The sequence below is a fragment of the Neolamprologus multifasciatus genome, chromosome 10 (assembly GCF_963576455.1).
Source record: "Neolamprologus multifasciatus chromosome 10, fNeoMul1.2, whole genome shotgun sequence".
NCBI lineage: Eukaryota > Metazoa > Chordata > Actinopteri > Cichliformes > Cichlidae > Neolamprologus > Neolamprologus multifasciatus.
Genome location: NC_140448.1, coordinates 23,317,880 through 23,571,898, shown reverse-complemented (window position 1 = coordinate 23,571,898; position 254,019 = coordinate 23,317,880). Strand labels below are relative to the sequence as shown.

The 254,019-nt window shown below is 40.4% G+C and overlaps 7 protein-coding genes, 2 long non-coding RNA genes, 1 other non-coding gene and 1 pseudogene across 12 annotated transcripts; 6 read left to right on the top strand and 5 right to left on the bottom strand.

The window, feature by feature from the left end:
• Positions 1–14,256: 14,256 nt before the first annotated feature.
• Positions 14,257–19,458, top strand: xtbd1 (XRN2 binding domain containing 1). The gene is made up of 3 exons (XM_085175268.1): positions 14,257–14,509; positions 16,356–16,461; positions 16,575–19,458. The coding sequence occupies exons 1-3, from the start codon at positions 14,298–14,300 to the stop codon at positions 16,581–16,583; spliced, it is 327 nt and encodes a 108-aa protein (XP_085031394.1). The 5' UTR covers positions 14,257–14,297; the 3' UTR covers positions 16,584–19,458.
• A 230-nt stretch (positions 19,459–19,688) lies between these two features.
• ube2b (ubiquitin-conjugating enzyme E2B (RAD6 homolog)) lies at positions 19,689–28,952 on the bottom strand. Its single transcript, XM_085175267.1, has 6 exons — positions 28,750–28,952; positions 23,871–23,951; positions 23,079–23,104; positions 21,927–22,016; positions 20,136–20,224; positions 19,689–19,984 (listed from the first exon to the last, which is right to left on the bottom strand). The coding sequence occupies exons 1-6, from the start codon at positions 28,791–28,793 to the stop codon at positions 19,856–19,858; spliced, it is 459 nt and encodes a 152-aa protein (XP_085031393.1). The 5' UTR covers positions 28,794–28,952; the 3' UTR covers positions 19,689–19,855.
• A 10,534-nt stretch (positions 28,953–39,486) lies between these two features.
• Positions 39,487–41,896, bottom strand: LOC146510262 (uncharacterized). The gene is made up of 3 exons (XR_014876550.1): positions 41,477–41,896; positions 41,005–41,121; positions 39,487–40,396 (listed from the first exon to the last, which is right to left on the bottom strand). It is a non-coding gene; the product is annotated as an uncharacterized LOC146510262 (long non-coding RNA).
• A 5,521-nt stretch (positions 41,897–47,417) lies between these two features.
• trnay-gua (transfer RNA tyrosine (anticodon GUA)) lies at positions 47,418–47,506 on the bottom strand. The gene is given in 2 exon segments: positions 47,418–47,453; positions 47,470–47,506. It is a non-coding gene; the product is annotated as a tRNA-Tyr (tRNA).
• Positions 47,507–48,676: 1,170 nt separating this feature from the next.
• Positions 48,677–59,167, top strand: ppp2cab (protein phosphatase 2 catalytic subunit alpha b). The gene is made up of 7 exons (XM_085174384.1): positions 48,677–49,017; positions 56,757–56,966; positions 57,090–57,263; positions 57,373–57,462; positions 57,584–57,745; positions 58,097–58,215; positions 58,368–59,167. Exons 1-7 carry the CDS (start codon positions 48,916–48,918, stop codon positions 58,438–58,440), a joined length of 930 nt encoding a protein of 309 aa, XP_085030510.1. The 5' UTR covers positions 48,677–48,915; the 3' UTR covers positions 58,441–59,167.
• A 2,546-nt stretch (positions 59,168–61,713) lies between these two features.
• skp1 (S-phase kinase-associated protein 1) lies at positions 61,714–70,477 on the top strand. Its single transcript, XM_085174385.1, has 6 exons — positions 61,714–61,869; positions 62,513–62,612; positions 62,771–62,844; positions 65,852–65,995; positions 69,447–69,587; positions 69,743–70,477. The coding sequence occupies exons 2-6, from the start codon at positions 62,516–62,518 to the stop codon at positions 69,776–69,778; spliced, it is 492 nt and encodes a 163-aa protein (XP_085030511.1). The 5' UTR covers positions 61,714–61,869; positions 62,513–62,515; the 3' UTR covers positions 69,779–70,477.
• On the bottom strand, positions 70,113–145,671 carry tcf7 (transcription factor 7). 3 transcript variants are annotated; one of them, XM_085174380.1, is made up of 13 exons: positions 144,940–145,671; positions 144,556–144,625; positions 142,954–143,060; positions 102,490–102,616; positions 89,960–90,047; positions 84,821–84,910; positions 83,405–83,524; positions 83,123–83,285; positions 81,899–82,006; positions 81,136–81,183; positions 78,784–78,832; positions 76,433–76,505; positions 70,113–72,450 (listed from the first exon to the last, which is right to left on the bottom strand). In XM_085174380.1, the coding sequence occupies exons 1-13, from the start codon at positions 145,120–145,122 to the stop codon at positions 72,063–72,065; spliced, it is 1,614 nt and encodes a 537-aa protein (XP_085030506.1). In that variant the 5' UTR covers positions 145,123–145,671; the 3' UTR covers positions 70,113–72,062. The 3 variants fall into 3 exon arrangements, with proteins under 3 accessions (XP_085030506.1, XP_085030507.1, XP_085030508.1); XM_085174381.1 differs by lacking the exon at positions 84,821–84,910 and having other exon boundaries at positions 144,940–145,665; XM_085174382.1 differs by lacking the exons at positions 81,136–81,183; positions 84,821–84,910 and having other exon boundaries at positions 144,940–145,662.
• On the top strand, positions 105,182–106,934 carry LOC146510258 (uncharacterized). Its single transcript, XR_014876415.1, has 2 exons — positions 105,182–105,472; positions 106,007–106,934. It is a non-coding gene; the product is annotated as an uncharacterized LOC146510258 (long non-coding RNA).
• Positions 145,672–177,737: 32,066 nt separating the features above from the next.
• On the top strand, positions 177,738–186,937 carry vdac1 (voltage-dependent anion channel 1). The gene is made up of 9 exons (XM_085174945.1): positions 177,738–177,874; positions 180,198–180,267; positions 181,835–181,884; positions 182,229–182,381; positions 182,726–182,778; positions 183,275–183,502; positions 184,331–184,481; positions 185,515–185,572; positions 185,827–186,937. Exons 2-9 carry the CDS (start codon positions 180,201–180,203, stop codon positions 185,916–185,918), a joined length of 852 nt encoding a protein of 283 aa, XP_085031071.1. The 5' UTR covers positions 177,738–177,874; positions 180,198–180,200; the 3' UTR covers positions 185,919–186,937.
• A 1,952-nt stretch (positions 186,938–188,889) lies between these two features.
• Positions 188,890–199,023, top strand: c10h5orf15 (chromosome 10 C5orf15 homolog). Its single transcript, XM_085174944.1, has 3 exons — positions 188,890–189,047; positions 193,140–193,846; positions 197,295–199,023. Exons 1-3 carry the CDS (start codon positions 188,924–188,926, stop codon positions 197,427–197,429), a joined length of 966 nt encoding a protein of 321 aa, XP_085031070.1. The 5' UTR covers positions 188,890–188,923; the 3' UTR covers positions 197,430–199,023.
• Positions 199,024–230,547: 31,524 nt separating this feature from the next.
• LOC146510254 (E3 SUMO-protein ligase ZBED1-like) lies at positions 230,548–232,023 on the bottom strand (annotated as a pseudogene).
• Between the last annotated feature and the right edge of the window lie 21,996 nt (positions 232,024–254,019).

Sequence of the window (254,019 nt, the reverse complement as noted above, 5' to 3'; positions counted from 1 at the left end):
GATAGTTGCATTAAAAAGCAATAGACTAGGTGTGTCTAATGAAGTGGCCATTAAGTGTATATATGAAAAAACAGAAGAAGATATCATGGTCCTGGGTCATTTTTACCCAGCATTCTTAGTTTTCTTGTGTTTTTGTATTTTGTTAGTTCATTATTTATTATACGGTTCCTAGGTTGTTCAGTTTAGTTTATTGGATTCGCCCTTGTGTCTCTGCCCTCTGTGTCTCTCTATGTGTCTGTGTTTATATTGTGGTGTGAGTTCTTGTGCTGTGGTTCCCTTCGTGTTTTTTTCTATGTTTTCCATGTTTCCCCAGCGTGTTCCCTCACTCCCTCGTCTGCCTCTCCTCAACTCCCACATCATGTTTCCTGTTTTATTGTGAAGGTCCCACATTTTCATGTTCATTCTGTTCAGTCCAGTCTCCCCTGTCTCATTATGGTTATTAGTGTCAGCTGTGTTCCTCAGTTCTCTGTTGCGTCCTCCCTCATGGCTGCGTGTCTCTCCCTGTGTTTCCCCAGGAGTTCATATTCGTAGATTTTCCCAGTTTAGTTTTGTATCGCTCCCTCTGTTCCCAGCAATAAAACTGTATTTTGAGTTCACGTTTTGCTTTAGTGAGTTTGCATTTGAGTCCAATTCCTGCCTGAACGCAGCCGGTTCATGACAGAAGACTTCTTAAAAATTTACTTTACCAACTGGAGAAATTGTTCAGAGTTATCAACAATTAACAAAAGGAAAGGTATAAAAATAAATGCATGCATGCATGCATGCAAAAAAACAAAAACAACCAGTGACAAAAACGCAAGAATAAAAAGCAATCAAACAAACAATCATTTGTGTAGAAGATCAGTAATGGGATGTAATGCTAATTGAATTGCTAAACGCTAAAGCTAGGCTAATATTTTTAAGTTAACATTAGCTTATGCCAATATGCTAATGTTAATATGTTTTGCTGATAGCTAGCTATTGCTTAACAATATTTTACAGCTGATCAGCTGATTGTGACATTTACTGACTAAAATATAAATCACATACGACACAAATGCAGTGAAGTTTTACTTTGGTGCATACGCTACTAACCTGAGTGGCCCTTAAGGTGCACAAACACCAGGATTTGAACAGATGTGCCCAATTATTCGGCTCATAAAGTATGTATTCTTCCTGCTGTACTCTGCCAGTTTGAGTCACATGTTAATTTTACAATTTATTTTTTTCTTTTTTAAATTCACTGTCTTACAGCCTTTTCAGAAGCATTCATTTAGTTGTAGATTGCAGTATTAGCCATCAAAATCATTTCAGACTTTGACAATAGACTTTTTGATGGCAGTCCCTCTGAAAGCACAGTTGTAATTATTAACTTTAATAATGTTGGCAGTCATTTTAAGTAAGTCTTTTCCAGGGTTTGGTATCAAGCTCCTAGTGAGGCTTGTAAACCTGTTCTTACATTTATGTACCGTGTTGTAGCCTAGATTTTTTAAATTATTGGTTAGTAAATTTGCTTTTAACATGATTTCCATGTCTTGGATTCATTAGATCTTTATGGGCAAATACTTTCTCCTCAAAACTAAATTAAAAACACAGGGCACTTACAGGAGGCCCAGTTCTTTATTTCATTCTGCTTAAGTACGCTTCAGGGATACATTTGAAGGCTTACTTTTTACCACATTATAGCAAAATGTTTATCTAAACTCCCCTAAAATTACCACAGTCTCACCATCTATTGACTAGTGTTACTGCACTCAGCTTCCCCAGTTTTTTGGTCTTCTTGCACATGAGTTTCCCACCTTTATTTTCATGTGCCAGAACAGCTTTTATTCTCATGGGTCCAATTTGTACTGATTTGTGCCCCAAATTAACATTTTCCACTGTTAAAGTCCACCGTTTGGAACTCAGAGGGGTTGTTAAAATTAATCAGGTAGGTTTAGAAAAAGATTTTGGTTAAAAGTAGTTGCCTTCTTTCAAAGCACCCCACTTTGGACCACATCATAGACAGCATAAAAGAAGGATAAAAATTATTGGCTCCAAAAAGCAAAGCCAGTGTGACAATCATTTAAACTGGCAATTACTTTTCAATTAACACCAGGGAGTGAAGTCTATGGGACAATGATCCTTTAACGTCACTTCTGTACCATGATGAGTTTAGGTGCTCAGTCCCACATTTTGTATCGTATTGAATGAAACAGTTACGTTTTGTGAATTTTTGGTCGTTCTCTGTTTCAGAAAGGAGGTTTAACCAGTTCACTTGTTTCAAAACAACAAGAGTGCAAAAGCAACTGTCTGAAGTCTTCGGAATGGATTTGCGCCTCACATTCTTCTGTTATGGTTTTGCTGGAATTCTGTATTTTACTTAGGACTGTTCATCAGCCACAGAAAAGGCTTGGCTTTTGTTGAAGAATCACCCTGCGTGTGTTGCATTTGAGTCCTCCACATTAAACAAAATACAGCTAGTTGTATAGTAGGATTACAGAACGTGGACCTGCTGCTAATACAGGCAGGAACTGCTTATCCTCTTACACTTTCACTTTTAAATAACCTTTATATGCAGGAAATAATTGCATATTGTAGTAAAGCTGACAAATGTCGAAAAAGCTAAAATAGTGTCGTAGCAGTTCTGATCTTATGTTCACCATGACTGTTAAATATTGGGATTTATTAACTTAATGCAGTAACATCTCTGTTTTGCAGGCTGGGGATTTTGACATGGGAAAAGTCGATTGATTCGGGATTCTCTTTGACGAGGGAGAATCACCTCTTAACCAGATCACCTCCTTACCCCGTGGAGCTGCTCAGAGTTTTCAGTGTACCAGAGGAGGAGATGATCCACAACTTCTTTCATTTCAGCTGAGTTTACCTGTGTTAAAGCACAGGACCAGACACCCTGACTACTTCGGAGTTGTCAGGGTTCCTGGGTCATCGACCCAGTGCTTTCAGTTTTGTTCATGTTCAGTTTATTTTGTCACTTCCTGTTTGTTCCTGTGTCAGCTCGTCTCGTGCCATTAGCCAGATTATATTCAGCTGTTTACTCACCGGTCTCTCATTATCATCCTCATCAGTCTGTGTATTTAAGTCTTCTGTTTCTACTCGTTCTTTGTCGTGTCATTGATGTTATGTTGTTGTTTCCGCCTGTGTTCGGTCAGCCATTCAGTCCGTCCTTCATTCATTCAGTCAGTCGTCCAGCCAGCCAGCCAGCCATTTCCTACCTCTGTTCTGTGTGTTCACTCCATCGACAATAAATCACCCAGCTTCACCTACCTGCGAGTCCTGCGTTTGGGTTCCTTCTTCCTCGCCTCCACCCCTGACAGAATGACACGACCCGTGCCACGAAGACACGCTTGGAACCCAGCGGACTCGGACCTCTACGAGCGGCAGGAGGCAGCGCTTTCCCGTTGGGCAGAGGAGCTCAGGGGAAAACAGCGGCTCTTCACGGAGAGAGAGCACGTCTTCGAGGGGACTCGCCTGGCTCTGGGCGGGCCTCGGAGACGCCGCGTTCCCCCACCTGCTGCCTCACCTGCCCCGGAGCATTTGCCGCGGAGAGCGGACGTTTCATGCCGCGTTTCGGCCGCTCCCTCTCTCGCCGCTCCGCTCCTCGTTCACACACCCGCCGCCTCATTCGCCGGGCCTCCACCTTCGCCACGGCACCGCGGCTACGCCTCCCACCTCGGCTCAATGGAGGCTACCGCGCCAGAGGCTCAGTGGTTTACCCCGCCCGCTTCCTCTTCCCGGAGAAAGCGGCGCACACGCCGTCAGGAATTGGACTATTTTCAACAACTCCCGGTGGTGAGTTCCACTAACTGTTTTCCACATCCGTCATCTGATTATTCACATAAAACACATAACAGATCCACCACCGATTCATGGGAAGTTTCCCTCCTGGATGATGTAGACTGGGAAGATTTTTTCTGCTTTGCTCCCGCAAAGACTGTAAATCGTGGTGGCAGAAAAAACAGACCTATCCCTGATAAACCTGCCAGCAGCACACACCTGGTCACTATTTCCACACCCATCACTCAGCCATTTCCCACCAGCACGGCAGCCCAGATTCGGCCTTCCTCCTCAGCCAATTCACCACCTCAGATGACTGGGGCCCGGCCTACACCCGCACCAGTGCCAGCTCCCAGGAGGAGGGCAGCTGCGACGCAGTCTACCTCCACATCCGCTCTTGCTTCCCGGGTGGGGGTGACTGGTGTCCAGCCACCTCCCGTGCCTGTCCCAGCGCCCAGGCTGAGGGCAGCCTCAATCCGGCCTGGCCTCCCTAGAGGCTTGGAAGAGCTAACCGGTTCACCTACTACTTCACCTCTTCATCCACCTCCTGATCCAGCCTTTCACGCCCTCACACTGTCCCTGGTTAGGCTAGCTGAGGTGTCCCCTGCTCAGGCACCAGCCTTATTAGCCCAGGCTGCAGTTTTGTCCCCTTCAGTAGCCCAGTCATTAGCTCAGCCATTAGCCTCGCCCACCTCTGTTCATCCCTTAGCTTCCCCACTCCAGTCAGTTCCCACACCTGCTGTTCAGCTTCCACTCCGGTCAGTTCCCACACCTGCTGTTCAGCTTCCACTCCAGTCAGTTCCCTCGCCTGCTGTTCAGCTTCTAGCCCCGTCAGTTCCCTCGCCTGCTCTCCAGTCTGCTTCTGTAGTCCAGTCAGTCCAGTCTGCTCCTGTAGTTCAGTCTCCTCCTGCCCTCCAGTCTGTTCCTGTTCAGTCCCCTGTCGTCCAGTCTCCTCCTGCCCTCCAGTCTGTTCCTGTTCAGTCCCCTCCTGTCGTCCAGTCCCCTCCTGTCCTCCAGTCTGTTCCCGTCCAGTCCCCTCCTGTCGTCCAGTCCCCTCCTGTCGTCCAGTCCCCTCCTGTCGTCCAGTCACCCGTCCTCCAGTCTGTCCAGTCTGTTGTCCAGTCTTCTGTAGTTCAGTCACTCATCCACCACCCTGTTCAGTTCCCGGACCTGCAGCCACAGCACCCAGAGCCCTCCAGAGCTCTCCAGCCAGGGGCCTCCGCGCCCGCTGGCCCTAAAGCTGTGGCTCCGTCACCCCCGGCTCCCGTGCCGTCGCCTGGTCCAGACTCAGCCTCAGCCTCGGCTTCTGCTTCGCCTGGGCCAGACTCAGCTTCAGCTTCTGCTTCGCCTGGGCCAGACTCAGCTTCGGCTTCAGCTTCGCCTGGTCCAGCCTCAGACTCAGCCTCAGCTTCCGCTTCGCCTGGGCCAGCCTCAGCCTCGGCGTCAGCCTCTGCTTCGCCTGGTCCTGCGGCTGCCGCACCGTCGCCCCAGCCACGTTCTGGACGTCATTGCCGGCGCGGCCGCCCACCGGACCTGCTCAGCGGCCGCCGCCGCCGCCTTCCTCGCGGCGGCCGCCGCCGCCGCCTTCCTCGCGGCCGCCGCCGTCTTCCTCGCGGCCGCCCACCTGGACTGTCTCGTCTCGGCCGCCGGCCTCGCGGCCGCCCACCTGGACTGTTTCTGTTCCCCCTCCGCCCGCCCTGTTCTGGTTTTTCTTTCTTTTTGGCCGTCGGGTGCCGGCCTTTGGAGGGGGGGGGGTACTGTCAGGGTTCCTGGGTCATCGACCCAGTGCTTTCAGTTTTGTTCATGTTCAGTTTATTTTGTCACTTCCTGTTTGTTCCTGTGTCAGCTCGTCTCGTGCCATTAGCCAGATTATGTTCAGCTGGGTACTCACCGGTCTCTCATTATCATCCTCATCAGTCTGTGTATTTAAGTCTTCTGTTTCTACTCGTTCTTTGTCGTGTCATTGATGTTATGTTGTTGTTTCCGCCTGTGTTCGGTCAGCCATTCAGTCCGTCCTTCAGTCGTTCGTCCAGCCAGCCATTTCCTACCTCTGTTCTGTGTGTTCACTCCATCGACAATAAATCACCCAGCTTCACCTACCTGCGAGTCCTGCATTTGGGTTCCTTCTTCCTCGCCTCCACTCCGCGACCCCTGACAGGAGTGAACCAGACTTTACGCGGACTTATCTGACTAAAGCTAGCTAACAGGCTACAAACAAGAGGAAATTTGAGCCTCAGGAAATCCCAGAGACATGGTCCTGGATTATCAGTTTAACACGAGGAGCACTCTAATTATGATGGTTACCGTTCTGTGAAATGGTCACTATTATTTTGTGAACACCTTATTCTTATTTTATTTTAAATGAAGAATTTAAACTACCCTGTGGTAGTATTGCTCAGTGTGTCTTTCTCTCTTAAACCCCTCTTACAAACTCAGGCTCTGGTCCTACCAACATCTCAATATTCTGCAAACCTCAGGTGCATTATGTTTGCATCTGCCAATAAATATTTGTATGTTGTGTATCTCTTTGTGCTTCATCTGTGTCATTTTTCACTTTTGAAGATAGCTTAGACTCGTTTGAGTCTAAGATAGCTTAGACTCGTTTGAGTCTAAGATAGCTTAGACTCGTTTGAGTCTAAGATAGCTTAGACTCGTTTGAGTCTAAGATAGCTTAGACTCGTTTGAGTCTAAGATAGCTTAGACTCGTTTGAGTCTAAGATAGCTTAGACTCGTTTGAGTCTATCATATCGCCTCTGTCAGTGCGCCCAAGGGTGGCTGTGGCTACAATGTAGCTTGCCATCACCAGTGTGTGAATGTGTGTGTGAATGGGTGGATGACTGGTTGTGTAAAGAGCTTGGGGGTCCTTAGGGACTAGTAAAGCGCTATATAAATACAGGCCATTTACCATTCAGCTACTTTCATTTTCATTTATAAATGCTTTATAAGGCATAAATAGATGAGGTTACACAAAATACATAACAACTACTAACAGGTTGATTGTTAGACATGATAAATTATATAATGAACATGTTATACATCAGGTTATTAATTCGGATCAACAATAAACTGTATTTAGAAACTACATGCTTTATAAATGGTGAATTAAGCACTTACCAATGAATAGTGCTTAATGGTGTGTCATTATAATAAGTTGTTACCCAGATTCTCCAGAAACATAGAAATATGTTTTCTGTGTTACACTTTGAATAGAATATGGATTTCTGAGATTCTGTTTTTATTTCTACTTTACAGAGCGTCACAGCTTTTTGGGAATGTGGGTTAGAGGTTTATGTGGTATGACATGAAGCATTTATACAGTGATCGGTGCAACAGTGACAGTTATTTTGGGGGCTGTCCTGTTGTCCATTATCTGTACAGGCTCAATGCCACGGAAAAAAACAAACGTACTGTCACTTTTCAAAACGTACGCTTATTTAATTAAAAACAGTAACAGCTGCAGTCGTTTCCAAAAGCACAAAGTCGGCAAAAACATTGTTTTCATCACCTTGGGACTCGGTTTTGGATCATCTACTTTGCTCTCGTTTCTCTTTCTTGTCTTTGGACTTTTTTTTTTTTTTTTACGGGTAAAAGTCTTTAACAAAATATGTCTGTGCAGCTTGCTGGTAAAGTCGCTGATTATCATCCACCTACCACAGTTACAACAAACAATAACAGCACACACGCACGCACGCACACAGCATCAGCCAACATTACGCTATTTTTCCATGACATAGCTTGCATTTGATTTTCATAACCACATATTACGGAAAATAAGATCAATATGTGAATACTGAAGATGACAATGCTCCTCAGAAAGCAGCTGTGGGTTTGTGTTACCACAGAGTGCTTGTGTACACATATTACAGACATGCACACTATCACGGCCCCGGTATCCATGTCAACTGCAATTAGGCCAATAGATGTGTATGCACCCTGAATTTTCTTTCTTTAATTTTAAAACACTAGGTCAGGATTCAGGACCTGAAATAGCTAGCAGGCTCTACTGTTCCAGCATCACTACATGTCAAGAGCACTACTTTTTAATTAGTCGGGGTCCCAGGGTGACAGACTGCATCTCTCGGGTCCCGAGCCTAAAATGTTCAAATCACCCGTCGTGTGTGGGAAACTAAAGTCAATGCAATGTCAAGTGGAGCCTAATTCTGAGATTCCTCCTCAAAAAGTAAAACCCTTTTTCAGTGAGTTTAAATGTCATAATCTTAATTTAAGTCAAATTGTAACATTATAGAAGTTGTTCTCTCGTCTACTTGGAGTTGTATAAATGTGGCTCATTTATATATTTATTATTTTTTATATTCATTTATTTTCAAATCAGTTTTATTTATGCAGCGCCAAATCACGACAGCAGTTGCCTCAAGGTAAGGTAGACCCTACCCAACAATCATATGACTCCCTATGAGCAAGCACTTTGGCGACAGTGGGAAGGAAAAACTCCCTTTTAACAGGAAGAAACCTCCTATATATATAGGCAGATGGCCGCCTACACACACACATATATGTATATATATACAGTGTTGGGAAGGTTACTTTTAAAATGTATTCCATTACAGAATACAGAATACATGTCCCAAAATGTATTCTGTAACGTATTCCGTTACGTTACTCAATGAGAGTAACATATTCTGAATACTTTGGATTACTTAATATATTATCATGCTGTTTACAACTACATGAATGTACTATTGCTGTGATTTATTACTGTTACTGAAGGTCTGCGGCTCCGAACCGTAGTAAAGGGACCTCTGGCTAATACAGGTTCTGTGTCGGGCTCGTAGCCGAAAACTAGCTTTACTTTGTTGTCTGGGTCAACTTTGTTAGCGAGAGACAGAGAGAGGCGTTGAAAGGCTGCTCCAACAGAACTTTAGAACTTAAGCAAGTTTCGGAGGAAAACGCCAACACAGTGTACAGTCGAGTCTTAATAGCATACTTACAACTGGGCTCGTCAGGCACTCTTCTTGGCTGCAGTGGTTATTATTATATTTACATGCTTCCAGCTCCCGTTTTTGCTCGATGACAACTCGTACATTTCCTTTTTCTCCCTCCCTCGCTCACAGACACATAACGTGTATGGCAGTCCATTCTCCCTGCAGCACGGGCTACACTGCCTATGATGCTACATTCTTAGAGCTATACCTGTAGCATTCTGCCTATTAGCTTAGCACAACAACAACAACAAAAAGGCCTCTCTCACCCAGGAAACACGCAGAGCGAGAGCGTCACCCTGTAACCATGGCAACCGCGACGCTGCCGCCTGGAACTACTGTCAAACAAAACCCAAACAGTCCTGACCCGCCACAATATGAAACAGGGAAGTACCACCGTGTAATCCATTTATTTCAACAAAGTAACTGTATTCTAAATACCACCTTTTTAAACGGTAACTGTAACGGAATACAGTTACTCATATTTTGTATTTTAAATACGTAACGGCGGTACATGTTTTCCGTTACTCCCCAACACTGTATATATATATATATATATATATATATATATATATATATGTACTGAGACGAGTGTTAACAAGCAGCAGAGCAGATATACCTGATGAAGTTGGACAAGAAGATGGTTCAGGAAACATCAACATTTGAGTTAAAATAACAGCAGACAGTAAACAGTGGCCTCCATGGCACTAGCCGTACTGATGTCACTTTTCCCTTTCCAGATGGGCAAAAGGTAATTTCAGTGTTTATCGAAGGGATTCATGTCATTTGAGCAGAAACACATGATGTTCGTTGGTATTTGCCGTCACAGATGCTGCTTTTGTTTTCGAGCACCTTCCTTGGCGAATCGGGAGTTAAGGCGTGAAATTCAATAGATCAGTATTGGCCTCCTTATGATAACTCACTCGACTGCGTGCAGTTTCTGAAGGTTTAACTTTTGCTATGTTAATAAAGATTGAACAAACTTCCCCGTGAGGTGTAAATCCACTGACACTTTACGGAGAGGGTGAATTCTTCCTCACTGGCGCACCCCCAGGTCTCTGGCTGAAAGGCTTACCTGTTGTCTGTGTCTTTCCCCAATTACAGCGTTCTCCTGAGTAAGCATACATTAGGTGACTCATCAAAAACGGCTGTCTGCCAGTGCTGGCTGGAACAGTGTATTATTTCAGCATCAGTGTATATTTCAAGCCGAGAGGGGAAGAGTGAAGCCATAAACTTAATGGGTTAGTTCACTCAATAAAGTGGTGACTTGTATGACTTGGAAGGGACCCAGAAATATAACATGCCCTGGAGTGCCGCCGATGGTTTTTCTGTGGGAATTCGAGAGGAGGTGAAAGTGGATCTGCATGTACTTGTGAGTTTTCTTGTCTATAGGACTCGTCTGAGGTACATCTGAAGAGGCTACACTCAGTATTTAATATAGGTGTTCAGATGCATGCATTATACATGTGCATTTATGAGGAAACATCAATCCTTAGCGCGCAGAGATTGTGTATTTTTGTGTTGCAAACTTAGCAGGCAGATGGAAGATTAAGACAGCACCGTGTTCCTTTGGAGTTTGCTCATGCCTCCGTGTTCTTTTGTGATGGTGCGTGAAACACTCAGTTCGGAGCAGCAGGAGAATGCAGCCTGTCAAGACGAAGTTTTGCAACCACTTGAAGTAAACTGACACTGCGTGGAAATAGAATTGCAATGTTCAAGGCTCCACTGGAAACGAGGTGAAGATAAAACATCTGGGAGGCGTTTAAAAGGCAAATAAGGGGACTGTCAGAAATCATTTTCAACTTAGTTATTCACCAAATAAAGCCAATAAACACAGCCAGTGCAACAGCTTGACTCATTCATCACAGAGTTGTGTTTCTTTATTATTATTTTTGGTTGCTCAGATATATCTTTTATATGTGGCGCTAACCTTGAGAGACCCACCAAAAAAAATCAGGCTAAAAAATATATCCTGGCACGCTGCTTGATGATTTGACCTCCATTAAATTGGGGTTAACTGAGCAGTCACGCACAAGTGAAACGACTGCAAAAAGCAGCCTGGCCTTTGATAAGTGCCTATAGTGTTCACTGCACTTCACAAGGTCCTTACCTTCACATAAAGATGACTCCATATTTCTTCTTCTTCTTCTTCCCCACATCTTTTGTCAGCTTCTCATCTGTGTTTTCGTCACATTAAATAAAATCCTTTCTGGTTCTGCACAGACGTTATTTCATGTTTGCACGTCTGAGTTTTGTTCCAACCTGCTTGGCCTGTTAGTCCCTCTGGATTGTGTCTCTCCGGCGTTCCTATGAGACAAATCTCATATGCTTTAGATGTTTACATAACCGGATACGCTTGGTGTGTGTGTCTTCTATAAATATTTGCCTGCCTATTGCATTCAGCCTTATAAAATTACATAACAACAATAATGGAAAACAAATGTATCATTTTTCACTTTTCACTGTTTATCTTCTCAATCAATTCCAACTTGCAACTCTTCTTTGTGGTCATTTTTGCAGCCCTTAAGCCACATTTCAAGTCTATTGATTATTTATTACCATGCAGAGCATAAAGCTACTCGGACCAGACCCTTTAATCTTGCTGTTATTAGCTGGATTTTGCTGTGCTCTGAAACGCAGTGACTGAGCAGTGTGCTTGTCTGTCTGTCCCTCTGAATTCATGTTGGCTTGCCTTTCCCTGGAATCCCTCTGCATATCAATGACTTCATGTCAAAACAAGCCCCAAATCCTCTGCTGTGTGCGAGTGAGAGCATCATAAGGATGGAAGACTCTTGTAGGCTTATGCAGCGCACATATCTGTGCAGACAGAGGGAAATGGAGCCTGCCTGTGTGTGTCCCTGTGTGTGTTTGAGTATATCTGTGAGCCTGAATGACTGTCCATAAGCTCCTTTCCATAGACTGGAGGTCCAGTGTTTCTCTCTGATCATTCCTGGCAGGCTGGTCAAGTGCATAGAGATTTCACTCAAGTAAGAAGGAAAAAAAAAACATGAAAGCGAGTGAGCGAGCATGTGGTGCAAACATTTCACTGACACACTACCTGCTCCGTGAATTTCAAACATGGAAAGACGGCACAGAAGGAGGGGGGGAGAAGCCCTGGGAAGCCTAAAGCTGTGTTGGCCCAACTACAGTCTAGAGTCAGCTAATGTGGCTTCTTGGCAGCCGTTAAAGGTGGTGAGTGGCTCTCCTTAAATTTTGAGACTGCTGCACGTAAACAGCAAAAACACGGATTCAATTAACATTACGGGTGGCTTCGTTTCATTCATGCGAATCAGTGTCAGGGTCCAGGAATTACCACTTAACATGGAACACAGACTTATCCTTGAAGTGATCTCATCTGCTTTGATTAGTCAGATGATTAGAAGAAATGCGATCAAAAGCATTCCTGCCATGTAAGTGAATTATTTTAATCACACTACACTCAGACCTCAGTAAATGTTCTGATTTTTAAAAAAAAAAAAATTTAATAAATGCTAACTTATTATGTGCTTAAGCAAAAACAAAAATTAAAATATTTTTCCAACAAATTTAACAAAAAAATCTCATTTATATCTGCAGTCCCTGGGCGGAGTCTTTCAATAAATGAAATATTCAATAATTTTTTAAAAATTAAATTAAATTAAAAAGAAGTAATAGTCAGAAAACAGTCATTTTCTTGTTATGGAACAGCTGTGTGCAGACAGGAATAGGACCCAAGGTGCAGACACTCGGAGACAAACTTGAACTCAAAACAGCTTTAATGCTAAACTCAAATATAACATAACTGGAAATATCAAAATAAACTTACACCAGAAGACAGACAGAACACACAGTTAGATAAACGGTAGATCGCAACACAGACACAGAGAAACACAGGGCTTAAATACACAGAGGGAGCAATCAGGGAATGGGTAACAGGAGGGAAACACAGCTGGGGCAAATCAAGCCTAACGAGACAAGGGGAAGCGAAACCAGATACATTAACATCAGCCAAGGACCTTCAAAATAAAACAGGAAACATGACACAGACTGAACTAAAGACACAGACTAACACGTGCGCACTGCAACAGAGGGAACAGAGACGTGGGACCAGGGCAGACACAGATGCTGACTGGACATGGTGATATAGCAAACAGGGGAGACAGCAACTAAGGATTACACAGAGACAAACCATAAGACAAAACTCAAAGAAACCAAAGACTAGAAATAATAAATAATATAATAAACTCAAAAACCCTGGGTCAATGACCCAGGCATCCTAACATTTCTAAGCTAAGATGGGGTGTTATATTGTAGATTAAAGTACCAAAGATAAGTTTGAACATTTCTTAAAGCCATATTAAAACCAATAGAATCGTAATGACGCTGTTTCAGTAAAAGTAAGAAGTAAGAAGAAGTCAAGTACGAAAATAACGTTGAAAAAAACCTTTTTTAAATTTATAATATAATATAATGTTTTTAAATGTGTGTATATGGCAAGGCTACATTTACTAAGCCATGTTAAATTCTTTTTTTGCGCTTGTTGATTTTAGTTGTTACAGTATAGTTCATTATATATTTATTTAATTACAAAAAAAATCTGGAATAAATAAATAAATGCAGAAATTGAGACATGAGATATAAATGTAAGAGAAAGCTCTCTAGATTATCTGAGAGGGATAATAATTACTGTCCATTACTGCCTGACTGTGGAGGGCCAAGAATCCCAGAATGCAATAAATAAATACAAAATTAAACAATTAATTAAATGCATCGATAACGAATTTAAATTTGAAATAAATAATGACAAAAATTCAATTAAATTCACAATTAAGTTTGTTTGTTTTTTGGTTCGTTTGCATAGCAAGTGAAGATAGATCGATACCAGATAATTGGTTGATGCGTGATCACAGAATTATTAGTGATGTGTGCAGTCAGGTATCCCAGAAAGCATTTTAAACAAAACTAGTTGCCTTTTATAGCTGAGCAACTTGACGGAGTGGTTATAAAACTGTATAAATATTTTAAAAGAACACAGGTAATTACATCTGCTTTTTTTTTCCATTGTAAATACTAAGCACCTGATGTCATCAGTTATGCTGCTGGCGCCCTGTAAGCTCTGTCTTCTGCCCTCAGAAGTCTGGACTTCTGAGTGTACTTGCCAAGTGGGAAGTAACAAGTGTGCAAGTACAAACTCTGTGTACTTGTCACTGAGAAACACCCACTGAAAGAAACAACTCCACACCAAAACAGTGGGTTTAACTATATCGGCTTTAACCCCACTCCCCGACTTTAATGGGTGAGGCTGACACAATAAATTCATGAACCATAAAATAATCAATTAAATAGTAAAATAATATTATTGATTTTTTAAATAAAATGAATTTATATGTTAATTTATTAATTATTTGATACATTATTTCTTAATTATGGCACTTCATAGTATCTCTGAAGCACACTGCATATGAAATATTGAGAGTTGCTGTTCACGTTTGGATGTAAACCACCGCTCTGCTCCACCACTGCGTGGAGCTGTGTAAAACAAGCAGGGCTGTAAGACGACTTCAAAGACGCGCTTGAAAGGACAGGAAGTCGTTTTTGTTGTCTTGGCCGAGGGAGAGCAAGATGTCTTCCCTGGACGTTCAGGATTTTATCCAGCAAAACCGAGCTGTGGCCGAGCAGGTGGAGAAATACAGAGGCTACTGGGAGAGCGAAAAGCACTGGGAGCCCAGGCGGGAGTTCATCCTGCGGAACTTGAACGACTTTGAAGACTCGCAGCTGGACCACCTGCTCTCCCTCTCAATGGTGTGGGCCAACAACGTCTTCCTCGGCTGCCGGTGGGTAAACACAGCGTGCTTTCATGCCTCTAATTAAAGCCTGTTGACGAACACTTTTTCTAAGAGAGCCGCTCCACAGCTCCCTCAGCCCGGGATGACTAACCACTGTTTTTAAGTTTTGTCTTCCTTATTAAACAAGCTAAAGGGTTGCTAAAGGGTAACAGCCAGTGTTCTCTTTTCTCTGAAATTATTAGTTTGATTTTAGATTTAGTATTTACTTACTTATTATTATTGTTGTTGTTGTTCCTGCTGCTTACTTACCCCAAACTATTTACAGAGTTTATTGTTTATAGTGAGGTTTATTTTCCGCTGGTGGGCTCGGTGCTGCCCCCTGCAGCACTGGAGTCGTCTGCATAAGCTGCAATGCTACTCTGCTACATTTGCTGCAGACGATGCTGAGTTTGTAAAGATATCCTGCTGGATAAATTATGCGGTTATACATTTTTTTTAATGGCCCTAAAAATTATGGTTCAGGGAAAAAATATAATGTATGTATAATGGAAATATCAAATGCAATATTGCATTGATATCAGTATATCAGATGTTTGTGCCTGCTACTGGACAACATCCAGTCTTTCTTCACTGGAAAAACAGTCTTTGGTTATCAAGTGGGTCTCTTTATAAAGTTACAGGCCTTGTTTTCAATTTTACCCTATTTTTGTTTGTGTTTGTGGTGGCATCTTATGTTTTTATATATGGTGTATATGGTAAAAATTCTGCCACATAAGAAATTGAAACCCTAAGATGTAGCGATCCTCTAACCTCAAGCACTTGGCCAAAGTTGAGGGGAAAATCTGCCCTTAAAAATCTCCTCTGCAGTGTGAGTCTAAAAAGAAAACAAGGACACAGTGTTGTGAAAAACTATTTAAAATGATAAGTGATTTCTTGATTCAAAAGGTCTGGTAGTAGTTAGGTCTGGGTAACCCACTCTCCAAACTCATGTTGAGAGTGTGCAGGCAGATATAGCTAACCTTGCAAAAGCAAGTATGGATGTGCAATCCCAGAGAAGCTACACTACCTGTGCAATGTGAATGGGCTTCATGGTTCTGCCTCACGCTACTAGCAATTACATGGATGTTAGCAAAAAGCAGAACTAGGGTGGGCTGTCTTTTTGTCGCCTCTCCAGTGCACATGTCACTTTCTTTTGCAACAAAACAGGTTTCTTCTTCCCGGCTGACTAGATTGATTTACTGACATTTGTGATATACTGTGATTATGAAATGCATGCCTGACTTGATATGAATGATTTGGACTCTTAGACAGAAACAGTTTTTGTTTTTCCAGTTATTTAAAACAAAATCTGTATTTTTTGTTACACACCAAACAACTTAACAGATCGACTTGTCATTGTAGTAATCTGTAATTGCAGCCACTGGGGTCTGCGACTGGTATTAGCTTTTGGACAGCAATAAACCCACAAAATTGGATTTTCATTTCAGTGAGTTTGAGGGCGCTCGAGGAGCAGCGCTGGCTGTTGAAGTGCATATTGGATGTCTTCTGTGATTACACCTTCTAAAAGACATTAATCCTCGGAATTGGTATAGGGTGCAATCATGCAAAAATGGCAGATAAAAGGATATCACTATTTTTTCATCCTTTACACTCAAAGGTGAATCAGAAGCAGGACTAAATTTCATTTATATGAAGGGAAATGTGTAGGAGGTGAAGAAACCATTCACATCTGTTAACTTTATCGAAGAATAAACAATTCTTCTCTTACCAATATTATCGTTTTCTGTTGTTCAGTGATGTTATTTTCCCAGTGCACTATATCCTTACAGAAGAATATAAAGCACACGGATGAGTTCTGGTTTAATGAAGTGTTATGTCTCATAATCGATGGCAGGTATAGCACAGAGCTGCTGGAAAAAGTGAAGGAAATGGCTGAAGGCATCGTAGTGGAGGACGCACCGGTCTTCAAAACGAGAGATGAGATTGTTAAGAAGCAACAGGTATGTCTGTGAACACACACACACACACACACACACACACACACACACACACACACACACACACACAGCTACAATGACAGTCTTTGTTAATGGATCTCTCTGCTCCGTCACAGGGTCGATGACCGGACCAGTCATGCTGGATGAACACAGACTGGATTCAGCTTTTATCACGTCAGACTTTTTTTTATTTTTTATTTTATTATAGTTTTACAATCCTGGTGTTTTTAACCCCTACCTTACCCTTTGTGAGGAGTTCAGACATCCAAAGACATTTTTATTTTGAGCCAAAAAACTGTCCTTTTCAGACTTTCAGCCTTTTTTATTTGTGCACAAACAGCAGCGGTGTCTGCGGCAGTTTGTGAGCCCCACTGCTCGACTATTTCAATCGCAGTTTTACTTTTTTTTTAAAAAAAAGTGTTTTTTAAATGTAGCTTCAAACTAAAGATGACACTGGTGTTCTTGTCTGAAGCACAATAAAGAACTTGTTTTATCATTTTTTGTGTGGTCATTGCTGTGGGTCTGTGCCTCCTCCTGGTCACATTGTTTTTGACTACATTATGGAGCCACTCCATAGTTAATCATATACGGCAATAAAATACAAATACTGCTACTTATAACTACGTCTGTTCAACGAGCTCCGACATGTAGAAAAGTGAACTTTAGTTAAAAGTAAAGCTACAGAGGTTAACATGAAAGCTGTTAACTTACTCTGGCATGGTGTGTTGGCAGCTGTCCTATTTTACATGGCAGCAATACCTGCAGCAAGCAGGGGTGACTCTAAAGGGTGCACTAGACCATATTTACTTGAAGGCTTTAGCAACATTATTTTGCAGATTTCTCTGAATACATTAAAACAATTTAATCAATATAATGTTTCAAAATATGAAAATTAAAGCGTTTTTGCAGACCAGTGAAAATATAGGTCAGTAAAACTCTTGAGCAGCTGCCCTGGGGCTGTGAGGCTGGACACTCGATTATTATTAACATTAATTATTAACATGTGCACCGTCAGAACGTCTGCTTTCTTCAGCAGGAAGCGTTGCAAAAGCACAAGGCAAGCCTCAGTTCTGAGAATGCTGATATGATTGCTTCTCTTCATTACAACCACCACATTCTCCTTGAAAGGCTTACAGACACGCATACCAAGTGATTCACAAGCAAAGTTAAACACGCAGACATGCACTCACCAAAGTGACTTCATCCCACAGATTCAATACTGTGAGAACTGTTTTTTAGTTCTAATACATGAGAGCTTCCCAAGGTACTATTTTATCTTAAGCCACGGTTTAGTGGCTTAACATTAACATTTTGGGACATTACTGTACTTGTGATTCATTTTTGCATTTAATAAAATCTGATTTAATATGCCACACAAATACAATGAATGATTTAGTTTTTGGCAATATTTACTATTGCTCATTAATAACAGTACATCTTATCAATTAAACAATCACTGCAGTACTAATCTCAAGTTTTGATGAAGCTCGCATTGATTTTGGTACGAGCAGCGTAAAGACAGAGGCTCAGCAAACATGCCAGAAACGTTGCAATATCTTGCTTTAACTAAGTTACATGACAATATGAAAAACTACAATACTCTGTGTAATAGTTCCACCCTATAGGTAATTATGAGACCGGCTGTCGGTCTCTTTGCGTTAACCCTGTGGGTCCAGGTTACCTGTGTCACCTGGAATTTAACCCAGCCTGGTTAAGCACATAAGGAACCGGATGGATGAATAAATGACCAGAACCTGTGTCAAAGTCTGAAAAATGTGTTGTTTTTTTTATTATGTTTATACAGCATATCGTTAAGTATACATTATGTTTAATTCACAAAATTGTTTTTTATAACATATCCCTTCTGCTTATTGGGTGAGATAAGTCACAAGCCACAATATAACCTTTATTATCAAGGAAAAGAGGAATTCTGGTTTATGATGACTGATTATTTAGCTGGAGTCGGGCAGGTTAAGTGAGTAATTTACACTCGAGGGATGGCATTTTTAAATGGGGGAATAAGAGCAAATAAAATGGTGGGCAAAAAGCAGGCATGAAAACAACTTGAGCCCTTAGGAAAACAGTTGACATCACACTCTTGGAACAGGCTTTATGATCTTTGCAGCAGTTTGTTCTTATCCAATCAATTCTCTTATGAAGTGCCCAGAAATTATAGGGGAAAAAAAAAACAAAAACGTATGAAGCTTTCATCCTCTGCTTATTTGCTAATTCAGATGTCAGCTGTGTCATTTTTAAGAGAAAGAACAAAAGCACCGACTGTGTTCAGGCTGACACATGTCACAGGCGACAAAGCATTCAGACGTCATTTACTTTCTTTGACGAACTAAATGAGAAAACCAAGAGGAGAACAGTTTGACTGCAAACAGTAAAAAGGTTCAATAAATAGAAAAAAAGCAGACTAAAGAAACACGATGTAGAAGCAGAGTACCTCCAGCAATGCCAATTCTGTCCCCATCCCCCCCCCACATCGAATGATACAGCGACACCACCCACATCTGAACTCGCTGGCTAAGGGCCATCAGGCCCTACATATATTTTGATTATAGCATTATATGCGGTTTCTAATATACCAAAGAATGAAACTGTCGGGGACTGCAGAGCCTCAGTCCAAGTTTTTCGTGTTAATATTCACTTTCTCATAACCCTCTCAAACAACCTTCTTCTACCCGCGAGCAGAAATGATTAAAAGAAAAGCTCAGAGATTGCCAGTCATGATTCATCAGTGCAAGGGAGACTTGGCACTGCTGCAGCCTGTGACGTCTGCGAGCCCAAACCTACAGCATCTCTTAAAATAAACAGAGATGTGCCGGAAGAGATCAGGGACTGCTCTTTATCAGCTGAATCTGCTGTCGACTTCAAAGATGACGATGATGGTGATGATGCTACCGATTCTGGCTTTTCCCACGACTTTCAAAATAATGATTCAGTCATTGATGTGCCCCTTTCTTAGCCAAGTTGTGGATACAAAAAAAAAAAGAAGAGGGGGGATGGGAAGGAGTCTGTGAAACACAAACAGCATCATTCCAACCAGAGATATATTACAAATTCTGTTAGCAATAACTTATGTCACATCATGCAATAAAAAAAATAAAAAATAAAAGTAAAGACAGGGAACAAATACAAGATTGATTTCCCCTCTCCTGTTTCCCTAAAATGCATTGGCAAGCAAGGTAATGTCCATTCTGGTTTGGTTGTTCTTGCCCCCCCCCCCCCCCCCCCCCCCCAGTGTGGCACTTAAGTTCTTCTGATATAGTTGCTGTGTTTTCTTTTTTTCTTGATTTTTTTTCTCGATGAGGTAAAAATGAGAGACTGAAGTACTTGGATGGTGAAGAGCGGGTGACGGAGAGAAGAGTAGAGAGCAGAAAGCAAGAGGAGCTCAGACATCCACCCAGCTCTGCTCCACGATGGCCGTCACCCTCTTCTCGTACTCTCTCTTGTTTTCCTGATAGAGCTGTGCGGCCTGACTGTTGGCTGGGCTGTTGGGGTTTGGCTCGTCCAGCAATGACTGCGAGAGAGAAAAAAAGAAGACTAATGATGAAAATGTTGACATCCTGAAGGTTAAATAACCAGGAGAGATACTTCGGATGTCCCTGTATAGAATCATCATGCTTCACCGTGAACCAAAATGTATGAAAAGGGAGTGAAACACGACCAACCTGGATGGAGGTGAGTATGGACGACACATCGTATGTGGGGCTCCAGCGATTCTGAAGTATGTCTAAACATATACTGCCATCTGCGTAAACTGACATGCAGAGAAAAAGATCAGCAACACATTTACAACTAAAGCTAATGAGGAATGTATCCGTGACCATTAATTTTATGCTAATGTGCGTTATATTTAATGCTGTATGCTTTCATATTTATTTGTTGCCCCTTGTTTTCTTATTGTACTGTTTTTGTTTGACCTGCCAGAGGCTACAGATTAAATATAGACATTAATGTGCACCGTGCCTTTAAATAAATACATGACACTTTTTTTAATTAAACATTTAAATTGAATTTAAATTATCAAGACAGTTTCTTTACATTGCTGGTGAAGTACATTGTAATCTGGTGCTTGTTCTTATTTTACCGCTGCAAACCAAAAACTTAAAAATGAAACAAAGCCATAAATAAGTCTAACATATTACATACATAACTCATCACAATGCCGGCATCCACCAAGGTTATTATAGTTCATAAAAATGTGTGAAAATACATTTTAGGCTCTGATGCATGTTTATTGAGACTGCGAGATCTGGAAGACTGGGTCTACCTCCACAAACTGAATAAAATAACAAACCATTAAAAAGGAAAATTGACAAATTTACAACATGTTTAGCAAGAGTTGGATAATTATTCTGTGTAAAAATGTAAAAAAGTTAAACATTCTTACAATTTTATTTTTAAACAGAGGAATTGGGCCGCTGGTATAAACCTAGTGGAAAGTTGCAGTGGTTCATTTTTGCTCCTGGACATTTTTTTTTTTTTTTAACTCTTTAAAAGAAAAAAAAATATATATATATTAACACTGTAGGGTTTCATTTAATATCTACAGAAGTCTTGATGTGTGTTTATTTGCACAAAATATATTAAATATTACACAATCATCTACAATTTTTTTAGATTGTGTTTAAAACTGAAGCATAGGGGTGCTGGTTTATCTGGCTGGATTAGCTCACTGGTTCAGCATGTGACTCATTTGGCATAAGGTTAATGTGGAGGCTGTCCTGATGCCGTTTACTGTTCTTTCTTCCAGCTTTCCTGACGCCTTTCTACCTGCTACAATAAAAGCTAAATGCAGATAAAGTCCTCAGTCTTTAAACTTGTAGACTTTACTGCAGGCTGTCCACTCTCCTTCTTTGAGATATACCTGCAGCATACAGACAGGGATGAGGTTACACTATAAAATGTAAATCTACTCATAGATTGTGCTACATTCTTATAGATTTAGTGTAGAAAGTAATTAAAATAGCCAGTAAAAGTCTGATCTACTGGCCTGGCAGCCAAAACGTGTTATGTTGAACACTTATTTTAGTATACTTTAACACATAGATCACATAAACATACCTGAAGTTTTAAAATCTATTTTTATATTATATATATATATATATATATTGTAACAAAGATGTTTTTTAAAGAAATAAAAGGCAATGATTATGTAAATAATTTAAATTTTTATTCCTACAATTTCTTTCTAACACAATTTTATATAAACCCGACTGAAAAAGTAACATTTTAGATGATCTGTAACAGATAAAGGATATAGTATAGATATAATACACACAAATAGAGCCATTAAAAAAAAGTATTTCTGTATCAACTATGTGTTGTCATTGTCACACTGTTTTTTTATTCACTAGACTAGCTTAGTTGCTTGAAGGTCAGAACACTTTGTAAGCTTCAGTGAACATGGGTGCTGCACCACTGATAATTGAGGGCATTTCAGCTGCTAGCCCACTTACCATTTGGGTGAAACATTCTGGAGACAAACCGAACCGTGGGAGGCTTGTTTGGGTACTCCTCAGAAAACTCTATCAGAAGCTTAAATGTTCCTGCAGAGATAGACGGAGAGGGTATGAGGCAGAACAAATGACAGACAGAGGGAGCGCGAGGGGGCGGGGGGGGGGGGGGGGGGGTGAACGTAAGGAATTTTGCAAGGAGAATACAGATGTGAAAGATGGAGGGGGTCAGACAAAATGAGAGAAAGAATTATGTTACTATAAATATCAGCAGCTCGACTGAAAAGAGAAGCTAGAAAGTTAATTATTATAAAAGAAGCAATGGACAGTGTTTAAATCCAAGCTTGGAGAAAACTGTATGAACGCTGCCTGCCCGCCTGGCAGGGGGACGACAATACCACATCAGCCTTTTATGGTCGAAGGGTAAAAATCTTACTTTATGATGCTGCGTCACCGACCTACAAACTTCTGTTCAATTCACATCATACTATAGTTAAAATAAGTACTTTTATTCATATTTATAGAGCCAGTGCGTGGATACAGCGAGTTTTCAGCCCAACAAAACTGAGCCCCTGATAATTGTTCAGTTGAAATTACTGCAGCTGTGATAACTTGCCAAAGGGACTCCTATACAAAAAAAATCAAAAAAAAAAAAAACTGTGTATAAATTAGACTACAACTTCTTCAACCTTTAAGGATTAAATGTCAGTTCCCCTTTCTACTTAAAAATAATTGTAGCAGTTCCTAACTCTCAGAGGTCTAGTTGTTATCACATGATCAAAATATGATGACCGATTAAAGTACCAATTTGTTTTCAATTTAAGTCATTTTAAATGCATTTCAGGCACTTAAACCACTCCAGATACTCAATTTGTAATAATTTCTAACTTACAATTTAAAAAAAAAGAAGCTATCTACTCAGAGGTGTGGCGATCCTCACGATAATTGTAGGATTTTGTGCTCGGGTAGACTGATTATTTGAGCATGCAACCCATAATCATTTCACTACACGCACGCTGCCCAAAAAGTAATAATACATTGACGGAGTTCTCCGACTCTACAACAACATCACGAGTTCAAGGCAAAGTTAAACCACATCTAGAACTCAGATAAACATGAGGCTGCACTTTAGATGACTCAAAATGTAGAACTTACCATCTTCAAATGGTGTTCCCACAGGCCTGCAGAAGGCAAAGAGAGAGAGAGAGAGATTTAAAATGTTTCCAAAATCCAAATATCCCCACTGCTAATCCCCATTAAGACCTCTAGTAGTACTGCAGTCTGTCCTTCAAGGAGTAGAAGCTCTGCAGACACCAGGGTCCATATTTACTAAGCTCTTCGTGCTCACACAGAACATGTTGAGGGGCCAATTAAAACAGCTGCCTTCATACTTTACATTTGTAGCAACCTCCCCTTTGATTTAGGTGAGCAACTACGATCGAGTGTATTTTTATAAACCCATGTGAGTATTTCTAATTTGGTTTTGTTACACATCCTTGGTCCTGGTTGGATTTCTAGTTACTTTCAGCTATTTGATTTGCTTGTGCATTTGATGTTTTATAAAGTCTTGCGACTTAAATTTCACATCACTTCTGAGTAGATTTTTCTCTAGTCGCTCTTCTTTTAAACACGCACAGCAAATTATCCACCAGAGATACACCCAGTATTCAAAAAGCTACTTCTTTAATACAGGTTTATTCTTAACACACTTTCTTATCTCTAACAGTGTCTTCCAGCCCTCTCTTCCACTGAACACTTGCTGTGACTCCACATGCTGATTTTCCAGACTGCTCTGTGCAACAATCAGGGCTGCAATCAGAAACACTTTTTAAAGCAGAAGGATGTGGTGGACGAGAACACAGTGGGGGTGGGTGGGTTGCAGAATCTGCGCATCACAATCGCAGTGGCACAGTCAAGACGGCAGGGCGGATTTAGAGAATGACTCACCCAAAAATAACAGCGTTCCAAAGCATGATGTTGTTCTCTGATGGTGCTCCGCTCACACCGGTAGGAGGATCTTCTTGAAGTCTGGGCAAGATGGAGAAAGAAACAGAGACTTTAGAGTGAAGAAAAAGAGGTGAGACGAGAAGACGTGCACAGCAAAAAAGCCTGAATCAGTGGAAAGGGAGGCAGGGACATGAAGTAAAGGAGCAAAAGGGGGGGGGGGGAAGAAAGGGGAGAAAAACATGAAAAAGAATGATGGCAAAAATAAAAACCCCTTAGATGTAAAGGGAGAGAAGCAAGTGGGAAAGACAGCTGAGGAGGGGTGATGGTTTAAATTAACAGCTTTACTGCAGGAAAATTAGCAATCAAAACACGAACTGCTGTATCAACACGACTTTCAACAGACAGCCAGGCTCGCAGGATCAACAGCACTATGACAGTCCTGTTGTCACATGTCAGTGAACATAAGAGCTCATCTGAAGCACTGCAGCACCAGTACTGTATCCACAGTGACCATCAAATCTCTGGTGTTGTTAATGCAAAGCACTTAAGCCATCAAGTCGACCTTCACCTGAAATGACTTCAGAGTAGCACCGACGGGCTATCAGAACAACGTCGAAGCAGGAAACGAGCGGAAGCCACGAGCCTGCACTACAAAGCAAGCTCAACACATCCAGGATCTCTTTTCCTAATCTGACTTCCCTTACTCTACCATCAGTTTTGTTGTGGTGTTATCACCACAACAAAACAACCCAGGCTTCCCCCACTAAGAGCACTAACGAAACCAGACTAGACACACACGACCAATCAAAAACCCGGTCATCAAATCCAATTTTAAAGATCTAACTAAATCTAAAATGTCGACTGTGTAAGACACAGGAGGATCTGACATGGCAACTGCTTACTCTATGAAATGTACAGGCTGTCGTTTGATATGTGTGAAACCGTTTCAGTCTCATTCGTTCAGCCACAGCACTGCTCTGTGAGGGAGACAAATTGGGTAAGCAGTTTTAGCCAATGCGCAAGTTTTATATAAGGTCAGCAAGAAAAAAGCTTAAAGCCCTTTTTTGGCATTACGTCATTATATTAAAGGTTACACACACACAAAAGAAACTATTTAAAAACTGCTTGCAAAAAAAAAAATATGTACTGATTCAAATCTGTGTATTATCATCTGTGTTTGACCTTTTCACCTCTACTGTGACCTTGGACCCAGATCTTCCCAGTAACAGGAAGCCTGTAGTACTACAAAATAAACCTACCTTTGTTTTAATTAAGCATATTAAAATATCCTACAAGTACTATTTTTCCACCATCTTCCACAATGTGCTGATGAAAGTACTGCGAATCATATTCCAACCATAACCTTTACATTTCCTCTATAGACGCCCTACACTGCTAAATAATTCAGCAAGTTTGGTTGTGGAACCATGTGGAGACAAGTGATGAAAACCGGCACATCTACATATCCTAACATTCTGGCTAATTGATAAAACGTATGTTTCTTCGTATCACAGCAGCTTGACCCGGCCTGGCAGACTGGGCTCTAAATGAAATCACTATAGTGGGTTTTTTTTTAAACAAGTTAAGGTGGAATAACTCTGCTATGTTTTCAAACATAATGTTTCATATTATATCTTCTCTACATAGACCTCTATCTGATCCGATGAAAGGTGAAAGATTGTCAAATGAGTGCCAGTCAAAGATTTGGGAAACCATCGCTTTTCACATGATAGCGCTTGTAATTTGAAGGTAAAAGAGTGAGAAGGTAAAAATAAGAAACTAAAAAGGGTTTGAGATCATATATACATTTTTTTGGGCTGTTCAGCCCCCAAATGATTTATCGGCTAACCCAAATTAACCACAGCTGGATTAATCATAATTAAAAATAATAATTTGTCGAGGATCCACAAATAAAACTACCCAGGCGTGCCTGACAAACGACATTCCACAGCAGCAACTGCCTAGCAACAGAGGCGTCAGCAAATCAAAACAGGTGTGGCAGCGGGTCAACAATTTAAATGAAGTTTCCGACAGCGGCCTCAATAAAATCTGTGTTGGCTATCAAACTGATTTCTGAAGCTCATGGTAGATTATTGTGCAACATTAAAGGTCTTGCTTCAAATCACCAAATCTATATAGGCCAAGTCCGGCAGTCACTACAGGCTATTGAGGCCTACAATTCCAGGCCCGGTTTAAAAGCTGGTTTAATAAGAGCTTATAGCTATAAAACAAGGTAGGCTGATTTGTGCGTCTGTGAGTGCAGATCCATGTCTAAGTCCCTTGCTGTAGACGGACCCACTGCAATTAACCTCATTTACAGTAATCTCCCTGAACTCTTTGCTGGTAAAGGGAAGCTCCACTGAGTTCATCTTCTAGGATAGACTGATAGTTTATTTTACTTGAAATGTGGGGATTACTCACAAGTCTGCAGTAAGGAAGATTAGGGCAAGTACGGGACTGTTGATGAAGAGACTGCGTGGTGGTAAATTTGACATGAATTTTCAGAAAATAAAATGGGAATGCATTTTAATATATTAGTATCAAGTTATTATGTTAGTATTATATTAAACTATTATGTAAAAATAGGCTAATATAATATAATATAATTAATTATTTGCCTTAACTATATGTGGACCAAAAACATGCTCTATGACCTCTAGAGACCGATGGCTGAGGCCAGAAAACACCCGATTAAGATTTAAAATTTAAAAGACTAGCCTCTTATCCCTACTATACCAGCCTCTTTGATTGAATCCTGAACTGAAATTAGCCCATTAATTTCAAATTAAAAGCCTCCTTGTGTAAATCAGACACATAAAGCCCAAAACTGGGGTTACACATTTTTGGGGGGAGAGATTTGGCTTTTCCTCAATAGAAAGCATTAAATAAGTAATAAAGTAAGCATTAAGCGAAACAGACTCAATGCCTAAGAAAGGGGAAACTGCTCTTATATAAGAAACATTCATATCATCTTTTTGTAGCTATATATCATGAAATACATCCAACATGTTTTCTCTTTAAATAGAGACAAAAAGTACAACTTGGTTTCATGTGACATTAGTCACTGTCATTTTAGACTCTTTATATCGGACACTGCATTGTTACAGGACTTTAATTGCAATCCCTCATAAAACTGTTTATTATTTTAAAAACAGTGTTGTCAAGATAATCATTCATCTCAAACAAAGCCTTCCGGAAATGATGCAGTTTAGCAAATTCAAACACCTGGGGTTAAAAAAAGGTACACAAAGTGTTATAACATGTGCCAAAAGAGGTTTTAATGTTCTCTAATAGAAATCAGAGCGTACACACTGTTATTATTTAAAATATCCATGTGTTATATGAAAGGGTAATACCTGATTTACAATGCTGCATTAATGCTACGAAGTAAGCTAAAATGCGCTAAAATGTAACTACACGTATAATCATAAGTCTTCCTCATAGTAATATACCCTACAAACTCAGTATTTGATTAGCATACAGAGAATGCATCTACTAAACAATAAAACTATTTTAAGAGTGCAGAGAGATGCCCTGTTTCTCTTTCTTTTTAACTCTGACGATGTGTGTATATATTCAGAGTCAGCTCTGAAGTCTTCTCTCCTTCCTGTGTTTCGGTAAAAGTAACTGCAGTTTGTGGTTTATCAGCTCCAGCCCAGCACGAGCGGCCCAGTTTCATTCATGAAGGCAGCAATGCAGACAACAACGTACAAGAATAAATGCCACAGCTCACTGCAGCGTGGACTAAAATTATTTCTGAAAATGTATCTGGCGAAGAAAAGAAGGTTAAGCCTTACTGAATATAGTCAAAAAGAAAGGACCACAGCATTTATTTGCCGTCTTATTACATCTAAATTACTGAGCTAAAACCCCACACAACAGTGTAGCGGCCCATTTTTAAGAAACATACACTTTGACTTACAGGTCAAACAGTTGAGGTTAAGCAATACCAAGCAAGACTGAATTCAATCAGCCAGCACTGGCGTGGACACATGCTGATTCGGGCATGTGCAATTGTGTTTCCCTTGCCTCAGTGTCACCATTTACCACCTGGGGACTAGCAGAGCAGAGTTCAGTTACAGTGACACATTATCCCCTCCGCTTCAATGGCTGCTCTTAGTAGAATAGCTCAGCATCTTTTTTCCACTGACAGGTGTGTGTGTGTCTGTTATTCACGCACACACAGTTGGATGCCATATGGAGCGAGGCAACAGATTGGGGATAGCAGGTATTACAAGCAGGCCCTTGCCAGGTGTTATTCCCCCAGGAAGCCTTAACATATTCTTTTTGTTATCGTATCATCACGTACTAACTGTGTGTATTAAATATCTGGATTTAAAATAAAGCACCAGGAACATATAGATAGAGCAATCCCCGACCACAAACCTTGGCAAAACCTACAACCCCTAGGATGAAATATGACCATGCCGACTGGCTGACTTACTTGAAAGCACAATATAAACCTACAGCTTGCAGACTGCGGGTATTAATAGGATAAATCCTGTGACATTTAGCTTCTAATCGGGGCCAGTTAAGCCAAGACAAACGGTCACCAGTAAACCTCTGCAAGTGAGGCTGATCCCACACCAAAAAAAGAAAAAACAAAACTAGCCATAAAAAAAGAAAACGTTATTCCCTCGGTACAAAAACCTCCCCCCACTGCAGAACACAAACAGCGTTTAAATGATCCCCTAGCGTCTCGGTCACTTCATTAGCCATCAAATATCGAGACAAACCATTACCGATGAGCCTGTCTCACAGTAACTCCTACCTGGGTTTCTGCACAGCATTGTTTGCACCAGGAGCTAACACTAAGCTAGCTGCCGACAGCTTCATGAGCTAAAGCTACACAGAGATGCCCAAACGATGAGGACGGTACCTTTTAAAATCTCGCATGAGCCGTCTCCTTGCCGGTGTCGACATAATTCAAAATGTGTTAAAAATACAGATATTTAAAAAACAACAATAATAATAACCCAAGACCATAGACCGAATACTGTCGGAAACAAAATCCGGTACTTCTTCCGCTTGCAGCTCTTTTCTTCTTCTCCCTGAACCACTGGCTAGCTTTAGCTATTTATGGTGACGTCGGTTGCTTACAGAGGCACGGCCCCTTTTAGCTCACAAACGGTGCTGATGTAAAAGTGTTAATTTAAACACCTCCGAGCTGCAAATCCAACTATTTTTGATACTCTTACTATAGGTGGTGTTCATTTTCTCAAAATACCCGGAACGCTTACACACTGTTCGTGTCGAATTTAACTTAAAAAATAGCAGCAAAAAATAATAATAATAATAATAATTCTAAATCCTTATTCTTTTCCCAAACTGCCCCAGAAATACACAAAATATAATATATTTCAAAATGTACAATGTTTATTTATATATTTATTTAATATTGTGCTACAGTTTTCTATGTATCCAGGCTGTTCCAGGTCATATCTGTGGAGATATGGATTTTAAAAAAAATCTACCACTGTGGTTCAAATCAAGGGAAAATAGTGCTTTTTGGAAATCTTGTGACCGTGAAACTATAAATGTCATATCTGTGTTTATTTTCTTATGGGACAGTGGTGACAGAGTTCAAGGCGCACCATGACATTGTCATGAGAACTTTTATTTTCCCACCACATTTTTTCAAGTTACTTTGAAGGCTCGTATGGAAACACCATAGGAGGGATCATACATGGTACATGTAAGAAACAGAGGTCACACAGAGGTCTGCGGGTGCCTTGAAATGGACACGAGATCTAAAACAGGGCAGTGGTTAGAACTGTCACCTTGTAGCAAGAAAGTTTTTGGTTGGAATCCTGGAGCCTTTCTGTGTGGAGTTTGCATGTCTGACCAACTCCAGAGTAACCGACTTACTCAGGCTTCCTCCCACAGAGAGACTGATTATAATAATTTAGTAATGTATGTGAGGTAAATGTAGTTTTTCTATCTATCTATCTATCTATCTATCTAGTCTAAGCGCTGAGCCATCTTCTATTCACACACTATTAGAGATGATGTCAGTGGAAGGGTGGGCTGTCAAGAAGCCATTCTTATGGAAGGAACACATGGGGGGAAAGGCTGAGGTATAGCAAATCACACAATAACTGGACTAAAAATCAGTGGCAAAAGGTCTGAAGGAGTGATGCATCCAAATTTAAAATTTGATCCACCATCCAATACCACCTGGAAAGAATCTGATTAGCAACAGCTTCATTTTTCAGCATTACAATAATCCCAAACACCCTGCCAATGGAGTAAAAACATACCTGGATAGAAAAACACATAATGGAACCGAATTAGTCATGGATTGGCTTTCCCAGATCCCGAGCCTCAATATTATGAAGGAGTGTGGGATCATCTTGACAGAGAACAGAACACAAGGCAGCCAGTATCCAAAAAATAGCTTTGAATGTCCATCAAAAAGCCTTGGGAACTATTCCTGAAGACTACTTAAAGAAATTATACGTAAGCTTGCCTAAGAAAGTCCAGGCTGTGTTGAAGTTTTGCACGTTGGCTGATGACCTGCCCAGGGTGTACCCCGCATCTCGCCCTATGGTAGGTGATAGTAAGAGTCTCCAACCCTGAATTGGATAAGTAGCAGATAATGGATGGATAGTTTAATTTCCATTTGAACAGTTCACCTATTTCCAATTTCTGCAATTTTTCTAGCAAAATATAAAGAATAAAGGGGTGGCTCAAGACTTTTGCACAGTACTCTGTCTCTGGAGTTAGCCATTGCACATACTGACCAACTTCATCTGTTCTCATGGTAACAGTACAATTAATATTTCACCTTTAAGAATGCTAACTCAGCAAGGTGCAGACCTGTGTGAGTTTCAATCAATGCCATGGTTTTAATAACCTTAAAAACCAAATATTTGCTGCTGTCTTGCCAAAGTTTTTCTGCTATGTTGCCCTGATGAGAACAAAATAACCCAGAAGAGTGAGACTGAATGAAAGATTTTTACCTGATCTAACTGAGCTTACTGGGAACTATGGAACGTGTTTTACTTTTGATTTGATTGAATATCATCCCTCTAATACAATCTAACTACTCTGACTTACGGGCGGGAGGCTGACAAGTGAAAATAAAAATGAATGTGCATCTGGCTCGTAATCCACTCTGCGGTAAGTAGCTTAGCTTAAAATCTACATAATTTGTCTGTAGGTAATGCACTCTGTCTGCATGGTCCTCCTTGTGAAGTGATTCATATCAAGTCTGCAAATACACCCTCTGACTTTTAAACAGTTCAATAGTTACTGAGAATACAGTTGCTGTCATCATGCTGCAGCCTATAATAAATACAAGTACACTGTGATGCACAAAAGGAAACTGCACTACAATCAAATAAAGAGCCAACCCTTTTCATTAACTCAGGGTGTTCTGATCCCAGACGTTGAGCATGTTCGTGCACTAGTGGTCAAGAAAAGCTATTAGCATGAGATAACAATAACCAGTTTTGTTTTCATGCTTCCATGCTTCTCTGTGATTAGCACAATATTACAAATACAACAGGCCAAATAAAAATGCAGCACTCTGTAAGTGTGCTTGTACCTGCAGTCTGGGAAAAGAAAAGGAAAATGTTTTTCTCCTATTGTTTAAATAGCATTTTTTATTATAAATGGTTTGTTGTGTGTTCTATTTTCCTCTAGAAATTATTTTCCGTTTTAACTTATGCATCTTTATTATGGTTTATTATTCCCTAACAATAAATGCTCTCTTTTCTTGTTGATTTATTTACAGTTTATATTTTAATCAGACTTAATCAGCCTCCTTAATAAATTTTGAGTGTGTCTGTTTTTACTGGCTTTGATGGTGGTGAGTCAAAACGACTGCGGAGATTTTAGATTACGCAAAGTTAGACATGCACAGTTACATGGATTCTTGCAGAGAGAATTACCTCAATAATCAGTCTTCATAAAATCCTGTAAGATAATATTATTCATAGTTACAGACTTCAACGAGGTGTTATTTTTCTCTCATATGTTATCTGAAATAGTGCAAAGTTGATTGAAGTACTTTTTAAATAATAAGGATTTAACAAAAGTATTGCATTAACTGTTTAGGAGTTAAATCAATTTTTGTGCACAGTTATTTCAAGAGGCTCAACTATCATTGGACTGCCAAGAAGCTTTATAGCCGGTTGATGCCTGTATCCGCGATGTTCCATGACAAGCTACGCAGATAAAAGATTTGGATTTAAGTCCAGTCGTTCAGCTTGAGTTTACCGTCTTCACAATGGAACTGTCAATTTGAGGCGCAAAGAGATCTCAGTGCAAATTAAGGTTGAAAAACCAAAATAAACCTATCAGAGAGAAAGCAAAATTATCTGGTAGATTGTTAAAAGGAATCAATGCGCTGACCAACTGTAGCCTAAAAGACCACAGGAGAAAGGAAAGTGGATGATGGCATCATCATCCACTTGATGCCCAAAAAAACAACTTCACAACATCAAACCAAGTCAAGAACACTCTTGAAGAAGCAGGTGTGAAATTGTCACTTCTCCAATCAATAGAGGCCTCTATACAGCAAGGCACAGATCACTGTTTACAATTAAGAACAAGACGATCATAACAGACTTCATCAGAAAACATCTAATTAGATATATGAACCCAAGATTATCTCGTATCTCGCAGAATGGTGAGAAAACATGGAGAAAACAAGAAACAGCTCAGAATCTGAAGGATACCACATTATCTGTAAGTCACGTTGGAGGCAGTATTATGACATGGGCATGCACGGCTGCATACTCTGGCTGCAAAAAGCACTCAAGCCAATCCTTATATGTAATTTTTCTGTGGTGTTTCCAGTTACTTTTGAACCTCGAAAACATGAAACAGAAGGTATAAACTTCAACCAAATCATCAGAGTTTCAAAATTAAAATTAACCGTGGTCGTTCAGAGAGGCAAAATTACAAAAGTCTTGCTGACTCACCAAAATAGAAATTAGTTCCAGCTCTAATCTATTCTGATTTCTGGTCTCTGTGTAAGTGAATGTGATTCTCGCTGAGAAACAAGTGACATTATTTAATCATCTGATTGTTTTCTTTGTTACAGCGTGCATGTAAAGCACCTTGTCATATTTCCACTGACTGGTAACTTCACCATCTCTGCTCTTTGCAGAGAAAAGGCCAATACTTGCTGGAATTTTAAACTGGAGAGCTGTTGCAGAAAAACTCATCAGGGTCATCTGAAATCTACTGGGCTTCAGTGAAATCCCACTCAAAGCTTCAGCAAATCTAACTGACCATTTAATCTAGCTTAATTATTCTCTTGGCCCTTTGCTTGAGAGAGTCCAGTCTGCAGCTATCAATAGAGCTGAAGCTTTGTTAACAGTGAGAGAATGTAGGTCACTCACAAACAAAAGTGGCTGGCATCAGCTCACCCTATAACTGGAAATGAAAAGCATTCGTGTAATGAAAAACACATTTTCACCCTGCCATGCTTTGCAAGCTCTTGGGGAAAGAAACTGATTTATATATGGTTTCATATCAACAGCGATGAAGCCGATTATATCCACTGAGAAACAGTGAAATGTTGAACATTATTATGAGTGCAACCGATTGGGTTTCTTGAACAGCTTATATTTCTTGACACAGTATTACTTTAATTTGCTGTTCTCTGGTCGATTACTGGAGAAAAATGTAACCCTCTGTTTGTCTGCCTATCTGTCGGAGTTGGATGAACGCCTGGATCCAGCCAAAACAGGCAGGAAGAGAGTACCACAGCTGAGCTCAGGTGCTTTTAATAGAAAGGGCAAAGAAACAGTACATTGCTTTCTCACTTTCACCGAGACGCAGGGACAGTGGTGTTTCCATTCATCTCTCCTTCTCACAGAAACATACTGTTAATAAAACCATATATGTGTTTTAAGAAAACCTTATCTTTCTTTGCTGAAACTGGTTTAGTGAAACATTCAAACTCTACAACTACAGTGTATACAACGCAAACTTTACATAGTCCATTTAAAAAGTTTATATTAGAAAAGTTATTGACTCTTTAATCTTTTTCTTGAACCTTACAAATCCAAACTGAAATGCTTTCCAATCACGTGGGAGTTATTAAAGTAAATAAAGTAAATTAACACAATACTGTGTTAACTTTACCATTACTGTGCATGTGTGTGTTAAGTGCAACTTTACTCCTCCTGTGGGAATTAAGAGGGTAAGAAGCAGCCAGATGATTCTGATCAAATGAACTGATCTTCAGCAAATGTGTGCACCTCTATAAAAACAGACGTTTTGGCGATTTGTTGGTCTGTGGCATTCAGGTGTGTAACATGATGCCACCAGTGTTGGGGAGTAACGGAATACATGTACCGCCGTTACGTATTTAAAATACAAAATATGAGTAACTGTATTCCGTTACAGTTACCGTTTAAAAATGTGGTATTTAGAATACAGTTACTTTGTTGAAATAAATGGATTACACGGCGGTACTTCCCTGTTTCATATTGTGGCGGGTCAGGCCTGTTTGGGTTTTGTTTGACAGCTGTTCTGCTGTTCCAGGCGGCAGCTTTACGGTTGCCATGGTTACAGGGTGACGCTCTCTCTCTCTGTGTGTTTCCTGGGTGAGAGAGCGGCTTTTTGTTGTTGTTGTGCTAAGCTAATAGGCAGAATGCTACAGGCATAGCTCTAAAGAATGTAGCATCATAGGCAGTGTAGTCCGTGCTGCAGGGAGAATGGACTGCCATACCATTATGTGTCTGTGAGCGAGGGAGGGAGAAAAAGGAAAAGTACGAGTTGTCATCGAGCAAAAACGGGAGCTGGAAGCATGTAAATATAATAATAACCACTGCAGCCAAGAAGAGTGCCTGACAAGCCCAGTTGTAAGTAGGGATGGGTATCGTTTAGGTTTTATCCGATACCGGTGACAAACCGGTACTTTTGAAACGGTGCCGGTGCTTAAACGGTGCTCAAACCGGTGCTTAAAGAATGGAGAACACAAAATTGGTCCAAAAACATCTTATGTTCAGCTGTTTTTTTGTAAAAAGATAACAATGTTAGCCTTTTCTGCAGCTATAGGGGATTTATGGTATCACTCTTGGCTGGAAGCAGTGCTTAATCAATGGAAAAAACACAAACTTTGTCCAAAAACCTCTCATGTTTAGCTGTTTTCCACTTTTTCTTTGGTCATTTTAGCCTTTTTGGCCAGGGTGAAGGGAGTATCTGCCATCAAACAAGAAGACAGCTGCATGTAACTATGACGGTGTTTGCTAGTTCACCTTACATGCATTAATTTAATAACGTGGTTAGCCTACTAAGCTACTCACGCAGAGAAGAACGGCTGCTGCTGCCATCATCATCCGTCATCATTTCTGCTACACTGGCAGGGCTAGGGGCCAGGACTCTCCTCTTCGGGTTTTTGGGGGATGTTGCTAACTCCGGGTCCGATAACAGGCAACCCACCCGCAGTAGATGCGCTGGTGTGAGGTCTTGCAGCAAGCTATCAAATACGGCGCATTTTTCGGCTTTTAAAAAAAAACGCTATCCGTCGCCAGGTGTTTCATCGGATTTGAGGTGTTACCTTCTTTGACAGTATCAGCTTAAAGCACTTGTTGCAGCTGCTGAGTTTGCATCTTTTGCTGTGAAGTACAGCCAGACTTTGACCGCTTCGCCTTGGGCATTTTTAATCTGTAGCTCTGCTCTAAAAGAACGTACGTACATGGACCCGCCTACTATCCGGAAACGTAAAATGATTGGCTAGAATCTAAAGTGTATCATTCCATACCAGTTGGTGGCGGTAATGCACCTTTCAGTTGTTTGCCAACCGCCAATATAAATGTAAGGAAGAAGAAAGTGTACCACAGCTCAGGAAAAAAAAGCACCGAAATGTGCGCTGCTTTTCGGTCTGGTTACTACCGTTTATGTCAGAACCGGTGCCATCATGGCACCGGATATCGGTACCCATCCCTAGTTGTAAGTAAGCTATTAAGACTCGACTGTACGCTGTGTTCGTGTTTTCCTCCGAAACAATAAGTTCCGTTGGAGCAGCCTTTCAACGCCTCTCTCTGTCTCTTGCTAGCAAAGTTGACCCACACAACAAAGTAAAGCTAGTTTTCGGCTAGGAGCCCGACACGGAACCCGACGTATTAGCCAGAGGTCCCTTTACTACGGTTCGGAGCCGCGGACCTTCAGTAACAGTAATAAATCACAGCAATAGCAGTTGTAAACAGCATGATAATATATCAAGTAATCCAAAGTATTCACGGAATACGTTACAGAATACATTTTGGGGCATGTATTCTGTATTCTGTAATGGAATACATTTTAAAAGTAACCTTCCCAACACTGGATGCCACACTCTTCCCTGCAGTGGACATTGCATCAAATTCCTCCCAAGATCAGTCCCCCAAAAATCCACCTCAGACCCTGTAGACCTCAGCTGGCATGTTAAATGTTGATTTCATGACAACACAGTTAGAAAAAGACTTAGCAAGCAACTATAAGACTGCTTGAGCAGTTCCTTGGGACAGAAAAGACAAAAAAGAGATGTTTAACTATAATGCACAGCACCATGTTTGGTGAAAGCTAAATACATTATATCAGTCATGCCGGCTGTCAAACATGGTGGTGGATGTGTGAGGATTTGGACTTGTTTTGGAACAACTTCTTGTTTATGAACCCGGGAACCTTGCAGTTATACTGCTGACCATGAACTTCTCTGTGTACCACAGTATGTCTGACAAGCGATCCTACAGCTACACCTCAGCTAAAACTGGGTCATGTAACAAATGCAAATCTACAACAGAATGGCTGAAAAAGAAAATAATGCAGGTGCTGCAATAGCCAACTCAAACATCAACCTAGCTGAAATGCGTGGTGGGAGAGCTGTGCATAAACAAGTGCCAGCAAACCTCAATGAACTGAATGAACGTTGTAAAGAGGAGTGGGCCAAAGTTCCTCCACAACCCTGTGAGAGACTGATGAAGTCATAGAGACAATGATCACTGGAGGTTTTTGCTGCTAAAGATGTACGTATAAACTAAAACTGGGCTGATGAGTCAAAACTAATTGTCAGCCATTAATCTTAGATTAATCTTATTTTCATCACAGTGAAACAGAAAAGAAAAATGTTAATGGACTTGAAATAAATATGTTCTTCATTAATATGATAGGCTTGTTTACAAAATTAGATGAAACTTGGTGCATTAATAAGTACAATCAGACAGCTGCAGTCTTCGGGTGGTTTACCTTTAATACTTCCTGCCTTCTTCTGTTTTGTGTTGTGTGGATAGAGAAATCACTCAGGCCTGCATACCTCATGCATTAGTCTCACTCTACTGACTCATTAGTTTTTACAAAAACCTGCTTCTGGCTGGAAGACTCCAGCCTAAGTGTGAGGGCAGGACTGTGACTGAGCCATCAACATGTGCTGCGGCCATCAGTGCTAATGAGGAGCAAAGCTTTGAGATGGCACAAGCTAATTGTCTCATTAGAGCTTTGATGCAATGGTGGTAATTAAATTTCACAGTTGACTGGCTAAGTGTTAGGCAGCTGGTGTCATGGTTGGATTTTAGGATGTGTGAAGGGCACTGGTACTTGTAGTGACTGTGATGAAATTTAAATTAATTAAACCAAGCCCTTTTTAAATTAATTCTATCACAGTTTTAGGAGGTGCTCTATAATCAACCATCTCCTTCTCATACTGATTTTTCTAGCCACAAAAACTAGGACCAGCAGATTTTGGTGATTATTGAATTTTTTGTTTAGTGCTATCCATAAATATCTTCCCTTTAGATTTGAGTTAAATATCTTGCCACTGATAGTACCAAGAAAGACTAATGATTAAGTTTTTTCTTAACTGCTCCACCTAAGATAAAATCGGGAAGGAGGTTAAGAAGGTTTAAGTATTCTTCGAAGATACTTCCTCTTTTCTCTCCAAACCTCAACATGTATAGATTTCATTTGTGGACTACTCGCTTAAATAGTGAAACTGCAAAAGCAAGTTGTTGTTTTTGTATTTTTTCATTTTTTTCTAGTATACTCTTTAATTTTTATTGATATATTGCAGTGATTAAGGAAGTGGCAGAGGTCTTAGCAGTAGACAAACAATAAAGTTCAGTAGGTATTTTGACAATAAATCTTGCTTTTTACAAATATTTTGCTTCTGTACATCATTACAGTGGATTTTAATTTAAGCAGTCAAGATATGACTGAAATGCAGATTCACGAGATTTTGCAAAGTATTCCATTAACTATTCCATTCCTCTCCTCTTGCTACTTCTTTGTGACTCTGTGTGCCTTCAGTCTTGTATTTGTGCTGAGATCAGGTCACTCACTTGACCATTAAAGAATATTTGATTTCACTGCCATGAGAAACTCTTTGGTTTTTGGTTTCTTTTGCAGAATGTTGTTGCTATTATCTAGCTGCACTGTGAAGCATCTACTTCATTGGATCATCTTTGCAATTTGTGTGAATCTGAGCAGAAAGTATAGACCTCTACACTTTACAATTCATCCTGCTACTTCTATCAACAAACACTAGTGACTAAATTCCACTGGAACCATAAATACCAGTACCATAACATTGCATTCAGTATATTTGACAGATGATGTGGTATGCATCTTCCCACCATTTTGGTACAAGATTACATGGATTTCCCCCACCAAAGAATTTTCCAAAATTTTCCAACTAATTTTAATTAAGTCTAATTTGCCCTAATTTACCCTTCCTGCTTTTTAATGTAACCAGTGGTTTGCAGCTTGTTGTAAATACAAGTATCTCCCGATTGTCTTAACAATAACATGCCTACCTCGTCAAGGTTGTTCGTGACTAGATGCTGTCAAGGCTCTATTTTAACTTAGGAAATAATTGCGATCATCCACTTGTTGTCTCCCGTGTCCTTCTAGGCCTGTGGGTGTTGCTGATCAGTGCATTCCTTCTTTTTGAAAATCTAGGACTGTGTATGAAAATGGCTACAGTTAATGCAATACTTTTATTAAATCCCTTGAATTATAGCTGAAGCCTGCACTTCAATGACATGTGGCCTGTTTGATTTACAATCCCCTGTGGTGGTGTACAGAGGCAAAATTACAAAAATATGATTCATTATTCAAGTACGTATGATCCTAACAGTGCTTCTGATTTTTTATTTCCATAAAGGGAACCTTTCATGTGTAGATGGGATTCTAAGCCAGCTGTAGCCATTTAGTTGCTCTTTGTGCAATTAGGATTTGATGCCTTTGACCCTCACGTCTTAGATGTTAAAAAGAACAAACTGTGATTTGCTGTTAGATTCTGATTGATGCCCATCTCTGTGTCTGGAATAATTAATAGCTCATTTTTACCGTGACTGTTGTGGGCTGTGTGAGTAAATCTACACAAGTCCACCCTGCAGCAGGATGCTCATGTCATATCAGAAGGTTTGCAGGGAAGGTCAGTAACATTGTTAAGCAGTGTGAAGTTGGAAAAGCTAAAACAAAGACCATTAGGTTCCTCCTCCCCTTCCTACAGTCTGTCTGTAATTCTCAGTATTAGGTGTTTAGTAAAAAAATGTTTTCAGCAATATATAAGGCATACTGCATATCAGTGCCAGACTTTTAAGAGTGTGCCTGTCCAGCTGGCGATGCTCTAGGTAGCCACCTCCATGGTCTATGCCCTGCTTTTTAAAAAACACATTTAAAAAAATGTCATTGCTGTTATAAAAGTCTGTAATTATCTTTACAATTAGGCTACATGTGCTAGGTGTACACAATCAAATTCAAGTCTAAAGCTGTGGGTAACTGTAAGCTGCAACTCATAATTCAATGCTGATGCAACAACAGGGCTTTTGAGGCAATACCTTTGCACAGTGTGGTGTGAGGCATGGAAAACAATAGCGCTGTACCCAGCCAGTCTGGGTACCTGACCACAAATATAAACTGTGTGGGCTGCACCTTTCTGGCCTTTTGTCAGTCTCCTTCCTTTTAAAGCAAGTCTCAAGGGAGGCTGTGGGATCTTTGCATGTACCAAGACCCGGATCATTTTGTTCCCTTGGAGAAAGGGCTGCTTTGTTTTTCTGACTCACGATGTTATGTGGTGGTGGAATTTTTTGAAAAAGCAACCGTGAGAGGCACCCCTCATTGTGGCATTTGAAGTGCAGTTTGAGATCAGTGGTCTTTCTTAAGTAGACGTTCAGAGATCATTTTATCAGTTTAGTGTATTTCCAGTTTCAGAAATGCTTGGTGACTAACGATTGACCCAAAATAGGTGTCTTCTGGGCATGAAAGTTCATTCATAAAGGCAACATTACACTTAACAGTTTTTTTACATATATATTCAATAGAATTATCCTCCACAATCCTTTCTTAAAAGTGAGACGTGAAAGAGGGATACACAGCCTGTATTTCCTCTTTAGTAACAGCAGATGGAGCTCCAGATCTCAGATGGGAACAGTAGCCTGTTGTTGTCATGGTTTCAGGTATCCTGGAGGCACAGTGCTGGATGCTAATTGGTAGAAGGAGAATGAGAGAGAGGTGGAGGTAGTGTTGCTGCCTCATTCTTTTCTTCTTCCTCTTTTTTTCTAAATCACCGCATCTCTATATTTAGCCTGTCACATGAAACAATCAATAAAATCAGGGAATGAGTGAAAAAAGTTGTTAGAATAATGCATTATTAGAACAATATTTCATACAGGTGCCCTAAAGTGTAGTTTTAGATTATATATTTATGACACATTGCATTTTAACATGTTGCATTTGGTGCCTTTTTCTTATTACTTTCTGTTCTCATGTGATTGACAGCATAATTTCATTGAAGTGATTGTCTGCTGTAACTTTCTGCATTAAAAAGCTACTGTCTTGAGTGTTTATTTTGTATGTATCCAAACCCGGCATTGAATAATCTGTCAGCTTCTTCTATTTCCGCATGTGTCCGTCTCCTGCAGACAGCCAGTCTGTGCTTCTCTTTCTGTTTGGAGTTTTTCATGCAGAGGGAAATCATCACATGACTTCACAATGCACCACTGATGTAATGCTATGTATGCCTGATAAGCTATCGTTATACAACCGGTGGCTGTATTTTTGGGAGCATGATGTCTGACTGTCCCCCGGGGTTTTGATTGTTTCTACCATCTTCCTCCTCCTCCACAATATCATTGCCCAACTTTCCAAAACAACCCATTTAACACCATCCTGTCTTCTGCCACACCGCACATACCTCGGATACTGTTGTTTACAAGGGGGTTCAGCCATTTTCTCCCGATTGCCTGGCAAGGACATCAAACATGGTCTGCATCTGCTCGCCTGGAATTAAGAGAGCTTTTCTCCAAACCTCCTTGGCACACACAGTGAATATAAATTTAGACATTCAATAACAACAACAGTGGCAGCAGCAGGTACCTAACTAGCTTTTGTATCCAAATAGGAACTATACCAGACACTAATGCCTAATGGTAAGTTGCAGCTGACTGCTGGTAGTAAAAGATGGTACATTAGAGCTCACATTGGCTCCATACTGCTACAGCACACTGTGCAACTTTGGATTAACCTCTTGTATTATGTTACCTGCCATTGCTGTTCCCCTCTTTGTGTAATAATGTCATCACTTCTATATGTAGAAGCAAACTTTCAGGACACTCTGTCATCACTGTAGTTATGCAACACTTAGCAATGAAGGCTAACTAATTCACCTGTCAAAAAGGCAGCTCCCTTGTGAATTAGCTTTTACATAGGGATTGTTGGTCGTCATCAATTGGAGCGTAGAGGTGTTGGACAGGATGCAGGAAACTAATGCACCTAAAGTCCCAAAACGACACAAAATCCACAAAACAGGAGCCCAAATACACAGAGCTTTATGGACAACACAGAACAGTGTCTGTGTTTCAAACTAACAAGAAACAGGAGCGCCTAAAACACAGGTGAAAACAATCAGGATGATCACAAAGCAGCAAGTAAAATGAAACGAAAACAACTTTCTCAGTGAAACAGAAGCTAACAGACATGAACACAAACTACAATTCAAATTGGGGCATTGATGTGTCTAGAAGGGAGGTGTGGCACTAGCCCACTTTAAATATGATTGGTCCCCACTAGTGCCACCCCAACACAGCCAAGTTAAAACCGACAATCCCCAACATCACTGGATGAGATCATGGATAGGACCAGTAGGAATATAATTTATATAATAGATTATAGTTTTTATTTTACTCCAGTATATTCCGAATACTGAATTACTGCACTTCATAATCCATACTATTTATTTTTAAAGCTTTATTATTTTAATAATAACATTATTATCATGTCAAGCTACTGAGCAACATATAAGTAATTAAAACCATCAACAGTTGTAACATTAAAGAGATATACATATCAATGATTCATTGATTATGTTCCAATAATCTCCAAGTGCCATTACACATGAATGCTTTTACTTTAGGTACTTTAAATACATTTGAATATACAACCTGTGGCATGGTAAGCTACTTAAGTAGGATTATAACTTGTACTCAAGTAAAATGTCTGAATACTTTTTTCCTACTTTGCAACACTTTACAACTCTCCATCATAAGATTAAATTCTTATGCACCTCAACATTTCACACTATAAATCTGTGGAAGAACACAGCGCTGCATATGAGCTTGGAAATATGGTTTATCACCACTTATCTACACGTATTAAATAGTTCTGAGTAAACATTCGGATTTCCTGTGGCCCCACTTGATGCGTTCTTGGTCCCTTCTTTTCTGCCTCTTCAAAATAATGTTGCCTTGCTTCTGCTGACTTTTATCCACCACATACCGCCTCCTGCTACCTACTCTCACTACAGATCACAAAGTCATCTGGAAACATAAAGTTCAAAGGAGGCATACATGCAGTAGATCTGGATAGGATAGTGCCCTCTTTTAAAAGGGACACTGAAGAATCTTCATCTTTCTTATTTGGGACAGGATTTTAACTGAAAACCAACTAAGGAGATCAGCTAAATGCAGGCAGAGTGTTTACGGTAGACGGGAAAATCATCATGGTGTGCCTGCTTGGATGGCTGCCCACTCCACTGGCTGGGAAAGCCAGGGCCCCAACAATCAGGCAGCCTGGATGAGCTTTTCACAAAGTGATCAATGAAATGTTAATGTGGAAAACAACGATCCAGAGAATGCTTATTGTGATCTAAAATAGACTACAGGGTCACCGTTTAAAAGACTTGAAACTTGATGAACTGTAAGCTTATCATGAGTCAAGTGGAAAATAATGTGGAAAACTGTATCATGATCCACTATGTTTACGCAAACACGAGAAGAGAAGCGGCTCATCAAAGGAGGGATCTGAAATTCAATCCCCTCGCTGATTAGCGTGATCCAGAGGGAGATACTGGTTAGATTTTACTTCAAGGATGCAGCCGATGCTTTTGTGTCCTTTCTGTGCAAAGCAGAAGATGACTGCTTGTTTCCATTGTGACCTTGCAAACAGAAATTTCTAATCATGAGGAGTGCGCTCTTGAAAATTTGCTTGATTACATGAATTGCTGTTGCAGGAGAGGCTCAAATAGGAAAAAACAGAGAGGGGGGAAAAACTGCCAGGGACATTTTAATCTGCTTTTTATTAAAAACAAACAAACAAACAAACACAAAAACCCAGTGGGACAGATGCGTCATTGCAGCACAGAGACATCCTCTGAAGGACTGTGTGATTGTTGTATGAGGAAAATAGATGTATTGGTGCATTTCTTTCTCTCAAATAGAGCTTAACAATGATAGATGGTCAATTTCAGGGAGATAACATTCCCCTCACTGATGCTGAACATTAAGAATTAAGATCATTGCTGGAATCGCTGGAATGCCCATGATTAATATACACTGTCTGAAGATATTTCGTTTCTTGATGTCATGTCTGATTGTTATAAGAGCACTCAGAAAATTGAGAAGCAGTTTTTTCTTCAAAAAGTAATTGATGGTTGTGCGACAGCAGCAAAGCTTCCCGATTTAAGATATGATAATTGTTAATTGCCGTGACATACTTGAACATGTGCCAGTGTGTTGGAAGAGCAGATATAGCCTTTGATCTCTGTTATTGTTTCATGTGTGGTCTCTGTTCTGTTTGTGGTAAAGGCTGCATTTGCCTTTGAATGGGCCTGGATATGCTTGTGTCAAGCTTTCATAAGTCTGCTGAAAATCTAGAGCTACATCAAGACTGACATGTACTGGCTTCCCTGGATGGTATATGGTTATTCTTTTAGACGTAACCCCTATGACCTCTGTCAGCCTCTGCTCACAACAGTCTTGACAAGTCTCTGGCACAAGTCTCATGCCTCTGTTTGAGTAGAATAGAATAGAATAATCCTTTAATTGTCCCACAAGGGGAAATTTGGTTGTAACAGCAGCCAGAAAGACACATATACAACAAACAGTACACAGGACACAGAACAGAAACATACACAATTTTTCTTACATGTTTACATTAAGGACAATGGTTACTATAAACAGAGTACTGTACAGTTATCAAATTAAATAAAAATAACTACAGATAAGAGGCAAACCAGGTTGTAGTGCGAATCGGTTGATTAAATTGTTGCAGTTACAGCATTGATGTAAACATCTATGTTTGTTGGGAGCAGTTCTGATTGTACAGCCTGACAGCTGCAGTGATGAAGGACCTGCGGAAACGCTCCTTCATGCATCTAGGATGCAGCAGTCTGTCACTGAAGGAGCTCTGCAGTTCAGCAACATTTACATGCATGGGGTGGGAGACTCTGTCCATCAGAGATGTTATTTTGGCCAGAGTCCTTCTGTCTCCCACCACCTGCACTGGGTCCAGGGTGCATCCCAGAACAGAGCTGGTCATCCTGATGAGTTTATCCAACCTCTTCCTCTCAGCTGCTGATAAACTGCTGCTCCAACATACCACAATGTAAAAAATGACAGATGCCACCACAGAGTCATAGGTCTTTAAAAGCGCTCCCTGTACTCCAAATGACCTCAGCCGCCTCAGCAGGTAGAGTCTGCTCTGACCCTTCCTGTAGAGAGCATCAGTGTTGTGGCTCCAGTCCAGTTTATTATTCAGGTGAACACCCAGGTACCTATAAGAGTCCACTATCTCAATGTCCACTCCATGGATGTTCACCGGTGTCAGTGTGGTCGTCTGTGTGTCCAGAAGTCCACCACCAACTCCTTGTTTTTCCTGGCGTTGATCAGCAGGTGGTTCTGCTGACACCAGTCTACACCGGTGGTGACCTCCTGCTGACACAAACAATTAGACCATACAGTTAAGTCATGACAGAGAAGCTACAGTCAGAGCAGCAATACAACAGATGTAATAAATAATGGAATAGCAATAAAACTGCACTTGCTTGCCTTGAGCTTGTGGTAATTTGAAGGCAGAATTGTGAATGACCTGAAAATCCTTTAAGGCAACAGTTTTAGTATCGAAACAGACAGCTACTGTAGGTCAAAAATGGAAAGGGATCATTTTGATGGTTAGCACAAGAGACCTGGATTTGTATCCACTGGCCAGCTGAGCTTCCCCCCACAGTCCAAAGACATGCTTCCAGGGTCAGTTGGTGATTGTAAATTGGCCACAGATGTGATTATAGGGGTTCTCTGTGGCAGACCCTCCAGGGTGTACCCTGGTGTTTGGAAAGGCTCTGGTACACATGACCCATAGATAAGCAGAAGAAAAAGCATTTGTTTGTGGGGGGTTTTTTTTGTGCTTTTTTACATATTTGTCAAACATTTATTATTTTTTTCAGATCATCAAGCAAATTTTAATCTTGAAAACAACATTCAGCATTTAAGTGGTGATTACATCTATTATGGAGAAAAGCTATCCATTGTTAAATCATGAATTAGTTGTGATTAACCACATTTTTTGGAAAGCTGATGTCAATTTCATTAGTGATACGTAAGCCTGGTTGCTGCCAGACATGTTGACTCAAGAATCACTTAAATGGAACCTGTCTGACAAAGTGAAATAGGCTAAAAGATCTCAAAAACAACTTAGAAACAAAGTCATTGACATTTATCACTCTGAAAAGGGTTACAAAACCAATGGAGAAAACCTGGAATAGTGATGAACCATCACAAAGGCTCATCTTACATTTGCCAAAAAAAAATAACAAATCTTAATGATCCCCAAGTCTTTTGGGAAAATGTCTTGTTGACTGATGATGAAAAGTTGAACTTTGTGGAAGGTTTGAATCCTGTTGAAACTGGTGTAAAACTAACACAACATTTCATAGAAAGATCATACCGACAGTCAAACATGGTGGTGGTAGTGTGATGGTCTGGGGCTGTTTTGCTGATTCGGGACCAGGACAACTTGCTGTAAATGATTGAACCATGAATTCTGCTGTATGACAGAAAATCCTGATGGAAAATATCTGTCCATCAGTTCCTGTTCTGAAGCTCAAGAACACTTGAGTTTTGCAGCGGAACAATAATCCAAAACACACCACCGAAGTCCAACTGTGGAAAAAAAATACCCCCAAACAAAAAAACCCAAAACAAAACAAAATAAGGGTTTGGCCCATTTAAAGCCCCGAATTTAATCCAACTGAGATACTTTGATGCTTTCTTAAACAGATCATTCATGCTGGGAAAATCTCCAATGTGACTGAATTAAAATAATTTCACAAAGAAGAGAGGGTCAAAGTTCTTAGACCACAAAGTAAAAGAGCAAAGAGACAAAGTGAAAGAGTGAAAAGACAAACTGAAAGTATCAATTATTGAAAACACTTGTTTGGAGTTCTTACTGCCAAGGGTGGCACAACCAGTTATTAGATTTAGTGGGCAATTACTTTTTTACACAGTGCCAAGTAGGCTTTGGATAGCTTTTTTTCTTTAATAAATGAAACCATCAAATTCCAGTATAAACCACACACACACACACACACACACACACACACACACACACACATATATATATATATATATATATATATATATATATATAGACAAACTGACAAATATTGTTCTGGCTGATTAGAAAAGATGTGGGATCCCTGCTCCACACAGAGCCCCCAGCTAAAATAAATATGATTTATTATGTTACCAGTTTAATTGAGTCTGGGATTAACTGGGACCTGGTTTAGTAAAGTCTCCATTCTTTTATGTTTTTGCACAATACAAGAGAAGACCTGCTTTGGACTTCACATAACAGTATGATATAATAGGTCTATATTTAGAGTTAAAGAAGAACAACACGTTGTATGCTGAACTGAAACTGTTAAAGCTGCAGTCAGAAACTTACAGTGTGTAGTAACTTTTTAAAGAATATAGTTTGATATACATTTCCCATACATATAAAGAAGGTTCTTGTGAATCGACTGCAGGGTCATTGCTGAAAGTGTCAGCAAATTTATCCCAAAAAGGTTGTTGCCACATTCTAACAAACTGCTTGGTATGGGATCAATGTTCCCAATTAAAGCTTATACCCCCCCCCCCCCCCCCCAACTTTTGTAATTCGAAATATTTCTTGAATTGTTGCTCTCACCCTCAATCACTGAGTCCTTTTACATAATTTCAAAAAACAGAAGGGGCTTGACCGTGCTGATTAATTCACATATAGTAAATGGTAAATTGACTGATTCTTATTTAGCGCTTTTCTACTATCCCGGAGTACTCAAAGCACCCAAAAAGCTCCTTCGAGCCGGAGTTGAACCAGCGACCTAAGGATTCCTGCTATCATATACCTACAGTCCTCCGCTCTACCAACTGAGCTATCGAAGGGACACTCCCAAATAAAGGCAATTAAATAAATTCACCTGGGAACTGTGGTTTTATCAAGTGCCTCCTAAACGATTCAATATAGGTAAATATGGGTTGGAAATATTAAATAAATTGGTGTTATTTAAAGGTGAACTTGGTGTTTCTGCGAAGAGAGAACTTTTTGTGAAAGATTAACTCTGATTATGTTTATTACAGTGATGACTGCACATGTGTGACGCACAGATGTATTATCAATGAATCTTTAATCGTTGTTTTTGTTAGAAAGTCACTGGCTTTAGGACTGAGTCTGAGTGAGATCACTTGGCAGTTTTGTTGATACAGTACCCAAACAATAAACTCCTTTAAATGGGCCTAGCGACCTTTATTTATAACCGAAAACTGAGAGGAATTAATACAATGCGGAAGGTAAGCCTGTTAAAGAAAGCGTGGTTAAAAGACAACGCTGTCTTTTGTTTTGTTTACATTTTTTGGCCTTGACAACAAGGAGATAAAACACTGACATCATAGCCACAACGCGAAATGCACGGCATGCTTTCGCAGAGCCATGACGTATTCTCTTTGGTTTGTTAGTAACGTCCCCAATAAACGGCGAGCCAATGAAACTGCACAGGAAGCAGCTCAGCGAACCAATCAGTGAGTAGCCTTCATAGGCCTCTGGTTGCTATTTGTTTCGGGCGGCGCTCTGTTTTTAGTAAAGGTAGACCACACAGCGTTATACCGGAAATTATTAGATTTTTCAACAATACCCTAGTCTGACGCAATCTTCACATAATAATAACAATCATCATCATCATAAAAATAATATATCCTCAAACATCTACCATAATAGACGACATTCTGGGATATATGTTATGTATATTTACCAACCTTTGTCACTGTGTAAGTTTCAGAGTGTGGCAGAAATTTATTCAGACCATGTTTACTTGAGCTGTTTACATAAAATTAAAATTTACATACGTAGAAAAGTTGTAAAAGGTGGTCAATTAAAAGCTCTTATTTTTTTTTCGATTATTTGCCAGATGCTAGTTTTTCCTAGTTGCATTGTTGTTATGTTTAAGCCTAGCAAGTTCTTCTTTTCTTTTTCTTTTAGGTAAGGGTGTATTTCAGAACGTGTTCGCCAAGAAGCTTTTATTTCGAAGCGCAACCGGAAGTTTGTTATTTGCTCGCCAGCGGCTCGACAAGGGTGGATCCTTAACTGTCACCTCTCCCTCCCTCTCCCAGTTTCAATTCAGTCAAATCATCACAGTGATCTGGCAGTTAGCGATACATGCGCCTGTTAGTAAGAGAGTGATTAGCTTCTGCTGTGGCCGTTTTGTAAGCCCTCGAGACACGGTAACCTCTGGGAGAGTCGTCTCCTAACCCGAATTAGCTAACGTGACAAACTGCAGCAAACCCGAAAACACACAGAAATGGACGAAAAGGCGTTTACGAAAGAACTGGATCAGTGGATCGAGCAGCTCAATGAATGCAAGCAGCTGTCCGAGGGACAAGTAAAAACACTATGTGAAAAGGTAAGATTTTATTTTTTAATTCCCTCCCTTAACTTATTGCTAACGTCTTCTCCCTCCTCACCGCCGCCTTCCAGACATTCTTAAAATGGCGTCTATAGTGTACATTTCACTGCGTTGTGCATGGATTTGACAATCATTACGAGTTGCCCCAGACTTCTGTTCTGTTTAAACAGCTTTACACCGCTAAATAAGAAATTACATGTGGTAGTTTTCGGGCTTCTTGGTGCTTTACCGTGCTGCCAGAATGACCCACAAGCTTTGAATTCAAGTCACATACCACATTTACAGCCTGCTCATTCACACTGACAGTGACTGCAGCATCTCTTTTAGCCGTGCTACTGAGTGGAAGTGCTCTGCCTCATTTTATGCCTCAGTATTTATGTATGGAAGCTGTTGGAAAATAGTAAAGGAAAAATGTGGCCAGTTGGCATCAAAATGGAAAGACATAAAGTTGATTTCTTGTGAGAAAGTCAGGCTTTTGGGGTCCTTTTATTTAGCCTATTAAGGTTGATTGTATCCAGTTTAGGTGCAGCCACTTGGAGCAATGAAAAGGTGAGGAAAAGCTTACTGTATAGCTCTCGGCACAGGGTAATAAATCCAGCCAGTCAATTTATATCAACGAGGAGGGTTTTTTCCCTGCAATAAAAAAAGAAAGAAAGAAAGTTGGCACCTACTTAAGACATTTGGCCATCCAATTATAACAAGTTATTTCTAAGTGGGGCTTAGTTTAGTCGAGCTTAAAATACTTAAGCTTAATAATTTTGGTTATCCAATGACCCAAAAAAAAAAAAAAATAGCAAATTGCTCAGACTTGTTAATTAAGGTAACACAGTCTGTTTATCTTCACTATATGTGGATGAATAATGTTTGTTTATGTAGCCAAAGCCCCATCAGTGCCCTAAATGTGCTCTATAGTCTCTGCTGCTCCCAGCCAAAGATAACATGAGAAACCACTGGGCTCTGCACTGTCCACCACGTCTTATTTATGCTAAATTACAATGCAAATGTATATCCTGCTCCTTGTTTCTGTATGTGTTGTTCTTGGGTGTTCTCATTCTTGTTCGCTGAGTGCAAAACTTTGTTTCACATCAAATGTTAGAATGACAAGAAAAACCCTTTAAGCCAAGAAACACCCTGAATGAGGGCTAGTCTAAATGAGAGAAACACCTGTAATTCGGCACAATTCGGCAACAGCAGACACTGCAGTCTCCTAAAACACTGCAAGTCTCAATCAAGGCAATTTCCACAAAGTCATAATCTTGTTAGTTTTTAATTAGATGTGCCTAATAAACTGCCAGCTGATTGTGTGTGTGGTGCTTTTTTTGCCCCTCAGCAGCTCTCACAGGTAGTCAGGAAACTGAGTCCATTATCTGTAACCTTCTGTTTACTCATGTCTATAAATGGAGAGGATGACTTGTTCGAGGCAATAATGTGGGCGGTTTTCAAACTTAAACATGACCTAATGGATGAAAGTGATGCGTGGCCCGAATTGTAATTTTCAATTTGAGTTCCTTAGTCCTTTGCTCTACTTTTTTGCATCACTGCGTTGCATCATTCAGCTTTGGAAACATAGAATTAGTTAAAAATAGCTGAAAAGTGACTTAATGGTAATTTCCCTCAGACACTGACCTTTGATGTTATCATCACAGTGTGAAGTTGACCTTTAAGCTGGTGTAAGGTGGTTCCTTACTTTACTATTAAAATTTTTTTTTTTAAACTAACCTTAATTAACTTGTTATGAGTGTTGTTATGCCCATATGCTTCTGCTTTGGTTGATAACTGGCCATTTGATTTTGTGGTCTGAGCTGAGCTTAACCCCAATCTCTCTGCTCTGTGCTGATTTCCGGCTCTGGATGTCTGGTTGTAAAGGAGCATTTACTCGTAAACATTTTACCACTTTTCTCTCCTCAGATTGTTTTAATTAATACTCTTTTTGTTGGGGTTTTGGATTTGTTTTTTGTGCTTTTTAATCCTGATCTTGATCTGTCTATGATTTCTGTTTTCTAGAAAGCTCTCTTGCCCAAAGTGTGCTATATATTGTTGCCGCCTTGGGCCATGGTCCATTTTTAGGCTTCCCCCTGCTGGAGAATTGACACCCTGTCCTCTGATTGTTAGATTTATGTGTCAGAAGTCAAGTGACTGACACCATAACTTGACAGCGTATATAGTGAATATTATAAATTTGCTGTTAGGCTTTATGCTGACAGAAGAGGCTTTTTCTTTTCTTTTTTTTCTTTTCTTTTTGGACAGTCTTCAGAGTCTGTTTTTCTTTTTATGCTGCAGCTCTGCCCCCCCTCCTTGACTTTTAAAAGGATACAAAGACTGGGCCCTCTACCATGTTTGGAGTTCTGTGTGCTGAAGTTTAAAGGTCTGGTATTCTCAAGCGGAACGTTAATCCCAATATTTGTTTCCATTTGAGTCCCAGTAGTTTTAAATGCTCATTACACTGTGTATCAGGATCCCAAAAAGGGACTGGATCCTTTCCATAGGGCTTAGAGGGAAGGTGGTGGTGGTGGTCAGTGCTTAGCTGGGCATATAAATTGGCCTTTTTATCAATGGAGTTAGTTGGAAAGCACACAGTGATTGTTTATACTAGCCTCTTTGATTTAACACATAGTTCAACATACAGAAAAAAACTACCTCAAAGACAGACAGATCTTGCGAACACTTGTTAAGACAGCTATACTGGCACAGCACATTAGATCCCGACTGATATAGGATTTTTGAGAGTGATGACAATATTCAGGGATTTAAAATGTGATATCTCAGCAAGTCTTTTCTTTACAGACACACAAAAAAAGATTTCTCCAACTGTAACTGTAGATTTTCCTTTAAATAAATCCTTACTGAGATATTATGATAATTCAGTTTGTTTACTTGTCATAATAAGTCATAAATTGCCCGTATACTCTCCGCCAGACTCAGCCAGCTGTCATGTTTGTGGCATTCCAAGCACGTGTTGCTGACAGGGGAGTCGCAGGCTGCCACATCAACACTTATAACATGGTTGAAGGGTGTTTCTCCTGCCTCCTCTTTGCTTTTTAAATCTCTGTATATCAGCTGTAATAAATACTGATATTGGTATATCAGGAAACAGCTAATAATTGAGTGATACATCGGCGATACGGCACATGTGCTGTAGATGGAAGAGCTGCACAAATGATGCAGCGTTCCTCTTTCCTGTTTCCTTCCTAATGGAGCAAAGATGCCATTAAAGCAGCTGAGGGTGGGGGGGCTGTATCATTGTCAGGAGCCCAGTTTCTCCACACTGTCTACTTGTATCTGTCCGTCCACCCCTCCCACACAACATCCTCCCGGATTTTAAAAATAGCCGAGGATATGATTGATTGTGAGTTGCATCACTAACACTGTGAAAGCCTTTGTTGCTAAGGGGATCAGAGTGTGTGACTCAGGATAACACTGTTCATTGTGACTCAGATAGAGGCCGTGTCTGTTTTGGGGATGCGTGTGGGTGCAGAGGAATGAGATGTGCTGTGTAATCTGTCCTTCCAGTTGTCTCACAAGAAGTCCGGTCATACCAGAGCCTCAGCCTGGTGTCAGTGTGCTGAGAGGCAATGCTTTGAAGTGTTCCTCTGTTTAACGTGATTAATTGTTTCCCCAGTTTGCATTATTGTAGGCTCCACACTCTTAAGAGTCTGGATGTTGTTGCAAAAGTTGTTTGTTTCACAGAAGTAAGGTCATTGGTTTGAAAATTTAGCACTAAGCCAGGTTTGAATTAGGTGACTGCAGACTGGGGTCTGCTTACTGGATACTGGTTTGATGTTGCTGTCAATTTTTCAGAGAAAATGTGATTAAATGTGTCACAGATGGGGAGAGTTAACCTTTTTATGACCTTCTGCTTTTTCCTTTGGCCAAAAGTAAACCTATTAAAGGGTTACATAATCATCTAGAGATGGTTTCTGTGTGTAATATTGTAAGCTCCTTATTGTATTATATGTAGATTTATGTATTTTTTGGATTGGCCTCTTTTTTTCTATTCTATTTATTTGTTTTTGTGCTACTTTGGTTCTACTTCATTTAAGCCATATTTGTATAGCGTGTGTTTTTTGGTATTTTGGCTGTAGTCAGCCACAGTCATTTTCTTATCTTTTGAAACATGTTAACTTGGTCTACTTCATCTTGAATCTTGCGTTGGGTGAACCATCTTTAAGGGTAGATAAGAAATGCAATGACGCAGGTGCGTAGAGACCTCTAAAGTGTGCCACAGTGATGCAATCATTTGGTCACATTGCTGCAGTTGACCCACTTGTTAGAACTGATGTCATCTGCTTGACCTTTTTTTGTATCTTTGTTGAAGTCAGCAGAGCAAATAAAGCTTTCTTTGGCAACTGAGGTCACTGCGTATCTCTGGTTGACTCATTAAAAAAACATCAGAAATGGATGTTTGCTCAGTGATCTTTGTGAGTGCATCCAAGGCAAAATGAGTTGTGAAATACATGTCATCAAAATTCATACTGTCATAGCAGAAATGCCAATGAAATCGGACATAACCTGCCACCATTTGTCTGCTGCTCGTGTTAATTATTTTTACAGTGGTTTCACTCGGTGAGGTCGGCAGTATGCATAACATTCAGCTACCATAAATCAGGAGTGAGGTCATTGCTTGTGGTTACAGTCTTGCAGAGCTGTCAGATTTATTTCACCTGAAGCTGTCTGCAGGTGAGCCTTTGGCTGGTTCTTCCACACTGATGACTGATTTCGCTGACATAAACTGCTGACTTCATGTCGCACTTTGTTGAACGCAGGCCGTCCTGCGCCTTGAGTGCAGTCGTAATCTGGGCAGAGTTTGCTCTCCGTGGCAGGTGTGGCCTGTACTTTGGACGAGGTGCTTGAGTAATCAGTGTGGTCATCCTTTTTCACAATCACAGCTTGTCTGGTTTCCAGAGTACATACTGTTACTGGACATCTCGTGGATAAACAGTTGCCTCACACACCGTGTTTTGTGGATTTCACTAAATCCGATCTCAAATTGCGAGAAGTGAAAAGTCCTAACATCAAGTGACACTGTATTGATTTAGCTTCTACAGTTTATGTAATATTTAATCGGAAGTTAATCCCAGGTGATAAAAGTGACATTTTGTGAAGGATATTGACAGGCACCCCACCCTTCTTTGTGTGCGTAAAGCTATAAAGAGAAAGCACATTACGTTAATCAAGTTATCAGTTTACGCAGAGGTGACACCTGATACGTCACTGAACACATTACACATCGACTTTAGTGTAAGGTTACAGAGCCCAAGATCAAATGTTACACCCAAAAACTTGTTAAGAGTGTTCAAATGATAAATGGAAGAACGCAGACGCTCGTGGGTCGGTCACAAATACGAAGCCAAAGGCTCACATATCTTTTTGTGATTTCATCACATTTCATTGTGTATGTACTCGGTGGAAAACCTTGATGTGTCGGTGGATAACAGTCCTCGTAGCTCTTTTCTTAACTGAGCTGTGCCTGACATATTTGAGGCCTGGTTATAGAACAAAATGACTGGGTTTGCATCTCTGCCTATGCAGCTATTGTTGGAAAAACCCAGAAACTCTTTTAAAGGTTATCAAACCACATGTTTATTGAGAAATAATGAGGTGTCAAAACTCGTCATGAAGCATACAGAGGAGCTCGTCAAATGCCGTCTCTTTGTGGGAAAGAGTTCATATTTCATATTTAATTGTGCTTCTATCTTTTTTGTATTATTTACCTTATTGAAATACTTGTTTTGGTTGCTTCTGAGTAAAAAAAAATATAGTAGTAAAAGTCTAATTTATTTTATCTGTGCAGTTGCTGTTTTTATTGAAACTATTTTAGCTGGAGGAACTGAGAGTTCCTCAGACATGGTGGATAACCTCAAGGCTGAGGAAATAACACATTTTATTTCTTTATTAAATTTATATTTCTCATCTGCCTTATTGGGAAAGTGAATAGTAGTCATTGTGCTCAATAACAAAAAACTGTTTAGATTCCTATCACTGTTGCGTGATTTTGCGAGACTAATTTAGTCTTTTTAGCTCTTCTCCAGTTATACAGTGTTTGAATTGCATGTTGTGCTTAATTAAACTGAAACTGTGAGCAAAGGAAATGAAAAAAATTGAGTGCAGAGCGGTGAAAAGTAAAGACGATCCCAGACAGCCTGACCTGGCCTACTTAAAGTGCGTGTTTGTTTGCTTGTTTATTTCCCCTCACGCCACTAATAGGGGTTGGCGTGAGATTGGGATGAAAACTTACCGCTGTTTGACTTGAATGCAGACATCGAGAATATTCTCTTGGCCTTAGCAGCTCAATTGCTTTAAAGGCAGAAACAGCGGTCAGCCTGCCAAGCTAAGCCCAGTCACTGAAAAGCCTCCTGCCTCATGGCAGTATGGGCACGTGGAGGGGCGTGCTTTATATAGGTCAGCATTGTGCGGCGATGCAACTCCATCCTTTTAACTCTGGGTTTGTCCCATCTGCTGTTGACAGGCCAGCTATAGCACTCTGACTCTGTTGATTCTCTCTCTCACCCTGTTGTTTAAAGGGGACAGTATGCACGGCTGCTCAGATTGCGTCGCTGACAAAACATTAGGCTTTCGTGGCTGGAAGAGAGCCACGTTAGACTGACTCCAGGAACAGGGCTTGTTGTGGGTGTCCAGATTTAGTATTGATGCTGTTTAAAGTGTTCCCCTATTGTTTTGTTTTAATCTGGCAACTGCAGCTAAAGACCGCATAACAAGCAGGCAGCTGGCTGGTGAAAATGATTCACAGAATGCCAGGGTATATTTTTAAGCTGGAAAAAAAATACACATTTCCCTTCCCCGAAAGAAAACCCTGCTCTGAACTGAGAGGCTCCAAAAAGTGGTTGTTCAAATAAAATATCAGCTTCAGGTTTTTGGTGTGTATTTTTCCTGTGTGCATTGAATGAGACAGCAGTATCCTATTTTTTTCCACCTCCAGAAGCATTAGCTGTAGGCCACACAGTGACTCAGGCTCAGCAGCGGCAGGTTTTCGACTGCTTCACGGTGAATTCTGAGTCGATTGAACTATGTCTAAGAATAACATTTCTCATCGCATCTACTTTTAGCTGTAGCGGTCATGTTGCATTGCTACAGCACTTTTGGCTTTGGTTGAGTCCTCTTAAATGAATAATCAGAGCAAACCAAGTGTTTTTCCATCCAGAAAGTGGCAGCAGCCAGTCTCCAATCATTTTTTTGGGTTGTGAAGCATCACACTAATTGATTTTTTTGGGAAATGTTGCCGTGCAGCCAGAGCTGCAATTCCAAGCACTGCAAGCCAGACCTGCAGGAAATTAATAAAAGACACACGCACACACATACACGCATTTTAGAGGCTTACATCCATAGAGAGCTTCTGGTGGTGGTGTTTCGGTTTATACTATAATCACTGTGTAGCATCTTAATGGATTCCCCGGAGGCTGATGTGGAAATTGGGGAGTGGGGATGTCAGGAAATTGTCCAGCTCTCAAATAAAGAACAAAGAATGACCCTGGAAATTACATTGTATTGTGCATGTGATTAACGGATCACATGACTTCCTCTGTGTTGGAACTAATCAGTGGCAGGTTTAAATGAATAAAACTGAAAATGTTCTTAGGCCAGTGTTGCTTTGTCCAAGCTGCCTTTTGGTATTTCAGACTTGTACATTTTTGACATGTTTCGATAGTGGGGATCATTTGTTTTTCCAAACCCTGAATCAGGCAGATTTATTTATTGAATTATTTCTTTTTTCCAACCAGGCAAAGGAGATCCTGACAAAGGAGTCAAACGTTCAAGAGGTGAGATGTCCGGTGACTGTGTGCGGAGACGTGCACGGCCAGTTTCATGACCTCATGGAGCTGTTCAAGATTGGAGGGAAGTCTCCAGACACAAACTACTTGTTCATGGGAGATTACGTGGACAGAGGGTACTACTCTGTAGAAACCGTCACTTTACTAGTAGCACTAAAGGTAAGTGATATGTTCTGACATTTGACTTTGTCTAAACCTGAAATGTATTCCTTTAATTATTTGAATGAGAATAAAAAATAACATTCAGATCTTTTCTCTGCTATTTTTTATTTTTTTCCTCAGGTACGCTTCCAGGAGCGCATCACAATCCTCAGAGGGAATCACGAGAGCAGACAGATCACGCAAGTGTATGGCTTCTATGACGAGTGTCTACGGAAATATGGTAACGCCAATGTTTGGAAGTACTTCACAGACCTGTTCGATTACCTCCCCCTCACTGCCTTGGTAGACTCTCAGGTAAGAATATAAACTCGGTTTCACATATGTAAGCGTAATGTTCTGAAAGAATCAAACATTAGTAGAGGAAATATTAATTAGATTCATGTTTTCCTTCCTCTCCCTCTAGATTTTCTGCCTTCATGGAGGCCTGTCACCATCCATAGATACACTGGATCACATTAGGGCATTGGACCGTTTACAGGAAGTGCCACATGAGGTAACAATGACATTTTAAATAAATCTATAATATTTGAAAGCTAAATTGAGCTAAAAAGAGTGGCTGTTTAAGTCCATCCAGCCCATAAACCAATTTGTTTCCTCCTCCTTGTCTCCTGTAGGGTCCCATGTGTGACCTGCTGTGGTCGGACCCGGATGACCGCGGTGGCTGGGGCATCTCTCCGCGAGGAGCCGGCTATACATTTGGTCAGGACATTTCGGAGACTTTCAACCACGCCAACCGCCTCACATTGGTGTCCCGTGCCCACCAGCTGGTTATGGAGGTATGTCACTGGCTCATTTGATGTGCATACAAATAATCCATCTGCTGCTGAGGGTGAATAAGCTCAGGAAAGACGGCTCTTCCAACCGGCAGTCAGCACGCTAATATGAATTTAACTGCAACAAAGAGCCGTTACGATAAATAGCTCCTCCAACCTTTGGAAGTGCACTAACCGTACAAAAAAATGGAGATGAAAGCCTGGCTGCTACAGAGAACAACGGAACAAAATGGTTATATCACCATCGACCAGTCATACAGAGTTCAAGGGCGAGTTCAGTTTTAGATTTGCATTAGAGTTGCAGTTTATTCTGAATTATACATTTCCAGTGAATAATGCATCTGCCTCCCTCAGGGTTACAACTGGTGCCACGAGAGGAACGTTGTGACAATATTTAGCGCTCCCAACTACTGCTACCGCTGCGGCAACCAGGCGGCAATCATGGAACTAGACGACACCCTAAAATACTCTTTGTAAGTACCGAAAAGTCTTAAATCCTTTAGGTTTTATTTTAAACCCTGTAAAGTCTAAGGCACAATGCATTCTGGTAGCTTTGGCTGTAATTTTATATAAAACATATAGTGGTTAACAAATCGTATTTATTCTTTCTACTCCTTCTACCCAGCTTGCAGTTTGATCCAGCGCCTCGCAGAGGGGAGCCCCACGTCACTCGCCGCACCCCAGACTACTTCCTGTAAACTCGATCGCCCTTTGACATTTGTACAGTATGACTTTCAACTGAAGACAACATGAACTGGGAGGGTGAAAGACTTGCGGTGGAGCAGGAGGCACACCGGTACACATTGTATATCAACACACACGAAAAAAACAACTATTTAAGCATTTAGCAAAAAACAATGTCCGTGTCTGAGGATGGACCAAAAAGTGTGTGCCATAATCATAACAATATCCATTGCCGAGGACTTGTATTGCGAATCTTCCCATTATATGGAAAAAACAAAACAGAAATGTTTAAATTCCCTTTCCTGTTACTGTGTAGCTGGACTGATGGCACCGAGGTCCAAGACATAAATTTTGCTACTCTGAATGCGGCTGTTTGAGTCCCACGCGCCATGGCTTATATTGAGTAGATCTGAACGTGATCTGTTTGCACTTTTGTAAATGAAAAGAAATGTAACATATGTCCAAATATGGAAAAGATTTCACACTACAGATGTTTGTTTGTTTTTTCCTTTTTTTTTCTTCTTCCCAACCCAAGCTCTACACAAGGTTTCTTGTTCTTGTTTTTTAATTAATTAAATTTTTTTGCTTTGTTTTGTTTTGTTTTTTGCAGTCACACAGCTTGGTGTTTAAGATTACATGGAGTGTTCATCCACTTCAGCTCACTGACTCCCTCTGAGCTACAGCATCTGTATTAACCAAACAATTTTATTAATAAAGACGAAGGTGGCTTCTTGATGTGAATATGCTCTTGTGTTTTTGTTTGTCCTCATATAAAACAGTGTTATGGTTTGAATTACACTGTCCTTGCATTGTCCTGGGATTAAATTTCAATTTACATTGATGCCAAAATTTACCACAATTTTGCATTTTTCCCAGCGATGAATTTCAAGTATGAACGTGAGCACCCAGTTTTTTTTTTAGTTTTTTTTAATCTTTTATCTCTTAGGAATGCTAATTAGAAGTGTTTTACTTATGATGATAAGTACTTTATCTCATATTTGGTGAATTATTTTTTATTATAGCAATTTAAGTGAGGATGCAAAGCCAATAATAAAATCTGGCAGATGCCTCTCAGCCAGATATCACTGTTTTATAGAAGGTGATAGCATGTGGCTAAGACTTCCGATGGCTGTCCTTGTCTCAGCAGAGCTGAAACAGTCTGTTAGAGAAGGTGGTCAGAATCCTCCATGATGGTTTGCTCTCCACCAGTGCTTCAAAAGTGTCCAGTTTGCTGCTAATTACAGAGCTAGCCTTGCCAGGCAGTTAATTTACTCAGTTGGTATCTCAGCTCTAAAGCTGCTGCTCCCCCAGCCAACCACAGTACAGTGAACGGCAGTCACTACATCTCAGTGATAGAAAATCTTCATTATTTTGCTGCATCCATTGATTTTTGAGGAAACCAAGCTTGCCCTTCTCATTCTGGTATACAACCTGTTGTCTATAAAGAAGAATTAATATCCCCAAAGATAAGTGATCTTTTATGAACTTGGATGCTTATAGAACTAATACATCACAATTTATTAAAATTTTGACTGTATCTGACTTTTTATTTTTAAATTAAAGTTTTTAGCTGTCATAACACCCACTGTTCATTTTTGTGTGTGTCCTACTGCAGCTAAAGTGCTGTGATGACTTACTATTTTGAAATTAAGTGGAATCAATTCAAGGATGGCTTTCAATGAACACTTGAGCGCACCATGGAAACCGCTTGAGAGGATCCGTAATAGGGGAAAAGCGCCATCCAATGGTAGCTCTAAATACTACAATAAACGCTGCGGTTTGATAAATAACACACGCAGGGTTTTAATTTTGAAAATTACTGTATGAAACAAGGCTTATTTAATATAATCTATCCCAAGTGAATCTTAAATTCGTGAATATCTTTATATTTAAGATAGCATTTTTTTGGACATGTGCAGAGAAGACAGAGTTGATATACAGGACAAAGCATGATGAATAGGGAGCTCCCAGGCAGCAACAAAAGAGCAAGACCACAGACAAGGAAGAAAAACACAGGGTTTTTCTGACAGGACAGGATACTGGGGTGATGATTGAGATGATGCTCAGCAGATTGTTAAAGGGAACGACCAGAAGAAAAAGATTATAATTACACAGCAATGTTAAACATCTCAAATGTTTGAGACTTTGCTAGACTGTCTTAGTAAAAAACAGTCTAGAAAAGGTAGGACAGCATTAAAGTGGGCCAATGTACGCTTTAACAACCCCCACCAAGTGTGGCGAGGCATCCAAGCCCTCGCCAACTACATGGCCAGAGCCCTCCAACCCTTAACAGCAGCCTCAAACTTGCAGAGGAGCTCAACACCTTCTTTGCTCAGTTTGAGACCACCACTTGTCCTGCTGGTGGTCAGGAAATAACCTGAAGCTGAAAGTCCTTAAAAGAAAAGAACTCATAATGGACTTCAGGAGGCATAGACAAGTCCACTACCCTCTCATTATAAATGGAGAACAGGATGAATCTGTCTTCATCTTTGGGTTTCTGGGCACCCACATCTCTGCTGATCTCACCTACAGCCACAACACCAACATCCTGGTAAGGAAGGCCCAGCAGTGGCTGCACTTCCTCCTTGTCCTTAGCCAGGATAACCTGGAGTAGAAGCTGCTGCTGGCTTTCTACCGCTCCTCAGTGGAGAGCATGCTCTCCTACTGCCTGGGTAGGCAGAGGCCACAACTGAGAACAGGCTGCCCAGAGGGTAATTAACACCACCCAAAATATAATTGGCTGCCCTCTTCCACCCCTGTGGACCATCACAAGCTCATCCTGTCTAAGGAAAACCAAGACAGGTGACCCCTTGCACCCCGCTCACCACCTGTTTGACCTGCTGGCCTCTGATCGGTGCCTCAGATCAGTGGAGGCCACACCTCCAGACTCACAAACAGCTTCTTCACCTGGGTCATTCGGACTGTCAACAAACACTAGCTCTCTAATGTGTGAGTTGTTTTGTATATTGTATACTGTTTTGTATACATTCCCTCTTGGCTGTATATATTTCTTCTGTTTGCTTTTTATTCTTGTTGTCCGCCACAGTTGGTGTGGAGCACCCACGATTTCGTTGTACACGTACAATGACAATAAAGGGCTATCCTGTTCTATGCTAATATACGGGGAAAAAGTATGCAAACCTAACATGCCTATCACATTATACTTATACATATATCTTGGGATAATTTAAGAGACTTGGGATATTTCAGAATATCAAAGGCAGAAAGACCCTGAGATTACCAGTCAAAGAAGGGTGGATAATTTGAGCCCATACTTAACCCCTCCCCTCGAGGAAAAAAGGCGTATTAGTCGCCGGAAGGTAGGCTCAGGCTCTTAGGTTGGTCCAGGGACTACCACCGGTTGTCTGTGTTTGCGCGTCTGTCGGGTGCTGCTGCTGACTACAGAGGAAATTGACCTCTGGATTAGCGTTAAAACAGTCACGGTACGTAGCTTAGTTAGCCCAGGTTGAGTTTTGCAGCTTGGGATGAACTGCTCTTTGTTTAATTTTGCTTGTGTCTTTATTTGAAGAGCCTCGCTGTGGCTGCTAAGAGGCCTCAACTAACGTCGACATTAGGCGTTAGCTTAGCTATAACATTGTGCATGGTAACGCTAGCTTCCTGGTTAGCCTAAATTTTAACCGATAATATTAAAATATTATGGTTGAGCAAAAAGCAGCGAAGCCAACTTTTATGTGTTTTAAGTAATAACACGCACCAGCTTCAGTTGTCTATAAACTGTATTCAAATAAAAGGTAGCTGCTCGACTAGCATTGCCGCTGTTTAGCCTGTGTCGTCGGTAGCTAATCGTTTGTTAGCTTGAGGTAAGCTTTAACGTTTGTTTTGAGTTTATTTTTCTAATACTAAGGGTCCGCACAGGTAATTTTTAGTTATTTATGTAGTGGGATATTATTACCGTATTCGACTAATAATCATGTAAACGATCTTTCTTGCGATAGCTGACAAATTAACTCCCAGACGTAGAATAGCTGTTGCTAATGCGTGTTTACTACTAAGGTTCGTAAGTTTGTTTTCAGAAGTGTTGTCTCCTTGCACAGGCTTTTAATATCTTAACGTGTTGCCTTATAGATAATGCCCACAATAAAACTACAGAGTTCTGATGGGGAAATCTTCGAGGTGGACGTTGAGATAGCCAAACAGTCTGTCACCATTAAGACCATGCTTGAAGGTAAGTGTTGAACCACGGTAAACGTTTTGGTTATCAAGTCACAACTGCCATAAATAGGACACCCCACAGTTCACAAATATAGGGTTTATAGTACTTCACTTAATTAAACCATAATATGGACATAGGTTACAAATGTGTAATGTTTGAATCTTTGACAGATTTGGGAATGGATGATGAAGGAGATGATGATCCAGTTCCCCTTCCTAACGTGAATGCTGCCATCCTCAAGAAGGTACAGAATGCACATATTGAAGTGTCCAATGGGTTTTTTGTTCACACACAGACTGTGTGGGTGGTGTTTTGTTGGATGTGGGAGGGGTTGATTCCTTGCTTCCTGAGATGCTATTAACTAATGGCGTTCATCTCGCCTGCTCTGGAGAAGGTTATGTTTTAGATCCATGCTTCCCAAATGGTGTATGTTGTGAGGCAAATGCCCTGGAGTTTTCTTACAACCTTAGTTTATTATAATATGAACAAGTGATGAATGAGCTGCTTATTTACTTTATCAGCAGACCTACTTGGTACACACTAATTTCCCATACATAGGCAAATTATATTTACCAAAGTTTAAGGTGGAGCCTGTTGTGTGGCTTGACACAAAGGTTCCGATTGATAAGAAGGAAGATGTAAATTTGAGAGGGGGAGTGAATGACTTTCTTTGGTAAAGCAAGTAAACACTGGTCCACAGATTTAAAATGAATAAATGTCCGAAGAAAGCAGTGTTAAAGCTACCTCTCATGACTTTAGGTGGTCAGGGTTAGAAGAAATTGTTTGGCCATATAATCATTTGCTAATCTAAAAAATAATTTGGAAGAAGAGGCCATAGAATCTGTGTGCCTTGAATTTTTGGGCTTTGCTCGTGGTTGTAGTTGGGAGGCAAATTTAAATGAAAGCGCTAGCTTCTAGCCTGTGATGGTGTCCTCGAAGATGATGTAGACTTTTGTATATGGTGAGAGGTATGCCAGGGGTGGGCAATCTCAGTCAATTCAATTCAATTCAATTCAATTTTATTTATATAGCGCCAAATCACAACAAATGTCGCCTCAAGGCGCTTCATAGATACAGAGAAAAGCCCAACAATCATATGACCCCCTATGAGCAAGCACTTTGGCGACAGTGGAAAGGAAAAACTCCCTTTTAACAGGAAGAAACCTCCGGCAGAACCAGGCTCAGGGAGGGGCGGCCATCTGCTGCGACCGGTTGGGGTGAGAGAAGGAAGACAGGATAAAGACATGCTGTGGAAGAGAGACAGAGATTAATAACAGATACGATTCAATACAGAGAGGTCAGTTAATACATAGTGAGTGAGAAAGGTGACTGGAAAGGAAAAACTCAATGCATCATGGGAATCCCCCGGCAGCCTACATCTATTGCAGCATAACTAAGGGAGGATTCAGGGTCACCTGGTCCAGCCCTAACTATATGCTTTAGCAAAAAGGAAGGTTTTAAGCCTAATCTTAAAAGTAGAGATAGTGTCTGTCTCCTGAATCCAAACTGGAAGCTGGTTCCACAGAAGAGGGGCCTGAAAACTGAAGGCTCTCCCTCCCATTCTACTTTTAAATACTCTAGGAACAACAAGTAGGCCTGCAGAGCGAGAGCGAAGTGCTCTAATAGGGTGATATGGTACTACAAGGTCATTAAGATAAGATGGGGCCTGATTATTTAAGACCTTGTATGTGAGGAGCAGGATTTTGAATTCAATTCTGGATTTAACAGGAAGCCAATGAAGGGAAGCCAAAACAGGAGAAATATGCTCTCTCCTTCTAGTCCCTGTCAGTACTCTTGCTGCAGCATTTTGGATTAACTGAAGGCTTTTCAGTGAGTTTTTTGGACATCCTGATAATAATGAATTGCAGTAGTCTAGCCTGGAAGTAATAAATGCATGAACTAGTTTTTCAGCGTCACTCTGAGACAGGATATTTCTAATTTTAGAGATGTTGCGCAAATGGAAGAACGCAGTCTTACATATTTGTTTAATATGTGCGTTGAAGGACATATCCTGGTCAAAAATGACTCCAAGGTTCCTCACAGTGTTACTGGAGGCCAAGGTAATGCCATCCAGAGTAAGAATCTGGTTAGATACCATATTTCTAAGCTTTTCAGCGCCGAGTACAATGACCTCAGTTTTATCTGAGTTAAGAAGCAGAAAGTTAGTGGCCATCCAAGTCTTTATGTCTTTAAGACATTCCTGCAGTTTAACTAATTGGTGTGTGTTATCTGGCTTCATGGACAGATAGAGCTGGGTGTCATCTGCATAGCAGTGAAAATGTATGTTATGTCTTCTAATGATGCTGCCTAGGGGAAGCATGTATAATGTAAACAGAATTGGTCCTAGCACCGAACCCTGTGGAACTCCATAATTAATCTCAGTCCACGAGGGCCGGTGTCCCTGCAGGTTTTAGATGTGTCCTCGAACCAACACAGCTGATTTAAATGGCTAAATTAGCTCCTCAACATGTCCTGAAGTTCTCCAGAGGCTTGGTAACAAACTAATCATGTGATTCAGGTGTGTTGACCCAAGGTGAGATCTAAAACCTGCAGGGACACTGGCCCTCGTGGACTGAAATTGCCCACCCCTGGTCTAAGCAGAGCTCGTAAGTGGCAAAGAGTGGTACTTTGTGTCCTGCGGATAAGCTCGCCTAAGAATTTGAATTGGGTTTGGTTGCCTTCCCCTTATAGTTTTAACATTTTAGCACTGCCAGGCTAAAGCTGAAAGAATAAGCTGAAATGATCTTCTGTGCCAGTCAATCAAACCACATCTTAGAAGCACATTGTAATAATCTAGGAAACTTGTGTTATAGCTGGACAGTGTAACAGTGTTATAGCTGGAAAGAGCTGCTGATGTATTTTCTGAGAGTAATGGGCTCAGATGTGGTTTCAACAAAATCTGAACAGTTTTGAGGTGGACCTGGAAAAATGGACAAAATGCGATTGTTTCTCATCCTCAGTTTTACCTTTTTATTTTCATGCCAGCAAATCATCTAATCCCATTTTTGGCAACAGAGAAGTTCTGATTTTTTTTTTCTTTCTCCTTACTACTCTCATACCTACACTCTTACAAGGAGGTAACGACCTGGAATCTGTGTGAATTGATCCTAATTTGTGGCAAAGAATTGCCATTTAATTTTGGTATTCAAACCTTTAATGGGCAGTTTAAACAGCTGATGGGTGCTGTGCATAATGGGTTACCTTGGTTAAAACAACGTGTTTATTTGTTATTGTCTGTCTTTCTTTTTCAGGTGATTCAGTGGTGCACTCATCACAAAGATGACCCCCCTCCTCCTGAGGACGATGAGAACAAGGAGAAAAGGACAGATGACATCCCTGTATGGGATCAGGAGTTCCTCAAAGTGGACCAAGGCACCTTGTTTGAACTCATTCTGGTAAACATACTTGAATTATTTTGCATTTTCTTTGGATTGAACTACAACTAACAGGTGTAAGCAAAACCTTGCCCTATACCTAACCTTAACAGCAACCCCTGCACATGGTTGATTATCACATCATTGCAAATGGATCTTACCGAGTTGTCTATATTTGTATTGAAGCAGTTTTAATAGAAAAAGGACCTTTTTAAAACGAAAGAGAACAAAAACAGTGGTTAACAGATGCTCAGTTAAACTGCAAGCCTGTCAATGGTGTCCCTGCAGTTAGCTACAGTGAAGTATCCCTCCCTTTCTTTGCAGTGACTGTCACATAATCCCACTGATGTGTCTGTCACTTAATCCTCCTCCTCTGAGCCCTGAGCTGCTGCACTTCACCCAACTTTTTTCTTTTTGCTTTTTATTTTATTTATGCCCTCCACCATTGCTACCCGCTGCTTCTTTCCTGGTGCCTCTGTCTTAAGCCAGTTTTTGGTGATGGCCTTCTTTCCTGCAGAAAGGAAAATTTTAGCCAAGTAGCGGTCCTTTACATGTACAGCACCTTCAAAGTATCCAAGATACAAAACAAGGCAAGTTCTGGGAATTATATAATCTAATATATCACACAGAGCTGAGTGAATTTTGACCCAGAAAGTGAATTTTTCTACATTTCTAGAAAATGTGTGTATGATCTGGTTCGTTCCATCCGCACAGCTTCCATCACTGTTGTTGTGTATTGGTTCGTTTATTTTTAATCTTAGGTGTAATAAAATAGCAAATTAGTTTTTTTCCCAAATGAATTCTCTCCACTTTAATGATTGAGTTGTTTTTATGTTCTTTCCACGTTTCACACCACACTTTCTCAGTGATTTGGTTTAAAAAAAAAAAAAAAAAAAAAAGTCCGGTTGTCCTGGTCTAAATTTTTCATCGAAAGCAACCCCTTTACTGTGCCATACCATATATTTAATTTAAAGGATATTATGGGGTTCCTATCTTGGTCTTTAGTTATGTATTCAGGCGTCTTTTTTTTATACCTATGTTTGTTTGAATTGGGACATGGAGTGTGGAGAGCTCCACATCCTTCCAGCGAGCCCCATAATCATCACTACACCAATATGTTATCTGGCGTATCTGTGCAGCATGAAAATATTCTTTTAAATTAGGAAGCGACATTCCTCCTTTCTCTCTCTCGATCAAAGGCTTTTTCTTCGTCAAAACTTATCAACGCAGCCGGTATATTGTCTTTATATATTTGGTGTATAATGTGTAGGGTCCTTCTAATATAATCTTGTGCCGGTCTATTTTTGACAAAACCTGCTTGGTCCTCATCTATCAGGTCTGGTATAAATGACTGGAGCCTATTTGATAAGACTGCAGTGTAGATTTTATAATCAACATTTAACACTGATATAGGCCTGTAATTTTGGCAGTATTCCTTTTGTGTTTGTGCTTTTGGTAGTACTGTGATAATTGCCTCCCTCCAAGAGAGGGAATCACATGTTTAGCGTGAATCTAACTAAAAGTCAGGTGGAGTAAGGATATCAGTTCTTTTCCAGATTTCTTATACCATTCAGCAGGAAACCCGTCACTGGACTTCACCCAACTTTTAACGTTATCTTCTCTTTATTGGGCGTAATGACAAAAGGGTACGATATCAGAAGCTATAAAGACAATACTATGCTGTGGACTTTGGTCGTGTGATTTTAATCGCTGTTTCGTAACTGTTCAGGTGCTTTCCCAAAAACAGTCAAAAAAAGAACACAAGCTTTTCTCTGAAGCTACTTTTTAATGGTTTGTGCTTCACAACAGTGCTCTCGGTGCCGCATCAGAACTATGATGCGGTCTTAGGGTCAAAAGCTCAACAAACCTACCAACAACTTTTGACATGTGGTGGCGGCGGACAGTAAAAACAAGACCTTCAGCTGGCAGGAGGCAGAGAAACCAAAGTAGAAGGAAAGTTGATGTTGTGCATTACAATTAAGGGAATTATTCCACATTTGTTTGTATTGACCACAGGAGGCAAAAGCTTTTCTCATGCACTCTGTGTGTGGGTTTTTTTTTCTTCTGCTAAACAAAAGTCTCAAAAGTCTTGACATTTTTTTTGCTTGAGGTTTTAAATGTTAAGGTTGTGCTTTACACTGAGAAGTCCAAATACTTATGTGAATTAATGCATTTATAGTGTTGTAGCTTCGTTGTATAGTTTTCTCATGCTGAGAATTTTAGGCCAGTTGAATCCTCTATAAAATCTGCTGTTACATCACCAGCCTTGGTGGGTCACAGACTGGTAATATTAGATGTAAAGATAACACTGTGGGCTAAATGTTGCCTTAATATGCTCAGATATCTTTACCACTCCAAGTAGTCTTTGTGAGAGAGAGAGGGAGAGCAGCGTGCATTCATATAGTTGAGCTGTGGAAATGGCATTTATTTTTCTTTATGTATTCAAACTTCACAGTTGGCAAAATCTACTGGAATCTACAAGGACCTGTCACAGGTCTGTGAAATATCCTACTGGCTGTAGCAGAATTGGTTTAAATGGAAGTGGTCTGGCTCTCTGGGGTGCTGATCCAGAGTCAGCAGCTGGAGTTGATATATAGTGGCTTTTTTTTTTTTTTTCTTTTCCTTTTTTTTTATAAATAGTAATCACTTTTATGCACCTTTGTGTATATAGTGTTTATTTTCTCTTGTAGTCCTTTTAATATGCTTAATCTTTCTTAGAAAAATTATTTCTTATACTTTATTTATTTCGCTCAGTGGCCAGTTCAAACAAGACACAAATGTTGCTTAGCAACAGCTGGAGGTCTGGTGGTTTGGGCAACTGTGTTTAGAAGAGGGAGGGATTTGGAAAGACTCATTTATTCATTTAAAAAAAATTCCCCTCCACCTTTCTCAATGTGTGAAACAACATGGAGTGATGTTGGAGTTCATGTAAAATGTAACCTTAGCAATGCCTGGAAGAGATGGATAAATGGGTGGTGTGTCTGTAGCTTCGTGGAAATGAAAGCAATGGTCCTGCGTCAGTAACCTGAGTTGACCCCACCCCCCGTGACTTGAATATGTTTACAAGCACAAAGGCTGAGAGGAAGGGGTTCAGAAGAGCACAGCAGCTGCTCCTGTGCTTTATGAAAATCAATACAGAAGTCTTATTAAGCGATCACTGCTCAGCATATGTAAGGCTAAATTGTTTCTACAGGGTAATTTACTTAAGGATCATGGGAAAGGAGTGTCGTGTGGGGTTTAAATTGTATATAAATGCTTTTCAGGGATAACAGTCATCCCTCATCAGACTGATTGGTAATTCAAACTACACTTTTTACTTTATTCAGGTGTAAATAACAAATCCAAAACACAATATGCTTTGTTGGGTTCTGAGATCTAAGTGTTGCTGAGGTATCAGTTGTCCTTGTGTGCTCTTTCACCGCCTCCCTCCCTCCTGCAGCTCCTCATTCATAGCTCCGTGTTTTCTGTTTAGGCCGCCAACTATTTGGACATCAAAGGCCTGTTAGATGTCACCTGCAAGACGGTGGCCAACATGATCAAAGGCAAAACCCCAGAGGAGATCAGGAAGACTTTCAACATCAAAAATGATTTCACAGAGGAGGAGGAAGCCCAGGTACTTATTCCAACCCATCAGCTGTCTGTCAGAAAACAAAAGGCTTTCATAAGCAACGAGAAATCACTCGGATGTTGCGGATGGGATTAAAATGGTGATCACAAAGTTGCATTCCACACCTTTGTGGATGATTAATTTGTCCCTCTCTTCCACAGGTACGCAAAGAGAACCAGTGGTGTGAAGAAAAATAAGAGGAAGATCTTGCCAACACTACCACACTGAAAAGGATTCTCTCTGCTAACTGGTTGCACTGGCGTTGTTCATACTTGTTAATATTTACATTTAGTATATTTAGAGCCACATCCCTCGCTCCCCCACCACCATCACTTTTCCTTAATTTCTGATAATAGCATGACTATTTTAACTTGCCTGTGTGGTGTCATTAATTTAAAGCAAAGCTCTCTTCTGTTCGCGCACACTCACGTTGTGTATTGACATAAAATAAATGGTCCTGGTTTCACGGCTTTGTATCCTTTTAAAGATTCGAAGACTCCTCAGATTCCCCCTGTTATTAACTGCTCTGGCTTTTTGTTTTGTTTTTTAAACTTGACATTTTGTTTTCTTTTAGGTTAAGTGAATGAATAAAATGCATTTTTTGACAATGGATATGCGAGGGTGAATTTGTTTTCTTCTTTTTGCTCTGTAAATGTGTCCATTTTGTGAAACCATGTCAAGGAGACGTTTATAGGAAAAGTGAAGTTTGAGGTAGAATGATTACTTTGTTTTTAAATGCATAATGTCCCCCTGGACTCGAAGTACTTGTGTTATCACGCAGCGTTGGGTAACACGTGCCCTGTTGTAGTGAATTGAAAACTTTTCCCAGTTAAGCTCTGATGCTGGTTTTTGGGATGCTCAAACATACTGAAGGAGTAAATAAAACATTAAATGGATGGTGTCTGTCACTTTTTGTTTTTAGTTGTGGTTGGTGGGGGTCTAAATCTCAAGGAATCATGGACCAGATAGTCAAAACACTTTATTACAACAATCAAAAACACAGTAACACATCAAAGGCATTTAAAAGAAATTAATAAAATAAAATAAAAAGCTGGACATCTTTGAGGTGCTGCCACTATTGCAACTACTTCTAGCACAATAGCTCTCTCTGGTGGAGGGAAACTATATTGCTGTACAAAAAACTCAGCCTACAGTTTGTCCACAGAGTTAGAAGCTGTAAGCAGAAAGGAAAATTAAAGCCTTATTAAGAAAATCAAAATGTCTGTTACGTTAGCTGTAAAAAATGCAGAGTAAGACCATGACACTTGACAAAAAAAACTTTGCACAAGACAAACAAATGTATTGCTTTAAGAAATGGTAGAAACTAACTTTTTTTTAAAAGAATATTTTTTAAACTTTTTTTAAATTTTTTTTTTTTTACATAAAACCATATAAAAGCTTAATTATAAAACTTTACAACACAATGCAATATAATAGTACCCATTTGGTCTCAGTTTAATCTGCTGCGCTGGAAAATGTTCAAAGGAAAACAAGACTTAAAAAAAGACAACACTCTTCTGAGGGATTCCCACCTGTAGAAAGCCTGACCTTAAAAATCATGAGATTCATACAAAAAAATACCACTAATTATGCAAAAACACAAACAATGTAACAGTTGGTGAAGCCATAGATTGACAGCCTGAAAGTGCCTAAAAGTAATGTGAACTTCAGAATTTTCTTTTTAAAACTGCTGGAAATATATATATATATATATATATATATATTTATATTTTTTTTGTCAAAGAAGCTGCACAAGTATTCATAAAAATGTTTGGGGAAAAAAAGGGGAAACTTAGAGTCAGACTGTGAAGTGGCAGCTATTGAAAGTGAATCCATGCCTCTTGGAATCTGAGGTTCTGCTGGTCAGGTTGGGTGGCAGTTGGTCCTTGCTCCCCTCTTGTGGTTCTTATAAATGGGTGATAACATTTCCAGGAGATGGATGTGATGGTGAAGCTTTAAGAGTAAAAGTATGTCAGATTGTCATCGCTATGGAGTTACTTATCCATAAGGTATGATAATCACTTCAGTTGAGTTTTAACTGCAGCAGGTGGAGCCAAAGAACCACAATCATTTTTTTATTGTTTTGTTGTTGCATGCACTTTAGCATTGCTCGCTACTATGTGTTCTAAAGCTGGTGGATTTTTGGTCACCAGTTCAGCGGCTGGATCCTTCAAATTGGCTTGTGTCAGCTTAATGTAATGTCACGTGACAGATCTCTTTGAGAAGGACTTTGTGACCGTAAAAATGCAGATATTGAAGAATCCAGCCTCTGAACTAAGAGACAGCTACTGTCCTACTGAGGATAGGGTGGAGTAGGGGAGGGATCGATGCCTTCAACTCGCTCCTTTTTCTGTAACATCAAATGAACCTCAGGGGGAGGGGGTGTACATAAAACTGATGTCAGCTGATGAGGATGATCGTAACGGCTCTGGAGGAAGCTGAGGAGTGCGGGGGGTTGTTGATGTGAGCAGACCACAGCCATCACTGGGTCTCCGTTAGCACTTTGAGAGAGAGTCCTGCGGCCTTGGCGGCTGACAGCACTGACGGGCTGTGCGTCTGCTTGCTGGACAGTTCCGGGTGTGCGTGGGGGTGCTTTGCTGCGAGCGTGCGGAGGTCCCCGCGTTTGCCGGCAGACTGCTCCGGAGTTAAGCGCGTGTGTGAGAGTGTATACGCTGGCGGAGACAAGGGGAGACGCGCCGAAGGGGAGGTGGGCGGCGGGGAGCAGCCCGGGGAGGGGGGCCGCTGGTGCTGGAAGAGACGGTGTCGGGCGGGAGAAGGGGACGGGGGAGAGTCTATAGCACTTAAATCTGAAGAAGTTGGGCTGGGGCAGCCTCCTCCTTGAAGGTAGCGAATGCACTTCTTTTTCCTCCTAGGAACAGTCAGAGAGAGTTATCTGTGAATAAAGTGTGGATGGTAAATGTCAGCAGGCTTTAGTGAAGATGCAACATTCACACTGAGGTCAATGAGCAGGGACACAAATGGACACAGCGAACAATAGCAGTATGTGGATGTCTCTACGTGAAGGAGGTCAGTTCCAGAGCAATGTAAATGCCACCATTTGCACATTGTGAGTCTCTGTGCGTTTATGGCAAAAGGGTGGTTTCTGTTAGACACGCAATGTGCATCACAACAGTGTCAGATTGGCTTACTACAGCGTCAGTCTGTGTTGCTCCAGGACGACAATAGCAGCTGACCAGTCGTGCTGTTGTTTAATTCCCTTTTGCTTATATAGAGCCAAATCACAACTGTCACCTCAAGATGCTTTATATTACAAGGCAGAGATCCTACAAATGAGAGCTCAAATGAGAGCCTTTGAGCGAGCAGTTGGCGACAGTGGGAAGGAAAAACTCCCTTTTAACAGGAAGAAACCTCTGGCAGAACCAGGCTCAGGGAGGAGCAGCCAACTGGTTAGGGGTGAAGGGGCGGAGACAGGACAAAAAAACACACTGTGGAAAGAGAGGCAGGGTTTAATGACAACTAATGAATAAATGCAGTGATGTGTAAGGATATAGTGAGAGCTTCAGTGACAGGGATTTGAGAATGAGGGCAAAGTTTGCTTTCCTGCTAGCTCGTCATCTTATCCTTAAAATTGGAAAGGTCTCGTGTTCCCTTCCCATATGAGATGGCTGAGGGATGTCATGACCTACTTGAAGTTAAGAAAGCTTAAATATGCTAGTTGTGTAAGACATGGGCCCTGCTTACATGGGAATGTCCATAACAAATGTCTTTGTATCCAGGTTTGTGATAACCAATTTTTCTTCGTTCATGCTCGTTTGTGTGTGTGTGCTGCTTTTTAGTTGTTTGTCGTTCTTCTTTTATGCACCCCTATTCTGAAATTGTGTCATTTATATTTAAATGTTGACTGCATCACATTAGAACTGAATCGCAGAGCAGACTGTAAGGGAACTTTCTTCCTTTCAAAAGGGACTTTTCCCTTCCCACTGTCACCGAATGCTTGCTCACGAGGAGTCAGATTTTTTCTCTGTAGTATTGTACGGTCTTTACTGTCTTGAGGCGACTGTTATGTGATTTGGTGCTGTATTAAAAAACAAAATTCAAACAGTACTGTATAAAATCTGATAAAGAGAAGTTTAAAAAAAGAAAACACAAAAGTCAGACATGATTTTTTTTTTTTTTTTTTTTTTTGTCTGTTTTCAGTTGAAGTTTTTAATTTAGCTTTAACATAGTGTAGTTTAAAATAGCCCCTTCTATCCGAAAGGCTTGAAAAGCCCTATTGGTCAGTTGAAATGACAGTCCTGTAGCAACACTAATATGATGTCATAGAAATGACAGCAGTACAGCTCTAATCCCAGGTTTGAAAAACTGAGATATAATAAAAAAAAAGAAAAGAAAAAATAGATAAAGATAAACATCTGATACAATATTGTGCAGGAAATATCTTTAATTTTGGTCCTTGGCAATAGAATAGTTGCAGCTGACCAGGGATGCATATAATTATTAATAGTAGGGAATCTACATCTTCATATCTCTTCTGAGTATCTTAGATTTAACCCCTGACAAATACTGATCCCTATTAAAATGAAACTAAACCAAAACAAGAAAAGCCGAATAAATCAAATTTAAATGAAAAAATTCAAAATATAATAACTCTCATCTGAATTGTGGACACCGGACCTTTTGTGAAATAAAGCAACTCATTAAAATCTTTAAAAAGATTTCATTTTTTGAACTCTTCTCGCACCTTTATGTTAAGCTAAACTTGTGAACGTCTGCTTCTATAGTTGATGCAAAGGCTATAAACCTTGTTGATCCTTTCATCCACACAAAATCCTGATAACTGAAACCAGGGAATACCACTCGACTTTAAAATGAGTTTTAAAAAATCACCCCCGTGATTATATTAGTGCTATTAGCATGAATGAATGAACTCCTTTGATTAAAGATTTAACACACAGAGTCTGCGAGTTGACACTTTCACTTAACCTAAGCACCACAAAAGTAGTATTAGAATTGCGTAGCGATTAGTTTGGAGTTTCAGTTTTCTACTTCTTTTTGTTCTGAACCGAACGTATTACATGTGTCTAATAGGCAATCAGCAGTAACCCTGCTGTGCTTTGTGAGGTGTTATACTTAAAAGCAGACTTGTGTACCGCTGAGTGCAGCATCAAAGCAGTTAACAGGATCCCATGATCATTACCAGAATATGATATGAGTCACCGGGTTTAACCGCAAGGAAAGGCGCTAGGCCATATTTAGAGAGGGAGAGAGGCAGGAAGAGTGCAATAGAAAGTGATTTCTAAATGTCAGAGTTCACCATCAAAAGGCGCCCGTTACCACATCGCATGAATGGAGAAAGTTGAAAGCAGATGGGCATGAGAATGCCGTCAAAATGCAAAGCTGCAGGGAGCGCGCTAGTGTGTGTGTGTTTGTGTGGAGCTGTGGTGATAAGGATTTGCTCTAACCACATTCAGCCCCCTTTGTTCTCTCAAAGCGAAACAAACACACACACACACATTCAGATTTCCATGACGTGATGGTGGGGAAGACGACAGGGTTTCTACAGTGCTGTGGTGGTAGAAACTTTTTCTGCAGAACCACACAGATCCCTGACTCCTGCAGCAAAGCCGTTGGGCTGCCGTGCACCGTGAATCCTGGCGCGTCTCAAACCCGGCCGTGCGAGCTGCTGACGGGCCCGCTTCTGATCATTTATCTTGTGCCGCTGCCATTTGTCAGCTCTCGCTGGGGAGAAACGCATCCGAGAGCGCTGCAGTTTTGAGAATGGATTTAAAAATAAATAAATAAAGAAGACAAATGAGCTGCTCTGGCAGATAAATAAAACAGCCGGTGAAGCCGGCGTACCTGATCTCTAAATAATCCCTGCGCACCCAGTTTCTTTTTACTTTTATAAAACACCAACTGCCTCGGACTAATCCTGTGCTGACAGGGGGAAAAGAGGGAAATTCCCAGCTTGAGTTTAGAAACGTGGCTCCCGACATGTTTTAATGATTCCAATATGGCGACCTTGGAAACAGAACATCTGTTTGAGCTTCTTCACTCAAAGAAATATTATGTGGAAGTTTGACCTTTGACAAACGGTGATGCTATTACAGTTACATAAGGAAGGAATACTGCTCAACCATCTGTCTGTTTGCTATTACTGATTTTAATTATCAATGAGCTGCGTGAATAATACTGTTTTTTTGTTGTTGTTGTTTGAAAGAGAGCATTTTAATGAGTGGTATTCCCCTTTAACCTCTAGCCATTCACTACAGAGGGCCTGCTTATGCAAGGCATTATGCCAGTGGTGCTGAAGAACCCAAACTAACCTCGACGGTGTGGGTGAGACATCACATATATATATTTACAGACTTAAATATAGGGGTGGAGTGAGAGGGTGTGAAAACATGTCTCTAAATACATTTTAACTCATGCAACACCTCTAAATCTGCATGACTGACCTTTTACCTGCAAGTAAGCACATGACTGAAGCCTAACTAAAGTTAGCATGTTTCGCTGTTTGCTATATATTAACTGCATATGTATGGGTTCTATTTGCAGAGCAGCAGGTTAGTGAGAGATGACATGCAGACCTCAAACACGAGGAGGTAGAGCTCATCTTGGCAGGCATAATCACAATAGGGGAGGGGGCTTGTCTTCATTCAGCAGTTTACTTGTTGGACAAATGAAAAGGCTGAAAAAAAGGCCTGGAAAACAGAAAAAAAAAAACAAGCTTGATGGGATTAATGAGATTGATGCCACCTCCAAGACTGCTCTACCTCCTACGGCATCAGAGAGACGCGATGCACTTGAGCGGTGTGAGAAGAAAGATGGGGGAGTCGTGAGCGTAGCGTGGTGCTGCGGAGCGAGTGGGGTGGATGGTTGGTACACACCTGCAAGGACCGCACCAGTCCGTTTGTTGGTTGAGGCCGAAGCGAGCCCGGCATTTCTTAGGAGAGCCCGGGTCTGAGCACAATGCGTGGCATGCACAGGAAAAGGGGAGGAGGAAAAGCAGAGGAAGAGGGGAGGAAACAGGTTAGACGACAAAAGACACAGACAAGAAGAAGACGAAGAGAGAAACAAGCTCGTCAGGGCGGCACAAAAGCACCGTTTGTTCGGAAAAAGCCATCGAGTAAAACTGTTAGTAGACGGTTACGGCACAATGCGACATTAACAACCAGCAGATCAACCGCCCAACACAACTTAGTTAAACATGTGGGTCAGTTAACACACAGAGGAAGAAGCAGCCGTGCTGTCACACTGTTAGTACTGGACCTTTCAAGGGTTTTCAGTTTCTAAAACGACGCCCAAATCCAAAAAATATATATTTTCCAGTTTCTGAAACATCTGCTGAAAATACCCTAATGTGCACAAGTCTTGAGCCACCCCTCATTTCTTTATATTTTGTATGTAAAACAGGAAAAACGTGCAGAGATTTACTTAAATGTGCAACCATATTTGAAAATACAGTCTATAAGACACAGTTAATATTTAGTATGATCACCCTTTTTCTTCAACACAGCCTGAACTCTCTTAGTCAAGCTTTCTTGAAGCAGTCTTCAGGAACAGTTCTCCAGGCTTCCTGAGGAAGTCAGAGCTCTTCTTTGGATGTTTTCTGGCTTCTGTCAAGATGATCCCAAACCGCTTAAATAAAGCTGAGGCCTGGGCTCTGTGGAGGCCAATCCATGACTAATAGTGCTAATAGTGTCTCACTGTGTGTTATTCTATCCTTGTATGATTTTACTGGATTTGCAGTATGTTTGGGATTATTGCCATGCACATCGGACAATTTCCAGCTGGTTTTGCGTAGTGCACAGGTGTCGAGTCCAACTCCAGGCCTCGAGTGCTGGTGTCCTGCAGGTTTTAGATGTGTCCTTGATCCAACACAGCTCATTAAATGGCTAAATTACTTCCTCAACATGTCTTGAAGTTCTCCAAAAGGTCTGGTAATGAACTAATCATTTGATTCGGATGTGTTGACCCAGGGTGAGATCTACAACCTGCAGGACACCGGCCCTTGAGGCCTGAAGTTCGACACCCCTGGCATAGTGGATCAAAATCTGGCGGTACTACTGGACATAGTTCCATTCGGACAAGATCCCCAACACCACTGGCTAAAATGTCGCCCCCAACCATGAAGGGTTTCCATTGTGTTTTACAGATGGATTCATCACTCCATAAGACCTGTTCCCACTTATTTTTAATCCAATTCTTGCATAATCTGATATACTTCAGCCCCTTCTCCCTTCTTGACTGGCATCCTTCCATTGACACCATTTGTGATGAAGCTTTGGGTAATATCTCTGTGTTCGGTGTCTTTGTTAAAACCATTTAACCCTGATTTATCAGTCTTTCAAATATAAAAAAGAAACAACAACAACAAAAATCTCTGAAAATGTTCAGGTACAAGTACTGGACTGAAAAGAAAAACACTAAAAGACCTTCAGAAAGCATGGAGAGCTACTGCTCAAGACCACTTACAAAGAAATGAGGGATGGCTCTGGACCTACACCATACTGTAAGTAAATATACGTTGGTGTTACTGCACGGTAAAATGAAGCATCGTGCCAGTTAAGGCAGAGCACTCAGGTCGCTCTAGCATGAGCTGAGGGGAGACCGAGGCTCTTTTATCTGCTGCCGCGCATCGTGAAGACGCCGAACATCCACGACCTTCTTTAAAACAATCACAAAAGTGTTACAACCTCTTATCGTCTCACCTTTGATGCCATCGTGCCGATGCTGTAGTAGCTTTTATAGTATTACCACAAGCACTCAAGTGGTTTACTTGGGACGTGGATAACTACCACGTCTGCGTTCTCAAAACCGAACAGGTCAGAGCTGAGAAGCTTGTTATTGTTCATACATGGCGGAGGTGGAAAAGGGAAAATGCTAGTCATGCGATAAGAGTTTTTGATTTCCTTTCTGCCACGATGGCTGACTTTCTTTCTTTTTTTTTTAAACTTGGAACAGCTAAGATCAGCACAAAGTTTTGCACACTGGGATTCAAATGTTTGTAATTGAGGTTACATGGAAAGCAGAGTGGGTGGGTGGTTTGACGTTTGAGACACATCCTGCACACCGAGATGCCGTGCCGTACGCAGCGCCAACGCAAACTCAAGCTCGACTGAATTCTCTGAAATCCAGAAGTCTTGGCACTGGTCATTTTCTGTGTGTGTGGCTTTTTAAAAAAAACGTTTAACCATCCGTCAGACGAGAGCAAGGAAATCCATATTTAGAGGTTTACCTGTGTTGGAGTCCTGCTGCTTCTCCCTTTTTCTCCTCTTCTTCTTGCCCTGTTTGAGGAGAAAAAAACAAAACAAAAAAAAAAGCCAAAGAAATGAAATGAGTCGGACTCTTGACTGCACTGCTGACTACCAGCAGATCTTCCAGTTCATTTGGCTTATCTCAAGCAGGATAAAAGTTACGTGCAAGTGTCTTAGATAACTTTTAATCACCGTGTTCGGCTGGCATTTCTATCAACTGAAATCTGCACAGTAAAGAAGCTGAAGGCCTTGTAAGTAAAGGAGGGAAACGTGAATTCAGATTAAAGCCATTGTAAACTCCTAACTGTTTTCATATTCGTGTTCGCATTTGTTCTGTGTCCCCAGGCTGATTGTAATGTGTGACTGTTGAGGTAAACATCAGAGCTGTTCACACAGATCCGGTGATGGTGAAGTGAGGCCTCATATTTGGGTGCGATGAAGGATGTGGGCACAGAAATCTACCGCCTACGCTTCGATGTCTAACCCTCCTCAGCTCGCTGTCAGCATTGTATATGTGGTTACTCCTCTTGCAAGTGCACCATTCTGAAGCTTCTTAGTCTGTGGGCGTATGTGTGTGCGTGTGTGTGCATATACTAGCCTATATGTAGTATAGTAGTGTATATATTTTGTTTTTTTTTGAGTGGGGGAACTGGAGGAGAAACCCTCCACAGGTATGTGGGCGATATGTGGAACTTCTCTTCCTGTTTTGCTCGTAGGTCCAGTGGTTTGTTTTTTTTAACTCAGAAGGAGAACAGAGGGCAGCGAGGACACTTGGTAGCTTGTTTTTACTCATTTATTTATTTTCCAAATGCAACAGACGATATTTAAAGCTCAGTCCTTCACCTATAAACAGTTTGTGGACTGATCATCAAGTGGCCCTTTCTTTAAAATCCTGGACTTTGTGATCGATTCAAAAGATTTTGGAGTGTGTCGTGTCACTAACAATATATCCCAAGAATATTTTTACACTAAAGGAGCATTCATGGCAAAATCTACTTGTTTTCCCTAATTGTTTATCCATCTAGACCGCTCTGATTTGAGTTGTGCACTTTTGAAGGAATTCTCTTAAAAGTAATAGAACTGCAGACTAATCCACAGTGCAGAAGGAGAACTGCATCTGCCTGTGATGAGAACTTTGTGCTCACGACAGACAGCACGACAGGATGTAAACACTAATGGTGACCCCCTTTTTTAAACTGAGCATCTGCAAGCTGTCTCCAGCTGGCGGATGTAGACAGTGAAAAGAAAATAGTTCCTTTGCGAAAACGGGGTTTTGCTGTTTTTGATCCCTGAACACCTGGAAGCAAGTGCAATCTGGGCAACTCAAGCCAAAACAATCTAAACGGGCTCCAGTGGAAAACACATATTTGAGTTTGAGGTGAACTATCCCTTTAAATTCTCCAAACTTGAACCATATGCCTATCAAAAAGCCACAGAGTGTGGATTATGCTTAATTACAGTGCTTAGAATCGTGACATTTAAGAGCCGTTTAAGAGGTGAAGACAATGTTCAAAGCTGTGTGCATACAGCGACGGCTCCTACACCTGCGATCAGAGAGTATTAAAGCTCTGGTTTACAACACCTTCACAACAACATGAGGGTAATTTCTGAGTGCAGAAATAACACTCTCCGGGTCGCCTCGCAACCCTTAATTTTGACATATGCGGTCACGAGGGTATCTTCTTGTGCTACTCTGTTATCTGTGTGACATGTAGCGCGAGTTTAGATGTTTCAAACATGTTAGAAACCACAGTCCAGATAAAGTGTTACCAAGTTCCCACGCCTGCCTGCCTGCCTGCAGAGTTCAGCTCGGTAACCAATCACGTGTAGAGAAGCAAGAGAGTGCAGGCACAGCAAAACATAACCAGGGCTGTCTTTCTTTCAGAACATCCACAACCTCCTTTACAGACGTCTTGCTGTGTTGCTACAAAAATGAAGGTGCTGTGTTTTGAAGCTGTATATTAAGGCAGTGAGGCCAGCCATGCAGCCCTGCTCTCTGTTAGTCGAGCAAACGGGCTGATTTATACCTCTGTGTGATTTAGTGTTTCAAAGGTTAACATACTTGCAGGCGTAGCTGCTGCAAAAGCTTAGGCCATATCCAAAACTGACCAATCACATCGGCTCGTGTGGCTGCCGCCGCCTGCGTGCGTGCTGTCTGGGAGGCTGACATGGGTGAGTCACTCAGATTTTTTGTTTTGGTTTGTTTTTTTGGAAGGTGCATGCAAACTTTGCAACAGGAATACCCACAACCCCTTTCATGCAAATCCTCACATTAGTTTTTTTTTCTTCCCCCCACCACAGAGGTATAAATCCACCATAAGACGTGTCCCTACCCAATCAGCTTTATTCTTTTCCCCTGCGACCCCGCTAAGGCCCGCCTCCTGCAAGAGTTCAACAGCAAACTGAGAAGTCAAAGGCACACAGCAGGCCAGAAACTAGAATGCATGCACCACATAAGTTTATTCGTTGTATTTAAGAACACTGGCATTGAGAGTGTCAGAAACAACAGATTTCATGAGACTGATCCTGTTCTTGGTTTCACTTGCACAGAAATCACACCAGAGAGCAGGTTCTGATTAAATGGTTTTCTCCTTACAGAAAACAAAGCGTGAATAGCTTCTGCTGATTCCTGGCTTTTGTTTTAATGCATCTGGAAGCTCAGATTGGTATAAATCAATGACCCAAGAATCCAGGGGGAGGACTTTATTTCAGAAAGTACCATTTGCATCACTAGAACTGCAGTTTTAGATGGTTTTTTTAGGGGGTGGGGACATTTTTTTTCTTCCAATTTTCTTTTTTGCGTGTAATTCAGCACAGTTTTCAGTGCATTTTTAGAGCTCGCCACAAGAAATCACTGTTTTCCGTAAACTGCGGTAAACCAGTAACAATGGAAAATGATGTTCACTGCAGATACTGCAACATTCCCTGCCTTGCACACCTTTATTTTTCCATTTTAAAAAGTGGGAGAGCTTTTGCATATCCCTGCTTTTGTTTTCAGACGGCTCAGGAAATTAGTCATATCGGCTTGTTTTTCTTCTCACTCTGAATAGGCTCATGAACACAGGGGAGGGAGGAATAAGAAGAACATGTTCTTACGTAGTTGTCCCTAGCAGACCACGTTGGGTAGAGCTGCATGTGCAGTTGTCTTTCCTTTCTGGCCAACTCGTAGTACTTGGCCTGTTCCTCCCGGGTCAGTGCGTGCCACTGGAAACACAAACAACAAAAGGAAGGTCAGTATTTTCACAGACTTGCCTTTATACAGTTTTTGGGTTTTGGGCAATAAAGTCTTTGATAATAGCTTTGAACTGATCTGATCATTAAACTCTCTTTCTATTGAGAATATACAATATAGTGAAAATAGTGCAAAAAGAGAAAATTAAATGTTATTTTTCTGTGTGGAATATGTGCTCATTTTTCACTATAAATGAATTATAATGGAGATTTTTATGACAACAGGACATTTTTTCTCTTTCTACGGCACAGATGAGCTGGATGTTGTTTTTAAATGTTTCTTCGTCGCGTGTCAATTTGCATTTGCTGCCGTCGGTGGTTTCCTGAAGTGTTCCTGAGCCTTTACTGTGATAACAATCGCAGAATCATTTCTGTTTTTAATGCAGCGCAGCCCGAGGGCCCAGGCTCAGTTTTCCAGGCCTGTTCTCAAATCCTTTGACTCTCCTAATGATGTTATGTACCGTAGACCCAGTTTTACATTTAGGAGGGTAATTCTTAAACCTTGTTAACTACTGGCCATTGAAGTCTTTAATAAAATGATAAACCTCTCTCCATTTTTCCAAAAGAAAGGCAGTGCATCTCTGGGACGCTCTCTTTATAACATAATCATGTAAGGATTTGGAGGATACAGTGGTTTGAAATGTCGTCTCACAGGAGGACACTTCCTGGTTCGAACCCTCTGTGTGGGGTTTGCACGCTCTCCCTGTGCCTGAGTGGGTACTCCAGGTTCAATAGACTGTAACTCCTCTTACTTTATTGCACTACTGCATGAGAATAAGGGGCGGATGTGGCTGAGGAAAAACGAGTCATCTACTAATCAGAAGGTCAATGGTACGATTCCCAGCACCCATGAGCACTGGTGTGTGTGTGTAGTGGTAGAAAGTGCTGTGAGTGTGCAGGTAAAGTAGAGAAGTGCTAGATAAGTACCAGTCTGGTAAGTGAGGGAAACAGAGTTCACATTACCTCTCATGTTCCTCATGTGTGAAATTACTGACTGACCTGGAAACAGGATTAGTCTGCTTTTCAATGTGTGTGCCTGTATGTGTGTGTGTGTGTGTGTGTGTGTGTGTGTGTGTGTGCGTCCCTCACCCTTCGTCCCAGGATCTGATTGATGGCTGCGCTCTCTTTTAATGTGCACTCGGCGATGACCTTTGCCCTCATCTCCTTCATGTAAAGCATGAAGGCGTTCAGAGGTTTCTTGATGACCGGCTTCTTGGGCTCCTTCTCCCGCTTGGGCTCCACCTGTGGCTTCCTGATAAAGACGTGGGGTGAAGGAATGAGGCTGTGAGAACTTTATAGTTTCTTACACTTTGACAAAGGGTGGAGCCATGAATATAAATGTACCTAAAACGGAGCGAGGGGTATACTTACACGTACATGCTCCTGTCATACTGCTCGTGCTCCTGTTTGCCTGTAGGGGGCACTATGGCTGGATGGGGGATCCCTGTAGGATGCATGCCTGATGGGCCGAGCATCAGCGAGTGAGAAAACCTGGTGCAGGGTAAAAAGAAGAGAAAAAAAAAAGCAGAGGAAAGGGGGTTGGGGGATAAGACAGAGAAAGGGGGGGGGGTGACAAAAAAGGTGAGTTCATAGAGACGCACTGAGGATAGGAGGCGGCAGGGCGGTAAGCATCAAAGCAGGAGCGACAGTTTTATGTAAGCAGTGAGCCTGAAAGCATGGAAAGTCCACTGGGCTTCATATCAGTGTTGTTTGTGTTTCATCTTGTGTCTACAGCTGAGTAAATGCAATACAGAACACGGGACAAATGTGACTGCAGTGTGACAAAGAAGCTCTTTAAAGTTTATTTTTGTGTAAGAGTGATGCCATCATTTATCGCCACTAGAGGGCGACCAAACATTACTGAGCGAGAGAGAGGGGAAGTGGGCGCTGAGGGGAAAACGCTTCTTCGTGTGTCACACACCTTGACTCGTAGGGAGTAAAAATGCATTCCACCAATCACGATGTGATCTAGCTTTGTATTTCCCTCATATTTTCCTATCTGTTTGCAGGTTAGTTGTGCGATATCTTTCAGTAATTTGTCCCTAATTGTTCCATTTTGGGTTGTTAAACACTGTGCCTCTTGTCAACAGACCAGAGTCACTGACAACAGGCTATGAGGAATCCTCAGCCTGTTATGCCAGACAGGCTGGGGATTCTTCACCTATTTTAGGCAACTAACACAAAGAGAAAGCATCTGTGTGTTGCGAGCAGAGATCTTTAAGGGTTTGCAAATTTGACTCAACACAAAAACCCTCTTAAACTCACAGTGGGTTCACACTTAATTTTCCGTGCGTGTGCTTGCAAACATGAAAAGCATCTGCAATGACGACTAAAAGAACTCTCTTTTTTTTAAAAAAACATTGACGTTTTTACAGCGAGATAAAGACAAGACACAATTATAACCAGAACAAAGCTTAAGGGCAGCGAAAAGAAAAAATAAAGCAGCTGTCCTAATGGTTGTTTCTATTTCTTTCTCTGTGTGTGTGTGTGTGTGTGTGTGACATTTCATATTCTGCAGCAGCGATTAGCTTGGCTTGACTCAGCTTGTTTTTGGCGAAACACTGAACTGGTCCTGTTTACAGCACACTGGCTCCAATAGAACATTTTACAGAAGCTGTCCAAAGAAATCGGCCCGAACATGAGTTTGCCACGGTGAATGGAAAACGCCTGCTGAGACGTTTGAGATGTGCTATAAACAGGAGTTGGTGATGCAGAGCGTTGCCCTTTTTTTCCCCCCAACCCCAACTTGGATCGGGTTGGCTCAAGCTGGCCAGTCGGCTACGGTACCTGGAGTAGGACGATGCGCTGGGGAGATTGGAGGGGTAGGGCTGCCTGAATCCACATGGGGACAGGGCAGGATAGACAGGCTGGCTCTGCCTGCCACAGCACAGCAGAGGGAAGAGACGGAAGATTTTAATTTAACAGGTAAAAGTTTTTTTGTTGTTGCCCTTAATGGTTAAATTAAGGAATTAGGTGGAAACAGATTCATTAAGGTCACCTAATGGAATGCTTCCAGAACCATTATTCCACTGGATAATCTTCCAAATTCCCAACAAACTTCCTTACCCCTGAAATTTGCTGTCATTCCTGTGCCTTTCCCATCCTTTAACATCAATATAAGTTGTCTCTTAATCTGGTGGAAAGTTTTGCAGAGATGCTTTCAAACACTCATTCAGCTTTTCTTTTTTTGTTCTGTGCGTGCTCAGGCATACATTTCTTCAAGTCACCCATGTACATTTCATACCGCATTGCATTTGAATACGCAAACAAAACAGAATTAAACCCAAATAAAATAAACTTCAGGACTTGTGTGTTATTTGATGGTTCTAACATAAAGTTAATTCGCAATCCTTAATGCCCGTCGTGATGCTGTGATGCACCCCCTGGAAAGCCTGGATCAGCACTGTTGACAGCTGTGCGTCAATACTTGACTTACTGGGAGCACAAACAAATACTCACACCGTGGGAGGTCGCGGGTGGGGAGCGGGTGTAGGGAAAAGCCTTTGATATGTAGAAATACCCCCCCCCCCCCCCCCAAAAAAAAAAAAAAAAAAAAAACTACCTCCAGAGAGCAAATGCAACCATCCTCCCCTTCGACTGACTCATCCTGGTGTTTGTGAATGTCAGCACACGCTCGCTTGCTCCAGTCCACATCTACCATTTACACCACCTTTGCAATCATTATCATTATTGTCACACTCTGCTATCTCCTTTTAATCTCTTCCTCTTTGTTTCAGCTGTATCTGTTCTCCAGAGGTTGTTTACATTCAGAAAAGCCCAGCAGCAGAAACCCTAAACTGGGATAAGATCCGGAGATTAGTGGCCTCAGCTCCAGCTGTAACCCTGTTTCAGCTGAGGCCACGCTACGACACAGTTTAGACAAAAGCAGTTCAAACTAAATGGCCCATCCACTTTTCTTTCTTTTTTCCTTCATATCGCTGAATCTAATGAGTCAAACAGCCCACTAGTCAGTCCAATCCTCTTTAATCCATAGCCATTAAAATAAATTAAGTTCCCATGTTATGCATTTAGGGTTTCCCCCCTTTGTTTTGTGTGCTCTGCAAAGTTTGGAGGCCACAGAAAGCACTGCTGCTGTGCCACCCGAAACTTCTCGTTTGTAGTCCAGGCTTTTCTCGTGACTTATTTACATCACTATGTAACAAGCTTGCATAGTTCACACCTAGCCCTAACAGCTCCTTCAACATGCTGGCAGTCAAAACAATGAGCAGCTGCCTCCCAACCTGCACCTGAAAAACCCAGGAACAAGCACATGACTTTTCTTTTTGATTGCATTGTCCTTGCAACCACAGAGGAAAAAAAAAGCTCAACTGCTTGTTAGGAATCATCTGACTGTAAACCTGTTAAAAACTTGAGGCATACTCAAGTTAATACCCATTTCTACAGTTTGATAGAAATTGATCTGGAGCTGCTGCAAAATGCACTCAGTTATTCCTTTGCCCACTCACCACCTCTCCATTAACTTTAATAAAATCCGGCTTAGTAGTTCTTTTTAATGCGATCTTGCTGACAGCTACTTGGTCTCCGCCTTGGTGGAGGAATAAATGGTGACGATGGGGTTGGTTTTGGAAACAATGTCAATGCATGAAACCAATGTGTGACGTATTAACCTCTGCAGGGGGCCAGGGGGTTGTTAGCCTACAGCTCTTAAAGGGCTGAGTCTACACTTGAAGAGCTTTGGTATGCAACTAATACACTCACTTTTGCCAGGTCAGCTGACCAGCAAGTGTACACTAGACTTTTAAAAAGGGAAACCTTAAAGAACCAAGATCTAAAACAGTGTTTCAAGCAGGCGCAGTTTGTTTTTTCATGTTTTTTCTTCAACATTAAAGCATCTAAACCCATTTTAGTAGACTCCCAAGATTCAAACTTGAAGTTTTAAATGAATACAATATTAATCTAATTGCCCACTCCTCATACGAGCCTTCATTTGTCCCTACAAGAAGAGAGTTTGATGCTTTATCTCCAAAAGAAACCGCAACTGCTCTGATGCCAAGACCCTCAAAAAGACTTCAGGTGCTTTCTTAAAGGGTCGGTAAGTACAGTATAATTGTTTTGGATTACATTCAATCATCAACCAGACCTCCATACTTGTAATTTAAGCTGCTCATTGATAGAAAATAAGGTTATTAGTCATGTTCTTCATATTCTTTTATTTGTTATTTTTCTGTTCTCTGATAACAGCTTACAATTTTGATTTTAAATGTCTGCATTGCTTAAAACAAGACTCTTTGGTCAGCAGGAGGTAAAAGATTTTATAATTCCTGATGTAATGGATTTAACCAGCCAGCAGGCTAAAGGGACGGTTGGAGGTGGTCGTGGAGGGACGGGACTTAAAGAAAAAAAGAGAGAAAGAACAGAAAACAACAGTTTGACATTTAACTGCTCATTCTCCATGTTATCCCTGCCTCCTCCTTCCACAAAGAAGCACACTATAAGGGGCCAAAACAAAGCAGATAATCTGGGTTAAAGGAGATTAACTGTTAGCAATACTTGTGAAAGTCCATGATGAAGAGCTCTTGTCTAAAAAAGATAAAACCCCCGGAAATCACAGACTTGAGAAACGTCTAGGGACATGCAGCTTGTCCTACAGAAGCACAAAAAAAAAAAAAAAAGAAAACACAAAGAAAAAAAATAAACACACACACACATGTAAGCTAATGCCCACAAAAACTTTTTAAGCTTTCATCCCAAATCTCCATGACATTTGATGTAAGCCTTTAACTATTCTAAGAGGGGATTTGTCCAGGCACAGATGCTGTAGGTTGGAATAAATGGATTTGTGTTGATCCATAAATCAATGGGAAGTTTGACATTATAAGTTCACAATCAACCAGCATGACATTGGAGGCTCACAATCAGCTCTGAATGGATGGAAACCTGGATGACTGAATATGGAACAGATGTGCCCGTTTTAGGTGTCCAGCGTAGCTTTCTGCATCGCCGCTGTTTGCGCTCCGAGCCCATGAGAAACAGACTTAAGGAATTCTATCACTAAAAACACAGTGCAGTGGCTACAACTCCAAAACCAACATTTTGTTCATTGTTTGGAAATCTTTGAACCCACCCGATTGTGATGTTTGCAGCCATCAGGACATCTTTAAAGACGTGTTTCATAGAAACATCCTTCAGTTTAAAGACCACAAAACGCTTCTTTATATATAGAGAAAATGTGCCGCAGAGGACTTTCTTGAGGCCAATCACCATTACTTTGATTGACATTTCATTTAAAATTTGCAGCTGTCGACACTCATTATGTTTTAACCAGAGGCCACGGGTCGAAGCCCTCAACAAACAGGATCAAAGGCTGTGGCTTCCATGACAACGGGTTATCTGAGCTGACACCAGATGAACCTGTGATGTGTGCACATCGGCATAGGTCAATGAAATGATAACAGTGTTTGGGAAAAAACGAGGATAACAGTTTGGAGGCCACTGCGGCTCCTTTAATCAGGCTGAAAGAGGAACATTGGTGGGGTTAAGGGTTAGTTACAAGTTTATGATGGGAAACCTGGCCCAGAAGAACACCACTGATTGGATTAAGAAGCATAAACTATAAAGACGACATTCACATATCTTTGATATTTCTGACCAACATTTTAAAACACAAAAGATATGCAGTTTACTATGATTACTATGCTGGAGCAAAGTATAGTGTAGCTTTAATTTGTGGCTTCAACTAATAATTATTTTCGATATTTCTCTTTGACAATTTTAGTCTATAGCAGGCTGCCAAACATAAGGCCCAGGGTCTAGAATCGGCCTGCCAAAGACTCCAATTTGGCCCACTGGATGGCTTTGGAAAATGCAACATTTTATTCATATATTTAACTGCGTTTTCATTAGTTGTATGGCTTCTCCATGGTTATTTATTCTTCACAGAAGAAAATAAGTAATAGATAAACAAATAACTACCAGAAAGAAGAAAAAAAGAAAAAAGATATTCTTTCAGTAATTTCTGTAATTTTACACATGCAATTCTTACAATTGAAACCCAAAGCCACATGTCTTTATCCTGTAGAAAAACTGAGCTGTACTGTTGAAACTGAACTTCTTTTTCTTATATTAAAATATGTCAGGGATTAAATGTGCAGTTAAACTTTTTTACACTGACAGAAAGATGAGTTTCACTAGTCAGTCCCACTTATGATCAAAGTGGGACCCAATGTAAAATGGGTTTGACACACATATAGGTTTATAATATGAAATACTGAAAATACTGAAAAAGTCCATCAGACATCACCAAAGCATAGAAAACATGAAAAAAAAACATTGGATTCAGAGGGTAGGGCATGGTTTTGTCCCACTTTTAGTTCGGAATGACACAAATGATCTAAAGTCCTGTGCAGACAGCCAGACATGCAATTCTTTTCCAGTGCAGGGCTTCAACATCTGGTCACTTTTCCATAATAGCCACAGCAGCAATTTTGCCAAGTCAGACCTGGTAACGTTTACAGAACATAACACAAGTCTGAACTGAACGCAGTCGCATTAGCAGACAGGCACGCACAAGATTACATCTGTAAATCTCTATCATGTGTCCCTGAATTGCCCAGCTCGCTCTAAAACACGACTGTTTGGAAGAGGGACCCGAATATCGATAACACGCACACCATGACCTTACATCTTAAATCAGCTGCAGCGAGATGAGGACTTTTCTCAATTACTATTTCTTGCATTTTCACTATTTCCCCATCCATAAGAGAGATCTCAAGAGTGTGAATGTCTCACAGCACTGAAGCACAAGTACAACAAATGGTGTGAATACCAAGGAGAGACAGAGAGAAAGTCTGTGCTGTGTCTGAACTTTGATGTGAGCACCTGAATAACATCCCTTTAACAGACCGGTGAAGGTTGCAAAGGTATGTATCGCCCATCTGATTTAAGAAAGGGGCTAATTTGACTCACCAACTCATCGAGGGAGTGATCTGGCTGACGCCACCAGGAGGGAGGGAGTAATATCCTGAGAGGTCCTGGGACTGATGCCTGTGAACGCCTGGAGGACACACAGACACACACACATTAACATCATTGTAATCAGGGTTTTCTCAGTGTTTGAACATCCCCAGCCCACAGGTCTGATGGGTTTAGCAGTGTAAGCAGCATAGGAACCTGGCATTAAACACGTTAACACACTGACTCACGTATTCTCGGTCACTGTGGCATACTCTGTCTTTCTCTCTGTGTGTGTGTTTGTGTCTTCCACTAGAAACCAATGATGCCAGTCGGTTTCGCTGGTTTATTCCACACAAGTCGGGGTCTGTCGTAAAAGCGGCCACATTTTAAAAACCCACAACGACACGGGCAGACGCACACCCAGACGAGCATCCAAACAAACACTCTTTGTCTCTACTTTTAGCAGAAATGTTTTCGAACAAAAGAAACACAGACTGCTTGACTCTGTGCCCTCACACAGAAAATATCCAGTCTCTCTCTTTCTCTCTCTCTCTTTGTGCCCTTCAAAGGAAGTCATTTGTCAACAGGCAGCACCTAGCACTTAGCGCGGCCCGGCTGCTAACCTGTGTTTGCAGCAGAGGAATGCTCTAGATGACTGTAATTTGGCCGCGGCTCCGGGCCTGTTTCGGGACCCCGAGCCGCTATAAATCTGGATGACAGGAACGAGACTGAGTCAGTCGACCTGTCTCACCACTCAACCCTTCCTCCCATTCCTCTGTCTGTCCCACCACGCCCTTCCTCCCTTCTCCTCTTGTCCCTCATCCCTCCCCTGGTGCCCTTTACCCTCCCACTGTCCGGGTTCTTCTTATTGCTTGTCTCTGCCCTGCTTCTCACCCCATCTTGACCCTTTTGCCTCTGTTTCCCATCCCTCGCGTCTCTCCCTCTTTCATTAAAGACCCCTTTCATCCTTTTTTCCTCGTCATTACACCTTCATTCCTTGTCATCCTCCCCTCCCCTGCACACCTTTCGAGTATTTAATGGCGACATTTTCAAGTTGCAAGCCTTCATCGGTCTCTCTCTGTTCTTGCTTCTTTTTAAAATAATGTCATCCACAGTTTTATTCATGCAGCTTGTGTGAACAAACTTCACCTTGCGTGCACGATGAAGTGTAAGTAAGCAGTTGAGTATTTAGTTAAACTTGTTAAGCTTCACTCACAGAGAATATCTAAAAATGCTGCAGCGAGTGCTTGACTCAAACTGGTTCACAGCAGTACAGTAATGATTAGCTGACCAGCCAAAGTAGCCACAGAGCGCGCTCAGTACGCCCCTTTGTATGTATATCAAGAAGAAGAAGGGACTTTTTGAGCTTTTGCAGCCACTTCCCTTCAGAGATTGTTCAACATATAGAAGTTTTTGATGAGGGGTAAATTCCATTTATTGGAAACATCAGGCTTACATTCAGAGTGTGCTCGTACTGACGAAAAACTGCTGCGCCACAATAACAGTCGCGCAACCAAAGGCAGCAAAACAAGCGTCGGGGGGTGGGGGGTGGAAGGGGGGACTTTTTGTTGCGTGGCAAAGTGCTGTATCATTTTGCAACAATTTGTGTCATCCGAGACAACAAGTACAAGTAGATTTTGGGTGCCACTTACGTGTTACTCTCCTTGTTTTGCTGTTTTTCTACCTTTAATACAATACTTAATAAATACTTTTATTATGCTTTATAGTTTTTACACTGTTCCACTACATGAAACTACATGAATTTAACTGTATCACATTCAGATTTGATGTACTTAAAGATAATATTAATATATATTTTAGTTAAATAACTTATTTTTACTTTTACTCGCTCTTCTTTTTTTTTTTTTGCTGTAGCTTGTGTTCTTTTTACCTTACTGAGATATTTGTTTAGTCATCATTATTTGAGGTTTGGAAGCATTCACTTATGCACGGTTCTCCTGAAATCTTGCCACAGCATTTCAATCAGGCTGAGGTCTGGACTTTGACTGGGCCGTTGCAACACCTCGATTCCTTGGGATTACTGTCCTGTTGAATGATCGAGTTTTGGCCCAGTTCTAGCTGTCAGACAGACGGCCTCACATTTGACTCTACACAGGAGTTCATCGTCGATTCAACCAAAGCCATGATGCCATGTTCTTTTTTCTGGCAACACATCCAAACAAGCCATACTTATTCAGTCTTTTTCTAATTGTACGGTCATGAACTTTAACATTTAACAACCTCTAGAGTCTGAAATGTAGCTCTTGAGTTTCTACAGTTTTTCTGAGCATTGCACAGTCTTGTGACATTTCTGCAGAGGAGCAAACTACCAAAACCGCTGTTACAGAGATGCTGACACTGGTTCACGATTAATGATTGATGAAATGGATTTGATTAGCAGTGCCTGGCTGCTACGTACCCCCTAAAATCCTATGGAAATAGTAAGCACGCACTTTCTTTTTTCCACTTTAATATTTTGTTGTAGTTTGTGTTGAAAGGTTTGGCTGCTATAAACATATGAATTACATGATAAATGAAGTATGTGCTATCTTAACAAGGGTATAAAGTTACAAAGTGGCATTTTTTCCCATACACACTCATAGGTGAGTCATTGCGACTACTTTAGATGTAACTGAAACCCTGCGAGATTAAGAAATGTGTCAGAAATGTCTGCTGCTGTTCTAAAAAGGTGAAGGTACAGTACACATCTGCGTACATAAAAACTCTGCAGCAGAAGTTAAGCATGAAAAAAACTCCTACAGGTACTTGTATGTATGTTAAACTGCTAGACAACTGAGAACACCATCACACTGTGTTTTATTTTCAACTGCAGCATGAAAGCCTTTTCATATCTCTACCATTTCCTCTCTGAGGCAACAGCGACTGAGGCTCATGGGTATTGTAGTGTTTTGTAGGCATCTGCCATGCCAAAGTGACATTTCTCAGAAGTAGTGGCTGAAATAATTACATCTGGTGGCCACAAATGAAATTATCCAGGACTCCACACGCACACACCTTGGAGCATGCAGCTTGCAGAACCGTGTTAAAAAACATTTGCTGCCTCAGAAGAACAATTGCACAGCCTCACCAGTATCACCAGCATGGGCCATTTTGTCCCTTTGTTAGTGACAATCTGAATGTGCCCTCATGTGAGTTTCACTATCAACACGGTTAACTTAAAGATGCTTAATCTGATGAGAGTATCAGACTGCCTAGTTAACCCCTTCGAGCGCAAATGTTCTGAAAACACGTGATCGGCAGTAATAACAACAGCAGATGCTAATACTTCTTGTGATATTGAAACTTAACATCCTTTTTCGAAATTACCCATTTTCCCTAAAATGACTGTATGGCAAACATCAAAGTCGAAATCCTACATGCGAACTGCACACAAGTTTTTATTTTAGCAGTTAATCTTCACACCTTAATGCGAAGGAAACTTGATCATGGTTTCTGTAAGTCACCTTTTTGCCCTTGCTATCAGTTTGTCTGCTGTTGGGAAACCTGAAGGGGAAAATTAGCAGCAGTAATGGGGCAGTTTTCTTTGGAATGCCCCTTTCAGCGCGGCCGTCTAATAACAACTACAGCAACTATCTCACGGTCTCCATGTTGGCGTCTCGGGAAACACTTCAAAGAGGAACTGTTTGAGTCAAAGTGGCTGCGTGTGAGCTCAGTATTAGAACGTGTGCATGTTAAACTGAGAGTCGAGAAGCTGAAAATAGTATTCCTGCACTGATAATGTGCCGCGGTGGTTATAACCACTGAGAGTGAAAGCGATGCAGCATCTGAGCCATTAAATGACTTGACAATCAGCCAGTGTGGTGTACATAAAAGAGCCCAAAGACCAGAAGAAACTGTGCAGAGTTTTGTTACAGTAAGGGCAGTAATAAGTGCTGACAAATTTTACACAAGTACTGGAACTGTTTCTTTCTTTCCTTTTTTTTTTAAGTGCAAACATCAAAAGCTGCAGTAATAGTAAAAGTCAGTTTTTTACAGTGTAAAACTACAGATTGTCGAATATGACTCTTATTTTTTTTCTTATTATTCATCGTCGATACACAGTTTCTCCTTTTAAGCAGGGTGACTCACACTCTCGCTTCCAATTCAAAAAAATGTAACAGCTAGCACAAACAGGCTCCGATGACCCAATTTAAAATACTTTAACGCTTTGCATTTTTACCCCAATTTAACTCTATTATTTTAACTCTTGCGCTCATTCACCTTTATACTCTTTTCACTGCATCTCTTGCACAGCGACTCGTTTCTTTTCAAAATAATGCGATCGCTTAATGAAGAAAAGCACTACAGGTTAAAGAGCCTCAAATAGTTAATAGCCAGCACTTTAAACTGATGTGACTGTAATATAATTAAATTTACTTGCATTAATATAGGCATTTTAATCCCACGTTCATGCAGCACTTTATTCTAAACACTTCACATCCACAGCCACTTTAATCACCTGTTACCCTGCATGTAATGTTGGGCTGTGGGAAGAAATCCAGGCAGGCACAGGGTGAACATGTAAGCTCCACATGGGATTCAGCCAGGATTCAAACCAGGAACCTTCTTGATCTGAGATGTTTATGTCTCAATTACTCCGGTAAGCTTGGAACTATAATCACTATTTAAAAAATATGATTAAATAAATTTGTGTTAGCAACTATTCATTTGTTGCAAATAAACATAAATAAATAAAAAGTTGATTTCCAGCCTCATCAGCTATTTCACTTTTGGCACTCCAGAAGTAATCAAAGCTTGCTATATGACAACAGATTGTCTCACACACGCACTCCCCTTCCGATTTACAGTAATACATACAATAGCATACAGTAAGTGTTAATCACATGGCAGGGTGATTGTAAGCAGGCATGTTTCACTTCTCTGTATTTTATAATCTATTGTCTGGGCAAATATTGTCTTCCTTTTTCCCCCCACTTGAGAAACATTGCCAGGTTCAGTCCTACAGTATCACGGTCTGAACTAGAAATTGTTGTTCGTGTCTTTATGTCATCATCTCGTTTTTACTGTAATTCCTTGTTCACTTGTCTCAATAAAACCTCGAGTCGAATTTGAACCTTACGTACTCTCATTTAACACTGTTGCCAATTCAGCTGCTTCAGAGTCCACTTTAAGATTCTGGTTTTTACCTCCCTGCATCCACAGCAGGTCCCTAGACTACTAGAGACTCTGTACGTCGCTCCCACTCAGCTTGACACCTGTGGACTCAAAAGTCATCTTTTTAAACTTGCCCTTCGTAACTTTTTGTCCTTATTATTCATTTACTTTTTTGACCATTTTTGTCGTTTAGCACTTTGTGATATTTGTCTTCAAACGTGCTATAAATACAATTTTTACTTACAAACAGTCATATCTGAAGTGAGATGTTGCCCAATCTAAAGGGAATGTTCCACTTTTGAATCACACGCGGTGTTACGCTTGACTGGAGAAATGACTGAATTTACTAAGCCGACCAGCTGGGTCACACTATGTCAAACACAACCCGGCAGAAAGGTCACTGCAGCGTTCGAATCTCCTGGATTTACTGACAGTCAAATTTCCTGCTTTCCTTTTCAGGTTGTAAAACACTTTCACCTGTATTTTTGAGCTTGGAAGGTGCTACACGAATGATGGATTATTGGTAAGACATTGAAGCTTAAACAGGCTTAACGTGAATTAGACGTATAAAAGTTTGAAGTTCCAGGCCTTTTTTCTAAATGTGAAAATTAGTTAAAGTCCATGATTTTTGCTTTTAAAAAAAGCCTTTTCATTATGATTGTTTCATCTGTCAGACAAATAAATGTGTTAGATAATTACAAGACTGTTTAAAGTTTATCACTTTGGGTGGCAAAAAAACAGGAGTAAAACACAGTGTTGTTAACAAGCTCTTTGGTTATCCTTCCATTCCTGTCATTGCCACTGCAGCTTCTAATTTTAAGTCTCTCTGTGACGTAAAGTGGGGCTTAGGTATGACAGTGTCTGTGACTGTGCAGCACCTAAATTTAAACCTAGGATTAACGAAGATCTTTCTGTCACTGAAATTTCTCTAAATACTTCATAAATATTCACTGGGTTGGAGTTTTACAGTGGAGGAAATGTTTACTTGATCCTCTGCTGAATATCCAAGTTTGTTCACTTCCGAAAAACTGTTTTACGATAGTTTCATTTTAATGGAGACAGATGGAATATTAACCAAAATACATCACAAAAATGTTATAAATTGATTTGCATGTCATTGAGTGAAATAAGTGTTTGAAACAAGCAAAACATGGTGGAGAAAACCATTGTTGGAAGCACGACGGTAAAACATTTCTTTTAGTTGGTCACCGGGTTTGCACACATGTCAGGGACAGATGTCTGGAGGACAGATGTCTGGAGAATGGGTAGGCCACTTCTTTGTTGCCTTAGCGATATGTTTGGGTCATTATCATGCTGGAAAACCGATCCATGACCCAACTCCAGAATTCTGGCTAAGGGAAGGAGATTTTACAGTACCTGGCACATTAATTGGCCCCTAAATGCAGTGAAGTCATTCTGTACCCTTAGCAGGAAAAATCATAATGATTCCACTTCCATGCTTGACTGTGCTGATGATGTTCTGTGGGACATACTCAGCATTTCTCTCCCTCCAAACATCTTGATTTTGAGGTCTACTTTGGTCTTCTGTCCCAATCAGCTGAGGGTCGGGACAGATGGCCAGTTTCTTGTAGGGCTGTTCGATATAACGATATATATCAGATGACGATATAAAAACGTCTATCGTTTCATTTTACGCTATCGTTTGTTTTGTGGTGTCGCAAAATAAACTGTTTACGGCAATATTTTCTCATCATTTTGATGGTCACTGTAGTGGCTATATTAATTTCCTAAAGTTCTCTCTTTCTCTTATATTTAATATGGACAAGCGCCTGTTTTTATGCGTTGTGGTTAGCAACAACAACGGTAGCAGCATTGCGTGTCTGCTTGTTTATGTTCCACATAAACCTTTCACAATAAAGCTCAAGATCCTGTTGAGACTTTTCAAAATAAACTGAATCACGTGAAAGAGCAGATTATTTACGGATGAGAATTAAAAAAAGAACCGCCAGGTGCTAAAAAATAAACCTTAGACTCAAACGTTAGAACAGGCTTTTCCCCGCAGCACGCCGTGTAATAAATACTCACGAAGAAAACGGCGGCCTTTACAACTTATGTCTAAAAATGTATAGTTTCATGCATCAGTTAAAACACTCGACTCCAGGTACATGCTGGAAACACTTCACGTAAATCGAGCTGCCCGAGATTCACAGAATTTACAGAACATGTTACATTTTTGTGATTTATATCGATAGAATTCTTATATCGGGATATGAGATTTTGGTCATATCACAAAGCCCTAGTTTCTCGTGATCGATTTCTCATGATCATCCTCACCCTATGAAGCAAGATCCTGCAATGTAGCCCCTGATTGAGGGTGATTGATAGTCATTTTATATTTCTTTCCATTTCTGAATAATCACACCAACAGGTGTCACCTTCTCACCAAGGTCTACAGTAAAGGGCTACAGTCTTGTCCCTCACTTCCTCTGATAGCTCTTTGGTCTTGGACATGATGGTGGAGAGATTAGAATGGGAGAAATGGATTCTGTATTTTAAAAAAGTGCTTTATTCTTTCTGTAATTGTTGACTGATCAAATGATTGTAATATGTTTTCCACTGGGCCACACAGGCAGTCAGTAGGAGCCAGAATTGTGTCTGGGTGGTAGGGGCTTAAATACATATTTCAGTCACTCACATACAAATCAATTCATAACTTTTATATTATGTGTTTTTTAAATTTATTTTTGATTGATATTCTGTCTCTCTTCATCAAAATGGAATTACCATAAAATAAATTAGACACCGATCATTTCTTTGTGAGTGAGCAAACTTAGAAATTCAGCAGGGGATCAAGTATTTCCCCCGCGCTATGTTTTCTGCTGACAACTTTAACGGCCAATTTTAATACACTGAATAAAAGAAGTGAAACATGCTATGAGAAAGATGAAGCAACATGTGCATTACTTTAGGGGAAATTAACGGGAAAATTAAGGGGGTTGTAAAGTTGAAATATAGCTAAAGGTAAGGCAACTCCGTATTTAGGCAGCAGTGAAAACAGACAGTGGGTGGTGATGGAAATAACAGAGGAAGTAAACTGTGTGGTGAGAATAAATGACAGATGTAGGCTCTGTGTACAATAAAGGATTTTTAAAAAAGGACATTTATATCTTTAACTGTTTCAAAAAAACAAAAACAAAACAGAAACAAACCCACAAGTATTGTGATGTTTGTCATTAACATTGACATCCACTCATAGGAATTTCTTATTGCCTCTAATGATGTCACAAAGAGCAGAACAACAACAGGAAAGATGAACTTTCACACGTCGATGGTGCGGTGCTTCTGAAGAAAGGCCCAAGGCCACAAGAAAGATTCAAAGTAGCTGATTGATTAAATAAATGTAAAAAAACTGTAATCACAATCCTGACCTTTTACTCGAAGTGATGCAGATGACGCAATAACAATCAGAAGCCTGGAGAGTAAGCAAAGTCATCTTAAGGTCAAGAAATCCAGAGGAAATTTGTAACCATAATTTGTTAATTGTTCAACTAAAAGCAAAATAAAAAAGCATAAACAGAGTTTTGTATAAATGACCTAGTTGTTTAACTGAGCTTCTCTCTCTTTTGTGTAATTTTCATCTTAATGTCTTATTGTATATTATTTACTGAGCTGTGTCATTTTTATTTAAGCTATTTCAGTGTTTTGGCTGCTGTAGCACAGAAGCTTATACGTCTTATCGGCTACCTGTTTTATATTACTGAGGTTTTGCAGTGGGCCTGCACGTTCTGTGATGCCAATAAAACAATTTCACAGGAGATAAGCAGTCAGGCACAAGTGTGTTTTTACATAAACTCTCCAGAAATATATGGGTAAACACAAAGACAACATGCAGCCTCGCCGCAGGACACTTTTTAGCCAGTTTCTCAGCTGATTTCAGGCTATTGAGTGGACTAATGTGTTTCACCTCTGATTTATCAATAAAAATTTCCATGTAATGCAAGGCTTTGTTACAGAGGAGCTACATGCAGCCCTGTAGACACACAGAGGACTTAGAGTTGCGTTCGCTGGTGGAGAATGCATGCACAGTTGCTGCCCTTGTAGCGTAGTCTCAAACCCGACCAATACGGGGAAGTTCGCATGAAGCCTCACTTTCAAATTTATGTCAGCCCGACCCAAATGGACCCCCACATACTAGCACACGTTGAAGGCCGGGATTTTATACTCTATTAAACATGCTACAACCTTACCTGGGTGGCAGGTAACCCCATCCCTAACCCTTTTTCACACAGAAAACAGAAACTCTAAAAGCAGCCACAGCATGAAAATCAATGCATTTTTTCCCCCTCACCGAGGCTGGTGTTATTTTCCTCCATCAGCTGTGATTTTAAAGATTGGAATGACTGGACTGATGATTGAACTGAGGTGAGGATACCATGTTGACAGTCCAAAGCATGAATCATGTTTGTGTCTGACACAAACCGAGCACAGGTGACCAAGATTATAGGAGTCAACTTGAGAAAAGTTTGCAATCTGATACTTCCGTTACAGTGCTAGTGTCACGAAATGCTCCACCAGACTGATGCGGGTAACTTTAGCTGTCAAGATATTTGAAAGGAAATGGATTTTGCCAAAACGTATTCTTTAGAAAAACAAGAGATTTTGGCACACTGCTAGCCTCCTCGTGTCAACTTCAATGATAAAACTCAAGGGGAAAGCAAGTACAGAGCAAGTAGCACTTTGTGATTAAATTACGTAAGCATGGGTTAAACCTTTGCTGTGCAAGTCCACTTGAGACCTCTTAGGTAAACGTTATCAGGTGGTTAGTTGGAGGATTTGTGTATACATCAATGTGTGTTCCTGCTTTTTGTGACTGCGCAGACTTGTTGGGAAGAATTTGCTTTAACATTTACCAACTACACAAGCACCTAGAATAACAGGATTGACTCCTGAGGCGTGCCAGCTGTCCGTGTCTGCAATGGAGGCTTAATAGACACGTGTAAAGATGAAGGGTCAAAGGCCAAAAAAGCCTCCAGAGACCGAGCACTCAAGAGTTAACATATAAAACCAAAGAAATAGCTCAGGTCCCTTTATTTCCCCTTTAAGCAACGCACAAAGAGGAAGAAAGGTGCGCCAAACACTGATATCAATGGTGAGGTAACCCCCGAACCTGTGATCAGCTGACAGACAAAAAGAGAAGTGAGGTAAGGTGGCGTGAGTATGCATGCACTACGGTGTTCCTCTGTGGAAGCGTAGCCAAAATAATTCAGGTGAGATGGTCTGAGAAAGGTTAGATGTGGCAGCCAGGTGTTAGTGTGTGTTTGTGTGTGTTTAAGTAACAAACAGGTGGCTCAGTCTGTCATTACGGGCTGAGTCACCGTGTTAGACACACACACACAAAGACACACAGACTCTCTAAGCCAGACAAGCGGGAGTGTGTTTGGAGGAAAAAGGGGGATTTCCAGACGGAACAGGCAGGAGATCGCCCGAGGTCTCACGCTGTCTCACACCTAATCGGAGCCGATAAAAGACTTTTGTTCTCTGTGGTGTTTTTTTTCCAGTCTGTTCTTCACTCTCGTCTCTCGCTCTCAGCCTGTTTCCTCCTCTTTTCTGTTCTCTCTTGGACGTCACCACAGAGGACAAAATCCTTCAATGAATCTCGCAGACTCTGTACACTTCAGAGAGTTTATAAATGATTTCCTGAGGAAAAACCAGGCAGCGCTTGAAGACCACTGAATTTCATATCTCCACATCAGGACGACAATTTTAAGGCTCTCAGCAGCATTAAACTGTAACTTCTTTGAACCGTGGGATAGCTACACTGTATGTCGATCTTTTTTTTAGCACCTTTTGCTGTGTTCTGCACATGTCACCATTACAATTTTCATCTTTCTTTGTGACTGATTGTGTTCACAGGGTGAACAGATCATTAACACTCTTGACTGTTGTTTTACAATGTAAAGCACGGCAAACAAAAAGAAATATTTAGGTTTCTTCACACCCCTCGTTCACAGACGCGTTTTCATATGAGCGTCTGGTTGTTACTGTGAGCCGAAACTTCTATCTCCAGCGGTGCTCACACTTTACCAAGAAACCACAGAATTACATCAAATAATAACTAAATAAATTTTCTTATAGTTTCATTTCTCTGTAAGTTTCCCCCACTGACATACATGATCACGACTTTAGTCAGCCACCATGTGTGAGAACTCTGCATTTCTCCTCCTCTCCCTTTGTAAGGTTAAAGAGCACTACAGAGTAGCTTTGCATGATTCGAGGGTCAGAATAATGCTTATTTATCTTAATGTTTCTCACTGTGTCTAAAACAAGCTGTTTTAAGACAACTTTCTTCTGATTGGCTAAAGGCCTGAACAGCAAGTTTCTGGAGTCTTCATCCATGAAATCAACAATCACTGATTTCATGCAGAGGCAATTTTTTATTTTAAAAAATGAGCTTTAACAGGAGTAATAAGAGTGCGTAGCTCACATGGCTCACATGGACCTTATTTAAGCTTTGGCTATTTTTAACAAGAGTATTCACCGTTCCAGCGAGGTTGCACAAGAACAAAAAGCATTGCAATTGCATAAACACGTTAATCCACATGGCGTGTTTAAAATAAAAAGGAAATCACCAGTAACCTGCATACGTTTGAGGAGCTTGATGAGCCATCTTCTGGGGAACACGTTCAGCAAACGTGGCCGGTAGTTGTCACATCTCACACTAAAGCAAAATGCTGCACAAACCCACTGTGCCACCCTTCAGGCCCTGCCACAGGCAGGTCCAAAACCCGATAGTGTTTTAAATGCCAGGGTGTGTTTGTTTGTGCCTTCCAAACAGAGGAGAGTGTGTGTTTGTATGTGTAGTGCTTGCTAAGGAGAACCTTGTGTGCGCTGCTGCAATGGTTTGTGCGATTGTCACCCTAATTGTTTCCATCTTTTTGTGTGAGTGTGTGTGTGGCTGGCTGTCCCTTCAGAAGAGCAGGCCACTTCAGAGAAGCCATGAGACCGCCACAGGCTGACGGAGCTGATGCTGCCACTTCACACACGGAGTGCGTGCCTGTGTCTTTCTATGTGTGTCCATGTTCCAGGCGAGGGGGGAGCCAAAAAAGAAATACTGTGTGCGTGCATATGAAAGAGGGAGTGCGCAAAAATATTACTGGATTAAATTTGTAATATTACATTTCTCGAGTGTGCTTCTGGTGAAGTGACAAACGTGTGTGTGCTGCATCTGCACAGATGTGACAAATGATGTGTCAACAGCACAAACAGTGTGTATGCGGACCGGGGTTTCAGCGACTATTCGGCAGATGTCCCGAGAACGTCTGTGTTTACTTGCACTTGTGTAGAGAGACTTTTTAAATCTAACTCAGCTCCAAAACTACGCCTGTTCAGCTGCGTCCGCATGCACAAGCCTCCACTAACAGTGTGTGCACAATGTTTCTATAATAGGTGTGTACGTGTGCTCTCACCTGTCTTCTGGCTCATGTCTGTGGGCAGGTGAGGAGAACTCGGGCTGAAGTGATCGTTGCTGTAGGGCAGGAGGGAGGTCAGCGGGTGCATCCCGTGAGACTGCTGTACCACCGAGACTTTGTTAGACTGTTGATGAGACAACAACAACAACACAAATTAATTTAGATGCAAGAAGAACTTTGAATATCCTTCAAGAAGCCTGAGTAGTAGAAAAACTTATGTTTGCCTTATGTTAGAACATTTTGCACAATTCACATTTTCCAAGCAAAAATAAAGACTTTTGCATGTGACAGACATAAAAGAGACCCAGGATGATGTAATCTAAGATACACCCATTGAAAAGGAAAAAACCCCCAAAAGTATTTGTTTAAGTTTGGCTAATCAAGTTGTCTGGAATCAAGTCAGGAAAACCACACGTATCTTAATTTGATCACAGAATCTATATAATTCCAATTACAAATAATGTCTGCAAACTGCATTTTGAGATTTTAAGATTCAGAATCAGCCGTTCGGCCCAACGCTGCTGAACACGATCAAAGAGCTTTGCAATTACACGAGTTTTCCTTTCGTTCATTTGCTTACAAAAGAAATAACAAGATGCAGCCAGACATGAAAAGAATTATTTAAAAATCTGCGTTCTCCTCTTAAATAATTCACTGATGGAAGAAGATGCAAATGTTAAGTGTCTCTGAATTTTGGGGGGGGGTTTGCATGCACTTATACTTCATCCAAGGCTGAAAGAAAAGGAAGAAAGCTGGACATTTTAAACACGGTTGGGAACAAAACAGATGGGCCGTACTTCGCTCACACTGGTTTTCAGTGGAGCGGGGAGGCGGAGGAGGAGGTGCAGGAGGAGGACTATTTGATCGATAAGTCTTTGATGATCAAGTGAGGCTGTGTGTGAGCTTGTTTGCTTTCATGTCTCTGTTTACAAATGGCTTTCAATAACTTACGTGAAATCCAGTTATTACTAATGCTCGCAGCATGCTAGCTGACATACGATATGTCACAGCGGTTTGCAAAGTTGGAAGCAGCTAAGCGGCCGGCCTTGGACAGAATTTCACTGCATTCATTTGAAGCAGGCCCTGTGTGGACTGGTATTGTTTTCTTGGGGAGTTTAAATAGTGCCGTTCGGTTTGAGTATCAGTGCGTTTGCGAGCAGGTGGATGTGTGTAAATGTGAGGCTCTGCAGAGGCGCTAATTTTTCTCGGCACGAACATAAAAAAAAAAAAGAGAGAGAAGTTCTTCAAGCGATTTTATTTTGGACACTGAGATTTATTTGCATGTGTGTGAAGTGTGTAACATCAGCAGTGCAGAGGGCCAGATCTGCTGCTGCTCGCTAGACCCCCCACTGAGTTACAAAGCGAGCACCTTATCACTTAAAGGCAGAGCTTCCACACTGCTACACTGCACATTTACACACACTTTAAACCGCTCCTTTCCGATCAATCAGCATCTTAAAGACTCGCACTGACCACACGCGTGCGCACACACACATGTGTGGAAACGGACCCTCATGTGTATGCTGCATGACCGGCAGTGGAGCTCAGATCTCAGAACTGCTACACCGCTTTTTAATGCCGTGAAAACAAAACTGGCTGCTTCTGTTCTCAAGAGCCGAAGGGGAGGTGTGAGGATGGGGCTGGTGATGGTGGTGGTGGGGGGGAAGAAGTGCAGGGGAGCAGGTAGCATAGTAGGAAGGTGAAATGTGGTGATAATATGACCTGCATTCATAATGATCTGAAGAAACAGTGAGACGGAGGACAAACCTCGTGGTTTAAGGATTGTACAAAAAGCCTCTTTCATCACCTTAGAGGCCGAGAACAAAGGCAAGAGAATGAAATCAGCAGGCGTTAAACACTGAGTAGGTTTTAAGGTTATGACCCGGCAGACCAGTATTTTATCAATGAAGATGGGCAGGGGAGCTGCATCGCCATGCTGGTTTGCATGTCATGTGGTTAATCATGTGGGGTCGAAGACGGAAAGGGGACTGTCTGTACTTCGCCAGCTTAGGATGGGTGTGTGAAAACACAGAAGTCTGCACAGCTGGTCTTGTGAAGGTTGGACATTAACACTGCATCAGCTCAAACGAGGTGACTGCATTGGCCCTTTCAAGTTAGAGATGGGAAACTGACATTTATGGGAACATGAAAGTAACTCTGAGACAAAACAGACAGACGTGGATACAAAAAGTTGCTTCTGGCAAGCAATTGTTTTTTTAGTTTAATGTGGCGGGCCACATGTAAGTTAAATTATTCATTTGTGTTCTTTTCCACATTTTCTAAATGCTAAAAATCTCCATTAAGGCATTCTACTTCTTATGACTCCCTGGGGTCAGATTTTCTCAAACGTCTGTCTTTTAATGACCCTTCTGCTGCTTTGATGGCGTTTTCATTCCCAGAAACACCAATCAGCCACACTGTTACAAACCGCAGCCAACTACCGGATAGATCTGGACTGCGCTGAGGGTTGCACTCTGGTGAATCCTCCGGTTGTTAAAAGAGATCGTGATTTGAGGCGTCTGATGGCTGAGTCAAAACGTTTTGCTTTCTGTCTTTTCCTTCTACTCTCAGCTTGTGCTGGTCAGACTCCCTTATGTCCGTTTGCCGGTCTGCAACACGTGCACTGCGGTGCAGGGAAATGGTCACGTGTGTGCTCACGGTCACACGCTCACATGTCATTAGCGTGGAAACTCCTCACTGTGAGTGAAGAAAGTTCACTCACAGCAAAGTTCGCCAAAGTAAACCACAGGGGGAACCACCACGCAAATTATTTGTAACAACAAACCTAATCAGACACTTAAATCACCCTCAACCTCTTTAGCTAAAGCTAAAACTATTCAGTACTGTGAGGCAGCCACAAGCCAGCAGCCTCGGTATGAGCAATGGATTGAAGCAGTTATGAAGAAATTATGGAGATGACCAAAAAAAGGGAAAAGGGTCAATGTCCGGTTGTCATGTTATAAATATACTGGAATACAATGTAAGTACCTGAGATTTGTTTCGTTCTATAAAGCTGATGCAGTTCCTTTTGTTCTGTGTTTATTTTCAGATGCTTCATTGCGAGATGGGAGCGGTAACTTTCTGCAATTTGGAAAAAACTGTAATTTTTTGATTTACAAAATAATATTTTGCATTGAAGAAAAGCTGCGCTGTCATAGATCTTACAACGAACCAGCCAAGAAATTGCAAAAATTGTCTTTGTGAAGCGGCAGGGTGCCCAGTCGTGCTAAACAAAGCCCTCTGCTGTAAGGCAATGCTTTTCTTCAATGACAATGATGAGTCCACATGTCAGATGAATGTCAAGGTTTCCCAGAAGACCTTTGCATTCAAATAAGATGATCAATGTTCTTCGACGTCGCCTCTCTGTGAAGTTATTGATGTGGTTGATTTGCATAAATCGTCTCTTGTTATCAAGACAGTTTTATGAGCGACACACAACTCTATCCAAGGAAAGGGAAGCAATTTATTTTTGCATTTTTTCTTCACATTCAGCAGTATCACTGACATTTTGCAGGGAAAATCCCCAAACGATGCAACTGGCACCGGCGGTGAGTGGCATAAGAATGCGGAGGTTCTCAAACTGCACCGGGTGTAAAACTACTGCCTGGATGACCTAGTGGAAAAATATGGAGCGCTGTGTCGAATGAATGTGATTTATGCAGGGAAAATAAACAAGAGTTTGCAAAGATAGCATGCTGATTTTTTTTTCTTCTCTCTCTCTTCACTAAAATTGAATTTGGGTCCTTTTTTATTCACAAGGGTTGATATGAACTGTAGAGTTAGATGAGGCCTTTGGTTGGGGGAAAACTAGAAAAAGTTTCAGAACTGGTATAGCTGGTAAAAAGGTTGCATGACATTAAAAAAAACTTTTCCTGTAATAGGAGTCAAAACCACAAGTAAGGCAATGAATGTTCATGAGCACCAACAAAACTCTACATGATTCTTCACGTTACAGAAAAAAGACCGCCTGGGACAGAAACGCAGAGGCTAAATAACATCAATACTCAGCAAGTGTGACTTTTCTGCACACAAATCACACTCGCATACAGTTTGCGTACAGACACATACGCACATCTTCTGCTTCTCGGCAGATCCTTCGCATATGGGGCGAAAATGCACACATGCGCGCGCACGCACACATACGCACATGTGCTCAGGGCTGCTAGGAGCCTTCAAAAGTAGCTGTGGCTCTGTTTCACGTGCTGAGGTTGATTTAGCCGTTTTGCTGTAACATTATAGCCGCAAAATCGTCCATTTATGTTTCCTCTCTTCCTTGGGGTAATTAGCCGGCCTTGAAGTGGCTTTCGCTGTGCCTTCCTTTTTTTACACACACTCAGGGAGGCTGACTGAGAGCACTCATTTAACCCATAATTATCAACCCCTCTGTGTTTAAAAAAAAAAAAAAAAAAAAAAAAACCCAACCCCCCGCACGCACACATAACTTACACATAATTACCTTTGCTGAAACAGACAAGCGTGTACATGCATGTGTGGGACACACACACGCAAAAGACATCTCTGAGACTGTAGACCTGCAGCTATGTTTTTGGTAAATTGGAGAAAGAAAAAAAAGGAAAAGAAATAGACACACATGTGTCGGTGCACGCGCAGACAAACAGATGAGGGAAAAGTTCATTCACCCTTTAATTTGCAACAGTTGAGTTACCCACCACTTCAGACTGAGATACATCCAAGCGTTATAAATTTATGGTACAGATCAATATTAAATACAGAGGGAAGGGGGGGAGTTAACTGTGGCCAACTGAACCCTGAGTTTATTTCTTTAATAGGATAATAACATGCATATGGGCCCTTTCGCCTATAGAAAGTGCTGATCGTAACTCAAGGCCAGTCTGTGGTCTTATCAGATACCCAGAATCTGTGTTGCTGGGAAACAATGTCAGCCACGCCCTCTTTCTGCGGTGACTGACCAGGTGGGTGCACCTAAAAATGCATAGCTGTGCATACATTTATCTCTCGGTGCATTCACATCCCCTCTTCTGCTGATTTAATCTGCATTCACTGCTGATGGGAGTTTGTTGTGGTGTGCAGCAACGCTTCTAAACTCACTACTTTTAAAAAGAGACATGCAGGTAAACCTGCAGTTTAGTGTGAGGACGCTCAAAAGGAATCTCTTACTGTGGTTTCAAGAACCACCTGTAACCGTGTCACTATGCCAGGATGCGTTTTGGCGCACGTCTCACGAAACACGAGTTCCTGCTGCAGCGGCCGAGCTCTGGTTAAACCGGGTAAACTACATCAATCGACCGGCCGTGCACGAGAAGAAACTCGGTGTCGAACCCCAGCGAGAACGGCTGCGCTGAATAATAATAAGCTCCTATTTGTTGATTACATCAAAGATTTAAATACTTCAAAGACGCGATTACTTAAAAAAATTACAATTAAACAGCACCACCTTTTTAAGTGCATCAGGAAATCGTGAACGTGGTCCTCAGTGTCTCTGTAGTCTCATTTCACTTGAAAGGCCTTTGAATTATCAGCATATTGTTGCTGCCTTTTATCTCCTCTCTATTTGAACAGAAATCTGCGGCTGAATACAAGAATTAATGGGATCTCAGACATCACTTGTTTGTAATGACGGCCCTCCACCTTGACCCTCGCACACGGAAGCATCTCACATACACACGTGTGCAAACAAACGCACAGACACACGCACACGCCTTGATTCAGACGATCTTATAATGGGGAAAAAACCCTCCTTTAATGTATTCTTTAGTTTTCAGATGACACACTAAGTAGCTCCGTCTCTTTAGATTTGCAGCGGAAATTAAAGCCTCCTCTCACTCGAGAGTGCTTTTAAATTTAATGTCTTTAATCTCACTTTTCATGGAGATTGCACTTTCAAAACGTTCATTCACTCTTTCTTTCACCGTCACCCTTTGCCCTGGCGTAGCGGAAATTTGAAAAAAGAAGGTATAAATGATTAAATAGAAGGTATGGACAGTAGAGCTGATGTGATCCTTTCAAGTGGCTGCAATCTAACTGTTGTGCAGAAGCTTTCTTATGATGCTATCAAATGAGTTGAGATTTTACTGACTAGATACAGATACAAATCTGACAACTGACAAACTTTATATTCACAGTCGGTTTTATATTATGCTACAGTGTCATTTCCACTTTCTGTGGTTTATGACCACTAAATTCTTGAAGGCTAATACTGATACTAATCAAGCCTTTGTCATTTTAATTTGGGTCATTCTCACTCTGGATGGAGCAAAAGGAAAGTGAAAATTGAAGAACTGAGTTTTTGTTTGGAACGATTCGGCTGTGAGAGAATAAACTGGAGGAGAAGCCGGGATTATTTATGCTGCGTGGAAACTAAAGCTGTTTCCAGCAGTTTGATGCAGAAGCAACACACCGAGGTTTTGTTACCTATGATCATTTCACACTGATTAAGCAGTGCATTTGAATTTTTTTCCAACTATCAAAGACACATAGCTTTGCACAGAGAGGTCAGAGGGCAGGGTCGACCGTCTCGAGCACAACATGCACCAGACGCACAGACACGCTCTCGCTACGCGAATGACTTTGGGTTTATGGGTGAACAGGAGCAGGGGGGGAGATTAAAAAAAAACCTGAGCATAAAGGCGCGGTAAAATTCCCCACACCTGCATGCAGAGAGCAAGTGCAAAACAGAAAAGCACTACAGAAAAAAAGAGACAGAAAAAAAATGAGAAAGAGGGAACATGAGGTGGCAGTGCCTCACTAGAGACCAGAGAATTTGTGTTTGTTTGATCCCATGGAAAGTCCTGCCCTAGATCAGACTTGATTTTCAGATGAGATTAATGTACGTGCATGAAAACGCACGCAGCTATACGAAATGTATAACAATTCTGAAACTGGCCTGTGTGTGTTTGAGCACACGATTATGATTAATGTGTTTCTGCAAAAGAAACGGCTGACAGAATTTTGACGAAACGCCAGAAAGTCTTACTTTCTGCACGGAGACTGAAATTTACACAAATCTACAAGAGAGGATGCCCACATACACACGTTTTTAGCTTCCAGAATATTTAACCTCGCGAAACATTTAATTTACGCATTCAATCTCCTTGCGGTATCAAATACTTCAGCAGGTTTTGACAACTCTCTTCCGTCGTTGCTCGAGCCAAGCAGACAATCCTGCCTTCCACACAGTACAGTTACATGCAGCGCATTATTAAATATAATGCCTCCTGGATCACTTATTTATTTACTTTTTGAAAACAAGTCTGCAAACAGTTTATTGCCAGCAAGTGTTTCAGCGAGCATCACGTGCAGACCTGATGTCAGTACCTTTTCTCTATCTGCTCTGCAGAGTACACGTACGGAGCACAGTTGTCGCACCCTCTCCTCTGCCATCGAGCCACCCTCCTCTGCCCTTCTTGACCCCCCCCCTAAAAACCCTTCCCACCCCAGCAGTAAATCCTGAGTAGCGAGCACTCTGTAGGTCCCCCCAATCTGGAAGTCATTGCCTTCTCCCGAGTCAGGAGCCGAAAATGAGAGCCTCTTAGTAGGAGGTTTGGGCAACATCAAAGCCTAGGCAACCATAACAACGCAGCTATGTTTAAAAAAGGACCAAACACCCCCCACCAACACCACAACAAGCCCGCCCACTCCCCAATTACACACACATACGAGCACACACACACACATCAATACTCGTATACATGCATGAATGCATGTAAGCATGGACACGCCTAGTGGAGTGCATGCAAGTACACACACACACGCTGTTGCACACTGTCGTCCACTGCTGCCACACACCGCTGGAACATCTGGGCTGTGGCCAGGATGAATCAGTAAGCAGCAGACAGGAATATTTGTACGCATGTGTGTCCATATGTATTACTATGCATATTAAATTTTAAAGCTAAATGTAAAAATAAATGAAAACAATGATTTCAGTGTCAGGATGGGAGCTTGATTTGAAACGTGAGGGCTGCTTTTCCGGTTGTTAAGGAGGATCGAAGAGCAAGAAACAAAACACGTTTTCTTTGGGGATGGAAAAGATGCATATGATCTTTTATGTTTTTATGCTGTTTTCTCACATTCTGAGCTAGTCTCAACTTCAGCAGCAGTACACATCCCCCAACCTTCTATTTCCTTTTTTCCCACCAGTATGCAGATTTGACTATATACCATTTAGAGCCCAATTTTTAGAACCTTTTAGTCCCTTTTTTTTGCTATTTTTTTTGCTCTTTACGGTATTTTGTTTCTATTTTGCAGAGACTGGATGGCTATGGTTTGAGAGGTACAGCAAGTCATCTACTAATTGAAAGGTTGGTGCTCCCGTCTGCATGCCAAAGTATCCTGAGGCAGGACGTTGCACCCGGAGCTCCTGATGCATTCACTGGAGTGTGTGTGAATGTGAGATAGAAACGCCTTAGATGTAGAAAAAAGTGAATGAGACACATTGTATAAAAAAGCACTTAAAAATGAAAAGAGCTACATAAGAAGCTGTCTTTATCCATCTTTCCTTCATCCTTGTCTTTAGATTTATGTACATAATGCAAACTAATTATTCATTTCAGATATTTAAAAATACAAATGATAAAAATAATAACTATTACTATTTTTTATCCTATTCCCCCTAGCTACAACCTTTCCTTCCACTTCTACCACTGCTACTTCCACTCCTAATATTTAAACATAATAATAGGACCTCTAATATTTGTCTAATCTTCGCCCATATTTGCTCTTGCTGAACGTCCTTTTTTTGATTCACGATTCACGTCGTATGTTTAAGAGTGACGACCTTCTCACAAGCAAAGTTTTGTTCATTTCTTTTGTTTGTCCGCGGCCCTAGGAGGAGAATAAGTGACGGCGGCAGCAGTACTAGTGGTTGAGGCTGTAGCACTGCCAAAGCTTGCCAAGCAGCCGAGATGGGACGTGTAGGGAGATTCGCTGTAGCATCGCAGTGAGGCAGCGCTCTGCTGCAGTTGGCTCCGGGCCCTGGATATGACAGGGTGCAAAAGGAAATTCGACTGCTGTGATGGCATTTAGAGATGAGTTATCACTCCCTTAATGAGTGGACGGAGACAGACAAGCGGGCAACTTTCTCCTTCAGACTGCGGCGGCAGTTTCACTCTGCACAAATTACCTCTAATGATTGGTCCTACAGAGAGCTAATTAATGGTGTACTTGTTTATTTCGATCAGAGCGTTCCGCAATCAACGAGTTGTTTGTGACATCCCGGCGATAGTTTGCAACAAAAATATTGACACACGGAGTCGGCAGGAAATGAGGCGACCACGCAAGGCATAAATCCTCTTTGACACGCACTTCCTCCAGGGTTTTGGTTCACTCGAACAATACATACTACGACTACTTCAGGCCGCAGCCCTGTTTGTCCGTCTTGTGGGAGCCTGTTAGCAGAAGCAAAAAAATGTAGCGGTTTGATAAGAGCATTGTCAGAAAAGGCGTCTTTGTTTGCATTTACTGTCAGCCAAGCCAGACGGGATTGTTCCCGATCTGTAACTTCGATGTGTTTATCTGACCTGATTTATCTAGTGGCTTTGGTGATGGACTTTTTTTTTTAACCCACTCATCAAGATGTAAACAAAGCCAAGAATGTGACCTTTTGGAGAATCTCCTACCTACTGTACTGGTTGAGACTTGAGATCTTTATTTTTTTTATGATTTTTTTCTTCTTCTCAAAGATCCCCAAAGTGTGATACTGATCCCGTCTGCAGGTTTATGTGGTCCCGTCCCCCCCTGCTGAGATGACTGAGCGAGTCTGTCGCTCACTCATTGTGAAACCTTTCCTCTATGGCTGCAGAGCACAGCTTTCACTCAGCCTAAATACCAGACCATGTGCCCAAATGGGAAATGCCGCCACACATGAAAAAAACCCCTGCAGTGACGCGCTTCCTTTGTGCCAGTATCTATTTATTACACAAATATGGCCACCCAATACCACATTAAAAGACTCTCACAGGTCATAGTGAAAACACTTACCCCCTGCCCCTCCTTTCTAGATGAAGAGAGATTCAGCGGCTCTCTCAATTACTCTGATTCTTTCTCACTAATTCCCTTTTTTGGTTTCAAGAAAAGATTTACTAAATCTTGTAATTATCAATCGAAACATCGCTCCAGCGAATCGAGAAATCTCTGTATGTCACTACTTGAAAACCGGCTGTTCGGCGCGTTTCGCTCTTGACGGCTACACTGCTGGGAGCTCAAGTAAGCGCAGTGGTGAAACTTAATGGTTTAAGTCAGACTTTCCCAAAGTGTGGGGCCCGCCCCCTAGGGGGGGCGCAGAGCCATTGCAGGGGGGGCGCGGCACGAAAAGGGGGGAAAAAAACAAAACACTTGGACACTACTGCTAGCACGGGGCGCCCACAGAAACGCAAAGCAGGAGATGAAGCATCGCTGAATATGTTTCCAAACCAACTTCATTCTGAGCCAAACACTAGAAAATATGGTGAAGCAAATCTTCCCTTTGGTTTCACCTGCACAAGTGCCAAGGTAGGTCTCCCTGCAGGATTGGTTTTCCCTGCATCGGGAGCAGCGCTGGGCTGTTTAAATCACGGACAAACAGTATCCCACAGTTGTTTATGTTTTTAAACCCATTTTGCACAGAGAGGCATTTTTTGAAAAATTTATTGATAGCAATGTTGAATATTATTACACATGAAAAAAAAACTACACGTAAAATAATCACACTGTGACGCCCCTGCCTTTGTAAATGGAGGGACAGTAACTGCGTGTGTATGTAAGCCTGTAAAACCTGCAGACAGTCAGATTAACAGTATTTTGTCTCTATCTGCCATTCTGCAATTTATCTCATGTAAAAAATAACGTGCGCACAGCGTGACGTGAAAAAGGCACATACCTTTGAAATTGTGTGACAAACTCTGTATTCCTGGTCCACAGGTAAACGCAAAAAAGGAGTATAAAAAAAGTTTTCGGTGATTCAAAAACGCCGTTTACGTGTGGACGAAACAGCTGCGTTTTCAAAAATACCCGTGTAGGTGCGGACGCAGCGTAAAAGGGTTCGTAGTTTATTTTATTAGGCTACTACCTGTAATTTATTTCAGATTACTTGTATTTGCTTAATTGTTTACTAAATGTTTGAGGTGTGAAATAAACCGCAATGGAGCAAAATATGGGTGAGTGTGGTTGGAGGATGTGTGTGTGTGCGCACACATCCTCCAAATGTTTGCCCCCTCCTCCAAGGGGGGGCAAACATTTTCCTTGTAAAACAAGGGGGGCCCAGCAAAAAAAGTTTGGGAACCACTGGTTTAAGTGATGGGTGGGCTTAAAGTAAAGAAGTAAAAAATTTGCATTTTAGTGTGCATTTGGATGGCCTACCTCATAATGAACTCCTAACTCAACTACTTAAGTTTAAAGCTACAAAACACTCCTCAAAATGTCTTTTGACACATGAAGGGGGAAAATGCTGATTTCAGTTTGTTTTTTGTCTCACCTACAATTTTCTAATGTTACGTATCACGCATTGCCACTTGAAAATAAAGTGTTCTGCTATCAGCTCTGGACATTTTATTCCACTTTGTGAACTTTTTATGTCCTTAATGTCCGATCTGTTAATTGGAGAAACAGCTTACAACTCTAACACTGCTGACCAGTAACCAGTTTCTGCAAGAAAAAGACTTTAAAACACTGCTTTCCTTGCCAACTTCTGTGCAGAGGTGCTCACCATATATGCCAGCCAATGAGAATCTATTTAAAAGCTATTAAAGTTGTCATAATGTGCTTTTCTAATCCCTAGCACACACTACACAAATTCACTTAAAATGCTGGATGCGGTCAACATATAGAAAGTCAAAGATCAGGCTTTACATGCTCTAAATGTTTAGCCTTCTCTTATATCTGTGCGATGTCCCCCCCCCCCCCCCCCCCCCAAGTTTGTGAAGGACAGCCAATCACAATTAAAGCTGCTTACAGTTAAGGGGGAGTCAAATCCCTTACAAAGTGAGAGGGTACAACAAAGGCAAGTATAGGATAAATAGGGATTATTTTGAACTTTGAATCATGCAAAGCTACGCTAGTAGCTGGAAATGAACACAATTGTATAATTTAAAGACTTAAATAACACACAAACATACACTTTTTTTCCTGAAATGCACTTCAATATATATAAGACGTTTCCCTTCCAGCACACGCAACTTTCATGTGTTGTGTCTATATTTGTGGCGTCGGGGCGTTGACGAGGGGGTCATACATGGCTGACTCTACATATAAGCCAACTGCTTTTGAGTGAAGTTTTTGGGGAAGCGGGCGACTCAATCAGCTTACATGCTTTCTGCCCTCCGGGTCACCGGTTTGCTTCACATGTACGGTGCTTTCTGTCTGATCTGCCGCTTTGATGTTTCTATCGAAATCATCTCATCCCCGTGGCGTTTGTGTTACGGGACGTATTGAAGGCCACGCAAAAGAAATAACCGGCGGGCAGAGCGCGCTGAATGGCCTTAACATCCCCCAAACCCAAACAGAAATATTTATTTTTATTTACATGCACACTTGCGTTCTATGGGTGATTTGGCAAATATGAAGGGATATCTACTTTTTTGAAAAGTGAGAAGTTTTTGCACAAATTTACATTTGATTTGTATAATATATTTCCCTTTTTATTGCTGTGAAAACACAAAGTAAAACACTGACCAGAACCAGAAAAAGTTTTTCTTAGTGACATTACTTTCTCATATTGTTGAATTTGAACATTTAATGGAAAAAAGGCTGAATTTTTTGTTTTCCTTGAAGTTGCTCACTCTTTGTTGTATAGATGTGTTGTTTGATAGAACAAACCAAATGTCTATTTATTGCAGTTCTACAAGGTCAAGGGTTTTTTTTTTAAAGAAAAGAAAATTATTATAACTAAGGATGTCACTAATAATTATTCCAATCATCTGCAAAGATTAAACAATTTACAATGACAAACACTCAAGACATTTTATTTCAAAAACAGAACTCAATTATTTTTTTTTGAAAGCTTCTTCTACTTAACAAATGGCACAAAATATATTATAGCAAATTCATTTTGCTATATGTCATAATATGTCATACGGGAAGGTATTTATCTAAACCATTGGAAACCTCAAAAATCAAGTTTTCAAGAATAACAAAATACCAAACACTGTTAACTGATTATTCATACAGCTTTAGATATATTTTCTTTTTAATCACCTAATGAATCACTGCAGCTTTGCCTGTCTGTTCATGGAAATAAACATGAAACGGATTATTTCCATGACCATACACTTCTGGCTTTCATGCTACCAGCTAGACGAGAAGATTGGTTTCTTATCATATCTCATAAGTGCTGAGCTAAAAACAGCTAAAGAAGCAGCTAACATGATCATTTAAAGAAGTGAAAACCCCCTGCAACACTTGCATAGAGTTACATAAAACAACTTTATTTGAACTGGCCTATAAATACGGTTGACTCTCACACATCAGCAGGCAGCTTTTTATTATAAATGAACTGTAACTTGTCGCTGTACGGTGACTTGCATGCCGAAAGTGATATTTTATTTATCAGTAGATAAGAAAATTCTTGAAAGCTGAAGATTTGAAATAAAGGTACAGATGATTTATCTGTTTGTTATTTCAACTTTGCTGTAGACTTCTTACAGTCCCAAAAAACATAAAGTGCCCCGTTTGTTTGATTGTCAATACAAGACAATTTAGGTGGTGAGAGGGAGAAAAAATAAACCCAAACCCAGCCAAACAGCACACAAACCAGCAGACATGTACACTGATTGGAAGAGGTGACTCACAAACAGATGACATCAGGAGCGAGCCCAAGCCCCGAGGCTGCTGTCCAATCAACGCGCGTTCTTTTCATTGTCTTCTTAGAGATCAAGCAGTCTGACTGAGGAGCACTTAAAGAGCCATCTTTCACCAAAGATTACAGTTGCTGCAACAAACAGTTTTGAAAACAGGCTTTTCATCAGCGGTAACCAGTGTGGAAACTCAGATACTAAACAGTTTGAAAGGGTTTCGCAGAAGTCTCAGTGCACGCTGACATGCATTCAACAAAGGGAAGGGGGGGCAAAGGGTCCTTGACAATGGCTCGACACTGAAATTCCTTCTGAAAGGCTGCTTGAGCCATCATTTCATTTGACTTTTGAATCTGTGCGACAGACCAAAACAAAAGATTTTACAGGGGGAAAAAAGGAAAATAATGTAATAAAACAATCATCTGGGTCCTTAAAGTGATTCGTTACCTGAATCACATGTTGCTCATGTCCCATTTAAGGACAGCTGATCACTGAGTTAGTGTGCGTGTTTCAATAACATGTGCTTCGGGACATTAGGAGGGGATCGTTTAAAAAAGTCTCTGTATTGGTAGCAGAAAGACTGGAATGAGTTAGTGAGCTGGTTATTGCTTAAAAAACTGCTGAAACAGTTCATATGATCATTCAGTTCATTTAGGGAGACAAAAAGAAGACATGGGTGGATGTGACGGATGCAGGAAAAGCACGGAAATGACAGGATGGAGTGAAAAGTAGATGGATGGAAGTGTAGAGGGAGGGGTGAATGTGACTCTGTCTCTCCCTCGCTCCTTTCATGTTCTAATTTATGCTGTCTGATTAATTCCTTTTACCCCAGCGGCTGGAGTGATTCCTCTGGATGTCCCACCCGCCTCCTACCCCCAACCCCACCCAGCTCCCAGCAACTTAACCTGCTCTGCTCTCCCTCTCTACTGTACCCCCTCTTCCCCTCTCAGGCCCACCTGCTGAGCTAGCCCCCCTCCACCCCTCTCTTTCTGCTCACCACAGAGCAGCCAGAAAACACAGGAGGAGTGCCGTAGCCATGGTAACCATAACACCGCTTCCACCGCAGGTTGCAACAAGTCTCCGCCACCTAATCTGAGATCTGCCGCGCCACTTGTTTCGATTCCACAGACAAAATAATGCGAAGTTTAGTCATTAAAGGGTAAGTTCACCCAAAATAAAAACCAAAAAACAATAATAAGACGTACTTAGCTTCCTCTTTCATCCACTGCAACAGTTTTGATTTGTCAATATGAGGCGTCAGGAGGAAAAAAAGCATGAATTTTCTGGGTGGCGAAATGACTCTCTAAAGCAGCTTTTTGTATCCAAAGATGACTCATTTTGATCAGTGACTAATTGCATGACTCATTTCATTAAATATTAACTGTTAGAACTGACTGTTAGCTTTTTTTTTTTTTTTTTTTTTTTTTAAGTTTTTATATTTATAAGAAGTATTATGGGGTGGGTTGGCACGGTGATGGCATCAATTCCCAGAATAAATTTTGCCGCCTATAAAAATCTCTCTCTTTCTCACTTTCCTTACACTTTCTTTACATCATCAAAAAAAATTTTAATTTTAATGATTACTAACTTGTTACCCGAGTCTTCTTATTTCTGAGAAATGAGAAGATTAGAAGAAATCAATCTAGGAAGTTTAATCAGAAAGCGCAAGGAAAGAGAATCATTGAAAAGGTGAAAGGCAATTTAATTGTTTGGGGTTTTTTTTTTTAGATCAACTCAGTCTGATGGAAAAAAAAGGTTAAATTGAACCAATTTTGTGTGAATAAACTGCAAATCTAAATAAATAAATATGTATATGTATATTACCTGAAAGCTCTGGTAGCATGTGACCTGTCCAAACAGGCAGAAGTTTAAATCTAAAGAAATTTATAGAGCTCTCACTTTACTGCTTCAACCAGGGCATTAAAGTCGTTCTTTTCAAAAAAAAATAAAACAAAATAATTGAATGTTACAAGACTGCTTTCAGGAGAAGAGAACGGTTTCAAGTTGAAAACTATACTCTGGAGTTTCATCCAAACACCTGGAAAAACAGCTTTGGTTTTCCTCTCGACTCATTTATCGTTATAAGTTGTTGTTACCACAAGTGGTTTGGCTTGGTCTCTGGGGGGGATTCAATGCTTTTCTGTAGGATGGATAACGTCTGCAGTCAGTTACTGTTACACAGCTGCATCAGTGTCCCTGAGCAAAAGTCTGAAGTGAGAAGAGAGAAAAAACAGAAAGAGCGAATATCCTCTCGTGTCCCTTTAGCGCTGCAACTACGCAACGCGCGACTGCTGGAACATTTTCATTGTGATTTCATTTGGTTAGTAAAGACGGGAAATCTGATTTCTGCGAGAAAACCTGTTAATATGTCGGCTTCACAAATTTGATCGCATAATATCAATACTGTTATATCATCTCTGCCTTTCCCTGTGGTGGTTCAGATCAACTAAAAGCAGAAATGCTATAAACATGATTTTAATCTCCCGGCTGGATGATGGGATATTCCCTGTGTATTGAGTCCAAGCCATGACGGTAAAACATATTCCTTTTTTCTCTCGCTATGATGCTGAGAGATGCACTTCATGTGTCTGGCAAACATCCTCGCTGTAGTTTGACTGGCTTGAATTATAGATAGGAGACGCGAGCCACCCGCTGCTTGTTTGTTTGCTCGAGACTTTGAGTAAGCAGAGGGAACGCCAAAGGACCCAAGAGAGAGGGAGAGATGAAACAAGAGACGGAGAGAGCAGCAAAGACGAAGAAAGGATGGAGGAAAGATGGACAGAGCGGGAAAAGACAGAAAAGGAGAGGAATGCAATCTACAGGAGCTCGCTGAGCACTGTCGAGGTTGGGAATCCTGAGGAGGCCATCTGTGCTGCTGATACAACAATCTGCATAAAAAACGAGCTGAGAAGACCGTCGACATCCCGCGCTGCGACATTTGGTAGCGTGTTTGTAGCCAGTTCCCAACATTTCTCATCAGACGTGTTGCGTTTAAGTTTAGAGGCTGATTTTAGACACTAATATCCATCCAGGTATATGATGAGAAATTTGAAAATCTCATCAGAAACAGAAGACACAAGAGATATTATAAGAGGCAAAAAGAAATTAGCAAAAACAAAAAAAAGCAAGCAAAGCAGTAACACAGAAACAGATGCACAGTGATGGTAATGGGAGCAGAAAACAGCCCGTTTCATAGTAACCATACCCGCAGCCATAATAGTTTGTCGCCAAGTGCCATCTTACATCACTGACCGCCGGTCCCTGCGCTGCACCTCAGCGGCGGTTCTTCTGAATCCAAGGGGGAACCCTCTTCTACCCATCCAGATTACATTACACATGGCTCAGGGCTCTGATGTGGCTTCAGATAGAGAGCATACAAACCCCGGCCTGCAACCACACAGCCCAGCTCAGCTCAGGCCCCATCCTGTGGTCTCCATGCTATGAAAGAATATTTTTGAATGCCTTTAACATTTCCTAACTGTACTCCCCCCTGCTCCACATGCTGCTCTCATTTAGATTTTTTTTTAATACTGGGGGGGGAGTCCAAAGAGCGCCGGTGGCTGTGACAAGTGGCTCTGAAGGGATGCGAACACAGTTTCATAGGTTTTTAGGTTTGGACAGAAGGCTCTGGTAAGAGTGGAGACGAATCAAGGATGACTAATCAGCATCACAGATGAGGTCTCCTTATTTGTGCATTACAAAAAGCATCAGACTGGAGATATATTAACACTATTTCCCTTATACAACCAGGACAGATGAGTAGAGATGAGTAGTAGTGGTAGAACTCCATTATATGGGACAAAATTATAGAAATCACAATCCTGGAATGTATAATTGAAATTAATGTGTGGGCAACAAACAAATGACATTATATATATTTTTATAGACCCACATGCTTTTTAATGGATTGAGCAGAGAATCTGATGAGGAAATAAACAGTGTAATGAAAAGCTAGGAGGCCAAAAGATTGAGAGAAAAACACCCAAAATTACAAAGAGATTGGGGGAAAAAATGTAAACAGACAAGAGGATACAGAGGTTAATGCACATAGGTACAAATAAGCATTGTGCAAATGCAGGCCTAAAAAGATAGATGAATAATCGTGGTGTTATAGTGGCAAACATGTAAACAAACAGACTCCTACTAATGGAAACAGCTGACCAAAGGAAGCTCGGCGCACACGCATGCACGCACACCATTACAACATCGTCAGCTCACACCCTTTTCATCCATCCCTCTTCTACACATCAATTAAATCTCTTTCCATTGGCCGGGTCTTGTACTATATTAGCACCCTACCTTCCCTCTCTGCCTCTGAGTGAGTATCTCTTTAATCTTCAGGAGATGTTACCATTGATGGGCCTATTGATTTGATGTTGCGCCAGCTGCTTTTATCTCCAGGATCTCAAAGCGGTGTGCGAGAGAAGAGATGCACTCCCCACCAGGTCCAACCAAGCAGACTGGGGTTTTTTTCTCTCTTCTTCTTCTTCTTTTTTTTACAAGACTTTCTTAACCTGAGGTGGTCGGAGCCCTTTTAAGAGATAGGTTGAGAGATCATTTACTGACTTTGGAAATTGTAGAATCATTGATAGTGTTTATGCAAATGCAACTATTCTTAGTTTATCCTTGATAAAACAGCCTAAACTTAAAATCAGTTCGTAAATGAGGTTAAAGACGGTTTGTTTTGTATCACCACGCAAACCTAGTGCGTGAACTATGAGCCACCACACTCTGGATTTTACCTCATTTTGAGCCTTTACTGGCATCACGTAACTCAGTCTAAGCATGACATTTTATCTGAGACAGTGACATTTACCATATCAAATCAAAGCAATGAGACTACCGTTTTCCCACATCAGTGTATTTGAATGCAGAAAAAAAAGACATATCACAAATCATCAGCAGTCTTCTTTTGAAGTCAAACCATTTAGATCTAATGTTTTTAACATACACAAGACTCCAAGGAGAAAAAGAAAAGGGTTCGCTCTCGGTTTGGACCAAAAAAGACGAAGAAAAAAAAAAACAGTGTCGAGGATTTCGACACAGCCCCGCTCAGCAGGAGTCCTCTGTATTTGTTGGTAGAGCGAAGCGAGGGCGCTACCATCCAGCTGACCACATGTGGAGCTCGTCCAAAACCCTGCGAGAGCCAGCGCTGGTGCGTTTCGACCACAGAGCTGCATGCACGGGCCCGCGGGGCCTCGCTGTGCGGCAGCAACACAGAGGCCGCCTGTCACCGCGTGCCATCTCTGTGGCACAATGCTCTCTCTCTGCCCTACCTTGTCCATGTATTTATGTGTTTGCACCACATGTGCACGCTCACATGTATTTATGCGTATCGTGTTATTACTTTCCATCTGTTTGGGACCGTGTTTTATAAGTCGATGTGCACGTATCGTTGTGTGTTTGTGTTAGGGTCCCTTGAGAGGGCATGGCACGCCTGTGTTTTGCAGCGTGCCTGCCAAAAGCTACCCGGCTGGCTTACGGGGCTAGGGTTGATATTCTGCTATCGATCATATGTACAAATAACATGGTGACTTACCAGCAGTGTGTAATTATCACCCCCCAAAATAAAATAGCTGGCTCTACTTAGGGACTCTGCCTTCCAATCAACTTCGGTCATCTGCGCACTTCTGCACTTATTTTTTTCGACTTCTTCTTCTTGTACTCTTCACGCATGACTTCCCTCTGTACACCTTTAAGTTAAAAAAAGACGAAGAAAAGACTTTCCTTGTGGGTGTCATGTGGGAACTGAGGTCGCAGAAGAGTTTCTGTGTCAGACACTCCTGCAATTTTCCACCTCAGGAGTTTGTACGATTTCTTTAAGGCTTCTTCCACAGCTGTGGTGGGAACAAAAGCAGCAGCAGTGTGGGGTAAAGTGCATCGAACTTCACGACGCTGATAAGTATGTCACTTCCAGCTATGACTGTCCAATCTGTCCGTAACCATAATGTCATGTGGGACCAAAACCACTGACTTGGACAGTCGGGATCGCTGAAGTCTTTGATATTTGATCTGTTTCACTAAATTAAAACATATTCATTCAGTGCCAGCTCACAACAGCAGTATGTGTGGAAGAGTTTACAGCGTCTTCATCTATCCAACTTCATTCTGTCTGTTTAACAAAGTAAACAAACATACAAGTGTTAACCAAAGTGACATCATTCACCAAAGGTCATGTCTCTGCCTCGAGGGGGTCGTCATTTTTAATCAACTTGCCCTCTTCTCTTTAAAAAGAGAAAAAAATTAGGTACGGTTTGATTCTTTAAATCAACAACAACTGGAACAGCTCATCTCAAGACCAGACCAGGCCTCACGGACTTTATCAGATGGATTTATTTATTTATTCATTTTATTTCTTTTGCTCCTCTGCCACAGAAAATCTCTCTTTTTTGCTTCTTTTATGACAGAAAATCGATGACTGGTATGCGACTATAATGGTCCTTCAACCATTTAACCAATTTATTCTTGTCACTCATCCATTCATTCCTTCTTGTTTTCGTGCTCTCGTTCGTGCATTCTTCTGCCCGTCCCTCTATCATTCTGATCTATCCATCTTCTCTATAAAAACGTCTAATGTTTGCGTCTGTGGTCGGCTGAATTGTTTAGCCGTGATTTGTAATGTAAATATGCGGTTGCGTATGAGAGCATCGCTCCCTCTTGACGCCGCCTGAACATACACACACAAGCGCGCGCTTGCACACACATGCGAATGCACACTGCATATTCAGAGAGCAACCAGCAGCTGCCTGGCTCAGCTCTGTTACTCTTACTAAGCCATAATTGTTCCCGGGCCTCTCCTCTCTCAGCGCGGGTCCACCCGAGCCAAGCGGCTAACCATGAGCAGCCCTTATGGCTCGCTTCGCCTTCAGGCTTGGACTGCCCTCGATGGAGCCGACAGTCTCCATCACAGGGCAGTCTTAGATGATTAGTAAGGCTACTTAGCTTTCTTAGTCAAATGTGCAACTGGTTAGTGAGTCGGTGTTTTTATTAGAAGTCGGTGAGGTGATTCCAAAGAGCAGGAATCAAGAATCTGAGGCAAAGCTTCCAGCAAAAGTACAAAATTTACAAGTAAAACATCATTTATCTGATTCTCATCTCGACATCTTTGTTACCCTCATGATGTCTCCAGTACACAGTACTTATCTGCTTCTCTCTCACTCCCTCACTTGTTTAATGTCAGTCCAAGCAAAACAAGTCGGGCGAGCAAAAAGCCAAGCAGCGCGACCGAGGCCAAACCAGCGATCGCTGCTCTCGTCCTGGACCGCTTCCCTCCCTCCAGCTACTGCATGCGACGCCGCTGCTTTCGAACGGGCTTTCAACCAATTACTCCCACTGATCAAACTCCGTGATTCTTCTGATTTCGCTTTCCGCGACTGGCTCGCGAGGAAGCACCTCATCCAGAGCCAACATATCTTAGGATAATTTCATCTCGCGCAACAAAGATTCGCAGTTTCCAAGAATTCTGCTCTGCTCTGCTGCTGATGTGCTGTTTAATGCAACACCTGGAAAATGTGACTTTAAACATGGTATTGTTTTCCATGACGACAGGTGATGGAGTGATTTAGTTTTTCCACCTTTGCTGCCCGACTGATAACGGCTTTAAAAAAACCCCAAAAAACAAAACTCCTGTCCGATGAAGACTTTAGGAAAGTACATGCGGAAATTCCTGTTTCATTTTTAATGCCTCCCTTTAGAAAGCTTCAATGCTGGTTCAGGCTGGAATGGCGATTTCTTTGTGTCAACAAAGCTAAACCACATCCTCTTTTCTTTCTTCTTTTTTTTTTAAACCAACGTTTTGTTTGTACTTATCTTTTTTTGCTGTTTCTGTTACAGTTTCCACTGCAGGTTCAGATGCTTTTGCAGACAGCAAAATCATCTCCATTTAAGGTGGAAATAGGAAAGAAGGAGATGCAGTTGAGCAAGCGAACCCTTAAAATTTTCCACCAACAACTTAACAACAGCACACAGTTAAGGAGGAGCCGCGTGTGTGTGTGTGTGTGTGTGTGTGTGTGTGTGTGTGTGTGTGTGTGTGTGTGTTCAGGTGACAATGAGACTCGAGGCCTTTATTTTCCATGGTAAACCACAGTAGGCTTAACCTCGCTCAACTGTACACAAGAAACACGGGTGTGCACACGCGAATACAAAGACACAAAATGCACTTGGACACACACACACACAGAGTGACACAGAGAAGATTTGTATTGCCAAAACAGTAAAATTTTGCCCTCAGTACAGTTTTATTGCAAATGAGAAAACACTTGTGCCTTGCAGAGCCACAAATAATATCTACATGCGCTGTTTAGCTCTACTACGCTTGGTAATACTGTTTCTGTTGCCATAAGCAGAAACTTCTGAATGTAATATCCAGGTTATGTTTTATGCAACAGCACCTCACATTAATTTGGCTGGCCTTGCAGGCACCAAAGAGGTTCTCGGGGTTTTTTTTAAACCCTACAGATCAACAGCAGAAGCATCATTTGAGTAAAATAAATGAAGGATTGCATTTTGCCATTAATATGTTATGAATCAGTGCCGTAAAACAGTGGATAGAACTGCTACAAACAAGTAGGAAGTAGGAGAAGTTGAAGGTGGAAGTCTTGCTTTAATAACATGTACTGCATCCCTGACAAATTGCATTAAAAGAGCTGTGTGTGGACACAAATGACACTCTAACCACTCCCCTCTCGCCTTAACCAAACAGAATATTTCCACCAGTGAAAAAAGAAAACGAAGGGAAACGCATCTTAACCAGAAAATCTGCTCAAAGCTTGTTTTAATACTCAACAATCGCTCGTCCTAAAGGTCATCCAGTTCTGCAATAATGATCAATAAAGCTGTTATTTTTCTTTGGTCCTGTTTTTGTTTTCTGGAGTGTAACTCTTTAACTCTAACTGTCAGCAGGGTTCCTCCGGGGACATTCTCTCCTTTAAAAAAAAGGGCGGAAAAAATGAGAAAAATAAAAATCAACAGTCCTCTTCTCTTGCTTCCTCTAATCAAAACAGCATACCACTGACTTGATGTTTAGCTAATGGATGCTTAATTGAAACCAGTATTCCCTCAGCTGCTCTGGGATTAATGTGCCTCTGCGGGGGATCAACTGGAGCCTGGATGGCACTCAAGCTGCGCTGCTTGTTTGAGACAGTGTCAGAGTTATGGCTGTCTTTAATTGGAGGCATTAAGACCCTAGGCCCGTTTTAAAATAAAAACAGAAAACAAATTATAGCGCAGACGGGGCGAAGAAGAGAGGCGAAGGGTAAAAAAGAACGAATGCGAGACAGAGAATCGAGACGGGATGAAGGTCGCCACGCTTTGCAGCTCAGTAGGGGAGCCAACGAGTCCTCTGGGTCCTGACAGTGGGTTGACTGCGCCTGTGCCTGCTGTAAATCTGCTTCTGTCTGGGGGATGATTCGGCAAGGGGACCATAAAAACATCACTGATGGAGACTGTTTGTCTGACTGACTGTCAGAATAGAGTCTGTCCTCTTCTCTTCCCTCTGAATGAAATAAAAATGACAGCGTGACATCTGCAGCGAGAAGACGGTGGTGATGGGTGGAGGAGTCAGCGATCGTGAGTTCATTTGGCCAAATCGCATCAGATTAGCTCAGATCTTTTCATTCACAGAATTTTGTGGGGTTTTGATTTGTTTTTTAAACTGCTGAATTCCCAGCAAGTTGTTTTTCATACTGTGCTTTCCTCAAATCTATAGAAACCTCAAGGGCGATCCTGTCGGTGTCGTCATGTTGTTGTATATAGAATCCAAACTGTAGGACATGATCAATGTGACTGTTTGCTGGTAATTCTTTTAAACTGAAATAAAATGTCAGCAGGTTATATTGTAGTCTGCAACACACCATCACATACTTCTTGTCCATGCATCCCTTATGCTACAGTCACACTGGGAAAAACAGTGCTCGGAGACCACGACGAAACAAATAAGTTTACAATCTCACTGCCAATGCGGAGGATGCTTTGAAAACAGGCTGCAAGTCTACCACCTCTCTCTCGATCAGTTGCTGCATTCAAACCGACTGGTCTGCTATTAATTGGAGTACAGTTGGCAATTGCATGTGAAATATTACAGCGACTAACTATTAGCTGAAATTGCTAATCTGTTATCATCTACATACACAAAAATTCATATTCTGTAGTTACATTCAGACCTTCGGTCAAAAATTCTGAAATCCCTCCTAGAAAAGTTGGTGCAGGACGGCTATTTAAAATGACACAATGCACTTTTATAGGGATATAATCAGAATACAACCAGTTGGCAACCAGCTGAGTCGAATCCTATACTGCAGACACATTACACAGACAAGCTGTTCTCACTGGCGCAAAGTGAAGCAGATTCAATGTGCAGAGTCAACCGGCAACACACTTGCAACCTGACTGCAATTACTTGCAACCCTTTGTCAATCTTTCTGATATTGACTGCAGTCTTGAGTCTTGCCTTGCACGTTCAACCTCTGGTTGCCATAACTACTTGCACCCAGTTAGGAAATTCAAAGAATGCAGTGCAATCCCAGGCCATTGCCGATTTCTCCTAGTTGCAAGAAGGTTGCCATCCTGTTTTTACTGCAGTATGACTAACAACAGCACTGAGCGCATGTATGTTTTATTACATATAAAGGTTTGTGATTGTAATCTTTTTAATGTATACAGAATATCATCAGTCATTTGAGAGTAATAATTTTGGGTGCGGACTAATTTACTAATGGCTCTATTTAATCATTCTACAGATCAAGAATCTCTTTAAAGGACAACATTTGACAAGGGAAGGACTACTAACACTGGCAGATCTGACACAATTTCCCACCTTATGTTGAATAAAAGCCAAATATTAATGTAATAAATTATATCATCTACAACAGAAAGCTGTACTGTTTCTCAGTGCAGGCCAGGAAAAAAAAATCTACAGTCATTTTGGCTGCAGTGGCCCCTCTGCTCCCTTTGTTTGCTTCTTTTTCAAAGAGATCCACTTCCTATTGCTGAAAGCAGAAACTGACTGTCAGAATTCGAGCTAGCCGTGGATTTGTGTTCCTTTTCCTTGAGTGCGGTGGTGAAACGGTTAAAGGTGTTCGTAAGGTGTCAGAGTCTGTTTCAACTGAGTCTGTGGTTTTTTTTTCTACCAGGTGCACAACGCGGTTTCCAGCTTCTCATTGTTTACTGCTAACTCCCTTCCGCTACTGCAGTTACCTTCTTCCTCCATTGTTCTCATTCTCTCTCACTATCAGTCTCTCCTTCTTTCAACTTCTTTCACTCTTGGTACAAATTTCTCCATGTTTTTCCTCCATCTGATCGACCCAATCTGTACCCATCTGATAAATCAGATGATGTGTTTCTTTTGTTGTTCACTTCCTGCCCACCCACCTCTTCCCTTTCATCTGTCCTTGGTGTGCATACAGTGTTTCCCACATACATGTCATGTACTATGTACAACACCTACACAATCGCACACACCCACGCTCACACACAGATCAACCACAGTGCAATGCATATCACGGTTGCTCTAGTTTTTTGTTTGGCCCCAAAAAACGTTCGCACAAGCTGATTTACCACAACACCTTCTCTCACACCTACACGCACAAAACACTGAATAAAAATGCTTTATGAGCTCCATTACTTCCTGAAACATATTAATGTATCAATGACATCAACGTTATCGTTAGTGGGGCTTCTTGTTTATGTTTTGGTTGGTTTTTAATGCCTCCCCTTTCAAATCACCTCTTCCTCTTCCTCAAATCCACCTCTTTATTCTTCGCCCCCCTTTTTACGTCAACGCCACGCTTCCGATAATTGCATCATGACTTCAATCGACATTTTCTGCATGTCATTTCTGCTCTCTCATCACCTGCTGATGGGGAAAAACATGCTCTCGTCGCGTGTCCATCGGTGCATGTGCGTGAGTACTGCACTCCTTAAAAGCCTGGGTTTTTTTTCTTCTTCTTTCTAATGACCAAATGAAAAGTTCCCATGACTGTAAATGTGGGGATGGGAGTATCTCCCGTTTTCTGGAGAACAGGGCCAAACAAAGGTAGGAAATCAATTTGACGCATGACCGAGCTCCTTTTGAGGAAACTTGTTGAAAAGGGAATTCCTCCTTTTTCTTGTTTTAAAATTACATTAGCAGATGGACACAGTGCCAAAAACATAGGAGCTCAAACAGGAACAAGCTGTTAGTCCAACATGCAGCGTTCCTGTACCTCCGTTCATAACATCATCCTCTCTACTGGAGAAACTCAAACTATAACATGCTTGGCAAACATGGTGGCATATTGTGGGAAACAGCTTTATCAGGTGCTGGAAAGTAACTGCTGATAGGACACGTAGGAATATTTGGGATAAAATTTGTTTGTTTTGGGGAATTTTGGGGCATTGCTTTGCAACATTATGAGTTTTTTTCAGTACCTTTTATTGCCAAGGATTTTTCTGTAATTTTTTCATACTCAAGTTAAATGTTGTGTGGACACTTAGCTATAACTGAAAGAAGAAAACAATGGCTCCTAGTAGCTTCATATGTCAGGTGTTCATAGCGTCATAGCTGAATACTAAAGCAGTGTCTGTATAGTGTAGTGGTTTACACATTTGCCTAACAGGCAAAACATCCCCGTCTTTAATCCCAGGAGGAGACAAATCCCATTGGAGTTGTGTCGGGAATGGGATCTGGGATAAAAGCTACCTGCTGTGGTGACCCACTTGTGAAAAAAGCATCTGCATACATATTTCAGTTCAGACAGCGGATGGAAGATCCTAACTGCACATCGCTGGAAGTGGATGACATAAGTGTCTGCTGAATGCTGACTGACTGACCAGTTGGGTGACAGTGGGAGAACCGTGAAACAAACTTCAAGGGTGAAAAAAGTGGACACTACAGTGGACACTTTTCACTTCAGCTCTTCATGTCATAACTTTGCTCTTTCTGGTCCTTAGCCAAATACTAGAGCCTAGTTCACGGTCGCCACCCGAGTTGTTTTGCACGTCGACTGCGATGTCACCCATGACTGTTTATACCGGCGCTTGAGGTGTGTTGGGAATCAGACTCGCTGCAGTCTAATTGCTCCTCAAAAACACCTCCCCATTAGCGCTGGAAAAGGAACATGAAAAGTCAAACAGGAAGCAAAGCAGGAATTCCAGAAATTCTCTGCTGTTGCACTGATATATCATTGAAATGGCGTGAAAGACCTGGCCAGGTAACAAAAATCAAGAGATGCGCGGGCAAGCTGAAATGACACCAAAGCACAGTGCGGAACAGCAGGTGTAAATTCATTTTGGGGCATTACCATTTGAAAAGGTAACATAAACTTGGGGTTAGACCATCAACCCTAACAATCACACAAACAACAACACGTGACTTTTTGTCCTGTGTCATAAATGTGCACCAGATGAATCATATCGGTCTCTAGTATATACCATATAATATATATATAAATAGCACATAAAGTTAATGGCTGCCACCGTCTGTAGCAGGCGATTATCGTCAGAGGGAGGAAAAGATTTCTGCTCCCGCGCGCGTGTGTGTGTGTCAGTATTCGTGTGTGTTTAAGATCACAGCCATGTGTGCTGGGCTGCTTCATGCGGCTGTGGAGGCTCCAGCTGGTCTAGGCAGAGCCACGGGCACGGGGTGGAGAGGGGTGGAGGAGGATGGGGTTTGAGTTTCATTTAGTCGACTATTTTTATGAACACTCTTTCAATAAAGTGCATATTAAAATGATGATAAAGGTCAGCTGCGGAGGCTGAGGTTTGGAGGGCGAAACGAGCGGAGGAGAGAAAAGTCAGTGGAAGAACATTATCAATTACTAGCGTCAACACAGTAAATATGAATGTTTTATTTGCAGTGGAAAGCCCATTATGATTGATGATGGTGATTATTAATTTAAGTCAGTGAGTCAGTGATCAGCTAGACCACTCAACTAACAAGAATGTCAGATAAGAGTGTGTAGGCATTTAAGGGTATTTTCAAAATCAGTCCAACAAACGTCCAAGAAACTTGCCTATTTATATCAATTAATGACCACATATCAATCTTAAATATCAACTATTATGATATTTGAAACTTATCTGACAAACTCTATTCAACAGTGGGTTTTCTTTTTATAACAGGTGGGCATGCAAGCAGTTACTTACTCATAAAAGGCCTCTTATTAAGTCATTTTGGTTGGTATTAGGTCATTGGTTACATTTTTTTAACGTAAGTATTCACAGGTTTTATTAAGCTGCTGTTTCATGTTGTTTTCCACAATTCCCTGCAGAGTTTATACTGTTGTACTTTATCGTCTAAAAGGGGGAAACGGGGTTACAAGTTCTCAGTGCCCTTCGGGAAATCCTGAAGAAGAAAAAAATTCCAGAAAACTTGAAATTCCCATTAGCGCAGAAATAAAAAAACATACCCACCAAGTGTTTAGCGCACACAGTGTACTGTTCTAAACCAGATCAACACTCACAAGAAGATGTGACATCAGTGTCGTCAATCTGGAAACACACACACGCCCACCCTTCAGAAGGAGAGTGTAAACAGGTTGTAAATTTCCTTACAGTGGATGGATGAAAAGAATCAGAGCTCACATGGAAATTTGTCATTTACGACTGCATGTGGTCGTCACACTGCAAACAGCAGATATGCCAGTGTAGCACAGCGCAGCAGCGAAACGCCCCACAAGTGGCTGAGGGGGAAGGGTTATAAAATTGTAAACACGAACAGAGGAAACACCTGAACGACTATTCTGATTTTTAAGAGACACAGTTGAAATAAAGTGTTTGCTTTTCTCTGCTGTCTGAACTATTATTTAACATTCTCCTCTACAGATTTGTTTATGGCAAGTGTTGCAGCTGGACAGACGGCACCACAACAAAGTTATGTGTCAGTTTCATTACCTGAGGAGTCACTTTTTAGACAGATTATAGGGCATCTATACTTCTCTGTTAAATCTACACCCTTCTGAAACCCTATGCTGTAACCTCCCTGGAGATGTAACTATGTGCCATCCATGTTGCCCGCACAGGTACAAACAGCTTCTTCATCAGATAAGTATAAATTAAGCATTAGGATAAATGTTCAGCTTACGTAAGACTTAAGAAGAAAAACAACTGCAAGCACTATGACGTTGTGAGTCTTGATGAAAGCTTTTTTTCCCCTGTTGGTTATGTAGAGGTACTACAAATCCAAAAACATGTGCATTTAAGCTTGTGGTGAACTCTGCACTCATTTGCTCAGAGTTTCTGCCCCAGAACACACCGCACTCCCACTGCTTACTTAACTATTGTCTTTTAATCTATGGCTCTTCTGATTAAACCATGGTTTGTGGGGGCATTTTATAAAGGGGAAATTACAAAGCAGATGCTATCAACTTAAGTTTATTTTAGATTTCTAGCTCACAGGTGCACAAGTGATAAATCCAATTCCTAGAATGTCTTTAAGGAAGATTTTTTATGCCTATATTTTCAATGTCAGCACATTGAAGCTAAACTATGACGACAGGAACGCTCGATTTACTTATTAGACTGAATGCAGTCGAGACTTAAGGACTAAATGTTGTGGATCTTTTAATATTTGCGTGTGATAAACTGTCCTTTGCCAATCTTAAGATGCAGATCTTACAATTTTGTAGTGCAGATATAAATGACAGCATATATCAAATTAGCTCAGTTAATCTGATCAGCGACTCATCAGGGCCCATTCCTGAAATTCATATTTCTCATCGTCTCTTAATAAAATTGTGTAACCCATCACTTGGTTTTTATTTTTTTTGGAAAGTACGAGATGATTATGTGTGAGTTACATGTAAAACTCTTCGAGAAAGGTAGCAACTTCTTTTGCGAAACTGTCTGATTATTGTCAGTAATGAAGAGGAAATGAAACTACACTTTTAATTCCCATAGGTCATGTGACCTAAAAAAAATCCCACTCTCTCTCACTTTCTCTCTGTCTGTCTGACAGACACACAAACACACACACAGACTACTACACGCAGAAACCCAGTATAGAGTGTAATCACCTGAATATCACTTGATCTCCCACCGATATGTAAACCTAACATCCATGTTGGAATTTCTTATACATTTAAAAGTTGAAATTACAACAAAATTGAATGTTTATAATTATACGGCCTTTACGTGACACTATAAAGCCCCTTGATGTGACTGCTGTTGTGATTTGGCGCTATATAAATAAAACTGAAGTCTAATGAATTAATAACTTTAACTAAAATATGCCGACTACCGAACTACTCTTGCAGGTACAAGGTGTTGGTGTAAATCCCTTCACGCCAGTAACATATATGAACTTACCCTTTGCTTTTTAAAAGAAACCTGATTCATTAATTAATTTATACAGATTCACTTTAACTTCTCATATTTATATCTTCATATATATATAGTCTGAATATGTTGTTTCTTCATTAGTGCACTACGAATCTCCTCATTGCCCAAGAACCCAGGATGAAGGAGGGATTCGGCCTGTTCACTGGTTGCGTGTGTGGCCTGCTAACCTACAAACTTTGTGATGTGGTTCAGTGTGTGTGCGTGTGTCTCTTTAAATGGCCTGTTCCACAAAGCAGCAACATGCTTGTTCTGGGGAGCTGCCAGATGCCCAATCATGATAACAGCAACACATTAGACTACACACTGCACGCCTGTTAAAATGCATATTCGATATAATATCCTTTTGCACTTCTTTGAACCAACTTGTCTTTGTGACCTATCCTGAAGGCAGCGTAGACATCAAATTTTTGGAAGTGCATACTGTGTAGTAAAAGTTAAAGTGATCTTAGGGCTCGCAGTTTTCTTTCAGTTTCAGCTGGACACCATGCGGGTTTGTTATCTCGTGAGTAAACTGTGCTGCATCACTACTTCCTTAAAGCAAAAACCACACGTTTCAAACCATGATATTGTGGACAATGATATGTGAAAAACTAGCACTTCAAACTTTTCTCCAGTTCTTTTTACTTGCACACAGACACATATGCATGCGCGTGTGGCTGCTTTGATATCTGCTGGTGTATGAGAGAGACATTGCTGTCATTGATTAACTACAGGCTGTGAACACACATCTGGGAGGTCTGGACAGCTCGCTCTGTAAACAACAACATAGAGGTTTTGCATGGTTTCGCTCCACAGGCCAATGACTCACCTGGGTGCAACATCCCGCAAGTCTCTCACTGACTCACACAGACATACATGTGCGCACACACACACCTCATAAACAAACACTGGGACCTAAACAAAGAGCCTCTTTGTGAACCTTGACCTTATGTCAACTACCTTTATGTCTCTCTGTGTTTCTTTTTTTTTTTTCAATCCTGCAAAAATGTGACCACTTCCCCCTTCAAGCTGTTACGGTGCATAACTCTCCCATTCAAGCAGAAAACTGGCTTGTATACACAGCTTAGAGAGTAAGGAATAAAAATGAACTTAAAACAAACAAAAAAAAACCACTTTAATGTTTGCTTAAGGTTTCCTTGAACCACATGTTGCACAACACGGGACCTGAGGTGCTCCGAAGTGCTGCTTTACGGAGACCTCGATGCAGTGCCAACGCTACAAGACGGCAACTAAAATCAAGGCCCTCTGTGTTTTAACACGTTTGACCTCTAGCATATTCTTGCTGGCAGGAAACGTAGGTGGAATCATGGGAAATGTGGTCTTCATTTAGAAAAACACCTGCACTAACGCCACATGAGGTTAGCAACCTTCAAGACCCCTTGTTTTCATTTTAGTTTCATACCAACTGCAGAATCTTTAGCACACTTAGTTCGGCGTGGTGCTCGCTGAGCGAACACATGCTGTTTTGTCTCTGCTGGTGCGTTTGAGTGTATGAAGGCAGAGAGAGCGCACGTGAGAGAGAAATAAAGTTAATAATAATCAAATAAACCCACAGTTCCTTTGCCAACACCTGTCTTTTACTGCTCTACCACTTCCCCCACCCCATCTTCCTTCAACGCCGGAAAGAAATAAGTGGATGAATAATTACAGGTATAAACACCTCGGGGCTATCCAAAGGGGGTTTTTTCTCCCCCTCCTGATATTCTTCTTAACATTACCGCCTCTTCAAATAGTCTTCTGAACAGTTTCTCTTCAGGTGCCTTCACAGCCCGCTACTTCAAAGCCAGTAGGGCGATGAGAAGGCTCTTATGGTCATTTGTATTTTAATCTTTCCCCCTCCTCTTCTCCTCCTTCTATAGCGCTGTCTTTACCTCTCCAGCCTTTCCTCTGTAAAAATCTATTTATCTGTCTTCATCCGCATCTATTTCGATCTTGAGCTCACATTTTCCGTTGGCTGTGGTCTCCCTGAGACAAGTGAACATGGCGACCTCAAACAAACAAGCATGATATCCAGCAATTATAAAGATTATGATTTATATCGACTAGAAACATCTTTGTTTGGTCCTTGCATTTGCTTTTCATGTCTTTAGTCACTGACACAAGATGAAAGTACACATCAGAAGCCATATTTACATTAGAAAGTTTTATTTTATATTTACATCTGATAGGCGAATAACTTTTTAGATAGATATCTTTTTATATCTAAGGCACTGAATTGAGTATCTTGTCGTTCATGGATGCAAATTTGCAAGAAAGCGTCAGATTATGAGATGCACCTCCTTTTTTTCTCTCAATATTTTATTCACGCTGTCAAATAATAAAGAGAATATACACTTACAATTTAAACCAATGTTTCAACACCAGTCAATACTCCTTCAAATCACAGCCAGCTGCCACTTCCGTAAAGCTTAAACCATAAAGCTTAGAAAAATCTTTGTTTCATCTTATTTTGTTGCTGTTACAATGATACACGTCTATATTGAACACAGCTTGAGTTTTAATAAATAAGCTTATGCTCAGATTTGGACAGTTTTTTATTATATTCTTGGCTCTGTATGATGTCAGTAAGATCCGACGTGATTATAAGGTCGTCTCTGGCTGTGAGCATAGAAGCCCCGCCCATCTGCTGTTGAGGCCTTCTGTTTGTGAGGGGTAGCCGATCAGAACCGAGGGGCCGCGCTGAAGCCCAGTATAAGATCAATAGGGATTATTTTGAGCTGTGAATTATGCAAAGCCATTCCAGGAGAGTCCAAAAATAAAATACGGAGCTGGAAAATGAGCGTAACAGGTTCCCTTTAAGAGCTCCTCGCAGAAGTTAACCAACGTGAGGTGACTGTGATGGAAAATGGTGAACAGCAGGGCAGGCGTGGAGAGCTAATAAGACAGTAAATTAAACTGAACTGACACAATACTGAATAATGTTGATATATAGTAATTAGATATATAAACGCTTGATATAAATAGATAGTTTTAGAGGATTTGGGTGTATTTTTGTCCTCAGTTACACTGTTATATTAAAGTAAATGCTGCTGCTGTAATATGACACTATTTTTTAACATGGGTAACATATTGTGATCACATTGCTTCATGTCTCCTTTTATTGAGTCCCAAATTTAGTTTTAATAGTTAATAAATTGTGAACGAGGACACTCGATGTTTTCATGTTTGGCAGTAATTGACTCCCGTTTACACTCTGCACAGACATAATCACAGACTTGAACACATCATAATGATAGAAAAAGCTGTCAGATGGGGCTTCGTGAAGCCCTCTCAGCATACTACATTAATAGTTCAAAAACTTTTACTTCATGGATGCAACGCAGCACGGGTGTTACTTTAATGCAGAGCTGTCAGTTATAGTTAAAGGAGAAAAAGATCTGAGAAAAGACAAGATGCAAGCTTTCCATCCGAACTTGGGCTTTTCCCGCATTCTAGTGAAAGCTGCTTTTCTTTAAGGCCTCTTAAATCCGAGTGTGCAGGGTCCTTATCGTAGGCAGTCAGAGACAGGGAGGCCCCAGCACTGCTCATCCCAGCCCCTGGGTCTGTATGAAGGGGGGATTAGGGAGGCCTCAGCCTGTGTTGCTGCCATTGTTTACCAAGAGTCTAGGGGAAGGCTGAACAACCCCCCTGTCAACACTGCAATACAATGGGAAACAAGGAAGTGGCAAGATCCTAGAGACTTGCGCACACACACATGCCATTCCCTTGATCTTAGAGGATCGACCTCGTATTATTTGGGAGATTGGAGGAGGAGGAAAGGGGAACGGGGAGGAGAGCTTGTTCACAACGGCAACTGATTTCTGAATGGATACAAGAAAAAGGAGGAGATGTATGAAAAACCTTTATGGGCTAAAAGATGTGAAATTACTCAAACAGAAAGCATGAGCTTTCAGTTGAAGTGGGTGAAAACAATCAAACTGATATTTCTTTGTAGGCTGAGACACTGAAATGTTCAAAACACACACTTCAGCTGAGTCTTTAGAGTCACAGAAATGACGACGTTCCCCCGCCGCCTTTCCCAAACATATAAACCATCTCTTAGCAGCCTTCCTGTCAATTTTTAATTCTGCTCTGTGAATCGAAATGTCAAATGAGCAGGAAATTCCCCCAAATCAGACAACACTGAGCTGTAAAACACAGGCTCGTAAATTCCACTGACTGAAAGCACGCTGTCAAACTGCATTTCGACCAAACATTTACTGTTATCCCAAAGAACCTGAGCCATTTACAGTCAGTGTCCAGGTAGGCTGAGCGGGAAAGTGTTTTAGAGCAGCCTGCTGCCTTCAGAGCGTGCTGACGTCATAGTGTGACCACAGCTTCCACATCACAGGGAGTTTCACAGCCTCTCTGACAGTGAATAGATTTGCATGCAGACAAATATCAGATATCTGCTTAAACTGCTTAATTATTCAGATAATGACCCACAAACAGACCAGACGGACAATCTTTGAAGTCTGTGGACAAAGTTGTGAAACAATTCAGCGCTTTATTGCCGAACCTCAGACATCTTCAGACTTACAGATTCCTTCTTGATCGAATCATGTCGAAGCTGCTCTACATGCGAACATCAGTCCAGAAAGGTGTGCTTCTTTCAAACTAACCACGAGGCACGCTGGATCTCTCAGACGACTGGTGGTAAAAGGTTACTGATTAAAATCCAAATACTTGGCTCATTAATATACAACCGCTAACCACCAATCACTTTGCGCATGACTCACTGGCCACTTCAGATAAAGCAAAAACCCTGGTTTTTGCTTCAGCGGGCAGGCCACCCACTAATTTCAACCAAACATCCATCAATCCCCATCAACAATCAAGCAATGTTGCTTCTACTTTGCTTCTCCTCTTACTTCAGTCTAACCCTCTCGATTCCTTCGCAGCAGAGAATCGTCACAATAAAAATCTCACGCGAGATTAAAATTAAGAGGCTTTTATTGTGAAGCAGCTGTAGGAAGTGCAGCTGGCGTTATGGAAACCAATAACAACTGTTAACTTCCAGTCTAGAGTAAAATATGCACTTCTTTTCAGAGCCCACAACTTTGAGATATTTGACTAGTTTTCTAAGAGTTGTAGGTTCCAGTAACTGAGAAAAAAACAACTGCATCCTCCTTACAAATTAATATCCAAACTGTCCACTAATAACAGGCGTTTTAGGGGAAGTCGTGTGAGTAATCGCCAGATGTTTACCTAAAAATGGCCACCAACATATAAAATATTTGATATTAATGCAAACAAACCACAAAAAATCAGCAGAACCAAAATGTTTTTCTCATCACTTCTGTTTCTTCTTCTATTGATTCCTTGTGTGCTTTCCTCCATAATCAATCAAAACATTAAGTAATGAAGAGCTGGTTCTCATGCTCAGATAAGTTGATCCTGTGTGACTTAAGAGGTTAACGAAATACGCACACACACAAAAAGTTCTTACGCTTCCGATGCATATAATTGGAAATGAATGAAAATAAGCTTTCCTATTTTCCCATCTGATCTCCTTTTAATAGTTCGCAATTACCAAGAAGTTATCTCTCCGAGTAGGAAAATGAAGTGAAGAGAGATGCTTGGAACCACCTCAGATGCTGAAGACAGCACAAGACAATAAAAGAGATGGATATGTGGAAATGGCATGCGTGCAAAGGGAGTGAGGAGGAAGATGGATGGAAGCTGAAGACAGAAAAACACTCTTATATCTACTGAAGGTCTCCCCTGCGACAGGGTTTAACTGCCTGAGACGACAAAGACTCATGATCCCTTCAAAAATAATAATAAAAAAAAGAGAGAGAGAGTGTGTCTGCTGGTAATTCACAGCATTATACACACAGCAAGAAGAGAGCTGACACACACACGCTGCATCCACAGTATACGGCCAGCATCATCACACAAAACACACCATGAACCCTGGGTACAAACACAAGCCTAAGGCAACAAACTAGAAAACACACACACACACACACACACACACACACACACACACACACACACACACACACACACACACACACACACACACACAGAACATGCCAAAAGCTTTGATACATACAGATTACTTAGTGTAATGAACTTAAACAGCAAACACTCACACGCACGCGCTCTGACAAACACACTCGAGATAAAGCTTTATCCAAAGACAACAAGCTGAGGGAGTTTAGTCATATCTCCGAATCCCACAAATCTCCTTCTCTGGCCACTTCCCCTGAAAGGACGGCTGATATCTCCATTAATGCAACAACAGTGAAATGTCTCATGAAATGCTGTAATAGGAGTATTATCGCTGAATGGGATAAGGAGCCAATACGCGTGTAGTCGCTTTGTAAAAACCACTTCTCAGCAGAGATTAGAGGCTTCTTCTTTTCTCTTTAAATCTAAAATTTTAAATGTTAATACCAAAATAACAAGGAGTGATTATCAGTCTGTTTGCGTCCATTTCTGCCACTTTGATTCAGCTGTATAAGGAAAACAATGCGTTAATCTTTCACAACAACAGCTCAGGGAATTTCGTTCCCCCTCCTATATGAAATGTAAGTCAGCCCACTCCGACGGTCAGGGGCTGTTTTTTCATCAGTTGGCGATTAAAAAGTGCAAAAAGCTGGCTAGACCTTTACAAGTGAGGATAAACCCACACAGACACGAGCAGACTGATTTTACAATTAATTTCTGACTTTCAGTCATTCAGCTGAGGTTCTCACAATGACTGCAACAGTTCAAAGCAGTTTACGGGAACGCACAAAGGTGTTGTTGTTTCTTCAGGTGAGCTGGTGACATGTGGGCAACGCTGCAGAAATTTTTACACCACAGCCTGTTAAATAAATTCATGTTTAAAAAAAGAAAAGAAAGTATATCAAAGGGTTTGACTTCAAATAACACAGATGAAGCTACACTTTCTTTTCTCTTAATAGGTTTCTTAATACATTTAAAACATGAGAAAAGCAGTGCTTATAATATATCCAAGTGTTCTGACGATTGAATCGTCTTTATTGTCATTACACACAGTGCAATGATATTTGGTTTGGCTTTCTTCTAGGATAAAAAATGAGAAATAAACAGAATGAATAAAGAATTGGTACGTAACTGAAGATAAACAAATAAAAGCGATTTGTGAACGATCTGACAGTGTAGAGTAACCAAAGCAGAAAACTGATCAAAACTGCTTCGATTAATACATGTGTACTTCTTCAATGAATTAATTCATTGGCTCCGGATTCATTTTATGTTGATTAGTAATTAATGATTAACCAATTCATTATTTTGACTCTAAGTAACTGCACGTAGGTTAATCCATGAAACTGAGTGAGCATAAATCTACGTCCGCCGAATGTAAGCATAAGCTACCCTCTCATCGGGTACACACAAAATCAAGAAGTCGCAATCATCTCACCTTTTAAAGACTACTTGATGAGTGAAAATGCAACAAACACCAACGATAAAGCTGTGTACACACATATTCTACAGAAAAAATGTCTGAAAAATCAAACTCTTGTGCTGCCAGAGTAGAGCGTGCATGGGCAAGACATGAGGCGACCACTTAATAGCGATGAATTCACCTGCACTGCTCTAACACTCGTGCAACCTGGCACAATCGGACAGACTTTGTACTATGGGACTGGCAGGCTGAAGACCAGTTAATGTCCATTCTGACTGGATCAGACATTTTTTCGCCCGCAAAAAAAGATCTAAAAAAGATTCAGGCTCCAGTGCATGTGCGACGTGAGACACTAGAAGTGTAAGTCATAGCTCCAGGACAAGACAGGCCAGCAGTGAGACATGGACACATGCACACAGAAATGTCCCGTGTCAACATCACAATAACGGGAAAACCACAAACAGCTCTTTTTTCTGTCAGTCACCCTGACCTTGAACTTCTGATCCAGCTCTGCCATCCATAATCATCACCCCCCCCCCCCCCCACCTCACCCGCTAAACCACTACTCTCAGCCCCTTTCAAGTGGCAGGTTAGACAGGGCCTGATACCCCGCTACCGCCTCACAACCAGCGGGCTAATTACAAGGGAAGCAGCAACAAGTGAGCATTGTGTGGAGTCTCGAAGACACACGGGGGGGGGGGGGAGAAAGTTCTCTTTATCGTGCCACCACCGCCGCCACCGGTACCTCTTCACCCCCCCCTCACTCTACCCAACTCGCCAATCCCACCCCCAACGAGAACAATCTATGAGAGGCTTCTGTGGTGAAGAGAAGAGAAGAGAAGAGAAGAGAAGAAGGTGGAAGACACCATGTTTGTCTCCACTTCTTCACAATGTTTGTCACGATGCCGGATGTGCCGTGTTATGCAGCTTCGAGTATAAAGACGTTTGAGGAAACAACAAGCATGCTCACTAAGACTCGTAGTTCATTCAGTCGTATTCTCAGAATGTAACTGGTTACTGAATAAAGACTCTGAAAATGAAATGTGATTTCCAAGGAGACGCTGCTGTACCTACAAGTGCTTCTCTTCCAAGCAAAGGCTTTGCTTTATGTGCAAAACAGCACAATTAAATGGAGCTAGCAGGTCAAGGATGTATTCTATACAAGAATATAAAAAGAAATAAACAGTAAAACAAAAGTTTTCACCCTGTATTTTTTTTTCTAGCAAACCTGAAAGGAGCAAATATAAAACTAAAGTGAAAAGGCACTGTGTAGCCAAATCACATGTATGAACAGCATAACCCATCTTTACTTTACAGATGCATTTAGCTCCATTATACGTTTTTCTTTATAGCTGTGGCGGAGAAAAGAAGACACTCTCATACTATGTATTTTCCCCACAGACTACAATTTTAAATTTTAGTTTCATTTTTTTTTTAAAAACCATGGAAAATGAAGGTAAGTCTCTAACAACTGTCAGCTTTTATTCTGAAAAATCACAGACCCTATTAAAGTCTCCCATGACCAGCCAACGGGCCATGACCTGGACACTGACGGCGTCTTGAAACACTCTTAAGAAGCGCCAAGGTGCCATTAGAAAATCACATTTTCCAGCCATAAATCAGCATATTCCTTATTCACTATGCTCTCACATGAAATCAGCCTACAGCACATGTCATCTCACAAACAGGCATCTATGCTGTTTAGCAACGTCTTGTCTGCTAGAGCAGGGGGTTAATTCAGGCAACAGGATTACGCAGCACGTGAAAAATGAATTAGGCACAAGCGTTCACGTTCGGCGCAATTACTCAGCCTATCCGTGGATATTGGTTCTTAACGGGTGACTCGAAGGGATTTTTTTTTTTTATGATGAATTCTTTAAGGGCTGTCTGGCTGGGTGAGCAATACTGCATACTTGAAATCTTTCCACGAGTCATTCTGATGTTTGTTTTAGCGGTTTTAACACTTAGAACTGCTATTAAGGCTGTGCAATAAACCTCTTGTCATTCACCCGGGGTACAAACAGACGGGAAAACGTCACGTGAAATGTTTCGCGATGACGACATCAATCAAATTCCAACTTCAGCAACGGCGTAAACAAAAACAAGCCTTTTTTTTCCTGTTTTTTTTTTTTTTTTTGCTTTGCCTCATGAGGCTGCGGCACTTTGATTTTATTCCGCTGTGTTTTAAATGCAGCTTTATTTTATAAGGCAGTTAGGGATGGTGTGAGCCTTGGGGATGGGGTGTGGGGGGAGTTAGCAGCACAGTTCAAAGCCAAATCAGAGCATGTGTAAAGTTTGAGAGAGATCTGCAGTGATGTGCCATTCATCTTCAGTCTGACAGAGACTCGTGTTGTCTCTTCTGAATCTAAAACCTAGTGCAACATAAGCTGACTGATTCCGCTTTGTAATGTGAAAGAGACCCCCCCCTCCAAAAAAATATATAAAGCTGGTAGTTTAAACCCCTCTAAATAAGAGAAGCAGCATTAAAATTCTGTATAATGTTTTAGGGGGTTATAGCTGAGCCACAATATGCTAATTGCATCTAAAAGGGGAAAACATCACTGAAATTTAGGCTGATGTGAGGGGAACTTTCCTAATTCTCAAAACTGCATGCACATAAAAAATAGAAATTATGAATTATGAAACAGAAAATACCAAGAAGAAATGTTTTATGCTTTTATGCACAAAAAGTCGAGTAAATTCTCCACCGCTTTGCATCTCTTTTCTCTCGAACTGAGACTACTGAGGACGTCTTTGCACCAGCCCAAAAAAAATTAAAAAATAAAATCACTCAGAGGACACCAGGCTCGAGATCTCCATCTACGAGTGTGTGTTCCTTTCATTCTCCCCAACTAGAAAACACTGGATTTCTCTTCTGGGGCTCAGCACTGTGTGTTCACAGTCTGGACTTGATACTAAATAATACAAAGACAAGCTGAGGCGCAAAAACTTGCACCTTAAGGAGTTCTCGTGAGCACAGAATATCATCAGCTACTAAGAGGAGAACCATAGCCAGCGGAAGGATTCAATGAGAAGTGGACTTACAGATGGAGAAACGGAGCTGTTGGGGAGATAGGGGTCTGGCAGCATCAGGAACGGATACCCTGGATATCCCGGCGACTTGTACATACCTCCATCTTGCTGCTTCGACACTGACAGGAAAAGCAAACAATTAGAAGTTGTCACCTTTGTTGCCTAATTTTTCCAAACTCTTTTGATTTGCTGTCTAAATGTCAATAGTTATCATTTAATAATGCATTTAATTTACAATAAAACTCATGACAGCTTGGGGGAAAAGACAAAATAAACAACAATAAAGGTAAAGCTGTGGGTGCAAATGCTGGATGTGAGGATTAAAATAAAAATCAAACCTGATACTTACTCACACAATGCTGCTAAGGTGTTAACGTCAAAATAAAAAGAAGGTAAACGTGCATATAAAGCAGCTCAGCTATTTACAGGCATTCTAGTTACTACACTTTACATCCGTGAATGAGCAGAGGCAACAATACTGGAGACAAAAGCGTTACAACCACCACATAGTCTTAGAGGCGTGAACTTCTGTAGCCTATGTGTTAATTTATTTCTTACCACCACCCATATTAAGCACGAGAGGCCTGTGTGGAGGTCAGATACGACTAGGTTATACCTGCATAGAAACACGCACACGCACATACACACACACAAAACACAAAGACAAAACAACTGGCTTCCCTCGTGAGTGCTGAGCTTTCTTGCGAAGGTGACAAAACTTTTAACGTGGCCAGAACCTGAGTGACAGAATCTGAGGGCAATCAGCATCCCTCAGGGCGGAACAGTTTTTTCTGATTTCTGCGGGTTTCGCTTTTTCTCGAGGACCATCAAATAGACCAGTTTTTAAAAACCGCAAATCCACATTTGATGAGGATTTTTTTTCTTTTTTTTTGATCAAAGGATCACAAGGTGAGAGCATTCTTCCTTTCAGAGATGAGTACACACAACAGTGATGCCTATAATTAAAGCTGTTTTGTATATGTTGTCTAAATGCGCCCTGGCGTAGTTAGGGGAATTTGCTTTTTTTTTTCCTCTATCTTTTTGGGTGGTAGGTTTGAAGAAAAAGGAAGGCTGACCTTGGTTTTTTGGCAAAATCTTATAAAAGATCACTAGATAAGTAAGCTTAAAACATAGTGAATTAAAATGAAAGGCACTAGCAATTTTTACAGCTACTGAGAAGTTGCTTTGCCCTTCACACCAGTGCCTTTACCTAAGCTTAATGACAATTTAAGGCCAGGAGGGTTCCACTTTTTTTAAAGACAGCTAGTTTGCTTGCATCTATGCTGAGCTCTGCTAATTTGACTGAGCAGCAGAGGAAATCTCCCCAGCAAGCTATAGATCTTAGAGATAAACTAAAGAGCTGAAGACAGGATGGCCATCTTTTTTTTGTTTTGTTTTGCAGTGTACACCTGAGCGGTGCTTCTTTGAAGTTTTAATGCAGCAGCACGTGCGCCCGTGACCAAAATAACTCCTTGCTTTGACACAGTGGGTGGTTTTTACCGCTTTCTTACACAGTACTTGACTGCTCATAGGGATGAGAGTGAGTATGTTCATGTTTTTTTGGTTTGTTTGTTTGTTTTCCCAAGTTTTTTTTTATTTGTATTTTCTGCTTACCAACGTCGAGATGCTCCCGGTGTTTGTCTGGGAAGCCCCTCTGCTCGCCCTGCTGTCCCCGTCTGACCGCCTGGAAGGGATCGTAAACAAACACCGAGTGAGAATTACCCGAAAAAGTCACGAAAACGCCAAACAAGAGTGACTTTATATTGACCTTATCACGCTAATAAGTGCAATTCAGTTTTGCCCTCGTTCTGTAGTAGACCCGTACTACCACCACCACCACCCCCTCTTCTTTTTTTAACTACTATAACCCTGTAGGCAAGTTGACTGCGCGAGTTGGTTTCATTCAAAGCTTCTCAGCAGCGCGTAAAATAAAACAAGCTTTCCACACACACTTTCTCCCTCTGCCTTTCACACACAGTCACACTCCGTGACACCTACCGCTGCGTTCGGACTTTGATTTATTTCCGACTCGTTCACCAGAGAGGACTTGAGGTCGGCCAGGTCTCTCTCCGTGAACGCGTTTTCTTGGATTTTCTCCTCTTGCTCTCCTTCGTCCTTAAACGATATCATCTCATCATTGGCTCCCAGGTCGTCCCCGCCGCCGCTGCTAAGCTGAGGCATGTCTACTTCCCCCCTCCTCTTCGATGTTATACACGTTTAAAAAAATGATACTGACAAAAAATAAAAATAAAAAAGTAGAAAGAAAAAGATTCAGCGGGACTTCTCTGTTAAAATCTCCTCAGTCTGGGGCGCCTCCGAAGTACAGAAACCCCCACCGCATACAGAAAAAAGTTGAGATGTGGCGTCCCCCGGCTGGTTGGTTGGTAGAAGACTAATGTTTCCCTACAGCAGCAAACAGCTCATTTGAGCCCAAGACAAGGCGAGGAGTCCGACATCAAAGGGCGCCGACCGGATGATTGACAGGCCCGATGACTTGTTGGGGGGTTGTACAATTGTTTCGGCAGAGGGCTGAGCTTCTTAAAGAGACATCACCTCTCCCAGCTCAGGCGAACAGACGTTATTCATGACTTCCAGGGGCGACTTTACACCTTCCACGCTCCCACGGCTGCCACCTAAACTTCAGCTGGGAGATCAGTTTTGTTGTGCTTCTGCAACTTTTTCGTCATGAATTCCGCCAGTGCGGTGTATTTACGTACACTGAATCAGTGTAGTAAAACACACACTGCTGCTTTGCACTTGATGCAACTTATCAGACTTAGCTGTAGATACGGTTTTTACTATTTAATATAAAAATATATGTAATAATATAAATATATTATATATATTTATCTATTTGCTTAGGCTGCTGCCCCCGCGACCCGGCCCCGGATAAAGCGGATGAAGATGGATGGATGGATGGATATTTATCTATTATATTTATTAACTTATTTACATAGCAGTTATTAGCAATAATCTGGTTATATAAGCTACATTGTATTGTAGTAATTCCTTTTTAATTAATGCTTTTGATACTTTGAATTCATTTCAGTAATGCTACTGTATGTAAGTAACATTTAAAATGAAAGACTTTTACTTTTAATGGAGTACATTTATAGTCTAATACTGTTACTTTCATTGTAGCAAATTAATCAAATACTTTCTTCAGCACTGTTTATATTTTAAAATAGCTGTATCTAGAGTCTTTTTTACTACTTTTTTTTTTTAAAAATCCTGTTTTTGATATTTAAATCATAATCACTAACTCATTCATGTAGTGCTTAGATATAATGCTACTGTAAAGCTCACACAGAATCTCAGTTTTCTTTTCTTAACCTACTGGTTTAATCAATTTATGCACTTTGAGAGAGCTAAAAAAATATTATCCAAACTTGAGGAAATGATTTTTGGCTTGACCTCAGCCATAGAATATTAATTTCCATCTATATAGGCTTTTACATATTCCTTTATATGCTTACATATACTTAGATTATATTTACATATTTATTTATAAACGATAGCTGTGGGTTTTAGTATGGTTACCTTTTGTTCTTGGACTCTTTTGGAGTAGGTTTAGATAATTTTAATTCAAAATAAACCGTATTGTCTTAAACTGACCTATGGTGAAGCCCCTCAGCTCATCCAAAGCCAAAAAAATAAAATAAAATAAAAATAACAAGAAAGGAAAGTAGCTTTCTTCTTATTGGCAGCCCGTTATAAATGGAAGATTTGAATGGCATGTGGGTGGTGCTGTGGTTCTTACAGCTAGCGCTGTGCACTTGAAATAACCATATAAGGACATCTGCTTTTAATGACATCACACAGAGCCAAGAATAAAAAATCAGTCAGAAACAGAGCATTTAGAGCTGCATGGAATCTGAAATTTTTGCCCATACAGTCATTATTTAAAAATTTGGCCATGTTTAATATGAACATCTATCATTCCAACAGCAACAAAAATAAGGAAAAATCTTAATAGGTCATAGGTCATTGTTATTGCTTATAAATTCTATCCTTAAAAGTTTCAATAAAATAATACAAATGTTGATGCTTCGTAACAGATCTGGAAATCAAGAGTATAAGTATAAGAAGTTCACTGCAACTTCGTCTATGTTATGTGAGCATCTGCCACTGTCACAGAATATGTGCCATAAACAAAATATGACAATCGTTTCATTAGTTAATCTGCTTTTAAAGTAACCTATAAACTAGCAACAGATATTTTTTATAAGAAATATAATATAACACGGAACTTTGGAACATACTTCAAGGTAAGTTAAAGAACTAATAAAATACAAGAAAGCAGAAAAACAAAGATGTTTTAAGCATGACCTGAATATGGAGTAAAATATACAAATAATACAAGCCTTGTATTTACAAAGAAATTAAACAAACACTGATAAATGGATTTGGATCTTTATATCGTAGCTTCAAAGAAAACAGAAGTCTATAAGTAAATTAAATGAGATCAGTGAATAACAGTCAAATCAGGTCTGCATGTACAAAACACTTCATGTTAAGTCACTGTGCATGTGTTGTGTATTCAATAGCTGCTCCGATGACTGTTTGCGTAAAATTAAAGTGTCTATATGGCCCTATCATATATTTTTTTTAAACTTTCAGCAACACTCAGCACAGATGACACTGTGAGAAGCGACAGAGACAGTGAGCAGAGAGGCAACAGCAGCCGCAAACAGATGTTGATGTTGCTCAAGAGACCAACAGGGAGCATGCCAATAAAAACTACAGGATAGTAAGAGCTGAACTCTATTTATCTTATTCTCCTAAAAAGAAAGCGGTCTGGTCTTCAGCGTTAAACTCGAGGGCTGAAAACTGGCTCCGTTCTTACAGCAGTCATCGTTTTGTTTACCTCATAAAACGGATGCTGATTAACACACAAAACATAAAAATAAAGCACATTTGTAAAAACAAAAGTTGGCAGCTAAAAGCATTTTTGTCTTGTTGCTTTTGCTGACAGTTGCAACTTCTCTTCCTTGTGATTGGTTCAAATAAAAATATGGACCTTGTCAAGGGATTCAGTTCAGCTTTTTCCTTCCTTACCCACCATATTTCAAACCTCACAATAAATGTAACACATATCTCAATTGTTCAACATGTCAAAGATGTGGCTGGTATATTGTTATTAGGGTACTTCTGGGATGTTATCATCAAGCTAGTTAATAACTTTGGTAATTATGCATTGTGAGCTTTGCACTGTCTCAGCAGCCCTTTTGTAGCAGCTGCTGTCACACTGTTCAGTTGGTAGTTTTCACATTTTGGAACAAAACTCCTCATTTGCATCAAAAGAAAAGTGGCAGCTTAGGCAAGAAGCAGCAAAATCTAGGACATTCTGTGAAAAACATCAGAAGGCACGGCTTGCTCATCAATAACAGAGGCACGGCATGTTTTTGGCTGGTCCTTACATCCCCCAGATCTTGTAACAGCGAAAAGTGCTAGCTATTGCAACTACTTGATTTGAGGAGGGAAACAAGGAAAAAAAAAAAACATAGTTCAAAGATGTAGACTCAAAGTTCTGATGTCTTATCAAACTCGTAACTTGCCTCCCCCTATTTTCCTCCCAATGCCAATGCATTTTTAATGCTGATACAGTAGCATAGCTGGTCTTCAGAGTTTTTAATTGAGAAATATTTATACACTCCCATGCTGTGACTTAATATTTGACTTAATCTGAGTCGGTTGCCTTGAATGAAAATGATGATCCACAGCTGGGAAACAAAATTAAATACAAACAGAAAATGGGCCCGGTATTTGCATAAAGCTGCATATTTATACAATATCGTTGATGCATATTAATAAAAAGATTAAAATGAGCAGTCTTAATGTATGCAAATCTAAATTATAAATGAGTTGTTTAAACTCCTTGTTTATTCGCCTTGATTAAATATAGACAGCTGTTTTTCCAGAGAGGCAGCACCTCTCCTGCGTGGGCCACGCTGCCTCGTGAGCTCGCCGTGCTCTGATCTCAAACGCAGTTCCCTTGAATATCTGCGCTGATAGTTACGCACATTCATGGGTTCTCAGGTTCACCTGAGGCTAAAGGATGCAGTCAGCCCGTCTGATAACAACAGAAGAACCAGAGATGAGCAAATTTTCTCTACACGAGCTCTTGAAATACTCTCAGGGTCTCTGACCTACAAACACCTTTTCTCTTTTTATATCTACACCTTTCTCTGTTACACACACAGACACACACACACACACACACACACACACGAGCAGACAGACTCTTTCTTTTCGCTATGAGCAGTTTGATTATTCTTGTCAGATCAGAGTCATATTTTAAGTTCACATCACCCTGCCTTATCAGTTCAGAGGTTTGATGCTCACACACACCCCGTGCATCCTTTCTCATCATCTTTTTATCTCTAACTCTAATGAGTGTCGTCTGTGACATCAGACAATAACTGTTGACAGGAAAGGCCAAAAAAGGAAACTTGAGCAGATAGAAACGATAAGCAGCCCACACACAAAACACAAGCCTGCGTAGCTGCTGCGACCCCACAAGACATGCTTTTCACACACAGGCACAGATGCAGTACAAGCTCTGAATTTGAATAAGACCAGCACTGATAAAGGAGGAGCGTTTGATAAAAAGAGCTTTATGTTTGTGTGTAACAATGTGTAAAGTGTAGAAACATGAAATATGTCATGTAGCAAAAGGGGAATTCTTTTTTAATGAAGAACACCAACATGGAGAAGAGCTAAAAACACGATTTCTTCCCTTTTTTCTTACTAGATAACTGAATAACTGTGGTGCAGTAAACCCCATTAACGATCAGGATCATCTGCGATACAGTGCAAAAACCAGGATTACATCTTATCCTCGGCCCCTGAAGGGAGAGCCTAATAGCGCAAACTTCAACCCCACCATCAGTGTGTAAAGAGCCCATTTAATACAAGATGATCACTTCAGCAAGCCCCTTTCCATTGCCTAATCATTGGTGGTGGAAAAGTTCTTTCTTTAACATGTTTCTTTTTTTTTTTTTCGAAGATGAATCACAGTTGGTTCAAAAAAGATTATACACTGTGCTTTCTAAAGAAACACCAGGCGCATTAAAGCTGCAGAGTAATTAAATCATGTCCTTTCATTGGGGTTAAGCCACATCCAAGCGAACGGCTCTTAACTGGAACCACTTGTGTGCTTTTTTATTGGTAGTTTTCCTACAATCAAAACCATGTCCTTCCAGGCAGCATCCAGCCAGCAACATAGAACCTCAACAAATCTTTACAACGGTTTAATTTTGTGCCTCAGTTTTGGCTATAAAACAGTGAACTAATTGACTGGAATGGTAAATAAAGTATAACTGATTTATGCTTAATTGTTTCTAAATATTAGCTAGAACATGATAAGCACCACACTACAGGAAGTAAAGAGTCATGTTTGGGCTGCATGCAGTCATCCAGACGAAGCGCGCCTTTCAAAGCGCTTTAAAAATCTAGAGATACCAGTGAATCGTCTTTAAACAAAGAGCTCGTCTTAAGTGGTGCACTCACAGGATGTTGCGTTGCTCCTGTGAAGGTGGGTTTAATATCTGTAGGAGGTTGCAAAAAGAAAAAAAGCAAAACAAAAAAAACTCGAAATCATTTCAGAATTTGAAACACTTATTTAGAAAGTTGTTACACTCAAAGGTGGCGACATGAGTAAGAGCAGAAGCACCACCAAGAATAAAGGTTACCGACGCCAGCATCAAACAAAGATGATGAGACTGAGAGCGAAGAAGAAAACGGGTGGGCAAAGGTTCAGTATTTTCCTTCATCAGCTACCAAATCAAAGTCATCCCGCACCTTACCACCTGACACTACTCAGTGGCCCTGTGATAAGGACCTGCTTTCAGCTCCCATGTGTCTGTGAGAGTGTGCTGTAACACAAGCAGAAGACGGAAAAAAGAAGAAGAGGAGAAGCGACTTGATATAGAGTGGCAGCTAACGAAGCTCACTCGAGTTCTAGTTTGCTGAGTGTTTGCTGATTTGAATGTGTCTGTCTCTTTTGATTTAGCAGAATGCAGTCTCTTTACCTCTTCGTTAACTCCTTATCAAACATTTATGAGTTGATATCACAGATCTGTGTGGGGCTTTTGGGGAGTGGGGTGGGGTAAAATCTTGTCTGGAAATCAACAAACATAAACAGTGGAAGGGTGGAAAAAAGAGCTTTGAAAACACATCGCTGAGGATCAGTGGACAAAGATTCAAGCGTTTTATTTTTAACTTTTAGTCCAGAGCAAAATCTAAAATAAGAGCTTATGCTGAGCAACAGATACATAACGATAGCGGCACGGTTAATAAATTGCATTTTTATTGAATAATCTGGAGCTAAATTACCAATTCATTAATTATGCTTATCTCAATTAAAGGCGCTTTAAAAAAGCTTTCTTTTTTTGCAGCAGATGATAAACAACCTCGTTCTTTCGTGCTATCTGATATTACACATTGTTTTGAATCACGTACATCTCTGCCTCAACGAAACATTCATGCCGGCGTGCAAGCAGTTGGCTCTCTTCTCCTCTAGTTCTCAGAGGAAAGAACAAGCGAGCTGTGGTTGGAACAGCTCTGAACTTTTTAAAGACGTGCATCAACAAATCATGCCCCAGCTCATACAAAACGGGTCTGATAGTGGCTGGAAATAGCAGCAGAAGAGCTTTTGCGTCGCCCCATGTCACCACACACACACACAAACACGCATACACACACCTCAAGGTTTGTCAGAGTGTGTGGTGAGGGAAGGTTGAGGCTTCAGGTTTTGAAGCAAGAGGCAGGGAGATGGAAGTTTAGTTTTGAAACGTATTCCACGACAAGTCGCTTGTGTCTGAAAAGCGTGTTGACTGTTTCAGTTCTTCGAGTTAACGACGCACCGCGCTTTTACAGTCCTTCCAACACGTCTCCAAACACGCAGCTATTTTATTCAAACATGAATCATGACAGCTTCAACATATGATTGATCCCAAATAAGGAAAAGTGTCATCATTTGCTCATCATTGCTCTTCAATTTAAGTTGAATCTTGATTTGATATTTTCCACGTGTTCTGCTTTGAAGGAACTTTTTTGTGTTGTAATTTATTGTCACAAAACAATTATTGCAAAAACTTATTGTAAAATATACAAAAATACAGGAAAACGTGACAAATATCACAGCTTTTGAATATAAGTTCTTAACTTTTAGAATTTATCAAGCAGATTTTAGGCAAAAAGAAATCGCAGTCACCTTTGTTTTTCCTTCATTTTGATTACACTAGATGAAGAAAATGAGGAGGGAGGATCCGTCTTTGGCCTTTGGTCTACAGGTTACTGTGCCCTCGGCACACTCACACACATACATAGGCATATGAGCACACAAACACACACATACACACACACACACACATACATGCACACCCAAACACACTGGCAGCACGGGGAGAGACGTGCTGTAATCTGGAAGGCAGGAAACAAAGGGCCTCGTTAATGCAGAGACTCGCAGGGGCCTTTGATGTGGAGCCAAGCCATTCACTCCTTGCTCCACACACACACACACACACACACACACACACACACACACACACACACACACACACACACACAGATGACATAAACATGCACATGTGCGCACATCCAGACGTACTCATGTGCCTTTTTCAAAAAAAAAAAATGCTGAAAAGAGTGCAATCTGCATGAGTGGAGGCAACGTGCCTGCTATTTAAAGCTTGATGTATTAGATTTGAATCAGCCGGCAGCAAACACGCTCACACGCTGATGAACCACAAAGCTACAGCTTGGTTCAATGGAAACAAAACACCCCCCCCCCCCCCCCCCACACACACACACACCTCTTTGCACGTTTTGAGTTGTGATGTCAGTTCCCACCATTTGCTGTTTGATTTCAGTAATCACAAAACGAGTTAGTGATTTGGCTCGTAAACTCAAGAAATTTGTTCTCCCGGGGTAGAAAATGTGGTGGTTGTGGTAGTCGTACGGCAGAATGAGATTATTTACCGACATCAAAACGTGCCACGAGGGGCCAGGTTTGGTGAGATTTGGTGCGTAAATACGATGAAGGGGGCAATGCTTCGGGGTTGCACGGATCAGTATGTGAGGTCCTTTTCGCGAAAGGAGAGAGTCGTTGTCACATAATAAGGAATTAAAGATCTTGTTTGCATTTGGGTAGCTCTTCAGCTACACTTGTGTGCAGTCCTCCAGAAAACCAACATCGCTTTGACCAAAAGGCAGTGGCTAGAATGCTTACTGGTTGATAAAAATGCTTGAACAGGAAAGGTAGTAAAAGATCAAAAAAGCATGCGCGAAAAGCACAAAGTGATTGCAATGGACAGTTTCCACTGTTTCTGACACCTCGACACAAAGAAGCTCTTTCTTGCATTATGACTTCTGTGTTCTCTGTAGCAGGTGCTGAGCTAAAGGAGCAAAAACAGGCAGCGTAAACACAAACAACAGTAGCCCACATGTTTTTGACAATGCCCCCCTGGTGAAAGTACGCAGCTGCAACATGTAACTTATGGTCTGCACAGCTCCGCGTAGGACTGAGCTACAGCCAGGCTCGGTCCTTGTAGTAATATTGCAATAAGCAATCTTTGTTGCAGGGCTGCAACTGGTGGTAAGCAACCTTGAGATCAAGATTGGAAATTGTTTTGGAGTTAAAATAAAAGCTATATATACATTGTGTAGCATGGTCTCCGGGAATGGCTTACTTTATGACTTTTGGTTATCTTTTGACCTTTACTTTAGCATCACCTTGTGGCTGACGTTTTGTTTTTTCAGTGACCGACAGTTGGTGTGAAAGAAAGCACATGTGAGATGGAGGCAGATAGTCTGCTGTGGCCACCTGAAAGAAGAAGAAGAAGAAAGTGCCTGGTAGATTTCATTAAAAAAGATGACAAACTTGCGGAAAACTTTGTTTTCACAAAACTAAATTTCTACCCTCCTCTAAATGTTTTCAGTAACAAATATTAGCGTGCCAACTGCAATAGCATTTAGCTCGAAGCACTCCCATGTGCCTACAGAGCTGCCCAACTCCCTTTAAAAAAATCACCCTCAGAAGTTTGATGTTCAATAAAACCTTACGTGAAGCATCACCTTTAGTATTGATCCACTATTATGACTTTCAATTACTGTATACAGTGTGCCACATTTCTATGGTAGTGGATGTCACAATATAGTGTAACATGGTCTGAGAGTAATTATGATAATTTCTTGTGTTATTGTTGTTAGTATTGTTGTTGTTATCCTAGTTGAGTGGCTAATCCCTCTTGCAGCATATTGTAATGCAGAAAGCTGCAGCTGCCTGGTTAGTGCGGCCGTGCTGTTGTTCTCCTCTGCTGAGCCAACCTGATATTAGTGGTTAGTGTGTTCGCCACAGGCAGAGAGGCCCGACTCTCTCTGATGAAGGTTTGGGAGGAACCTTCATCGGGAAGAGTCAGAATGCCCTGCATGAAACCGGACACTGATAAAGTCTTATCAGGCCCCGTGCTAATCAATTCAGCTGGTTCTCTCGTCTTTGGTACAAGTAGGTGTGAGAGATGTTTGGCGAGTTTAATTTCTGATTCTTTTAATTTCATTTTTGGGTACCTTTGATTGCATCAGCTTGGTTTTCTCATGTCGGTTTAGGACTCTAATGAATGTATAAAAAAATAAGAAGATTGCACTCATTTGGTTCCAGTGCTAAGACCACATTGGTTTACAGAATTCTTTTAAGGTGACGATCGCTCTTGTATTTTCCTCTTCAGCTGCTTTGTTTGCTTTAGTGCAAAAGGAAAAAAAAAAAGAATTCTTTGTGGAAGAGAAATTTTTATTTAAAAAACGGTCGATTTTTGTCGCAACTTTTTCAGTAACAGCTGCTCTTCTTTCATTCACTTTGCTCCTTTAATTGTAGTTTACACGCCGTGGAAAAAGCTGTAAAGTCAGAGCAGATTTATAATTCTTTTAGTGGAAACTCACTCACCGGCTCCGTACCCACTCTCCATTTGCAGTCTCCCATGAAAACCATGTTGTTTAAAACAGTCAGTGAACCAAATCTCAACATTTATCTTCGCTGCGTCCACCTTTACGTACTGGTCGACTTAGCTGCCAAGAGACTGGAAAATGGTAAAATCACTTTGTGTCTGGCACAGAGAAGCACTTGTGATGGCGCTGATGAGTTAACCATACAGATTCCCCAGATGGCCCATTATATGGACTTTGATATAAATGGTAGTGCCGGGCAGGGAGTGTGGGTGGCCATGTTCGTACTGAAGCAGTGGGCAGCTCAAGGGTACTGGTGGTTAATGATGATGGCCACACACACACACACACTGGATCCATCAATTTCCACACTCAAAATGAACAAATATAATGTAATACTTGCAACAATTTACGACTTGCACGCTGACCTTTATCTTATCAAATTTCACAACACTTGATTTTATTTTCGGGTGGCAGGCAGGTGTTTTTTCTGTTTTCTTTTTCAAATGGTAAAGTGTGGTATCTCCACTTGAAACAAAAGTCAGTAAATGTGTGCCAGCAGCCAGTTGTAATGGCTGCATGTGTTCAGCGGAAAGAGCAGAGACCTACATGAAAGCACACACACACAGTGCAAAGGCACAAACCACACACAAACCTCGATGACAGCTGCGACAAGCCAGACAATTCACCTACAATGACAAGGAACAAAACTAAAACTAAAATCACAATTACAGCCTCAACAAATCCACTATTGTGTTTTCTCCCCTCTGGCTTTTTCTTCTTCTTCTCTCTCTCTTTTTTTTTTCCAAAAAAGGGGAGCGTCACAAATCCAGAGAGAGATCAGAGCGCTCTCAAACTAAGCCTCCATTTACTCTGATGGCAGGCCTATTAAATGCGTGCGTCCACAGTGGTCTCTTTCTAGTGGTGAGTGGGCGGCTCAGAGTCCTGCAGTTGACAGTTAGCAGCCGATTCTGGGATCAGTTTTTCCGCAGCAAAGGGACTGATGTGGCCCAGAGGAGGATGTGGATTCCTATGATGGATCATTGTTTAGGTTTGGGGAGTGGGTGTGTGTGTGTGTGAGCTTTTGTGTGTCTTTGTGCGTGTATTTGTGTGAGCGTTTCCGTGCCACTCCATGCAGGAGATCAAGGACCTGCAGTTCATGCATGCATGTTCACTAACAAACATCCACAATGGAAGCAGTAAACATAGGCACTACACATCTGCACACACAGATGCACACACACACACAAAAGGAAGCAGAAAAAGCTCAATTTTAAGATCTCTTGTGCAAAAATCACCTGATATAAACTGTCATTTTCTCACTTGGCATTAATGTGTATGTGCTGACCAATTAAAACCACGCTGCCCCATTATTATTGATATTTATATTACCATATAAAAAGGAGTTAATATCTTCATATTAATGTTCCTTTATGTAGCAAGTACCAAAGTAAAACAAGAATGGCAACATCTGTATTACTTATGTTTAATAGGTTTATACATTGGTGTCTGTGTTTTTGTCTGGTGGGAGCAGTGTTGGGAAGGTTACTTTTAAAATGTATTCCATTACAGATTACAGAATACATGCCCCAAAATGTATTCTGTAACGTATTCCGTTACGTTACTCAATGAGAGTAACGTATTCTGAATACTTTGGATTACTTAATATATTATCATGCTGTTTACAACTACGTGAATGTACTATTGCTGTGATTTATTACTGTTACTGAAGGTCCGCGGCTCCGAACCGTAGTAAAGGGACCTCTGGCTAATACGTCGGGTTCCGTGTGGGGCTTGTAACTAGCTTTACTTTGTTGTGTGGGTCAACTTTGCTTGTGAAAGACAGAGAGAGGCGTTGAAAGGCTGCTCCAACAGAACTTATTGTTTCGGAGGAAAACACGAACACAGCGTACAGTCGAGTCTTAATAGCTTACTTACAACTGGGCTCGTCAGGCACTCTTCTTGGCTGCAGTGGTTATTATTATATTTACATGCTTCCAGCTCCCGTTTTTGCTCGATGACAACTCGTACTTTTCCTTTTTCTCCGTCCCTCGCTCACAGACACATAACGGTATGGCAGTCCATTCTCCCTGCAGCACGGACTACACTGCCTATGATGCTACATTCTTTAGAGCTATGCCTGTAGCATTCTGCCTATTAGCTTAGCACAACAACAACAAAAAGCCGCTCTCTCACCCAGGAAACACACAGAGAGAGAGAGCGTCACCCTATAACCATGGCAACCGTAACATGCGGCATGGAACAGCAGAACAGCTGTCAAACAAAACCCAAACAGGCCTGACCCGCCACAATATGAAACAGGGAAGTACCGCCGTGTAATCCATTTATTTCAACAAAGTAACTGTATTCTAAATACCACCTTTTTAAACAGTAACTGTAACGGAATACAGTTACTCATATTTTGTATTTTAAATACGTAACGGCGGTACATGTATTCCGTTACTCCCCAACACTGGGTGGGAGGAATAATATGTTGGGAGTTCCCCCCCATACTATTAAAGTTGGAGATGTTAGTATGAGTGGCATAGCCTCGGCTTCTGTTATTTATCTATTCATTTATATATAATGTGACAGACGACCACATGCACCCTTTGAATGATTCCAGAAAATCTACAGCTATCCTGGATGTTCAGGGTGAGCACGACTAATGACTGTGAGAGGATGAAGGTCTCGTGTCCCGATATCCAAGTAACGGGTTGACATCTCTGGGGAAGTTACATAAAAGAATGAAAATGTGGGTCAGGCTTAGTAAAAGTTGTATTTGCCTTTCATTAAAACATTGCTGCACAAGAATGCTTGAAAAAAAAAAAGCATTTTACATCCCTCTGAAAAAACTTGTATTTGGAGATGTGAAGGATTCTGCAGGACTGGGATCACAAGACTTACAACTTAAAGAAGCCAGAGTTGAAACCCGTCAAAGGATTGATGTCATGCTCCATGGCTGGGAGGTGAAGTGTCTTGTGTTTGTATGGTGGTTTATAGACTTTAAAAAGAGAAGATAAAATAATAATAATAATAATTCTTTGATTTTAAATATAGGTATAAAGAGGATAAATATGCAGACACATTTTCTTTCTTATAGACATCTTTCTTCTTCTTCTTCTTCTTTTTTTTGTTTTTTACAAACAGTATTTTTACTGTTAGAGTTTCATTACTTTTCTTTTTCTTTTTAAAGTCCATCCCAGACTTTAGACTCTAGACTCTGCAATGTTCCTACATTTCCGAAGTGCTACAGTGTGCCCTAACAGCCTCATCCAAAGCCAAGGTCAAATGAAGGGAGTGTCGTACAAGACAAAGAAAAACATCCTGGCATGTTTTCCCCCTTCAGCAAACTGGCAGCTGCCATGGAAACAAAAAGGAAACACTCAAGACTTCTGCCAACTTGTTCGACTTAAAGACGAGCAGCTTGTAGAGTCGTCTGAGCTTCTTTTAACTCAAGGCTCATTTTGTGAATCACTTTTTGTGCTTTTATCCATTTCTATCTCAGAGGAAACTTACTTTAACTTGTGAACAACTTCTTTAAGAGGAGAAGACAAAAGCTGAGTAAGGACTTGTGTCTGTGATGGAAAGAGAGAATCATATTGATTTTATTAAAAAAAAAAAGAAGTTTTAAAATTCCCAGAATACCCGAGGAGACCTTGAAGGAGTTTGATACTTGGAAATGCTAAAGATGGAAAAAAAACCCTTTTCCTTTACTTCTTAATTTTGTTGAGTTGATTCTAAAATCGTTTTTCACAATTTATATTTTAGAATACTGAAAAATGCTTTCTTAGGATCAGATTACCCAGAATATGTATGTGTTAATATTTTCTTAACTTCAGCTATAAAAACTCTGAAAATGCAACAAAGGAGTAAAGTTCTGGATGAAAATACATTATATAGAAATTTTAAATATTTCAGTGAATGAATCACAGAATCAAAAAGTGTTATTATAAATGGTGAAGTGTCTAGGGAACATTTTTAGGTGCCAGTTTGTCTAAGTGTGCACAAAGTTGGCCATCAAAGAAAAAGGGTTTATGTTCCCCATTTGACCGTAACTTTCCTGGTGAAATCTGCAGCACACAGCATTCCTTGGGATTATTTAAGGACCCTTACTCACTTGGGGTTCCTCAAGAACCTGAGAGTTCAATGTAGAGTAAAAGGTTACTGGAAGAACCTGTAATTCAAGAATGGTTCCTGGAGGACCCTCTTTTCAGGCCTGACTGACAGGTTGCACATGTGTTTAAACTTTTCTTTGAAAACAACTTTTGCTATGCACATTACAGTATAAGTGTAGACACACACACACACACACACACATATATATGTGTGTGTGTATGTGTGTGTGTATCTATATCTATATATCTATAGATATATATAGATATATCTATAGATACACACGCACACACATACACACAGACACACACACACACACATATATATGTATATATATACATATATGTATATATATACACACACACACACACACACACACACACATATATATATATATATATATATATATATATATATATATATATATATATATATATATATAAACCTGTGTGAAAATGATGTGGCAAGTCAGTGGAAACTAAAATCAGCACTATATATAGGGTATACATTTATAAATGACCTGCAGTGACCAATGTTCTCAAAGACAAAGAAGGACATCAGTGTTGCTGCTGAGAACAATCATTCTGAGAAGTCAAGTTAGATCAAAGGAGATGCTGGACCGAGATCAGCGCGAGTACGTATAAGTGCATGTTTCACTCGTGGTGGATTGTGTGCTCCTTCTGCTCACCTGCCTGTAAATGCACCCAGACACACGTGTAGTTTGTGTGGACAGCCTGTTAACTTTTAGTATTTCCTGTTGCTCAGGACCAAACTGTGGTATTAAAAGCATCAGGAAATGCAACAATTTACTAACAAACAAATACCAGCCAGCTCAACAAACCAGCTCCAAGAAATGAACAATTGTGTGATTAAAAGAATAATAAAGAGAAACTCCAATCTCTAATAGGGGAAATACCCAACTGTGAGTTTATGCATTGTAAGTTTATCATCAGGATACGAGCTGAGCACAGCCAGTGAAAGCTGGTTTCTTCTACATTTATTTATTTTAGTCTGTTCTCTTTCAAGATAAACTCATATATGGATTACAGTTCATCTGCCTCTGCAGGTAATTGAATGGACCAGTTAATATATTATAAAGTAAGAACTGGTACATTAATCCTAAATATCTTTCTTTCTCTCACCTCACTTCAACATGTACACTGAGATTTTGATCTGTGTGACTTTCAGGTTTCTCCAGCTTTTAAAAAATTACCTCTGTGCTGATATTCAGTGCTGGTCACGCTGCCAGCTGCTGCTGCTGGCGCAGGGAGTTAGGCTGACCTCTTGAGGAACATAATGGAAATTAATGTGAACGAAGACCCACGCAAGGTATAAGAGATTGATCACAGCATTACAGAACAGAGCAAAGGCACATCTTTGCATCTTAAACAGGAGTTATGGTTTTATATTTTCAGTGTATAATTGTATACAGCTGATAAAAATGAATCATTTCTTTTCAGGGTCCTCAAAAGTATTTAACATTGAAGGAAAACATTGGAACTGGAGAGATCAAAAAATATTTATTCCCCCAAAGATTCTTTTCAGGTGTTTACATCATAATTTCTAACAAGACTGCATTTCTTTTTTCTTGTTTGAGCAGTTGTTGAAATGGCAAAACTATAACATGCATCCCTCAGCCTGAAGAAAAGCCTCTCATTATTCTAACATTCAAAATCAGAAAGCGTATTATTCACCGTGCCAGACTTTGAAAAATGATTTGGTCCCATCTGGGTTTGATCCCCGAATTTTCACAATGGTTTCAGATTTTTTTCATTTTTATGCGTCATCTGCCTACGAAGGGAGATTCGGTGTATGAAACAGAAAAGCCTCTGAATTTATGGGACATTTTACTATGGCTCAAACACTAATACACTACATACTCTTACACATAATTTTAACAGCGACTGTCACATGAAAAATTATTGACGCCAAAAGAGTTACGATTCTTGGTTTGCTAAAACCTTTTTTTTACTCTGAATGAAGTTTTATTGACTGAGTAAGTTTTATTATACAAACTGAAGACCTTTAAATCAGACTGAATGAGTTCAGACTTTGCATTAGAAACAATGAGAAACCTTAGCAGGGCTTCAGCTTTTAGATGTGCTATTTTTACATGACTCCACACTGCATGTCGGACTGATGCAATACACGCTTGCCTTTCTTCACATGAAATCCTGAAAGAGATAAGTTGACCTCACATATAATGTCACAGCTTTTTGAATTTAAACGTGGAAATAAATAACGACTTAATGTTAAAGCTGGCATTTTGAGACATTCGGGAAAGCAGCTGAAATGTTTTAGACCCCTGTGAGCTGTAAAGTTTCCAAATATAACAATAAAAAAATATATAAAATTCACGTGTCTATCAGAGACAAAGCAACAGTTTGTGTGGCCGTGCACAAAGAGACTCTAGGTTGGCTGAAAGGACACACAGACACATCACACATGTATTCTTCCCTGCAGCATGTCTTTTTTTACTGCACGGCTGTAAAGTGTTTGCTGATGTGTTCGTGAGAACTGTCAGTGGGCGATTTACACGTCAAGCTAAAGCAAAAATATAATCCTGCTGATATGAAATCTCCGAGCCACTGTGCTGGGACGGCCGGGCCGCTTGTATGAGAAGCAGAGGACTTGTAATCTTTTCACTGTGACTCGCTTCTTCTGTGTGACACCAGGAAAGGGGGGTGGGGGGGTTAATTACATTAATCCAAAACAAATAAATGTTTGGCAGCCCTTGAAAGGTTGTGGGAAATGGTTGGAGATTGAACCGAGCCTCCAGTCTCCAAACCTCAAGCTTTGATGGTTTTTACTTGACTCACAGACTGAGAACACAGATTTGATATCCAACTGGAGCTGAACCATAGACTGTATGACTGGTCCTCACTGCTTCTCTCTTTCCTCTCACCATTTGTCTTCCCTTTCTTCCTCACCCTCTCGCTCGCTTTCTCCTTTCCTCTTCTTCCTCTTCTTTTTTATCTCCTGCTCTCTGGTATTAATCTTTATATCAAAGTTATCATTTTTATTTTTTCAAAATATTTGAAAGGAACAAATGATTGAAAACAGCACCAATTAAATGAAAATAAAACTTCCTTTTGTTTTTGTTAGGAGGCTTAATAAAATGTACTTAGCAATGCCATTATTAAAATCAGAAGCTTATGATATTAGTGCTTTTTTCTCCCTTGAAGAGTGACTCACATATGCAGCTTTGTTCAAAACTACTCGAAAAATGTTCTTCTACTTTTTTTTATTGGTAATTTGCCTTAAGTGCCACAGATCTGCTTCATATTCAGTGTTGGGAAGGTTACTTTTAAAATGTATTCCATTACAGATTACAGAATACATGCCCCAAAATGTATTCTGTAACGTATTCCGTTACGTTACTCAATGAGAGTAACGTATTCTAAATACTTTGGATTACTTAATATATTATCATGCTGTTTACAACTACATGAATGTACTATTGCTGTGATTTATTACTGTAACTGAAGGTCCGCGGCTCCGAACCGTAGTACGTAGTAAAGGGACCTCTGGCTAATACGGTGGGTTCTGTGTAGGGCTTGTAGCCGAAAACTAGCTTTACTTTGTTGTCTGGGTCAACTTTGCTTGCGAGAGACAGAGAGGCGCTGAAAGGCTGCTCCAACAGAACTTATTGTTTTTGGAGGAAAACACGAAAACAGCGTACAGTCGAGTCTTAATAGCTTACTTACAACTGGGCTCGTCAGGCACTCTTCTTGGCTGCAGTGGTTATTATTATATTTACATGCTTCCAGCTCCCGTTTTTGCTCAATGACAGCTCGTACTTTTCCTTTTTCTCCCTCCCTCGCTCACAGACACATAACGTGTATGTCAGTCCATTCTCCCTGCAGCACGGACTACACTGCCTATGATGCTACATTCTTTAGAGGTATGTCTGTAGCGTTCTGCCTATTAGCTTAGCACAACGACAACAACAGGCGCTCCCTCACTCAGGAAACACGCAGAGAGAGAGCGTCACCCTGTAACCGTGGCAACCGTAACGCTGCCGCCTGGAACAACAGAACGTAGCTGTCAAACAAAACCCAAACAGGCCTGACCCGCCACAATATGAAACGGGGAAGTACCGCAGTGTAATCCATTTATTTCAACAAAGTAACTGTATTCTAAATACCACCTTTTTAAACGGTAACTGTAACGGAATACAGTTACTCATATTTTGTATTTTAAATACGTAACGGCGGTACATGTATTCCGTTACTCCCCAACACTGTTCATATTTGACCACGCTGTAGCATCAACCGAATCTATTTCTGTCAAGTTGGGTTTTGTTCATTGGTCCTCTACTCTGACTGAAATGTCTGTCGGGTGGATTACCAGGTATCCAAGTCTACATAAAGTCACCTACAGTGTTAAACAAAAAATGTGAAATAGGTTCATGGTCCACAGACTATGAATCCTAATCATCACCTTTTCCGCTGGTCCCAAAAACTGTCCTGTACAGAAATTCATGGTGAATTCTTGTAATGACTCATTTTTCCTCCAGTGTCACCATCAGGTTGATATTTGGGACTTTGAGTTAACTCAACTAGCTAAATCACAGCAACAGTTGCCTCAAGGCACTTTAGGTAAAGACCCAACAATAATAAAGTGAAGCACACAGACTGATGGTAAATGGTAAAATGGCCTGTATTTGTATAGCGCTTTACTTAGTCCCTATGGACCCCAAAGCGCTTTACATACATTCAGTCATCCACCCATTCACACACACATTCACACACTGGTGATGGCAAGCTACATTGTAGCCACAGCCACCCTGGGGCGCACTGACAGAGGCGAGGCTGCCGGACACTGGCGCCACCGGGCCCTCTGACCACCATCAGTAGGCAACGGGTGAAGTATCTTGCCCAAGGACACAACGACCGAAACTGTCAGAGCTGGGGCTCGAACCAGCAACCTTCCAATTAGAAGACGAACTGCCAACTCTTGAGCCACGATCGCCCCATCAATAGTTAATTAGTGTTAGAACTGTAATGAGAACATATGGTTGTCATGGGCTGGGTCGTGTGACCCAGTGTTTGAGTTTTATGTATTTTTGTATCCATTTTTGATCCAGTTAATTTCTTAGTTGTTTCTGTCATCTCTCCCTGATTCGTGCGTCTACCTGTCATGTTTCATGTCTGTGTGGTTATGTTAAGGTCATGTCATGATTTATCTTCATGTCTCTGGGTTTCCTGTTTTATTTTGAAAGAGTCTGGTGTTCTTTGTTCACTGCATTTAGGTTTACTCTCCCCTGTGCTGTAATTATGTTTCATTCTAGTCAGCTGTGTCCTCATGTGTCTCCACTTCCCCTGATCACCTCATGTGTGTATTTAGTCCTCAGTCTTGCTGTGTTCAGTGTCGTGTTGTCTGTGTTCTCACCTCCATGTTTTCACGGTCAGTCTTTGCAGTGACTGACCGTGACTTCAAGGTGGCTGCAGTTAAACCTTTACTCAAAAAGCCATCTCTAGACCCAGCAGTCTTAGCCTATTATAGGCCAATCTCCAACCTTCCTTTCATATCAAAAATCCTTGAAAGAGTAGTTGTCAAACAGCTAACAGATCATCTGCAGAGGAATGGTTTATTTGAAGAGTTTCAGTCAGGTTTCAGAGTTCATCACAGCACAGAAACAGCTTTATTGAAGGTTACAAATGATCTTCTTATGGCCTCTGACAGTGGACTCATCTCTGTGCTTGTCCTTCTTGACCTTAGTGCAGCATTCGATACTGTTGACCATAATATCCTATTAGAGCGATTAGAACATGCTGTAGGTATTACAGGTATTGCACTGCAGTGGTTTGTATCATATCTATCTAATAGACTCCAATTTGTGCATGTAAATGGAGAGTCCTCTTCACACACTGAGGTTAATTATGGAGTTCCACAGGGTTCAGTGCTAGGACCAATTCTGTTTACATTATACATGCTTCCCCTAGGCAGCATCATTAGAAGACATAGCATACATTTTCATTGCTATGCAGATGACACCCAGCTCTATCTGTCCATGAAGCCAGATAACACACACCAATTAGTTAAACTGCAGGAATGTCTTAAAGACATAAAGACTTGGATGGCCACTAACTTTCTGCTTCTTAACTCAGATAAAACTGAGGTCATTGTACTCGGTGCTGAAAAACTTAGAAATATGGTATCTAACCAGATTCTTACTCTGGATGGCATTACCTTGGCCTCCAGTAACACTGTGAGGAACCTTGGAGTCATTTTTGACCAGGATATGTCCTTCAACGCACATATTAAACAAATATGTAAGACTGCGTTCTTCCATTTGCGCAACATCTCTAAAATTAGAAATATCCTGTCTCAGAGTGACGCTGAAAAACTAGTTCATGCATTTATTACTTCCAGGCTGGACTACTGCAATTCATTATTATCAGGATGTCCAAAAAACTCACTGAAAAGCCTTCAGTTAATCCAAAATGCTGCAGCAAGAGTACTGACAGGGACTAGAAGGAGAGAGCATATTTCTCCTGTTTTGGCTTCCCTTCATTGGCTTCCTGTTAAATCCAGAATTGAATTCAAAATCTTGCTCCTCACATACAAGGTCTTAAATAATCAGGCCCCATCTTATCTTAATGACCTTGTAGTACCATATCACCCTATTAGAGCACTTCGCTCCCGCTCTGCAGGCCTACTTGTTGTTCCTAGAGTATTTAAAAGTAGAATGGGAGGGAGAGCCTTCAGTTTTCAGGCCCCTCTTCTGTGGAACCAGCTTCCAGTTTGGATTCGGGAGACAGACACTATCTCTAATTTTAAGATTAGGCTTAAAACTTTCCTTTTTGCTAAAGCATATAGTTAGGGCTGGACCAGGTGACCCTGAATCCTCCCTTAGTTATGCTGCAATAGATGTAGGCTGCCGGGGGATTCCCATGATGCATTGAGTTTTTCCTTTCCAGTCACCTTTCTCACTCACTATGTATTAACAGACCTCTCTGTATTGAATCGTATCTGTTATTAATCTCTGTCTCTCTTCCACAGCATGTCTTTTATCCTGTCTTCCTTCTCTCACCCCAACCGGTCGCAGCAGATGGCCGCCCCTCCCTGAGCCTGGTTCTGCCGGAGGTTTCTTCCTGTTAAAAGGGAGTTTTTCCTTCCCACTGTCGCCAAAGTGCTTGCTCATAGGGGGTCATATGATTGTTGGGCTTTTCTCTGTATCTATGAAGTGCCTTGAGGCGACATTTGTTGTGATTTGGCGCTATATAAATAAAATTGAATTGAATTGAATTGATCATCATAGTCTCTGAGTCTTCTTAGTTTGTCACAGTATTAGTGTTCCCAGTTCAGTTATAGTCTAGTTTAGTCACGCTATCCCTGCTTTGTTTGTACACTTTGTCTTCAGCCATAATAAAGGCTCGCTTTCTGTTAAGTTCACTCCCGTCTACTCACTTGTGTACGCACCTGGGTCCATCACACACACCACCGCACGGCCTGTCTCCGCCGACCGTGACAATGGTGTTTCCCAGTTTACAAAAACGTTTACAAAACTAGTGGCAGTTATTCATTCACCGGCCACAGCTGTGATCCATCCATGCATCGTCTTAACTGTCTATCTAACTATTCGAGTAGGCTGGACCCAGGTGAGGTGAGGCACACCCAGGGCTTAAACAGACAGACATATGCCCATTCACATCCACATTTACAGCCATATTTACAGCCAGTTTAGAACCCCATTGCCTCACATCCATGTCTTTGGATAGTGTAAAGAAATCAGAGCACCCACACGTACTGAGCGCATGAAAACTCCCAAACCAACGATCAGGTTCAAACCCCAAACCTTCTCTCTGTGAGGCTTCAGTGCAAACCACTTGTTTTTTTTTCTGTCAACTTCATGTACAGAAACACCCAGTAGTGTTTGTTGTTTACGTGACTTTGATTGTAAGGCCTTTGTTTTGATGTTTTTTTTTAATGCACTGTCTTTCCATACATTCTCACAGTGACAGTAAACAATCATACTTTATTGCCTGGTGCTTGTTCACAGCCAGCAAAGACCGTAATGAAAAATAATGAGAGCCAAACCCAAACCCTGCCGACCCTGTAACCTATCGTTGGGAAATACTTTCACTGCACCGTACAATAAGCGTGTGAGAAATACATGTGAATGGGAGTCTTCTCACAGTATATCACCCACTACTTGTGGACCAATCTTGGGAACAAACATTATTCTCCCAGGCCCTGTTGTTTTATGGCGTACTTATACATGCTCTGGGCCATGACGATGATTTATTGTGATGGGTCACTGGAAGCGCTGCATAACCTAATTTGTTCTGGTTTTCCTGATTGGGAAGATTACAGGGCCTTCATTGGGATGGCGACAAATGTGTCACCACACATATCTGCGCACTGGCTCTGTCTCCTGGTTGTTATAAACACACGGAGAAAACAATCAGAAACATTTCTCGGTGCATGACTTTTCTGGTGAGATGGAGAGATTCATCTGATACGGCACTAATTTGAACGCTGCGGTGATACTGCGAACATTTTGGAGTCAAACAAACCTTTATGTGGGGTTTGCTGCTTGTTTTGTGATTGACAAAATTTATTTGTCTGGGAAGAGTAACTGAGGTTTGAGGTTGCATCATCGGAAATAAAGTTGGATGGATCGTGGAAGCGAAGAGACGGTCTTTTCTTATCCACCGAACTGCAAGATAATAACGTAGTACATCTCAGCTAACGAAGGCTGACTGAATGGAGATGTGACTTTGACTGTATGAATTACATTTGTCATAACACGCAATTAAAATAGCATTACACTGTGATATATGAAGCAGTCTTCAAAAAAAGATAAAAACAGAAACTGTTCTTTTGGCTCTGGGAAGACATCAAAAAGAATAATGTACATGTTGACAACTTTGTTTGCATTTTCTAAACTTGTTTTTTAGCATTATTTTTTTAATTGCTTAATTTTTGAAGTTTTATTGTTTTAAGTTTTTTAGAGAGTGACTATGAACAACATATTGTAGACTTTTGTTTGTTAGTTTTATTAAAATTTGCCTTGAGGAGGTCTATATCTGAATGCAGTTAGGATGCTTGAGAGTAAAAATAAACAGAACGGAAAAGTTTAAAGAGACACCAAACCTCTGACTCCTGTGGTATGTAGGTCAGATTACCTGTTAAATAACAAAACACCAAAAAGTTAAATCTCTGGATATGTTTGTAGGTCGTTCACTACAATGAAAAGTGAAAACACTATATATATATATATATATATATATATATATATATATATATATGTGTATGTATGTATGTATGTATGTGTGTGTGTGTCAGTTTATATGTATGTATATTGTTTATATAGTGCTTACAGTATGTTCTGTGTCTAGCGCACTCTCAAAACAGCTAAAGGTGTAGGAAACAGTTGATTTGATCAAGTAATTCTCAGAAACTTTGGAAAAAGACCAGGTGCTAACTGAAAGATGCAGGAATACTGGCTCTTTCTAAAAAATCTCAAAATATGCAATAAATGAAAATGTATTTTAGTTGAGTCTGCATGTACTTAAGAACTGATTAAAAAGTCTCCAGGATCAGAAGAAGGGAGGATATGAGAATATGTAAGGGTCTTTAGCTGCTCCAGAGTGCAGGCTAACAGTGAAGCTGATAGTGTTGACATTTTCAAAGAAATGCATAAGACCGACCTCCTTAACTGGCTTTGAATGTCATCCTTTTCTTTTTTTATTGTTAAGTATTGATCACTTTTATTGTTTTCTTTTCTCAGTTATATCACCTTCACTGCTTCTGTATACTGTTATTAACAGTTTTGCAGTTACTTCCGAATCACTTTGACTTGCACCAAATTGTTGGGAAGGTGATGAATAAATAAAATCAGACAGATTCTATGTTAAATCTGAGATCTTGTGCTCTTTAATTTTACTTTTATTTTTATATTAACTGCATAAATGACATTTCATACCAACAAACTGACTTTCTGAAATGATACTTAGTGGATTGCGGATTACACTGTGGTTCTTCTGGGCCGCTTCCAAGTGCAAATGTGTGTAATTGTAATGCGAGTGTGAACAGGATGTTCCTGCAGATGATACTGTATTTGTTCCTGGTGGGCTGTTTCTTAGAAAAAAATAAAAAAAATAAAAAGGCTTCTGAAAAAACACAACTTTTAGGAAACAAGGTTACAAGTACACCTTTACCCAACTGCATATATTAACGTTGTGTAATATACTGGGATATTTATAATTAGAGCTATTTTGTTGTATCTTGTAAATTTGTAATTCATTGTGTTATCTTGTCGAGTTTAGTTACTTACTCAGGGATTGATAAAGTATTCTGATTCTGACGCCATAACGTAGCAAATTACACTATACATGTGTCACCCACACAGGTTTCTGACGATGAAACAATACCTTGCTCCACACGTTTCATTATTTTCCACACATAACTGAAGAAGTTACTTTCTGAAAAGTGTATGCTTAAATTATCTTTCTGGAGAGATATTGAAAGAGGCAGACTACAGTTGGAGAGTGTATACGTGCTTTCACCTCTGTGTGTGTGTGTGCGTCTGTGTGGGCTGTTCAAGAGTGGGCGAGTGATTGTATTTCTGTGTGGTTGTCTGTACGTTAGCTTGAGGTGTGCCTGGCATTTAGATTTAACCGTCAGCATCTTAACAAACAGCGTATTTACATGCAGACAACAGTTTGTCTGATTTCTTCACACCTCTTGTAGTTGAAAGAGCTCTTCACATCTACAGTAGATGGGTTGTCAAGGCACTACAGGGCGTGTTTCGTAGGGACGTAGAGTATTACACAACCATCGAAAGATCTCAGCGCTGATCAGACACCCCTGTGGAAAGTTCTTTGTACTCCTCCAATATAACAACCTCTAACCTGCTCTTAGATAGCTGTGCTCTGTGAATGGAATTAACTTTGAGGTTCAAAGCAACGTTTTAAAATGTAGAATTACACAAGTGATTTACTGTAATGCAAGTTATTGCCTAAGCATAATCTGTTAAGGCTACAAACTGGTAAAGTGCAATCAACTGACTTCAAACTTTCAGCAACTCTTGCATGACACAAAAGTAAAAGTGCACAGAACTACATTTCAAAATGTCAAATGGGCCTTAAAAAGGAGAAACTCAGGGTTCGCTTTGGTCACTCCGAAGGATTGTCGACATAATATCGAAAAGATTGCAACTCCTGAAAATTAGATTCTGCGACTGTGGGTTTACAAAATATTTAATAATAAGTCAAATCAAGTCTGTTGTTAATCATAAAATAATTAAAAGATAATGTAAAACTGGGGATAGAAGTAGCATTAATAGTAGGGTAAGTCTGCATCTCCTGAGCGAATTGCCAATTACAGAACATTAAAATCTAAAACTGAGGGGCAACCCATGAAACATCTGCTTTTGCTCTTTGCAGCTTTTGCAAAGCTTTCCTGAAAAGAAAAAAAAAATCATTACAGTAGTCAACTCTGTTGGTGATAAAAGCATTCATCTGCCTTTCAATATCTGGCCGCACTCCTGAGAAGATAAAAGCCAATTTTGTTGATTTTTATGATGTGAAACTCAAGACAGGATCAAAAAGCGCACCAAGGTTACTAGCTCGGGGCTTGAGGTTCAGTGCCAAGGAGCTTCAGTTGGTGCGCAGTTTCTCTCTCTGGGCCTTTGCTCCAGTAATTAACCACAGTAACTTTAATGTTTGAGCAAACTGCCAAAGAGCAACCAAGACCAAACGGCACTGACGAGAAAACAATGCAAATCACCCCAAACCAAAAAGTACATCCTAAACTGGATTATTTCACCTTCATATCAAACTGATAAAGTGTATTTTCGAGTCATTAGAGCTACATCTTGATCTAATTCGGCAGCTGAATGATGTCACATACTTTTCGCGTGAGTGAATGAAACGAGGGCTGAACCGCTTTCTTTTTTTTATTGTCACTTGTAAAGATTACATACTTCAGTGAGAAAACCAAATAACATAAAGTTGCAAAACAACCTTCAGAAGAAATACTGCGTTGCAATTAATGAGTTATAAATTTAAGAGCATCTAAGCTCTCTTATGATGTGCAACGAGTGAAAATTTGTACTTTTTCCCCTCTAAAATTTCACTCAACCATGTCTGACTGGAGGGAACTTTATGCAGTTCAATGCATCTTTTCATAAGACCTTCAAAAATGCATATTCCATTAGAAATGTAATCTCAAACTAAATTATTCCATTTGTTTTGTAAGTTTGGTCCTCAAAACAGCTTAAATTAAAGTTAAAAATCCAATTTTTTAATTAAAGGGTCACTCAGCAGTAACTACTTCCACTACAGTTTACCTGTTTTACTTCCTTCTGTAGTTAAATTCCTAAATTATTATTATTTTTCTCTCACTGTCTAATTGAGTGACAGTTTGATGCTTTGCCGTGCAGAGAATCACAAAAACCTGGATCTTTGGCACAAGGATTTCCATATCTGATCCTGTGGTTTAAAGAGGCGTTTGGTGTGATCAGCTCATAACCAGGTGCAGGCAAAAGCTACAAAATACATGAACCACAGCCCTACCTGCCAGGTAGCAATGTGGTAGTCGTGAAATTAAATTTCCTCGGCAGCTCCCCGCCTGTGTCTTGGGGCTGAAAGCCGGGCTGTTTTATACATTGGAAGGCACAGGCACACAGAGATACCAAACCATCCTTTACCTCCTTTGATGTTGGCGGGGCACCTGAGGGGGAGAATATGGAGAATGTGTTGATTACAGATTCAAGTATTCAGTACACACACCGATGCTGCGCACAGTATATAGCAGGAGGCTCGGCGTAGCAGTTTGATAGTTTGTGGTGAAAGTGCTGGCAGGGGCACAGCTCTCCTCATCCTGCCAAGTCTGTGGTTTCATATTGTGATTATCAGCTGCAGATGTGAATCAGAGTATAAGCTATATGGGCTGTTCTTTCTCACTTTGGTCAAAAATATGGGCTTTATGTGGGCTTTTTTTTTGAGTATTGTATGTCAGTTGCTGAATGCCTTTATCCATGGTACCTTAAATAAGCATAGATGGTGCAGAGCCTTTAAGGCTTGGCTCCAAAGACCAAAGTACCAGTGTTCAGTTAACACCATGAGCCTCACAATTAGCAGTATATCAGTTTCCCCCCCAATATTACACACACCGCATTTGGTTTTGAACAAAGCCAGAACAGGTGCACAAACTTTTAAAACAAAATCCAGTTGCAGAAGATGACAGAGTGGCATAAATTGCTTGCGTGTATATTAAGTGAGTTTTGCTGACCCTCTGCTGATTTCCTACTGGGCGTCTGTCTTTGCACAGAGCAGCTATGTAACATGTAAGAGTCAACCAATGAAGGAGCAGAGGGCGCCACTACAACTATTGGGCAATGCTATAGCATTACCTCAGTTTCCACAAAACAAGACGGCAGGTGGCTGCCTGAGCGACAAAGTAGTGATTATCAGCACATCTCTGGCAGGCAGGCAGATACCGAGAAAATGACTGTTAACCAGCTTACGCTACATTTCCTTGGACGCCATGAATGAGAGATAAAGATCGCTGCATCTGCTGCACACATAGTGCCACATACAAACACTACATCTCTCTCACCCTCTCTCTCGCTCCCCTCACGCACACACAAACGTGCATAGACACACTCATGCTGAAAATGAGTCACCGCTCCACTTGCAGCACTCTGACCACAGTTGAGCCTTGACATTTTCTCATGCCTCCAATGTATTTACCAAAGTTCAGACAGGAAGGACACGTCTCTCACTTTTCCTATCATGTAACCCACTTGTAAACAAAGATGCTGATCAAAACAAAAAAAAAATTAAACAACAACAAGGCAAAAACAAAAAAGAAGCGTATTGTCTTTTTTTTTTTCACGATGACAAACCGCTCAATTCCAGCTTGTTTTTTTTTCTTCCCTTTTCCCGCCTTTGAGCCACCACTTTTGTTTCCTTCATGTCCGCGTTGTAAAGAGAACTTCTGATGGGTTTTCAGAGGAATGGAGTATCCGAAACAAACAGATTTTTCACGAGAGCACAATGTCTCGCTGATACCACACTCAACAATGAGAAGAGGAAGAAAAACTTTTATTGTTTCGAGAAATACGCTCGCATTGTTCTCGTTTCTAGACGTTACGTCAGAGGGATTATTCCGGGACAAGCTGCAGCCAGTTGAGCAAAAAAAGTACATTCCTATCAGCTGATTGGCTAGTTTAATTAATTTAACAGATTAAAATACAATGTATAATCAAGGATGTTAAAAAAAATGGAAGTTTAAACTTTAAATCCACTGAGTAGAAATGTGTTATTCATCTAGCTTTAAAAAAACATTAAGAATATCAGTTATTTAACATTTCTTTCATCGGGTGTCTCAGCCGCTGATGGGACTGCGGAGTATTTTTGACCTACACAAATATTTTCTCACAATGAAAGACTTCACTTGCTTTGCATCGCTAGTTTTAATGTTGATACTTTTGGATTTTAGTCATCCGTTCTGAGCTGTCATCACTTTCACTGCCCCGTGTGATGACAGAAATCTGTCCAGAATCGAAGGAGTGGAAATTCGAATCATTAAATCTTTTACAAGAAGCTTTTAAGCGTGCCCAACGATGTGCTTGATCCTGCAGAGACAAAGGTAAAAAGGTTACTGCTCTTGGACTGGAAACTGAACGCAGGAACACAGGCAGAGAGATTTATGCTTCTGTATTAACAGACCCTGGGTTGTGGACTTCCATCCCGGGCTGGAATAAGAAGCAGCGTGCAGTGAAGTCACTGGCTGAAAGTTTGGCATGGATGGGATAGAGGGAATTGAAAGAGACAGAGGAGACAGAGGAGTTTGGATCCTGCGTCAACCACTGAATTAAAAAATAAGAAGAAAGATGACATGCTGCCTTATTTATCCATATGTTGCATATTATGGCATCTGTTTACAATTTATTTTATTTACTTTGGTGATGCTTGGCCCGGGTTGATTAACATTTTCTGCAGTGTTTGTTGTCTTCTGGAGCAGGGTTTGACTGGCACTCGGTGATGGCTGTTTGAAGTGAACACAGCCTCGGCTTTGAAGCTTGGGGGATGAAAGCAGAGCATCCAGATATGACTAGCGGATAATCTAGAAATGAATTTTGGCTGCCTCTGAAGGCGACCGACAGGCGACAAACATGTTTCTAGTTGTTGATTAAATGTTACTTGAGATTCAGTGATGCAAGGACATAAAACAGAAATGGAAACTCCTAAATACACATCAGGAAATAAGTTAAATATGTTTGTTTAATGACAACAAGCTGCGGATGTTGGTGACCGAGCAAAGAATGGCCTATCTCTTCTCTGAGACAGCTCCTTTTATTTATGAGTAATGCTGTTTGCAATTGTGGCTGTAATTAACGTTATTAATCGCTGTTTCCCAGCACGATCACAAATGTATCTCTTGAATCACTACATCTAAATGTGTTAAAAACCGCAGTCCTATTAAAAAAAAAACAAAAAAACAAACAAAAAAACTTTAAAGTTTGCAAAAAGACAAGCAGGCATCATCTGAAGAGCGATCTAAAAAGTTTTTTTTAAAGCTTTTAAAAAAGAGATATGTCTGTCTGCCTATCTGCTGCAGCTCATCACAGATAAGTTACTTAAGTCAATAGTCGACAGGAGAAAAACACTAATCCACACAATATTCCCTAAAAAAACCCATCTCAAATATAAATCCTTCTGGCAAGCGATAAAGTGTGTTTGGCTTTGAATTTTCTCTCTAAGTTAATAAACTTAATGTTCTGCATGCTAATCCTTGCCCATAAAAAAATCACATAAATGCAGGCTATTTGACAGAATATTCTAGTCACAGTTGCACCTTTAATCCAGGGGTGCCTTCAGAATTTTTCCATAGGGGTGGCCATATAGGGGCCACTAAAACGTTGGGGTGGCACACCAAAAAACAGAATTTTATTATGCTGTTGTCAAATATAGGTTACTTGAAAAATATGGCAAAAAAGAGAGAAAGAAAAGAATTATATGCCTAGTCAATTCCCTTGTATTAAAGTTGATATCACTGAAAATAGATACATATGAAAACCAAATAAGTCCCAGCCATTGTTTCAATGATTCTCAGCAGAGCTGAGCAAAAGCGGCTTAAGATTCACTCCCCCAGAATGGGGTGGGGAGCCACTGGGAGGGGCAGCAAATTTTGGGGGGTGACCAGTGCCCCCCCTTAGTGGCGCCCCTGCTTTAATCAAATAAATTCTTAAGGTGTAATTATTTAACTGAGGCTAACAATGTTTAAAACAGTGTGTGTGTCGTGTACTGTATACTATATCTGGAGGAAGAAGATAACACACACACAAAAATTTAGACAAGCAATACAGTTTGTTTTTTGGTTTTTTTTTTAAGGAGAAACAACCAAAATGATTTTAGATTATTACAAGAAAAAACAACCCAAAAGAACCAAATCTGTTGAATCTGTTATTACGTTTATTGTAATTATAAAGAAAAGAATGAAATCCTTGCTTTGCAAATTAATCCCAATCAATTGGCTGATGAAGGTTCAGCAATTATACTGCATTTCAACTCTGCTGATGGACTGCACAGAAGGAAAAAAATGAAAGTGACTCTTAAAGCAGACAGAGATGAGCAGATGTAGTTTGCTGAAAGCCACTGTGCATGTCTCTAAAATACTCACAACTTACTGAACACAGTAATTTGACGTTTTGCAGATTGTTACCAACACTGACATCTACTGGCCAAATGTTTAAATGCAGACATACGCTCAGGAGCTGGTGGAATCTGGTCCTAAACTTGTTTTGCTATCAGGGAATTTCAGTTATTACTTCCGTTCTTATTTGTTTCTTTAAAATCTCAGTAATTAGAAATAAAAAAAATAATAAAGAGAAACGTGTTGTTATATTCAGTGTAAGAAGAAAAAAACGTAGGTGAGGTGGGTACAAGATAAGATGTCTACTTGTTAGGGTTTTTTTTGGGGTTTTTTTTGGCAGCTGTACCCGGTGCAAAGGAAGCACCTTAAAGTTTGGGCAACGATCACTAAACCACACGGCTATGTTTCTGCGAAATCATACGCACTTAAACAAAACTACAGAAACGCGCACAGCACCGCTTTGCATTCAGAACCAAGTGGATAAAAGCAATGCAGAGTTTCTCAAGAAATTCTTTATCGTATGCATCATAACTGTAACGTAATTTCCACCTAAATGCAGACAAATCTTTAACAAGAATGTCTGACTCTTTTTTGAATGTGAAAAATAATGCGTAATCAACATAAAAATAACTAAACCACATCACTAAAATCCAGTTATAATGACATCCATGTAGATTTTATGGTATTATTATGCATGCCACACTGTAAAACTGGCGTCATTATAAAACTTTTATTAAAAAGGCACAGGTAAAGAGGTAACAAAAAAAAAGCAAAACAAAAAACAAAACAATAGAAAAATATACTCACTGTGTAGCAGAATAACCTCCTTTTGTTTGAATTATTTGGATTTATCTTATACTCGAAATACATTATTATTGCATAAAACACAAAACTCGAATTAAATACATTTTTAAAAGCTAAGAAAGCATTAAAAAAAATGTACTTGAGTGCCCCTGCATACCTGAAGAAATGCACCTACCACTAAAATAATGTAATGTCTGGTTATAGGCGTTATAGTGAGGGATGAGACTATCCTGCAGAGTGAATCCTGCACAGAAAAGACTTTGCTGTGGTAACAGGTGCTCAGTTTCAACGCACCATGGTAAAGGTGACTACTGTATGAGCCCTGACAGCTCATTGGTCCTGCTATGAAGAGGACAAGCATGAGGTAACATTCCAGAGGCTGATAAGTCAACCCGAAAAACGGGGAGCTTATTTTAGGTGATGCTGCCATGATGATGATGACGATGACGATAAATTGCGTGCCGCGAGGAGCAAATTGCGCATGCGTGGAGGTAATGTTCCCAGAGAGAATTCAGCAGGGCTAGATGTTCATTTTAAGCTATTTCCGTTTCGTGATTTTTTCCCCTCCTTAGTGTCATTTAAAGAATCAAATCTAAAAGCACGAGAAATGAAAGACAATTCACGTGTGTGAATGAAGGGAGGCAGGTGTAACGATGAAGCTGCACCACCCCAAGCAAGGGGAGGTGAAGAAGAGAGTGCAGCAAGGGTGGCTTGATGAGATGAGTCTCAGGGGTGATGTGGATACCACAAAAGTGAAAGGGAGGGTTTAAGAGAAGATAGTGAGACTTGCTATGATGTATGGCGCTGATAAAATGAGAGGCTTCGCCTAAGATGTTCAGATTTTCATTAGGAGTGAGCAGGATGGACAGGATTAGAAACGAGTATTTCAGAGCAGTTTAGTTGAGCAGTTTAGATACAAAGTTAAGGAGGTTAGGACGTGTGCAGAGGAGAGATAGTGGATAAAAGGAGTAACAAAAGATGCTGAAAACGGAGCTGTCAGGCAGGATCCTGCAGGAAAAAAAAACACAGAGGAGGTTCACTGATGTAGTGAGAGGGTTGGCTTGATAGAGGATGCTGGGGATAGGGTGAAATGTTAGCAGTTTAAAGAATATTTCTTTTGCATGACCACTAATATAGTGAGTGAAAAGTGCAATGTTTCCATCGGAAATAAAGCGGCTTAGAATAATAATTTACTTGAATAAATGTACCTAATGAAAAATAAGCCTACGCGTGAACTTTGAGGGAGTCTCCAGCTACACTTTTCCCACTACTGCAGAACTCTAGTGAGCACCATCTTGCTGTGTGACTGTGTTGTATCTTTGGCTCTGACGGACTGTTGCTGGTGCTGCTTACGTGTCTCCTACGTACGTGACGCCGCACCACCTCCCTTCTCTCTCTCCTCCCTTCGTGCGGTGGACAGGCTCCTTCTCGGCTAGTACTGCAACACACTGAGGTACGTTATGTTTCTTCTTCTGAACCCGAGCACAACCTGCCTTTGAGGTATTTCATAGAAGCGATGATGCTGTCTATCTGCGGATTCTTATACCAGAGACCAGGGGACTGTCCGCCTCATCCATCCTTTTAACCGGAGCTGGATGCAGGTCGAAGTTCAGGAGAGATGCTAGGCCTGCTCCTTTTAGCTTACTTGCTAATGTCTCGCGGTGCGGTCATTTGGCATTTCGCAGGAGACTCACAGTCAGCAGAGTTAATGAAGTATTTTTCATTTAGGTAATTAAGCCAATTTGGCAGGCTGTGAGCTTCCTGACTGATAACCCTGTTTTAATATAGCTCACCTTGCCCGCTGCCCACCTTGTTAGCAAGCTAATGCTAATCGATTAGCAGGCGAGGGCAGGGAGATGCTCTCCTCTGCTTTTCTTTACAACCTCTTTTTTATAGTCCAGGAGGCCACTGCTGGTGGAGACTCTAGTAGAAGACTAGAGATTTCAAATTGATTTGATTCATGTCTTTACTGATGTCTTCTTTTCTAACGTAGACAGTGACTTAGGAGGTCCTGAAGGGCACTCATAAAGGAAGTGTGACATTTAATGATGATCCTCCTCATGCTAATATTATGAAATCTGCGCGCTTTTATTCTTGAACTGTTTGTCTTATATATTAGCCTAAAATTATTTAGTTTCCCACTTGACGTATTTGTAGGAGAGCTTACTGAGCTCTCTTACAAATACGTGCGGGTTTGTCCTACCTCCATGTCCTCTACGGCCTCTGCCATTGTTGCTCGTAGACACGCGTGGAAGCCATAACTACATAACTACTCACAAGCTGTGTTTGTGCTGTAATCATTGGCAGGATCAACTCCATGAGGAACCTTGGGCAAAAAAAAGTGTGTCTGGGACTGTACTTGCCAGTTTTATAATTTCCACACTACACACGGAAACTACTGAGTATACTAGTGCTGGAAATCCAAGCTAATCACTTTAGTAGTTAATAGCAGTCTGAGTCATTAATTCTCTGCTTTAGTATGGTTTTCTGTAAGTAGAGAAATAGATCCATGGGCTGGGGGCTCTCGTTCAGTTGGTAATCCAAGCTTGGGGCCAGTAAATAACTTAACTAGTCGTAAATGTCCAATTGACATTATGATATTCCTGCTCCAGGTGCTTCCACTGAACACCGGGTGGCTAGCTTTAGAGATGATTTAATAGTGAGAACATGCTAGGGATACACGTATATGGGCTGATGTTCCAGTCTTTATTAGGGAAATCCGAGCCTTTGAGATGGAGGGGAACATGTTTGGGCTAAACAGATAGAAAAAGCATGTTGATACAGTGTTTTTCTAACATGTGTTATAACTGGTATGAAGGTGCAGTTGTTGATTAAGGGTGAGGCCGCTCATTAAGTAACAAGCCTGAGGGAAACAACGGCTCAGAAAGGTTGAAACGAAGGAGTTTATATTCTTATATAATACAGACCAGCTTTATTGCACTGGTACTCACTGCTCATTATTATTATTATTATTATTATTATTATTATTATTATTATTATTATTATTGGTGTTGTTGTTATTGTTATTAATATTAAATTTTAACTAAGAAATTGCGTGAGCTAGAGTTGCTTTTCACCTGGCCAACATTTCTATCTACTATCAATATTAACATGTGTGTTATCAAGTCCCCGTGCAGCTATTTATGATTGTACGTGAATCTGTTCTAATGATGAAATATACCCCATGCTTTGCACAACAGGCACTTCATGAAAATGAAGGACAGTCAGTCACTCACATGCATAAGAGTAGGCAGTCTAGACGGTTATCATAGGGGTCACTTTGCATTTTAGTCTGAGCCCTCTTTGTTCTCGCTCTCGCTTTTTAACTTGCCTTATTCCATTTTAAAAACTTAAAATTTCATTTAGAAAATCTGCCAGCTTAAGTGTCAGAATATCCCAAATTTGACCTTAAATCTGAAGTAGTTTCAAGCAGAGTGACTGAAAGAATCCACAGAAGCATTCATACAATATAAACTTTAAATATGTCCAGTAGAGGAAATGAAAAGGTTATTATTAATGTGGCAGCTGCATCCTAGCTGACCAGTTTGCTCTGAAGTGTGCACGTTTAAAGGAATGTAGGGCATGTAAGACAACAATGCATCACATCTATATGTTTGTTCTTCTGCTGTAGTGTTGCCAGTTCAAGCTCTACCTGTTTTAAAGCTGCAGTACTCAAGGGGTTGGGGGCGGAAAGAGAGTTTAAATTAAAAAATATATTTAAAGAGATAGTTGCACTTTTTTCTGCCTTTGTTGACAATCCTGTTTTCTCATTTCAGATAATGGCTGTACCTCCCACCTATGCTGACCTTGGAAAGTCTGCCAGGGATGTTTTTACCAAAGGATACGGTAAGCACCATTGAGCATCACTTTATTCATAAGCCTTTAGTGTAGTCTACTTTGAAGGAAAAGGGTTTGAATCTCAATAAATCTCTGACAAGTGAATGCTGTGCCTCAAAAGACATCTGGAAACCTCCTTTGGGTCATCATGATACTGCATAACTGAAGTGGTTGCATATAGGTAAACAAATATTAAGTACTGGTACTTTGATGGAGGTGAAGAAGCCTGGAAAACCATGTTTTAAAAAATTGAAGTTGAGGATTTTTAATGCATGTTAGCTTCTAATTTTGAGGGTTTTTTTCTGTGTTTTGCATTAATAAGGTGATTTGGAGTTCATTTTATTTCCACTTTTACTTAATAATCATTTATTAAACTGTTATTGTGTAAATCTTCTGTCACTGGAAGAATATTTTGATGTTCTTTTTGCACTGAGCGATTTCTTTTGTTCTGTGACTAAATGAGACGATTTCTTGGAATCTATAATAAAACACTTCCCCTCAGAGATTGCACAAAATCCAGCCACTGCACACAATGCAATATCAAATGAAAGTGATTGATTCAAACCAGTCACAGTCCTGTGTATAGCTTACCAGTAGAGGAACACATGTTGCACACTGGGCCTGCAGTTAAACTGGATGTCCTTGGATTGCGTTTGTGTAAATATGCTGCTATTCTCGGATGATTGCCAAACGATGTCCGTTGAGAATCTGGAGAATTCACAGTTCTTGAAGCTACTGATTTGTATGTGGCATCAATACTGAATTAATGCAAATATAACATTGATTGTAAATGGATTAAAAAAAAAGCAGGCTCTAGTGTTTGGTTTACGAAAAATGCTTCCTTTTTTCCTGGCAAGTGAGACTGACTGGTCAATGATTCTTTTTAAACCAGCTGTCTGTGTAAATAAAACTTATCTTAGTTATTTTGAGTGTTATAATATTTTATGTGTTGCTTTTAAGTGTGTCGTAGGTTTTTACCGGTCCCATAAACTTAAAAAAAAAAAGGATAGTCTCGAGGACTTAAACCCCTGTATATGTATACTGCAAGTTGCAGTTTCAGTGAAGGTGGACTGCAAAATCAGTCGAGAATTTTAGTTACGTTATGTTGAGTATGGCTGGTGAATCAACTGACAGCTGTAATGCCAAACAGTGCCATGAATTGGGTCAGTGCGGCCCACCTTCTGGCTATTATTCATAACTAACAGCAACTAATGCTTTCAGAAGATTGACATCAAATCAATGCACGTTAAGTCAGTGGCATATAAATCACTTAAAAAGTACTCTGGTGGCTAATGAATGGGTATTTCACAGACCAGAATCAATATCTTGATTTAATGTGTATTGAATTTTCCGAAAACACTCTTTAAATGATTATTAGTCAAATTTTGCATGAATGCCACTAATAGTATAGGGTTTAAAGCGGTTCTTATCCTGAGAGCTTGCTAATGCTTGTAAATCTTTAAGAAAGTTGTTCCATAAGCAAGACTGTTTCAGAGTGTTGTTTTTTTTCTCCGTATGGTGCTATAGTTACATTGTTGTACATACTGTTGATCTTTTGAACCATTTTCTGTTTCAGGCTTCGGGCTCATCAAGCTGGACTTGAAAACAAAGTCTGAGAATGGACTGGTAAGTCGTCATTGGTCATTATCAGATTAGCAGGGCTGACAGTTGATGCCGCAGCAGTACTATCATAGCTTAAGACCATCCTGGCTGTTAAGTAGCTCATTATCTGATCTTTAAAATGTTGCTAGGATTCATTGACATCTTACCTCAGAGTTAAGGGAAATGGATTTCTTGACCTTGTTCATGCACCTTCAGCATTTTTGGATCTAGTTTCTTATCCAGAGTGCTATCACTGCAAATATAGTTTGGACCTGGACCATGGAAAAGCATTTTATTGATAGATTTTACTAGTATTAGTTTTGGTGTTCCACATTAACAGAGTTGTGGGTTTTATCTATCATCTGCAGGAGTTCACCAGCACTGGCTCTGCCAACACCGAGACCAGCAAGGTAGCTGGATCTTTGGAAACCAAATACAAGTGGGCAGAGCACGGACTGACCTTCACAGAGAAGTGGAACACGGACAACACTCTGGGGACTGAGATCACCATCGAGGATCAGGTGATGTGCTGTGATGGTAGAAGAATGAGACATAGATTTCTGCTGGCAAAAGAATCTGTGATTTATAATCAATCATTGTCAAAGGAGCTTGCAAAGAAAAGCGTCTGGACTTCTTTAAGTTAAACTTAAAGAAGTCCAGACGCTTTTCTTTGCAAGCTCCTTTGACTACGATGACCTGGATGACTGAGAACCTTCACAGACATAATCAATCATTAAAATTGAGGCTAAAAGCTTATAGACCAAAATTTCAAGATGTGCGATTTGAAATGCTTTTAAACCATAGCGCTTTTTGTTTATTTTTTTTCCTGTCATTCTTTTAAATGTCATTCTTGCCTTTTTCACAGTTGGCTAAGGGCCTGAAACTTACATTGGATTCCTCCTTCTCGCCAAACACCGGGTAAGAACAGCTGCATTTTTGTTTGTTGGCTTTTTTGCTCTAGTAAAGCTTAAAGCAAATGGATGCAAAAACTACATTGCAGGAATGCCAACTGTGCAATCAGTGAATTAATATATGTAATGTCTATCATATGAAAACAAACATCCACAGCCTCATGTATGGGTGCCCAACTGATTGATGCATTTTAATTTGCAACAATAAGAGGTTGATGGGAAGTAAAAGGGCAAAAAGAAATGTCAATATCATGGGGCACTGCATAAGTAAACTGCAACTGGCATATGGGTAACTGACATGTTAAATTTCTGCAGGAGTGCCTGTGACGGTGCAGTCTACTCAGCTACAATAATTTAATAAGGGACATGTTGTAAAAAGCACTAGCTCACCTGGTTTGTGATAAACCAGTTTTTTTTCTTTTCACTGTCAGAGCAGTTTTATGTTTCATGCTGTGAGACAACAATGTCAACCTGTATTTTTTTTCCCTGCAATCTCCTGGCAGCAAAAAGGGCGGAAAGCTCAAGACGGGCTACAAGTGCGAACACATCAATGTTGGCTGTGACGTTAACTACGACATCAACGGCACAGCCGTCCACGGCGCAGCAGTGGTGGGCTACGAGGGCTGGCTGGCTGGCTACCAGATGACCTTTGAGGCTGGCAGGAACAGGATTACCCAGAGCAACTTCGCAGTTGGATACAAGACTGATGAGTTCCAGCTCCACACAAATGTGTAAGAGATGCTAATATGGCCTCCTCACCTTATCTGTGTGCAGTTTTAGTAATCTTATGAAGCTTGTGTTATTGCAGCTACGTTGCTGTTGATTTGATTTATTTAATAGAAATTCACATTTAAAATATAAGGAGTAAAATATTACTGGAATAATGATGTGTCTGAAGAACAAGCCACACTGAAACATTCCTAAATTGGCATCAAGCAGTATACAACCTTAGTGTGCAGGCGTGCTGTGTGTATGTGTGGGATTTTATTTGAGTCTTCGTGGATAAAACACTCTGACATTAGGTGAATGCTTCTGTCCTGTCGTAATGGACATTGTAAGTCAAAGGCTAAACGTTTAAGTTATTAGTGACTCCAGACCAGTGTATGGCTAGACAAGAACTTCCAAAGCCCTCTTTTTTGTCCTTGTCTGGATGATTGACTTGTTGCCTGTTTGGCACGTTGCCTGACACCCAGGTGCCTTGCGGTTATTTTTATACACAGGTGATGGGATTTACTACCTTGCAAGTGAGATGGAGTGACTGTTTGGCAGGCGTCAGTGAAAATGTAGCACGAAGTGGTGTCAGACGGTGAGCAAGAGGGAGGGACAGGGCACGGTGTTAGTCATGGTTCCTGCTGTGCCTCTGACCGAGCCTGTCTGAGTCTGCTTGTAAAGTGGTTAATATGAAGTCAGACAAAGTGTAGTATAGGCTTTACACCAGTCACAGTTCACTCAACTGTGGATGTCTTTGACACGCAAGAAGTTTATGAAACACAAACTCATAATTTAATGTCACCTCTGTGTAGCAGCATTAAATATATTGCAAATATCTTTTTCCTTAGAAACGACGGTACCGAGTTTGGTGGTTCCATCTACCAGAAGGTGAATGACCAGCTGGAGACGGCCGTCAACCTGGCCTGGACTGCTGGAAACAGCAATACCCGCTTTGGCATCGCTGCCAAGTATCAGATTGATCCCGACGCATCCTTCTCTGTGAGTAGTGTGTAAACTGAAGTGACTTAGATCCTTCTGTGCCAGGGTTACTTTATTGCTGCACTGTTAGACAGGTCTATTGTCGACCGTTTGATAGGGATCTTGTAATGCAGGTATATATATTAGAAAATGCACTGTGTCATGCAGTGCAGGTGCATGGTCTTAAAGAAATGCACTCATGCTAAAGAGGAGGAGTGTCTGCAAGTGAAGATTTGGACTAATTTAATCCTTAATGCCACATTTCAGGTCTTATGTCTCCCTCTTCTGGCAGTGAAAATTACACAATCACTGTATGTCTTTGCTATCGATTGTGTTCTGTAGTCACTGACTTTCTTTTACTCTGAGCAACAGATACTCTTTTTGGATGCTTCCTTGTTTTGTTTTTTTTTAATGTTTTTTTCCCCAACACTATTCCCATTCGCTGTTGCTCACCCTTTCACAAACCAACCATTCCTACCTGACCTGAAATGCATCATCAATCCAGGTGCACTGGCATGGGAACGGTGCCACAGACACCATATTTCAAACTAATATACCTGGCGCTGATCATCTTAATCAGTTTTGTCTGACCTGTTTTGGGCAACAGCTTGACTGTAACAGATGTTTATTTCCTTATAAAAGCTGGAATTCCCACTCGAAGCAGAGATACTTAATCTGACTGTTTGTTAGTGTAATTATCTGCATTATTTCAGCTTCTATTTTAATGACAGTGCCACTCATAAACATTTTAATCTTTTAACTGGGTAAATGTTGTGTTTCTAAGAGAGTTTATAACTACTGCTCATTTCCAACCCATGTGGCTAGTTGGTATTTTACAGACATAATGCGTAAATACAATTTACAGTTTTCATTTTCACGAACGCCCCTGTGCATTATAGACACAAAAACCCGCTGAAGAGAAGCTGTTTTTACTGTACTGTTGTTTTTTTAGGGCTATTAACTTCTTTGTTTAGTGAGTAAAAAAAAACACATTGTAATGTGAAGTTCTCTGTTCATCTTCTATGTATAATATTGATCTGCGGTTCCCTCACAGGCTAAGGTGAATAACTCCAGCCTTGTGGGCCTGGGCTACACTCAGACTCTGAAGCCAGGTGAGTGAAGTCTCTGCAGATGTTAGGTGTGCTTAAATAGACCTGACTCTGTTCACAAAGACAGTTCAGTTATTATATTAGGTTTCATCAGGGGAAGTGCATATTCAAGAGTTGAAGCAATGTTTAGACTTGCACGAATATTGGATGGAAAACATCTGAAGTGTGTGTCCACGAGCTGTGAATGAATGAGTTCACTCAGCAACCCTTGTAATGTTTAAAGTGTTAATGTATTTGTGGCTTATGTGTTTTCCTAGGTATCAAGCTGACACTTTCTGCTCTCCTTGATGGCAAAAACATCAACGCTGGCGGTCACAAGCTTGGTCTTGGTCTTGAATTCCAGGCATAGAAGGATGGGGGGAAAAAATCCTTCCAGTCCTCAAAACACACATGCATCCCCCACCAAAAAGATCCTTTATTGATTAGCTCTCCTTCACAAATCCCTGTGTCCCCTAAAGATGTTGTATAGCTGGAAGCAAGACAGCGTAAAGGTCAAATTGTTCTTGCGCCAATTTACCACTTTTTATGGACCATTTCTGGGAACATTATATTTTGAAATGAAAGAGCCCACTTTAGAACAAAATTATAACTGTTGAACAGAAGGTTTTATCTTGAATTGTGTAGCTTGCAAGGGAAAAATAGCCTTGAGTACATTCAAGTTGGCCTCACTTTTTTTTTTTTGTTCATTTCACAACATTCGTGCATAATGCTTTAATTTGTGTCTCTGCTTTCCAATGCAGTGAAAAGGGAATCAAAATAGATCAGCCCGAAATGCAAAAAGGGCTCAGCACAGTTAGTCTCTGCAGTTAAGTAGTTTGGCCACCAATGGTGCTGTTGAATAGCACCAGCAAGCGCTCCTCACTCAAAAGGCGTAGTGATGAATTCATTTTTATTTAAGCACGTTGGCACTGGAGAGCCCTAGTATCTGTCTTGATATATTGTACAATGGGAAGGGTTAGTTGTCCCTGGTGTAAGCAGCTGTGAGTAGCTCAAAGAGACACTACAACCCAACGTGTACATTCTGTGTTTTTGTCTCACTTGTCTTTTTGTGTCTGTGCATTTGGTGTGAATCATGTCTTTTGTTACAAATAGCAGAAATAATGTTATTTTATTGATGGTCTTACATAGTTTAATGCACCTGAAGTCTTAGGAAGGGAAAAGACTTGTCAATTCTTCCTGGTCGAGCAAACAGGATGCAACCCATCACGCACACAGCCGAACTTCTCTGGGTGAGAGCTAGAGTGCTTCTTTTGAAGAAGAATGATGGCCAGGAAATTGTCGTCTTCCACAAATGATTATGGGAATCATGCTTAGTGTACTTGGCAGTATTGTCATTCCCTGAACTAAATAAAGAACATCTTGAACCGGTTTCTGAGCGTATTTGTTCTCCTGTCTTTTGTCACATGACCATAACTGGTGTGATGATAATGTCTGCCCACATGAAGACACTCTTGAACAGACAGGTGGGTAATTTCTTTTTACAGCTGAAGATGATTTGAATGGGAGCACATGACTCATTGTTACTGATAAATGTTTAGTTTATGAAGTGGAGAGTTACAAAGATCTAACATCTTCAACATAAACCTTCTGACCACTCTCGCGTGAAATTATTTGAAGATAAGCTGACAGCTCTTCATTGGATAAACCTATTCCTTTGGTTAAGTCTAGCCAAAAATATGGCAGCAATCTGACCTTTATTAGTCCCACACGGAGATTTCCTGTGTCACAGCAGAAAGTGGGCAGTGCAAAGTTAGGTAGCAAAAATGAAAAACACTGCAATAGGATAAGATCATAAGAACAAGATACTATATACAATAGAATAAAATGCAACGTCAGAAAAAGAGAATTAATTGCACTTAATGTTATTGCACGTGTGGATGTGTGTGTATGGTCAGCTGCGAAGTCCTTGTTGTGGAGTCTCACAGCAGTAGGAAGAAAAGACCTGTGGAATTTTTCCATCCCACATCGTGAGTGCTGCAGCCTGCCATTGAAGGAGCTGTTCAGTGCTTTCAGGGTCTCCTGGATGGGGTGGGCAATGTTTTTCAACAGGGATGACAGCTTAGCCACCATTCTCCTGTCACTCACCACCTCCACAGGGTCAGACAGCATCCTAGAACAGAGCTGGCCCTCCAGATCAGCCTGTTCAGTCTCTTCCTGTCCCCACCAGAGATGCTGCCGCCCCAGCAGAACACACCGTAACAGATGGCTGAGGCACAGAGTCATAGAAGGTCTTCAGGAGTGGGCCCTTCACTCCAAAAGATCTGAATCTCCGCAGCAGGTACAGCGTGATCCTTAATCAAGATGACCTGTTGAAGTTCCCATCAGGCATCAGAAATGTTAAGGTGATTCAAGTTTGAATGTGTTATGGTTGGTTGTAGCAGTGGGTTGGTTTGACTATTTCAGAAACTGCTGATCTGGGATTTTCCCTTAAAATATCCACTGACGACAGTTCTCTGGGTGAAAATGTTCTGTTGCTGTTAGAAGAGAATGTCCAGACTGCATCGAGCTGATAGCAAGGCAACAGTATCTCAAATAACAACTGAGATACTGCCAACCAGGTTATGCAGAAGACCATCTTTAAACTCACAACATGCTGATGGAGATGGGCTACAGCAGCAGCGGAAGACCACCTCAGATGCCACTCCTGTTGGAACAGGAACCCGAGGCTACATTGCACACAGAATCCCTTTGCACACAAAGGAGGAGGGGAAAAACGAGTGATGAAGAATGAGTTGATTCCTGTTGCAACCTTTGAATGGTATGATTGGAATTTTGTGTAAGCAGCAGGACAGCATTGCTCTAGCATGCCTTGTATAAACTTTGACCCCTTAGTATCATCTGGGCATCATTTAAACACATGACCAAAGTCTGCCCATGTTCTGATGGCCAAGTCAAGTAGGATATCACACCATGTCAGTAAGTTCCCGAAGAAATAAATAAAGAGGTTCTGGAGACAAAAGGGGATCCAAGCCCATTACTAGTAAGGCATACCTAATAAAGAGGCCCAACGGTTTTTTTTTTTTTTGTCTTTTTAAGTATAATTATAACAAGTGTCACATAAGATGAGTAGACTCAGTCTAACATACGACGCAATTACTACATTCTGACCTATATTTATCGAGGTAAATGACCCTTTATCAGTGGATGGAGAAAGTATGTGAACTCTTACTATTAGCGACAAATTACATATGTTTGTTATAAGTTACTGGGTGACATAACATTAAACGGACTAATATTCATAGACTAAGCTCACTTCACTTCAAACTTCACCACTCACAACTGATTCGTACACTCACACCGCCCACAGACTGTGTACGTCCGCACTCAGCCACGCCCCTTCACTCACGCACCAACATGGCGACATGCGGAAATATGTGGCGAAGCAGAAGAATTATTTTTGATCTTTTTCTGACTATTGTTCTCCAGCTCTTGGTGAGCAGCTGCCTGTCGGCTCCTTTGAATGGAAATGTAACACAAGGTATGTCGTACTTGTTTGAAGTATCTGAGACGAAGTTTCCTTTAAACTTAGCCACAGGGTTTGTCCCTGCTCTAGCTAGTTGGCTAGCCCGTCATGCTAGTATCCGCCGTGTCAGGGGAAAAAATAAGGCACGTAACAGGCTTTCTCTGTTTCGGAAAAGTGACTTAGTAGTATTTTAAAACTCTCGCCTTTACCCTGGCACTGAAATGCGATTCGGCAAAAACGATTTCTAGTTAAAATATGTTATACGTTGAAGACAGTGCTAATATTTCTTTCAAATAAAATTAAGCGTTTCAACGTTAAGCTGCAAACATAAATTCATAACATTAGCTTTGCTTAAGTTTCACTCACAGTGCGTCAGAGAGTCTTTTGACAGTTTTGCGGTCATAACAAAGTTATTGAAACCATCAACAGGAAGTCATATTTTCCTTTATCTCCAAACTCTACCACATTTCAACTACTGTATGTTTATAATGGATCTGTATTGTTCAGTTTTACCTAGTTAAATATCTGTTTACCTCATAATATAAGACAAGATTGTATTGTTTTTAAAGCCTCTATCAATAGATGCTCTTCTGAGGGTTAATGAGTTATGGCGGTCAGATAAACTGACATATTCCATATGTACCACCATATATCTACACTGATTATTAACCCTCTGTCAGTGAGTCATTAAGAAAACCTCCTGACGTAAGTAAAGGGTGTAATATTTCAGTCAGTGGCAGGTATTGTTTTGCTTTGATAGTGTTTGAGCAGTGCTACAGCATTCTTTTGGTTCGCTGTAGTCAATTCATGTGTTCTCAGTTTGTTAAAACAAACAATGTGATTGGACTTTGGAGCTGTCAGGATGTAGGTTGTTGTCTACTCTTGCCCTTCCCTTCCTCATACTATTACTGTTAATATGGTAAACATGATGGTGTGCAACAGACAGCTTATTTCAGGATGTGCTGTTGAGATAAAGGTGTCCTAATTCAACAGAGGTGTTGTTGTCAATTTGAATTGTTTAACATTTCATCCTGTTTTCAATGGGTATGAAGTTGCATATTTAGCTGAAATAATCTAAAAACATCTCTGTGTGTTTTAGGGTTGTGCTATGTCACTGGAAAACAGGATGTTAAAGAAAAGAAAATTGTAGAGAGGGAGGATGACTTCTGTTTGATTAACCTGCTAAATATTTACTTGCTTTAAATTGAAACATTGTACGTCTGTCACATGGTTTTAATGCAAATTCATCTGGAACAGGATGCCACATTATCTTTTTTTAATTATAAAAATGCTTAAATATAAATATTAAGTCATTTGTCAACTGCTTAAAAGCTAAAGTTATATCACAGTGTTAATGCAACAAAGCTTTCCTGTTCAGAGATTATATGGGCCAAGGCCCTTGTATATGAATAGACCCTTTCTTCACTTGGGGATGGCTTACTCAGTGCCTCAAGTCCCCAGTGTTCTCCTCCTGTCACTTGCTAAGCAACGCCTCCCAGTCCCAGAGGATGAAATAAAGTCGACACTTGTTGGGTGAATGGTGTCACTGAAAGAGGAAGGCTGGCTGATTGCAACAGATTCTTGACAATTTAAATACTTAAAAAAAAAGAAAAAGGAAAAAAAATGCTCAGTTCAAAATATGTCCCCTTTTCTGCAATGCTAAATAAACAAAGGTCTTTCAGTTTAAGAGTGATAATGTTTTTATACTGATTAGATTAACATGTATAACAGTATAATCAGTTTTCATTTTATTAGTTGGATGGCAACGATCCCAGTATATGTTATTGTGGTCAGCCATTATTGTTATTATTATTATTCATCATAGTGTGGCTGCCGCCCTCTGTGGCACGAGCAGCTTGTTTCAGAAATATTCCACCTTTTCTGTTGGTAGAGTCACATTAACTTTGAATGGAGAGACCAGCCTTTCTTACTTTTTTTGCTGTGACTCTCCTTCCTTTGGGCCAATTTTCTCCCAAAATGTTTGTCCTACAGACACCGTTGTCACACCAAATTGACCAGGACAACTGTGCCTACAAAACTAACATACTTTTGTCGCTGCACCTTCAATGGTTTTGCAGTTATTTTCAAAAATGTCACAAAAAATCTCTCAAATCCCTCCCCATTCGTGTGTATTGGAGAACTAGAGGAAGACAGGCAGAAAACCTAAACTGAAAAATATTTTTTTTAACCTCCAGCAGTAACCACAATTTTCACCCTACAGCCATCATTTTACCCTCAAAATGTAGCCACGCTTGCCTTTTTTCACACGAGCCCTTACTCGAAGCCCAGAGATGTGTCATTTTTGAACTGGAGCCATTTGTTTCAGAGAAATGCCATCATGAGCTCCCATTGACTCCCTATTTAATTTTTGCAACCAGTTTTGGAGAGAAAGGAAAGTGTCAGCATTAGTTTGTCTTTTTTTTTTAGGATGGAAGGTGTATGTCAGAGGCTAGATTTGGAAAAAATCAGTACAGGTGTTACAATAAAAATGTAACTTTTTGAAATAAGCTGACTCAAAGTCTTGTTAACATCACGAATCTCACACATTCATCAGTGCCTCATCAGGCAAGTTGTAATAAAATCTTTACCAAACTAATAGGTATTAAAACTAAGGCTGCAACGATTCATCGGGCTTTTGTCACTTAGTTGGCAGCACATAAATGTGAGCATTTCACTCACATTTATAACTTTAAATAGACCTGCAAAAGAAATGCATTTAGGAGCATGTGTGTCGATACAAAGTATTCCAACGCTAACCCACACAGCCTCTAGTTTTAAAACAAAAAAGACAACAGCATCAGTTACACTATGATGATCTCATAGTTTAATGTTGAGCCAGAGTCTACAAACACAGCAAAGAGACGGAGCTGTTAACCAGACGGTGAGCTCAGGTGGAGTGAAGGAAAATGTTTTTCTAGCCTTCAAAACAGCACCACCTGTTACTGTGATCACCAGTAAAACCCTTAATTGGGAAAAAGCTGGTGGGAGTCCTTCATCAAACCACCTCAACAGATTCCAATGTGAAGAAAAGAGAACTTTGGCATTATTTTGACAGATTTAAAGTGAAATAATATACAATATTTCTATTCATGATATTCTATGAATATTTACAAATATGAAAATAAAAGCTTTGTTTTTGCAGGCCAATAAAAATGTACATGTGCCACTAAAATTCTGAGCTGCTGATCTGATCTGTTCAGTAGCACAAAATTTTGCAGTGCACAGGGGAAGCTATAGAATTGCGATAAGCTCGCTTCTCTTCATTGCAGCCAGCACATTCTTCTTTAATAACTTATGGACACACAAACTGACTCACTGACTAGCACACTTAGACATGCAGACACATAAAAACACATACGCATGAGCACACACCAACTATGTCATTCAGGAGATACAAACACCCAGATCCAGCCATCTGCCATGACCGGTTGTGGGTGAGGGGTGGGAGATAGGATAAAAAAGTTCACAAAATCTTTAGAATTTATTTTCTTTATTATCTGAAGTTTTTATTTTTCGCTGACTAAAACATTTTTTTTCCACAACTAGTTTTAATTTCCAGTTTGGAACACAGATAACTAAAACTAAAGTTTTTATAGTTTTCAGTTCAAGGAAAAAAGGTGTCACAAAATGAAACCTTTCATTGATAAAGCTAGTTTGCAGTGAAGGTTGTACGTTTCCACACAAACAAGCTGCTGCTCAGTACAAATGTCCCCTTATGAGCTTCTCTGTGGCAGCTCAAGGGTTAACTGGCTTGCTGAAGGGCTTCCATACGTGGCAGTCTCACTTGAGGTGTAGTTGTGTGACATGATTGAAATTCATGTAGGAGCACCAACTGTCACAATTTAATGTTCATTTTCAATATTTTTTTTTAAATATTTTGTGATTGAGACATTTATATGTCTTCGTAATAAGAGATAAAAAGTGTAGTTGTGAAACTGGTTGGCAAATGCTAAGAAAACAAAGTTCTAGTTTTCTAGTTTTTTGATGGGCAATCAATATTTTGGTTAATGAAAATGTTTTATGTTCAAGTGTTTCAAAGAACACTTTGTCAGAAATGTTGTAATACAATTGTAATGTGTTGCGTTGTTATTTCCTTTGATCCAACAGTGCCCCCAAACAGCACAGAAACTCCATCTCAAAATCTTATTTTGACCACTGTGAACAAAGAAGCAACAGTGATACAGTCTGCACCAGCTGATCAGAATCCAGCAGCTGCAGATGTTTCCAAGGATCCTGTAAAAAGTGATGGCAACAGCTCCACCACAGCAAAGCCAAAAGTTCGTGAAGAAAGCGACATCAAACCTCAGACTGTTCCAAAACCAAAAAAAGGTGACACTGTTGTGTTCGATAGCTCTGATAAGCTAAATGACGGCACCAAGAACACACCTGCTACTGCTGAAGCAACAGCAGCAGCTCCTGAAGCAGACATTAAGTCTGATCCAGAAAATGCCAACGCCACGATCGAAACTAATGAACCAACAAAATCTGCAACGGACGAGCCGGATGAGTTCAAACCTCAAGACAAACCAACCCCAACTACAGACCAGGACAGTGATCAAGACCTGCACATGGGCACTGATGTTAATGACATTGATGAAGATGAGGATGATGATGACTACAGATATGCTGAAAACACTGAATTTAATGAAAAGCAAGATAAGACCAGGGAGCAGCCTGATGAGATTAGTGTGACTCAATATAAGGAACAAGACAGCTACAACACAGAGGATGAAGACTCCCACTTCTTCTTTCATCTGGTCATACTGGCTTTCCTGGTGGCCATTGTCTACATCACATACCACAACAAGAGGAAGGTGAGTGTCGGCCCGACAAAAGCTATCCGACAGCAGGATGTAGAGGTCAAACAGACGTAGGAGTCTCTGATACAGGCTGCACAGCACAGGAATCACTTCTTCATCCAGATCAAATAGCTGAGGAAAAGCCAGATGTGTTCTGCAGACATCTAACTTGATGCAGAAACTTCTGCGTGTAATTTGTAGTTCTTTTTTTTCTTATTTATGTAGTAAAATTTGTATTTCTATAAGGAAGTTAGCTTTTACTGAATAATTATGTTAACATCTTAGGTCATGCTGCTTTTTTGCCATATATTGTTTGAAGTTGAATTGATGTATTTTGTCACCCAAAAACTAGGGGTGCAACGATACACAAAATTCACGGTTCGGTTCGGTTCGATACTTTGGTGTCACAGTTCGATATTTTTTCGATACAAAAAAAATATTTTTTCGATACAAAAAAAATGTTCATGCCTTTTTATTAATTTGTCATTTATTAAATTTTCACAGCACATTCTGCACCACATCTCTGTGCGTTCATCATTTGTTTGAAGCCAGCTCACCTCCTGCAACCACTTGTCCGAGAATACGCGCTTCTTTTGTGGTTTGGACTCCTTCTGACATTTCTTTGGAGGTGGAGGAACACCAAAGTAACTGCTTAAAGGAGCTTCTTCAACATCTTTAAGAGTTCTAAACAAATGTCTGTCCTCCTCCAGAAAATCTTATGTATGCAAACAGGCGTTGCAACTTCTTATCTTGTGCGCGTTTTTTATTTTGACAGCGAATACGCACCTGCGGACCACTTATGTGCAGCCCTGGTTATTTAGCTCGTCATATTGCAGCCACAGAAATTCTTTTGTCCATGAAACCATAAAGCTGCACTTTCTTTTTGCCTTATAGTCTGATTTGTCATAACGTTTCCGTTTTGTGGTAAGCTTTTCTTTGGCTGTCACTTAAACTTAGAAGTGACAGTTAGACTCACTTAGACTCTTATTTGGCTCAGCAGAACTAAAATATTTATCCTGCTGCTTTTACACAGGCACTCACATAACGCTCAGCAATTCTCTGCGCGATCAACCTCTCACATGTTTAAGCTTGCTGCGGGAGATTTCACTTGTCATGTTTGCATAGTAAGCTAACGATTGATAAGATGATGTCAGAGGAATTGGTGCGCAAATTATCATCACTCACCAATCAGTGCTGTCGCTCTCTATACACAGTTCGCGCGATTGCAAAGTGAAAGCAAAAAACAAGCGCAAATTCAAACGCGATTTCAATATGTCACATATTCACAGTGGCTCACCGATGCCAATGACATAATTACCCAGCTACATTTCCGAAAGAATGCAAAAGCATTGACATATATTTTTCCTTCCTACGATAGGCCGACGGGCAGGGCAGGGCAGCCCGACTGGAAAAATCGCTAGCCCGGGACGTCGGGCTAGCGATTTTGCGAGCCCTGTATCTGATTGAGGAATCACTCATCTTTGGAAAAGAGAGTTTATTACAGAGGAATGGCTCTTTCCAAAATAAAAGCTATAATATACGCTTCTTCTGGGCTATATTCTCAGCAGCATATTAAACATATCAGGTCCCCATAAGGAGAATCATGTGCTAACCGCTGACTCGGGTAAAGTTTGTAGCATGCCTGCTTGTTGTTTTTCTCTGCTTCCACTTGTCTTTGCACTAGGATGATGTCGGCGTAAATGTGCAGTCATATTCGTTGTGTTCCCACTAGTGCTGTCAGCGTTAATCTGAAATGAGGTTAACGCCACAACACCGCAAATCTCTGTTAACGAGCTACCGCGGATTGCCCCGTGTGTGGGGCTGGACAGCCAACACGTTAACGAGCTAACTGCGCTAACACACTAGTTCCCACCCATGTAATTGAGCATTGCGTGGCACATCCAACATACTGTTTTACTTTAGTCCATGACACGCTTACCTTCAGGGTCATACATCACATCACGCCAGATCTGAATGAGGGTGGGGGAGGTTCAATTTGCCATGTTGCAAGGAGAGCTTAACTTCTGTCTCGCTAGCTTGCCCTGCACTCAGTGAATCTGTGTTCGACTACTCTGCCTAGGCTGCACTGTCAAGCGCAGATCCACTGAGCGCTCAACACAGACAGCACCGTCAGAAAGAAAGTTGATAAAATAAATTAAAAATGTTGTATTGATCGATACATATGCGTACCGAACCGAAAGCACTGTATCGAACGGTTCAATATCGATACGAGTATTGTTGCACCCCTACCAAAAACTGATGTCTCCAGCTGTTTTTAATGTTTTTAACCTATTATAGGTGGAATAGTTGATTAATTGAGAATCAGTGGAATAATGAAACATAGCCATAGAAATTAAAAGGTAAAATTTAACATGATCTGTGGCTTGAAGGCCTTATTGTGTTAACAAAGGAAGCATGAACTTCTACTTCTAACTTCTACTAATTTGCATTGTCAGTTAATTCGACTCAATAATTAGAAGTGGCAAAGTGTTAAATAAATTAAAATGAACCAAGTAAAACCACTTTGAGATAATAAAACAACATCAGCTTAATTTCGCTATTCGTATTGTAGAATATACCATGATCATACACTGATCAGGCGTAACGGTATGATCACCTGCCTAATATTGTGTTGGTCCGTCCTTTCCCGCCCAAAGAGCCCTGATCCATCTCTGCTAGATCCCTGAATGGATTCACTGAGTTTTAATATCACTCTGGGTTCTTAGCTAGCTTAGCGTGGGCACGTTTGCAAAGAGCCAAAGATATAATAGCAGCATAACATAGTTGTTTCTTTTCCAGACCCAGTTTGCGCTTAACCATCGCACTCTCGCTCTTTGTCAAACAAAAATAAAAGTAATGTTCGTATTCACATTGCAGACTGTGTCACTATTTTCCTCCTCTGGCATATGAACTGAAATACAAACTGAAATCAGCTGATTGTAGCGCGATAAGCAGGACTGATAGGCAAGCAGACTAACAACTCAAAGGAAATGAACTGGGAACTGGTTCTCGATTCCCATCCGTAGACCAGGTCACCTTCGTCCATTGCTCCCTGGTTCTGACGCTCACTTTGTTGGTGCTTTCTTCCATCACAATTTGCCACTTGTCAAACTCTTTAAATCTTTATGCTTGCCCATTTTTTTCGCTGCATATAGCACATCATGTATTAGGACAAAATGTTCGCTCACTCCCTGATAGATCCCACCCACTAACAGAAGCCATGGTGAAGAGATAATCAGTGTTATTTACGTCACTTGCCAGTGGTCATGATGTTATGCCTGACTGGTATAAGTAGCAGATTTATCTTCTCCCATATAAACTCAGATTTTATTTCTGAAAGGCTTCAATCCAGTCTTTATGCAAACTTTTATGGTGACTGAGGTGCCCTGAGGCAACTATTGTTGCCACGTGGCGCTAAATAAATACAATTGAATTGATTTGATTTTTCTCCTGTTCTTTTCAGATCTACCTCCTGGTACAGAGCCGGCGCTGGAAGGAGGGTCTGTGTTCCCGCAACACTGTGGAGTATCACCGCTTGGACCAGAATGTCAATGAGGCCATGCCGTCCCTCAAGATGACCCGAGACTACATTTTTTAATCTAGTGGAACAATATAGTAGGCTTACGCAGAGCCAGTTCCTGGTCATTTATAGATAAGATGCTGTGCGTTGTTATGGAGCTTGATTGATGCTTTGTCTTGCTTTATAGGCCAATAAGAAATCAGGGGATATTGTAGTTGGGGAATTTTTTTTAATGGCCCTTTTTGGTTGTCTGAAGAAATAATCCTATTAATATATTCTTGTTATATTTTTAATTGTCATTGCCATTAAGTTAATAATTTTGGATTTCTTAGGGTTTTTTTTTTTTTTTAGTATTGTTTCAGCCTTACAGTTCCTTTATACCCATTTTTTGTTTTCTCTGTTGCATATTGTCTTAATATTTCTAACACTTTGCTTAAGAGTTGCAAAAATTACATGTTAATTGAACTTTTAGGCTGTAATGTGATCGTGAACTAATAGAAGAGTTGAGTATGTACTCTGAAATTAGGAATGAACACCTAAGTAATTGCTGTGGAAAGCATGACTACCTTTCATATTTCAAAAGTATCCAAAAAAAGTGCAATGAAGCAGAAACTGTTAAACAAACACAGAAAAGCCCTTCTACTCTTTTAAATTGTCTCGGTTTGACATAATGGGGCAGCTGAATTAAAGATATCCATTCCAATATATGTATTGTTTCATATAGAAATAATCAGATAACATGTTTAGCTATTTCTTTGCATATAGATAGAGAAATACAATTTTCATTGGACCCTGAAAATGAGCTTTTTACAATCACTTTATTGCCAATGTTTCTGCTTACACTATAGATGAAAAGTAGTGGCAGTTTTATTACTTTTCATAAATTTTTGGCCATCTTGGCTACACATTAAGCATTAAGTTAAGGAGCGGTGGGCGGGGCTACTCTTCAGGTGAAAGATAATGCCATGTGTTTAAGCCATTTAAATGAGGATGGATGTGTGTATCATGCAGATGATAAGGTACTAATGTATAAGAAAGAAATGTCTATTGCCAGAATTCTTCTTTTTTCTTGATCACTTTATATTTAACTTGTCTTAATAATATGCCTGATTTACTCCTACTGCCCAGATTTTGCTATGTGGAAATCTTGGTGCTGGCCCTCTTTGTTTTATGACTTCGGTGAAGTCTCTGTCAGAAAAACCATCTTCACTGTGGCCAGTTGTAAAGACAATGTTTCCTCATGTCCCTGCAGAACTTTTCACTTTTCCTTGCCTCCTGTCAGGGTATTTTGGTGGAATTAAGTTAATCAGAAATTCTGCACCCTCTCTTTGACCTGTTCACAAAAGCAAAAACACAACTTTTTATTTTTTCTCTTTCCTATGCGTCGCAGCCACGTTTTTCTGTCATTGTCTCATGCCTTCAAATGAAATGCCACGACTGCCACTTGAGTCTGCAAATGTATCAATCTCGCGACGCCTTCTGTCAGTTGTTTTCAGCTGGTTTTGTGAATATACAAGCGAGACGGTGGATATATATAGATTTGCACTGTGCCGTTCAGGTATGCTAGCTAGAATATGAAGGGACGAAGGATCAACACTGATCTCGCAATCAACAGTAGAAACTGTACAATCTTTCTCGCTTTTTTTGGTCAATAAAGCACAAATTGCGTAAATCCTTCCTTTGTAATTTTTCTGGCTCATGTTTCATTTAATCCTCTGTTCATCCTCTGACATATTTTTGATAAGGAAAAGTTTTAATTTAGTATTCTTGTGTGATCTGCCTTTTTATGTGGCAAATGCCCTTTTTAACTATCTTGGCATCACTAAGAGGAGAGGATACTTTGATCTCTTTTGATCCTAATAGGCTTACGTGTTGTATCTTTTGATAATTAAAAGTCATAGACTGAGCTGATATTGTTGCAGTTAAAAAGTTATTTTGCTAAACAGGGAAGTGTTAATAAAAGAAAATAACCAAAAAGAAAAAATAAAACACCGTAAAAACCACTGCACTGGTGTACAAAAGCAGACTCTGTAGCTCAGCTGCTAATTTGACCACAAGGAGGCAGTATGCACACAAATAATTGAAGGAGAACAATGCTGGAAATGTGTTCTTCACTTGTCAGATTTTCTGCTCTTTCCCTCACCTAGTTAAATTTTGGTGCCTGAGCAAATAAAAGTGCAATTTCATGATTTGATTTCCCTGTCATTGTGACACAGGTGACCTATTCATATCACTAAAGAGAACATGAGCAGAAAAGTTCCCAGATTCTTGCAAAAAGGAGATAAAGTGAGCATCTGCATCACTAATGTGCAGAAAATACCACTAAGAGGGGGAAAAATTAAGAATTTATTGTGGCATGTCTATTTTTTAAAGTCGGTAAACGGTGCACAGTGACAGGACAGATGGAAAGTAAAGTTAGATGTCCATGTCTTTGAGTGAATGTCTTTGATTAATGTCTGCCACAGTCTGTTCCCACAGCCGTAATGCTCCTCAAGTGTTACAGACATGCACTGAAACATATTTCTTGGTCAGAAACAACAAATTTAACATACAGCTGTAGTTTGTAAGGCAGAACTACACAAAGGAAACAACACTCTTAACAAAATAAAGTACAATGAGCAAAAGTCTTGTCACTAGGGTGGCACTGTCTAAGGTACCTTTGTGGTTTGTGTGCACCTTAAAGACACGACTTAAACCTCCAGCCTGGAATCATCAGTTAACCTATTTAGTTATCTGTCTGTCTGATAGATAGATAGATAGATAGATAGATAGATAGATAGATAGATAGATAGATAGATAGATAGATAGATAGATAGATAGATAGATAGATAGATAGATAATTGGTTAAAGGCTGGATTAATATAATCCGTGTCAGGTGTTAGGAAACCAAGACACAATGATGAGAAGTGGGCTACTTGAACAAGAAGGAACAATTGAACAAAGGATGAGAACACAAGCAGTTCTAGCAGAAGGTGTTACAACAAAAGGATGTGGGACCTATGGAATCTTCGACAACCAACATCAAGACAAACTGCAAAACAACTAGTAGCTTCAGTGTTCCAGCATCCGGAAGAAGCAGTTGTGATCACTGAGATGCGTGTCCAGTCCAGTCTTGGTCAGCTGTTTGAAGACGTATATCAGAGAGATAGAAGCCAGTAGAACAAATCAGCTGTTCTTAACTGAATCATCCAGGATTAAAAGTGAATAAAAATTAGGTTAATCTCTAAATTAGCATGATGATAGGGTTGAATAGTTACATCATACTATTAGTTAATTAGTTAATGTTTGAGCCCTTTGTTCCCTTTTTAAAGACACTGAACTCATGCGTGCATCATAGCAACCTTTGCTGCATAAAAGCATCATTCAGGTGCCTGAAATGTAAAACCTGAAGATGGAAAAAAAGAAAAGCAGGAAGTGATGGTTGCTGGTTGCATGTCATCAGCAGATAAGATAACCAGGCTTTGTGGATATTTGTTTGATGTTATGCTGGGTGTATTTATCTGAGAGACAGCAGCAAATGAAATTCACCAGCCAGAAAATCTAAAACTACTTTTGATCACTGAAGAGTGAACATCTTGACAAAGGTTATGCAGTGGCTTTTAAAAAAAGTTTTTCAGAAAAAGAAATAATAATAAAAAAGAGTTCCTTAAGCTTTTAAGTGACATTACTCAATCTGATTTTTTCTTTTTTTATTAAACATTGAGTGGCTTCCTTGATTGGTTCCAGTCTCTAAAGATACAGTACCGCGCAAAGTATTGAACCACCCCGATTTCTTTATATTTTGCTTCCAAGGCCAAGTTTTTTCTCTGGACATCGACTGCTTATTGGCTCATTTTGGTCCAGTCCTTGTCCTCACCCCTTTCACAAGACTGTTTTTTGTTTTGTTTTGTCACTTATCACTGACCGTGACTCATTCAAGCATAGGTACGTAATTCCAGGGATGAAGCAGTGTTTTATCTACATGTAACTTAGCAAAGAAACTATTTTAACTTGCATCTGTAGGCAGTTTTTTTTACCAGCAGTATGTCACATAAACATGTCATTTTTTTCCATTTCCTTTGTCTGAATCTATGAAAAATGCCAAAGACAGCACAAACATAAAATTTTTAAACCAACAAGATGATTCCAAAGAGGTTGCTGAAGGCTTGTCATGGTGTGCAGTGCGTCCTTAAAATAAATGTGAGTAAACTACACAAGACCAGGACAGAAGAAGTGGCAGACCTACAAACTGTCCTCATCAGATAAAGAGCATTTGAAAGTAATGTCCTTACGAGATAGGGAAAAGCATATTTGTTGTCTAAAAGTGCTCAAAAGTTCAAAAAATAAACCTGTTAAAGCAATCAAAGCAAACCAGCATGTCGCTAGCTTTATGGCAATAATTCACACAGCTAGAATACATCTTTGCCCAATTGGATTGCCTGTGTGAAGCTATCCATCAAGGACAGTTCTGACAGATATTGACCGATGGGGCTTTTCTGTAATAATTTCTGTATTTTCAGCATTGGTTGGATTAGGTCGGTCCTGCTTTTAACAACTTCGTTCTAGAAGGTATCCGTTTTTCACATAGACGTCAATATATTGAGCGGCAGGAGACCTGGAGGTGTAGCAGATAAAATGTTGGGTTAAGGCCAGAACTTATCAAAGCACACGCTGCTGCGATCAGATCATGTCGTCCGGCCTATTAGCTGCCTCCTCAGTGGGGAAGGTCAAGGGAAACACTGGAAGAGGAAACACCTGGGAAAGGATTTCCTTACCTTTGTATTTCAGCATCAGCACCGTGCTCAGATTATACTCCATGTGTTGTCTGGGATGGGATTTAATAGAGGGAAAACTGAAAAGGTATTCGCCAAAGAGCAGAAGTCAGTTTAATAACTGGACACCCGTGAAAGGGTTTATTGTGTCTGGTCTTGTATGAGATATTGGAGTGCCTAATGTTATTTTTGGAAGAACGTTCAGGATACTTATTTTTATAGGGACTCTGGGAAATTATATTTAGGACATGGAAGTAAATTAGTAACTCCCCTCATCAGCTCACACTGAGATGCCCTTGACCCCCCGCTGATCTCATTTACCCAGTAATAGACAGGTTTCAGTGCACAGCTGCCAGGTGTGAGTGTGTGTTTGTTTGTGTGTGGTCCAGGTGTGGGGCTCATGCTGTTGGGGCCTAAATTTTACATTCAGATGAATTAGATTTTGTCAGGTAGTACTCATATTTCTTATCCTTCTTATTAGTTGACATTTTAAAAACTTAAGGAAAACCTGTAATCCCCTTACCACTCTTACTATTATGTTGCTAAAATATGTGCATGGCGACCAGTGTTGGGAAGGTTACTTTTAAAATGTATTCCATTACAGAATACAGAATACAGAATACATGCCCCAAAATGTATTCTGTAACGTATTCCGTTACGTTACTCAATGAGAGTAATGTATTCTGAATACTTTGGATTACTTAATATATTATCATGCTATTTACAACTACATGAATGTACTATTGCTGTGATTTATTACTGTTACTGAAGGTCCGCGGCTCCGAACCGTAGTAAAGGGACCTCTGGCTAATACGGTGGGTTCTGTGTCGGCTCGTAGCCGAAAACTAGCTTTACTTTGTTGTCTGGGTCAACTTTGCTAGCAGAGACAGAGAGAGGCGTTGAAAGGCTGCTCCAACGGAACTTATTGTTTTTGGAGGAAAACACGAACACGGTGTACAGTCGAGTCTTAATAGCTTACTTACAACTGGGCTCGTCAGGCTCTCTTCTTGGCTGCAGTGGTTATTATTATATTTACATGCTTCCAGCTCCGTTCCTGCTCGATGACAACTCGTACTTTTCCTTTTTCTCCCTCCCTCGCTCACAGACACATAACGTGTATGTCAGTCCATTCTCCCTGCAGCACGGACTACACTGCCTATGATGCTACATTCTTTAGAGCTATACCTGTAGCATTCTGCCTATTAGCTTAGCACAACAACAACAACAGGCGCTCTCTCACCCAGGAAACACGCAGAGAGAGAGCGTCACCCTGTAACCATGGCAACCGTAATGCTGCCGCCTGGAACAACAGAAAGTAGCTGTCAAACAAAACCCAAACAGTCCTGACCCGCCACAATATGAAACAGGAAAGTACCGCAGTGTAATCCATTTATTTCAACAAAGGAACTGTATTCTAAATACCACCTTTTTAAACGGTAACTGTAACGGAATACAGTTACTCATATTTTGTATTTTAAATACGTAACGGCGGTACATGTATTCCGTTACTCCCCAACACTGATGGCGACTGAGCTCTATCTCACCTACCACTGCCTGAAAAGTGGAAGCGATTTTGAAACTTGGCTTTTTGTAATTAACACCGACTCTTTCAGCCCCACCTGTTTAGTAAGTTCTTCTCTACTACTGAAAGTGTTGTCGGAGTTTTAAATCCTGTAATATCCTGTGTTAGAACACCCGGTGCGACGTGTGGTATGAGCCCAGGGCTAACAGGTGTTTTTGTGGGCGAGCCTGAATTCTCTCAGAACAAAGTGGAAGCTTCCAGCTCAACAGAGGGTGTAGAATCAGCACACCTCCGCACTCATTGTCAAGCCTCATTTATTGTTGACACTGACTGAAATAATCACGCATCACTCACACAAAAAAACACCATTAACCCTTCAGGACAAACAGTACTCCAAATGACAGGTTTATAAATCCAGGATAGCTCAGACGGGTTCTGACTTCATCCACGTTTTCAGATGTTTTTGCAGTTGTAGCCCTTCGTTGTTTACCTTTGTGAACCTATGAAAAGGTTGGCTCACTTTCCCAGCTACGTTTTTTAAATTCCATTCTTTCTCCTCTAAGGTTTATGTCCGGGCTTTATGTTTGCTCCATTCCATTTTATCTCCCAGTGACTTGTGTCTCAGTGTTGACAAAGCTTAACCATCCTTGTTCTTTATCTTCTGCTTCGCTGGCTTTAAGAGTGGAGCCTCTCGATTTTTTTATTTTTTCCCCTCGCTGCTCATAAGAAAAACACAGAAGCCATCGTCTTTATGTTTTAAGAAAGTGGGAGGCTCCGCGGCATGTGAGGGGGCGAAGAAGGGCAGAGAGGATGGAGATGGTTGTGAAAGCTCTATCAGAGGTACTAATTAGAATAAAACACACACACACAGTGTGCTGCACATATGCAACACCCTCCCACCGTCTCAGAGACTGTCCTGACTAACCTTAGCAGGTAATTGGCTGACATATGAGGGTCACCAGCTGATGTAGTTCACATGGGCCTCCAGGCTGTAAAAGCTCGCCGGCTCACTCTGCCTCTCCCATCCATCAACCCTGTTATCAATCTTCTTTTGCTTTTGCACCTTAATACCTCAACGGCACACCACCATACCCACCCAGCTATGCGCTGCCTGATGCTGCTGACTTCACCGTTCTATTGTTGTCTGGCATGCGGTTTTGTTTTACAAATTACAATTGCTTTAAATAAATTTCTCAAGGTGCACAGGGACTCTCGCTCTTTTGGCTGGGAGGAGAGTGAGAAAAAAAGTCTGACAGTGTGCCGCATTTATCACACAATATGCATGAGCGTGTCGTTCTTTTTCAATATTTTCTGCTTAGGAGGGGTTTGTATGGTGGCCTTGAGAGGTCAAATGTACTGCAAGCTAAGAAAGTAGAGAAAATGCTGTAAAAGCACACACAACACAATGAAAGTGTTTCTGGGGAGACAACTATGGAAGTGACAGAAACAAAAACAGGTAAAGGATTGTACTAAAGCACGCTTAAAAGAAGAGGAGGTTACATCTGTGTTTGAGGGGGGAAAAGATGCAAGGTAATGATTGTTGTAATGGCATTGTTTATATAATACTGTAGATACATGTTTGCTGTTGAGGCAGTACGGTGGTGTGGTGGTTACCACCGTTACCTCACAGTAAGAAGGTCCTTGGATGAAACCCACCATCCGACCTTTCTGTGTGGAGTTTGCATGTTCTCCCCCTTTCTGTGGGGCTTCTCTCCAGGTAGTCCTATAGTCAAAAGACAGGTGTGAATGTGAAGGTGACTGGTTGCTAGCCTAGTGACAGACTGGGGACCTGTCCAGGGTGTGCTCTGCCTCCTGCCCTATTGAAGCTGGGCCCAGCCAACCATCAACCGTGAATTGGATAAGTGGAGGAAGATGGATGGACATTTCCATTGTTCTTTATTCAACACTCAGTGTGTTTTTTTGCAGCATTTTTCTATTTGCTGGTGTTTTCTTAAACTGTAGTGCGTTTGAGCTCTCAGGGCCACCGTGTAGTTCAAACTGGAATGGTAAATCTTGCAATTCAGTAGCTCCAAGTTGCTAATGCACAAAAAACTGTTACATTGATGAACTGCTTTTCCTAAAATGTACGAAAGCTATCTATTTTTACTATTAGATGTTGTTGTAAGAGACAGTGACAGTCTGCATGTTTCATTAGCAGGCTGCATGCTGCAGATGAGCTATTGCTTTGAAAAGCTGGCGTGCTCATTTTTGATTGATAAGATGCTCTGGGATGTCACAGCAACCTGATGCAACCTTGGCTAAAAGGCATGATATAATTTCCGCGTCTCCCATTAAATGCAAGGTGTCCTTTGGCTTCGAAGTAGGGCTGAGTCTATTAAATAAGTGGCCTGAGTGCATTTTCCTCCAAGTGCTCCCTTGAGGTTGAATCCTGTCATGATTTCCCCAGCAGACTGATTGTTGAGCAACTGGTGAATGAGCCAATACATCAGCACCATCTCTGACTTGCCATTCAGATTGTTCTAAATATCTTCAAACCAAATGTTCGATGCGTGCCTGTCCCTTCCAGCAGTAAACTCAAACCTGTGGTTTAAAGCGTTGATGTCTCAATATTTTCCTCTATATTAAATCCTTCATTTTGCTCGCTCTTTTAAGTCCCCTTCAAACTTCTTGTCACAGTCTAACTTGTCTAGCGTACCCCCATTTTCTTCCCTCTGCACTCCAAGCATTTTATCAGCCCTTGTCATTTGTATTTTTTTTTCATCTTTTTTTCTCCACCCAGGGGATTTTTTTATATCCATCAAACCAGGATCCAAAACTCTTGCTTTTAAATATTTGACTACGATTGCCTTCCTCTCAGGACTGTTTGGATCTGAGCATTTGTTTTAGTCTCATATTTTACCTCTCTCTCTCCCTCCTCCTCCTTTCTCTATCAATCTTGTTATTTTGTCTCTCCTCCATACTTTATCCTTTTTTTGCCTCTCTCCTTTGCATCATGCGTCTTACTCCTCAGCTCTGTCTCAATCTTACACACTCCCTCTCGATGCTTTTCCGTTGCTACTTTGATCTTCCTCTCCCAGCCTCTGATAAGCAGCTCTTTTTGGTGGTTGTAAGTGCATGTGTGTGTATTTTTAGGTGCGTCTCCTTTGCATTAATTGGCCCTCCTGTATTTGGCTTGCTCTCTCTACAGTATTTCAACTTTGGAGGAGACATTCTGATCCTGTTATCCTCTGACTCAAATGCATTTCTGCCTGGGGGCATCTATAACAGTGATCCCGGTCTTTTGACAGACAGAAGAGGAGTCGGCGGCTGAGTCATAGCTGAGGGAAGATAAAGTTGTTCTGTGGGAAATTTGACATATTGTTATGAGATAATTAGTAGAATGGTGCCGTAATTCAGTGTAATTTATGCACATTAACCAAGTTTTTGTCCAACAAGGCTTTAATTAGGATGGATATTAAGGTGGATTTCTTCCCTCCCCACAATAAACCTGGTTATTTGCGATCTTTTTGACACATTTAGCTGAATGCGTGCAGGTAAAATACCCTGATCTGTGCTCCCTGGAAGCAACAGTCAAACCTTTTCTCTTAATTGTGGCATGAATATAATGTCACAGCTGTCAGTAATCAGCTGACATTTCAAGAATGTAAACAAACCACGACGAGGACGTTAAAGAGAGATCTTAGTTCATGGTAAATCTTTCAGTTCAGGGTTTGACTTTGTTTTGCAGTTTTGTTGTTGTAATTAACTGCATACAATATTGTCAACTGTTAAGTTTGTGAAGATGTTGATTAAAGCAGGAATTTATTTTGTATTTTGCTGAGTAGGTCGGCATGGCACCGATCTACAGATGCTACTGGTTTGAGGTGCTCTGCAGTTGAAGATAGCTTTTATGTTTTATGTTCAGTTGCACTCTCCTGACCCTGTGAAAGAGTCAGCATTCATCCCTTTAGTGAACTTCATAGTCACTCTTCTACTGGTTGTTAAGACAACGATGTAAGTAGCCAATCATCATACACAATCTCAGGACTAACCAAAGCTGCACAGTAAAAGACTGGAAAAACATTGCCTGGTCAAATGAGTCTTGATTCCCCTGTAACATTCAGATGGGTCCATCCTGCCTTGTACTAATAGGACTGTTGGTGGTGGTGCAACGGTGTGGGGGATATCTTCCTGGGACAACCCGAGCATTAGTCAGGCCACTTGAGTATTGTTGCTGATCTTCCCTTTATGATCACAGTGTATTCATCTTCTGATGTCACAAAGCGCAAATCACAAGCTGGCCACCACAGCCACCTGATCTCAATCCAATAGAACACCTTTGGGACATGGTTGAACGAGAGAATGATATATGTGGAGATGACAAATCTGTAACAGCTGTGTGACACTATCACTTCAACATACAATATGTAACTAATGAAGTGGCTGCCGACTGTCTTATATCACAATGGAGATCTTCTGAATTAAAAATCAACTGCAAGAGTCAGAAGACAATGCTTCATCTCCTTTTTTGGAGACTTGTGCTTCATATTTTATGTCATTTGGTTTTTGCTCAGTGACTTGCTGCTTTTTCATTCAAGTTTTACTTGCTGGTTAAGCCAAGACACCAAAACAGTTTGGTTGTTCTTAGTGTCCTGGATTAAAATACGCCACTCTACAAATTAACCCTGCATGTTGAAAGAATCCCAGATAACATTCATCTGGTTTTCTGCATAGCCTACATATCTGATGCCCTAAAATACTTGGAGGCTATGTCAGCACATTAGCCAGTGGGTTTCCATATTGCTTCCATAGCAGCTTCACATTTAGGACCATGTAAATTTATAATCTACAGTCTGTGACACTACTGACTGACAAATGACAATAACACACTGAGCCATGAGGCTGCAATGGCGAGGGTAAGAAGGTGACTATTAGCATTGTTCTAAATGCAAAGGTTCTAAAACACATTTAAAACCTGTTTCTGTTACAGCATGCTGACGTCAGCCTGTTATGGCAGCACTGTGACATTGTAGGGTTTGTCACAGTAACAGTAACATAGGGTGTTGTAAAAAATAAATTATTGGAAAAATAAAAAGTGTGTTGCACAGCTCTCTCCGTGCCCTTTTATATGATATATTATTTGATGTGGTTTCTTTCATTTTCAATTTTGACCTTCGGCGCTAACAATAAAGATCAAGGTCAAAGGCTTAGCCAACCTAGGTACTCATGTCCACACAGGGCCTAGTATATGTTGGGAAGCCTGAAAGCAATCCATAAAAAATTGTGGGTAATATAAAGTTTTTCCTGATTTTAACATTTGATTTGAACGTCACGTTGACCTTATTTTCACCAAAATTAATTCAGCACGACCTGTTATTGGTATCTATTGTCACACAAAATTTGAAAATGTTGACACTAGACTGCTAACAAACAGACAGATACTCCCTTCCTTTGGGGGGGTGAACTAGAAAGGAAACGCCGGCCCTCGGTAAATAGACTGTGAACGACTCATGGTGGTAAAATGAGAAGAAGAAAAGTGAGCAGATATTAATGACTGCGTTCTTTTAGCCCTGTGGCCTCTTTTATTCCAGATAATAAAGCAAACCTGCAAAGACCTGAAAAACATCCTCACTGGCCTTTTTACATCCATCCAAACCCTTCCCACACAGGAGAGCCTGATCTTTCTGTTTATCAGTCAATGACGATACATTAAAATACCTATTCATCATTCACGGAGAAGGTGCTTTATTATAGTGAGAGATTTTTTTCTCTCTTTTTTTTTAATTCCCACTGTTTACTTTTACTGAAGTTAATTGCTTCTGAAAGGCGAGATTACCTTGTCACTTAGGTGCTAAGTTTTCACTATGAGGCTTGCAGTCATTCAGCCTGGCCATGCTGTTTATTTACACCTTTCACTGAATGTGAAAAGGGGAGATAAGTTCGAGGGTAATTAATTAGAAGAAGGCGGCACAAAAGTTATAGCTTATTAAAAATGAAACCGTAAGCTGCAGCAATGTGACCTACTGACATATTAGGAACTCGCTTCATTTTTAAATGAACACAACTGCAAATAACAAACGTCTTTTAATTTCCACAACTTGCAAAGAGTGTGGCTCACATATAACGCTTGCATCTAATCCTTCACTTACTTATTAGTTGCCTTGATGGATTTTAATGTCTATAAATTATTGACACATCAATCTAGCAATGTAATTACCAGAAGCAAAGACAAACATTACACACTGATCCAGTTCTGCATATTTTTATGTTGTCGTTTTGTTTTTATTTTATTTGTTTTTGCTCCGCTTCTATTGATTGTGTTGCGGGGTTTCCTTCCATGTGAAACACTTTTTAACTTTTCCGAGCACAGCGCTGTGTGCACAAAGCTTATTGTGATTATAAATGAGGGCAACTGCATGAAGGAAAACAAAAGGAGTCTCATTCAGGCATCCTCGTTGGTGTCAAAGACACACACATGCACAGACACACACACACATTGTTGCAGTGTCTGTTCTCTGTAGTGCAGGCTGAACCTTCTCCACGCCCTTTTGCTTCACTTTGATGAGGGTATCGTCACCGCACAATACAACAGAAGGTACAGAGGATAAAGCTTCACTGGAACAAGAGAAGACAGGAAAAGTGAGGGAAGAAGAAGAAAGAAGTTCTCCGTGCAAGTATTTTCCCTGTCTTTAAAATTGTTAAAAAAAAACAAACGGCTGTATTACTTCTGGTAAATAAATTGCAAGGAAGTTCAAAGTACAGTCCAGTCTTTGTTTTTGATCCTTAGTAGTGGTGACGTCTACTTAAAAGGGTGTTGGAGTGTTAGGCTGAGAGCAATAAAAGAAAAGTGGGGCAGTATTGCAATGTTTGTGGTGTTAAAATAAGAGAGGGTCAATGTATCGATCCATAGGCTGGATTTTGAAGTTTCTGTGTTCTCCCTGTGTCTCTGGATTCTCTCTGGGTACTTTGGCTTACCTCTTCAGTCCAGAGACAAGCAGATAGTGGGGTTAAGTTAGATCGTGATTCCAAATTGTGATTGTGCCGTTGGTGTGAATAGTTGTCTATCTCTTTGTAAGCTGTGTGATAGACTAGTGAACTGTCCAGGAAGATGGATGGATGGATGTTAGAGTTTGCTCTAGCTAAATTTAGAAAAAAACAGGTGGATGACTATGAAGAATTTTATTACTGGTGCTTTCTCACTGCTGAAAGCTTCTCTATGTATAAACTGCAAACTGTATCATAATAGCAGTAAATTCCGTTTTTTCCCTCTCACTTGAAAAAAGGCTGAGGTGGCTTGAAGTAATATTTAAGACATCGATTATGTTCTGTTGCGGTTGTACGTTCCTGTTATATTTCCTTGAAGTCTACCGCCTGGGGTGCACGCACAGTTGGTGCATTGTAATATTAAAGACCCATGGATTAGTCCACATGGTCCATGCGGTCAAAAGAAACAGGCTGATACATGTGCGTAGATCTTCTTGTTTAACGGCCTGATGACAATATTTCATCACCGAGACCCTTGTGGACTTGTGCACAAATGTAAACCCTGCTCTAGTTGAACTTGAGCTTTTTATCAATGTGGTAGAAACAAGCAGCGCCCTAGCCAAACAGGCCTGAAAGGGGAAGCCAATGCAGATGCTCCCAAACCCGCAGTTCCTCTAGGTTCCACTTGAGGCTGGCTCCTTAACTGAGCCAGTTCCCATAGATTGCCATGTTAAAACGCTCAGCTTTACAGCTTTAAAAATTTGTTTACAGTCAAGTAATAATTAGCTAATAATTGTCTGATATCTGTGCTTGTGTGATAAAGCTTGCTGATAACTAACTCACCAATCCACCATCTCATCCAAACATGGCAACTTCACAACACGGCACCTGCAAAAACCAGTGATATCATGGTGGCTACATCCATCTTTTATACAGTCCAAGGGTGGAAACTACAATGTGGAAAAGTTGGATAATACTGCACACAGGTGCAGGCGAGCAGGACGGGAAAGGTGATTAGCTGATCACGGGCAGGTGGACAAGCTTACCAGCACCAGGAGTTGGAGGAATGGAGACCACACCCAAGTTAGCAGTGGAAACAAGCCTCTGTTCTCCTTTCTGTTATTTTCCTCCCGACCTCTCCTTGTGTAATGTTGCTGCAAATAGAGGGGATGAGGAAGACGTAAAAAAAAGAGGAGCTGAGATAAAAGGCATTTCACAAAATTCCTTTAAAACTGTGATTTTAAAGCATTGTCAATTAACATCTGATGTGTGGCACAGCTGCACCATCTGATTATTGTTTCATTGCAGCCTACTGTTTATACTGTTTATATATATATATATATATATATATATATATTATATGGTGAGCATAGCAGCGTTCATGACAGTTGAAGTATTAAATGAAATTCAGAACATGTATCTCTCCTTTTCTTTTCAAGATCACAGTCAAAAGCACTTCTGCAGCAGATACACCTTTGTATGCCCAATCATAGCTCCTCAGACAAGCCTGCTCTCTCCTTGTTCCTCTTCTTCTGATGCATTTTAGGCACTGAGACAAGATGGTGCGCTGAAATTGATTTCCGGGTCACAGACAGGAGGACACGGGAGATAAGAAGGCACAAAGCAGAGAGAAAAGGGAAGAGAAAATACAAGGAAACACTGGCATAGAGTTTATTTCAGGGAAGGGGTCTTTCCAAGACCAAGACAGAAGTAGACAAGCTTTCTACTGTCCATCTCTGCGTGAACATTCAAATGATGTAACCTTATATAACACAAGTTTAATATTAACAACTTTCTTTATACTGCACCTTTCAATGCAAAGTTACAAATTTACAAAACAAATAAAACATTTAAAAATAAAATAAAAAGTGAAACAACATAAGTTATAATAAAAAACAGGGTAAACTTAAAGCAAATTTAAAAAAAATGAAAATGTATTAACCCTTTAAGACCTAGAATAGAACCAAGTTCGCCAGAGCTTATATTATATTTTTACATGCTGTAGTGCCGTTTTTGGGAGCATTTCAAGTTGATATACATCAATATAACCATTATAGCCCAAATTTTAATAATATGTATGCATTAAGTGCATAATAATTACACAAAATTGCAAATCGTTTTTGTTTTTTTAACATATATTTCTAGTTAGAGAAATTTACGAGGCTTATCTCTCAAAACTGTAAATACAAAAAAGTTGCACAAAATAGTTTCCCACCACAAGAAATTTATTTTAAGTGTCTTCATAGTTTTATTTTTGAAATACACCAATTTTTATATACTGCAGGAAAAACGAAAATAAATATTATAATGCAAATTTGCAAAAAAAACAGCATGTGCATCAAAATAAACAATTTCCAGCAGTGCAATATGAGTCCTAAGCATCCCAGAAACGACACAGAAAGTCATAAAGTCAAACATAACTTTTAAAAACACAAGTATAGGCTCATAAGGCCCTGATGGTAAAAAAAACTACATTTCTGCAAAATGACGTCACTCTCTGTTTTGGGCCGGTCATGGCGGACATGCATAGTTCGCGCTGATGGACTAGGAAGTGTTACAAACAGCTGATCGGATCGGCAAAGCGTGTTTCTGGAATATTATGTTTCTGTGGCTGCAAGTGCTTTTTATGCAGTTTTTGCAAAGCTATATGTGGAAGGAAACTGACCTAGGACAAGCTGATGAGATAAGATGTAAGTACAACTCCTCCGGTTTTATATGCAAAAAAAATTATTGTGCTAGCTTAAGTGGTTGCAGAGCTACCGGGATTTAAAAATAGTTAGCAAAACAAAGCGTGCTGCTCCGACCGCTTTAAAGGGTTAAAATGATGAATCATAAACAATCATGAAGGACAACAAAAACAAATCTAAGTGGAGGCACAGCCTGCTCATGCTGCTGTAATCACTCATCCAGCTGCCTTCCAGGGTATTTGACAGCTAGTCTATTCATTGCATGGCTTCCATTTCCCACGTGGTCAAACTCAATGCCGACATCATTGCTCTAGTCCGATCATCTTCCCACCTTCTCTGCGCCACTTTAAATCTTAGTGCAATTCTGTCATTTGCTCTTTCGGACTCTCATTCTAGCAACCCACCTACTCCCCCATCTCCATCTCACCCTGATCAATGTAGCCATCCAAGCCTCCATTTTTATCTTAACCACCACCAGTGTCCTGTCCTATTACTTGTCACCATTGGCTTCTGTTCTGCTATGACAGCTCATTGGAGCCTAATTGCCCAATAGCTTAATTAAATTCTGTATCTCAATAAATCATGTTCAGCCCTTCCAAATGATGTATTCTTATTGAACTGGATTGACATGCTTATTTCAGCTGAAATTCCTTTTACAAATCTGCCCAGTTTTATGTATTAGAAGCTCAGATGTGTAGTAGTCAGTGGGCTACGTGCATCAGGGCCAATTCTTCATTTAGCTGCAGGAAGTTCTGTGCTATCACTAGCTGGGCTCACATCCTTATTTTAGGTTTGACAGTGTTTTAGTAGATAAAGGTGAATGGCTTGGACGTGAATTGAACTGCGGTTTGGGGAAGGCCTCGAATGTGACTGGCCTTGCAGATCCTCATGTACTAACTAGAAGTGAAGAAGTTAAAGAATTGAAAATGGGAAGGAGGGAGGGGAAAGTAAATGAGAATGAGCAGCTTGTAGAACTGGGAAAACCTATATAGATAAGAAGTGGAAGGAACGTATTTGGAGGCGTGGTCCTGCTCCTGAAATTCCAATAATTTATCTTCAATTATTTTCATGGGTACAGTCACTGAGTGCTTTGAGTTTAGGATTTGCTGTCAATTAACAGTCAGTCCAAGAAGGTGCCGTCATGGTTGTTTATTTATAGCGATAACTTCTTGATGCACATTGCATATTTGTGCGTCATAACTATATAAGAAGTCAGGGTATCACAAAAGCATCATATGAAGACAGCCAATGAGTTCACCACTTTTCATGAGATAACAGTGCCTATTGAGATATTTCACTCCACAAAAAGGTGATGGACCAGCTGATAGTCATAATGAATCCAGATTAATCACAGTGATGCAATGAAAGGCAACAAAACCAGCTTAAACTTTGCTGTTGATATCAGTGTCATTATCTTTACTCTACAGGGAACCATATCATCGATGTGTGCCTGCGTGCATGCATGCATTAATACCAACTTCACGTTGCCCTTTCACTCCTCAAGAACCCTTAATTGAAATGCAGCAAGCGATTTGGCAGAGGAGCGGCAGGCCTATTAGAAATAGCTCTCTGTCAGCTGGGGTTATCCAGCAATGCTTTATTGCTCTGCTAAAACCCAAACACTAAAACAACTGCCAGGCCCTGCTCTGGTCAAGGAAACCATTTCATCACTTGACGGCCGCCATATAGCAAAGGAATTATGAGCGAGGAGCCAGTAGTGGGGGAGAAATGTGGGGTTGTAGGGGGGTAGTGGTGGCATAATTTTCATAATGGAGTGAACCCACAGAAAGAGGGTTGAGTCTACTTGGTGCAATAAAAATGCAAGGAGAAAAAAGCCTCAAAAGATCAAGTAAAATAAATAAATAAATAAAAAAATCAGATCTTCCTCCTTACACAGTCTTTACTAGATTTGAATTTGGAATTTAATTTAAAGTTACTTTTGACTTTGAAACATTTACTAACCAACCACTATATTAACTACACATGCTCGTTAATGCAAATACCTAATCTGCATGAATGTAAGCATGTAGAAATGGTCAAGACGACCTGCTGGAGCTGAAACTGAGAATCCGAATGAAGAGGTTGTTGGTGCTGATTTGAGTGTTTCAGAAACTACTCATCTACTGATATTTTCCCACACAGCTATTTCTAGGGTTCACAGAGAATGGTCTGAAAGACAGAAGGAAATGAAAATGCCTTGCTGATCTAGAGATCAGAATGGCTACACTTTTTTAAGTTGATAAAAAGGCAACAGCAACCCAATTAACTACTTGTTACAACAAAGGTATGCAGAAGAGCTTCTTGCAACACACTGAACCTTAAAGCTGATGACCAAAGCGGGTGCCAGTCGGGCTAAGAACAGGAAACTGAGACTACAAATCAAGACTTACTAACTTCAAGTTAGACAACAGAAAATTTCAGCTGCAACATTTGAATGGTATGGTCAGAATTTGGCATAATGAAGATGAAAGCATGGATCCATCCTGCCTCGGATCAATACTTCATGCTGCTGCTGGTGGTGTAATGTAATGCCTGACACACATTGGAATCACTGATATGTGAGCATAGATTAAACACCACAGCCTGTCTCAGTAATGTTGCTGACTGTGGCCATCCCTTTATGATCATACCATGTCACAAAGCAGTTATTATCTCAAACTGGTTTCTTGAACATGATGATGAGTTCACTGTACTCAAATGACCTCCCCACAGTTACCAGACCTTAATCCAATGGAGCACCTTTGGGATGTTCTGGATTGGGAAATTTGCATAATGGACGAGCAGCCGACAAATCTGCAACAACTGTGTGATGCTATCGTGTCAGTATCGATCAGTATCTCTGAGCAATGTTTCCAGGATCTTATCGAATCTATGCCATGGAGAATTAAGGCAGCTCTGAAAGTAAAATGGCCTAACCTGGTATTAGCAAGCCTACTGCACAGTCGGCAGTAAGTGTAGTCACATATTTAATTATTTTTGGCTTGATAAGCTTATATCAGTTCTGATTTTCAAGAGCACATATTTTTAAAGTGTTTAAGATGACAAAAAATGACTCAGACTTGGTGTCTCCTTTTTACATTTGAACATTGTTTATTGAAACAATATTCATATTCAAACAAACACACACGTTATTACAGCACTTCAGTATTTTGCCAAAGAACTCTTGAATTGTCATAATCTTGGTTGCAGGCTGGACTCAAACTCTGGACTTTATTTACAGTAAAAAGTGCAAAACTATTTCCAAAGTTGTTCAAAAGGGATTCATACACAGTCTCTTATATCCAGTACTCCAGGTCAGGGTTTTTGGACAGAAGAGATGACGGGTGAGAGGTTGTCAAACACAGAAATAGGTAAACAGATCTACATTACAGAGTTGCATAACTGAAACAACAAGTTCAACACTCAGACAACAACTGAAGGAAAATCCACAACTTTTAAAGCAAGTATACCTACTGTTTAACTCTATTTCTAATCTTTGGAGCAACATTTCCACTGCTCAGCTCATATTGATCTGTCTACACCATTCAATCTGTAATCTTCTGTGTCTGGGCAGGCAGCATACTTTGGGTCTATTGGGGATTTAAAAAAACACATCTGCATGCTGTTATTATAAATGAGATAAACTACAACTAAAACGATTATTAAAAGATACCAAAATTCTATTTGTGACAGAAAAATAACTTAATTAAATTCACGTAGTTTGTAACATTTCACAACACACATTTCTTAACATAAAGAGTAGCTTTGAACTCTTATATCTTTTTCTTCTTTTCCTAGCAGCTGCCTTTAAGCTACTGCTTATTTGCCATTTTTTTCAGTGTTTATGTTTTTGGCAGCAGCTTTTATGGTTGTGCCAAACTCTGCTATACCTCAGGTTCATGGGTATTTAATGTCTTGGGCTTGGCTAGTTTACACTGTGCATACAAATGTAGGCATTGACTATAACAATATTGATATAAATATAATGGAAAGAAGTCCACTGGGCATGGTCCAGTGACTCTCGGTGGCCTGATGTTCATAGAGATCAGTTAATAGCCTCCTGTGCATGAGCATAATTTATCAACTTCCTCCAATTTGCTCCCAAAGGGAAACATTTAGCAAAGGTCTGTGATGTGTGAAGAGGAAGCAGAGATAGATAAATCTATAATCACCCAAAGCAGTGGTTAGCCAACTCTATTGGAAAAACGATCGTGTGGCCAGTTGGTTGTCTGTACCTTAATGAACCTCTGTCTCCTGCTTTCTTTTTATTCCTGGCCTTTGTTTCACTGGGAGTTACAACAGCAAAACAAACTTCCCCAAAAGACACTTAACCTTAGAGGATATTCAGATACATGCACTATATGACTACCTTTATTCTCCAACACAGCCGGAAGTCTCTGAAGCAAAGGTCTTTTTTGGGTTTTGCTGCTTTCTGTTGTGTTCTTTGTCAAGATGATCCCACACAGTTTAAATAATGTTGAAATGCAGGCTCTGGGAAGATCAATCCATGTCCAATAGCCATCAAAGCTTTCCAGATGGTATTCCATTATGGATCAAAATCTGATAATAGCTTTCTGCATTTGTAATTCCATTTATTTTAAGATTCCCAATATTGGCTGAATTGCAGCTTCAAACCATGATGTAGCCTCCAGCGCATTTTACAGGTGGCTGTAGAGAACTGTGTTATCCTCCATTTTCATAGATTCAACAAAGGAAATGGGAACAAATTATGTGCTTTAGCGACAACAAAGTGCTCAAAGATACAGTTTAAAATTGGTTCTTTGTTAAGTTGTCTGTTATGTGTAGACACAACAGTTGAGTTGGGTATATTTTCTATGCTTGAATGATTCATTGATCAGTGATAAGTGGCTTAATAAACAAACCTTTTTCTTTTGAAAAAGGTCAGATACAGGAATTGGACCGAAAATGTGTAAAAAACAAAAGTAGTCAATGTCCAAAGAAAAACTGAAGAACTATTGATCACGATCACTTTAAAAAAAGAACATTTGGCTCCCTGGAGCTAAAATACAAATAACTGAGGGGTGATGCATGTAGCAAAAATGGACAATCATAGAACAGGCACACATGAAAAAGGACAAAAGCTTAAAATATTAAGAGACATGAGGAAAAATCACCGATACTACCAGGAAATAGCTCCGGCTGCAGATGTGGGTCTCTGTATTTCCTTTTTTGAATGCGCTAAGATAAACTCGGACTGTAAAATTAGAAAAGGGGGGAAAAAATGTAGCACTAAGTGAATAACTACAGGGCTGTTACCATCCACAGAAAAGCTTCTGCACACTACACACTACACCTGAATCTTTGCCCTGAGCTCCTTTGGGATTGTTCTCTTGTTCCCAGACAAATTTAAGAAATTGGAACATCCATGATGATAGCAGAGGAAGATTGGTTTCCCTGCTAGGCCTGGGAGATTGAGGAGCGAGGATAGAAGGAAGCATAAATTATCAGGATTCATGCTCTGTGCTTTGGATATCTATACCACAATTTCTGATAATCCATCCAACAGTTGAGATATGTCAGTATGGACAAAGGTGGTGGACTTACCTAAGTGACATTATCATCCCTAGAGCAATTCTACTAATGTGGTTAAAAAGCAAAGACATTTCCATCGCAGTCTTTGTGTTTTTTGGGAGGGAAATATTGTATCAGAATGTGTTTAACATTAAGACAACTTATCAGCTAGTGTTACTTTTATATTGTGCTTTGCTGGGCTTGAGGAAGGATCTATTGAGGACTGCTTTAGCAACTGATAGTGGATGTTTGTGACCGTTATTACAGTGGTATAATATTTGCAAAAGATGTGAACATGTGTAAGTTCAGTTACAAAATGGACCCAAATGGTGGGTTTGAAAAAAAAGGGTACAAGCCTGAGAACAATCGCAGCTAAACCGACACATGGCTTGTGGTCTAATAGTCTTTATTGGCAGGGATGGTTCCTTGAATGCTGTTGACATTTTGTTTAGTACTGATTTTGATGTCACATCATGTGGTGCATCTACTGATTGTACAATCGTGCCGAGTCTTGGCTTCAGGAGAATACTGCAGCGGCTTCCTGTGCCTTGACGGTGGGTATAAATACAAATAATTGTGAGATGAGGTTTAAGTGGGTGAACTAGGGCTTAGTTGGAGATGGGGCCTGCATAAATTGGACTTGTTTGTGCAGCATGTTGCACAGATGCTCAACTGGATTGAGATGTGGGGAATTTGGAGGCAAGGTCAATGTCTCAAATTTGTTTTTGTGCTCCTCAAACCATTCTTGAACCATTTTTGCTTTGTGGCAGGGTGCATTATCTTGTTGAAAGAGACTACAGCCATCAGGAAGTACGATTTCCATGACAGGTAATATGTAGGCAGGTAGTATAGTATAAGTTACTTCCAGATGAACAGCTGAACCCAAGATTTTCCAGCAGAACTTTGCCCATAGCATCAAACTGCCTCTGCCACTTACCATTGCAGACTGAGAACACCCCACAAGCTCAAACCTGTCAAACCTGCTCAAATCCTAATGCTTGCCCATTTATCCTGCTTCTAATACATCAACTTTGAGGACAAAATGTTCACTTCTCTCTCCGATATATATACCAAACAGGTACCACGGTGGTGAGATAATCAGTATTATTCACTTCACCTAGTCATGATATTGTGCTTGATCGCTATATAACATTGAAATATGCCCATCATATGCTAATGTGTGTTATGTATGCTAAGTGGCACACAATGGATGGATGGATTGTGGGTGTCCTTTTGCACCATCACCTTTTTAAACAGTTTTTAAAAAGTATCACGAATAAGCATAAAATAGAGCTAAATAGCTAAATGTTTCCTCGTGATGTTGTTAAGTAAAATCAAAAAGATGTGCCCTACCGCATGTGACCCACTTACAGTCAGAAATGTTGTCCAATTTAAAAATCAGAAACCTTACAACCACCCCCCCAAAACCTTGCAACAACCTACAGGTGCAGGTAAAATACACTAAACGACTGTAATATAAAATATGCCAACTGATGAAAGTCTCCGCTGCTGTTTTCTGCTCTTTGCTTTGCCTTGTGTTTTGTCTCCCACACTCACAGATGCATGCAATGAATAGTGAAGAGAGCAACGACCCAGCAGTATAGACTCTCACACTGAGCTTAAATAAAACTGCACATAAATTCAATGCTTCCTCTGGTTTGTTGGGGCTTGCTCCGGACTTTGCTCTGCTAACTCTCATTTACATTCACTCTCATTCTTGCCTCTATATAAATATGGAAAGGACCCACAGTTGTAGGTGAAGGACTCACATGTATTAACATGCACACGTGACCGGACCTGGCAACAAATCACAGAACAGAGAAAGTGTAACTTTAATTACAACACTTTATCTGCTACTGCTTCAGAATCTAACTTAGACTTCAAAAGAGGTTTTCTTCTGTGGATTAGCTGGATGCATTCAAACAGCAAGGTTTTGCTTCTTTAAGTCTATATTTCTGATTCTCTTTACATCAGCAAGGTGACACAACGAGAAGGTCAACACAGTGTGTCGACGTCCTGAGACGGTAGCAGGTTGGAGGAATTCAGGATCTCTCTCAAGAAAACGTGGTCACTAAGAGTTCACGCTGAATTAGACTTAGAGTCGCCGCTTTCTGACCCGCTGTAGCTGATAAAAGACAGATACACCACATATTCAGCAAAACAGCACAGCGTCATGACACAGAGCTGCACACGATGATGCTGCAAGGAAGAGAGCCATCTTTTCTGTTTCTACCACGGTGCACATTAATTGTGGCTCCGAACATCCTATCTGTCTCTGTATCCTTAATTAGCCCATATCAGAATATATATCAGAATGGAGTTGAGGCAATTTACTTCTGTGCCATCCCAGACTGCACTGATTGTATATGCGACTGCAGACTTAATCACAACGTGTTCGTAACTTGTGCTGCAAGATAAATTGCCTCTGGAAAAGTTAATGTTTCTATAATCTGTTCCCAGTCTCAGACAGCCCTTCCAGGCATTAAAGAGACTGTAATTTTGAATTATTATTGTCATTATATCACTGTCACTAATCTTACATTCTGATCTTTTTCCTTTTAACCTTTTGCAGCATTTAACAAGTAATTATCTATTTTTTTTTAAAAGACCTGACTGAGGATTTGCAGTGACTAGGATTTTTTAAATAATGAGATTATTCTCTCACCATGTAATTACTTACTCCCTGACCTGGCTCTAACATCACTGGTATTATTCTGTCCAGCTTTCTCAATTTAGCCACAGCCCACAGGGTAAAGGCTTGCCTGTCATCATTTTACATATTAGGAGTCATCAATTTAAAAACTTAGTCATTTTGATGATACGTTAAACATAAGAGACCGACTTGTTTTCTAGCAGAAGTCACTGCTCAGTTTTTATGACTAGATGGTCTTGATAAGTCAAAAGGAGCAGCTGGATAAACATGAATGCTTCTCAGATGTTAGAATAAAGAAAGATGAATGGTGTCCACTTATAGTGCTTTTTAACCTTAGTTAGGTTCAGCAAAGTGCTCTGCAATACATTTCTCATACATACCAAGAGCATCCAAGGTGTTTTCCGACTATAGGGAGTAACTTCGGGTTTATTGTCTTGCCCAAGGACACTTGGGCACGGTACAAGGACTCAAACCGCTAACCTGACGATTAGTGAACATTTATCTCTACTACCTGTGTCACAGCTGCACTGGCAATATGAGGAAAAAAAGTCACAATGTCTCACGTGGTTTATTCATGGTCATCATTCAGTTGATCCAGTTATATGATTGTCAGAAACTAACATGCCTCACTAAAGCTTTTCCTAGAACTGTGTGTGCATGTGCCCTGTTCCCAGTTTTCTATCAATACCAATAACTCATACCACCATTAAAAAAAAAAAATGTTTGCAATTGCATGTGCAAACTATTCATTTTTTAAATGAGACTGTTTATTCAATAATGCCATTTGAATGCAGCTGTTGTAACAGGGTCGGTTTTAACACAAACTGTGATCTTAAACATAACCAAGCATTTCAGTTTAGTGCCTCAATTTAACCAAACTTTGAATGACAACAAGTGAGAAGGTCAGTATGTATTTTTTCAGATTTCAAACAGGTCACAATCCACGGTATTTTTTTTTTGCCATGTTTTGTTATTATGTAGGCTTTCTTGGTCTACACTCCCTAAACTACAGGACAAGCTGCATTTAATTCCACTTTAGTTTCAGTTCAGCTCTTTCTGAGTTCCACAGTTATATCATCACAAAATTATAACATTAATTTAACATGCATATGATTTCGCAGATACATCACAGTGATTTTAAAGACATTGTAACAGTGAGGAAAAAGCGGCTAGCAGGTCCAGCGGGCATGTCGTGTGGAGGGTAGCCTGACAACTCGAAGCCAGTCAGTTAAATCAAACAACAGACCTTTATTCATTGTTAGCACCATAAGACCATATAAGCCAGGTCTCCACGGCTCTACTCGGTCCGTACATACATGTTCAGAGACCGGTAGTCGCCGGCGCCAGCCCGTTACAACGGTAAGGTTTCTCCTGAGAACAGAACACGAGCAGCATGGAATGGCTGCCGCTAAAATCACACACCCACTAGTACAGCGGTCCCCAACCTTTTTTGCGCCACGGACCGGTTTATGCCCGACAATATTTTCATGGACCGGCCTTTAAGGTGTCGCGGATAAATACAATAAAATAAAACTAGTACCGAAAGTACCGAAAAAAAGAAAATCTATTCATAACACACGTGAAAAGATGAAGGAAAACCGAGTAAACGATAAAAACAATAACAAAATAACGCTGAAAACGGATAAAAACCCTGAAAACTATACATGTCACACCTGAGCCTCAACTCTCGCGGCCCGGTACCAAACAACTCACGGACCGGTACCAGTCCGAGGCCCGGGGGTTGGGGACCGCTGCACTAGTAGACTCCCACAACTACTACAATAGTAGGGCAACCCCCCCTAGTGGTGGTATAATACAATAAGGGTTGTTACAACTAGAGATGGCACGATACCACTTTTTTATGTCCGATACCGATACCGATATCATAAATTTGGATATCTGCCGATACCGATATGAATCCGATATAGTGTGTTTTTTGATCAATAAAAGTTTTTTTTTAATATCTTGCTGCATTTTGTATAAGTTTATACTAAAGTTTAAATAAATAACAACACTAAAGCTATTCTGTTATACCTGTATGTAAAAAATACACTGCGCCCAAAATATTTCATAGTTCAGCAAAACTGATCAATCTAATAAACTTAAACCTGCTCCATCCTCCCTATTCTGGTATTTTAAAGAGTACTTAGCAGAAATATTAAGCAACCTAACTAATAGGGTTGCAAACTCCCAGCAAAAAAAAAATAGGGAACCACCCTCTTTCTCATGATGCTTAATCGATATAATCAAATTTAATTTGATGCAGGGGGAAAATGCACAAAAATAAATTATTTTTCAAGAATAATTAAATAGATTCAACATCTTTCTTCAACAGAATTGCAGACTGCACAGATGGTATCTTCCCAAAGGAAAAAGTACTATAGCTTACTAGGGTATATTAGACTTAACAGTTACTATATACAGTAATGGACTTCTATATATTTTACATCAGATTAAAACTTTGGGTGTAAGAGTCAGATAATTATTTATTAAAAGCTAGATATTTTAAATGAGAATAAGAAAGAAAAGTATGTCTTTGTGCCCCCTTTTCCCTGTTCATGCCCTATCGGCCCCCCTGGCTAAACTTTGCTAGATCCGTCCCTGCACAGTTACCAGCCGTCAGCTACGTAGAAAAAGATCCTGGTGTAGAAAGTAATATTAAATAAATTCTAACAACAGCTTATCAAGCTTAATAGTGCTGCTGTTGTTCAGCCGCTGGTTTCATCTTTCTGGTGAGAAGTGGGCTAAAAACTAAGAAGAGAGACAGACTCGCGACAGAAAAGCCGATCAGCTGATCATTAAGCAGTTTCTCGATTGAAGTAGCAGCAGGAGAGAGAGAGAGAGAGGGGCAGTCCCGCCAAAAATCTGTTGTTAAGCTTAACGTGGGAACGCTTTACAGACATTCAGAGATGAACTTACACGCTTGCTTTACTTCTCTCTGGGAAAACGTCGGAGATGAAATGCTGGTTTGCTATTGAGGCTACAGCCGCTCTATCACGTGACGCATACTGCTGCGACGTGCTACGGTTATGAGCCGAGTTACGCCATGTAGCAAGTTTTGTGAGGTGCTTTTTTGATATTTAATGGATCGGATTACAATTTTTATTTCTCGCCGATATCCGATCCAGTAATTTGGGTCAGTATCGGACCGATACCGATACGTAATATCGGATCGGTCCATCTCTAGTTATAACATACAACATGAAAAACAAGAATGTGACTTAACCAAAGATTACAAGTAGCTTATCGCCTATTTAGTAATAGCAAGTATTTATGTTGATTTTAATTAAAACCTGCTAGTTAACATCATCAGCCTTCCAGCTGTGGAGAACGTCACCTGATGTCACTTAGCACTGTTAGCTAGTTTTAGTGCTAATCCTGTCATCTGTCGTTTGCGGGCTAGCAGCCTGCTTGCTATGCTGAGACCAAACCTGTGCACTTGAAATAACTAATGAACAGGTGGATCTAGAAATCTCAGCAGCAAAACACGACCATCCGTTCATGACCCATGCTGGCAAGGCTGAGCTAGGCAACGGACTGACTAATACTGTTTGAAAGATGTCAGATGAAATGTGGAGATTGCTGTGCTGCAGGCAGAGAAACCTTATAATTGCTTTGTTGAGAACCAACAAAGTATCATCTGCATGGTAAGATTTTATTATTATATAATAATATATAAATAATATTATTATTCTGGCGGCTCTCAGCTATGGCATGTGGGCTCATCACAGTGAGCTAAACCGGCTCCTTACACCCTGTCAAGATGCCTCCGCTTTCAATACTCAGTTTTCTTATGACTTTATAAAAAAATGATTAATTATTTTGTTGTATTTTTTCTAGTATTTTCCTGGGTATCAGCACTGAGGTTGTAAGTATTGTCACAATGTAAACATGCACAGAGTATTTCATAATGGTGGTTGTGGTGATGAAAACTAAATGGCTGCGACAGTGACAACTTTAAAGCATTAAGAGTTTAGATCTCTCAGATAAATTAGGCTCTATATTCTTTTAAAACATAGCTGTGTTTGCCTCTTATTGCAACTTTTAAACATAAAAACAACAAAAGTGAAATTTGACAAAAAAAAAATCCCTTTTAAAACCACATTTAAATTGAAAAGAAAAAGTGTTAAGTGTACCATCCTTCAAATTCCTTCTTAACTTGCCAGTTTGTTGTTCACATGAAAAAGCAGGAGGAGAAATCTACCTTTCACCCTTATACTGCAATGTTTTTTAGGCATCTCTGTGAAGTTAACCGCTACAGTAGTGAAGTTTGGTTCACAGGATGATGCCGTCACTGTGCCAGCTGCTGTAGCTGAGACACCTCTGAAAAGCCACTCTGGAGAAGTTAGTGTCAGGTAGAGGGCACGCCAGTCCCTTTGCGACTTTGACTTCTTCTGGTCTCCACTTTAACATGGCAGCTGTTGTGGTGGCATCATGCGCTTCTGCAGTATCCCTTTTGACTTGTGACCAACAGATGCTCATAAGGGAAGTAAACATTTGGAGGGAGGGGTTGACATTTTTTGGAGCTGGAACAGAGCCAGGCATTAGCTTCATAAGGACGGACAGGTATATTAGAGGCAGCCAGCTAAAATGGCAGCCTGTAAATGTGTTCAGACAGTGGGTTAAAGTCGATATTGCTTATTAGAGCCACCATGTGTTTGAGCCTCAGGGGCTTGGGCTCATATACAGCCCGTGGTTTTGTTTACACTGTCAACTACTTTACTATAAATGTCTGAGATCTAAAGTAACTGGAGGTAACACTCAAATAAGGGTTCATTCATGAGCCAAAAATATTCCCGTTAGTTGACTACTGAATCAAAATTACTATGTATTTTATGGGCTTGGAGAGTTGTAGATGTTTGCTATAAAGTACTTTGAGTATTTCCCTTTCTGTCAAGCTATTTTGATCTGGCTGTCAGGAGTAGACATTGTGAAGGACTTGTATGACTTTCTGAATTTCTTCTGATCAAAGCAGCTTTCCGAGAAACAACGTGTTAAACAAAATCCAGAGTTTGTTAACCCACCCACCTGGGTGATTAAGAAAGCTAAAGGAAGGACAATTGTGGTAGATAATTAACTTAAAACTTCAAAATAATCTCCTATTGTGATTCAGCTTCACCATCACCACCTACTCTGTTGTACATTTTGTGTGTACAGGAAAGTGTAAGGCAAATTTGTGGCTTTCATTTCATTTCTGCACATAATTATGGGTCTGATTTAGAAAGGCAGATTACATGCAAAGGTGACCTCAGTGGGCGCAGTTCAATGGCAAGATTTATCTAAGCCCTCTGAGCCTAGAAAGTACTTATGTAGTGATTATACAGTGATGCTGTATAGACAGACATAATAATTAAGCAAAAACCCTGCGGACTAAATCAATTACAGATAAAGATATGGAATATCAGATTAATTGAACTTCAAGTGTTGGCTTTTTACATCATAACAGTGTAATTGTAAGAGAAATAAAAATGGTACAGTACTACTGTATAGAGAGCACACTTTTTTTTTTTACATTCTCCTGTTTAAATAGAATAGAATAGAATAGAATAGAATAGAATAAAATGCCTTTATTGTCACTGTACAGAGGGGAAAAAACTATATTTAAATTGTATAAATATACAAGCCCGTTTTAAAAAAGTAATATGTAATAAATAGTGTTATGTATATACAGATGGGTTATTGCACATAGAATTTGGTATTGCACAGTGGTGGTTCATAGAGGGAATGGGAAGTTGAAATGGGAAGAGGATATTGCAGTAGGACTTAAATTGTATTTTTCTTTTGAAGAAAAAATAGATTAATATTGATTAATGTACACAGGATTATTTAACTTCCTCTTGGTACCATATTGTGACCTTTATACCTCAGTGTTGTAGTACTTCCATCTGTAGTCATCATTCAAATATTTAGCATTAACTGACAATGATGATTGCTGAAGAAAGTTTTTAGAGCAATTCCTTTAGCACAAGTAGCCATACCATGCTGTCAAAACACTTAACTAGTTATAAAACTGTATTACTGGTAAACTGTACATAAAGTATTAGAAGTAAAAGTTATTATTTTCCTCATCAGTGTTATGTGAATTAATTTTTACTGCTGTGCTCATTTTAAATACTTTCTTTTCTGTTTAACCTTCAGTGATGTATCACATTCTAAAATAACAAAATCATATGTATGAGCTTTTAACAAACCTGATTAAAAATGTTTATACAATAACACAATGGCAAAAAGAAAAATCATAGCTGAATTAAAATGCTTGAGCCTACATGACATTTTTAACTGTCAGTATCTACTGGGAGATTAGAAAATAATGACAAATTAAGGCGGCATATTAGCAAAACAGGTGGTTAAACATTTGGTTAACTAAGAGCTCTGCTGGCTGAATATGCACCTGTTCCTTGCCTGTTTTATTAAATGTGACATGGCAGGATGTGAGATCTCTTTGCATCACGACTTTCTTTTCTTATTGTCTAAAAGGGTTACTAAAAGTTTCCTCACTCTGCACTCTAAGTCCTCTAACATCACGTTGGCTGAAATGGTAATATGATAAATCATGCAGGGCTTATTTATGTGCTAATTCTAGCTCTGTTTTCACACAATGTAGAGATTGTCAATGATCTCAATGCAGTGAAAGCAGAGCCTGCAGCAGCTTGTCTGTTGACTTAATCTTCTCAAAGAGCAGAGTTATTTGCAACCAGAAAAACCTGCTGGCCTCTGAGTTTGACAAGCTCAGTCTACAGGTAACAGGATGCCAACACAATGAAATCATCAGATTCCAGATTCCAATGAAATTGGGGTCAAGAAGAGTAAAGCCTGCTTTCTGAAGTAATACCTAACTGATCCTAGATGGGAGTAATTTAAAGGCTGGAAGGAAACAGGAAATAGGAAGGGCTGGGACAGAATGCTTTCGAGATGCAAGAAGAGAAACTGGTTGCACGTTGGTGGGTTTTAATTGACAAACACCCCTAGATTGTTTTGGACAAGCACTGCTTGCCTTACTTGCCCTGATGGTACAACTGTGCTCTACATACCCATTTAATAATGATACATGATACATATACATATATATATATATATATATATATATATATATATATATATGTATTTTTTTTTTTTTTAAATAATTCTTTTTTGAATTCCTTCTGCTTCTTCATACATGTCATGTCCTGTGCAAAGCATTTCTCATAGATATTCAAACACAAGAACAGAATGGGCGTTGTTACATCCCAAAATAACATTTGTAGAAACAGCAAAGCTTCTGGATTCAAGTGACATTAAAAGCATGGCACAGAGTGTGAAGATAACAATGACATTACACGAATAAATTTTGCATAATCACGAGTGTGTAGTAAACAGCTAGAGAACAACTTTAGTAAGTTGAAAGAACAAAAACTTGCTGCTTGAACTGCAAAACATCTCTCTTTTAAGGAGAGCAAAATGTTGGCATTTAACCATGTTGTATAATAAGAACTAAAGACAAAACTACATCCATGTTTAGCATCTATTTAGAAGTAATTTTCTAAATTGCAGACCATCTTCCAGCACCCTCTAACGCCTTAATTTTTCCTGCTGTTATGTGTTGCTGCCTTTCTGTATGTAATGTAGTTTTTATCCTCACCATATACAGAACAATGTGTTATAATGACATCAAGCATGCCTTCATGTTTGATAGCTGCTTGACTGTAGACAACTCAATAATAATAATATCACAACAAATGCTAAAATATACACACATTAATGATCTGGTTTTGGCACCTTGCTACATTAATTTGCTCATTATATGAGCCAAAATGAACTTTCTCCAAATAATTATTGCGCTTTAATATATGAAAATATGTACTTCCACAGACTATTCCCCAACTGATTCAATGTTTAGCCCAATTAATTTGGATAACTGGTTATATTTAGCAGTGATTATGGCACAGTATCAGTCAGCTTTGCTGTATGTTGTTTGTGGCTTTGAAATGAAGTGACCTACAAAAGTATGCTGTAGTTCCACATACTACTTTTGATATATGAAGTAGCCAAGTGTGATGGACAATGTATTTTACAAGTATTTGTTAATGTAAGATGTCCTGATGCATCCTCAATCATCCAGGTAAGGAACTGGGCTGTGAGGCCAGTTTTTCAAAAATTAATATGAAAATTGTCATCACCATTGTTAACAGCCACTGATCAATGACCATTGATCAGTGACAATGGTCATGAGTACCACTGAGAGTCGGGGAATGGCTGCAATCACAGTATTGTAATCCCATTGTTAGTCAGTGGTGCTGGTTTCAGTCATTATGCAAATATACTCTTTATAAGGTTGGGAAAACCTGCAGTCAGCTGAGACTGAAAAAGTTACTTGGATGAGTGACAAAACATTTCTCCCACTAAAAAATGCTACATACAGATGAACCGAATAAACTTTTGGGGATCGTTAATGTAAACTTAAATAACTGATTAGGATAATCAAGTGTGACAAGCGGGGGGGAAGAGAAAAAAGCTGTAGAGAAAAGCAAAAAAACAAAAAACAAGATATTGGGTGAAGATGAAGTGTGTGAGTCTGTGCTGTTGTGTGTGAGCTCTCTGTGGTATTTGAAACACCAGGCAACTGTTTCTGTTTTCCAGTCTGCTGTTGTCAAACCCTGCTGGGGCTGCAGTGAAAGACGCATGGGATATCAGCTGTAGCTGTGACTATATGCTGTGTGTGTGTGTGTGTGTGTGTGAGAGATAGAGATATGGGAAATCAATGTGAGTGTGTTCTTAATTTTATTTTTAGCCAACCCAGCATTTATATCCTTTGCAAATCAAAGGTGAAAAACAAAATGAGACATTTTATTTATATATATGTCAATAGATTAAAAAAATTAACTAATTAATATCACAATTTTCTGTTATTAATCATGATTAATTGCAATTACTTGATCAATAACCTGGCTCCAATTACATTTTTTCAACTTTATATTTTAAGATTGTAACAGACATTTATGCAATACAATGAAGTAAATGCAGAATAAACACAAAGAATGGATGCTGAAATTCAAAGAGAATTTTAATAGTTTTCATCAATCTTCAACACAGTGAAAACTTGCAAAAAAACCTCTAAGGCCATCAACAGTGGCCGAACCCAGGCCTAAAGGTTAAAGTGAATACCATAACAATAAAGGGTGCACTGAAAACCCAGAATGTTGAACATTTTTCACTTCAAAGGAGCAATCTGGCTTAGTCCTTCTCTGCACTCAGCCAGTTACTGAGGCAGACTATTCTGTTTATATTGTCTGATGACAAAGAAGCACGCTTCTTTTGAATGATCTGACCTGAGAGTGAGAATAATCTCTCACAAGGCACTGTGGTTGCAGGGGTTGACAGGTACTTGCGTGCAATGGGTGCCAGCCTGGCATGTGCTCCTTCTCTCTTTAACCACCACTGTAGTGGACACTCTCCTATGTCAATTTTGGGCTCTGCTTTGTACAGATTCAGACAGCGGTCTATAGTATCTCCCTCTTTCTCTGTATCTGAATCAGAAGAACCCAGCAAGCAGATGGGCATCTTGCTCTTCTTTGGTGATAGTTCCTCTGTTGTCTGAGCAGATGGTTGGTGTACATGCGTCTCTGCCATCAGAAGGTCATGTACTGAAGCCCACACCTCTCTTCTTTCATCTTTGGAAAGGCACTTTAGGTCTTTAAACCTGGGATCAAGGGCAGTAGCGATCTTCAGCCATGTCAGATTGCTGCTGTCCCTCTGCTGAGTCTGTATTTTTCTATTAATCACACAGAGACAAATATAAATACCACATATGAAAATTCACAGAGAGGTGGAGGTGGAGAACATACTTGAAGACAAAGATAGAACACAAAGATAGACACATAATCATGAGAAACAAAATGATTTACCTGCAAGATTCAAGTAGTTCCTCCAGCTTTTGCAGTCTGTCAAGCTCCTGGTCAGTCAACATGGTCACCTTGCTGTTTTGCTGAGTCAGGATGGTGGTCAGCCTAGATTTGTTTCTCTGGATCCGCTTGATCATCTCTAGGGTGGAGTTCCACTTTGTTGGAACATCCTGAACAAGCGGTTCTGTTTGATGTCCACGTGCAGCTTGCTGTGCCTTTAATTCCTGTTCGTTTGCTGGACTATGCTTAAAATGTCCAACAATCTTGCGACATTTGGCCAGAGCCCTTTCAAATGCGCTGTCATTACGAGAAACTGTGACCGTTCTTTGCAGAATGTGGGCCATGCAGGGCATGTGTTCAAATGTAAGTAGTCTGGCGGCTGCAACCATGTTATGAGCACTGTCGGTGCCAAGCGTGGTTAGCTTGTCCTTGATTTTCCATTCGTTTGCAACACTCAGAAAATGTTCAGCACACGCCTCAGCATAGTGTCTCTCTTCAGTTTTACTCACTGTTGGTGGAAACGGCTGCACAGTCCAGTCATTATCAATAAAATGCACCGTGAGCCCCAAGTAATTATCGTTGTTCACCGAAGTCCAGTGGTCTCTGGTGAGAGCGACGTTCCTTACTTGCACAAGCTTGCTGGACCTCTGAGCCCTCTGGTCCTCATACAAAATGTGCAGTCTCAACACAATGGTTCCTCTCGAGGGGAAATTGTAACACACATCTCCTGATGCAGCACAAATGACTTCTCTCAGTCCGTCATCTTCTACTATGCTAACTGGTGATCAGTTTTTAGCTATCCAAACAACCAAGAAATTGAGCGTAGACTGGCGTGGTCCCGTGGAGGCGGATTCAGTTGGGTGTTTTGCTCTCAGGTGATACGCCAGTGATGAACTGCTTCTGTGGTACCTGAATTCAGCTTTGCAAATTGTGCACCTTACTCTCGATTTGTCCAACAAGCCATCAGGCAACTTCTTAAAGAGAAACTTTCCGCCCAAAAGTCCGCCCTTGTCCATGCTTGCATGCGTTAGCTAGTGTTAGCTAGATAGTGGCATGGTGTCGCTTCTACTTCTTCTAATCATTTCTGTCAGGCCAAATGTTAGCATAGCACACTGTTGCCCCCTCCTCCAGGGGTGCTCATGAGTTTAAAGGTCTTAGATTACAGGAAATTAAAAAAATAAATAAATCAGCGTTAAATTTTTTTAACGCGTTAAACATTTCGCATTGATCTCAACAATTAACGCGTTAATTTTGACAGCACTTATATGAATATATGACAATATATGACATCTGTTTTTCACCCAAATATTCAGTTTTTATAGTTATACTTAGTAAATAAAGGAACTTTAACGCTGCCATGTGCTTTCAGTTCCTAACTAGTCATAGATATGACATGTCATCCACCCCAATTACAGTTGCTCAAATGATATTTCTCTTCATTCATTTATTAGTCCTTCATTTCATTTCTTGCCTCTGACATAATCCAGTCAGTGATAATGTTGCATGTTCATAACTTTTTAGAATTATGAACATAAGAATTAATTTTCTGGGAGACCTGGAAAACCTAGCCGCTGACTGTATCTGGAGCACTTCTCTTTATTTACAGGCTGTATACACCCTTAACCGGAAACCACAATCGTGCTGTTACTTGGATTAAAGTTCTTTTGTTGCTTAAAACCCTAATGTGAAGGATTAAGGATGCTAAGGGGATGTCCATACAACAGTTTGTGTAGATATTTTTCAGTCATCTCAAGTGCATCTGAGCTGCTGCCAATCTGCTGCTAGATCTTCTGTATGGACATGGTGTAACCGTGACATACCGTATCAAATCCACCCCAATTTCATTTGACATGCTCCTGATAAAAAGCATAAAATTCCATCAATAAATCCTGAGAGGACTTATTTATTTTTTGTTCTGAAACATGGTAGTGTGATAACTATAATGATGGGCTCATATTACAATATTTGCATGTTCAGGTTGCTGTGTAAAAACAGTCCTGTACTTTGTACTTCTCAAAATGATAGTTTATTCCTAGGATTTTAGAAGAGGTTGTGGTTTATCAGTTTAAAGCTGTTCTAGACAATTATGGCATTCTTAAGAAATTTCATTCTGGCTTTTGTAGTGCTCATTTCACTGAAACAGCTTCTCAGTCTCCCATGGTATTATTTTGCATAGTGATACAGGAAAAGCTTCTGTTTTGCAGATGTTTGGCCTGATCTCTGTCTTTGACACTTGCTGACCATCACATCATGTATGATAGGCTGAGCGACTGGGTGAGTTTACCAGTGTTTGCTTTGGGGTGGCTCAGTCATGTTTGTTTAATGATCCTTTTCTGTAGCTGCTTCCAAGTGTAGGTCCTGTTCCACTTCTGTTGCCTGCGGTGTGCCACAAGGCTCTGTTTTGGGAAATTTACTGTTTCTGTTATATCTGCTCCCTTTTCAGCAAATTTTGACAACTTTTATGGACATTATCGCTGCTATTCAGCTGACATTGAGTCTCATAGCAGAATCCCACTGTGAGGCTTCTTACTAAGCCTTTTAACCCTTTAAAGCCGGTCGGAGCGGGCACGCTCCATTTTGCTAACTTTTTTAAAATCCCGGTAGCACTGCAACCACATAAGCTAGCGCAATCTTTTTTTTTTTGCATATGAAACCGGAGGAGTTGTACTTACATCTTATGCCATCAGCTTGTCCTAGGTCACAGTTTCCTTCCACATATAGCTTTGCAAAAACTGCATAAAAAGCACTTGTAGCAACAAAAACATAATATTCCAGAAACATGCTTTGCCTCGGATCGATTACTTTTTTATAAATGGCTCCATGGCTTCTAAGGTTTGCAACTCTGAATATCTCCCAATTGTTATATCTGATCATGCTCCATTAGTCCTGGATATGGCTTTGTCTCCTGGCTATAGACCTCAGCACCCATGGAGGTTGAACTCTCTTCTTTTGTCTGATTCAGTTTTCTGTGACTATATCTCATCTGCAATTGATAACTTCTTAACTACGAATGAGTCTGAGGACATCTCAAATTCTCTGCCATTGGAAACTCTTAAAGCATACCTCAGGGGCCAAATAATTTCCTATTTATCTCACCTATCTAAATCACAGAAAGCTAAGCAAAATGAACTTTCTGCCAAAATTCAAGCTCTAGACCGGCAACACGCTCAAACTCCCTTACCTGAAATATATAAGCAGCGTCTTAACCTGCAATCGGAGTTCAGTCTCCTGTCGACCCACGATGCAGAGCAATTGTTATTACGGTCCCGTGGCAACTATTATGAACATGGTGATAAAGCCTCTCGTCTGCTAGCCCACCAGCTACGTCACCAATCGGCATCTCGCCAAATTTTGCAAATTAGAAATGAATCGGGAACTTTGACTTCTGATCCAATGGAAATCAACTCAATTTTTAAGTCATTTCATAGTTCTTTGTATACATCAGAGTTCCCCTCTAATTCTATAGATATGAACCAGTTTCTTAACAAATTGGATACCCCTACAATTACAACCTCAACAGCAGCAGAAATTGAAGCACCACTCACTTTGGATGAGGTTATATCATCAATCACATCCTTACAGTCTGGAAAGTCCCCTGGTCCTTATGGGGTTCCCTGCCGAATTTTATAAAAAAGTCCACTTAAAACTGGCCCCCTTGCTGCTGTCCGCCTTTGAGGAGTCAATGAAATGCAGCTCTCTCCCTCAGACACTAAGACAGGCTTCTATCTCATTACAGCATAAAGAGGGAAAGGATCCTACCTGTTGTGGCTCCTATCGACCAATAAGCCTTCTTAATGTGGACTTTAAAATCATATCCAAACTGCTAGCAACCCGTTTGGAAAGAGTTCTCCCCTCTATTATATCAGACGAACAGACAGGCTTTATTAAAGGAAGACATTCCTTTTTTAATATACGGTCCCTTCTTAATATAATATACTCCAAAAATCATAGCACCGTCCCTGAGGTGGTGATCTCATTGGATGCTGAAAAAGCATTCGATCGAGTGGAATGGGAGTATCTTTTTGCAGTCTTGAGGAAATTTGGTTTTGGTGACAGTTTTATATCTTGGATTCACCTTTTATATACTACGCCACTGGCATCTGTTTGTACTAATAATGTGAATTCTGAGTATTTTACTCTATCACGTGGTACACGTCAAGGTTGCCCACTCTCACCTTTACTTTTCACTTTAGCAATAGAGCCTCTTTCTGTGACTCTCAGAACCTCGCCTCTGTTTCAAGAGGCGAAATGAATATTCTACCTAAATTCCTCTATCTTTTTCAGTGTATCCCATTGTTTCTACCTAAGTCCTTTTTCAAATCTGTGAATCGAATGATTGCATCATTTATATGGGCAAATAAGACCCCCAGGATTAGTATGACCTCACTACAACAGGGTAAGCTCAGTGGGGGTCTTGCTCTGCCCAACTTGATGTTTTATTATTGGGCAGCCAACATTCAGAAGTATACCTATTGGCTGACTGATCCTCAGGCTTCTTGGTGTTGCCTTGAGGCTCAATCATGTTTCTCTTCCTCACTCCCAGCACTATTATTTTCATCCCTTCCTGTTTCCCTCTTACGATTCACAGACAACCCTGTTCTAATTGGCTCTCTAAAAATATGGTATCAATTCCGGCGTCACTTCAATTCTGTCTCTGCTTCTGCTCTGACCCCAATCTGCAACAGCCACCTCTTCCCCCCATCCCTGGTAGACTCCTCTTTCCGTATATGGGCAAGAAAAGGTATCAAATGTTTTTATGACTTCTTCAAAGATAACACATTTCTCAGCTTTAGTGAACTTTGTTCTTTGTATGATTTGCCCTCGTATCATTTGTTCTGCTACTTTCAAATAAGACACTGTGCATCTTCTATCTTGCCAGAGTTTCCAAGTCAACCTCTCAAGCCTTGGTGGGAAGACTTATTCCAGTTGAAGCCTCACAGTAAGGCTCTAATATCACAAATATATACTTTAATCATGGCATCGGGCAATTACTCAACCAAGAAAATTGCCTTGAGTTGGGAACAGGAACTGGGTCTTCAGTTTGTTGAAGGTTACTGGGACAAAGTAATTGACAGAATTCATTCTTCAGCCTCATGTGCAAGACTCTCCCTTATTCAGTTTAAGACGATATACAGATTACACTTCTCAACTTCTAGATTATCTAAAATATACCCCAGCATTCCTGACCTGTGCAACAGATGCAACACGTCCCCCTGTGATTTAACTCATATGTTTTTTGCCTGTCCGACACTTCAATTATACTGGACTTTTTACTCTGAAGTGCTCTCTCATGTTTTGAGCGTTACTCTCAAACCATGTCCATTAGTTGCCATTTTTTGGTGTTTCTGAGGACGCCACCCTGAACCTTAGTCGTAAGCAACTGGATATTATCGCTTTCACTTCACTGCTGGCACGGCGTCGAATTTTGCTGTCCTGTAAAGCTCCTCACCCTCCAGCCCGATCACGTTGGCTGGAAGATGTTATGTTCTTCTTAAAAATGGAGAAAATAAAATTTAGACTCAGAGGAAATGTTAATAAGTTCTCACAGATGTGGCAGCCTTTTATCATTTACTTTAACTCATTAAAAACACTTACAACAGTTTAAACTTTTGTACCACAGGGTTCCCTTTTGTTATGGTTTTGGGAGGGAGTTGATTTTTTTTAAAATTATTATTATTTATTTTTTGTTTGTTTGTTTGTTTTTTTGTTTTTTTTTCTTTCTTTTTTCTGTTTTATTGTTATCATCCGAATCTTAATGGCCTAATTTGTTTTGATATATGTCTTTATATCAGTTAGTGCTTGCTGTATTGGGCCTGATATGTCAAATTACATGTGCAATACTCTATAAATAAAGAGGGGAAAAAAAAGAAACATGCTTTGCCAATCCGATCAGCCGTTTGTAACACTTCCTACGTCCATCAGCGTGAACTATCGCATGTCCGCCATGACCTGCCCGAAACCGGAAGTGACATCATTTTGCGGAAATGTAGTTTTTTACCATCAGGGCCTTATGAGCCTATACTGGTGTTTTTAAAAGTTATGTTTGACTTTATGACTTTCTCTGTCGTTTCTGGGATGCTTAGGACTCATATTGCACTGCTGGAATTAGTTTTATTTTGATGCATATGCTGTTTTTTTGCAAATTTGCATTATAATATTTATTTTCGTTTTTCCTGCAGTATATAAAAATTGGTGTATTTCAAAAATAAAACTATGAAGACACTTAAAATAAATTTCCTGTGGCGGGAAACTATTTTGTGCAACTTTTTTGTATTTACAGTTTTGAGGGACAAGCCTCTTAAATTTCTCTAACTAGAAATATATGTTAAAAAAACAAAAACGATTTTCAAATTTTTTGTAGTTTATTGCACTTTTTTGCAATTTATGTAATTATTATGCACTTAATGCAGACATATTATTAAAATTTGGGCTATAATGGTTGTATTGATGTATAGCAAGTTGACATGCTAATAGAAATGGCACTACAGCATGTAATCTGGGTTGGCTGGAAGACTGTTTACTTAGCCTAGCAGGGCGAAGGACACTGTCTCAGCTGAACTCTGGACACGCACACACATACATATACACTGATATGCACACACTCATCCCCCCTCGCCTTCGACACTTATTCCCTTCCGATGCTGCACCCTTTACCCACCCCTGTTGCTTGTCATGTGTTTCTTTGGTGTATTAAGAGTTTTTTCATGTGCTATGTGCAGAGGTGTTTTTTTTCTGTTCTCAAACTGATCTCCCTGTTGGAGCTTAGTCTGGGGGGAGTTATTTTTTCTCCTTATCTTTCCTCATGTGGTGCATTTTCCATTGTTATACCTCTCTGACCTGTCTTCCCCATGTGATGTTTTGTGTAATGTATGTATGGTCGGAGGGTAAGATGGCGCTGCCATTGCGTGCAATAGGTCGGCAACCTTATGAAATTTCCCCTTGTGGGACTAATAAAGGTATATCAATCAATCAATGAAAAATATAATATAAGCTCTGGTGGACTTGGTTCTATGGTAGGTCTTAAAGGGTTAAGGAAATGTCACACTGTTGCAAATTCAGTTGCTGTGGCTCCCCATTAACTTCAGAGTGCACTTTGAGATTGTGGTTGTGACTGCAATGACTTTTAGAGAGCTGCATGGACAAGCACCAGTAAACATCAGTAAACCTTTATATTCATGATCAGGGTCTTCTCGCTGTACATGATACAAGGCTGAAAACTAAAGGTGAACGAGTTCTGTGGACTTGGTGGTCTCTTTTAAAAAACATTTAAAAACCTTTTAAAACTTCATTTTTGCCTTGCTATGGAGCACTTTGTCATATTTATCTTGAAAGTTGCTATGTAAATAGAATTTCACTTTATGGAATCAATTTATTTGCTTCTTTGTAAAAAAAGAAGAACAACAAGAGAAAGATTGAACCACAACCTGTTACAAATGGTGAAAAAGAATCATGTGAATTAACTCAAATATTGGACTTGAACTCAACAGCAACTGAAATGTCTGATTTTGGTGAACCATAGGTTCATTATTTCATATTTTAAAAGCAAAATCACTTGCATTCGGTACATACAACAGAACAAGGTTTTTGTGCAAAGAATAGAGAATTCTTAGACTGTATTTAAGAACTGCTTTTTGCTTTTGTAGCTCTCCCCTTGATGTTTACAGTGCAGACCACAATACATAAACTAAACACTATGCAGCTGTACACTACTAAACTGCAGCACTAATCACATGAATCTGGGATAAAAACCCTAAAGGAAAAAAGTTGTTTACACTGATAGGAACAATCCACAGGTGTATGCATGTGTTCATGACACGTCTGAAAATTGCCAGGTGTCTTGGGGTGTTTTTCATCCCTCTGTGAGTATTCTTGTGTGTTCATGGAAGACACTGTGGGAGAGGACAGGGATTTATGTCCCTTCAGTGGCTTTTTCAGGCAGATCTGACTAGCCAGGTGTTGACAATTGTCATCTCTCCTTCACACTATTTGTTTGCCGTTCCTAATGCTTATATTTCTCCCACTTTACACATTATTTAATATCTACTTTTCTTCCATGCATTTCAGCTTTCTGTCCTTCAAACCTTTGCTCTCTAAAAGCCATCCTTCATTTAGCCCTGACAATACACTGCTTATTCCTGCTTTTCATTCTCCCCTACTTTCTATCTCTTTTTTCTTTGTTTCTCCGCTATACCTCTTATTTCATCTTTTATTTCTCATGTTTCTTTAGCCTCCACCTATCGTCCCTCCTGCCTATTACATTCCACAGGCACACCCTTCATTTACTCCTCCCTTCATGAGCCTCTTCTTTCCCAATTATCTTTCTGGCTAATTTTCTCACCTCCTTATTTTTCTACTCATTTTACTCTTGTCCTATTCTATCTTGATCCGACTTCCTTTTGTTTCTTCCTCTCTTTCCCTACTTAACTGCTCTTCTTGACTTCTTCTTTAAATCCTCACTCTTTGCCTCATTTTTGCTATTCTCTCAACCCCCCCCCGCTTCATTTACAGATTCTCCAGGGCTTTGCTTAATTTGAGTCTCCCTCCTTCTCATTCTTTTCTTGCTTTGCAAGGTGAGAAGAGAAGGGGGAGGGAAACCGTCAAAAATGACAGAAAAACGAGAGTGAGATGATTACAATTAAGTCATTTAAACAATGGGCTAATTGAATTGACAAGTAATTGTCTCTGTTAAGCTTCTCACTGCTGTTATAACAGCTGTGTGTGTTCTAATTGTGTTTTCTTTTTAAAACTTGGCTGGATTAAAACATGTACAGAAAACAACACACAAATGATTCCAGTCTGCTTAATAGTTTACCAATTATTGCGTTTACAATCTGAACACTGTTGCTGAATTGCTTGTGTGAATATAACAGGTATGATGAAGAATTAGCACAGAGCTCAAAGCAAAAAAAATTGCCTTTTAATTCCAGTCACATACACTCAGTGTGCAGTCCCAGTGAGGAGAAACAATCAGGGAAGCTTTGCATGACACTGAGCAGTCTGGTATCTGATTGGCTCATTTCCTCTGCAAACTCGTCATCTGAAGGCCCCTCACTGCTAAACTATGTGCACAGCCAAGGCAAGTGAGTACACCAGCAATAGCTGGCAGGTGTAGGCTGACTTAGGAATGAACCAGTTGTTAATAGTCACATTTAGTAAGAGTGGCACACACGCAATCCTTCAGATTTTTGATGAGCACTGCAGGTGTTGCAGGACTACAAATGATAAAGAAGCAACAATCACCTGTTGGGTCCAGCATGTCACTAAATTGAACCTGTTGACCATGTTTTATGAGGTGCATGAGAACATATTTTACATTTCTTCATGAACCATCATACTTCTTAACCATATGGCTTCATTGTCTGCACACACTTCAGATTCTGGTCCCACCCCTTCCACAATTATCATTTTTAATCCAGTGATTGGCATTCAGCTGCAGACTCTTATTTCAGTTTCAGGGTAATGTGAGGGCTCTCACTGTTGCTTAAGTACTCAGGATGGAGTAGTTAACTCAGACACATAATGAAGTGTATGCAGACAGAGAGCTAATATGGGAAAAATTCCAACCAAAGGACCAGTATTTAGTATTCTGAATCCATTTTATATTAAATGTTTGGTGGTGTAAAAATGTTAACGTGTATCTTAATAATATAGAAAACTGGTTTTCTGTTTTCTATATGACCATTTCTGGGTCTACATGTTGTTTTGGTTCAGAAAATGAAACACTGTGGGTTGGTCCAAATTCTTTCATTTTCAATAAAATGATCAGTATGGCTGTTCTCCCAGGTTTTATAATAAAGTTTAACAACCAGACATCCATGAAAAAGACAATTTACGAGGTTTAGCGAAGTCAGAATTTAGCAAGAAAGTAGCTATCTAAAAATAATATATCATGTTCCGACTTAAGTATTTGTAAAACATTAGAATGTCCACCTTTGCTATAACTTCCTTAACATAAACAAAGACAGAAAACTAAAAATCAGCAACATTTGGAGAATTAGTGAAGTTGGGCTATCTTGCGTATAATGATGTATTACCTGGTGGCTAGCTACAGTGCTATAGTTAGACTTAAGTAAACATATTAACACAGTGAAAATGTTCAGGGTTCAATTTAAGATTTTGGCGATCTCTTTTGGAGTTTTTGTTGCCCTGTTTAGAAATGAGAAGTTTTTACTGACAAAGATAAAGAAGACTATGACCTTTAGAGTCTTTTTCTCTTCAAGTTGGGTGCTCAAGGCTCACACTTTCACCTCTCACTGATAAGTTCAGTAGAGGACCATGGTCACATTCAGCCAAAGAGCAGCAACTCTGGAGTGAACAGGAACTCAGACATTGCACTCAAGGACACAATGACAAAATGGATGTGTCTGACACTGGGTCACTCGATGAATGATGATCTCTACACTGTCCTCATGCTTAAAGTTACCTTTACTTTACACAGTTGACCACAGCTTGTGTATGTAACCACCCAAGACTGCACTTGTCCCATGTCAGTGACATAATGCAAACAAAAACAATGATTTGCTTCTTAAAACCATAGACAGTATATAAAAGATGGCCTTTGCTTTCCTTGCATCGCTCATTAGTTTGTGACGACCGAGTTGAGCATTTCTGACTCAATTTTTTGAAATGCAGACGGTGTGAAACTAAAAAAAATCAAGTTAGCCACACCTTACAGTTCACTGTCTTTATTGTGATGATAATTAACAAAACTGACATCATGTTGTACTAGGAAAAATGCAACATGAGTCAATAAATTCATCAGAATCAGGTGTTTGAAAAGGTCACAGATCTACGGCCAGAGTTACTAAAACATACCAACATCCAAACTGAAAAAAGTAGTCTGTGTTTACAAAGAGAGAGCAAGGAGAAGATTATGTTTAACAGGTGGAAGATTTGACTGCCCTCTTGCATTTGTATTTCTAAAAGTCTCTTTTTTGCTCAAAATATAGGAAGGAGGGTATTTAAATGAAGTGAAAAAGCTAATTTACAAATGTTTGCAACTGCAATTTACTACTAATTGCACCAATATTTAACACAGACAAAAAGTCTGTCTTATTTCTTTGCGCTTGACATGGCGGCACTTTTTGCTGTGCAAAAGAAGCATCACAGAGATTTGGACTCTGTGCTAGGAGAGTGACACATTTCTCCACTAGAGTCAATTTATTTGGAATGTCAGAAAAAGATGTGATTATAACATATAGATTATCAAGCCACCTATCTCTAAATTTGCTTAGAAAAGTCCGATATGACCTCCAGCCTAAAGAAGTCACACAATACCATCAGCAACAAAACTTCAACTCTTCTTATTCACACCGTGCACAATGGGGTTCAAAGCAAAATGGCTAAAGAACGGCGGGATGATGTTGACTTTGGACCCTTTGCTCAGAGTAATCAGGCCTTGCATGGACACCAGTCTGAACAATGCATTTACATTTACTTTAAAAATGTTATAATTTCAGGAATGTTATAATTATTTTTCGCAAACAGCACAACGTTTGTGAATCACCCTCAAAACCGACCACACCTGTCAGCTCTTTGGAGATCGTGCACACACACTATTTCACCATTTTAAGTAAATCTGGCCCCAAATGAGGAGTGGGATAATATTGTCCTCAGACCTTTATAGACGGAGAGTTCTCAACCTGCTGGGCTTTAGAGGGAGAATGCAGGCATCACTATTGATACCCTGAGACTGGGTGCGTCTGTTATTTAGAAATGTATGAAATAAACATCACTCTGTAATTCTACTACCACTAGTGGTGCCACAGATCATGGTTGAGCCGTAATCTGAACCGATCCCACTCCACGGTTCGGCACGCACGTGATCCGCACGAAAGAAGAAAAAAAAGTATGTGTATGGTGCTCGTGGTGGGTCTGTCAAGCGATAGTTATGGCCAGCGCTAGCGGTCCAAGTGGAGAAGCAGAGGTATTTAAGCAGCCCTTTGCTGCCCAATCCGACCGGGCTAAAGCTATTACAAAAGCTATTGGGGTGTTTAGCTGCAGATGGGAGGCTGTATTCTGCTGTGCAAAAGAAGGAGTTTAAACTATGATGAATGTGCTTGACCCCCGCTATGATATCCCGTGGCGTGTCCACTTTATTGGCAAGATCGTTCCAAGCATGTAATGAGCAGAAAGTTTAAAGTTACGGCTGAACTGTCCCAGGTATCTTCTGTTGCCCTAACTACAAATGGGTAGACCTCCAAGGACACGGAAAGCTACGTGACCATGACAGCTCATTATATCACCCCGGAGTGCAATATAATGAGAAGTATGTATTAATGTAGAGTCTACCTTACAATATAAAGCGCCTTGAGGTGACTGTTGTTGTGATTTGACGCTTTATAAATAAAATTGAATTGAGTGGTAGATACAAAGCCCTGTACTGCCCTATATTGTACCATAATTTGTTTTTATATATTTGCATGGAATGAGTCTTGAGTTGTTTTTAACAGGCAAAAAATACTTCAATAAGTAAATAAGTAAATGTTACATTTTTGTCTGTTTTTCTTTTTTGGCTGATCCAAAAATTGATCCGATCCGTGACTTAAAAACGTAATCCAATCCGAACCGTGAAATTTTTGATCCGTTGCACCACTAACTACCACTAATACTTACTACTTGTACTATTCAAACATGTCAAAGGACAGTTCAGGGTTCAGCTGCAATAAAATGAAAGCTAAATCTGAAATATGTGTTTATGTAACTGAAAACTCGTGCTTTCTGTTTACCATGAATGCAGGGGATCTGACTTGTGCTTATACTGGTAAAAATCACACCCCACTAATTAGCTCTGGATTAGAGCCAAGCTCTGTATGCCATCTGCAGCGCTGTCATGATGAACATGGTGCTCAGTGTTTCCTGACCCTCTCCTGCACAGACTGAAACATGCCCCCCACTCGTCGCAGATTTATGACCTCCTCAGTTCTTGTGGGTCACGTGGTTTAGCTCTGCAGCCGTGATAAATGGCTGCCTTTCGATGTCCTGGAGGTTGGAATAAGGCAAGCGGAATTCATGGGTGGGAAAGGACACTTGGGAGAAGAGTTTTCATCTGTTACTGTGGTAAAGCTGTAAGGCAAGGTGAAGGCAAAGAGGGAAAGAAAGTGGTGAAAGAGGAGAACTCTATGATGATGGAGAGGAAATGGAAAAAGCAGCACGATTCTGCAGAGCATAAGGTGAATGTAGAAAGGGAAGGAGATGGGGAGTAATAAGAATTATGAGAGGCCAATTCAAATATGAGATGGTGAGATCGAAAAGCAGAGATAGAGGCAGAGCTGACAGAAAATGAAAGACTCGAGCAGTGTTGGTGTTGAAGTGGGTTTTAATGAAAAACCCAGGATGACATTGATATCATTGTTGCTATTTGAATATAAGCCACTTTACTGTGACTGAATGCCATATGTCACCAGTTCTCAAAAATAAATCTTTAAACCAGCATCTGTCACTCCGAGGATAGTGCCCAATTCCTCCATATACGTCCCTTCAAAAATGAACTTTGGATACTCTGGTTACATTAAACCTGCATTCTTTCCAATATCGAGCAGGGGGCAATTCCTTGGTTTGCAAAAACAATTTTCTTCTTTGTACAGAAGACAATGACCTGACTAGACACTTGATACATAACGACATGAACATGTCCAATTTAGAGTTACTGATATCACAGGGTTAGAGTACCATGTCTTCTGATATTTGTTGTCCAAATAAAATGATCTGACCAATCGGACCACTGCATTTGGCAGTGTTTGTTCATATCTCAAAACATGCACCAGGACAGAATATACAAATAGTAGAATAATACTATTTTGGCTCACACACCCACAGCGAGACCCTGCTACGCCTCTGAAATTACATTTCTCTGCCTCCTCAGATGTAGTCCCAACTCTGCCAACAAGAGCTCAAACTGCCCCACTGACATCCTGAAATATGTACAAAAGCGGACGTGATACGCTTTCACAGCGGCTTCAACTCCTGGATCAAACCATGAAATTCTCCCTGCTGCTGCCTTCTCATGAGAATTGGATGAACCGGGAATCTCTGTTTCTTCCTTTTCCTGTTTAAAAACACCGGGACCATCTCATCATAGCTTGACGTCAGCTTCATTTTCTTCAGAGTATGGTTTTTGAAGACCAATTATCCACAAAAATGCAACGTGAGCTGTGGGTACATATATTACACAAGAAGTTGAATCTGAAAAATCTGGAATTTAGTGATGGTTTTTTTGCAACACGCTTGGGTCTGTAATAAATGGACTGGTTCTTATATAGCGCTTTCCCCTACTCTGAGCACTCAAAGCGCTTTATACAACTAATTCGTTCAACCAATCACACAAGCACTTTTTCCTAAACTGTTAAGTGCTTACTGTCTAAAATTCATACACATTCACACTCTGATGGATGCATCGGACAGCAACATGGGGTTAGTATCTTGCCCAAGATGCAGACTGGTGGAGGCTGGGATTGAACCGCCAACCTGCTCTACCACTTGAGCTACAGCCACCCCCTAATAGCCACTGTGTTTCTATAAAACCAAGATGGCGATAGCAAAAATGCATTAATTAATTTTGAAGTGCTACCAAAACGGTCCAACCACAGTGTTTTAATCAGGTTAGTTTTAATCAGGTTAGGGTCTAGACTTTGAGTGGACCACTGCAACACCATGATTCTCTCTCTGTTGGTGATTTGCTGCTGTGCTTGGGATCATTGTCTTGTTGCATGACCCAACCATGCTTTTGTTGTTGGGCAGGTAGCCTCACATTTGACTGTAGAATACTTTGGTATACAGAGAGGTTTGTGCACAATTGAATGACTGCAATGTGCCCAGGTCCTGTGGCTGCAAAACAAACTCAAACCATCACCCATATCAACCATGTTTGATAGTTGCTGTGAGGTGTTTGTGCTGATATGTTATGTTTAGTTCTTGCCAAATGTGTCAGTGTGCATTATGGCCAAAACATTTCCACTTTGGTCTCGTCTATCCACTGAAATCTTATCGTTTGTCCAGATACAGCTTTGCATACCTAAGGTGTCTCTTCTTTTTAGAGAGAACAGACTTACTTCCGTTTGCCCTTCCAAAGAAGCCATACTTTTTCAGTCTCTGTCTCATTGTACTGTCATGAACTTTAACATTCAACATGCTAACTGAGGCCTGTAGAGTCTAAAATGTAGTTCTTGTGTTATTTGCAGTTTCTCAATGCATTGCTCGGTCTGACCTTGGTGAAAGTTTCCTAGGATGGCCACTAGTGCAAAGATAGTGGCATTATGTTTGCTCCAGACTAGCAACCTCCTAAAACTTCTGCTTTAAGCAAGCAAGAGCTTTATTAACAAGCATATGTTACACCAATTTCAGATATCTTGACTTTTTTTTCAGAATTTAACTTCTCAAATCAAATATTTATTTCTGACATTAGCAAAGACAGTGGCCCAGAGTCAGATTTGGGTCTCTGGATGTTGGAATCAAAATGCAAATAGAAGAAATAGAAGTCTGTATCTCCCTGAATAATAAAAATGTAGAGACAAGTGTGCAAAAAAACACCACGATTCAGACTTACCCAGCATGCCCACCCTCTGAGCAGGTCTTTTTTGCACAGGAAATTCACTTTACTTTTGGATGCAGCATCCTTTAAAGAATCCTTGATCCTTTTTTCCTCCCTCCCTTTATTTTTTATTTATTTATTTATTTTTAAAAAAAATCATCTGTGGGAATAAGCTTTCAGGAAGTGACATTTTCACTGCAGTTGTGACATGAGATTAAGTTAATCTGTGGCATGGTGTGGCTGCAGCAGCGGCTGCAGCGTCGTACTGATGTAAACAGCATTAGGCCTTTCCTCTTCCCCCATTGGGAGGGCTCCATGGCTGTCTGGGTAATTCCATCTTATTGGGGCAAACAGCATGGGGCACCTGCCATGGACAACAATGTGAGCTTACATGGCTACGGGTAGATAGTGTGCCGCCGCATGTTGCCTGCATGTTGGAGGGAAGAAATGATCTATTTCAGTGGGTAAGAAGTTCACAGAAGTAAAAGGATTAGACTGGACGGGAAGGGAGGAACATGTTATACACAGGTGGACAACAACAAAGCAGAATACAAGCTTATAAAATAATGTAATCACAGCACTGCAAGCAAAACATGTTTACAATGTAAATGTATTTCAAGCTGTTTTTTTCTATAAGTTTTCTCTAAGTGTTCTGATGTACTGCATAAATTACCAGAACAATACTTTGAAATTCAATTGAAACTCAAATGCAACAAAAAAGAAAACAGAAAGTGAGGCAAAAGAGACAAAAAACCCCAAAAGTTGTCAGCTACAGTTTCAAAGTAAGCACATGCAATGATTACTGACATAGAAAATGTTTACAAAATGTGCTATTTTTCCGTGTGTTGTTAACGAGCACTGTCGTCTTGTAACATATTGATGACTGGCTGATGGTAAAATAAAAATAAATGAACATTGAATCAGATGAATAGCGTTATGGGGCTCTTAATATCAAAGAATGGCATCACCTCTCCTGTGTGGCCTTTTCCCCTTTTTTCTTTCAAACACCAGCAGATCACATTTACCTGCTGTTCCTCTATTCCGGTCTTTGCATGAATTCTACTGAAGTCAATTGAACTGCCCTGCATGTTAATAAATGACTCTAAAGGGCTACGCAGTGGATTTAAATGTGAGCCACTCATCAGTTTGTGACCAAAGGTTGGAAGGGAGAACTGGCTGTAATGAGTGGATCAGTTAGCAGCATATTATCCACAACTGCATTCCAGGGAAAAAGCTGTTATAAGTAAAGTAGTTAGTAAAAAAAAAAGTACTCATACTAGCACCGGGGCTTAAAGTGGGCTGGAAAGCAGACATAATCACTGCAGAATGTAAACCTCAAAGCAGCAGCACAGATTAGCGGATCACAGGCTGTACACAAAGAAAACAAACACGCTGGAGATCACTGCAGAAATTTACATGTGCCTTATTTCTAGGTAGGTTAAGTCTTTTACCTGCCGACGGCATTGCTGCTGTGGAAAGTAGGTTCACCCAAACCTGCCAAGTTTCCCACTTAACACTAAGCAGATTCTCCATGGCAACCAAGAGAGAAGCATTTAAAAAAAATGGAGGAGCTGTCAAATTTTAACCAACACCATGATTTTTTTTCTAAATCTAACACAGTCGTTTTTAACGAATATTCTTAAGTGAGTTGTTTTTACTGCCTAAACTGAACCAAACAGTTCTGATATTGCAACTATGGTACAAGTGGTGTACCATAGTTGCTGGATCCACCTGGATCTTCTGTTGAATGTACTGTTTGAGCTTGTATACCAGTATACCATGTGTGATGAATGTGACTTGAACTTGGGTCTCTAACGAACCACGAAATCCCTCCAACCACCAAATATTGACTTCCGAAAGCTAAAAATATTCATATTATGTACACACACAGAAATCTGGACATGTGATACCAGAAGGATAAAAAAAAAAACTGTGCTTAAGGACTAAAAAAAAAGGAAAAAAAGAAGCATGAATCAATAAATTAGAGGTTGCGACTACTTCACAACTCGTATCCAAGATTAAAATCTGTACATTAAACAGAAGAAGAATAGTACACTAGAACAGTATACAATATGACAGGGGAATGCATTTCATATGTCCGGCAGGTTTGTGAGTTACTAGAGAAAATATCATTTATACATCAAAACGACATAACTCCCTGATAGATGTCAAAGTGGCCTGAGCAGTCATCCCTATCTGTTATCACTCTTTAAAAATATACTCATACCAGAGGCATTAATGCAGCTCTAACACTAAAGTGACTTCTGATACTTGCAGCTGATAACAGGTTGTTTGGTTTCCCCTATCCAAAAGGCCTTTTATCATATGGCTGGAATAACCTGGAACAGAAAATCTGCAGAGCAGTAATCGAGAAAATTGATTTCAGGTTGTGCTCCTGGAGCTGAGTGGCAGAGGTCGGCTCTACCACCTCACCTTATATACACACCGACAGACGCAAGCACGCATGTATGCACTCGCACACACTTTAGAAAATGAAAATGGTGGCTCTTGACAGGTTGTGCCTCTTAACATGGCAAAATGCTAATTGGTTTAGGGATGCTTATTAAATTATTTATATTTATAAATACATACTAAATCAAAATCAGGATGCATTAATTTGGAAGCTGCTTTTATCTAAAGTGGCTTACAAGAGCATTCAAAAGAAGGTATATAAAAAAGTGTATCAATTTTAGATTAAACTGCTTTGGGGTTTTGTAATGTGTTAAAAGGGCTAATTAAAAAAGTAGCTTTTATACCTATGGCAGAAGGTAGTGACTTCTGGTGTCCTGACTGAACTCAATCCACCATTGTGGAACCAAATCCAGGCAGAAAAGGCGAGTGGAGTGTAAAGATTTTACACAGGCTTGGAGTTGGGCAGGAGCAAGTCTATCATTTTTGAAGCACCACATTAAAATGCTCCACAACATGCAGCTGTGGTATGAAGGTTTTAAATGAATGTCACCCCAAGTTCTGGATATTTATAGGATTTTTTTAAATAGCAATGTAGATCAAAAAAGCTTTGCATAAAAATTATATAAATAAAAATCATTTGCTTTTAGACGCATAGACATCAAGGATATTTTGACTTGAGAAACACAAATGCTGTTAATAATGTTAGTTACGGCATTCTGGCTTACTGACACACCTAAACTGAACTGAATCACCGTTAATTTAATTAGATACAGTTTTATGTGTCAAAGTAAAGTTATATGAAAAAGACCGCAAACACATTTAGACATTACATTCATATGAAGGGTTGGAATATTTTCCAGGTACAGGAAAACAGAAGTAGATCCCAATTGTTTCTACAGATAAAAACGAACATAATTAGCCAAAGTAACAGAAATCTATTAAAGCTTTACACACACACGCGCACACATGCTTTAAAAAAAGAAAAAAGGAAAAGAAAAGATGAAGGCAGAAGTACAACAATTGCTTTTGTATGTTTGAAAACTGTGTCCTTGTCAAAGCATCGCACATTCATCAAACTAAAGATCAGCTTTAATTGTTTCCAGAGGAGTCAAATTAATTGCATCGTGACACTAACACTGCCGTCTTACTCTGAGTGATCCACAAATAAAACATTAAATAGTCACAAATTACAGTTCCACTGCATGTGAAACAGAAAATCCTCAAAGTCCTTTAAATAATAAACCCATCGGTTTTTCCGTAGCAACTACTAAGCGTCAAGTGGCGATAATATGAGCGTTTGATACATTAAGTTATTTAATCAAAGTGCCGTGGCTTTGTTTTCTTTGATAATAACTTTACATCAGTAATTCTCGATCCTCTTTTAGGGAGCCAAAAATAGGGATGGGTATTGATAAGATTTTCACGATTCCGATTCCATTTTCGATTCTGTTTAACGATTCGATACTTTATCGATTCTCTTATTGATTCTTTTTAAAAAAGGAGAACCCTAAGTTCGATTAGCTTAGAACTTTGTTTTATATCTTCTCTTTGAACAAGATAAAATTTAGGAGTAACATGGCCTTACAAACCCAACAGTGAGATCTTAAGAGATCCAGCCTATGGCTCTTCAATGGGGTGTCACAGGGTCCCAGGAAATAAAATTGTAAATGTAAAATAATACAATAAATATTCTTCTGTAGCAATAACAAAGTATAACATCAATTATTCTGTAGCAATTACACAAGAATATCCAGTAATGTTCCTGCCCACAATTAAACACACTCACTTACCGAAAATCATCTGCTGTGGCAAATGGGTGCAAGCCTTTGACCACAAACTTAGTCACTGCTCGGTGACATTCGTCTATCCTGGCCTGAAAGGAGACGCTAACGGTAGACTGCAGCGAGAACTGCCAGCATCTGAGCCAGACTCTGTCTCTCTCATCATGGTCACTAAATGCACAGTAATGGCAGGTTTGTAATAAGGCAGATCGCGCTAACATAATATGCACTCTTAGTTGATTATTTACCTGCCGCATTAACGGGAGAGGACGTGCAAACGTTACCGCTGCTGCTGGGTAGAGATTCACGAGTCTGGAGCGGAATTAAAAACACGACATTCATTTAAGGTCATCGCGTGTTTTGTGAGCAAATGCTTTTGCATTTCCGTAGTGTTTCCTCCCTTAAATTAAATATCTACTTTTCAAGTATTGCAAGTTGCCCTGTTGTCATCTGTTCTCGTAAAGTATAACCAAACTTTTGAGCGTTTGAGCCGCTTAGGCGCCGTGTTTCCTGCCAGGTAAATGACGCTCCGCAACGTGGTGACGTCATTCGGGGTGACTGGAATCGATAAGGGAATCGTTTGCAAAAATGGCAAACAATTCCAAGGAATTGAAACAGTGGGAACCGGTTCTCAACAAGAACCGGTTTTCGATACCCATCCCTAGCCAAAAACTATAATTATCTTTCTTGCCCAAAACTTTACAGACCTAAAGACATGATTATTTAAATCTGTGGCTGTATCCAAAAAGTGTCCTTGGACTGAATGCATTGGTATACTCCATGAAAGCACCTTTGAGATGAGGGGAGTAAAAATAAAAGTAAAAATAAAGCCAGGAAGGCAAATTGCCAAATAATTCATTTTATTAAAAAGGGTTAACATAAAGCTGTACCTCTGTGGAAAATAACAACAATAAAACATAGACCTCAACAAACACCCCTTCGCTTGCAGGAGAACATGGGCTACACGGCGCCTCTACCAGCTTTTATACCCAGCACTGATTGCTGAGTGGAGTCAGCTGTACACTGGCCCAACAGAAAAACCAGCGGGTACCTGAGTCACAGAGAGCGCAGCAGGACACGCATACAACGCCCCACAATGCCACACAAGAGTTGCAACAATTTCTTATGGAAACTTGTTTCCATTGCTAAAAATAGCTCAAAAATAAAAAATTGCCAGGCAACGCTAAGTCAACTTTTTCAGTCAAATAACTAAATTTTGAGAAATTTGAGTTACAAAGGGTATTCTTAAATACTAAGTGGAGTACACTACAAAAGTCTTGAGTCACACCTCATGTTTTTAAAACATTTTGCTTGGAAAAAGGGAAATAGATGCATTGTACTGAAATGTGTAATTTACATGGAAATACAGTATATTAAGCAAAAGCAGAGTTTGTACAATTCTAATTTTTTAGCTTCAACAAAGTCGACCTTTATTCTTGAACACAGCCTGAACTCTCTAAGGCAAGCTTTCTTCTTCTTTAAATAGTCTTCAGGAATAGTTCTCCAGGCTTCTTGAAGGACATTTAAAGCTCTAATTTGGATGTCGGCTGCCTTTTCCTCTGGAAAAGAAATAGAAAAAACTTATAAAAGACTTGCATCAGCTTTAGCTTGCTTCATATAGTGAATCATATAAGGTTTATATGATTTACTAATGAAAGTGGCCACTTTCTCATTACTTTCATATATTGTTTTAGTAAGTATCCAAAACATACAAGTTTCATTTATATAATTTTTCAAGGGATCTTATATCTGTTTTCACTCTTGTATGCTTTTCATACAAGTTTCAAAGAAGACAGATACAAACTTTATACGATTTATATATATCTTTTATCAAAGTGATTCCACACTGCTTTAGTAATGTTAAGATTCAGGATTTGGGGAGGCTAATCTATGACTGCTGGTGTTCTATTTGTGTTGCCTTTTCTATCCAGGTATGTTTTTGCTGCTTTGACAGTGGGTTTTGGATTTGGCAATCAGATGCTTTCCAGATGGTATTCTATGGCATACCAACATCTCCATAAGATGTGTTGCCCCTAGTATTCTGTTAGTTCTTGTGTAATTTGGCTGTTTCCTTTCCTTAAGAATGGCTTCTTGACACCCAAGCTGTCTACTGAGATCATTTCTGATGAGGCTTCAGTGAACAGTAGATGGATGAAGGGCCATATGCATCTCTCAGGTCTTTCCCCCTATTTCTTAAAACATGACTTTCAGATACTGTTTCTATTTTCTTTTGTCCTCCAGTGGTTCAGATTTCTAACATTTTTATTTTTTGGCTAATACCTGTTTGGGAATCAGCTTGTTGATACAAAAATAATATTTTATACAGACTCTATTATTGACATATTTTCTAGATTCAATTTAAGAGAAAGATCATTTAGTTTTTGCAAAACACTGGTAGTGACAAAGTGCTTAAAGAGATTGTGACACATAATTTACAAGTCAGCAAGAACCTGTGTTAAATAAACATCAGTCTAAAAGTAGTCAGGTTAAAGGACTCAAAATCAGTGAGACTCATTTTTGGGACATGTCTTTAAAATACTGTTTAAATGTTTAGCAGATTGAGTTATCATAGATAATTATTCTTAGCATGCATTTTTTATTTTTTGCCTAATATGATGCTCTGAGACAAACTGAAGCAGTTACAGTAAACATACAGGAAATTGCAGTTTTTTGGCACTCTCACGCGGAACACAGCTCGATAAAGTTGCCTCGTTTTCTCCCTTTTTTCCCAGTACTGAGGCTATGGCCCACTTTGATGTTCCTATGTTAAATATTGAATGTACATGCATATTTAAGCAGCTGAACCCCAGAACAAGACTGAGGGCAGGATAATAAACATTGCCAGGGAATTTCACTTCTCTAATTGCCAAGAGTTAATCTTTATTTCCCAGCATAGAGCCTTGACCTGTAGTAATGGAGCTTCAGAGTCCCTTGGTAAATATAAATAAGAGGGAGGCAGGGAGGGAGGAGAAGAGAAAGGTGAGAGAAATAAACAACACTGTAAAACATTTAAAATCCCT

Coding starts and splice junctions, on each gene's coding strand:
- xtbd1 (XM_085175268.1), top strand. CDS start 14,298: ATGTCTTCCCTGGACGTTCAGGATTTTATCCAGCAAAACCGAGCTGTG. Junction 14,510..16,355: donor AACGTCTTCCTCGGCTGCCG/GTGGGTAAACAC, acceptor AATCGATGGCAG/GTATAGCACAGAGCTGCTGG.
- ube2b (XM_085175267.1), bottom strand. CDS start 28,793: ATGTCGACACCGGCAAGGAGACGGCTCATGCGAGATTTTAAAAG. Junction 23,952..28,749: donor CTCATGCGAGATTTTAAAAG/GTACCGTCCTCA, acceptor CATCTTGCCCAG/ACTTCAAGAAGATCCTCCTA. Junction 20,225..21,926: donor CAGAATGTTTCACCCAAATG/GTAAGTGGGCTA, acceptor TCTGCATGTCAG/TTTACGCAGATGGCAGTATA.
- ppp2cab (XM_085174384.1), top strand. CDS start 48,916: ATGGACGAAAAGGCGTTTACGAAAGAACTGGATCAGTGGATCGAGCAG. Junction 49,018..56,756: donor TAAAAACACTATGTGAAAAG/GTAAGATTTTAT, acceptor TTTTCCAACCAG/GCAAAGGAGATCCTGACAAA. Junction 57,463..57,583: donor TACAGGAAGTGCCACATGAG/GTAACAATGACA, acceptor TGTCTCCTGTAG/GGTCCCATGTGTGACCTGCT.
- skp1 (XM_085174385.1), top strand. CDS start 62,516: ATGCCCACAATAAAACTACAGAGTTCTGATGGGGAAATCTTCGAGGTG. Junction 62,845..65,851: donor ATGCTGCCATCCTCAAGAAG/GTACAGAATGCA, acceptor TTTCTTTTTCAG/GTGATTCAGTGGTGCACTCA. Junction 69,588..69,742: donor CAGAGGAGGAGGAAGCCCAG/GTACTTATTCCA, acceptor TCTCTTCCACAG/GTACGCAAAGAGAACCAGTG.
- tcf7 (XM_085174380.1), bottom strand. CDS start 145,122: ATGCCTCAGCTTAGCAGCGGCGGCGGGGACGACCTGGGAGCCAATGAT. Junction 83,286..83,404: donor TATGACAGGAGCATGTACGT/GTAAGTATACCC, acceptor CGTCTTTATCAG/GAAGCCACAGGTGGAGCCCA. Junction 72,451..76,432: donor GACTGGTGCGGTCCTTGCAG/GTGTGTACCAAC, acceptor GACTGTTCCTAG/GAGGAAAAAGAAGTGCATTC.
- vdac1 (XM_085174945.1), top strand. CDS start 180,201: ATGGCTGTACCTCCCACCTATGCTGACCTTGGAAAGTCTGCCAGGGAT. Junction 181,885..182,228: donor CAAAGTCTGAGAATGGACTG/GTAAGTCGTCAT, acceptor TATCATCTGCAG/GAGTTCACCAGCACTGGCTC. Junction 182,382..182,725: donor AGATCACCATCGAGGATCAG/GTGATGTGCTGT, acceptor CCTTTTTCACAG/TTGGCTAAGGGCCTGAAACT.
- c10h5orf15 (XM_085174944.1), top strand. CDS start 188,924: ATGGCGACATGCGGAAATATGTGGCGAAGCAGAAGAATTATTTTTGAT. Junction 189,048..193,139: donor GAATGGAAATGTAACACAAG/GTATGTCGTACT, acceptor TTGATCCAACAG/TGCCCCCAAACAGCACAGAA. Junction 193,847..197,294: donor CATACCACAACAAGAGGAAG/GTGAGTGTCGGC, acceptor TGTTCTTTTCAG/ATCTACCTCCTGGTACAGAG.